This window comes from Furipterus horrens, unplaced genomic scaffold, assembly GCF_987537825.1.
Source record: "Furipterus horrens unplaced genomic scaffold, mFurHor1.1.pri manual_scaffold_2, whole genome shotgun sequence".
In the NCBI taxonomy this organism is placed as follows: domain Eukaryota; kingdom Metazoa; phylum Chordata; class Mammalia; order Chiroptera; family Furipteridae; genus Furipterus; species Furipterus horrens.
In genome coordinates, this window is record NW_028327172.1 from 90976644 (window position 1) to 91220436 (window position 243793).

Here is a 243793-nt window from a genome sequence, read left to right on the forward strand (position 1 = left end):
AGTATTTGTGGAATGCCTGGACTACTATTCAGCTGTGTCTATTGCAGGGCCAAGTGTCAAGCTTTCAGTGACCAATAAAGGTAGTCCCTGTAGGAAACAAAAAAGGCAATGCAGCATGCCAACTGACCAACAGAGGCCAGAAGAGGACTAGGTCACAGGGGTGGAAACAGGCGAGCTTCCAAGGACGTTGTTAATGGCTGCTCTATGATTCGCTGAGCAGAGAGGTGTTTCCTAGAACCTTAAGAGAACAGAGCATTTGAAGAAAGAGAAAATCAGCTATTCTCAAAGGGAGTCAGATAATGACTCACAGGCAGGAGGGAGGTGGTGTGTTCTATCAAAGGCAATGTGGAACTTTCTGAATGACCTTGGAGGAAGAACCCAGGCTAGAATATATGTATTGTCTTAGGACCAACAGTAGCTTCTAACATGCTCACCTGTTCATGCTTTTGTAATTTCTCTCTGTGTTCCCTGGGTTACACTAGGCCCTGCCTACCAGCCTAATGAGTGATGGACACCATGAGCTCTGAGGGTTCAGCACTGGTCCACCACTTCTCAGATGGTTGATGTAAGTATTAGCTAGTTGCCTAACTTCTCAAGATCTCTGATTACTGACCTGTAAAATGGGAGAAATGATAGAGCCAGTCTCATTTGGCTTTCATGAGAATTAAACCAGGCACTGCCTATGAAGCACTCAGCACAGTGCCCGATGTGCCCAGTGAGAGTTCAGCTAGCATTGACTAACACCACCTGGCATCCCTTTTGAGTCTTGTTTTTCCCCACATAAGAAATGGAGGTCAAATACTGTCTCAGCAACTTCATTTCATCCATCCCTCTGCCACCAAACAAATAGGCTCTCTTTCTTTTTGGAAGATTTCTATCCAAGTGATATTACTACAGTTGACCCTTGAACAACACAGGCTTGACTGTACAGGTCCACTTATACACAGATTTTTAAAAATAAATACTATAGGTGTATTTTCTCTTCCTTATGAATTTTGTGGTTGCATTTTCCTTTCTCTAGCTTACTTTTGTCAGAATACAGTATATAATACATATAAACATATAAAATATGAGTTAATTGTTTATGTTTTTGGTCAGGTTTCTGGTAAACAATGGGCTATTAGTAGTTAAGTTTTAGAGGAGTCAAAAGTTTAATGTGGATTTTTGACTGTGTGGGATTCAGCACCCTAATCTCCACATCATTCAAGAGTCAGCTGTATTTCCATCTGTTCTCTCTTTTCTCTCTCCCCCTTTCTCACCTTAGGCTCCTTTTATATTTATCCATTTGCTCTTAGAACCTTCCTCTCCAGCCCTCACCCCTCCTCCACCCTTCTCTTTTTCCAAGCCCTGCTTTTGGCCTCTCTGTCTTTCCCTCCCTCCCCTCTCCTCCTCTGCTGCTCATTATAAAAAATATATTTATTTCTAAATATGCGAAAAATGTACTCATTCCCCAAGGACCTCAGTTCAGCACAAAGGACTCGTTCTTCTGGTTGCTCTATGGGGCCTCCTTCTTGCCATTTGCTTTTGAATCATGGCCTCATTCACATGATGAGAAGTGCCAACTGAGGATTTGCCCATGTAGCTGGGTGGGGAGAAGGCTGAGAGGACCATGAGTTGTATGAAGGATGTTTGAGACAAGCAGCTTAGAATCTTCCCAAGGTTTGGTTTATCCTCTGAGGGGAAAAACAAACTGCTTACTTGATATCATGAATAACTCCTTAGAATCTGAAGAATTCTATCAGAGTTGCAAGAAAGATTCAGGTTAGTAATCAGGAGGACTGTGCAGACCAGGATGGCCACCATGTAGAATGTTTGGTTGTGAGGACATGCAGAGTGGCCTTCTTGCTGGAGTTGGTGGGAGTGCTTCGTCATGGAGGCTAAGAGGAGCTTCGTGATCCTTAGGAGACCCTTTGCATATGAGCATTCTGGGATTCTTCAGGGAAAAACATGATCCCTGTCCTCATACTCCCACACAGTGCTCTCTCTCCAAGTCCCTGGTCCATAAGGGCACTGACCTAGAGGGTGCACAGCTTCTCCTCGCAAACACCAGAATGACCTTGCTCCTGCAAGGGGAAATAAAAAAAAACATGTCTGATGCAATCAGGACTGGGGGAAAGGAGACTAGAGATGAGCAAGGGGTCATTCCAAGGCCTTTCAGTCCCACAGGAATCCAACCTCTCATAGATGATCAGAGACAAGCACCACCAGCAGAGCTAGTGCAGGGCCTCAGCTTATTCTGCTCCAGGCTCTGCCATTGCCCAAGTTGAAGAGGAGCAATGGAAGAAGGCCTTGGCCTCAACATTCCCTGTCCTCATGTCCTCCCTGGATTTCTGAATTTTCTAATCTCCTGCCTGCATTTTCCCTCAATAAACTCCCCTCCCTTTCCCACCCCACCCCACAGCAGCTGGGCTGCTGGAAGTAGATGGCGTTTCTGAGTTAATAAAAAATCCTGTACTTTGCCCTTGAATCAAAGCCACCGTTTTTTTTCTCCCAGGGCAAGGGGCCAGCTTGCTCTTCTCTAGCTTACCTAATGTTAGAAGAGTAAAGGGGAAGATGGGGGAAGGAGAAGGGAATCAACATTGATCAGGGGCCCTCTGCTATTACCAGGCATTTGGCTAGGCACTCAGCAGACATTCACCTCACAGCTGTCCTACTGGGGCACAGGTATCTCCATTTTGCACTTAAGAAACTGAGGTACAAAGTCTTGGAGAAACTTGCCACATATATCACAAATGTTAAATGCCTCAAGGCTTTTGAGGGGGTTTCTAACCCACAACTGGGTTAGAAAATTCCATGATCATCTGTAGAGTATGCACAGAAAACTGAGAATAGCTGCAATGTTCCAGCTTGGAAATAGAGCTGGGCTCATATGCATAGGAAGGGCCCCAAGGGGAATTGGGAAGGTCTACAAGATTGGACAGTTCTTTGGACTCTGAAGCCACCAAGACAGCTCTGTATATGGATGGAGGAGGTTAAAGAGCACTCCAAACCCAGGACACCCTTTCCAAGAGCCCTTGAGAATCCTGGTCTGGCCCTGAGAATATCATAATTTTGGGATACATTGTCAGAGAATCCAAGGTCTTGTCCCCATAATGGCCAGGCAGAGCCTTAGAATGGGTACCCATCAAAGCAAGGGGGCTTGGGGAGTACAGCTCTGTCCCTGCTCCCTCCACACGTATTTCCCTGGCTACCCACTTATTGAGCATGACGCAGCTCACTGAACTGGTCTCTCCTTCCCTCCCATGCCCAAGTAAATGTCATTTCTTATTGTTTCCTTCCACTTTCTGTTTCCCACTTGCCCTATCCATCTTCCTTTGCCTGCTCCTCTCCCCCTTTCCTACCATTATCTGGAAGGCATGGTTTAGATAAAAGAGAAGAGGCAGTAACTACAGATCCCAGAACAGGCCTGAAGGAATAAAGGAGGTAAAAAGAGGAGTCAGCAACAGAGATAGATGGGTTCCTGGCAGGGAGAGGGGCCCCCAAACCTGTGAGAGATGTGGGGTACATGAATGAAAGAGGCAGGTTACGATAGGGGGTTCTCAGGTACCAAGCTCTGCCCTACAGAGGGGGTACATGGTAATATGGGGCAGCTGGGGAAGCACTTCCACCTACACCTGGGGAGGCACTCCCACCTGCACTGGCCAAGTTTCAATTCAGCACAGCAGGTTGTCTGGTTTAGGCTAAATGGAAAGCAGATGCAGAGAGGAGGGACTGAGCCAGTGGAAGACTGAGAAGTCAGCAACTGACAGGCAGCACCCAGCCTTACCAGGCATGGCAGCCACTCTAATGCAGGGTTCTCATATAGGGCCCACACCTCCTCTAGGCCTGTGTCTGAGAACAATCTGAAGCCCCAACAACAGGCTGGCTGGCCACCTTCCACCACCAGCCCAGATTAACCCTTGCATAGCTGGCAACTTCCCCCGGTTTCAGCCACCAGTCTTGCACACCCAGGCACAATTCCTAGTATTTCAGCATGCAGTGGTCTTCCTATGAGTGCCCAGCCAGCTCCTGGAGCACTGACCCCTCCTCATTCCCACTTTCCTTCACACAGGCAGGGCCCTACCTCCAGTCTTCCCAGAGAGCCTGGCAGTCCTATTTCCCCAAATGGTCTGAGCCCTCAGGCCTGGGAGGGTGGCCTGTCCCTAATCCATTCAGCCCTAGAGAAACAGGCATACAGAGTCTAGAATGTTAGAGCAGACATGCCTGCAGTCTAACTCCTTTACAAGGAGACAACTGAGGGCCAGGGCACACAGGTGCTGAAGGAAACTCAGGATCACCAGATGAGTAGATCTAGGGTACTCACTGCTAAAGAGGAGGTAAGTGGCAGCCTCGGTCTGGGAAAAGGCAGAGAACGGGGACATTCCCAGGCTCTCTCAGGGGAGGACAGGTCTATCTTGTTGCCTGAAGGTGCAGGTGTTGCCTGTGGTTGGGTGAGGGGCCCTGACCAGCTCAGGGTTGGTTTCTGTAGGTGGCTGGAAGTGAATCACACCTTCTGAGTGAGTTATGTATCTATATGTGGGTGTGCTGAGTCAGTGTGTGTTGTCTTGTGTGTTTGGGGATGTAGGTGTTACATGTATGTGAAAGGTCCCCAGAGGACCAGGTCTGTGTGTATAAGTGGGTTCTATATCCTAAGGAAGCATGCTTGAGATTGTTCTTAGAATGTGCTGGCACACCTGTGCACAGGGATTAGTAATGGGCTATCTATAGAAACACAAACTCTCCTGTGACAGAGATGGGAAAGCACCAATGTGCTTTGAATCCCAGAAAATTCCAGTTGCTGAGTTTCCAGCTCTCCCAACTAAATTGCACAAATGTGTGCTACTTTGCTGCAGTCATAAACAGACATCCCAGGACTTTTCCAGAGGAAACTTAGGAACATTTTGGTATCTCTCTGGGCAGTAGGAAAGAGAGTGAGATGAGGTTTGAGAACAGACCTTCAAAACAGAGGGACCTCAAGTCAAAGGGAAGCTGAAGAGGCAAGACCATTTCCCAGAAGCTACAGGGTGGAGAGATGGGAGAATGTTCTGATAGTTTCCAGTTGTGAGGTCCTCAACAGGACCCCAGCTGCCACCTGGGAGAACAAAGTCCCAGTTGCCAGAGGTCTCTGGGCTCCCTCTCCCTGATGGTGCAGGATCCCTCAGAGAGCCCTAAGCAAATGTCCCATTGCTTTGTGGGAGAACATACCAGCACACCTCCATACCAGGACAGCATTCCAGGGGATGCACCACACATACACATACAATCCAGCCACCGCTGCACCATCCCTCACACAGCCAACCGCACACGTACATCAGCACCACATTCACACACACATTGTATGCCAGTATTTCAAAACCACAATCACAGATGCCACACAAACAGCCTCACTACACACAGACTCTAAACCACATGCTCTGGAAAAATGCATGTCCACCCCCACAAACACAGCAATCCCACAGAACCACCTCCAACTCTTCATCAAAGTACCTATACTTGGAAAAATTTTCCCCACCCCTATACACAATTTCAGACTTTCCCAAGCCAAAGAATAAGCATGATACTGTTCTAAGGTTTCTCACCAAAGCAAACTACCTATTCCCTCACTTATTGTGGGTATTACGTTCTAGACACTCCCCCACCCCCCACAATAGGTGAAAATACACAAAGTAGGAACCTTACATTTATTTTAGTATTTATATATATTTTAAGGTTTTATAAACCCTTCCCACACATGTATGAACCATTTCCAGTCGCTTATTAACCTTTCCCACTCCCTTTTTAACCTTTTCCACACTTTTATAATCTCTACTTATGTTCTTAAACATATTCTATACTCTTAAACCTATGTAACTTTAACAACATGTGTATACAGTACTGTAAAATTTTATATGGGTACTCACCAGTAAAGTATACTACAACTTGAATGATGAAGATGATGAATTAGCTATGCAGTAGTGATGACGACGAAGGTGATGAAGATGAGATGAATGTACTGCACAGCAAAGAAGAGCATTACAAGGAGAAACAAGATGGCGGAGGAGTAAGTGGAAGCTACACTAACTTCCTCCCAGAACTAGTCTGGATTTACAACGTAATTTTGGAGAAATCATCTGGAATAACCAACCGAACACCAGCTGGAGAGAAGTCTTATAACCATGGAGAGACAGAAAAGGCCACTACATCACAACGTGACCGGTAGGGAGTGCGGAGACGCAGAAAGGCTGGCTGGGCTCACATGGGTGGCAGCTGAAGGGACTGAGAAACAGCTCAGCAGCCGGGGATTCCCCCTGAGAAGGGCAGGGTCTAAACCCCCAGCTGGGCTCCCCAGCCTACAGCAACAAAGTGGAAAGTAAAATAGTATCCAGCTGAGAAAAGCGAAAAGCCACAGGGTTTCTTGCTAGCTGGAGAGAAACAGCTGGAGAAAAAGAGCTCTTAAGCGGATCACATACAAAAATATTTTGGACCCCACTTACCCTGGGCACAAGCAGAGGGAAGACAGAGAGGACTGGAAATGCTTGGGGAGAGTTTGGTGTGGTGGCTTTGAGGGGAGAGCTGGGGAAGCGGCCAGCCGGGTCCAGTGCTGACTCATCCCCACACTGCAGGCAGACCATTCCCGGCCAAGTGGCATCAGCCTGAGGGGAAGCAAAGGCCCTGCCTACAGGAATTAAGCTGCCACACCCACGGTCCTTAAGCTAATCACAGATTGAATAGATTATCAACTAAAGGAGACAGACAAAGGCAGTAGATCCCTGGAAGTCTCCAACAGGCTGCCTAGGCCCAGACTGGTACAGGATCTGACACCACCAGGGGCAGATCCAGGAAGTGCAAATCATTCTAAGAAGTACCAACAAACAATAGGAGTCACAAAAATGGGGAGACAGAGAAACAACACCCCATCGAAAGGAAAGGTAGAGTCCCCAGAAAGAATGCTAAATGAAATAGAGGGGAGCCAACTAGCAGATATGGAATTGAAAGCATGTATTATGGAGAAGCTCAATGAGCTCAGCGGAAACTACAAAGAACTCCAGAAAAAGTACAGTGAACTCGAGAAGAACTATAAGGAACTTACTGAGAATTATACCAGCATCAAAAAGGACATGGAAGCTATCAATAAGAGCCAGGAGGAAATGAAGAATATGATCTCTGAATTGAAGAACACAGTAGAAGGAATTAAAAGCAGGCTAGAGGAAGCAGAAGATCGGATCAGCGAGCTGGAGGACAACTTAGACAAAAACTCACAGACAGTGCAACAAAATGAAAAAAGGCTGAACAAGACTGAAGAGGCTCTAAGACAGCTGCAGGACAACATGAAACGTAATAATATCCGTATCATAGGAATTCCAGAAGGAGAAGAAGAAGAGCAAGGAATAGAAAACCTCTTTGAAAAACTAATGACAGAAAACTTCCCTAACATGAAGAGAGAAAGAATCATGCAAGTCCAGGAAGCACAGAGGGTCCCAATGAAGATGAACCCCAACAGGCCCACTTCAAGACACATCATAATTAAAATGCCAACATTCAAAGACAAAGAGAGAATTCTAAAAGCAGCAAGAGAGAAACAACTAACAACATACAAGGGAGCTCCAATAAGGCTATCATCAGATTTCTCAGCAGAAACACTACAAGCCAGAAGGGAATGGCAAAATATATTCCAAGTAATGAAAAACAAAGGCCTACAACCAAGAATACTCTACCCAGCAAGGCTCTCATTCAAAATGGAAGGTGAAATAAGGAGTTTCCAAGACAAAAGAAGGTTAAAAGAATACATCTCCACCAAACCAGTATTGCAAGAGATGCTAAAGGGTCTGCTTTAAGAAGATGAAGAAACAGAGAGACAGAGAGGAACATGAGTACAAAGGGGGAAAATGACAATGAATAAGTACTGAAAGAAAGAAGGAACTTCTACCATTTGCAACAACATGATTGGAACTAGAGAGAATTACACTTAGCGAAATAAGCCAGGCAACAAAAGAAAATTACCTTATGATATCACCTGTTAAAGGAAACTAATGAGGTATGTAAACGAGGAATAAACTAACAGTAACAAAGGGGGAGATGGGAGGGAGAGAAGTGGTAAAAAGGGGAAGGGTCTAGTCAAAGAACATGTATAAATGACCCATGGACATGAACACCTGGGTGGGGACTGAATGTGGGAGAAGGGAGGGACAGGGTGCAGAGAAGCAAGAGGGGGAAAAAAGTGAGACAACTGTAATGGAAAAACAAACAAACAGAAAAATTTTTAGTGGGGGGAAAAAATAAAAATAAAAAGAATAGAAATGCAAGTTCAGTGAATATTAGAAGGACAAGGATTTTCCTTCACACTGTATATATTTTCTCCCTATCTGATCCCTCCAGAATTTGGCATTCTAAAGAAGTAAGTAATGACCTAAGTTTCTTTGCATAAAACTAATAAGACCAGTTGTTAATAATGATTTTTTTTTTGACTAAGACTTTGACTGGAATGTCATGCCTAAAGGAGACATGCTTGGGCTTTGGTTGTTACCAAAAAGCCCTGAGCAACTGGGACTGACCTTCAAAGGTAATAAAAGTCCACGAGATAAAAGGCCTGGTACCTTGGATGGATGAGCGGTCCATAGCAATCTTTCCAGGGAAGGAACGAAGGTTGTTTTCCTGAAAGATGGCTAGAAGGGACCTTAAGGCACAATGGAAAACCAGAAGGACCTGGAAAAGACAGGTGTTTACAGGTAAGGCTGAATGGCAGGTATGTGGCTCAGCTTCTGTTCCCTGAAGGGCAGATTGAAGGTCACCCTAAATGTTCCTTGCGTAAGTTCCAGCAAAGCAGAACTAAAGATCATAAGTGATCATTTTCTGCTCTTGTTGTGTTTATGCAAATGAACAAGACAAATTAAAAATGAACTTAATGCAGTCCCTTTAATGACAAGGAGGGTAATCTTAGGGAGAAAAATCAAGATGCAAGGAAGATCACAATGCCCAGTGGTAGACTATAAAGTAGTGCAGCTAATCATCTTTAAAGTTTATTTTCATTTAAAGTTCGTTTTCATTTGAAAGTTAAACTATGTCTGTGGCATTATCAAAGATGTTTAATTTACAGGCGAGAAGAATGTCAAATGCCTTGCAACTGGATGTCTTTCCGATAAGACAGTCCTACAGATTTAGAGACTTGTATGTGGGTTATGTTACATAAATTAACATGTGTTTTCTGTTTTCAAAGGGCATAAGCATACGATCTCATTACCTGAGTGATTGTCTGTATGTATAGGCCTCACTTAATCCTGTCTGCATTGCTGCCTCCTGAGACTCAATGGTTTGGCGGAACTAAGTGACTGGGTTGGTGAAGAATGGGGTGGTCTGTGGGCTTCACTTTAAAACTGGTTTCTCTTTTCTATCCTAATGGCTTGGACAGAAAGAGCCCAGAGGCCTGAGAGGAAGGATACCTAAAATATTTCCCTCAGTCCAAACTAAGTATAATGGGCAAAAGGGTTTTGGACAGGTGAGATGTACCTGGCATACCTTCCTCCAAAGAAACCCTTCTTTTCCCTAATGTGGGACATTGAAAAATTAATACCTGTCTTTTGTCATCTAGTGGTTACGGATTGAATGATGTCCTTTAACCCTTTTGCCCCCAGAATACAACAAGGATGCCAGCCTGTTAAACCAAGCATGCCGTTGTCCAGAGACTGCCAACCAACCTGGAGTCTGCACGATCCTTCCCCTTGTGGGAAGGCCACCCTCCCCTCCATACCCCCACTCTTATTAGGGATTTCTTGACTCAAGGGTAGGTAGGATGACGACCATGTCCAGCTTGAAGCAGCTAGAGGAGCTTGAGACCTTCGTCCATTGTCCTTTATAAGATTGTAAAGGGTCTCAAGTCTGAGAGGGAGGGATTATTATTTTTTATTGTTAAAATATTTAACTAATTAATTAATTATTTTTTTAAAAAAAGAAGAAGAATATATGAAAGGGTGAGCCATGGGCATGGACTTGGGGAGGAGATTGTCGGGGAAGGGGGGTGCTGGGCGGAGGGGAGCAAAGGGGAAAAATTGGAACTATTGTAACAATATAATCAATAAAATATACTTTAAAAAAAAACCCTTTGCTTCACAGTAATGTGAAAAAAACAATAAAATGAATCTAAGTAAAAAAAAAAAAAAGAAGAGCATCACAGCTCTTCTAAAGGCACACTTCATCAGGCACTTCTTCAGGTGCAGTAGTATCTTCAGCCTCTTCTGTAACTTCTACTTCCGCTAAAGGCATAGGCATAACCGACCTCTTTGAGTGATGAACATAGTTATGGGGAGTTGCTGGTGCCGCTTCTTCTTCTGATTGAAAATGTTTTTGTAAACTGACATGGCACTGTCGATTGAATTCGCAAACTGCAACAAACGAACCATATGGGGATCCCATTCTTCAGCCACTCGTTGGAGTTCTTTGGCCATTCTGACCATAGTTGCAAGACAATCAAGTGTTAGGCCAACCTCCTCCTCTTCTTCAACCCGTTGTTCATCTTGTTCCTCATCTTCTTCACTTGCTGACTTAGTCAGCTCCTCCAGGTCTTCGTCCGTCAACGGTTGAGAATGCACATCGATCAGGGTATTTATGTCTTCAATAGTCATGTCACTGAAGCCCTCTCCTCCCAGTATTTTTGCCAGCTTCATGGCCTTATCCACTGCAGAGTGTTGGATTTCATCAGGAGAGAATCCCTTGTAATCATGGACCACTTCTGGTCACAATTTTTTCCAGCTGGCATTCAAAGTCTCACTCTTCATCTCCTTTAAGGCCTTTGGAATATTTTGGAGACACGATGCAATTGTGTACTCACACCAGTATACGCCTTTAGCGAGAAGTCTTAATTCAAGTCCATAGCTTCAAAGAGGTTTTGCAGGGAGTTTCAGGTGTAGAGCGCCTTAAAAGTGTGAATAATGCTTTGATCCATTGGCTGAATGTGCGATGTGGTGTTCGGCGGCAAGAAGTCTATCTGGATGTCATCATTCGTCAGGTCGACAGTGTGGGCTCCAGCATTGTCAATTATCAGAAGCACTTTGAAATCAAGGCCTTTCTCTGCCAGATAAACCTTAACCTCTGGGATAAAACATTGATGAAACCAAACAGTCGTGAGGAATGTCGTGACCCAAGCCTTAGGGCTGTGCATCCAGTACACAAGGCAACACATTCTTGTTTTTGTCTCTTAGGGCCCTTGAGCTCTTGGACTTATAAATAAGCCCTGGCTTTATCATAAAGCCTGCAGCATTCTGACACGTGATTAAAGTTACCCTATCTTTTTGAGCGTTGAAACCAGGGGCTTTTGCTTCTTCCTTCATAATAAAAGTGTGAGATGGCATCCATTTCCAGAATAAGCCAGTTTCATCCATGTTGAAAACTTGTTCAGGCTTATAGCCTCCTTCCTCGATGATGTCTTTGAACATGTTGTTCACGTACTACTCGGCTCCAGCTTTATCCACAGAGGCAGCCTCTCCATGCAGAGAAACACTCTTGAGTCCAAAGTGTTTCTGAAATTTGTCAAACCAGCCCTTGCTGGCACTGAATGGGGTTGGTCTAGTTGGAGAAGCACTCGAAGGTCCTGCTTCAGTGGAGTCATTGTCATCCTCTTCTTCATTCTCATCACCATCATTATCATCCCTTTTTGCTTCTAAACATCATAGAGTTGCTTGGCCTTCATCTGGATGGTGTTTGTATCCAGCGAGATATTCTTTTTTCTGCAATCATTTATCCACACAGCTAATGCAGACTCCATCTTCACAATGATCTTATTGCAGGAAGTAACCACCCTCTTTGCTGTTTTGTTGAAAGTCACTGATGCTGTAGACCTGATATTCTTCTCATCCTTCTTTATATAGCGAATTGTAGACTCATTGATCCCATAATGGCGGCCAACAGATGCATAACTCCTCCCTTCCTTCAACATGTCAAGAAGTTCCACATTCTCTTTTATGGTAAGCATCTTCCTCTGATGCTTGGGTTCACTGCCAGAATCCTTAGAAGATGCAGAACATTTGGGTGGCATCATAGGGCTTGCAATAAATTCAGTCTTTAAGGAAAATTTCACAAAACACAACACCACAGGGCAAAACTACACACAGCGATCGGAGGTAGGAGTGAAGTGGACAAGGCGAGATGCTGAACGTATGTGCACAGTACGGGATAGCAGACAGACTGATACTACAGTTACTGAGCCAATCAGCACCCATGATACACAAGACAATGCTCTGGTTGGTCACCTTCCATCAGTCAGCCAATTGTGTGTTGTGTACAATCTCACGTAGGCAAACGAGCTTGAGTGTATATCTTGTTTTCAGCGTAATGTATGTGTTCATCTGCAAAAAAAAAATACATACTGTAAACAGTGTGCAGTATTTTATTTTGTTTTAATATTCTTTTAATGTTAGAATCATTTATTATATATTTTATATATTTTTTTAAAATTTTTAGGCAAAAATTATTAAAATCATAAATACTACACATATAAATACACATACAGTACTGCAAAATCCTGCAATATAGTGAAATATCCATGATAAATAATTAAATATAATATTTTTTAAAATCCTGCAATACAGTGAGGACGCGATAAGTGAACCGTGATATAGAGAGGGACTGCTGTATTTAAAGTTTTAACAGAATTTTGCCTCATTTGATTTAAACCTCCCTCCTTTGGGGATGAAACCTCCCATTCAACTATGTCCCTTTCTTGTCCTTCTCCAGGGAATAGAAGTCACTCTCTCATCCCCATTTTCTCTTTGCCCTCTTAGATAGGAGAGAGCTTGCATATCCACCCAGCAAACTCTAATGGAGCTACTCCTCTGTGCCTATAATATGCTGGGCAATTGTGAGGCACAGAGCTGAAAGAAAGGTTTTTCTCTACCCTTAGGAACCTTACAGCTCAGCAGTGGGATGGGATGTGGACTATAGTAAAGCCACTAGACACCTTGCCAGGAAAGTGGGTAAAGTCCATCATAGGAGTAGCCTATGGGTCTTGACCAATGGGCAGCATTAACCTGTGCAGGTTGTTGGGGTAGAGAAAATAATTTAGTTTCACTTCCACTCCACGGAATTCTCAAGCACATCAACCTGTTATACTCTTTTCAGCACTTATCTGAATTTACCTTGCTTTTTTGAATATCTGCTTTTTATCTATCCCTACCCTTGTAATGTAGGCTAAGTGAAAGCAAGTCTGCTGCACTTAGAACAGGGTCTGGTGCCCTTTAAATGGTTGATGGAAGGAAGTAGAAAGGGAGGGAGAGAGCCTTTTGTGCTGGGGCATGGGAACATGGAGGACAGTCTTGCAGGAGGAAGATGGTGGTGGGCCTTGAAGGCCATTCTAAGAAAGGTGGATTGTAAACATCCTCCAATGGAGAGCCATTAGGTTTGTGAGAGAGCACTGATGTGAAAAGATCACTGAGCCCCTGGGTCAGCTATGGAAAGTGCAAAATTCTTTGGAATATGAGGCATCTGGGTCTCAGATATAGCCCAATTGATAGGTAAACTCTATGTAGTAACAGGATTCAAATACACGACCTTAAGCATTATAGGCTTGTATATGAGCCTAATATAGCATTACAACTTACATTATAGAAGTGGAGCAAATAAAAATAGATGATCAAATAAACAAGATAAACTCAGATAAGTCTTCTTTCCTATGCTTCACCCTTGGCTCAACCAACGGGAACCAATACTAGATGGAGAAAAGTTATTATGCAAAGTTTTATCCTTGAGAAAACACGTTTATATGGAGCGGTCATATCAGTGCCTTTATCTAGAGAACACCTGGAGTATGGGTACAATATGCATGAGGATAAAATGGCTTAAGCACTCATCCTGTCCGAGAAGCCCCTTCTCCCCTTTAGAGCATGGAACCAGCCAGTGCCCAGTGTCTCACTCTTGCTAGAGAACATCTTGCTCAGTTTTAAGGTGAAAGAGATAGGTGGGGCTGAAAGGAAATCCATTTGTAGCTACCTGCTCACTCCCTCATCAACCACCCCCACTCCTGCCCCTGCCCATACCCTACACCAACTGGGCAGGGAGAATGGTCTGGGGAGGTTTCACTTTAAACTTTCTCCCATTGGAGGGAGGTTTTATCTCAGCAAACACCACTCAGAAAGTCCTAGAGGTACAGGTGGGCTCTCCACGGCATCTTGGCATCTTTAGAGTGTTAGCCTTGGTGTACTGTGTGTGCTACGCTCCCTACGGCCCAACCGTCCCAGCTGGAGCCATATAAAGACTCACCAGCCCTCTAGCTCCCAGTCCTAGAGTTGAAAGTTCTAGGGACACATGGAGAGGCAGAGCCTTGGCTTTGAGCCAGAAAGAGGGAACATGCATTACGGTCTTGACTCTCAGGGACTCTTTCTGGAACAGAATACCCTGAATCTCTGTTGGTGTCAGGTCAAGTCAGATACCTTGTGCTCCTGGAGGGAAGGGGCAGAGCAGCAGAAGGGGCCAGACCCAGAGAAACAGAGTGGTAGTGTTACAGAAACAGGGGTGTTCCAAAAAACCCCAGAGTTTGCGGCTGGGGGATGGGGAGAAGGAAGCAGCTTTTAGAATGCCTCCACATGCCCGAGGCTGGTGGCTAGTGTCTTTTTTATGCAAAATGGCTTTAATGCATCCAAAGCCTCAGGTAGATGGGAGGGGACTTGGACCAGGGGATGGTATGGAGAAAGCACACAGAGCCTGCGTGAGGTTCTGTGAATAGTCAGAACTGGTTATCTCACCCACTGCATCAGAGGACACAGTCAGGGATTTAAAAATAAGTGGCAGACATTTTAGCCAGGCTGACTGTGCGGATTTGACTGAGGCTGAGGCTGACTGTGAGGGTTTTGACTAAGACTGAGGCTGACTATGGGGATTGGACTGAGGCTGAGGCTGACTGTGCGGATTACAAAAGGACTAACTATGCACTTTACAAGGAGGCTGAGAATCCACGAGGTTCTGGATTAAAAACTGGTGGACCCCATAACACAGACAAGGTCTCCCCAATCAGGATTGAATGATTGGCAGCTACTGGTAAAGCTGAACTGTGTTTGGAAAGTAGGTAAAGGGTTTCTCTGACTTTTCTAAAACTATTCTGGTTTGGTAGGGGGGAGGCAAGGATATGTGTTTACGGGTGCTTTAAAGAATATAAGACTTAACAGAAATCCACAAATAACTAAATCTATATAACTGTTAAATAATTCTTTTTCTTTTCACTAAACTCTGGTATTGAGAGTTATAATTCTGGCGGTGGGCAGTCGGGCCCCTAACTAAAGAGCCTGTGGGTTTGTTTTCAATTGGAGCAGCCCAGGGGTTCTGTAACAGTAGGTGGAGCACAACCTCTGGATTCAGAAACAGGATGTCAGCCCCAACTCTGCAACTGGTCAGCTCTGCTGTGTTGGATAGGTCAGTTCTGCTTTCTGCACCACAATTTCCTCATCTGTAAAATGGAGACAAGTTTCACCATACAGCCTGCTTCATCGGAAGGATGTTGTGAAGATCAAATGTGATGGGTGAAGAAAGGAATTTGAGCCGCACAGGCACATTCTCTCCCTGACGCACAGTCTCTTCTCCCTGAGGCACAGAATGTGGCAGCAGGGGAACTAAAAAGGCCCTGCAATCAGAATTAATCAGGAGGCTAATGTTTCTCAACAACTACCCAGAGTCTGAGCTCCAGCTCCACCACTCACTAGCTAAGTAACCTTGAACTAGACATCTCAGCTCTCTGGGCTTTTGTCACCTTATTTTTAAACTGGGAGAGAAGGAGTTTGTACTAAATGATTGCCAAGCTCCGCATTTATTCCCTGATACCTCCATCCCCAGATTCCAGAATTCTCCCTTCTGTTCTATCTTATTCTCAGCCAAGGGGATTCTGGAGAAAAGGTAACTGGGCTGCCAGTGAATGTATCAGCTGGCTGGCACCTGAGAAAGGCTGCAGACAGGAACAAAGGAGGGGACTAACCAAGTGGCAGAAACTGCAAAGGGTCCAAATTGAGTCTATAACCACTCCTTATACAAGTGGGCAAGAGACTGAGGTTTAGGAATGCAAATGTGAGAGCTCATTTGAAATCTTGGCTTTTTGTGCTGCACATCCCTTCTTTTGTTCAGTCTTCTTTTTCCTTTCTTTCTTTTCTTTTTCCAGCAAGTGTAGAAATTCATTTGAGCCAACATATTCACTATCATGAAAATTACTTTTCAACATTGATCCAAGTTCTCATGTCTGGAGATTAAAGAAAATATATTTTTGTTACAGAATGGGGGTGTCCAAAAACCCCCAGAGCTTGCAGCTGGGGGATGGGGAAAAGGAAGCAGCTTTCAGGATGCCTTTGCATGCCTGGGGCTAGTGGCTAGTGTCTTTGTTATGCAAATGGTTTGATGCTTCTAAGGCCTCAAGAAGATGGGAGGGGTCTTGAACTGTGGGATGGTACTGAAAGAGTTTACAGAGCCCGTGTGAGGTTCTGTGAATGGTCAGAACTGGGTACCATGCTTGCTGCATCACAGGACACAGTCATGGATTTAAAAATGGGCATCAGCCATTTTAAACACACACACCATGCTGCTTTGAAAAGAAGGGTACTCCATGTGGTTTTGAGAGGGTACACCATCCAGTTTTAAGAAGGAGATACACCTTGCGGCTTGGAGAACGGGGAATACCTTTGTGATTTTGGAAAGGAAGGAAATCCACTTGGTCCTGGATTAAAAGCTGGTGGGCACCACAACACAGAAAGGTCTCCCCAATCAGAATTGAATGATTGGCAGCTATCGGTAAAGCTGAACTGTGTCTAGGAAGTAGGGAAATGGTATCTCTTAACTTTTCTAAAACTAGCCTGGTTTAGTAGAGGGAGGCAGAAATATGTGTTTGTGGGTGTTTTAAAGAAAATAAGACTTAATGGCAGAAATCTGCAAATAATCTAAATCTATATAACTATTAAATAAACTATTATTTTTCTTTTCACTAAACTCTGGTATTGAGAGTTATAATTCTGGCGGCGGGCAATCAGGCCCCAAACTAAACAGTCTGTGAGTTCTGTTTCAGTTCTGTTACATTTTCATTCATTCACAAACATTTATAGAGCCAGGCACTAATCTGGATACTGGAAACAAAACAATATGTTCACAATCTCATGGATGACAGCAAGACACATAAACAGATTGTTTCCACCCAGTGTGAGCAGTACTGGGTGAGTAGCCCATACTGGGTGATGTGGGGCACAGAGGAGGAGATTTTATACCCAGCAAGTAGAAAAGCTATCTCTTAGACCTTGAAGTCAGACTGCTGAAATGATGGGAAAATACAGGGATTACTTGGTGCCCAACAGCTTAGGGGGTGGTGGAGGGAAAAAATGCCTGAGAGAAAGGTTACTGGGTGTGATAATTAATGTTTTGCTAAGGAGGAAAATGTAAGTATGTATTGCTCAGCAGTCAAATACCTCAACTAACAAAAGAGCTTGGAGAAAACAAATGGAACCACCTGATTTTTCTCACAAAGGTACAGAAAAGAAGAGAAGGAGAAAAAATAAAAGAAAAAGACAGCAATCACAAACATAACTCCTCAGGTGGCTGAAAGCCTATTCCCTGACAGGTGAGGAAACTGAGGCCCAGAGCAGGGAAGGTGTTGCTTGTGCTTCTTCCCAAGTGAAGGATAACCAGCTTTGGACTCAGCTTTCCATTTCATTTCAAGACATTCAAGTCAGTTACCGAGCAGAAGGAAGTTTCTGCACAAACTGACTGAGCATTTTAAGGAACAAGAGATTTCTAATTCCTTAGGTTCTGTCCAGTAGGTGTTACTTCCAGACACTTGCCTCTTAACACTGAGAGACCCATCTACCTGGGAAAAGTTGCATTGTCTACAGTTCATGTTCACAGTGTAAAAAGCTGGTTAATAGGAGATAATAAAGGAATTACTTTTGTTTCTTTTTATGTGAACTATAAATATGGGTTCAGAATCTCCAGGCAACCTGACAGCCCGAGTCAGCACTTTACTAATTGATGCCAAAGCTTGACAGGCCCTATCAATTAGTACTAAGAAAACTCACCAGAACCAAGGTGCTGCTGTGCTCCCACCCCCCAGGTGCAATTCCAGGAGTACTACCACTCTGGGAGACTGCGCTAGCATTATGCTTCCCTCTAGAACAAGTCTGGGCTTCAAGAGACAAAAATTCAAGAAGGGTCACTTTTCCACTGTTTTTTTCCAGAATGCTGAAGAGCTGGGGCCTGATGGAAAATGTGTGAGACAGGCTTGTTGCTGTAGCACCAAGCTGCTGACCTTGAACACCCCGGTCCTCCTTGACTACAACCAGATTGGCCACAGAGTCCAGGCAGGGGCAAGTCTTCAGTGGTGTGGAGACCAGCTAGAGGATTCTATAGCCAGAGTAGCCCAGGCCCCTTGCCCTTCACTGTGAAAGGATTGGGCTTGGGTCTTGCCAACCAACTCGAGTAAGGATGACCTCAATTTGTGTTCCCAGGGAAGATGCAAAGCCAGCAGTCCCTACCACACAGACCTGGGAGTGGGCATAGGGTCTGCCAATGTGGCTGCCTCTGGCAGGGGCTGGCAATGTTGCAGCTGTGGCTCTGGGAACTGTGGTCATCCTGAGGCCTTCCTGCACTAGAGCTGCCTGCTGCCCTCTTAGCCATCAGACATTGCCACATGCTGCCGCTGTTTCCGCTGCTTGCTTTTCCCTTCATTTGCACCCAAGATTTCAACACACATCTCAGGGATGTTTACATCTGTACTTGAATGCATTAAGCTGGTCTTAGGCCAGCCAGCTCTTTTCCCCTGTAGGCCCCACAGGAAGTCCTTCCCATTCTGTACAGTGGACAGAGCCCTCTCTCAAAGTCAACATCTGTACTAGAGTCCCAGCTCTGCCTGGGACTATTTGGTCTTGACAGCTTCTTCAACCTTTCCTCAACAATAAAATAGCAAAAATATTTATCTTACAGATTTATTGTATTAAATGAGACAGTCTTTATAAAAGAAGCATTCTGTTGTTTGATGTTAGCTCCCTTCTCCTTCTGTCTTAAGTTCCTAGGAAACATGCCCTTATTGGGGACTCTGGGGATGAGGCCCTGTAGGGTAGTGAAAGAAGTAGGATTGTTAGAGAAGTTGGATTTTTAATGCAGTGGCAACCAAGGACTCAGCCAGCCCCCAGGGGAACTCTGGAGCTGGTGTGGCCCTGCATTACTATCCCAAGCTGAGGTGGGTCTGTACCCCACATCAACCTTTATTGGACTTGCTACCCCCTTACCTTAGGAGGGGGCATAACCTCAGGCAATGCAGCTCTAGCCAAGGACAATTCTACAGGAACAGAGATGTGAGCTCTCTCATTCAGCCTCTGGGCAGCTGGGGAGTTGAGTACCCCCAGCTTGAAGGGGGTCTGGGCCATGAACCCCAACACCAACTACTACAAATGTGTCATCCCTTTCCTCCTATTCCACACCTAATACCAGTTTCCATAACTGAGTTAAATTCACTCTACAGATGCTCTTTGACATACAATGGGCTTACGTCCTGATAAACCCATTATAAGTTAAAAATATTGTAAGTTGAAAATGTATTTAATACTTAGCCTAGCCTACCTTAGCTGTGCTCAGAATACTTAACACTAGCCTACAGTTTGGCAATGATCTTGAGTTTTATCTCAAGAGTAATTGCCTTCCTCTTCCTCTCACCAGAAGCAGGAGACACAATGGGCATTTTGTAGCCATGATGGGATATGAAAACACTGAACACAATATCCAAAAAATGCTGGCAGACACAGTACACTGTAGACTATCAGTTGTTTACCCTCATGATTTGTGGCTGACTGGGAACTGTGGCTTCCTGTTGCTGCCCAGCATCATAGAGCATATCACTAGCCTGGGAAAATATCAAAATTCGAAGTATGGTTTCTACTGTATGCATATTGCACCTTCATAAAGTCAAAAAATTTTAAGTTAAGCCATTGTAAGTCAGTTACTGACTGTAGTAGAGAGGCTGACTGGAAATGAGCAGGCCATTATTCATATTAGGGCTCAAATTCTTACTTAGTTGTATAATAGGGGTTGTGGGTAGCATAAAATGCCATAATGTAAACTGTGAAGTGCACTGAAACCTGTGATATTATAATTACATGGTCATCACACATACTATAAATTCAGTCAGTCCTAATTCTGTTGTGTGTGTGTGTGTGTGTGTGTGTGCGTGCGCCCCATAAATTCACTCCTCTCTGTCAGGCTTTGAGGTGAAGAAAATGGGTCACCACAGCCATGGCCCATCCAGAGGATGCTGGGATGCTCTGCTCCAAGGCCTGGTGAGAAAACTGCTGTTCACAGGACGGGAAGGGGTTGGGTGCAGGTGTCTGAGCCCCTTCCTGCTGTCCCTTGATGAGGGTTGGGTTCAGGCTTGGCTTTTCCAAGAGATTAAAGAACAGTGTTGGGTGCCAGAACAGGAGATGGTGGATGTGGTGCACTGGGTGCTTCCTTTGAGTGCCTCCTTTGTTGATTAACCATGTCCTGATGGTAAAGAAGGTGGCTCTCCAGCCTGCTCTACCCACACTCCTGCTCCTGACCATTAGGAAGTCTGTGCTGTCACATTCATCATCATCAACCTCCTCCCAGGGAGTAAGATGTGCCCCAAAAGCATTCTTCAAATCAGCAAGGCTGCCTCTACTCACACTGTGTCTATCTGGCCCTCCACAAAAGTCAATCATATTTTCTCACCCAAGCCCAGCTTTGGGTATTATTTCTGAGTGTTTCAGAAGCCTGGTTATGTTGTTTTCCCTTTCAAATGATTGTGCTGGACTCTTCCACCTATACCTTTCACCCAATTTAATTCCTTTTTTCTGTTCTCATGCCATTTTTCCTTGAAATCTTTTTGGTGGGGAGATAAGAGGGGGGCCCTCAAAAGAAATCTAATTTTTAATATCAGTGCCCTCTGTGGCTGAGGAACTTGTCAAAGGTACAGAATTGGCTTTTAACTAAAGCTTCTATACCAGTTCTTTGCACAACTGTATATGTGGGCTTCTGAGAGTCCCAGGTGTCTTAGTCTGTGCACCAGCATCCTAGAGTCTGCCTAAACTGCCTCTTTACTTTCACTGCAGGTCTGTAGTAAATAAAGGAAAGGAAGCCTGAATTCTGGCAGGACCACTCTAGCCAGCAGCATCAGCAACACCTGGGAATTTGTTGAAATTCATTCTCAGGCCCTACCTCAGACCTGCCGAAACAGAACCCTGGTGGTGGGGACCCTGCCATCTGCAATTCAGCAGGCCTTTCAGGTGACTATGACACAAATTAAAGAAGAGCATGAAGGGATTCTCCTTTATTCAACCTTCAGGAGAGCATGGTTGGCTTTGACCCTTAGAGCAGGCCAGCCACTGGTGCCATTGCCACCAGGTTTAGACAGCAAAAGGTGGGGTGGCCTCCAGGCAGAGTGTCCAAGTTTCCTGAGTAAGTGGTGAGGAGGGAGTCCAAAAGGACCCCAGAGGCCGGTGTTAGAATGTAACCCATCAATTATAGGGACCTAGAAGTCCATGCAATTCCACAACCCTAAGGCAAACAGGTGGTGTTTCTACTGTATAAAGTACCATCCACCACAGAATCAACCTCCTACAAGTGCATCATTTCCCAGGAAAAAAACCCAAAGCCCTGGAAAGTTAAGTCACTTGCCTAAAGTCTCTCAGAAGATTAGTAGCTGAACCAAGTTTGGGTTAAAGGGAATAGATCTAAAAGAAAGTCTGAGCTTCTGGGGTTATAGGATTTGTTGACTAATTTAGTCATTTGACAAACAGCACCTGGAGACACTGTCACATGTTTATGTTGAAGAGGGTGTATGTATGTAAAGAGATCTCTCAGCTTTCCTGACCCCTTTTCCCCCATCCACTGCTGTGAGAACCAAAGTTCTGAACTGGAGGACCTAGGGCAGAGGAATGTGGAGGCATTCACAGAAAGCCTTTTGTTTCCTAGTTGAAACCAGATGTGATCAGTAGGAGGGAAGGGCTATGGAGTCAGGCCTGTAGGGAGGAGGGGACTGGAATAGCAGAATTCACAGCAGGAGCACCAGGGATGCCCTGAAATCACTTCTGGGTCTCAGTGTCCTCTGATAGGGGTGCAAAACTGTTATCTCAAATTGGCTTCCATTGTCTCTAGTTAATAAGCATAGGTGGCTCAAGCACCTACAGAAAAACTGCTACCATTTCTATCAGGTGCCTCTTACTATGAATCCAAGACTTCTAGTTATGTGAACTTTCCCCTCTGCCCAGAATCTCTGCTATAAGCCGAATTGTGGAGGCTAATCCCTGGCCCTGACCAGGAGACAGGGGTGTGGCATAGGGACCTAAGGCACTGAACACAGTACTTCATTTAATTATCACATCAACCCACTGAGATAGAAATTACATCCATTTTACAGATGATGAACGGAGGCTCTAAGTCTTAAAAGTTTAGTCATTTGTGAAAGGTCACACAGCCAGAAAGTAGCATTCAGACTTGGGACTGACTCTACTGCTTATGCTAGTCTATCCATTTGGGAGCTATGACATTTGTTCATGTTTACACTAGACAGAAATTTGAGGGAGGCTGACTGATATCAACAAAGGACCAAAGATCCACCGGTTCCTAGAAATCTGAAATAGGCTCAAAGATGCCCCATAGTCATGCTGGAGAAAGGTTCCTGGGGGTAAGGCCTTGGCCATGCACATACAACGCCCCAGCCAAATTCACCCTTCCCCATGCCCTCCGGAAAGGTAGAAGTCATCTCCCAGGCAGCTGTAGAGAGAGAAGCCAACACTGTCCAGGAGGGCATAGAGTGTAAATTCTCCTAGAGGATGTTGACCCTGGAGAAGGGAATGACCTGTCTCTACCCTACTCCACTTCCCTGTAGCCTCATCCTTCCCAGGAATAGGAAGTACATGGTCAGGTCCAAAGGCACAGCTGGAAGAGGAAGCCAAGGGTTGCAGCAGCATGGATGCCTCACTTGGCCAGTCCCTCTGTGGGAACCCATGTAGAATGAGGCCATGGTTAGGGTAGAAACCCTGGGCTGTGTGAGTCCAGAAGACCATGTATAGTAGAAGTAGGAGCTCAGACTGTGGAGTCAAGTGATCTGGGTGTGGCCCTAGTTCTGCCACACTAGCTGTATGACCTTGGACAGAACATTGTGTCTCACTGTGTCTTTTGTAAAGTGGGAAAGTCAGAGTTCTTATCTCCTAGAGTGCAAGTAGGTATTATGTAGAATGCTATATGTAAAGAATTTGGACCTGTGCTTGTTATGTAGTAAGTGCACACAGCAATATTGTTTTAGATTCAATTTCCCATGTCACTGCTGATTCTGGCCTTGGTCTCCTTATGCTCATTATGGGTAGAAAGTTTCTTCTGGATGACACCATTTAGTTTCCCCAGTTCTCCCCAAATGTCTCATCCCAGAGACCCAAAGAACCATAGAGGTATTAATTAGCAAAGCCTCAGGTGGTGAAGAAGTTTAGTTGATGCTAATTGGTACTCTCAGATCTTTGCTCAGTCAGGATAGAGCAATGCAGGCTGCAACAGCGTGTCTGATCTTGGGATTTATAATCTGCCCAAAACTGTACCCCAGAGCATCTATGGTGAGTGAATGGGCAAGTAGCTCCTCACCTCCCTCACCCTCATAAGGCCCAACATGTAAGAAAGACAGGGCAAGGCAGGGAAGAGGGAGGGAGTGCAGTCATGATGCTGGCACTTTATGCGCAAACCACTGCTAAGGACTGTGAAAAATGCTACTCTCAAGCAATGGCTCTCAACTAATTTAGTGTTTCCAGGGAGCCTGTTTGAAATACATAGTCCCAGGCAATGCCCTTAGTGGTTGAGGTCCAGGGAATTAGTGAGGCTGGTCTGCCAGACCACATTTTAAAGAGCACTGGTCTGATGTTTGTATGTCTAATATTACATAGTGCAGAGCCAGGGACATGGTGGGTATATGACAAATGTTGATTGATGAAATAAATAAATGAGTGAGTGAGTGAGTGAGCATAATAGAAACATGATAAACAGTTCTACAGTATTTGAGCAAAAGATTTACCTTTCTCTGGTCCTTTGTGTTTTTGGGACAAGACTTGCCTACTGAAGTTGCAATTTACTGTTGAAGTTCTAAGGGAAGTTCTAGTCCACTTAGGAGAAACCCCACAGAGTCCCTCTCCCACCTCAAATCTACCCAGAGAGATCAGAGATTCCTCAGGATTCTATTTCCAGAAAATGCAATTATACACAAAGTTTTTCCTATAACTTCTAGAGATCTGGACCCTGAAGCTATTCATTGTTAAGAATCCTTGATGGGCTGTCCTTTCATCAGTGAGCATAGTTCACAGCAGGGTACTGGACAAAGGGAAAGGGAGGATCATGAGGAGGGTCTAGGCATAAAGGCAACGAGGGCTCTGCCCATTTAGGCAAAAAGTTAAGGTTTTGGATTTGGGTCTCTTTGCTTCTTTATCTGTTTTCTGGGAGAGCTGTGGGGCATCTGGGCAGCAGAGTCAGATTAGGAGGCTGAGGGACATGGGGCTGGAAGCAGCTGAGGTGTCTTAGGTGTCACAAAGTGAGACTCCACAGTCACTCCAGGGCCTAGAGGACAGGAAAGGCAACAAAGGAATAAGAGGAAAAGAAACTTTAATAAACTCCATTTGGTGCAGGCACTTTGCTAATTATGTATTGTATCATATTAGTCCTCATTATAAACCACTACAGTAGCTATTAATATCCTCTTTCTACATGTGAGGGACCAGAGGCTCACTGGTTAAGGAGAGGGACATCACAGACAAAATTTCACACAGCCAGTAAATGGCAGAGCCAGAATTTCAAAACCAGGCCTAATAAACATAGCCAGGATCCTCTCCTATCTATGGGACTGGGCTGGACTCAATACCTGCAAAAGTATTCCCTCCCAAGGGACAGTTCCTGACCTCTGTCCTCTGTTGCCTTTCACAGGTTCCCTTCTGTTATATGAAGAAAATGAGTTTCTAAATGGATAGTGAGGACCAGATCCCTTCCCCTCTACCCTCACCCTGATGACCTAGACCAAATCTTCCACCTGCACCCCACCCAAGATCTTGGACTTGAAAGCTGCTCTGGTCTCCTCTGACAATTACAAGCACAAAGGAAGACTTTCAGGTTCCCAACTTTCAGGAGAGTGTAAAAAGTTTTTTTAAAAACTTAAGAGTCGGAATATTTGGAAGATCCAAGATGGCTGAGGAGTAAGGGGAAGCTACACTAACTTACTCCCAGGACCAGTTTGGAGTTACAACTTAACTTTGGAGAAATCATCTGGAATAACCAACTGAACACTGGCTGGAGAGAAGTCTTATAACCACGAAGAGATAGAAAAGGCCGCTATATCACAACGTGACTGGTAGGGAATGCGGAGATGTGGAAAGGCTGGCTGTGCTCCCATGGATAGCAGCTGAAGGGAGTGAGAAACAGTTCAGTAGCCGGGGGTTTCCCCTGAGAAGGGCAGGGTCTAAACCCCCAGCTGAGCTTCCCAGCCTACAGCAACAGAGTGGAAAGTAAAATAGTATCCAGCTGTGAAAAGTGAAAAGCCACAGGGTTTCTTAGAGCTGGACAGAAACAGCTGGAAAAAAGAGCTCTTAAATGCATCATGTATGAAAGTATTTTGGCCTCCACTTACCCTGGGCTAAAGCAGAGGGGAGGCAGAGAGTATCAGAGATGCTTGGGGAGAGTTTGGTGCGGTGGCTTTGAGGGGAGAACTGGGGGAGCAGCCAAATAGGTCCCAGTGCTGACTCATTCCCAGTACTGCAGGCAGACCATTCCACTCTGAGTGGCGTCAGCCTGAGGGGAAGCAAAAGCCCTGCCACACCCTCAGTCCTAAGCCTGACGGGTGATCACAGATTAAATAGATTAACAACTAAAGGAGACAGACAAAGGCAGTAGATCCCTGGAAGTCTCCAACAGGCTGCCTAGGCCCAGACTGGTACACAATCTGATGCCACCAAGGGCAGATCCAGGAAGTGCAGCTCAATCTAAGAAGCAGCAACAAACAATAAGAGTCACAAAAATGGGGAGACAGAAAAACAACCCCCCATCGAAAGGAAAGGAAGAATCCACAGAAAGAGTGCTAAATGAAATAGAGGGGAGCAAACTATCAGATATGGAATTCAAAACATGGATTATGGGGAAGATCAATGAGTTCAGCGAGCTCAAGGAAAACTACAAAGAACTCCAGGGAAATGACAAGGAACTCCAGAGAAACTACAAGGAACTCACTGAGAATTACATCAGCATAAAAAAAGGACATAGAAGCTATCAATAAGAGCCAGGAATACAACCAAGAATACTTTTACCTAGCAAGGCTCTCCTTCAAAACGGAAGGTGAAATAAAGAGTTTCCCAGACAAAGGAAGACTAAAAGAATACATCTCCACAAAACCAGCTTTGCAAGAGATGCTACAGGGCATTTTGTAAGAAAAAGAAGAAAAAGAGAGAGAGAGAGAGGAGCACAGGAACAAAGCGAAATGAATAAATACCTGTCAACAATAACCTTAAATGTAAATGTATTAAATGCTCCAATCAAAAGACATAGGGTAGCGGATTGGATATGAAAACATGACCGACATATATGCTGTCTATAAGAGACACACCTCAGAACAAAAGATCTACACAGACTGAAAGTAAAGGGGTGAAGAAAAGTATTCCAAGCAAACGGACATTAAAAAAAAAAAAAAGCTGGGGTAGCAATACTTATATCAGACAAAACAGATTTCACAGCAAAGGCCATAAAAACAGACAAAGAAGAACATTTTATAATACTTAAAGGAACAATCTATCAAGAAGATATGACCCTAATGAACACATATACACCCAACATAGGTGCACAAAATATATAAGAAAAATATTGTAAGACTACAAAAAATATATCAACAGCAACACACTCATAGTAGGGGACTTTAACACCCCATCGTCAACAATGGACAGATCTTCAAAGCAAAGAAAAACCAAGGATATCGGGGCATTGAACAACATTCTAGACAAAATGGACTTAACTGATATGTATAGAACTTTTCACCCCAGAGCAGCAAAATATACATTCTTTTCAAATGCACATGGGACATTTTCAAAGATAGACTACATGGTAGGACACAAAACAAGCCTCAACAAATTCAAGAATATTCAAATTATATCAAGCATCTTCTCAGATCACAATGGAAAAAACTCAAAAACATTCAAACTCATGGAGAATGAATAACATGCTATTAAATAATGAATGGGTTAACAATGACATCAAGGAAGAAATCAAAAAGTTTCTGGAAACAACTGATAATGAACACACAACAGCCCAGAACTTATGGGATACAGCAAAAACAGTCCTGAGAGGAAACTGCACAGCAATACAGGCATCCTAAAAAGGATGGAAGAATCCCAAATAAAAAATCTAACCTACAGCTACAAGAACTAGAACAACAACAACAAATAAAGCCCAGAAAGAGTAGAAGGAAGGAAATCAGCAAGATCAGAGCAGAATTAAATGACATAGAGACTAAACAAACAATTAAAAATATCAACAAAAGTAGGAGCTGGTTCTTTGAAAAGATAAACAAAATCAATAAGCCTTTAGCTAGGCTCATCAAGAAAAAAAGAGAGAACCCAAATAAACAAAATCAGAAATGAAAAAGAAGATATCACGATTGATATCACAGAAATACAACGGATTGTAAGAAATTACTACAAACAACTATATGGCAAGAAACTTGACAACCTAGATAAAATGGACAAATTTCTAGAAACATATAATATTCCAAAACTAAATCAAGAAAAAGCAGGAAACCTGAACAGACTGAAAACAAAGAGTGAAATTGAAACAGTAATCAAAATACTCCCGGTGCACAAAAACCCTGGACTTCACAGGTAAATTTTACAAAACATTTAGGGAAGAACTAACACCTACTCTTCTCAAACTACTCCAAAAAATCTAAGAAGAGGAAAAAATCTCAAACTCTTTCTATGAAACCAGTATTACCTTAATTCCAAAACCAGGTCAAGACACAACAAAGAAAGAAAACTATAGGCCAATATCACTGATGAACATAGATGCTAAAATCCTCAACTAATATTGGCAAACCGAATCCAGCAACACATTAAAAAGATCATGCATTAGGATCAAGTGGGATTCATTCCAGGGATGCAAAATAGTTTAATATTCGCTAATCAATGAACTTAATACAACACATGAACAAAATGAAAGACAAAAACAACATGATCATATCAATAGATTCTGAAAAGGCATTTGATAATGTACAACACCCATTTATGATGAAAACACTCAGCAAAATGGAATAGAAGGAGCATACCTAAACATAATAAAGGCCATATAGGAGAAACCCGAAGCCAACATCATACTCAAAGGACAAAAACTGAAAGCATTCCCCCTGAGATCAGGAACAAGAAAAGGATGTTCATTCTCTCCACTCCTATTCAACATAGTGTTGGAAGTCCTAGCCACAGCAATCAGACAAGAAAAAGAAATAAAAGGCATCCAAATTGGAAAAAAAGAAGTAAAACTCATTTTTTGCAGATGACATGATAGCATACATAGAAAACCCTATAGACTCCACCAAAAAACTACTTGACCTAATAAGTGAATTTGGCAAAATAGCAGGGTACAAAGTCAATATTCAGAAATCGAAGGCATTTCTATACACCAACAATAAAATATCAGAGACAGAAACTAGAATATAAATCCCATTTACTATAGAAACAAAAAAAATAAAGTACCTAGAAAAAAAGTTAACTAAAGAGGTAAAAGACCTGTACTCAGAAAACTACACAACACTGAAGAAAGAAATTAAGGAAGATACAAATAAATGGAATCATACATTATGCTCATGGATGGGAAGAATCAACATCACTAAAATGTCCATACTACTCAAAGCAATTTATAGATTCAATGCAATCCCTATTAAAATACCAATGACATTTTTCACAGACCTAGAACAAGTACTTCAAAAATTTATATGGAACCAAAAAAGAGCCCAAATAGCCACAGATATCTTGAGACAGAAGAACGCAATAAGACTCATAATACCTGATATGAAGCTATACTACAAGGTCACTGTAATCAAAACAGCCTGGTACTGGCATAAGAACAGACATGTAGATCAATGGAACAGAAAAGAGAGCCCAGAAATAAACCCAGGCCTGTATTGACAAAGGGGAAAGGAACATCAAATGGAGTGAAAAGAGCCTCTTCAACAAATGGTGCTGGGAGAACAGGACAGGGACATGCAAAAAAAAAAAAAAAAAAATGAAACTAGACCACCAACTTACACCATACACCAGAATAAACTCAAGATGGATCAAAGACTTAAATGTAAGCTGTGGCACCATAAAAATCTAGAGGAAAACATAGGCAGGAGAATTTCAGATATCCAACATAGCAACATTTTCACTGATATATCTCCTAAGGCAAGAAAAATAAAGGAAAGAATAAGCAAATGGGACTACATCAAACTAAAGAGTTTCTGCTCAGCAAAAGGAAATATCAGTGAGATGAAAAAGGAACCAACCGTATGGGAAATTATATTTGCCAATGATACCTCAGACAAGGAATTGACTTCCAAAATATATAAAGAACGTATACGACTTAATACCAAGAAGAGAGACAACTCAATTCAAAAATGGGCAAAGGACCTGAACAAACACTTCTCCAAAGAGGACCTACAGAGGGTCCATAGGCATATGAAAGAATGCTCAACATCACTAGCCATCAGAGAGATGCAAATTAAAACCACAATGAGATACCACCTCACACCAGTCAGAATGGCCATCATCAACAAATCAACAAACAACTTGTTCTGGCGAGGATGCAGAGAAACGGGAACCCTGGTGTACTGTTGGTGGGAATGCGTACTGGTGCAGCCACTATGGAAAACGGTTTGGAATTTCCTCAAAAAACTAAAAATGGAAGTGCCTTTTGAACCAGCAATTCCATTGCTAGGATTATATTCGAAAAATTCTGAAACACCAATTCAAAGAACCTATGCACACCTATGTTCATAGCAGCACTATTTACAATAGCCAAGTGCTGGAAACAACCTAAGTGCCCATCTGTAGGTGAGTGGATCAAAAAACTGTGATACATTTACACAATGGAGTACTATGTAGCAGAAAGAAAGAAGGAACTTCTACCATTTGCAACAACATGGATGGAACTAGAGAGAATTATGGTTAGTGAAATAAGCGAGGCAACGAAAGAAAAATACCTATTACAAGAGGCTAATGAACAACACAAACAAATGAGCAAAATTGAACCAGAGGTATGTAAACAAGGAATAGACTAACAGTAACAAGCGGGAAGGAGGTAGGGAGAGAAGGGGGTAAGAAGGGGAAGGGTCTAGTCAAAGAACACGTATAAATGACCCACAGACATGTACAACTGGGTGGGGACTGACTGTGGGGGAAGGGGTGGGCAGGGTGCAGGGAAGCAAGAGGGAAAAAAAAGTGGGACAACTGCAATGGAAAAACAACAAAAAAATTTTTTAGCGGGGGCAAAAAGTATATATATATATAAAGAATGGAAATGCAATTTTAGTGAAATTAGAGGGACGAGGATTTTCCTTCACAGTGTATATTTTTCTCCCTATCTGATCCCTCCAGAATTTGGCATTCTGAAGAAGGAAGTAATGACATAAGATTCTTTGCATAAAACTAATAAGACCAGTTGTTAATAGAGGTTTTGTTTTTTTTTTTTGACCAAAACTTTTACTGAATGTCATGCCTAAAAGAGACATGCTTGGGCTCTGGTTGTTACCAACAAGCCCTAAAAACTAAGATTGACTTTTGAAGGTAATAAAAGCCCACAAGAAAAAAGACCTGGTACCTTGGTTGGTTGTGCAGTCCTCGGCAATCTTTCCAGGGAAGGAATGAAGGTTGCTTTCTTGAAAGATGACTAGAAGGGACCTTAAGGTATAATGGAAAACCAGAAGGACTTGAAAAGAGAGGTGTGTACAGGCAAGGCTGAATGCCAGGTGTGTGGCTCAGCTTCTGTGTCCTGAAGGGCAGACTGAAGGTCACCCTCAATGTTCCTTGCCTAAGTTCCAGCAAAGCAGAACTAAAGGTCATAAGTGATCATTTGCTGCTCTTGTTGTGTTTATGCAAATGAACAGGATAAATTAAAACTGGACTTAATGCAGTCCCTTTAATGACAAGGAGGGTAATCTTAGGGAGAAAAATCGTTATTCAAGGAAAATCACAATGCTCAGCGGTAGACTATAAAGTAGTGCAGCTAACCATCTTTAAAGTTTCTTTTCATTTAAAATTTGTTTTTATTTGAAAGTTAAACTATGTCTGTGGTATCATCAAAGATGTTTAATTTACAAGCAAGAAGAATGTCAAATGCCTTGCAACTGGGTGTCTTTCCAATAAGACAGTCTTACAGATTTAGAGACTGGTTTGTAGGTTATGTTGCATAAATTAACATGTGTTTTCTGTTTTCAAAGGGCAAAAGCCTATGATCTTATTACCTGAGTGATTGTCTGTACCTATAGGCATCGCTTAATTCTGCCTGCATTGCTGCCTCTTGAGACTCAGTGGTTTGGCTGAATTAAGTGGCTGGGTTGGTGAAGAATGGGGTGGTCTGTGGGCTTCACCTTAAAACGGGTTTCTCTTTTCTATCCTAATGGGTTGGGCAGAAAGGACCCAGAGGTCTGAGGTGGGGGAAACCTAAAATATTTCCCTCAGCCAAAACTAAGTATAATGGGAAAAAGGGTTTTGGACAGGTGAAATGTGCCTGGCACACCTTCCTCCAAAGAAGCCTCTTTTTTCCCTAATGTGGGACATTGAAAAATTAATACCTGTCTTTTGTCATCTAGTGGTTATGGATTGAATGATGCCTTTTAACCCTGTTGCGAAATCTGTTGCCCCCCAGGATACAACAAGGATGCCAGCCTGTTAAATCAAGCATGCTGTTGTCCGGGGACAGCCAACTGACCTGGAGTCAGCAAGATCCTTCCCCATGTGGGAAGGCCACCCTCCCCTCTGCTCCCCCACTCTTATTAGGGATTTCTGGACCCAAGAGTAGGTAGGACGACAACCATATCCAACTTGAAGCAGCTAGAGGAGCTCGAGACCTTCGCCCATTGTCCTTTATAAGATTATAAAGGGTCTTAAGTCTGAGAGGGAGGGATTGTTATTTTTTATTGTTTAAAAAACTAATTATTTAATTACTTAATTAATTTTTTAAAATAAGAATAATATAGGAAAGGGTGAAGCGGGAGACCTTGTATGTATGACCCATGTGCATGGACTGAGGGGTGTGGTGGGATTGCTGGGGGAGGGGTGGTGCTGCACTGTGGGGAACAAGGGGGAAAAGACTGGAACTATTGTAACAATATAATCAATAAAATATACTTAAAAAATAAAATAAAATAAAGCAAAAAAAATTATGAGTCTTGTGCTCACTTCGGCAGTACATATACTAAAATTGGAACAATATAGAGAATATTAGCCCCTGTGCAATGATTACACACAAATTTGTGAAGTGTTCCATATTTTAAATAAGTAAGTAAATAAATAAATAAATATTTTTAAAAAATTAAGACTCTTTGGGTAGATGACACAGATATGGAACATTTGGAAGGGACAGTCGGCAGAGCTAGACACCCAAGACCTTGGGACTAAACTTGGGACTAAACTTGGGTTCTAGGTCTAGCCCCACCACTTTCTGATGTGACCTTGGGCAAGTCTATATTCTCACCTATTAAATGAGTAATAACACCAGCCTCCAGTATTTATTATGTAATAATTAAGTAAGAAAGTGTCAACTATATTTTTTTAAAAGTGGAGGAGGGGTTTCTTACCCAGGGTCATGCATCTCTTTAGTTCTAGACTCAAAATTTTAACCCATGTCTTCTGTGTCCCAGTCTCTGAATCTTTACACAATACCTGCATTCTCTTAAATGGTGTCTGGTCAATAGGTTGAGGTTAATGAATCCATAGAACTTAGTTCTTGCCCTAACAAGATAATTCAGTACTTTACTGCTTTACTTTTTGAAAAAGAAGTTTTTAATTGAAAATATATAAATTAATATAATAAGCACCAAAGGGTTGGTGGAAGGAATTAAGAGAAAATAAATCCAAAGTTCTCAGGCTTACAGTAAGCAATTGATAAAGAGTCATCCAGCTTTTCACCACTTCTTTTTTAATAGGTGAGATATTTGGGGAAAATAATTTGAAATTCTAACTGGGAAACATATAAAATGAGAATTAATTTCTAAAAATTCAGCATTGATTGAATCATCTTCTTTTCTCATCTGGAAAATGGAAATCATAATAGCAACCATCTCAAAGAGTTGTTCAGCATTTGATAAGAATTCATAAGAAGCTCAGCTTCTCCAGAAGAATATCAGCACATAATAAGTGATACCTATTAGTAATCTCATTCTTTCTATACTAAGGAAAAGGTGGAAAGCTTAAATTCAGATGCTGGCTAAAATCCTGCACTTGCCCAGTAGTAATTAAGTTCCCTCAGGACATTATAGGGACCTTTCCCTTCACAGACATTAAAACAGAGATGAAACACTCTGCTAGATGTGGCCCTGGCTTGAGGCATGAATTAAAGCTTATTTGTGTGTGAAGGGGGCATAAACCTTTGCAAAAAGCATTGCTGTTATTCATATTATATTGATTCAAATTAGAATCACATTTATATCTCCTTTTAAATCTTTTATACAAGATCACAGAGGAGAAAATAATAACAAATGATTAGAGTGAGTTATCAACTGTTTACACTATGGCATATCTGCAACTATTAAGAACGATGTGTGAACTGTCAATATATGGAAATACATTTATGAAAAAAAATTATGACTTAATAAAAGCCACAAAACTCAGAAGATAATTTGGAATAAGTATTGATCAGGTTTTATTTTCTGTCGAGTAGCCTAAGGTCATTATATGCATTGAAAAAAAAATATATATATATATAATGGGATGAATAGTGAAGCATGGCATTTTTAAGGCAGTGAAACTACTCTGTATGATATTGTAATGGTGATGCATCATTATACCTTTGTCAAAGCCCATAGAATGTACAACAAAAAGAGTGAACCCTAATGTCAGCTATGTACTCTAGGTGATAAAGATGTGTCAATATAGGTTCACAGATTATAACAAAGGTACCATTCTGGTAGGGGATGTTGGTAGTAGAGGAGGTTGTGAGTGTATGGGAGCAAGGAGGGTATGTAAACCCTATACTTTCTATTAAATTTGGTTTGAACCTAAACTTGCTCTAAAAACAGAATCTATTTTAAAAAAATTTTAAGCTCTGTTGGAATTATTATTGAAAATGTAGTAAATATATATTGTCATATTGTTTCCCATCAATACACATGTTCAGAAAAATAAAAATAAGTCTTTAAAAAAAAAAAAGGCATGAGAGTGATAGTGGTTCTGAGATCCCAGTTTAGGAGAAGAAGCATTCCCTATTTGTTTAGATAAGGAAGAGATGTGACTCCCAGTTCTCGCCCCAACTGGCACCTGACCCACCCTCTCTGGGCAACTCTAGACCCTTCTTAGAGTCTCCTTTCTAAGTCCCCATGCTGCCAGATAGGAGACAGAAAAAATGGAGATGCTAAAAGACCCCACCAGCAGCTGTGACAGGAAAAACTGATGGCTCAGGTTAGAAATAGTTCCTGTCCAGATATAATCTGCACATACTCAGCTTCCTAATGAGAAAGGAGAACTCATTCCAAGCCATAATACACATATAATTTTGTAAGAACAGTAAAAAGCTGGGCTAAAAATTCAACTGACTTTTTTTTTTTTTTTTTTTTAGCAACAAATTCCCCCACGGTTTTGCAAAAAGGAAAGGATATTCCCCCATGCAAATGTAATAAACACAAGGCACCCAACTGTGCCAGGTTCCCTTCTCTTGCTGCAAGTGTAGTAAGGCCTCTGCTGGAGCTGCGCGTGCAGCTCTACAGAGCAGGGGCAAGGCCTCTATTTCTGAGTGCGTGCCCTGCTGATGAAACTTCTGGGCATCATGGGGACAGGATGCTCTCAAGGACAGACATCTGTGTCTCCCGTGGTCTGTAGTATACTCTATAACTCTTGTAATTTTCCAGGGATGGGCAGCACCACTGGCAAATGCCATGATGTCTTCTGCTTATGAGGTGGCCCAGCCAGCTACCTGGAGGGCCCTGTTCTTCATAGACCAGACAACCATTAAGATTTTTGAGAGCAGGAAATGGGCCTCAGATTCTCTCACCTACAACACAGTGCCAGGTACACAGGGCTATAGAGAACCTCATTATTGACCACACCCTGTTTACAAGGTGTGCTGGGCTCAAGGTGGATACAAAGATGGGCCAGATCCAGTACACCCCACTCACAGCAATGAAATGAAGGCCCTATGTGGAGTCTCAGGAGGGTAGCCCTGGCTTCAGAATGCTAAACTATTTTGAGTGGTGACACTCATAGCTGGCCTCAGTTCTTTTGTACCTCTGATTCAAACAGATTCTATGAAATCATAACAAAAAGCAGAAGGTGAAAAGTACCTGAAAAGCTACCAAAAGTGTAATGGCTTCTGCCCCGGGCTTCCCAATCTTGATTCATGGTGCCACCCAATTGCCCAAGTGAAAACCACAGAGTTGTCCTTGACCCCTTCTTCTCACTCACCCCTAAGTCCAAAGAAATAGCAAATCGTACTTCCAAAATGTAGTTGAAGTCCAACCCTTCTTTATATTTCCACTGCTACCACCATGGTCCAAGCCACCATTATTTCTCATGTGGACTGCTACAATTCATTTACAGAGTAATATTTTTAAAATATAAGTCTGAGCATTGCTCTTAGGATAACAAAAAACAAAACTTATATCCTAACATTTCCTGCAAAGCCCTACATCACCTGGCCCCTGCCCAACTCTCCTGCATTATTTTAAGCAGTTTGCCTTCTACATCAGTCCTCAGGTAGTTAGTGAAGTTCCTGGGGAGCCCACCAAATTCAATTCTATACATAAGCTGTTACCTTTGCCTGGAACATCATCCTTGCTGATCAATCCTGATTCATCTTTTTAGTCAGTCTAGACATTCCAAAGGCTTCCTGGACTAGGCTAGATTCTCCTCTAATTCTACATAGTACCAGTTACAACAATTATAATTTAAATGTGTTTTTGCACTTATTTTTTAATGCTTACTATCGTTGCAGCTGTAGGTTTCATCTCAGGATAATGAATTGTTACATCTGCCTTGTTTCACTAGCATTTAGTACATACAGTGTCTGACTGACTGGATGGATGAATGAATGAATGAATGAAAGAATGGAGTGAATGGAGTGTCCAGGTAGGAGATCATGAAAGGCCTCCTAGAAGAGCCAGCATAGAGAAGGAGATGGTTATGTTTGGGAACTTCAGGAGTCACAAGCCTGTAATAAATGAACTGAGATGTATCTTCTCTTGCAGTTCTGATCATTCCGGCTTTCTTTTCCTTTCTAAAAGTCATTGATTCAGTCCAATTCCATCTAAACTCCCCCTTAGTCTGATTTTCTGACTGGGGAGAATGGCTTTCACCCAGGTGTCCCACCCGCTCTTTCTGTTCCTTTTTCTAACCAAGTCCACGGTCCCTCCAGCCCACTTTCCCACTACATCCTTGAATTTATACAACTGAATAATTGTGTGATGCTATAAAACTAATTTGCAGTCTGCTTAGGCAGTGAAGTTACTGGAGCTTTGCATTCGGCCTAAAGAGACAGAGGAGAACACCCTCAGAGAAGAGTGAACTGCAGGAATCCATCTTGGACCCCCACCCCCGCAGAAAGCGCCACAGCCTGGTGAGACGGGGGTTTCCAGTGGTGATGAGTGCATGGGGCTCCGCCCCCTATAGCGTAGGAGGTGTGACAGCCCTGCCCAGGAAGCAAAGGTAAACACAAAAGGCTGAGGATGGTACAGATCATGATAGAGATCCCGGTGACGCAGCTAACCAGACAACAAATATCTAATCTAACGAAGCAGCAGATAGGAAATCTTTCTGAAGAACAGTTCAGAGCTTTGCTTATAAAAATGCTTATCAGACAGCTATAAGCAGGTCGACATCTGAACCACAGGGCTGCCAGAAGGTAAAGAAGAAGAACTGAAAATTGAAAAATTATGTGAAAAAATAATGAAGCAGAACTTCCCAAACTTGGGAAAGGAAATAGACTTACAGGTCCAGGAAACACAGAGAGTTCCAAAAAAACCGGACCCAGGGAGAACCGCACCAAGACACATTATAATCAAAATGTCAAAAATTAAAGATAAAGAGAGAATCTTAAAAGCAGCAAGAGGGAAGAAGAGAATTACATACAAATGGGTCCCAATAAGACTATCAGCTGATTTCTCAAAAGAAACTCTGCAGGCAAGAAGGCACTGGCAAGAAATAGTCAAAGTAATGAAAAGCAAAAACCTACAACCATGATTACTCTATCCAGCGAAGCTGTCATTCAGAATAAAAGGGCAGAGAAAGTGCTTCCAGGACAAAGTAAAACTGAAGGAGTTCATCAGGTCCAAACCACTGATACATGAAATGTTAAAGGGACTGGTTTAGAAGAAGGAGTATCAAAACTATGACCATTAAAATGAAAACTGTATCACAACAACCAACAACAGAAGCTAGGGAATTGAAACAAAGGCAGACTAAGTAGGCAATGAAAGTGGGAAAAGAATTATAGGTATGGAAAACATTTTGGGGGCAGGTTATTGGTGAGGGGGAAGGAGGGAAAGTGAGGGAGATGGTACAGGAATTAAGAAGCATAGTAGGAGGGAGTGGAGTAGATAGGAAGATGTTGAGAGGAACTATATGCACAACCAATGGACATGGACTAAGGAGTGGGGGACAACTGGAGGGAGGGGGGTCACTGGGTGGAGGGGAATGAAGGGAAAAGAAATTGCAACAACTGTAGCAGCATAAACAATAAAGTATACTAAAAAAAAGGAATGAATGGGGATAGAGGAAGGGTTCACAGAGAGGGTTAAGATTTCAAATTTTCTATCTTAAAAAAAAACAAACTAATTTGATTTGTGGTTTAACTAAATAAGGAAGTTGATTGTGGGGGAAGAGATGAGGTCTTCTATCCTTGTTTCCAAACACAGAATTTAAAGCGACAGAGAGCCTCAGAGATCCAAAATAAAACCAGACACACAGGATTCTTTGCTTCCTTCTTCTGGGACCTCACTGGGGTGAAGGGGAAGGGACCTGGGAATGTGGCAGGGGGCAGAGCTGATGAAGGATGGGGGATAGAACCTGAAACAGGGAAGTTAGGAAATATAGGTGAGGCCCTAATGACTGTGTGGGATAACCCACATGGGAAAACTTAGCTTTAAGGCTGGATTGACATGGGTATCCTGTCAGGCAGGAGGCCAGTTTTTAGACTCTGGGCATCTCTCTTCAGTCTTGCTAGCTCAGGGTGGGCTAATCCATTGCTCTCTAACAGTGTGCCTTATCTTCCCAATGAGACCATCAATTCCTTAAAGGCCAGGATGGTTCTCCAGGAAAAATGCTGTTTGTTTTATATTCTTTATCTTTAACCCTTTATCAAGTACCAACTCTCAACTCCTTATATCAAGCATCATCTGGGCCTTTGTTTTAAAAAATGCAGATTTTCAGGATCCCACCCACACAAGGGAATCTAATTGGCTATAATTAGGACCAGGTTTCTTTTTTTTTTTAAGTATATTTAATTGATCATATTGTTACAATAGGTCCAATTTTTCCCCTTTGCTCCCCTCCACCCAGCACCCCCCTCCCCCAGCAATCCCACCACACCCCTCAGTCCATGCACATGGGTCATACATACAAGCTCTACTGCTTCACCCATTCCTATATTATTCTTTTTTTAAAAAAACTAATTAAGTAATTAAGTAATTTTTTAAACAATAAAAAATAACAATCCCTCCCTCTCAGACTTAAGACCCTTTATAATCTTATAAAGGACAATGGGCGAAGGTCTCGAGCTCCTCTAGCTGCTTCAAGCTGGACATGGTTCTCGTCCTACCTACCCTTGGGTCCAGAAATCCCTAATAAGAGTGGAGATGTGGAGAGGAGGGTTGTCTTCCCACATGGGGAAGAACTGTGCAGACTCCAGGTCAGTTGGCTGTCCCCGGACAATGGCGTGCTTGGTTTAACAGGCTGGCATCCTTGTTGTATTCTGGGGGCAACAGATTTCGCAACAGGGTTAAAAGGCATCATTCAATCCATAACCACTAGATAAAAAAAAGGCAGAGATTACTTCTTCAACATCCCACATTAGGGAAAAAAAGGGCTTCTTTGGAGGAAGGTGAGCAAGGCACATCACACTTGTCCAAAACCCTTTCGCCCACTATACTTACTTTGGGCTGAGGGGAATATTTTAGGTTTCCCCCACCTCGGACCTCTGGGCCCTTTCTGTCCAACCCATTAGTATAGAAAAGAGAAACCCGTTTTAAGGTGAAGCCCACAGACCACCCCATTCTTCATCAACCCAGCCACTTAGTTCAGCCAAACCATTGAGTCTCAGGAGGCAGCAATGCAGACAGGATTAAGTGAGACCTATACATACAATCACTCAGGTAATGAGATCATAGGCTTATGCCTTTTGAAAACAGAAAACACGTATTAATTTATGCAACATAACCCACAAACCAGTCTCTAACTCTGTAAGACTGTCTTATTGGTAAGACATCCAGTTGCAAGGCATTTGACATTCTACTTGCCTGTAAATTAAGCATCTTTGGTGATGTCACAGACCTAGTTTAATTTGCAAATGAAAACAAACTTTAAATGAAAAGAAACTTTAAAGACAATTAGCTGCGCTACTTTATAGTCTGCCACTGATCATTGTGATTTTCCTTGAATAACGATTTTTCTCCCTAAGATTACCCTCCTTGTCATTAAAGGAACTGCATTAAGTCCAGTTTTAATTTATGCTGTTTGTTTGCATAAACACAACAAGAGCAGCAAATGATCACTTATGACCTTTAGTTCTGCTCTGCTGGAACTTACGCAAGGAACATTTAGGGTGACCTTCAGTCTGCCCTTCAGGGCACAGAAGCAGAACCACATACCTGGCATTTAGTCTTGCCTGTACACACCTGTCTTTTCAAGTCCTTCTGGTTTTCCATTGTGCCTCGAGGTCCCATCTAGCCATCTTTCAGGAAAACAACCTTCATTCCTTCCCTGGAAAGATTGCCATGGACTGCGCATCCATCCAAGGTACCAGGCCTTTTATCTCGTGGACTTTTATTACCTTTGAAAGTCATTCCCAATTCCTCAGGGCTTTTTGGTAACAACCAGAGCCCAAGCATGTCTCCTTTAGGTGTGACATTCCAGTCAAAGCCTTAGTTAAAAAAAAAAAACCTCTATTAACAATTGGTCTTATTAGTTTTATGCAAAGAAACTTATGTCATTACTTACTTCCTTAGAATGCCAAACTCTGGAGGGATCAGATAGGGAGAAAAATAAACAGTGTGAAGGAAAATCCTTGTCCTTCTAATATTCACTGAACTGGCATTTCCATTCTTCATATTCTAATTTTTCCCCACTAAATTTTTTTTTTCCATTACAGTTGTCCCACTTTTTCCCCCCTCTTGCTTCCCTGCACCCTGTTCCTCCCTTCTCCCACATTCAGTCCCCACTCAGTTGTCCATGTCCGTGGGTCATTTATACATGTTCTTTGACTAGACCCTTCCCCTTCTTACCCCCTTCTCTCCCTCCTGCCTCCACCCTTGTTAGTTAGTCTACTCCTTGTTTACATATCTCTGGTTCAATTTTGCTCATTTGTTTGTGTTGTTCATTAGTTTCCTGTAATAGGTGGTAGCATAAAGTATTTTTCTTTCTTTGCCTGGCTTATTTCACCAAGCATAATTCTCTCTAGTTCCATCCATGTTGTTGCAAATAGTAGAAGTTCCTTCTTTCTTTCTGCTACATAGTACTCCATTTTTTAAAAAAAATATGCTTTATTGATTATGCTGTAGCAGTTGTTCCAATTTCTTTTCCCTTTGTTCCCCTCCACCCAGTGACACCCCTTCCTCCAGTTGTACCCCACCTTAGTCCATGCTCATTGGTTGTGCATATAGTTCTTCTGAACATCTTCCTGTCTACTCCACTCCCTCCTACTATGCTTCTTAATCCCTGTACCATCTTCCTCACTTTCCCCCCTTCCCTCTCTCCACTAACCTCCCACCAAAAATGTTCCCTATACCTATAATTCTTTTCCCACTCTTGTTGCCTACTTAGTTTGCCTTTGTTTCAATTCCCTAGCTGCTGTTATTGGTTGTTGTGATACAGTTTTCATTTTAATGGTCATAGTTTTGATACTCCTTCTCCTAAACAAATCCTTTTAACATTTCATATTACAGTGGTTTGGATCTGATGAACTACTTCGGTTTTACTTTGTCCTGGAAGCACTTTCTTTGCCCTTCTATTCTGAATGACAGCTTCGCTGGATAGAGTAATCATGGTTGTAGGTTTTTGCTTTTCATTACTTTGACTATTTCTTGCCAGTGCCTTCTTGCCTGCAGAGTTTCTTTTGAGAAATCAGCTGATAGTCTTATTGGGACCCATTTGTATGTAAGTCTCTTCTTTCCTCTTGGTGCTTTTAAGATTCTCTCTTTATCCTTAATTTTTGACATTTTGATTATAATGTGTCTTGGTGCGGTTCTCCCTGGGTCTGGTTTTTTTGGAACTCTCTGTGTTTCCTGGACCTGTAAGTCTATTTCCTTCCCCAAGTTTGGGAAGTTCTGCTTCATTATTTTTACAGATAACTTTTCAATTTCTGTTCGCCTTCACCTTCGGGCAACCCTATGATTTGGATGTTGGCCCGCTTATAGCTGTCCCATAGGTTTCTGAGCCTCTCCTTATATTTCTCATTTTTCATTTCCTCTTTCTGCACTGGTTGACTGTTTGTTCTTTCCCTATGTTCCGATTTGTTGATTTGATCCCTAATTTTCTTTCCCTCACCACTAGTTACATATGTTTTTTCATTCATTTCAGCAGGACTAGCCTTCATTCCTTCCCTGTCTTGTTTAAGATCTGCTCTTAGGTCTGTAAGCATTTTTATAAGTAAAGCTCTGAACTGTGTCTCAGAAAGATTTCCTATCTGCTGAGCCATTAGATTAGATATTTGCTGGCTGATCAGCTGCATCACCAGGATCTCTGTCATGATCTGTGCCATTCTGAGAGTTTTGTGTTTACCTTTGTTTTCTGGGCGGGGCTGTCACACCTCCTATCCTATAGGGGGCGGAGCCTCCTGCACTCATCACTACATGGGACCCTTCACACCACACTGTGGCATTTTGTGTGGGGGCGGGGGTCCAAGATATATTCCTGCCCTTCACTCTCCGCTGAGAGACTGGGAGCATCCTCATCTGTCCCCACGCCCTCTGGCCCTCACAGTCTGAGGCAATGGGGGTCTGCCTTCCTCAGCATTGAAAGTGCAAGTTGATGGGTTTGGTCTGCAGCCCGGGGTGCTCACCAGGCATTTTTCACCTCCCTTTAAATACGGGTGTCTATGCTTACCACCATCCTGCCACCATCGCTGCAGCTGCCTCCTCCAGCACAGCTTGATCTCTCTGCCCTGGCTTCTTCCCTCCTACCTGTCCAGACAAGCACCGCTTCTTTATAACTTCATACGTTGGACTTCCATGTAGCTTTATTTTCTGGAACTTCTGGTTATTTCTGATTTTCTGGTAGTTGTAGTCCTTCTTAGTTGTAGAGGGAGATGGAGCGTGTCAGTCTAGGCCTCTGTCATGGCCAGAAGTCCAGCAATTAAAATTGGGACCAGGTTTTTTAACAAGCATTCATCTGATTTTTTTGGTAAGGCAAATTCAGAAAACACTGAGTTAGGTAACAGAGGGGAACAATTTTTTTAAAAAAATATGTTTTATTGATTATGCTGTTACAGTTGTCCCAATTTCTTTTCCCTCTGTCCCCCTCCACCCGGTGACCACCCCCCTCCAGTTGTGCCCCACTTTTAGTCCATGTCCATTGGTTGTGCCTATAGTTCTTCTCAAACTTTTCCTGTCTACTCCACTACCTCCTACTATACTTAATTCTTATATCATCTCCCTCCCTTTTCCCCCTTCCCCCTCTCCACTAACCTCCCCCCAATATGATCCCAATACCTATAATTCTTTTTCCACTCTCATTGCCTACTTAGTTTGCCTTTGTTTTGATATCCCAGCTTCTGTTGTTGGTTGTTGTGATACAGTTTTCATTTTAATGATGATAGTTTTGATACTCCTTCTTCTAAACCAGTCCCTTTAACATTTCATACGACAGTGGTTTGGATCTAATGAACTCCTTCAGTTTTACTTTGTCCTGGAAGCACTTTCTCTGCCCTTCTATTCTGAATGACAGCTTCGCTGGATAGAGTAATCATGGTTGTAGGTTTTTGCTTTTCATTACTTTGACTATTTCTTGCCAGTGCCTTCTTGCCTGCAGTTTCTTTTGAGAAATCATCTGATAGTCTTATTGGGACCCCTTTGTATGTAATTCTCTTCTTCCCTCTTGCTGCTTTTAAGATTCTCTCTTTATCTTTAATTTTTGACATTTTGATTATAATGTGTCTTGGTGTGGTTCTACCTGGGTCCAGTTTTTCTGGAACTCTCTGTGTTTCCTGGACCTGTAAGTCTATTTCCTTCCCAAGTTTGGGAAGTTCTGCTTCATTATTTTTTCACATAATTTTTCTATTTCTAGTTCTTCTTCTTCACCCTCTGGCAATCCTATAATTTGAATGTTTGTTTGCTTACAGCTGTCGCAGAGGTTTCTGAGCCTCTCCTCATTTTCCTCACTTTTTGTTTCCTCTTTCTGCACTGGTTGACTGTTCCTTCCCTATGTTCCAATTTGTTGATTTGATCTCTGGTTTTCGTTTCCTCACCACTTGTCTTGTATGTGTTTTCATTCATTTCAGCAGGGCTAGCTTTCATTCCTTCCCCATTATGTTCAATATCTTTTGTTAATTCTGTAATCCGCCTTATGACTATAGCTGAACTGAGCCTCAGAAAGTTTTTCTATTTGTTCATCGGTTAATTCCTTTATCTGCTTTTTGTTTAGCTTCATGACTGGTATTTCAATAATTATTCCTGTCATTCTGACCATTTTCATTTATCTTTCCTTCTTGGGCGGCGCTGTCACAGCTCTTATGCAGTGCCCTGAGCACTTGTCACAACCCCGCGACCTTTTTCACCACACTGTGGTGCTTTGTGTAGGGGCGGTGGTCGAAGATGGATTCCTGCCGTTACTCTCCACTGAGAGACTGGGAACCTCTTCCTCCGTCCCCACACCCTCTGGGCCTCACAGTCCGAGGCAATGGGGGTCTGCGTTCCCCAGCATTAGAATCGCAAGCTGCCGGGTCTCGACTGCTGCCGGGACTGCTTCCCTGGCATTTCTTGCAGTCCCACTGCTATCCCCGCTGCTACTGCGGACAGCGCAGCCCGACTTTTCCATCCCAGTTTCACCCCTCCTACCCATCCGGACCCAGACGAGTACCACTGGTTTATAACTTAATACATTAGACTTCCATGTAGTTTTATTTTCTGGAATTTCTGGTTATTTTTGGTTTTGAGGTAATTGTGTTCCTTCTTAGTTGTGGAGGGAGACAGAGAGTATTTGTCTAAGCCTCCATTTTGGTCAGAAGTCCCCAGAGGGGAACAATTTTTAACACAATTCCTGTTGAGTTTGATTTTTCAGCTGTTTTAGACTTAAATAGGTATGTTGATTTCTGCGGTTTTCTTTTATCACATCACGTTTTTTCTCGACAGCTTATCTTAATGTGACCACTCTAGGCTTGATCAGGCCTGGGTTGAGGGAAGCACTAGTGCTCTCCTATTGGCTGAGAGCAAACCTCCCTCAAGTGGGGAGGGGTGGGGGACAACCTTAGAGACCAGCGACAGGTTCATACTTGTCTAGGCTATTCAGTTACATGAAACTGTGTGGTGAGAGGTTGTGTGCTGCTCTATATAGTGAATTGTATTCCGAAGTCTAGTCCAAGTGCTTGTCTATATACAAGGAGTTAGCAGAATTAATTGTTTTTATTTATATACGTACTTATTTCCTTCAGTTCATGTCTGCCTCTGCTATTTCTTGTTGTAAATGCCTAAAGAACGCTGATTCATTTTGTTATATCTGTGGCAGTTTCACCGTTTCCAGTCAAAGGACATTTGTTAGGCAAGCCTATTTTGCATATTTTGAAGTAAAACTTGGTGATCAAGATAAGTCTTGGGTCCCTCACAAGGTGTGCAAGCAGTGTGTCAAGAGTTTACGGATGTGGATGAAGGGAACATGTGATAAATTGCCATTTGGTATACCTATGGTTTGGCAAGAGCCCAGAGATCATTCAAGTGACTGTTACTTTTATATAGCGAAAATGTCAGGATATAACATGAAAAATAAATGCAAAGTAGAGTATTCTAGGATACCATCAGTTGTATGTCCAGTGCCTCATTCGGCTGAAATCCCAGTGCCAGTTTTCATTGAACTACCCTCTTTCAAAAAATAAGAGTATGGTGAAGAACTAAGTGACAGCAATGATGAAAATTTTGAAATTGAAGATGACTCAGTTCATAAGGGATTTGATCAGCATGAGTTGAATGATTTGGCATGAGATTTGGGACTATCCAAAAAGGCTCCAGAACTCCTAGTATCAAGACTGCACAAGAAAACCTTGCTTGAAAAAGGAGAGAAGGTATCCTTTCGATCAAGAAGAAGTGCATTTCTGCCATACTTTCGAAATGACAGCAGCTTTGTGTTGCCATAACATATACGGTTTAATGGAGGAATTAGGAATTCCAATCTATAATGCAACTGAATGGCGACTGTTCAACAATAGCTCAAAGCGGAGCTTGAAGTGTGTCCCTCTCCACAATGGCAATTTATTTGGTGCAGTCCCAACTGGCCATTCAGTTTGTTTTCATGAAAAATATGAAGATATAAAGAGAGTCTTTGATCTTTTGCAATATCACAAACACAATTGGATCATCTGTGTTGACCTTAAAATGGTCTGCTTCTTTCTTGATCAGCAACATGGATACACCAAGTATCCCTGTTTTCTGTGTATGTGGTACAGCAGAGATCGTGAGAAGCATTGGGTGGAGTCAAATTGGCCTCCAAGATCTGACCTCAAACCTGGTGATCCAAACATTCTACATGAGCCACTTTTTGACAGAAAGAACATTATAATTCCACCTCTGCACATAAAACTGAGTCTCATGAAGCAATGTGTTAAAGCTTTGCCAACTGAAGGAGACCGTTTCAAGTATCGCATTTTGGCATTTCCAAGCCTATTGTATGAAAAGAGGAAAATGCGTTAATACGTATGTTTGGTAGCAGAACTTTACTACTTGTACACAGTTTGACTTACAGTAACAATATATAGCCTTTATATGAATAAAATAACTCTAAATAGTCTATTCAGGTAATTTTTTCTTTATTTTTCTTTGTATATACATTTTGTATGATTTTGGGGACAAAGGGAGGATATCCTGTACCTTAAAAAGCTGACGTGATAGAGAAAAAATGGCTCATTTTTGGATTCAGAAGCCAGAAGTTAGTCAAAAACAAGTGTCATATCTAACTCAATGAAAATTGTGTTCTCCAGTGTAATCCCTTGAATCCCTTTCAGACCTAAACTTAGGCAGCAAAGTGTAGCAGGAAGAGCCCTGAGTTAGTATCAAGAGGTGGGTTTTGGCCTGACTCTGATCCTGCAATTCAATGAAGCCTGGTTCTGTTATTGGTGCCCTCACAGTACCTGCATGCTTGGGTACCTGTCATCATCTTTGGTATTGATAAGAACCTGTGCTGGGGAAGATCTAGATGGGAAGGAGGCTGCAGAGCAGAGGAGAGTATTCACTTATCTGGAATCAAGATCTCAGGAAAAAAATAGGAAGACCTAGAATAAACAAATGATAAATGGACATCAGGGAACAATAGGTTCCAAGCATCCCCTTGGAGCGTTCTCTTGCATAGGATTAGCAAGACACCATAGATCTCAGCAACTTCCACTATACACAGGTGATGCTTAGGCCCAAATAATTTTTTTTAATTGCTAGCTAGTCAGAGGAAGCAGGAATGTAGATCCCCCTGCTTTCACCAAGTTTACTGTTGGGGTGCATTTTCTTGGGGCTTGTGGAGAACCCTTGATGGCCAAGCGCCAGTGTCCTGAGTCACTGTATATTCTCCACAATGGCCTGGAGCCTATCATTTACCTGGATCTGTTCAGACTATTACAGAGAACAGGGAGAGAGAATGGGGAGTCCGGAGAGGTGGGCAAGACTGAGGAAAGGCCCTCAATAGCAGAAGAAAGGGAGGCTGGAATGAAAAAGAGAGCCACACGGGGGGGGGGGGGGGGTCACAAAATGTGAGTGCTTTGAGGGCTGCATCCAGAGAGGTACCCTGACTTACCAAGATTTCACACCTGAGGGGTGTCAAAAGGGGAAGCAACCTCAGCTCCCCCTTCCAGACGACAGTAGTCAAAAGACTGAGTACGAGGTGAGGTCTGATTTTGCAGAAGCATTTAAAAAATTCGCTTTGTCAGAGAAACTAAAAGACCAAACAAAACCCCTAAAACACCAAGTCCCATTATTTCATCCACGTGGCACAAGAACAAGCAAAAAAAGGGGAGGGCGGGGTAAGAGTCACCCGTCCCGCCGCTGCCGAGAGGAAGGGATTTACGCGGAGAACCAACCCCGAACACCATCGCTGACTGGACGCAGCAGGGAGGGAGAGAGGTTGAGAAAGTCCCTTTCCCACAAAGCTGCCGTGCAGCGGTTCCCTGTCCCCTTTCTCCTCGGGCCGCTGGAGGATTGCGGGGAGCTAGCGCTAGCCCTTTAAGGGCCGAAAGGTGCGCTGTCTCTTTAAGGCAGGTCGGACCGAAGTGGTTTCTGTTTTCTGAAGGAAGTGACGGGGCGGGGGCAGGGGGTACTGAATGAAAAGTGCAGAACGGAGCCTCTGCACGGCGGAGTAGGGAGCCGGGAGCCCCGGAGGGCCGTCTGCCTCCGCGCGGCCGGAGGTAGCCGCGTGGCACAGCCTACGTGCGTACGCGCTACGTTGCGAGCGACCCGCAGCCGAGCCTCGAAGGAGCAGCTCCCGGGCGCCCCAAACTTCGAGCAAAGTTTGCAGCGCCTCTCCCTGTCCGCACGCCGCACGCCGCACGCCGGGGCCGCAGAGGGCGGCGGTGCCCCGTAGGGATGCGCCTCTCAGGCTGCTTCGGACTCCCTGCGACGTCGCGCGCGCTGCCGATGCTGTTGCTGCTTCTGGTCCCGCTGCCGGGGGCGCCGCGAGGCGTGGGCGCGGGGCCGGGCACGCTGGCGGAGCTGCGGGTCCGCGTGCGGCTGCCCGACGGCCAGGTGACAGAGGAGACCCTGCAGGCGGACAGCGACAGCGACAGCATCAGCCTGGAGCTGCGCAAGCCAGACGGCACCCTCGTCTCCTTCATTGCTGACTTCAAGAAGGTGAGGCGCCCTCCTCTCCGGGCTGGGACCTCGGAGTCCGAGTGTCCCGGGCCCCCAGCGCACTCAGGCCTGCAGACCTGAGAGTGGGCAAGGAGAAGGGCGCGACTCACCCAGCTTTACGCGGGGCTCTTCTCTGCATCGCTTCGCCCCTGTCCCCATTGTGCAGACCCGGCCCCATCCTTCGCCCCGGGAACTACTCTGCTGCTCTCGTCAAGTTCCCGCTGCAGCCTCTCAGCTCTCTGCTCGGGGCGTCCGAGCCCTGTCTCTCCCCCGGGCCAGCCTTCCCCCACTTCCTCTTCGAGCTCTCCCGGGGCCTCAGGTGCAGACCCTCTTTCAAAAGTCGTTGTTAATGATGTAGACTTCCTCCTGGAGTAAGTTCTGTATACTCTTTCCCGGTGGGTAAAAAAACAACAGGGCCAGGAATCCAAGATCCGGGTTCTTGCTTTTCCTTCTCTGGGTTTTTTTTCCACTTCTGTGCAGGACAATGCAGTGAGGCCAGGCCTTGCAGCCCTGACATCTTGGAGTCTGTGACCCACCGCTCCTGCTTCACTTTCCTAGGCAAGAGGGAGGGTGGTGCTGGGCACAGTTGATGGTCCCTGGTCCCTCCCAAGCCCAGGGGAATCTCCTTCTCCTCTTTGGTCTGGAAAGCTGGGAAGCTTGCAGCAGGACGACCTAGGGAGAAGCCCCAGATGAAGTCCACATGCTCCGAGAGAGATACCACCCCTTAGCAATGCCTGGAAGGATAGCTGGCCAGCCCTCACGTTTGGGCCCTGATTGTGGAAGGAGAGCAGAGACCAGCCTCTACTCAGTGTGTGCATGTTGTGCTGGACCTGGCCCCCATGGTTAGCAGGCATGGAGAGTGAAGATGCTGGGAGTTTCTCAGCAAATGGGCCTGCAAGAGTGCTGAGTGAAGGGTCTCCTAGACCCACTCCCAGCTCCTCTCCTGATAAAAAGAGGCCCTGTTGTGTCTGGAGAGTGGACAAGTGAGACCAATTAGATAGCTAATCAATTGGGTAAGACCAGGGCCGTGGGACCGTTGACTGAGCTACCTCTTTCTCCTCCCTCTTAGAGTCTGGGAGCTTGAGAAGAGAGGGGGCAGAGTTTGGGAGACAGCTAGGGACCCAGCAAAATTGCCGTAGATAGCATGGGGGACAGAGATCCAGTGAACAATGGAGACTTGACTGCTCACCTGTGCCAGGACTACTCAATTGTTGTTGACATGGGACATAGGTGGACCATGAGACGTGGGGGAAGAGTGAGTGATCACAGTTGGGAAGACTTTCTGGCCATTTCTTACTCAGCAGGCCCCAGGTAAGTTCTCAATTCCAGTATGGCCAGATAAGTTTGTGTGCAGGGAGAGGGAAGCTGATGTGGCCAGTACACCTCCTTCCCCATTTGAACTCAGGGTCAGTTTTGTCAAGTGTGTTCTTTTCAAAGAAAATTGAATAGTGGCTAGATCCCTCAGGAAGTAGAGATCTAATCTTCCCCTCCTACCTTTGCCCTTGAGAGTGAGCCTCAGACCAGGCTAAGCCTCCCATCTTCCTGCCCACTGCCCATTGCTCTGTGAGTTGGAACCCAGGAAAGAGACTCCCCCATCCCTGGGACTTATCTAACAGCTAAGGCTATGGGTAGGACATTAGTGAAAGAGTCAATAGGTAGGGTTAAACTTTTATAGCATCTCAGTGGAGCATGAAATATGTTATGGCTCTTTCCTGCAGGCAAGAAAAGGGGAGAGCTCAGGTGGAAGTGCAGTGGAGGACTGAGGATTGGGGCTAAGGGTATAGTGGCAGGGCTGACTGCCCAGTTAGAGACTCTATGTTTCTGAATGCAAGAGTGCCATTTTAATTCCGACAGTGGTTCAAGTTCAAACCTCCACCCAGATTTCTGAAGTCCTTTTAAGGTTAGCCTCTGAACCCAGAAGCTGGTGTTTCATACCTGTCCCTGGCATCTCCAGTTTCATCAGAAAGGGCAGAAATTGGGAGTGGAAGGCTCAAAACGGAACCATCTCTCCAAGGTCCCCTCCAGCTCCTGGTTTCTCAGTTAACATGAGGCAGGGTGGAGTTGGGGAGTGCAAGGTGGCATGTATAGTAAATAGCCTTCACTCCCACCCCAATCCAGATCCTTCTCTTGTTGCTTGCTCAGTTCTCAAGCCTCATGCCTAGCTAAAAGTAAGGATTTTTCTTGTAGGAAAAAAGGCCCAGACCTGGTGTTTCTATTGTTTCAGGTACAAAATCCATTTGTGGTGGTTTGGGGAAATTCTCTAGTCTGCTTGGGAATAGTGACAGTTGCCCTTTATCACTTCTAGGAGATAGTCCAAACTGAAATGAGACAGACCTGATTTAACACTAGGCACACCACTTCATTTCTGCAAGCCTTCATTTGTTCATATGCAAAATGGGGGTAATAATGGTACAGACCTTGAGGGTTATTGTGAGAACTAAATAGGAATGTATGCGAAGTACTATGTATTAGCTATTGTGCTAAGTGCTCAAGGAATAGAAGTCATTAACTTTCATAATTGTGGCTCACATAGCATCACCTCATGGACCCTCCCTGCGAAGTTTGGGCTCAAAGATATTGAATGGTGTATCCAAAGTCACATAGCAAGACAGCACTGAGCCTAGAGGAGACTTGAGTCCCTCACAGTAACCTTTTCTTAAATGTCATGTATTAGAGTTCTCCAGAGAAACAGAAACAGTAGAAACACATAGAGAAACACACACACACACACACACACACACATAGATATATAGAAAGATTTTTTTCAATATCATGGGATTTTATTTTTTTTAATTTGTATTGAATTTAATGGGGTAAAAATAGTTAATATATTGTATTGTGTTCACCACCCAAAGTCAAGTATTCTTCTGTCACTGTTTATACCCCCTGTACCCTCTTCTACCTCCCTCCACCTCCCTTTCATTCTGGTAATCACCATACTGTTGTCTGTGCCTATGAGGGTTTTTTTAGTTTGTTTTGTTTTTGTTTAATCCTTTCTCCTTTTTCACCTGCAACCTTCCTTGCCTCTGACAGCTGTTAGTCTGTTCTCAATCTATGAGTCTGTTTCTATTTTGTTTGTTAGTTTATTTTGCCCATTAGCTTCCACATATGAGTGAAGTTGTATAGTATCGTCTTTCTCTGACTGGCTTATTTCACTTGGCATAATGCTCTCCAGGTCCATCCATGCTGTCACAAAGGGTAAGATTTCCTTCTTTTTCTATGGCTGAGTAGTATTCCATGGTGTAAAAGTACCACAGCTTTTGTATCTACTCATGTTACTGATGATGGGCACTTGGGCTGCTTCTAAATCTTGGCTATCATAAATAATGCTGCAATGAACATTGGAGTGCATATATTCTTTGAATAAGTGTTTCAGATTTCTTTGGATATATTCCAGGATGTGGAATCACTGGGTCATAAAGCAATTCCATTTTTAATTTTTTGGGGTATCTCCATACTGCTTTCCACACTGGCTGCACCTATCTGCATTCCCACCAACAGTGCAAAACTGTTCCCCTTTCTCCACATCCTCGCCCACACTTGTTGTTTGTTGATATATTTATGATAGCCATTCTGACAGGTGTGAAGTGATATCTCACTGTGGTTTTACTTTGCATTTCTCTGATTAGTGATATTGAGCATTTTTTCATTTGTCTGTTGGCCATCTGTATGTTCTGTTTGGAGTTGTGTCTATTCTAGTCCTTTCCTCATTTTTAAATTGAATTGCTTGGGGGTATTTTGGTGTTGAGTTGTATAAGTTCTTTATAAACTGTGGATATTAACTCCCTATCAGATGTGTCATTGGTATATATGTTCACTCATTCAGTGGGTTGTCTTTTCATTTTGTTAATGGTTTCCTTTGCTGTACAGAAACTTTTTAGTTTGATGTAGTCTCATGTTTATATTTTCTTCTGTTTCCCTTGCCCAATAAGATATATCAGAAAAAAATATTGCTACAAGAAATATTCTAGATTTAATGCCTATCTTTTCTTCTAGAATTTTTATGGTTTTGAGTCTTACATTTAAGTCTATAATCCATTTTGAGTTTATTCTTGTGTATGATGTAAGAAAGTGGCCTAATTTCAGGGTTTTTTTGCACTTATCTGTCTAATTTTCCCAATACTATTTATCTTTAGCCCATTGTATGTTTTTGCCTTCTTTGTCACATATCAATTGACCATAAAGGCATGGGTTTATTGCTGGGCTCTCTATTCTGTTTCATTGATTTGTATGTCTTTTTATGTCAATATCCTACTGTTTTGATTCCTCCAACTTTGTTTTTCTGTCTCAAGATTTCTGTGGCTATTTGGCATCTTTTGTGGTTCCATATAAATTTTTGCAATATATGTTCTAGTTCTGTGAAATACACCATTGGTATCCTTTTTAAAAAAAATCCTCACCCAAGGATATGTTTTTATTGATTTTAGAATGAGAGGAAGGGAGAGAGAGAGAGAGAGAGAGAAACATTGATTGGTTGCCTCCTGTACATGCCCCGGCTAAGGATCAAATGCAACCTTGGTATGTGCCCTGACTGGGAATCAAACATTTTAGTGTGTGGGGATGTCATTCCAAACAACTGAACCACCTAGCCAAGGCTATATACACCATTTGTATCTTGATAGGAATTATGTTGAATCTATAGATTGCTTTGGATAGTATGAACATTTTAATGATGTTAATTCTTCCTATCCATGAACATGGTATATGCTTCCACTTAATTTTTACCTTCTTTGATTTCTTCCTTCAGTGTCATATCATTTTTCAAGTACAGGTTTTTTTACATCCTTGGTTAAATTTATTCCTAACTATTTTGTCCTTTTTGATGCATTGTGAAAGGGATAGGGATTGTTTTCTTTGTTTCCCTTTCTGATAGTTTATTATTGGTGTATAAAAATGCGACTAGATTTTTTTTTCCTGCTACTCTACTGAATTCATGTATCACTTCTAGTAGATTTTGGTGGATTTTTTAGGGCTCTCTACATACTGTATCATGTCATTTGCAACTAATTACTACTTTACTTCTTCTTTTCCAATTTGGATGCCTTTTATTTCTTCTTCTCATTTGATTGCTGTGGCTAGAACTTCTAGTACCATTGTGAATAAGAATGGTGAAAGCAGATATCCCCGTCTTGTTACTGATCTTAAGGAAACATTTTTAGTTTTTGCCTGTTGAGTAGGATGCTGGCTGTGGGTTTGTCATATATGGCCTTTATTATGTCGATGCATGTTCCCTCTATTTCCAATTGCTGAGAGTTTTTATCATAAATGGGTGCTGGGTTTTATCAAATGCTTTTTATACATCTTTTGATATGATCATGTCGTTGTAATCTTTCATTTCATTTATGTGGTGTATCATGTTTATTCATTTGCGTATACTGTACCAACCTTGCATCCCCAAAATATTGATAAATCCCACTTGGTCGTGGTATATGATCTCTTTAGTTTATTGCTGAATCTGGTTTGCTAATATTTTGTTGAGGATTTTAGGATCTGTGTTCATCGGAGATTGTATTGGTCTATAATATTCTTTCTTTGTAGAGTTGTTATCTGGTTTTGGAATTAGGATAATGCAGGCCTCATAATATGAGCTTGAGAGTCTTTCCTCATCTTGAATTTTTTTAGAATAGTTTGAGAAGGATAGGTGTTAGTTCTTGGAATGTTTGATGAAATTCACTGATGAAGCCTCTGGTACAGGACTTTTTTGTTTGCTGGGAATTTTTTATTATTGCTTTAATTTCATTAGCTGTGCCCTGGCTGGTGTGGCTCAGTCAGTTGGGCATCATACCACAAAGAAAAGGTTGCCAGTTCTGCCTAAAGGAGACATGCTTGGGCTCTGGTTGTTACCAAAAAGCCCTGAGGAACTAGGATTGACTTTCAAAGGTAATAAAAGCCCTCGAAAAAAAAGGCCTGGTACCTTGGTTGGTTGTGCGGTCCATGGCAATCTTTCCAGAGAAGGAATGAAGGTTGCTTTCCTGAAAGATGGCTAGAAGGGACCTTAAGGCACAATGGAAAACCAGAAGGACTTGAAAAGACAGGTGTCTACAGGCAAGGCTGTATGGCAGGTATGTGGCTCAGCTTTCGTGCCCTGAAGGGCAGACTGAAGGTCACCCTAAATGTTCCTTGCGTAAGTTCCAGCAGAGCAGAACTAAAGGTCATAAGTGATCATTTGCTGCTCTTGTTGTGTTTATGCAAACAAACAGCATAAATTAAAACTGGACTTAATGCAGTCCCTTTAATGACAAGGAGGGTAATCTTAGGGAGAAAAATCGTTATTCAAGGAAAATCACAATGATCAGTGGCAGACTATAAAGTAGCGCAGCTAACTATCTTTAAAGTTTCTTTTCAATTAAAGTTTGTTTTCATTTGCAAGTTAAACTAGGTCTGTGACATCACCAAAGATGCTTAATTTACAGGCAAGTAGAATGTCAAATGCCTTGCAACTGGATGTCTTTCCAATAAGACAGTCTTACAGATTTAGAGACTGGTTTGTGGGTTATGTTGCATAAATTAACATGTGTTTTCTGTTTTCAAAGGACATAAGCCTATGATCTCATTATCTGAGTGATAGTCTGTATGTATAGGCCTCACTTAATCCTTTCTGCATCGCTGCCTCCTGAGACTCAATGGTTTGGCTGAACTAAGTGGCTGGGTTGGTGAAAAATGGGGTGGTCTGTGGGCTTCACTTTAAAACGGGTTTTTCTTTTCTATTCTAATGGCTTAGACAGAAAGGGCCCAGAGGTCTGAGGTGGGGGAAACCTAAAACATTCCCCTCAGCCCAAACTAAGTATAGTGGGCAAAAGGGTTTTGGACAAGTGTGATGTGCTTTGCTCACCTTCCTCCAAAGAAGCCCCTTTTTTCCCTAATGTGGGATGTTGAAGAAGTAATCTCTGCCTTTTTTTTATCTAGTGGTTATGGATTGAATGATGCCTTTTAACCCTGTTGCGAAATCTGTTGCCCCCAGAATACAACAAGGATGCCAGCCTGTTAAATCAAACATGCCGTTGTCCGGGGACAGCCAACTGACCTGGAGTCTGCACAGTTCTTCCCCATGTGGGAAGACCACCCTCCTCTCCACATCTCCACTCTTATTAGGGATTTCTGGACCCAAGGGTAGGTAGGACGAGAACCATGTCCAGCTTGAAGCAGCTAGAGGAGCTTGAGACCTTCGCCCATTGTCCTTTATAAGATTATAAAGGGTCTTAAGCCTGAGAGGGAGGGATTGTTGTTTTTTATTGTTATAAAAAATTAATTATTTTTAAAAAATATAGGAAAGAGTGAAGCCAGAGAACTTGTATGCACTACCCATGGGCATGGATTGGGGGTGGTGGGATTGCTGTGGGAGGGGGGTGCTGGGAAGAGGGGAGCAAAGGGGAAAAAATTGGAACTATTGTAACAATATATTCAATAAAATATACTTAAAAAAAAAAAAGAAAAGGTTGACAGTTCAATTCCTGGTCGGGGCAATGCCTCTGTTCTAGGTTTGGTCCCTAGTCAGAGTGTATGCAAGAGGAAGCTGATCAGTGTTTTTCTCATACATTAGTGTTTCTCTCTTTCTCTTTCTCCCTCTCTCTAGAATCAATAAAATAAAAATTTTTTTAAATTTCTAATTCCTCTTGATTCAGTTTTGGAAGATTTTGTGTTTCTAGAAATTTATCCACTGCATCCACATTGTCCAGTTTTTGGCATATAGTTCATATTTTTTTTTACAATCCCTTGTATTTCTGTAGAGATGGTAGTTACTTCTGTTTAATTTCTGATTTTATTTATTTGGGCCCTCTCTCTCTTTGTTTTAAAGTATATTTGATTGATTATGTTGTTACAGGAGTCCCAATTTTTTCCCCTTTGCTCCCCTCCACCCAGTACTCCCTTCCCTCCAGCAATCCTTCCCCCCCTTAGTTCATGTCCGTGGGTCGTGCATATAAGTTCTTTGGTTTCACCCTTTCCTATGATTATTCTTAACTTCCCCTGTCTATTTTCTAGTATGGTTCTTAATCCCTGCACCATTTTCCCATTCCTCTCCCTCCTGCTCCCAGCTCATAACCCTCCAAATGATCCCCATACCTATGATTCTGTTCCTATTCTGGTTTGCTAAGTTGATTTTGTTTTTATTTTTTAGATTCAGTTGTTGATAGTTGTGAGTTTGTTGCCATTTTAATATTCATAGTTTTTATCTTTTCTTAAATAAATCCCTTTAACATTTCATATAATTATGGCTTGGTGATGATGAACTCCTTTAGTGTGACCTTGTTTGGGAAGCACTTTATCTGTCCTTTCATTCTAAATGATAGCTTTGCTGGATAGAGTAATCCAGGTTGTAGATCCTTGCTTTTCATCACATTGAATATTTCTTTTCAGTCCCTTCTTGCTTGCAAAGTTTCTTTTGAGAAATCAGCACCCCTTTATAGGTAACTCTCTGCTTTTTTGTTGCTGCTTTTGAGATTCTCTCTTTATTTTGAACCATTGACATTTAATTATGTGTCTTGGTGTGGTCTTCTTTGGGTCTAGCTTGTTTGGGACTCTCTGTTCTTCCTGGACTTGTATGTCTATTTCTTTTGCCAAATTAGGAAAGTTTTCTTTCATTCTTTTTTCACATAAGCTTTCTATTTCTTGCTCTTCCTCTTCTCCTTCTGGAACCCCTGTGATTCGGATGTTGGCACTTTTACAGTTGTCCCAGAGGTTTCTAAGCCTCTCCTCTTTTTTCATTTTCTCATTCTATACTGGTTGACTTTTTTTTTCTTCCTTATGTTGCAAATCATTGATAGAACCCCTTTTTCCTTCCCTTCACGATTGGCTTTTGTGGATTTTCCTTTGCTTAACTCAGCATAGCCTTCACTTCTTCCCTTATGCGTTTGCCATACTTAAGCATATCTGTCAAGTCTATGAGCATCTTTATCACCAGTATTTTGAACTCTACATCCGGGAGGTTGGCTATTTCCTCATCTTTTAAGTTGGCTATCTCCTTGTTGCTTAGTTCTCCCACTGGAACCTTGATCTGTTCCCTCATCTTGACAGGCTCCTGTAATTTATTTGCCTCTGTGTTTTAGGTAGAGCTGTTGTACCTGTTACGTTGTAAGGGGCAGAGCCTTAGGTATTCCTCAGTATAGGTTACCCATTTTGCCACATTGTGGTGCTTTATGTGGGGGAGGGGTCTGAGAGGGAACAATGCCACTTGCTCCCTACTGGCCCCTTTTCCAGGCACTCTTCCCACTTCTGTATGGGACTGGTGTCTCTCTAGCTGTTGCCCTGGCTGCTGTTCCCAGAGTGGGTGGGTCTGCGAACATTCTAGGACTGTGGGGGCCCTTTAAACAAGCGGAATCTACTGAGAGTCTGGCAGTTTCTTCCTTCACCCCAACCCCCACTGGTTTGCACAGTCAGAAGCAATGAGGCTTTATTTTCCCTGGCGTTGCAACTGTGAGCTGTGCAGTCTGGTCTGGTGCTGAGAGCGCTCCCCAGGTGTTCCTCCCTACTTTTTAAAACATATGACTGCTCTTTGCGCCGGCCTGCTGCTGCCACTGCTGCTGCTACCACACCACATCCTCTCCACCTTGGTCCACCCTGGCTCCACCCCTCCTACATATCTGGTAGGGATTAGTATTTCTTCTTTGTATCTTTGTTTGTTGGACTTCCATGCAGCTTGATTTTCTGGAACTTCTGGTTGTCTCTAGTTTTGAGGTAGTTGTATTCCTTCGTAGTTGTGGAAGGAGACACAGCGTGTCTGTCTAGGTCTCCATCTTGGGGGAAGGCCTCTTTTTTTCTTGATGAGTCAGGTAAAGGTTTGCTTATTTCTTTATCTTTACAAAGAACTGGCTCTTGGTTTCATCAGTCTTTTTTATTGTTGTTTTAGACTTAATTCATTTATCTCTGCTCTGATCTTTATTATTTTCTTCCTTATACTCACTTTGAACTTTGTATGTTGTTCTTTTTCTAGTTCCTTTAAGTGTAAAGTTAGATTGTTTATTTGAGATTTTTCTTGTTTCTTGATATAGCCCTGTAATACTAAGAATTTCCCTCTTAGGACTATATTTGAGGTTGTTGTGTATTCATTTCCTTTTGTTTCAGGGTGTCTTTTGATTGCTTCCTTGATTTCATTGTTAACCCATTTATTGTTTAATAACATGTTAATTAGCCTTCATGTCTTTGTTTGTTTTTTTTTTCAGTGTTTTTTCTTGTGATTGATTTCTAGTTTCATACCATTATTGTCAAAGAAGATGCTTGATATGATTTCAGCCTTTTTAAATTTATCGAAACTTGTTTTGCGTCCTAACATGTGGTCTGTCCTAGAAAATGTTTCATGTGCCCTTGAAAAGAATGTTTATTCTGCTGCTTGTGTTAATATACTCTGAAGATATAAATTAAATCCATCTGGTTAGTATATCATTTAAGGCCACTGTATTCCTGTTGATTTTCTGTCTGGAAGATCTATCCATTGTTGTCAAGGGGGTGTTAAAATCCCCAACTGTGACTGTATTACTGTTGATTTCTCCCTTTATGTTCATCAAGATTTGCTTTATGTATTTAGGTGCTCTTATATTGTGTGCATAAATACTTACAGGGGTTATATCCTCTTGTTAAATTAGTCCCTTTAGTGTTTTGTGATGTCCTTCTTTGTCTCTTGTTCTAGCCTTTGTTTTAAGTCTTTTTTTGTCTTATATAAGTATTGCTACCCCAGCTTTGTTTTTTCATTTGTATTTGCATGAAATATATTTTTACACCCCTTTGCTTTTAGTCTGTGTGTATCTTGCATTCTAGGTGGGTTTGTTGTAAACAGCATATATATGGGTCTTGTTTTCTTATCCATTCAGCTACCCTATTTTTTTTATTGGAGCTTTAGGCTATTTGTATTTAAAGTGATTATTGATAGGTACATATTTATTGCCATTTTATTGCTTATAACTGTGTTACTTTTCTTCTCCTTTTTCTTTTAAATTTTAAAAGATTTTAGAGAGGGAGGGGAGAAAGAGAAAGAGACAAACATTGATTTTTATTTTGTTCCACTTATTTACGCATTGATTGGATGATTCTTGTATGTGTCCTGATGAGGAGAAAACCTGCAACCTTAGTGTATTGGGGCCACGCTCTTAACCAACTGAGCTACCTGACCATGGCAGTGGCTTCTTCCTCTTCCTCTTCCTCTTCTTTTTCTTCTTCACCCTTTAACAGTTTTTGTAATACTGGTTTGGTGTTAATGAATTCTTTTAGCTTTTTCTTGTCTGTGAAGCTCTTTATTTCTCCTTCAATTTTAAATGATAGCCTTGGTTGCAGGTCTTTGTTTTTCATCACTTTGAATATTTTATGCCAGTCCCTTCTGACCTGAAATGTTTCTGTTAAGAAATCAACTGACAGTCTTATGGGAGCTCCCTTGTAGGTAACTGTCTTTCTCTTGCTGCTTTTAAGATTCTGTCTTTAACATTTGCCATTTTAATTATGATGTGTCTTGGTGTGGGCTTCTTTGGGTTCATCTTGTTTGGGACTCTGTGTGCTTCCTGAACTTTGTGTCTTTTTATTTCATCAAGTTAAGGACATTTTCAGTCATCATTTTTTAAATTTTCTTATAAATATATTTTATCGATTATGCTGTTACAGTTGTCTTAATTTTTCTCCGTTGCCCTCCTCCACCCAGTACCCCCATTTCCTCCAGCAATCCCCCCTCCTTAGTTCATGTCCATGGGTCATGCATATAAGTTCTTTGGCTATTCCATTACCTGTACTATTCTTAATATCCCCGTGTCTATTTTGTACCTACCAATTTCTGCTTCTTAATCCCTCTACCTCTCCCCCAACTTTCTCCCTTCCCCTTCCCAACTGATAACCCTCCAAATGATCTCCATATATGTATTATTCATTCTTGTTCTGTTTGTTTGCTTAGTTTGTTATTTGATTCAGTTATTGATAGTTGTGAATTTATTGCAATTTTAATGTTCATCGTTTTGATCTTCTTTATCTTATATTATTCCCTTTAGCATTTCATATGATAATAGCATGGTGATAATGAACTCCTTTAGTTTTACCTTGTCTGGGAAGCACTTTATCTGCCCTTCAATTCTAAATGATAGCTTTGCTGGATAGAGTAATCTAGATCGTAGGTCCTTGCTTTTCATCACTTTGAATACTTCTTGCCAGTTTCTTCTTGCCTGCAAAGTTTCCTTTGAGAAATTAGCTGACTGTCTTATGGAAACTCCTTTGTAGGTAACTTTCTTCTCTTGCTGCTTTTAAGATTCTCTTTCTATCTTGAACCTTTGGCATTTTAATTATGATGTGTCTTGGTGTGGTACTCTTTGGGTCCAACTTGTTTGGGACTCTCTGTGCTTCCTTGACTTGTATGTCTATTTCCTTCACCAAATTTGGGAAGCTTTCTTTCATTATTTTTTCAAATACATTTTCAATTTCTTGCTCTTCTTCTCCTTCTGGCACCCCTCTGATTCAGATGTTGGTACATTTAAAGACATCCTAGAGATCCCTAAGAGTATTCTTGTTTTTTTTAATTTGTTTTTCTAACTGCTGTTATTATTAAATGTTTTTTCCTTCCTCATGTTCCAAGTCGTTGATTTGATTGTCAGCTTCATTTTCTCCACTGTTGGTTCCTTATTTCATTTAATGCAGCTTTGACTCCCTGTCTTATTAGTATCTCACATTGTAGAAAAGTGCACCTGTTAAGTTGTATGGGGCAGAGCCTTAGGTAATTGCCAGAGCAGGGCAACCCATCATTGCTCTGTTGTTCTGTGTTTGGAAGGGCTCACAGAGGGGACCTTGCTGTTGCCTGACCTCTGGACTTTTGCCTGGTAGGAAACTGTCTCCCAGCACTGACACTTCATTTTGTCCCATTATACCACTGATGCCCCTCTAGCTGTTGCCCTGGTGCTGAATCTCAGAGAGGGTGGGTCTGCATGAGTCCCAAATTTGTTGCGGGCCCTTTAAAAGGAGTGTCTTGAAAATCCCACAGTTTCTCAGGTTGCTCCAATCCCCACTGGTTTTTATAGCCAGAAGTCATGAGGACTTATCTTCCTGGCTCTGGAACCCTGAACTTGATGGTCTGGACTGGAGCTGGGATCCCTCGCTGAGGTATCCCTCCCATTTTTATCTACGACCCATAGATGTGGGATCAACTGTTCCATCTCCACACCTCTTTGCAACTCTTTGCCCCCTCCTACCCATCTGGATGAATGTGGCTTCTTTAAATCCTTGATTGTCAGACTTCCACACAGCTTGATTTTCTGACAGTTCTGGGTGATACTTGTTTTGTAGTCTAGTTGTATTTTTTGCTATAGTTGTGCACGGAAGTGAGGCATGTTTACCTATGCCTCCATCTTGACTGGGAAGTCCATAATTTTTTATTTTTGTATAAATTAGACTAGTGCAATGTTATTGTTATCCAAGCAAAGCAGCTGCTCCCAGTGGTGGGTTTCCAGGCAAAATATCCAGTGTCCTTCCCAGCACAGATTCCCTTTTTATAGGGGGTTAATAGTAAAATCATAGGTGAGTAGTCACTAGATGCATTCCTAAGTTAATAGATCCAGATCTCCATCTTTTAACATGAACTGCTCTCCACATAAATTTGAACATCACTGATGGCCAAGCCTCCACAGTAACTTTCAGCTCTTTTTATATTTCTGCAGTAATTGTTCCTCAAGTTCAAGAAAGTCCATGGAGCTGGAACACCAGCTCATAGATCATGGACGCATCATCCTCCATGCCACGACTGTACCCTCCTAACCTCCTTCTCAGGTCAGTCCTGACTCAGTGCCCATTCATACCTGTTGACCAGCCGGCCCATTTTTAGTCATTATTTCTTCAAATAGGTTCTTGATCCCTTGCTCTCTCCCTTCTCCATCTTGTACCCCTATGATGTGGATGTTGTTATGTTTCATGTTGTCCCAAAGGTCCCTTAAACTATCCTAATATTTTTGTATTATTTTTTCTTCTTTTAATTTAAATATTTTATTGTATATACTATTACAGTTGTTTAAATTTTTCTCCATTTGTCCCCCTCCACCAGCCCAGCCCCCACTCCCCACTCCCCACTCCCCAGGTCAATCCCCACATTGTTGTCCATGTCCATGAGTCATTCATATATGTCCTTTGACTAATCCTTTCACCTTCTTTCAACCAGTCCCCACCTCACCCTTCCCCTCTTACAGCTATCAGTCTGTTCCATGTTTCTATTACTCTCGTTTTATTTTGCTCATTAGTTTATTTTGTTCATTAGATTCTAAGTGAGATCATGTGGTATTTGTCTTACCCCAAATGGCTTATTTCAGTTAGCATAATAGTCTCTAGTTCCATCCATGTTGTTACAAAGGTACAAATTCCTTCTTTTTTGCTGATGCGCACTATTCCATTGTGCAAATACAGTATACCACAGCTTTTTTATCCACTCCTCTACTTATGGGCACTAGAGCTGCTTCCAAATCTTTGCTATTGTAAATAATGCTGCTATGAACATAAGGGTGATATATTCTTTTGAATTGGTGTTTTGGGGATTCTTAGGATATATTCCCTGCAGTGGAATTGCTGGGTCAAAAGGCAGTTCTGTTTTTAATTTTTTGAGAAAATTCCTTACTGTTTTCCATAGTGGTTGCACTAGTCGGCATTCCCACCAACAGTGCACTAGGATTCCCTTTTCTCCACATCCACGACAACATTAGTTGTTTGCTGATTTATTAATGATAGCCATTTTGGCAGGTGAGAGGTGATAATTTCATTGTGGTTTTCATTTGCATCTCTCTGATGGCTGATGATGTTGAGCATTTTTTCATATGTCTGTGGGCCAACTGTATGTCCTTCTTAGAGAAGTGTCTATTCTGGTCCTTTGCCCATTTTATAATTACATTGTTTATCTTCCTGGTGTTGAGTCATGTAAGTTCTTGATATATTTTATAGATTAAATTTTTCTGATGTATTGTTGGCAAATATGTTTTCTCATACAATAGGTTTCCTTTTCATTTTGATGATAGTTTCTTTTGCTGTGCATAAGCTTTTTAATTTGATGAGTCCCATTTATCTATTTTCTCCTTTGTTTCCCTTGCCCTAGGAGATATAGCGGCAAAACTGTTGCTATGCAAGATATCTGAAATTTTACTGCCGCTGTCATTTATCCATTTTGAGTTTACTCTGGGGTATGGTGTAAGATGGTGGCCTAGTTTCATTTTTTTGCATGCACCGGGCCAGTTCTTCCAACACCATTTATTGAAGAGGCTGTCCTTACTGCATTGTATGCTCTTGCTTCCTTTGTCAAATATTAACTGGCCATAAAGATATGGGTTTATTTCTGGACTCTCTATTCTGCTTCATTGATTTATGTGTCTGTTATTATGTCAGATTATTTTGATTATAGTTGCCTTATAGTATAGCTTGATATCAGGTATTGTGATCCCTCCAACTTTGTTCTTCTTTCTCAAGATTGCTGAGACTATTAGGGGTCTTTTTTGGTTCCATATAAAATTTTAGAATATTTGTTCTAGATCTGTGAAATATATGTTTTAATAGGTATTGGATTGACTATAGATTGCTTTGAGTAGACATTTTAATTATGTTAATTCTTCCAATCCATGAACACAGTATATGCTTCCACTTTTTTGTATCTTGCTCAATTTCTTTCTTCAGTGTTCTGTCGTTTTTCAAGTACAGGTCTTTTACCTCCTTGGTTAAATTTATTCCTAGGTACTTTATTTTATTTATTTGTCATTGTAGTGTAAACGGGATTGTTTTCTTAGTTTCTCTTTCTGATAGTTCATAATTGGTGTATAAAAATGCCATCGATTTCTGAATATTGACTTTTTATCCTGCTACTTTACCAACCTCATTTATTAGGTCAAGCAGTTTTTTGGTGGAGCCTATTGGGTTTTCTAAGTACAATATTATGTCTTCTGACTATAATGACAGTTTTACTTTCTCCTTTCCAACTTGAATGCCTTTTATTTCTACTTCTTGTCTGATGCCATGGCTAGAACTTCTAGTACCACGTTGAATAAGAGTGGTGAAAGCGGACATTTCTGTCTTGTTTCTGATCTTAAGGGAAATGCTTTTAATTTTTGCCCATTTAGTATAATGTTGGCAGAAGGCCTTTTGTATATGGCCTTTATTATGTTGAGGTATGATCCTTCTAGTCCCACTTTGCTAAGTGTTTTTATCATAAATGGATGCTGGATTTTATCAAATGCTCAAATGCCTTTTTCTGCATCTATTGATATGATCATGTTATCTTTGTCTCTTTTTTTTTTATGTGATGTATCACATTTTCTGATTTGAAAATATTGTCCCAATATTGCATTCTTGGGATAAATCCCACTTGATCATAGTATAATCTTTTTAATGTATTGCTGGATCAGGTTTGCTAATATTTTGTTGAGGATTTTGGCATCTCTGTTCCTCAGGGATATTAGCCTGTAATTTTCTTTATTTGTTGTGTCTTTACCTGGTTTTAGAATTCTGGCCTCATAACAAGAGTTTGGAACTCTTTGCCATTCTTGAATTTTTTTGGAATAATTTGAGAAGGATAGGTGTTAGTTCTTCTTTGAATGATTGGTAAAATTCACCTGTGAAGCCATCTGGTCCAGGACTTTTGTTTGATGGGAGTTCTTTTAATAATGCTTCACTTTCATTAGTTCTTATTGGTCTACTCAGGTTTTCTACTTCTTCCTGATTTAGTTTTAGAAGATTGTATGTTTCTAGAAATGTATCCATTTCGCCCAGGTTGTCCAATTTCTTTGCATAACATTCATAGTATTTATTACAATCTTTTGTATTTCTGTGGTATGAGTTGTTATTTCCCTATTTCTGACTTTATTTTTTGGGTTCTCTCTTTTTTTTCGTGATGAGTCTGGTTAAAGGTTCATCAATTTTGTTTATTTTTTCAAAGAACCAGCTCCTGGATTCATTGATCCTTTGGATTTTTTTAGTCTCTATGACATTTGTTTCTGCTCTGATCTTGATTATTTCCTTCCTTCTACACATTCTGGACTTTTGTTGTTGTTTTTCTAGTAATTTTAGGTGTAAGGTTAGGTTGTTTATATGAGATTTTTCTCTCTTCTTTAGGTAGGCCTGTAATGCTATGAACTTTCCTCCCAGAACTGCTTTTGCTGTGTCCCATAGGTTTTGGACTTTTGTGTGTTCATTTTCATTTGTTTCCAGGTACTTGTTGATTCCCTCATTGATTTCATTGTTGACCCATTCATTAGTTAATATATTATTTTGCCTCCATGTATTTGAAGGGTTTTTTTTATTTTTATTTTTATTTTATTTTGGTTTTTCAATTACAGTTGTCCCCTTTTCCCCTAATTTCTCTCCCCTACCCAACCCACCCCCTCTCCCGCAATCATATCCCCTCCCCGTTGTCCATGTCCATGAGTCTTTTATACAGGTTCTTTGACTAAACCCTTCCCTTACTTATCCCCCTTCTCTCCCTCTCCCCTCCCCCCTATTGACTGCTATACTGCTCTTTGTTCTATTTAGTTCCTTTGTTTGTGTTGTTCTTTAGTTTCCTGTATTAGGTGATATCGTATGGTATTTTTCTTTCTTTGCCTGGCTTATTTCACTAAGCATAATTCTCTCTAGTTCCATCCATGTTGTTGCAAATGGCAGGAGTTCCTTCTTTCTTTCTGCTACATAGTATTCCATTGTGTAAATGTACCACAGTTTTTTGATCCACTCATCTACAGATGGGCACTTAGGTTGTTTCCAGCACTTAGCTATTGTAAACAGTGCTGCAATGAACATAGGGGTGCATAAGTTCTTTTGAATTGGTGTTTCAAGATTCTTCGGGTATAATCCTAGTAGTGGAGTCGCTGGTTCAAAAGGCAGTTCCATTTTTAATCTTTTGAGGTAATTCCATACTGTTCTCCATAGTGGCTGCACCAGTCTGCATTCCCACCAACAGTGCAGTAGGGTTCCCGTTTCTCCACATCCTCGCCAGCACTTGTTGCTTGTTGATTTGTTGATGATGGCCATTCTGACAGGTGTAAAATGGTATCTCATTGTGGTTTTTATTTGCATCTCCCTGATGGCTAATGATGTTGAGCATTTTTTCATGTGTCTATGGACCTTCTGTATGTCCTCTTCGGAGAAGTGTTTGTTCAGGTCCTTTGCCCATTTTTTAATTGGGTTGTTTGTTTTCTTGATGTTGAGTCGTATCAGCTCTTTATATATTTTGGAAATCAGTCCCCTGTCTGTGATGTCATTGGCAAATATATTTTCCCATATGGTTGGTTTCCTTTTCATCTTGCTGATGTTTTCTTTTGCTGAGCACAAACCTTTAGTTTGATGTAATCCCATTTATTTATTTTTTCCTTTATTTCTCTTGCTTTAGGAGATGTATCCGTGAAGAAATTGTTACGTGAGATATCTGATATTTTCTTGCCTATGTTTTCCTCTAGGACGTTTATGGTGTCACGACTTACATTTAAGTCTTTGATCCATCTTGAGTTTATTCTCGTGTGTGGTGTAAGTTGGTGGTTTAGTTTCATTTTTTGCAGGTCCCTATCCAGTTCTCCCAGCACCATTTGTTAAAGAGGCTCTTTTCACTCCATTTTATGTTCCTTCCTCCTTTATCAAATATTAGTTGACCATAGAGGCCTGGGTTTATTTCTGGACTCTATTCTGTTCCACTGATCTATATGTCTGTTCTTATGCCAGTACCAGACTGTTTTGATTACAGTGGCTTTGTAGTATTGTTTGATATCTGGTGTTGTGATTCCTCCTGCTGTGTTCTTGTGTCTCAAGATTGCTTTTGCTATTCGGGGTCTTTTTTGGTTCCATATGAATTTATGGAGTATTTGTTCTAGATCTGTGAAATATGTCATTGGTATTTTAATAGGGATTGCATTGAATCTGTAAATTGCTTTGGGTAGTACGGCCATTTTGATGATGTTGATTCTTCCCATCCAAGAACATGGTATTTGCTTCCATTTGTTTGTTTCTTCCTTAATTTCTTTCTTCAATGTTATGTAATTTTCAGAGTACAGGTCTTTTGTCTCTTTGGTTAAGTTTACTCCTAGGTACTTTATTTTTCTTGTTGCTATAGTAAATGGTATTTTCTTTTTTGTCTTTGTCTCTGCTATTTTATTGTTGGTGTACAGAAATGCCTCAGATTTCTGTATATTTATTTTGTACCCTGCGATTTTGCCAAATTCACTTATTATATCGAGTAGTCTTTTAGTGGAGTTTTTAGGATTTTCTAGGTATACTATCATGTCATCTGCATATAATGACAGTTTTACTTCCTCTTCTCTAATTTGGATGCCTTTTATTTCTTTTTCTTGTCTGATTGCTGTGGCTAGGACTTCCAACACTATGTTGAAAAGGAGTGGAGAGAGTGGACAACCTTGTCTAGTTCCTGAGTTCAAGGGGAATGCTTTCAGTTTTTGTCCATTGAGTATGATGTTGGCCTCAGGCTTCTCATATATAGCCTTAATTATGTTAAGATATGCTCCCTTTATTCCCATTTTGCTGAGTGTTTTCATCATAAATGGGTGTTGTACTTTATCAAATGCTTTTTCTGCATCTATTGATATGATCATGTGATTTTTGTCTTTCATTCTGTTTAGGTGATGTATTATATTTATTGATTTGCGAATATTAAACCATCCTTGCATCCCTGGAATGAAGCCCACTTGATCATGATGTATGATCTTTTGGAGGTATTGCTGGATCCTGTTTGCCAATATTTTATTGAGGATTTTAGCATCGACGTTCATCAGTGATATTGGCCTGTAGTTTTCTTTCTTTGTTGTGTCTTGACCTCGTTTGGGGATTAGGATAATACTGGCTTCATAGAAAGAGTTTGGGATTTTTCCCTCTTCTTGAATTTTTTGGAACAGTTTGAGGAGGATAGGAGTTAGTTCTTCCCTGAATGTTTTGTAGAATTCGCCTGTGAAGCCATCCGGTCCAGGGCTTTTGTGTGCAGGGAGATTTTGGATTACTGTTTCGATTTCCTTTTTTGTTATTGGTCTGTTGAGACTTTCCACTTCTTCTTGATTCAGTTTTGGAAGGGTGTATGTCTCTAGAAATTTGTCAATTTGTTCTAGATTGTCAAATTTCTTGTCATACAGTTGTCTGAAGTAATTTCTAACTATCATTTGTATTTCTGTGGTATCAGTCGTGATTTCTCCTCTTTCATTTCTGATTTTGTTTATTTGGGTCTTCTCTATTTTTTTCTTGATTAGACTGGCTAGAGGCTTGTCGATTTTGTTTATTTTTTCAAAGAACCAGCTCCTAGTTTTGTTGATCTTTTGGATTGTTTGTTTAGTCTCTATGTCATTTAGTTCTGCTCTGATCTTGATGATTTCATTCCTTCTTCTTGCCCTAGGCTTTGTTTGTTGTTGTTGTTCTAGTTCTTGTAGCATTATGGTTAGGTTTTTTATTTGAGATTCTTCTATCCTTTTCAGATATGCCTGTATTGCTATGAACTTCCCTCTCAGGACTGCTTTTGCTGTGTCCCACAGGTTTTGGGTTGTTGTGTGCTCATTATCATTAGTTTCTAGAAATTTCTTGATTTCTTCTTTGATGTCATTGTTAACCCATTCGTTATTTAATAGCATGTTATTCAATCTTCATGAGTTTGGGTGTCTTTGATTTTTTTCTCTGAGGTTGATTTCTAGTTTCAAGGCATTGTGATCTGAAAAGATGCTTGATATGATTTCAATTTTCTTGAATTTGTTGAGGCTTGTTTTGTGACCTATCACGTGGTCTATCTTTGAAAATGTCCCATGTGCACTTGAAAAGAATGTATATTTTGCTTCTTTGGGGTGAAAAGTTCTATATATATCAGTTAGATCCATGTGGTTTAGTGTGTTGTTCAATGCCTGTATATCCTTGGTGTTTCTTTGCTTGGATGATCTGTCTATTGTTGATAATGGAGTGTTGAAGTCCCCTGCTATGAGTGTGTTGTTGTTGATGTCCTTTTTGTGGTCTTCTAGTATTTGCTTTATGTATTTGGGTGCTCCTATGTTGGGTGCATATATGTTTATCAAAGTCATATCTTCTTGATAGATTGTTCCTTTAAGTATTATGAAATGTCCTTCTTTGTCTCTTTTTATTGCCCTTGCTTTGAAATCCGTTTTGTCTGATATGAGGACTGCTACCCTGGCTTTTTTTTCCGGTCCGTTTGCTTGGAATATTTTTTTTATATCCCTTTACTTTCAGTCTGTGTAAATCCTTTGTTTTCAGGTGTGTTTCTTGTAGACAGCAAATATGTGGGTCCTGTTTTCTTATCCATTCCGTTACCCTATGTCTTTTAATTGGAGCATTTAATCCATTTACATTTAAGGTTATTATTGACGTGTATTTATTCATTTCCCTTTGTACCTCTTTTCCTCTCCTCTCCTGTTCTTTTCTTTTCTTTTCTTAGAACACTCCCTTTAGCATCTCTTGCAATGCTGGTTTGGTGGAGATGTATTCTTTCAGTCTTCTTTTGTCTGAGAAACTCCTTATTTCACCTTCTGTTTTGAATGAGAGCCTTGCTGGGTAGAGTATTCTTGGTTGTAGGCCTTTGTTTTTCATTGCTTGAAATATTTTTGACCATTCCCTTCTGGCTTGTAATGTTTCTGTTGAGAAATCAGTTGATAGCCTTATCGGAGCTCCCTTGTAAGTTATTTGCTCTTTTTCTCTTGCTGCTTTTAGGATTCTCTCTTTGTCTTGGAATGTTGCCATTTTAAGTATGATGTGCCTTGGAGTGGGTTTTTGGGGGTTTCTCTTCATTGGAACTCTCTGTGCTTCCTGAACTTGTATAACTTTTTCTCTCATCAGGTTCGGAAAATTTTCTGTCACTATTTCTCCTATCAATTTTTCAATTCCATGGTCCTTTTCTTCTCCCTCTCTAATTCCTATGATCCTGATATTATTTTTTCTCATGCTATCCTGTAATTCCCTTACATCTTGTTCATATTTTTTCAGTCTTTTTTCATTTTGCTGTATTGTCTGGGAATTTTTCTCTACATTATCTTCTAACTCACTAATCCGATCCTCTGCTTTGTTTAGTCTGCTTTTGACTGATTCTACTGTGTTTTTTAGTTCAGAGATTGCATTCTTAAGTTCTTCCTGGTTCTTGTTAACAGTTTCTATGTCTTTTTTTATGGTGGTGTAGTTCTCTGCAAGTTCCCTGTAATTTTCTTGGAGCTGCTGGTAACTTCCTTGAAGGTTGTCATAGTTGATTTTAAGGATGTCGAGTATATTGAGCTTCTTTACCACCATTGTTTTGAATTCCATGTCTGACATTTGGGCTATGTCTATTTCATCTATCTCTCTTTCTGAGGATTCCTCTTTTCTTTTCATCGAGGGGTTATTTTTGCGTCTTACCATGTTGGATTCTTTTTGTTTTATTTATTTGTTTTTTGGTTTTTTTGGGGGGTGGGGGTAGTCTGCTATGACTTCCCTCCTTTGTGGTGTGGGATTCTTTATCGGAGGTCTGGGGGTTTCAATGGTGCAGTCTCTTTGATATCCTGAGCCTGATGTTCTCGAGTTACCCTTTATGTTGTTTGTTTATGCTGTTTGGTTATATTTCCGATGTTCTTTGATAGGATCTTCCTTCTGGCTAGTTGGTTGAGAGTCACTCTATCTGCTTTGTCTTGAGTTCTTTTGTGGATATGCTGTTAAAAACATAAACACACAGCCCAGGCAGGTGACCCACACCCTCAAAAAGTATCCCCCACTCTATCCTGCTATCATCAGCCAACGAGCCCGTATTAATATAAATGTAAAGAGATTAGAGCTTTTATACTATAAGAAAAATAGATAAGAGTTGTTTTTGGGGAGGAAAAATATAATTTTTGATAGAGGGGGTGATAGATTAATAATAGTTGAGACTGTGCAAGCCAGTAGGTAATATTTACATTGTATGTTAATAAAAAAAGAAGAAAAGGATAGAAAAATACATAATATAGTAAGAAAGTGGGATTGTATTGTATTTGGATTTATATATTAATTATATTACATTATTTAGAGTGATAGGGGGGCTAAACTAGACACACAAACGAATAAACAACAATTAAAGAGAAAGGATGAGAAGGAGAGGTTATATGCAACACGTTAGAGATAAAGTTTGTTATTCTTTTAGGAAGGGGAGAAAAAAAAAACACCCCCCAAAAAAAACCAAGAAAATAGGAGAAAGAAAAGAAGAAAGAAAGAAAGAATATAGAAGAAAGAAGAAAGAGAGAAAGAGGAAAAAAAAAATAACCACACCCCCCCCAAAAAACCCCAAAAGGGAAGAAAGAAAGGAACAAAGAAAGATAGAAAAGAAAGAAGAAAGAAGAAAGAAAGAAAGAAGAAAGATAGAAAAAAAAATTGAAAAAAAAATATATACCCCCCAAGCCCCCCCCCCAAAAACCCGAGAAAAGAATAAAGAAAGAAAGAAAGAAAAGAATTAAGAAGAAATAAAGAAAAAGGGAGAAAAAAAATTGGAAAAAATAAGCGATGTTTTTACTCCGTTTTAGCCTTGGTGTGTTGCCTTCTTTTTCTGCGTCCGCAGCTGGTCTAGTGTGGCAGGTCAGAGGTTCTTGTTTTTTGCAGCACTGGTGTGCGCCCCCGGTTGCCGCTATGGTGCGCGCCTGCGGTTGCCGGCCCAGCTCGCTCCCTTGCTGCCCGCTGGAGCCAGTTGATGTGCCCTTGCGCGCAAGCCCCTGCGCGCTCGGGTGGCCCAAGAGTTGGCCCTGCGGTTGGAGCCTATTGTTGCCGGGCCGCGGTGGTTCTGCGTTCGCGCCGAGGTGTCCCTGCGCGCGTCCCTGCACTCGCCGGCCGCCGGAGAGCTTTCCCCAGGATTGGCGCCTATTGTCCCCGGGCTGAGGTGTTTTCACGCTCGCGCGCCGCCCGTGCCCTTAGTACCGCTGAGCTCCAGGAGTTGGTCTCTCGCCTCTTAGGGCAGGGCCTCGGACACTTGTGCTCAGTGGAAGTGAGCGTCCGTGAGTCGCTGCCTCCCCCTGTTCCCATGCTGCAGCCGCCCACCTTCCCTCACCCGTCTGGGCGGGCACAAACAGAGCCTGCGCTAGTGGTCTGCTTTCCAGCCTGGGGCCTTGCACCCATGGGAGCTGTCTAGGGGTATCTGTGCACGGTCCTCTGCCTGTTCAGTGGGCCCTCCCTGTGCCCGTTGGGGCACTGATCTTATGTCCATTGGGGAGTGTCCGAGGGACGCCTGGACTCACGGCCCCACGCACCTGGGCCAGTGAGTGAGAGCACTTCCCTATGTGCGCCCCCGCGACCCAAGGGTAGGGTTGGGGAGTGGATGAGCGCGCCTCTGCGCCTGGGCTCCTCAAGAATGGCCTACCACCCCCAAACTTTCCTCCCCTCTCCACCGTCCACTAGAGAAAAATATAAAGGAGAATTATGTTCTCACTTGCCCGGCAGCACGCTGTCTCCTGTCCTTCAGCGCCAATGCCACTTGGTCGAGTCTCGTCTTGTCTCTGCCAACGGGCAGAGATCCGCTCTCCGCCCGACTCCTCTCCGGGGCAGCCTGTGGTCGCCAAAAAGCCTTTGTGTGTTTCCCGCCCCAGCTCAGGCAGCCGCCTCAGTCAGGAATCCCGTTTCGTCCCCTTTTCCTCCGCTATCCTCACTAAACAGGTTGTTCCCAGATGGATTTTCTCTAATCCAGCGGTGCCTTGGCTCGACTCCCGCCAATGTCCAGCTGTTCACTGAGATGTTCTGTCTGCAATTAGCCCAAACTGCAGACGGGTCTCGGGAGCCTGAAACCGCAACCTCTCCTCACTCCTCCACCATCTTACCTCCTCCTTATTTGAAGGTTTTTGAGGGTTATATTTTTATTGAAATTAATTTCTAGTTTTAAGCCACTGTGATCCGAGAGGATGCTTGATATGATTTCAGTTTTCTTGAATATGTTAATACTTATTCTGTGTCCTACAATGGGTCTATCTTCTACAATGACCAATGTGAATTTGAGAATAATGTGTATTCTGTTGCTTTTAGATGAAACATTCTGTACATATCAATTAAATATATTTGATCTAGTGTGTCATTAAAGGTACCTGTTTTCTTCTTGATTGTCTGGAAGATCTATCCATTGGTGATAGGTTGGTGACTGCAGGGTTTTCAAATTCCCTATAATGACTGTATTGCTATCAATCTCTTACTTGAAGTCCTCCAAGTTTTTCTTTTATGGGAAGCCTGTCTGGAAAAAGTCCAGCCATTGTTAATATAACGAGAATAGCTTGCATGACACCGATGTAACCTGGCAGCAAAGGAGAGTGAACTAGAATGTACAAGTGTGAACAATGACAATTTCACTGTACTAGTCATTGGGGGCAGTAGATGCCGTTGATTGATCATGTGTACTGTGTGGCCATCGCATTTAAAATGATTGAACAAGTAGAGCAATGAATCTGCATCAGATTTTGCACTAAGCTTGAACATTCCTGCACAGACACTATTCAGATGATTCAGAAGGCCTCAGCTATGGGCAACTGGCAATTGGAAGCTTCATCATGACAACATGCCTACACATGTATCACATCTCCTGCAGAGTTCTTTGTCGAAACGTCAAATCACTCAGGTGACTCAGCCCCACTACAGCCCAGATTTGTCACCCTGTGACTTCTGCCTTTTCCCAAAACTAAAATCACCTTTGAGAAGAGATTTCATACCATCGATGAGATTCTGAAAAATACGGTGGGGCAGCTGATGGCTACTGGGAGAACTGTGTGGTGTCCCAAGGTGCCTACTTTGAAGGGGACTAAGGTGTTGTTTCCTATATACAATGTTTCTTGTATCTTATATTTTCTTCAACAAATGTCTCTATTTTTCATATTACATGGCTGGATACCTTGGAAACAGCCCTCATATTTAGGTGGTCCTATATTGGGTTCATATATTTACAAGGGTTATGTCCTCTTGTTGGATTGATTCTTTTAGTATTATGTAGTGATCTCTTTGTCTCTTGTTTGGCCTTTGCTTTGAAGTCTGATTTTGTCAGGTACTGTATAAGTATTGCTACCTCAGCTTTTTTCCATCTCAATTTGCATGGAATACTTTATTCCATCCCTTCACTTTCAACCTGTATAAATCTTGTTCTGAAGTGGACCTCTTGCAGACAGCATATATACGTGTCATGATTTCTTATCCATTTAGCTACCCTTTGTCTTTTGATTCAAGCATTAATCCATTTACAGTTAAGGTTATTATTGATAAGTACTTATTTATTGCCATTTTTTCCTTTTGAACCCGTGTCTCTCTCTCTCTCTATTTCTTCTTAAAGCAGCTCCTTTAGTCTCTTGCAACGTTGGGTTGGTGGAAGTGTACTCCTGTAGTCTTTTTTGGCGGGGGGGCATTCTGGGAAGCTCTTCTTTTTAATTGTTCTATTACCATTGCCCCAATTTCCTCCCCTCCCCCCCCATTGCTCTCCACTGCCCCACCCACCCCCTGCTCCCACAGTCATTCCCCACCCTGTTGTCCATGTCCATGGGTCATTTATACATGTTCCTTGATTAGGCTCTTCCCCTTCTTTCCCCTTTTATCCCCCTCCCCTGTCTCCTCTGGTCCCTGTCGGTCTATTCCTTGTTTCCATGCCTCTGGTTCTATTTTGCTCATTTGTTTGTTTTGTTCATAGATTCCTCTTATAGGTGAGACCAAATAGTCTTTTGCTGCCTGGCTTATTTCACTTAGCATAATACTCTACAGTTTCATCTGTGTTGTCGTGAAAGGGGGGAGTTCCTTCTTTCTTTCTGCTGTGTAGTATTCCATTGTGTAAATGTACCACCGTTTTTGATCCACTCATTTACTGATAGGCATTTAGGCTGTTTCCAGCACTTGGCTATTGTGAATAATGCTATTATGAACATAGGAGTACATAGGTTTTTTTGAATTGGTGTTTTAGGATTCTTCAGGTATAATCCCAGCAGTGGAATCACTGGATCAAAAGGAAGTTCCATTTTCAGTGTTTTGAGGAAAGTCCATACTGTTTTCCATAGTGACTGCACCAATCAGCATTCCCTCCAACAGTGTACTTTTTTCCACATCCTTGCCAGTGCTTGTTGTTTGTTGATTTGTTGATGATGGCCAATCTGACTGGTGTAAAGTGGTATCTCATTGTGGTTTTAATTTGCATCTCTCTGATGTCTAGTGATGTTGAGCATCCTTTCATATGCCTTTGGACCCTCTGTATGTCCTCCTTGGAGAAGTGTCTGCTCAGATCCTTTGCCCATTTTTTAATTAGATTGTCTTCCTGGTGTTAAGTCATATGAATTCTTCATATTTTTTGGAGATAAAACCCTTGTTCGAAGTATCATTGGCAAATATGTTTTCCCATATGTTTGGGGTCCCCTTTCATTTTGCTGATGTTTTCTTTAGCTGAGCAGAAACTTTTTAGTTTGATGTAGTTCCATTTGTTTATTTCCTGTAAGAATGGAGTCACTCAGATGACCATTAAGAAGCAGTGAGCTGAAAAGCAGAGGTTTATTGGGGAAATCAGCAAGCGGGGAGGGAGCCCTACTAAGGGGAGAGTGAAGAAGGTGATTTTTTGTGAGCCTTGTCAGCCGTCTGGCCTTCTCGCAGCTGAGGGTGCAACAGGCTGATCAAAACAGGATGTGGTTTCAGCTTGATACATCCTGTCATCTCATAGTCAGTTGCAGGTGGGGTAAGGGGCCATGAGGTTTCAGGATTTGGGGATGTCATTCCAGCCTTTTTGTTTTAATAAAAGGAGGTGAGGGGTAGGGTGGCAGGGTGTTTTTTGTGTGGCAGAGACAGGATGGGAAAAGGGTCATCAAATCTCTTCTGTAACAACTTCCTGCGGAGTGAGGGCGATGAGAGGGGGTTGACCACCAGCTCGGGTTCGTTTTCTGCCATGGGTTGGTATCTGAAAGATCTTAGTAAGAGTACATTATGGACAGTAGAGGTTGTCATGGATTGGACCATTTAAAAAAAATAATAAAGTTAACTAGCAGTTTGAGGAATCAAGGGTGAGGAATAATAGGAGGAGAAGCAGTGGGGTTATGAGAGGCACTAGGATTGCTTTGAAGGGAAAGGCGAAGTATGGGAGGAAGGTTTCGAACCAGGATTTTCCATATGCCCGTTCCTTGGCTTGGACAATAATGTTAATGAATTTTTTAAGTACCTAAATTTTTTTATTATTATTATGCCTGTATTGTTAATGTAAAAATGGCAGGTTTCATTTAGCATGGTGCATGTTTCCTTTGCCTTGACTGTGAGGATGTCTAGGGCCCTCCTATTTTGGAGAACTATGTCTGCTAGGCTGTTTAGGAATTCTCTCTGTTTTTCTAGGACTTGGAAAGTGGCATTCCAAGTTTCTTGAAAGGATAGAGAGAGATTTAGGATTGGTATTTTTAATTGGGGAATTTTTATGAACCAGAAGAAGCCTCTATATAGGGAGTGCTTCAAGGATAGGGTTGCTGTACACCTGTCTGCCAAACTCAGACCACTCTTGGTCTCATTTGTGTCAGGGGTGGGATGAGAGGGAGGTCCCGAGGAAGGGGCCAAGATTGGGGATTGCCTTGGAAGTGACCATTTGGTGGGGGTTCAGTATTGGAGGCATCTAGTATTAAAGCGACTATCATGCAGGTGCCAGTCCAGTAAGGAGGTATTGTTAGGTATGTTTGGGTACCACATAGGAAGTGGTATCCTGTTCCTTGTAGGGAAATAGCTGTGCTATATTTTGCATTAGTGATGGTGATGCAAATGTGGTGAATTTTTTTTTTTTTAATTGACTGGCACCAAATGTTACTGATGATTTTGTGAAGAAATGTTTGGTTGTGTTGGTTATTTTGAAAATCCATGATGCAATGAGGGGTGGTAGGAAAGTCTGAAGTGTTGGTGTGATTGTGAATTTGGAAGGTACTGTAAGCATGGGTAGGAGGCTTGCCTGGTTGGCCTCCATGGTGCACAGAGGCTAGGTCTAAGGTGTGGTTACAGAAAAAGGAGTAGTTGAATGTGCCCAAGAAGTGAGGTTGGTTGTGGGTGCCTTTGATATGTCTGAAGCGGATGCTGAGAGCAGCTGGACTGATAATATGGGTGACAGTGGCCACTGGCTGGGCCACTTCAGAGGGATCTGCTGGACCCTTGTGAGAATGAGGGGGCCAGTAGGGGGTTGGGAGAAAGTGGACAGCAAGGCTATATAAGGTGGTGAGATTGGGTGGGAACGCAGTGACCTCAATGTCTGGGTGATGAGAGGAGTGAGGGAAGATTAAGCAGTTGTTTTTTTTGGTTAGGCGTGCCATTTGCTATATTATGGGGGCTAGAGGATGTTGATATGAGGTGGCAAAGGTTAGGAGACCAATAACCATAATCATGAAGGGAGTCAACATGGTCAGGGTGATTTGAGTAAGTCAGCTAGGGATAGAACTAGGATGAAAGTATAATAGTAAGTTTTTTCAGGGATGTAGTTGGTGAGAGTGCCCTGATGCATTCTAGAAACCAAGAACTAGTCTGGGGCGGGGGCTCTTCGTACAGTAAAAGGTCTTTCGAGATGAAATGAATAAAGAGTGGGGCCCATGGAAGGCTTATTTAGAGGAAGGGTTAGGCTCAGGTGATTTTAACCATGAAGTTTCTGGTAGGTGGTGCAGGAATACATGGGTGGTCTTATTTGTACCTCTTCCTGGATGAGTATAAGCTGAGTGATGGTGGGTTCAAGATCTGAGGCTAGAGGAGATTTAGGTGCCTGAGGGGCAGATTTGAGATGGGAGAAATGAACCCAATATGGGATATTTAAGAATTTAGCTGCTGTTGGGGTGGTTAGGAGGACCAGATGTGGGCCAGATTACTGGGGAGTGGGAGCTTTAGGCGTAAGGGTTTTAAGATAGACATAGTCTTATGGTTAAATGGGGGATTGTTGGTGGTCAGTGGATGGGGCAGGTGGGGTCAAATTGGCCTGACTTCGGAGGGTAGATCTCAGGTGTGAGAGGATAGGAAGGTAGTCCCCATAGTCTGACGTGGTGGGAGGGGTGTTGCCTAGGAGTAAGGGTCTGCCATACATAATTTCAAAGAGGCTGAGCATGTGGGGCTTTTTGGGAGTTGAGCAAGTTTGGAGGAGGACTAGAGGCAGTAATTTGGGCCAGAGGAGATGTATTTTGGTGTTAAGTTTGATTTAGGTGGACTTTTAATAGGCCATTAGGTTGTTCTTACCTTCCCTGACTGGGGTCAGTATAGAATGTGGAGCTGCCACTTAATGTTTAATGCCTGAGTAATTTGCTGGGGTATTTGTGAAACAAAGGCAGGGCCATTGTCTATCTGAAGAGAGGAGGGAAGTTTAAATGAGGGGGGTGTGATGCAGTTAATGAGTGCCTTGGTTACTTCAGAGGCCTTTTTCATAGAGGTGGGGAAAGCCTCGATCCACCCGGAAAAAGTGTTAATAAAGACTAAGAGGTATTGGAGGCGCTTTACTGGAGGCATGTGAGTAAAATCTGTTTGCCAATTCTGACCTGGAAGATGTCCCCGAATTTGGTGTGTCGGAAAGGGAGTTTTTAACTTTTCCTGGGGGTTGGCTTGTTGGCATATAGGGTAATTTTGGGGTATTTTTTTGTAGCTGGGTCAGCATGTCAGTGTGATGTACTGTTTGGGATAATAAAGCATGCAGTGGTCTTATACCTGTGTGGAATTGGTTATGGAGTCTGGTGAGAATATGTTGAGCGTGATTATTGGGGAGAGTTATTTTGTTATGAAGATGGAACCAACTGTTTTGTTGGGTTGCTCCAAGCTTAACTTGGCTGCATCTTTCTTCCTCTGCATAAGGGGGTGCCTTGGTCAGCATTGTGAGGAGGATGAAAGAGGCATGGGCTTGTTTTTTTTGCCTAAGTGTCTGTCTGCTTTGTGATTTTCCTGAGCTGTGAGATCTGTCTTGGCCTGATGTCCCTTGCCGTGGATAACTGCTGCTCTTGTCAGGAACTGGGCTGCTTGAAGAAGTTTGAGAATAAGATGTTTGTTGGTGATGGGAGAATATTTAGAGGTAATATATTCCCTTTCTTTCCAAATTTGGATGTGTAAATATGTGGTGTGATAGGCATATTTGGAGTCAGTGAATATGTTAACCTGAGGATTTTTTGCAGGGCCAAGGCCCGTGTTAGGGCAATAAGTTCTACCTGTTGGGAGGAGGTACCAGAGGGCAAGTTTCCCAACTCAGTGACAGAGGCGAGGGTAGTGATGGCATATTCTGCTCCCTTTGGGCTGGTCTTATAGGTGATTCCATCTATGAACCAAGACTCCATCTGGGGTAGAGGGGTGTCTTGTATGTTGGGGAAGGGATGTAAAAAGGAGGAGAAATGTTGTATGCAGTCATGGGTATAGGTGTGGTAGTGGGGGAGGACTAGAAAGGAGTGGGTGAATGCCTGATGACCAATGAGACAAGTTAGGGGAAGGGTACCAAGGCTTGGGTCGCCTTGCCATCTATTCCTATAACCAACATGATGGAGGGAGTTAGGAGTCCTGAAAATTCAGGCAGGACAGAATATGTGGAAAAAGGAGACAAGCTTACCCACCACCGATATGTTTACCCTGGGTTCTGCAGCTGTGATGGTGAGAGGTGGGGCTCTGGTACCCTGGCCCTGTCAGGTGGTGGAAAGTCTGAGGAGGTCTGGGACTGAGAGGCCTGTGTTTGGATCCACTGCTGGGGTAGACAGTCTAGTCCCCCAGTTAAAGGCCATTGGACAGTCAACCTTCCAGTGACCTTTTGACAGAGAGGGCAGGGACCTGGGGGAGGTTAGCAGGGATTTGGACAGATCTTTGCCCAATGTGCCTCCTGACTGCACTGGAACAGCGGCCTGGAGGCTTCCTGATGGTGGAGGCTTTACCCTTGGGCTTCTTTTGTCCCTTGGAAGAGTTCCCCAGGGCAGTAGCCAGCAAAAGATACTACTTGTCTTTCCAATCCTGCCTCTCCTTTGCCTCTCCTTTCCCTCTCCTTTTCTTTCTGTTCCTGTTCATCTTGCTGGTTCTTGAATACCTGGAAGGAGACCTGAATAAGTTCATTTTGGTGAGTCTTAGGACCCATTTCTAACTTTTGGAGCTTTTTTCAAATGTCTGGGGCCGACTGACTAATGAAGTGGGTGTGTAAAAGAGGCATCCCTCAGGCGAAGTGGGGTCTATGTTAGTGTATTTTTGGATGGATTCTGAGTCTTGTTAAGAAGACAGCTGGATTTTTATTGGGACCCTGGGTGACCTCAAGGGTTTTGTCATAGTTGACGGCTTTAAAGCCTGATTTGCACATCCTAGCAAGGACACACACAAGGAAATGGGACATTTTGCAAAAATCAGTGGAACCTATCTGGTACCACCAATGAAGGGGAGCTGCAGGGACTGCTACCGACCCAATGGGTTAGTCTGTATTGGCGACTCTGTTGGCATGTAATTCTTCAGCATAAGCCGTGGAAGCCACCCAGATAGGATTTTTCTCTTCTGGGGTTGTGGTGGAAATGAGGATGGTAGGTAAGGTCATAGGTCTGGGTTAAGTATCTGAACTCTTTGATAAAACGAGTGGGGTCCTCAGAGAAAGAACTGAGACTCTGCTCAATTTGCGAAAGATCGGCCAAATTGAAGGGGATGTGAACTTGCATGACACCGTCTCTGCCAGCGACCTCACAGAGGGGAGGGGATAGAGGCCAGAAGGGTGAGGCTCATTGGAGGGGCAGGAAGCCAGAGAAGAGGAGGTAGGGATGGGTCTGTGGAATCAGGTATAAGGAGGAGAAGGTCTGGGGTCTTGTGGGGCTGGGGACTGTGAGGAGTCAGGTGACCGGAGTTCTGAGGGTCGATGAGGAGGAGTCCGCTGCAGGGTCATAGGAAGGTGGGTGGTCAGCGGGATCAAAGGTGTCAGAGGAAGAAGGAAGAGGAGATAGAGGCTGTGCAGAAGGTTGAGAGGAAGGCGGCTTTTCCTGGATGAGGAGAATTTGGTGAGTAGTGAGCTATTGGCAAAAGGAGTGTTTGCCCTGAAGGGTCCAGAAAGCCTGAGCATAGGGAATTTCTGACCACTTGCCTGACTGCTGGAGAAAGTTATCGAGGTCTGTGAGAACTCCAAAGTCAAGTATGCCGTTTTCCGGCCACCAACTCTGGTTATCAAGGGGATCGATTCCCATGAAGGTGACGGATATTAATGTGAGCCCGAGAAAGAGGAAAAGGGCAAATGAATCCAAGCCAATGTTCTTGGCCCCACAATCTGTCGAGACGAGCATCCCTGTGTTGACCAGAGAGTGGGGAGACCAAGACCAGCACTGAGTCATCCCAGGCGTCCCCAGAGGTTGTCAGGCTGAGAAGAGTGTGCCCGGATTGACCCAAGGAGTCAGGAGACTCCAGAAGTGGTTCTGACTGAGCGCTCAGATTCAGGGTAGAACTGCCTGGAATGGTCTTGGATAGACCAGGAAACAGAACCTCTGGATGTGAGGGAGACAGAGGCAAAGACTCACCTGCAAATCCAATGACCAGTGTTGATTGAGAGTAAATGGCAGTTGGGGAAAGGGTGGGAGGAAAAAGGAGACGGATGCGGTCAGTAAGCCAGAGAGGAAGCTCGAGCCACTGACTCATGGAAATCTGAGAGACTCTGGATCGAGGATTGGGGCCAGCTTGGGACTTGAGTCTGACTCAGGAGACTGGTCGAGCTAGTGTCCCAATCCCGGGTTTTGGCACCAAAATGTAAGAACTGAGTTGCTCAGATGACCATTAGGACACAGAAAGCTGAGAAGCAGAGGTTTATTGGGAAAATCAAGCAGAGAGGGAGCCCTGCCATGGGTGGTCAGTACTCCGACCTTCTAGAGGAGAAAGAGCTTGCTTTTATAGGGGACCTTCTAGAGGAGAAAAGTGTTGTTTTTATAGGGGGAGAGTGAAGAGGGAGATATTTTGTGAGCCTTGTCAGCCGTCTGGCCTTCTGGCAGCTGTGGGTGCAACAGGCTGATCAAAACAGGACGAGGTTTCAGCTTGATACATCCTGTCATCTCACAGACAGCTGCAGGAGGGGTAAGGGGCCATGGGGTTTGGGGGTTTGGGGATGTCATTTTCCCCTTTTATTTCCCTTGCTCTAAGAGATATGTTGGTGAAAATATTGCTGCATGGGAAATCTGAAATTTTACTGCCTATATTTTCCTCTAAGACTTTTATGGTGTCATAGCTTACACTTAAGTCTTTTATCCATCTTGAGTTTATTCTGGTGTATGGTGTAAGTTGGTGGGTCTAGTTCCTTTTTTTTTTTTTTTTTTTTTTTTCATGTTTCCATCCAGTTCTGCCATCACCATTTATTGAAAAATCTATTTTCACTCTATTTTATGCTCCTGCCCCCTTTGTCGAATAATAATTGACCATAAAGACATGGGTTTATTTCTGGACTCTCTATTCTGTGCCAGTAACAGACTGTTTTGATTACCGTAGCCTTGTAATATCGTTTGATACCAGATATCGTGATTTCTCCTACTTTATTTTTCTTTCTCAAGATTACTGAGGCTATTCAGGGTCATTTTTCCTTCCATTTAAATTTTTGAAGTAGTTGTTCTAGGTCTGTGAAATATGTCATTGGTATTTTAATAGGGGTTGCATTGAATCTATAGATTGCTCTTGGTAGCATGGACATTTTAATGATGTTAATTCTTCCAATCCATGAACACGTATATGCTTCCATTTATTTGTATCTTCCTTAATTTCTTTCTTCAGTGTTCTGTAGGTTTCTGAGTACAGGTCTTTTATCTCCTTGGTTAAGTTTATTCTTAGGTACTTTATTTTTCTTGGTGCTGTAGTAAATGGGATTTTCCCCTTAGTTTCAGTTTCTGATACTTCATTATTGATATACAAAAATGCCTCCAACTTCTGAATATTGACTGCATTCCACTATTTTCCCAAATTCACGTACTAGGTTGAGTAGTTTTTTGGTGGAGCCTTTAGGGTTTTCTGTGTACGCTATTATGTCATCTGCTCATAATGACAGTTTTAGGTCTGAGAAGCTCTTTAGTTCACCTTCCATTTTCAACGAAGGCCTTGCTGGATAAAGTAGGCTTTGTTGTATGTCCCTGCTTTTCATTACTTGGAATACTTCATGCCACTTCCTTCTGGCCTGTTGAGAAATTAGCTAACAGCCTTATCAGAGCTCACTTGAAAGTAACCGTTTCTCTCCTGCTGCCTTTTAAGATTCTCTCTGTCTCTAAACTTTGCCATTTTAATTATGTGTCTTGGTTTGACTTCATCTTACCTGGGATTCTCTGTGTTTCCTGAACTTGTGTGACTTTTTTCCTTCACCAGGTTAAGGACGTTTTCTGTCATTATTTCTTAAAAAAGGTTTTCTATCCTTTGCTCCCTTTCTTTTCCTTCTGGTATCCCTGTGATGGTGAATATTGTTATGTTTCATGTTGTTCCTAAGTTTCCATAAACCGTCCTTGTTCTTTTTAAGTCTCTTTTCTTTTTGCTACACTGACTGGGTATTATTTTTCCTACCTTGTCTTTTAAATCACTGATTTGATCCTCTGCTTTGTCTAGCCTGCTTTTACTTCCTTCTAGTGTATTCTTCGTATCAGAAATTTCATTCTTCATTTCCAACTGGTTCTTAGTCATAGTGTCTGTGTTCTTTTTCATGTTGATGTAGTTCTCACTAAGTTCCTTGAACATCCTTATAATCATTACTTTGAACTCTATGTCTGATAATTTAATTACCTTAATTTCATTTAGCCATTTTTCTGGAGATTCCTTATTTTCTTTTGTTTTTGTCTTCCCATTTTAGCTCTTTTTGTTTTTTTCTATATATTGATAGATCTGCTTTGATTCCCTGCCTTCGTAGGGTGCTTTATGTGGTAGGAGTCCTGTGGGACCCAGTGGTGCAGACTCCTTGATCTCCTGGGATGGATGCTCTATGAATGACCTTGGTGTGGGTTATGTGGGCTCTTCTGTTACTGGGTTGGCCAAAAAGTCTGTTTAGTTTTTTTTGTAAAATAAATGACACATTTTTCAGTTTCATCAATTACTATTGATTTGGATATTTTGAGCATGTCATCTATCCTCCACTATTGACTTCTAGTCGGGAGATGCTGGGTATACTGCTAAACATCTTCCAATGCATAAGATAGCCCCACAGCAAAGATTTATTTGGCCAAAACGTCATTAGTACAAGAAAATTTGCAAGCCACTTTTGATATGTTCTGTTAGTCACAGTACTTTCTCAAACACTGCACAAATCTTTTATCATGTTTCAGTTGTGTTTTTACCTTTCTTGAAATAAAAAAAGTATAATACGCCAAAAATGTGTATTTTCTTTTATCTTCAGTATTAAAATGGCTGCACAAAAATTGACAGCTGTCTCAATTACAGTCTAACAAAATTGTTTCAAATGAAGTTAAAGACAACTAAGCACTACTAGAGCCATAATACAGAAAAACTAAATGAATGTTTTAGCCAATGCAATATTAGGATCCTGATTGTTGTTGGCCCATTCATTGGGAGGATCTCTCCTCCAACTGGCTGACTGAGAGGTTCAGCCCCACCACATTTTGTATGTGGTTGTACACGTGCTGACAAAACAAAGCAAAACAACACAAAAACCAAAGCAAAACAAGAAAAAAAAATTCCAACAATAGCAAAATCAACAACAAAAGCACAAAGCATGTAAGTGGAAAGAGAAATAGTTGAGAAAGAGAAAAAAAGAGAAAGAAAAAAGAATAAGAGAAAACCAAAGGAAAGAAAAGTGATTATGAGAGGAGAAAAAGAAAAGAACTAATACAAGTAATGAATAGGAAGAGGAAACTGCGGAAAAAGGGACAAAGAAAAAGAATAACAAAAATAAGAAAAGGAGAGAAGGGAAAAGCAGAGTAAGCAAAGGTAAAAGTAAAAGAAGTGATGTGAAAGAAAAAATAGAGCAACAAAAATGGAATAAAAAGAAAAATATGAAAAGTAATAAAAAGACTATGAAAAAGAAAAATAATGAAAAACAACAGAAATTGTCTCAGCAGAGTTTAGTTCTTGCCTGTTGGGTTCTTCCTTTGGATATGGCTCTGATGTCGTCTGAAGCTGGTGTAAGGCAAGCTTCAGATGCTATCCACGTGAGCCTTCGGCAGCCTGTTTGAAGCTACAAGTGATCCACAGTTTGTGGCTGTTTCTGGCTGCAAAGTTGGCTTTTATCAACATCGGGTCCAGGGGAGGGTCAGCAAAGTCCCAGGCACCACAGGACCTGCCTCCACCCGCCTCTGCCTGCCAGCCTCCTGTCAGTCTTAGACTAGTTGCTGCGCTGTTTCTGAGACGGCTTCTGGTGGACTCAGGGGGATGGGAGTCCTCGGTCTCCCATGGGAGGTGCCTTTTCAGACTTCAGGGAAGATAGTGTGCTGTTCCCCCACCCGCGAGCCACTTATTTCTCTGAACTCTGCAGGGCGGAATCCCAACTAGGCTAGTGGGTGTGTCCTCTAGAGCCCAAATTTTGGGTCTGCCAGAAACCAGGAGGGTGTTTCTATGGCTCTCCTGTGAGGGGCAAGCTCCAGTCTGGTTTCCAGAAAAGTGTATGGAATGCCTGCACCCTAAAGCCAGTCTCTGACATCCCAAATCTGTGAATGTGCTGTCTCCTCAGCAGGGGTCAAGATGCAGGATAGGAGAAAAGAAAGAAGAGAAAATCAAAACCAAACCAAACAAGCAAACAAAAAACAGATTCAGGATGGGGCAAGTGGGATTTCAGAGGGTGGGACAAGCTGTATCCCACAGGGTGGGGTAATTGATTTTCCCCTGGGAGTGGTTTGCTCTTCTAAAGAAAGATGGGTGCTGAAGTATTGAGGAATATCGGCACAGATATCTCACAACTGCTCCCCTACATCTATCCCCAATGTCTCCCACTCCAGACTCTCGTTGCATGACTACAGTCCACACTGCCTTCCCTTTGCCTAAGTCCAGGGTTGAATGGTTGTGAACACAAAACATGTGCTTTGGCACCTTTAAGAAAAAAATAGTGGCTTTGTCTTCAGCAGGCTCCATCTTTCCCCAGCAGACAAAAACCCCGCACCCTTCACTGCTGGATGCTCTGTGGGCACTGATCCTGGCTCTGTGCTTGGGAGCCAGGTCTGGGTTTCAGGCTTCTGTCCTCTTTGGGGAAGCTTCCACAGCCATTCTGTAAGCTTGGCCTGCTCCCCCGGGGAAATGGGGCTGGCCCCTTTCTTGGGCCTGCTCTTCCTACGGGTCTCTAGTTGGTTTCTGGCTGTTCTTGGTTAAAAGTTTGTTTTTCAGGTAGTCTTCAGTTATTTATTTCAGGTGGCTAGTCCCCTCTTTCATTTTATTTCCAGTTTTGTTCTAGGAGGAGGGGCAAGAAAGATGTCCGACTCCACCACCATCTTGTGACCCCTCTATGTATTCTTTTTTTGTTCTGCTGCTCTGATTGGGTGTTATTATTCTACCTTGTCTTCCAAATTTCTGATTCAGTCCTCTGCTTCATCCAACCTGGTGTTTATTCCTTCCAGTATATTCTTTTGTTTTTTCTTTAAGTATATTTTATTTATTATATTGTTACAGTAGTTCCAATTTTTTCCCCTTTTCTCCCCTCTGCCCAGCACGCCCTCCCCCAACAATCACCCCCCCAAGTCCATGCCCATGGGTTGTACATACAAGCTCTCCTGCCTCACCCTTTCATATATTCTTCTTCTTCTTCTTTTTAAAATAATTATTTTAAAAATAAAAAATAACAATCCCTCCTCTCAGACTTAAGACCCTTTATAATCTTATAAAGGACAATGGGCGAAGGTCTCGAGCTCTTCTAGCTGCTTCAAGCTGGACATGGTCATCGTCCTACCTACCCTTGGGTCCAGAAATCCCTAATAAGAGTGGGGGTGTGGCGGGGAGGGTGACCTTCCCACATGGGGAAGGATCATGCAGACTCCAGGTTGGTTGGCTGTCCCCGGACAACGGCATGCTTGATTTAACAGGCTGGCATCCTTGTTGTATTCTGGAGGCAACAGATTTGGCAACAGGGTTAAAGGACATCATTCAATCCATAACCACTAGATGACAAAAGACAGGTATTAATTTTTCAATGTCCCACATTAGGGAAAAGAAGGGCTTCTTTGGAGGAAGGTGTGCCAGATACATCTCACCTGTCCAAAACCCTTTTGCCCATTATACTTAGTTTTGGCTGAGGGAAATACTTTAGGTTTTCCCACTCAGGCCTCTGGGCTCTTTCTGTCCAAGCCTTTAGGACAGAAAAGAGAAACCAGTTTCAAAGTGAAGCCCACAGACCACCCCATTCTTCATCAACCCAGCCACTTAGTTCAGCCAAACCACTGAGTCTCAGGAGGCAGCAATGCAGACAGGATTAAGTGAGACCTATATGTACAGACAATAACTCAGGTAATGAGATCGTAGGCTTATGCCCTTTGAAAACAGAAAACACATGTTAATTTATGTAACATAACCCACATACAAGTCTCTAAATCTGTAGGACTGTCTTATTGGAAAGACATCCAGTTGCAAGACATTTGACATTCTTTTTGCCTGTAAATTAAACATCTTTGATAGTGCCACAGACATAGTTTAACTTTCAAATAAAAACAAATTTTAAATGAAAAGAAACTTTAAAGACGGTTAGCTGCACTACTTTATAGTCTACCAGTGATCATTGTGGTTTTCCTTGAATCGTGGCTTTTCTCCCTAAGATTACCCTCCTTGTCATTAAAGGGACTGCATTAAGTCCAGTTTTAATTTATCCTGTTCATTTGCATAAACACAACAAGAGCAGCAAATGATCACTTATGAACTTTAGTTCTGCTTTCCTGGAACTTACGCAAGGAACATTGAGGGTGACCTTCAGTCTGCCCTTCAGGGCACAGAAGCAGAACCACATACCTGGCATTTAGCCTTGCCTGTAGACACCTGTCTTTTCAAGTCCTTCTGGTTTTCCATTGTGCCTTGAGGTTCCATCCAGCATCTTTCAGGAAAACAACCTTCATTCCTTCCCTGGAAAGATTGCCATGGACTGCACATCCATCCAAGGTACCAGGCCTTTTATCTCGTGGACTTTTATTACCTTTGAAAGTCAATCCCAGTTCCTCAGGGTTTTTTGATAACAACCAAAGCCCAAGCATGTCTCCTTTAGGCGTGACATTCCAGTCAAAGCCTTAGTTAAAAAAAAACCTCTATTAACAACTGGTCTTATTAGTTTTATGCAAAGAAACTATGTCATTACTTACTTCTTTAGAATGCCAAACTCTGGAGGGATCAGATAGGGAGAAAAATATACAGTGTGAAGGAAAATTCTTGTCCTTCTAATATTCACTGAACTTGCATTTCTATTCTTTATATTTTCATTTTTTCCCCCACTAAAAATTTTGTTTGTTTTTCCATTACAGTTGTCCCACTTTTTTCCCCCTCTTGCTTCCCTGCACCCTGCTCCCCCTTCTCCCATATTCAGTCCCCAGCCAGTTGTCCATGTCCATGGGTCATTTATACATGTTCTTTGACTAGACCCTTCCCCTTCTTACCCCCTTCTCTCCCTACCTCCTTCCCGCTTGTTACTGTTAGTCTATTCCTTGTTTACATACCTCTGGTTCAATTTTGCTCATTTGTTTGTGTTATTCATTAGTTTCCTGTAACAGGTGATAGCATAAAGTATTTTTCTTTCGTTTCCTGGCTTATTTCACTAAGCATAATTCTCTCTAGTTCCAATCATGTTGTTGCAAATGGTAGAAGTTCCTTCTTTCTTTCAGTACTTATTCATTGTCATTTTCCCCCTTTGTACTCGTGTTCCTCTCTGTCTCTGTTTCTTCATCTTCTTAAAGCAGACCCTTGAGCATCTCTTGCAATGCTGGTTTGGTGGAGATGTATTCTTTTAGCCTTCTTTTGTCTTGGAAACTCCTTATTTCACCTTCCATTTTGAATGAGAGCCTTGTTGGGTAGAGTATTCTTGGTTGTAGGCCTTTGTTTTTCATTGCTTGGAATATTTTTTGCCATTCCCTTCTGGCTTGTAGTGTTTCTGCTGAGAAATATGATGATAGCCTTATTGGAGCTCCCTTGTATGTTATTAGCTGTTTTTCTCTTGCTGCTTTTAGGATTCTCTCTTTGTCTTTCAATGTTACCATTTTAATTATGATGTGTCTTGAAGTGGGCCTGTTGAGGTTCCTCTTCATTGGGACCCTCTGTGCTTCCTGGACTTGCGTGACTCTTTCTCTCCTCATGTTAGGGAAGTTTTCTGTCATTAGTTTTTCAAAAAGGTTTTCTATCCCTTGCTCTTCTTCTCCTTCTGGAATTCCTATGATACAGATATTATTACGTTTCATGTCATCCTGCAGCTGTCTTAGAACCTCTTCAGTGTTGTTCAGTCTTTTTTCATTTTGTTGCACTGTCTGGGAGTTTTTGTCTAAGTTGTCCTCCAGCTCGCTGATCCAATCTTCTGCTTCCTCTAGCCTGCTTTTAATTCCTTCTACTGTGTTCTTCAATTCAGAGATCGTATTCTTCATTTTCTCCTGGCTCTTATTGATAGCTTCCATGTCCTTTTTCATGCTGGTGTAATTCTCAGTAAGTTCCTTGTAGTTTTTCTGGAGTTCTTTGTAGTTTCAGCTGAGCTCATTGAGCTTCTCCATGATCCATGTTTTGAATTCCATATCTGATAGTTTGCTCCCCTCTATTTCACTTAGCACTCTTTCTGGGGATTCTACCTTTCCTTTCGATGGGGGGTTGTTTCTCTTTCTCCCCATTTTTGTGACTTATATTGTTTGTTTGTGCTTCTTAGAATGATCTGCACTTCCTGGATCTGCCCCTGGTGGCATCAGATCTTGTACCAGTCTGGGCCTAGGCAGCCTGTTGGAGACTTCCAGGGATCTACTGCCTTTGTCTGGCTTCTTTAGTTGTTAATTTATTCAATCTGTGATTAGCTGTCAGGCTTAAGGACCGTGGGTGTGGCAGCTTAATTCCTGTAGGCAGGGCTTTTGCTTCCCCTCAGGCTGACGCCACTTGGAGGGGAATGGTCTGCCTGCAGTTTGGGGACGAGTCAGCACTGGGACCCGGCCGGCTGCTTCCCCAGTTCTCCCCTGAAAGCCACCACACCAAATTCTCCCCAGGCGTCTCCAGTCCTCTCTGCCTTCCCTCTGCTTGTGCTCAGGGTAAGTGGGGGCAAAATATTTTCGTATGTGATCCACTTAAGAGCTCTTTTCCTCCCGCTGTTTCTCTCCAGCTAGCAAGAAACCCTGTGGCTTTTCACTTTTCTCAGCTGGATACTATTTTACTTTCCACTCTGTTGTTGTAGGCTGGGAAGCTCAGCTGGGGGTTTAGACCCTGCCCTTCTCAGGGGGAATCCCCGGCTGCTGAGCTGTTTCTCAGTCCCTTCAGCTGCCACCCGTGTGAGCCCAGCCAGCCCTTCCGCGTCTCCACACTCCCTACCGGTCACGTTGTGATGTAGTGGCCTTTTCTGTCTCTCCGTGGTTATAAGACTTCTCTCCAGCTCGTGTTTGGTTGGTTATTCTAGATGATTTCTCCAAAATTAAGTTGTAAATCCAGACTAGTTCTGGGAGGAGGTTAGTGTAGCTTCCACTTACTCCTCCGCCATCTTGTTTCTCCCCTTCTAGTATATTCTTTTTTTTTTTAATGTGTTTTATTGATTATAATATTACATTTGTGCCAATTTCCCTTCCCTCTGCTCCCCTCCACCCGGTGTCCCCCCCTTTTAGATCATGTCCATTAGTTGTGCATACAGTTCTTCTCAACCTCTCTCTGTCTATTCCATTCCCTCCTACCATGATCCTTAATGCCTATATCATCTCTCTCCCTCTCCCCATTCCCCCTCCCTGTTGACCTCCCCCCAATATGTTCCCCGTATCTATAGTTCTTTTTCCAGTCTCGTTGCCTGTTTAGTTTGCCTTTGTTTCAATTCCCTAGCTTCTGTTGTTTCTTGTGATGCAGTTTTCATTTTAGATTTCATTGTCTTGATCCTCCTTTTTCTAAACCAGTCCCTTTAACATCTCATATAACAGTGGTTTGGATCTAACGAACTCTTTCAGTTTTATTTTGTCCTGGAAACACTTTCTCTGTCCTTCTATTCTGAATGACAATTTCGCTGGATAGAGTATTCGTGGTTATAGGTTTTGGATTTTCATTACTTTGAATATTTCTTGCCAGTCCCTTCTTGCCAGTCTAATTGGGACCCCTTTGTACATAATTCTTTTCTTCTCTCTTGCTGCTTTTAAGATTCTCTCTTTATCTTTAATTTTTGATATTTTGATTATAATGTGTCTTGGAGTGGTTCTCCCTGGGTCCAGTTTTTTTGGAACTCTCTGTGCTTCCTGGACCTGTAAGTCCACTTCCTTCCCCAAGTCTGGGAAGTTCTCCTTTATTATATTTTCACTCAATTTTTCAAGTTCTAGTTCATCTTCCTCGCTCTCTGGCAAACCAATGATTCTTATGTTGGGCCTTTTATAGCTGTCCCAGAGGTTTCTGATCCTCTCATTGTTGCTTCCCATTTCCTCTCGCTGCATTGGTTGACTGCTTGTTCCTTCTCCATATTCTGGTTTGTTGAAATGAACTCTGGATTTTATTTCCTCACCATCTGTCTCGTATGTGGTTTTGTTCCTTTCGTTATGAGTGTTTTTCACTTCTTTCTCATCTTTTTCCAAATCTTTTGTGAATTCTGTAAGCCACCTGATAACAATGACCCAGAACTGATCATCTGACAGGTTTCTTATCTGTTCATCTGTCAGGTTCTCCATCTGTTGCCTGGTGAGCTGTGCCACCGGGATTTCTATAGTTGTCTGCCTCATTTTGACAGAAGCGTTTTGTTTTCTTGGGCTGGCTGTAGGGGGCAGTGCCTGTGTACGCGTCACAATCCAGCGACCGGTGCCTGTCCGCGACCTATTTCGCAGCCCTGTGGCGCTTTCTTTGGGGGCGGGGGTCCAAGATGGATTCACACAGTTATTACGCTAGGAGACCGGGATCCGTCCTCCTGCCCCCCTGGGCCTCACTGTTCAAGGCGATGTGGTGGCTGCTTTCCCCAGCGTTGGGGTCGCGAGCTGCCAGGGGTTCGGCTGCAGCCGGGGTTGTTCTCCCCGCCGCTGTCCCAGGTGCGACCGCAAACAGCTCCGCCCCCTTTCTCTCGTCCTACCTGCCCAAAGAGCGCCGCTGGTTTATAACTTCATATGTTGGGCTTCCGTGTAGTTTTATTTTCTGGAATTTCTAGTTATCCTTTGTTTTGAAGTAGTTGTATTCCTCTCTAGTTGTAGAGGGAGACCGAGCGCGTCCGTCTAAGCCTCCATCTTGGCCGGAAGTCCCCTTCTAGTATATTCTTGATATTAGATATTGTATTTGACATACCTGAGTAGTCCTTTTTAAAATGGTTTCTATATCCTTTTTTATGCTTGATATCTCGTTGTTGAAGTTTTCAGTAAGTTTATTGAGCATCCTTATAATAATTTTTTAAACTCTGTATCTGGTAAATTGCTTGCCTCCATTTCATTCGTCTCTTTTTCTGGAGATTGTTTCTGTTCTTTCCTTTAGGGCAGTGTTTTTTTGTTTGTTTTGTTTTGTTTTTTGTCTCATTTTGTCTGCCTCTTTGCGTTAATTTCTGTGTTTTAGGTAGTTCTGCTATGTGTCCCAGTCTTTGTAGGGTAGTCTTATGTAATAAATGCCCTTGCACCCAGTGTCACAGTCTCTTTGATCATCTGAGCCTGGTGCTCCCATGCTCTAGGAATGTCCCTTGTGTCGGTTATGTGGGTCCTTCTGTTGTAATTGAGTCTTGATTGCTGTTGTCTTGTTCATGTATAGGTTTGACCATCAGGTGGGGTAACTGCGTGGATTGACCCCAACCACAGTGTACAAGCTGCTGTGCAGGAGCTGAGCATACAAAGTGGAATTTGCCTCAGTAGGGTCTGGTGCCTCCTGACATTTCTCTTTGATATGCTGCTTGTGATGCTAGTTGGATCCTGCTCTGATGTTTCTTGAGTCTGGCTACTGGCTGTATTGTCTCTGGAGCCTCTTGGGAGGAACACTACTGCTTGTGAATGGCCCTGGGCAACCTATTTGGAGCTACAAAGCCATTCACAGTTTGTGGATGTCTGCTGAGCCTAGGTATGCATAGGAATGACCAAGATATACCAGCACCAAGCCCAGGGGAAGGGCAGCAAAAGTCCCAAGGCATCCTGAGATCTGTCTCTGCCTGCTGCCTTCCTGTTAGGCTCAGTCACTGAAAGAGCATCTGGTAGTACTCAAGTTGCATGAGGTAGGTTCTCAGTGAGTCACCAGGTAGGGGCAAGTGGTATACTCCATATATACAGGTTCAAATTCAGTGCCAGTGCTGGATCTGAGGCCATTTAGCAATTGTCCCAGGGTATACCAAGTCAAGCGGGTGCCCTCAGACCTTAATGGGGTGGGGGGTCTCAGGAAGTCATCAGAGTGAGGACACAGAGTTCACCAGTCCCAGACAGACCATGATTTGGCTGTATGAAGAAAGATCTCTACACAGATTAGGTCTGTGAGGGAAAAATGGCCTCTGGCCTAGAGCCACACAACTCAGTCTGTCCTTGCTTCTTCCCAGACCTCAGCAGGGTGGCACCACCAGGAGTTGGAAGGTGGAGTCACTGGGAGCCTGAAGGGTAGGGCTAGCACATCTCCCATTAGGGGGAGGTGCCAGTCAGGTTCATGGGAAAGTAGAAAGAGATTTATTATGAGGGATTGGCTCCCACAGTTAATGGAGGCTAAGTCTCATTATCTGCCATCTGCTAGCTAGAAACCCAGGAAAGATACTGGTGTAGTTCCAGCCTGAGTTAGAGGGCCTGAGAACCAGGTGCACCAATGTCTGAGGGCAATAGAAGATGGATATCTCAGTTCAATCAGCAAGTGTGCCCTTCCTCCACCTTTTTGTTCTGTTTACACCCTCAATATTTAGATAGCCCACTCATGTTGGTGAGGGCTACTGCTGAGTCAAATGCTACTCTCTTCTGGAAATAGCCTCACAGAAACACCCAGAAATAATTTTTGTCAGCTCTCTAGGTATGCCTTAACCCAGTCAAGTTGACACATAAAATTAATCATCACACTCCAAAATTTCTATCCAGTCCTTCAAAACATGTAGCAGTCATCCTCGTCCTGCCAGTCTTCCCAAGACAGCATTGAGTCACTTGTGCTGGGTGCATTGCAGTCTTCTGTCTGGCTGATCTTACCCCCACCCAGCCCCCTCTCTATGGCCCCTCTCACCCTCTGTTTGCCTCTCTGCCAGGAGCAGGGTTCCCACAGGGTCTGACTCTCCCCATACTGCCACACTGGATGGGAAGCTGGTGAAGCAGTAACTGTAATCAGCTCCTGTAGGACACACAGCCTGGAGACCAGGAAAGGATTATGAACTCCATAAGTAGCTTGGAGCTATCAGATGGCCATTGTGCATTACTGCAAGTCTTGCCCAAAAGCTGTTGACCATTGGGCGGATTGAGCTGTTGCTCTAAAAGACATGCCATAACTCAATGGCTCCCAAACTTTGCTGCCTGTTAGAATCACCTGGGGAGCTCTGGAAGACTCTCCTTGCCTAGGCTGCTGTCCATGCCAATTAAGTCAGAATGTCTGAGGGTGGGAGCTGGGCAGCAGTATTTTTTAAAGAGGGTCCATTGATTCCAATGGTCAGTGAAGTTTGGGAATCACTGGCATAGCTGCTCCAGGAAAGAGGAGGGGACTTGGAAGAGCAACCAAGTTAGACTCAGTTGAAGGTAAAGCTGAAACTTAGTCACCTATTTGAAACCTGTCATTTTACCAACAGTAACCCCAATGTGTTTAAGGAGCATATAGACTTTATGCCTAATTCTACATGCCCTTACTACAGAGCTCTAATTCATAATACACACTCAATAGGCAGTACTCTTTATTAGCCAAATCCTATATATGTAATTATACCCATATGCACATACTCACTGGGTATATCTAATAGCAGACATGTCACCATCTCCAATCTCTAATCTGGCTTTTTTTATAACAGCCTGTTTGGTCCCCCCTCTCCCAGGCTACTGTCCCTGTCCAAGTTCTCGTTCCCCCCTTTGTCCCTTAGTCTGAGTGTTCAAAAGCTGGGGAAAGGGACGAGTCATGTTCTGGGCATGGTTTGGTGCTGACCGGATGGGGAAGGTGGGGGGCCAAAAGATATGAGAAAGTCATATGGAAACTACTTTGGGGTGATTGATACAACAGGAGCAAGGAGGAGGAGCCACAGACTCCAAAAGTGTGGAGGGAGGGGATTGTAAGGACCACTGGCTGGAGCCAAGATAAGGGGAGCCATATGGCAGTATGAGTTAGGTCAAGGTCACTCTAAAGGACCCAAGGAAATTGGAACTTGAGCCTGCCCCAGGCACAGATGGATGAGTGGGAGCCAGAGCAAGGCACAGTACAGAAAGCACCAGAGTTCCTGCCTTGGGGGCTCCTGATCTGGAGAGCAACATAGGAAGCTGCACAGCTGTGAGATATAGTCAGTAAAGATGTGGGATGCAGATGGCCATATTGCTGCCTGGGGCTGTTTATTATAAAGGAATATTATATTACATAGACATCAGATGGGAGAAGCTATTAGAACCCAGTCTTCCCTACCCTCTCTATGTTAGGTCTCCACAATTTGGCATAGAGGCATGTGATGGTTAGGATGTCTTCTTGCGATAGTAGGGGTGTTTTCAAGACAGACCTAACCTTTTTAGAGTCCAGAACATTTCCTCATAGGAGTCTATGAGAAGTCACTGGGAGGAATGACCCAGCTCCTGTTCATGGGCCTCTTGGGTCTAAGTGCAGTTCCTGTGCCATTTCTGAGGAATTTATCCACAGATCCAGATCAGTAGTCCTGTGCAAAGGTTCAAATGTGCTCCCTGGAGCTTGGCAAGCCCCCCCCCCTCCCCGCCCCGCCTTCTTAACTCCTATGGCCAAGTGGAATCCTAGCAAAAGATCCATATTAGGCAGTGAAAACTGACCCCTGGGAATAAGTGAGTGGCCTGCTGGAAAGGAGGTAGGGAGACAAAGAAATGGGGTTCTTCCCTACTTGGTTTCACAAGGTGCTGGGTAGTGGTAGTGGTGGTGGTGGTGGAGGAGAAGGAAAAACTCAGAAAGACTCCAGTTCCATGGGAAGACAGATGGTCCAGCCTTGAGATAAGAATTGTGTGTGTCTGGATCTCACACATTGAGTAGTCACTCACATCACACACTGTTAGTTGCTGTCACACATCTGGCCTCATTTGATCCTTACCACTGCATCGTAAGGTAAATACTGCCTCCATTTTTGCAGATAATGCAAACTGATGCTCAGAGTTCTGACCTGACTTTGGCAAGGTATAGTAGTTAACAATCCAGGGATGCTTCCTGTGTATTTCGTGGAATTTAAGTAGGCTCCTTCCAGAAGGCTGAAAAAACTTGAATAGGGAAATAGGAAAGAGAAGTAGGCTGAAAAAAGCCTTGGTGCAGAGGAATAAATATGCAGAGAAGCTCTCCTCTGTACAAACTTGGGCTGGGTCCATTCATCACAAGGTTGTAACTCTTGTAGAATATCATCGACCCCTTAGCTTTTGAGCACTCACTGTGTACGTTTTTCTGCCCTTTGCCAGCTGTGTTACTTGACAAACCATGATCTCTTTGAGCCCCAGGCTCAAGCATGACAGGAACACAACAGGACCAATAGTATGAGAGTTGCAGGCTTATTGTGGAAAGTGAGTAAGAGGCCTTTACAAAGCAGAAGCAGTGCAGTCATGTGAAAAGTGAAATATCATTGCCATCCAGGTCCTGGGCAGGGCCTTCCTTCCCGTTCTCTTTCTTTGATCTGTATTAAACGCCTTGTTCTAGCTCCCTTTTTTTTTTCTGCTCAAGAACCAAAGCATTGTTAGGCGCTTTCATCCTTTAAGTTGGCAAGTGTTTAAGTTACTGCCCCACTGAGGATTCCAGTAAAGGAGAGGGAGAAAGGGAAGTGTTGGAGCTGGGTATCCGGGTGACAGGGAGCTATGATCCCCATCCTGGGAGCCCTGAGTCAGCAGGACACTGGGGCACAGATGAGCCACATAAAGGCTCACATTGTTCCTGTGGCAGTCAGGACAGTGGTGACCTTTGGGATTTGGCTGACAGAGCACTAGAGACTGGGGGTGAGGGGGAGTGGAAGAGGGCAGGGAGCACTGCCCTGTAACAAGAAGCCTCTCTCCCCAGTCCAGCCCTGAGAGTATACACACATCTCATGATGGAGGTGGCCTAAGTCCCTGGGCACCAGCCTGCAGATGTGCTTGGCCAGCTTTGGGTTGACTCTATTTCCCCATGGATACTGGACAGAGCAGCCAAGGTGCTCCTGTGTCTCCCACAGGAGCAACCAACATGAAGTTAGGAAGGTATTGATTCCTGACTGGCTCCCGTGCTGACAAAGCTCCCCCTTTCTCTAGCCATGAAGCAGCCCCAGCCAGGAGCAGAGGAATAAATATTTATATTGGCTCTGCCTAGGCCTCAGAATCATGCATTCTGGTGTGATGGGAAGGAGACCAAGGTGGGTGGGTAAAAACTCCCAGGGGTGAGTGCCAGTAGTCCAAGAGCAAGGATGAATTTGGAAATGGGTTGGGGGCAAGCTGCTTCATGAGAGGTGGCTTCCAGCCTGGGCTGTACGACAACTGTGGTACAGTGGTGAACTGGGAGAGGGGGACTGAAGGAAGGGCAGTGCCGCCATCCTGGCCCCTTTAGTTTTTGGTTCCCTTGTGGTGGAAGGCTGGGTGGGAAGCAAGGTCTGAGACACCCCTCACCACCCTACCCAAAATGGGCTTTCTGGAAAAGGGCATTTAGAGAGTGTAGAGGAAGCTAGAAGCTAGTTGTGGGAAGGCAGCAGGGAGTTGGAGAGTTTGAAAGGTAGAGGAGAGGAGATTCATTGGGCTGGAGCTGAGGCAATATGCTGTGAGAGGATGTGTGTGAAGCACTGTCAGGAGAGATGCTGTATGAAGGTGTGTGTGATTAAAGGAAGGTACATGTGACATGTGTGAGGAGGTTGTTAGACTGTGGTGAGAAAAGGTGTCTGTTAGATGGGAGAATGAGAGGCTGTGTGTGAGACAGGGAATTCAGCGAGGGAGAAAGGGTGTGGGAGACTGCAGGAGAAGATAGGTCTGTGAGAGTTGTTGCATGTGACTGAGAGAAGAGAGTGAGGTGGAGGCTCCATGGGAGGGACTGTGAAAGAGAAAATGTACTCATATGGGCATCTGTGTGGAGGACAGAAATGTGCAACTGAACTACAGTGCAAGTCGGGCAGGAGAAGGCATTGGGGGAAACTGTGTGCCACTGGTCAGATATTGGGAGCAATTGAGTGTGAAAGATTGTTTGAGAAACAGCATGTGGGAAAGATTATGGATCTGTGGCTTGTGATTGGGGAAAGCAGATGGCAGGCAGATGGGGACAGGCAATCCCTGGCAGAGTAATCAGCTCGTGGAAAGGTACATGGCATTGCTAACTCTGGAACAGCCAGCTTTCTGGTTCAATGCTCAGGGAGCATACGAGGAGTTATCTGCTGCCTTTGTGGGGCACACTTTATGGAGAGGACAAAAGGAACCTTTGAAGGGCTCTAGGCAGATCTGATGACACTAGAGTGGAGGGATGGATTGGGTTGGGATGTTGAGACCCTTACACCTTCTGTCTTCTGTAAATGCCTCTCTCTTGTCTAGAAGGCTCCTCCTCCTTTGCCTGACAAGCACCATTGACATTTTTCTCACTCTGAGAAGTCTTCCCTTCCTCCTCTACTTCAAGCCCCTTCATTAAGGAAAGAACAAAAATTCCTCCATCCATCCTTAGCCATGTAGCACTTAGCATAAACATCACCCCTAGGCCTTACCATAATGCACCAGCTTTGGTTGTAGGAAGTCAGCCTCCCCATGAGCCTCTTGAAGACTGGAGCATTTGCCCACCCGCCTGCCCAGCCCAGGCAATGCTCTCCCGCTGATTTGCTGACTACTTTCAAGCCTCAGAGCAGTCATCTGACCTCACTGGGTCTCAGATGCACCTCTAAGAGAAAAAATTTTACTCCTGCCTCTGCAGGTCTGCGATAGATCACAGTTGAAACAAGGCCAGGGGTTGCAACAATATAATACGGAAACTTAAAGAGATCAGCCCACTATGTTTTGAAACTTTTCACTCATTTTTTCCTTCTAATAATCCCTCGAGGAAGGTACTATTAGTTGTAGTCATTTCACAGATGTGAAAACTAAGGTGTAGAGAGATTAAGTGAATCCCCCAAAGTTACATAGCTGTTGTCAGCAAAAACAGAGTTTGAGCACAGGTCATAGTGCCTCCGGAGCCTTTATTCTTAACCACTGTGCTCTTCTAGAACATACCTACTCTACTTCTTACTAATAACCACAGAAGACTTTAGCAGAGGCTCTCTCGCTCTCTCTCTTTCACTTGCCACACCCTCTGCATGGTCCATATTTCATCCCTGGTACTGTAGCATACATTTCTTCCTGGTGACCTGTAAGTTCTAGGAGCTCATGGGAGATGGAGCCTTATAGAAATCTCCCATTTGGGGAGCTGTAGCCTTGTCCTGGATCTGAGGACCCTGCCTCTAGCCCTGTGACATGGGCTATTTCCCAGCTATGCCATCTGTCTTGGGTGCTAGGCCAATATCTGGGTGGATCATCCCAGGGCACTCTCCAGTGAGGAGGAAGCCAGGAAGCCTGGCTTTCATTTGGATAGATGTTCTCTGAAGCAGGGGAAACTCTCCTCATCCCTTCCCTTGTGCTGGTGTGAAAGGGACCCCTGGAATCTTAGTAGTGACTCTGAGGTGTAGGGAATAGAAGGTAGGAGGGGCACTGGTCAGATTGGTAGAACTGAAGAGATTCAGAAAGTAGGGCTGTCCCTTCCCTCCCTGGAACCAGCAAGTATAATATGGTTTTCCAGAAAATTTGGACTAAGAACATTGGACAGTTCAGGGTTTAAAGAAGAGTGTCCTGCCTCATCTCACTCCTGTATTTGTGTCAGATGCTGTTTACTAGTCACTTAGAACCATGAGTGGGAGCTGCCGTACTTTGCAGGCAGGTGGACAGGCACAGCTGGAGGGGCGATCTCTTCCTGGCTCTGCTGCTCGCCAGCTGTGTGACCAAAGGCAGATTAGCACTGCTTCTCTGGGACTGAGCTTCAGTTTCTTCAGCTAGGCATCAAGGAAATCGGACTGATTGATATAGGAGGCAATTGTGCATTCTGGTGGTTAAGAGAGCTCAGACTTTGGAGTCAGACTGCTGGGTTAAAATTCTGGCTACATTTTCTCTTAGTCCCATGACCTTGAACAAGTTACCCATTCTTGACTTGGTAGAAATCATAGTTCCCACTTCTTGTTTTTGTAAAGATTTTAAACAGGGTAGTATATCCTTTTTTGACTCATAGTAACAATGACTTGTCCCCTCCAGTTAGAAACTTTAATAAATCTTTGTCCTATACAAATAAATAGGACAAACAGAGGAAATATTCTTTTTCAGTGAGAAACCCTTGTTCTCTCTCTTCACCCCCAGTTGTGTTACCATTTTGGTAGCATTTTGTTGTTGTTGCCATTGTTATTTAATATAGATGCAGGGGGAAAACTCAGATTTCTTTCATCCTCTGTCATGGTCTAAGAATTTAAATAAATGCTTTCTGTTCATGGTGGGCAATTAATATCCCTAAGCAATGGGACCACCCAGCACCCCTCAATCCACAGGTTATTGGCAGGAGATGTATTGGAGAAGATGCTGTGAATATTTCAGACAGGGTTTTTTTAAAGGGTCATTGCTGAAAATACCCTAGGAGTGGAAATCTGGTATAAAGTCTCACCTTGCAGGAATTGAGTCTGGAGTGAAAAGTACATAAGTATACTAGCCTCCAGTCTCCCCTCATCTGACTTGAGGGAATAGAAGATTGGATGCCAAGCTGATGGGACAAGGAGATTCCAGACATGTGGCCCAAGAACAGATTTTCTGTTCAGCAGAAGCTAGGATGAACCCAAGCACTGATTTACTTTCCCCACAAATCTGGGATTGTAAGGAACCTAATGGAACCTTTCTCACCAGTTGAGCCTCAGTTTTCCTTTCTACAGTATTGGTGAAAAGTATCTCCATACACTCCTGTACCTCATTGTTCCAGAGAACATTCACAGTGAAAGGAAGAAGAGAAACATCCTTATAAAGTCAAAGGACTTCAGAAGTACATAAGGATTTATGAAATGGCAGCAATCATTTGTTCATATCACCTGTGACGTTTGCTGATCACTTGCAATGATGATAACCACCACAGCTAGTACTTTCTGCGCACTTACTCTGGGTGGGCATTCTTCTGTGCCCTGCACACTAAATCACTTAGTCCTCACCACAACCCTGTCAAGTAAATGTATTCTCAATCCTGTTTTACAAATGAGGCTTAGAGAAGCTAAGAGATATGCCTGGATGCCAGCTAATACATTGAAGAGTTGGAGTGGATTAATTTGCTCCTCACTACCTCTACCAGGAACCCAAGGGAAATCCTAGGCCCTATTCCCAGAGCACTTACACTGTAGCAGGCATATAGTGAGCACTCACTGAATGGGGGCTCTCTTAGTGAGTGAGGCCAGGGAAAGTACATTAAAAGATTAGCTGCACTGGGCTTTATACTCTCAGTGCCAGTGCAGGGCCATTGACATTCCTAGAAGAGAACCATCGTAGTCACCATGGTATTGCCCTTGACAGATTAAATTACTTCTGACCAGGGCCTGGTAACTTCTCACTGGGAGCAGTCAGATAAGGCACAGGGATGGGTGAAAGCTGGAAGGCACCTCATGTGAAGGTGGGTCAGAACAAAGGGTTCCAGCAGTCAGTTGGGAAGGGGACCCCATCCCATGGCCCCACTCCAGCTTCCCCCATTCGTGCAGTGTGTCAGTAACAGGAAGGAGCCCTTGGCCCACTGTTAATGCTGTTAGTAACCCCATGGGGAAAAGGAAGTGGAGAAGGAAGGGATAGGTGAGCCATCCCAGCTCCCTCTGGCCAGAAGGCAGAAATTACTGAAGGCAGTTTGTGCTGCCATCTGCTCTTAACCTTGTCCTGCCCCCACCACGTCAGTCTGAGATGCAGTGGCCTGGAGCCTGGCTGATCAGAAGTATGGTGGGAATTTTGAGGAGCACTACTAGCTAGGCATTTCCCCAAACCTGAATAAGAATGTCAGCAAGAGAAACTCTGGAATCTGTACTTGTAAAATATACAACCCCTCCCCCATGAGGCCCTGGTCATGTGGTTGTAGGTATCCTGACCCATCCTGATGAGAGTTATACATTGGTACCACCTAGGGGAAGCATGAGCTATAAGTTAACCGGGTGCTAAAAGGGAGCAAGGTTAAGTTGTGTACTTTTAAACAGTTCTGTTTTGAAAAGCTTTTTAGCAGTTCACTCTGTGAATTTTCCAGGAAGCTTTGAAACATCTGGGGTGTATGCTTTCTTTTAATTCACTGGTATAAATGAGAAAGATAAGAATCCCTAGTCCAGAAGGAGGGAGGTGACTTTTGCAGGGCAGTGTCCAAGCACATGTCCTCTCCAGGGCCTGAGCTGAGTGAGCACTGGGTGGGCTGGTGGGGAGGCCCCACCCACCTCCAGTTGGTCCCCATCCTTCCACCCTTTTCCCTCAGTATGTGAAGATCTTCCGGGCCCTGATCCTGGGGGAGCTGGAGAAGGGTCAGAGTCAGTTCCAGGCCCTCTGCTTTGTCACCCGGCTGCACTACAATGAGATCATCCCCAGTGAGGCCATGGCCAAGCTTCGACAGGTGAGTGCCTTCTCTGGGCCTGCCCTCTCCCAGCGTCTGCCCCAGAGCTCTCACCCCTGCAGTCATCATGGCCCCAAGCCTGCACACCACCCCAACTTCAGTATCCCACCCAGCACATGACCTGAGCCCTCATACCTGGTACTCCACTCTCACCCTGTTGTCCTGAACTCCCTGACTTTGTTCCAGCTAAACCTGGTTGGTCAAGGAAATTCTGGCCTCACAGCTCCAGATCTTTAGTCTGCACTGAACTTCCAAACCTCCATATCCTCCAGTCCCTAATATTAGCTCCTCCCCATTTATGATGGAGGTTAGGGGCTTAGACTCTGAACTTGAATCTGCCTTCAGACCCAGTGCCACCCTCATTATCTGGGTAACATTGGAACAAGTTACCTCATCTTCAAAGCCTCTACTTGCCATAGGCCCTTCTTGTGTCTACCCTTCCCAGAGAGACTCAGTTTCCTGAATGTTGGAAAGTATGGAACCCCAGAGGTCATTTACCCTGGGACAGCTTGCCTGGTCAGCCCACCTCCAACACCACCCCAGCAGTATGATTGAACTCTTCATCGGGCCACAGAAGAAAGCCCAGTGGCCAGCTGAAAAGGCTTGACTATACTCTGGGTATTGATGTCTCTGCCAGTTGGAGTGGAGCTTGGTGCCCTTTGACTGTCACCTTGCAGATGGCCCCACAGTTCTAAAGACTATTAGCCTGGGCTTGTCTGACTCTCAAGTGATCAGAGGAAAATGGGCAGGAAGCATTCTGAGACCTGGTGGGAGTGGCTCTTCTCCTCCCCACAGAAAAATCCACGGGCAGTGCGTCACGCTGAAGAGGTGCGGGGCCTCGAGCACCTGCACATGGACATCGCCGTAAACTTTAGTCAGGGGGGTCTGCTGAGTCCCCATCTCCGCAATGTTTGTGCAGAGGCCGTGGACGCCATCTACACCCGCCAGGAGGATGTCAAGTTCTGGCTGGAGCAAGGTCAGCTGGGTACTACCCACTGCTGTATCATATCAAATAGGATAGAATGCGATGATGAGATATGGGAGTTCAGGGAAGGACCTCTAAACCAGGCTGGGATTGATTAGAGAAGTAATGTCTGTGTGTTTCTTCAGTGAGAAAAGTCAGTCAGGTGAAAGGGACCCATTCCAGGTAGGGACACAGAGAACTATGACTCTGCTGGGCCCTCTGGAGGGAGATTCCTAGGCAAATCCCACCTTATCCCTGAACTTAGTGAGAACACAGAAAGGACCTTCTGTCATGTGAGGAGACACAGGCACCAGGGTCGGGTGGGGCCCAAGGACTCCCATTCTCACATGCTTACCTGGGCCACTGCTTCTTGAAATCCATTCCTTTGCTTTCTTTCACACTTCCCTGGTGCCAGCATCTTTCTCCCAAGATCCTGGAGGCCTCCTCTTATCTTTTCATGATCTTTGCCTTTCTGGCCTGTGTGACTTCACTGCTGGGAGATCTTGTACTTTTTTTTCCCAGGGATGTCCTCAGGTCCTCTGTAAAGAGGGGACAAGGAAATGTCACCATTCCAATTCTAGGTGCCTGATCCCTCTGCTTAACTGGCTGCATACTAGAGAAATGTCTGCCCCTTCCAGGGCGACTCTGGATTTAGAGATACCCAATAGAGCTGTCAAGCCTTACTCATACACACACCTCCCCAGTGGGCTGCACCCCAGACTGAGCTACAAGCCTGATATTGTCCCCCAGAGGCTGGTCCCGTGTGGCTACTGAGCTGAGTGAGGGCCCAGGTCCCTGTTGTCTCCCCACACCTCTCAAGTTCACATTCCTGTTTGTCCCATGCCCTTGACCATCCTGAGTTCCCAGTGTGTTTGTGCTGGTCTTTTCCTACCCAGTACTACTCAGATATTGTTTCCTTTTAAGAAGCTTGTCTTGATTTCCTACTTATTCTCCTCCTGACTTATTCTATCACAATCGTGCTATAGTGATGTTTTTAAATGTAGGGTGGCAGCATGGCTAAGTTAAGGCCTTGAAGTCACACAGACCTGTGTTCCAGTCCTAACTACTTCTTACCGTGTTAAGGGGTGAGACTGGGGTGAGAATACTTAGCTCATAGGGGTGATGGGATTCCTAAAGAGTCCATGCATGGCCCCTTGCTAGGGGAGACCCCCTTTCTCCTTCCTTGACCTTTACCTCTTTCCCCTAGGTGTGGACAGCTCCATCTTCAAGACTCTGCCCAAGGACACAGAGCAGGCTTTGCTACCTCACTGTGGGCAGGTGGGGGACCGAGAGATGCCCTGTGTCTGTCACTATGGCCTGAGCCTGGCCTGGTACCCCTGCATGCTCAAGTACTGCCATAGCCGGGATCGACCAGCATCCTACAAATGCGGAATCCGTAGCTGCCAGAAGAGCTACAGCTTCAACTTCTACATGCCCCAGAGGCAGCTGTGTCCCTGGGATGAGGACCCCCTAGCCAGGCAGGGGTGAGGACTCACCACTCCTGCTCCCAACCCCAAAGAGGCCTTATTTCTCTCCATCACCTCCCATTCCCTCCCCTGCTCTTCCCCCTCCCTTCTTCCCCTCCCTTCCTTGCTCCCCTTCCTTTCTCCCTCCTCCCCTCCCCTCCTCTCCTCTCTCCCTTAATCCTGGAGTCCCTAGCCCCTTCACTCATAACTGTGAAAAAAGATGTGGCATGGCAGCTCCCACTCCCACCCTATGTCTTCCTTGAGGACAGAGAAGAAAAGGTGGTTCTCCACACTGCACCTCTCCTCCCCTCCTTCATCCCCCCTCTTTCAAGCAAACAAAATGTCATGGCCTGTGATTTTCCTGTTTCACTCTTTAAAGGTTTAGACCCCAAAAGATGTCTTTGCCTGTTATACCCACTTCCCCACATAGAACCCCCTCCCCAACCATCGGGAAGAAGCTGGCCCCTCTGCACTTTCAGCTACCCAACAAGGAGGGGATCATGGCGCCAGAGAGAGAGCTGCTGGGACTGATGCTGCAGCCCCTACACCAAATCACAGAGCATTCTCATCGCTGGCCTCCCAGGCCTCACTGGGTGGGACAGGTTGGGAACCTCTCAGCTCTGAGACAGAGCACCTGTGCCTTTTCCCTTCTAAACAGAAACATGTTTGTAGGGTTCTGGGTCAGGGAGGGAGCATGAAGTATGAGGAAAACTTGAATTTCAGATTTTTAATGCAAAGTATTTATCATTTCTACCAGAAATAAAAGTGTCAATTTTTACTCGACTGACTTTTGGCCAATGCAGTGCTGCCACCTGGTGACAGGAGAAGTGTTCCGTAGTCTACCCTTTAGAAGGGACACCTTCTAAAGCACTTACTGTATTGCCAGCCACTGTGTAGTAGGGAGAGGATGTGGGTGGGGGGATCTTACTAGGGAAGGATAAGAAAAACCTTCTGCACTGAAGAAGAGGAGACATACATAGATGAGCAAGCTGGACAGTAGTAGACAGCATGAGCTTTATTAAGTCAAGAAATAAGATGAAAACTTAAGAACCAGACTTCCAAGGTTCAAATCTTGGCCTTGCTTCTTATTTGCAGTGCATTCTTGGGTCAAGTTACTTTACCTCTCTGCCCAAACTCTCTCAGCTATAAAATGAGCTTAATTGTGAGACTTAAGTGAATTCATACATTTCTTTTTTTTTAAGTATATTTTATTGATTATATTGTTACAATAGTTCCAATTTTTTTCCCCTTTGCTCCCCTCCGCCCAGCACCCCCGTTCCCCAACAATCCCCTCTCCAAGTCCATGCCCATGGGTCGTACATACAAGCTCTCCCGCCTCACCCTTTCATATATTCTTCTTTTTTAAAAAATAATTAATTAGTTAAATATTTTAACAATAAAAAATAACAATCCCTCCCTCTCAGACTTAAGACCCTTTACAATCTTATAAAGGACAATGGACGAAGGTCTCGAGCTCCTCTAGCTGCTTCAAGCTGGACATGGTCGTCGTCCTACCTACCCGTGGGTCAAGAAATCCCTAATAAGAGTGGGGGTGTGGAGGGGAGGGTGGCCTTCCCACAAGGGGAAGGATCGTGCAGACTCCAGGTTGGTTGGCTGTCTCTGGACAATGGCATGCTTGGTTTAACAGGCTGGCATCCTTGTTGTATTCTGGGGGCAACAGGGTTAAAGGACATCATTCAATCCGTAACCACTAGATGACAAAAGACAGGTATTAATTTTTCAATGTCCCACATTAGCGAAAATAAGGGCTTCTTTGGAGGAAGGTATGCCAGGTACATCTCACCTGTCCAAAACCCTTTTGCCCATTGTACTTAGTTTGGACTGAGGGAAATATTTTAGGTTTCCCCTCTCTCAGGCCTCTGGGCTCTTTCTGTCCAAGCCATTAGGATAGAAAAGAGAAACCAGTTTTAAAGTGAAGCCCACAGACCACCCCGTTCTTCACCAACCCAGCCACTTAGTTCAGCCAAACCATTGAGTCTCAGGAGGCAGCAATGCAGACAGGATTAAGTGAGGCCTATACGTACAGACAATCACTCAGGTAATGAGATCGTAGGCTTATGCCCTTTGAAAACAGAAAATACATGTTAATTTACAAGTCTCTAAATCTGTAGGACTGTCTTATCAGAAGGAAAATCCTTGTCCTTATATTCACTGAACTTGCATTTCTATTCTTTATATTTTTATTTTTTTCCCCCCACTAAAAAATTTTCTATTTGTTTGTTTTTCCATTACAGTTGTCTCACTTTTTTTCCCCCTCTTGCTTCCCTGCACCCTGCCCCCCCCCTTCTTCCACATTCAGTCTCCACCCAGTTGTCCATGTCCATGGGTCATTTATACATGTTCTTTGACTAGACCCTTCCCCTTCTTACCCCTTCTCTCCCTCCCATTTCCCCCTTTGTTACTGTTAGTTTATTCCTTGTTTACATACCTCTGGTTCAATTTTGCTCATTTGTTTGTGTTGTTCATTAGTTTCCTGTAACAGGTGATAGCATAAGGTAATTTTCTTTTGTTGCCTGGCTTATTTCGCTAAGCATAATTCTCTCTAGTTCCAATCATGTTGTTGCAAATGGTAGAAGTTCCTTCTTTCTTTCAGTACTTATTCGTTGTCATTTTCCCCCTTTGTACTCGTGTTCCTCTCTGTCTCTCTCTGTTTCTTCATCTTCTTAAAGCAGACCCTTTAGCATCTCTTGCAATGCTGGTTTGGTGGAGATGTATTCTTTTAGCCTTCTTTTGTCTTGGAAACTCCTTATTTCACCTTCCATTTTGAATGAGAGCCTTGCTGGGTAGAGTATTCTTGGTTGTAGGCCTTTGTTTTTCATTGCTTGGAATATTTTTTGCCATTCCCTTCTGGCTTGTAGTGTTTCTGCTGAGAAATATGATGATAGCCTTATTGGAGCTCCCTTGTATGTTATTAGTTGTTTCTCTCTTGCTGCTTTTAGGATTCTCTCTTTGTCTTGGAATGTTGCCATTTTAATTATGATGTGTCTTGAGGTGGGCCTGTTGGGGTTCATCTTCATTGGGACCCTCTGTGCTTCCTGGATTTGCATGATTCTTTCTCTCCTCATGTTAGGGAAGTTTTCTGTCATTAGTTTTTCAAAGAGGTTTTCTATCCCTTGCTCTTCTTCTTCTCCTTCTGGAATTCCTATGATACGGATATTATTACGTTTCATGTTGTCCTGCAGCTGTCTTAGAGCCTCTTCAGTCTTGTTCAGTCTTTTTTCATTTTGTTGCACTGTCTGTGAGTTTTTGTCTAAGTTGTCCTCCAGCTCGCTGATCCGATCTTCTGCTTCCTCTAGCCTGCTTTTAATTCCTTCTACTGTGTTCTTCAATTCAGAGATCATATTCTTCATTTCCTCCTGGCTCTTATTGATAGCTTCCATGTCCTTTTTGATGCTGGTATAATTCTCACTAAGTTCCTTATAGTTCTTCTCGAGTTCACTGTACTTTTTCTGGAGTTCTTTGTAGTTTCCGCTGAGCTCATTGAGCTTCTCCATAATCCGTGCTTTCAATTCCGTATCTGATAGTTGGCTCCCCTCTATTTCATTTAGCACTCTTTCTGGGGACTCTACCTTTCCTTTTGATGGGGGGTTGTTTCTCTGTCTCCCCATTTTTGTGACTCTTATTGTTTGTTGGTGCTTCTTAGAATGATCTGCACTTCCTGGATCTGCCCCTGGTGGCGTCAGATCCTGTACCAGTCTGGGCCTAGGCAGCCTGTTGGAGACTTCCAGGGATCTACTGCCTTTGTCTGGCTTCTTTAGTTGTTAATCTATTCAATCTGTGATTAGTCGTCAGGCTTAAGGACCGTGGGTGTGGCAGCTTAATTCCTGTAGGCAGGGCCTTTGCTTCCCCTCAGGCTGACGCCACTTGGCCAGGAATGGTCTGCCTGCAGTGTGGGGATAAGTCAGCACTGGGACCCGGACTGCCCCTTCCCCAGCTCTCCCCTCAAAGCCACCACACCAAACTCTCCCCAAGCATCTCCAGTCCTCTCTGTCTTCCCTCTGCTTGTGCTCAGGGTAAGTGGGGGCAGAATATTTTCATATGTGATCGCTTAAGAGCTCTTTTTCTCCAGCTGTTTCTCTCCGGTTAGCAAGAAACCCTGTGGCTTTTCGCTTTTCTCAGCTGGATACTATTTTACTTTCCACTTTGTTGCTGTTGGCTGGGAAGCTCAGCTGGGGGTTTAGATCCTGCCCATCTCAGGGGGGACCTCCGGCTGCTGAGCTGTTTCTCAGTCCCTTCAGCTGCCACCCATGTGAGCCCAGCCAGCCCTTCCGCGTCTCCGCACTCCCTACCGGTCACGTTGTGATGTAGTGGCCTTTTCTGTCTCTCCATGGTTATAAGACTTCTCTCCAGCTGGTGTTCGGTTGGTTATTCCAGATGATTTCTCCAAAATTACATTGTAAATCCAGACTAGTTCTAGGAGGAAGTTAGTGTAGCTTCCACTTACTCCTCCGCCATCTTGTTTCTCTCGAATTCATACATTTCAAGTGCCCGACACATGGTGTTCACTGTGTTAGCTCTTATTATATCATTACTGTTACTGAAAAAGCAGACATTTCCTCATCTATAAACCTGAGACAACTAAACAAGATATTGTGAAATCCTCTACAGTTCCAAAGTATCTTGCAATATAAAAAGGCTGTAATATGAAGTGCTGGCTTGGATGCTGGAGGACTTCCAAGAAGGAAGGAGCTGAATTTATTGCAGAAAGTTTCCTGGATAAGAGGAGACGTATGTTGAGATTGAAGGATGGTAAGAATTTAGCAAGGTGGAGGGGACTATGTTTCGGGGGCTGGGAAAGTTCCAGGGGTCCCACAAAGCACCCAACTCCTTAGGAAAGGAGACCAGGAGAATCAGGTTTTTCCTCAGCCTTGGAGAGGGAAAGAGGCTTATGGGGCAGTCCCCCTTACTCTGCCCTCCAGTACCTTCAGAACAGGCTGCTACTTCCCCTTGAGCCTGTGCAGGCCAGAGTGTTGTGGTGAAAGCCAGGCTTGTTTGGGCATGGTCAAAGTTATGGGTTGGTGGGAAGGCAAGGACAAACTTCAGCCATGTAGGGGGTGAGGGGAGGGAGGGAGGTGTTCCTCTCCAGGCCTTTTTCTCCCTCCCCTTCTGCACAATATAGGGCCTCAGCTCTAAGCCCTAACCACTCTGGGTGAGGGATGCAATTACTTGGAGAAGGCACGTTCTACCCTATGTGTCTACGTTTATTGCTGGGGATGGGGTCCCCACGTCATACACCTTCCCTACTCGCTTTCAAATATCCAAAAACAATACTTTTATAAAAAATGATATTTTAAAGACTTAGAGCATTTTTTCTAATCTTTGTTTGGAGTGACTAGCACCTCCAAGCCTGCCTGTCCTCTGCAATAAGGAGGCTTTTGGACACCACCCAGCCTGTGGTCTCAGGGCATGGGGATGAGAATTAAAATTTCCTGAGAGTTGGTGCTGATGCTACCCACAGGCAAAAGTCTACACCTGCCGTCATTCCAAACAAAGCTAACCTCCAACCCTGTGCTGTCATGGTGCCCCCAATTCCACCATTACAGTCACTTCTCACCTGACAGATTTAGGGGTGCATCAGAATATCCCGGGAGCTTGTTAAATAGATGTAGGTGGTCAGCTACTTGAGAAACACTGAGATAACCCTTTAGTGTCCTCCAGAGGCCTTTGTGGGTATGTGAAAACACCCAAAAGAGGTGATCTACCTACAGTGAGTCCCCATTTCTCTGGTACTTGAGGTTTTACAAAACACCTTCATGTAGTGATTTTGTGACATTTTATGAATGTGACTCACCTATAAAACTGTGACTTGCCTAAGGTCAGACAGCTAGTTAGAGAAGAGCTGGGACTCCATACACACCTACTAACTCAAGTGCATCTATCAGATTGGCCAGCTGGAACCTCAACACAGTGCACCTACCAGAGGGAGGAGGGTGAACAGTGGGTAAAGTGAGGTGTGCAGCTGGGGCCAGTGCTACAGTAGCAGTCACTGAGTACTTGGGAGAGGGGGGTGCCCAAACCTCCCCTAGGACTAGTGTTTGAAGGAACAGGCTCCTGATTGGTCTCCTTTGCCAAGTAAAGCAAGAATCTTGGGTGGAGGACCAAGAGCCCAGATCTCCCAGGGCCTCTTCAAGCCGGAGGAGGTAAAAGTGATGCCACTCATCCCCTGGCAGGGTCACCCAGCCTGGATGGGGCCTTACTGTACTTTCTATGGATTTTCTTCAGGCTCCTCTTCCTGCAGTCTTGTAAGCCCAAGGAAATCTTAGGTGGGAGAACTGTGGGGCCTCATAGTTTGAGCACCTCTGCCCAGGGTCTTCACAGGTCCTGGGTGTGGTGGGTGGAGCTGCCAAGGAGTCTGGCAAAAAATAGAGCAAGGACTACTCTGAAGAAGCAAAGCTTGAGGCTAACAGTGCATTGGATGCATGTGATGGAACATGGGTGCCAGCCTAATCCCATATCTATGTAAACTGGGTGGGCCACCCCATTACAAGCTGCCAGTTCCCTCATCTGCTGAGAGAGGACCTCCTAGATCACCTCTAATGTCTTCCCTGAAACTGACATTCATTGTGTAGTTACTGCCTGGCATTCCATCTCAGATTATTTGCCATTTGGCTACTGATTGACAATTGAATTGTTTACTATGACTTGCTCTTACAAGCTGTGCTGTAAAGAAACGGTAAAACTGGAGAACTAAAATGACCAATATTTGGTAGATATCATCAAATTTCTCTCCAGATGGGGCTGTCCCAATTTATAGTGTCACTATCAGTGTATGAAAGGCCCTATGTCCCCATATTCCTGCGGTATCATAGGGGTTCTCCAGAGAAACAGTAAGGAGGGAGGACGAGGTGGGGAGAGAGAGAGAGTTTTAAAGAATTAGTTTAGCGATTGTGGAGTCTGGCAAGTCCAAAATCCTGGCAGGCTGGCTGCTTAGACAAAAAATTGATTTTACAGTCTTGAGTCCAAAATTTGTAGAGCAGATCAGCAGTTATAAATTCAGGCAAGATTTCTGTGTTACAGTCTTAAGGCAGAATTCCTTCTTTCAAAAACTTAGTTTTTGCCCTTAAGGCCCTGATTTGGTTAGATGAGCCTCTTAACTGTCAAGGGTAATCTTAGAGTCAAATGATTGTAGATGTTAATCATGTCTATAAAATACCTTCACAGCAACATCTAGACTAATATTAGAACAAACAATCTGGCACTATAGCCCAGCCAAGCTGACACACAAAATTAACCATCACTCTGCCATCACTTGATACTATCATAAAGTGCCATTTGACCTTAAGAAATAATAAAGCATCCTAGGGTTCATTCTCAGATATGAACTGTGGACTCTAGTCAGGTAATAGCTTTGCTGGTTGTTCCCCGCTTGACCCCTACCCTTACCCCATTCATTCCCCCCCTCTCCTGCCTGTGCCTGTGGACACCAACTTCTGCATCAGCCCCAGCTGGGCTTCCTCGCCTCTGGCTCAGCCAGTGAGAAGCATAGAAGATCTGAGGGCAGGATGAGAGAGACTTTGAGCTCCTTGCTTCTTCAATTCCACACTTCTGCCACTGGCTTTCTTCCTGCAAGGCTCTAGACCTCCTTGAGTTCCCAAAGCACTATTCCTCCCCTTGCCTCTTCAGCCCTGGCTTCTCAGTGTCACTGCTGTCTGGTTCACTTAGCCCTGCTGGCACCTCTGTAAATAAGCAATACCTTCATTAAAGGCACGCCAAGTCGAGTTGATTTTTTTTTTCCAGAGACCCTGATTGACAATAGCAGTCCCAGTGGAGGACCCAGAAGCATGAACAGCAAAAGGAAAGAAGGACTTAATACACCCCTCCCTGGGAGAAGGTCCCCAACTTAGGGGGCTTCCCAGCAGCAAGGGAAAGAAGGTGTATCACAAACTATCTCAGGACCTAGGCCTGTGGAGCCTTTGGAGAGGGGTAGTGCCCACATCCCCTGAGGAGACTGGCTCACTGCCTTGATCCTGGCTCCTGTATCATAATGGGAGAATGTCGTGACTCCTAAGCAGGGAGAGGTAGGATGAAGTGACAAAGCACTCATGGCTCCCCCCTCCAACATCACAGGAAGCAGAAACATCTCTATCCAACCTCCATCCACCCCTGTCATAATGGTGGGCAGGTGTCCCTTCTCCCCTGACCCTGACACATGGGCTCTGAATCTTAGCCTCTCTCCCTTCCTCTCTGGAGAAATTTTCCCCTCTATTCCTCTTCTCTTTTTCCTGCCTTCTTTCCATCAGCGCTGAGAGTATTTAAATTTTTCCCATCTAAAAAAGTTAAATCTCAAACCCAAGTCCCTCTCTACCTTGCCTTATTTGTCCCTGTTCCTTTACAGTGAAACTTCTTGCTAGACTCCTCAGCCTCCCCAGCAGTTCCCAATCTTGCAATCAGTAACAAGTCATCTATTACTGAAACTGGCCAACTATTTCCACCTAAGTTAGAGCAGACAGATTCAAGGTCCTTCCTGTACTGCTATCATCATCCTCACTCCCTTATACTTCCCTCTTTTGTGCTCTGAGATCTGCCCAGACTGTACTTGGGAGCCCCCAGTGTTCCATATACCCTCCTGGCATATGTTGTTCCCTTTGCTTGTACTGCTTATGCCCACTATCAACTCCTCCCTCCTTGATGGGGATCCCTGCTTAGATGTCCCTTCCTCTAAGAAGTGTTTCCTGGTGCCCATACCCAGATTTAAGTAAGGCATGGCCCATAGCAGACTCCCACAGCACCCTCTATTTCCCTGTTAGAGCATATGTCACACTATGAGGGACTTGTCTTTTCACTGGCCTACAAGCATCACCAGACTGTGAGCTTCCTGTGGGCAGGGACAGTTTCTGGTTTCCATTCCATTTCCAGCCTCTAGCTCAATGAGTAGCTCAAGTGTGTACACAATACATGCTCTGAATGGATGAATGGACAAATGGACACCGACCTCCTACATGTGGGGTTGTAGGGTTGACATGTAGCTCAGAAGCTACATGGAGCATAGGGAAGTGTGGGACAGAGAACCTTTTAACCAGCAGAGATGTCCAGCAATAGAATGGACATCCCAACAAACCAGGGCTCCTGTCATTGTGTTGACTGGGTTAAGGCTGGCTGACTCCAACTGGGGTTCTGTGGCCTTTGTTGAGCATGGACTGACTAGAAAACTCAACATAACTTTGAAGATATATATAGTTCAATATCTCCAGCTTGCCTAGAACTGTTGTCCTCACCTGTGATTCCCCCAGCCACGGATGGAGGTTTCTGCTGGAAACCACTCCAGAGACCTACAGGTAGGGACGTTCAAGTCAGGGTCACTCTCCCTCATCACCACAAGATGGAGCCTTGAGCTTAGACTTTCCCTGAGCATAAAGGTGAACCAAGAGGTTTACCTGCTCAGAGCCGGGAAAGGGCTGACTGAAGCAAAGCTCTGCAGAAGGTGAATTAAAGTGGCCAGACCCAGGCCCATTGCTGGCCCCAAGGTCAAAAAAGTTGATTGAAAAACAGAGTTTTTATGCTGTTTTAAAATTAAATACATACTATTATTATCTATTATTTGGAAGCTTCAAATGCAAAATGGGCAGAGATTGTGTGTATCCCCCATAGGTATGAGTGAAGGCTAGGTACTGGGTAGAATGGAATGTTCAGGGTTTAGGGTTCAGCATTAGGGATATCAGAGGCAGGGAATAAATAGCTTTGCATCCTGACTCCCATCTCCTCTCCACTCTAATCCCCAGAAACAGTTGCTTTATCCTGGTTCCCAGAGCATCTCTCACTTTATTACCCTGACATCAACCCCTCTACTCCTATTCTGTAATATTCCTCCTGGCAACGGTGCTGTAAGATTGACTCTGAGGTGTGATTTTTTTAGAGAGGCCGAGGAGTTCTTCCTGGCTTCTACCTTGTTTCCACAGCCCTTTTGAGAAGCCTGAGCTTGGGCTCATTTCCTGTGGTTTCCCCAAGGCAGGGAGCTGACCCCACCATGAAGCCCCACAGTCTAGGCCCCCCAGTTCATCTGGTACACAGAAGAAGCTAGAAGGGACTTACTGTTTGGTGGACTTCCAGGATACCTTGCTCTCTACCCTTTTCCCAGCTCTGACAACTCAATCCAGTTGACATGACAGGAAATGAGAGTGAGCAGCAGGGCCTGTAGCTAAGAAGCTCACTTTGTTTAGGTGGGAAACAGAACTAGGGGTTCCCCTCCCTCCCCTGAGTACTTTTTCCAGGGCTAAAGACCATTTCCAGCAATGTTTCTGGAAGGGGAAGCTTGATTCCTGGAGATTTCTAGAAATGGGGCCTATGGAGCTAGTGACTTCCTAGAGGTGCAGCCAAGAGGTTCAGATGTTATCTCTAGAAGACCAGAAGGATCTGGGGAGGGTTCCGAGTTTATCACAGTTGGAGGACCACAGCATCCTGGTTTAAGGCTTTGGTTACTCCCTGAAAAAGTATTCCAGCTGTTGACAGAGGGTGGGAGTAAGGGAGTCAGGAGAGATTATTTGCATTTTATTTGCATATGTCTCTTTTGATGTCCAAAGACACTGAAATTTCCTGTCCTTGCTTTTTTCAATCTTATTTTTTCTAATGTTCCTTTCTAACCTCAAGGTAATCCCCTATCTTTCCCTTTTCCCCACAGCTTTTCCTTTCCCAGGCTAAACACAGACATGGAGCATTAGGCTTAAGGGGCTGGCACCTTCCCCACCACCTCTCATCTGCTCAGAACTCTAAAAGCTGATTTCATGGAGACTGAATACTGGGAAGGAAGGAGGATATAAAGGGGTCTTTTGAGTTTCTGTCTGAGTTCATCTTGTTGAAATTATCATCAAGCAAGTTAGAAGAACTAAATATTGCCCAGTTTTGTCCCCAGCCCCACACACAGATGCTGCAAACCCACCCAACTTTCTAAGACCCAGGAAGAACATGTGAAGGAGGAGCAAAGAGAGTGGAAGGGTCTCTGCTCTGCCATTCCTTGCCACATGACCTTGGGCAAGAACCTTCTCCTTGGACCTCCTCTTCATATGAATGATATCTAGGTTCTTTCCACCTCAAGTTATAAGATCACGGAAAGGAGAAGAGAAGGGGAATCTCAGGCTCAAGCAATGGAGACAGGATGAAAAGCACCAGCTTTGGAGTCAGACTGACCTGGTCTAAATCCCAGCTCTGCCATCTATCTACTGGCTGCATTAACCTCCCTGAACCTTAGTTTCCTCTATAAAAGGAGCAAAAAAGTATACCTTCCTTCTAAAGTTGTGCTGACTAAATAATAAGTATGTCTAGCATGTAGAACCTTCTCTGGCATACAGGGAAATGCACAATCAATATTTATTGAGTGAATGAATAAAGGAATGAGTAAATGAATGAAGGTGAGGTAATGCTGGGCACCCTCTCATTCTCCCTCCCATGTCTGGAATCCAAAGCTGTACTTCCAACTGTCCTATCTCTGTTTCAGTGGGCACCATCCCCAAGAGTTCCATCCCACCCTCATCCCCAGGACCCCAGAATCCTAGGCAGCTGGAGTTGGGAGGCCCTTGGAAATCATTAGTTACATGCTCCTCTGGCTTCTGGGAAACTGAAGCCCAGAGAAGCAATGTAATTTTGCACATGGGAAAGAGAAACAGGTCCCAGATATTTTAGTTATAAAATCAGACCCTCCAGTACACACAGCCATGCAAATGTTATGCAAATAGAGATATGGAAGTCACAAGCACACAGGAATATATAAACTATGTGCAAACTTTTTTCTAGGATGATGGCAGGTGAAGTGCAATTGTAGATAAGAAATAGACCTCAGGGAAGGGGCCAAACCTGAAGTGAAGGAAAGGGAGAGAAAAGAGAAAAGGAGGGAAGGGAAGGACAGGCTGAAATTGTCCTGAGCGGGGTTCCCTGGGTTCCCTTAGTTGATCTCTTTCCCCCAGCCAGAAGAAACAGGAAGAAAGTCTCCTCTTTTTTTCCGTGGAGTAGGGGAAGAGAAGACATTGTGACTGGGGAGGGTGGTTTGTATGGACTTAAAGATGCACTTATTAGGCACTTTCTATTTCTCCAGGACCACTGTGACACCCACTGATATGTGTTTTGTACCTAGCACGGGGATGGGGGGTGTCACCAGTTAGTAGCCATGAGGAAGGATAAGAAAAATCTCACAGAACCCACCACAAGAGCTATTAAAAACCTTGAAGTGTTATGGTAATTTAGTGAAATATCAGATCACTTCCAACTTTAGAAAAGAGGTGACATTTGAATTGTGCATAGAGATAGTAAAGTGCAGTGTTTTAGAATATAAGCCCTAATACTTCACTGGCTGTGTAACACTGGGCAAGTTAAACTCACTAAGTCTCAAATGTTCCATCTGTTAAATGGAAATAATAACAGTCCAATTTACAAATTGTTGTGAGGATTAAACAAAATGGATGCTTCAAAGTGTTAGTACAGTGTCCGGCACAAAGTGAAAGTTCAATAAATGCTGGATATTAAAATAAGGATTGTTGGGGTGGATGGTGGGTAGACAGACGTACCAGGTGGAAAAATATTGTAAATAAGCCACAGAGGCAGAAAAGCCCAGGACCTGTTCTGTGAGCAGGAAATAGTCCTTGAAACTAAAGTAGGTTGATAGGGAGAACTGTCTGGAATGAAAGGACCTGCCTTCCTGTCAGCACAGGGCTTTCTGTGCTGGCTTACCAACAGGTGATCCCTTGCCCTTGGCACCATTTTCTGTGACCTAAAGAGTATGTGTGTGTGTTGGGGGGGGGGTCAGATCTATGATGGGTGCTGCAAAGAGCACCCAAGTGGGAGTCCAGAGACCTGATTCCAGCAGGGCTTAGTTTGTCACTAGGGAATTGTGTGACTTTGTCACCTCCCAGCTCTATTGATGAGGAAGGCAGCTGTCCTCACAACCCCTCACATTGGTAAATAACTTTCACATCATCCTGTCATAGAGCTTCAGAGCAACCTGGGATCTGGGTGGGGCAGGCAAAGGGCAGTGTCTTCACTTGGAAAATGTGATAATGAGCTGAGAGCCCCATCTAGGTCCCAGGATGTTTCCAGGATGCATGAGAGCTGGTGAGCTTGGCCACCTGCTACCTCCTCTTAGGATTTTCACCCTGCCCCATTTTACAGAGAGAAACTAAGTTCAGGGAGATGAAAAGCCTTGTTTCACGTCACACAGCTGGTAAACGGTTGAGAGACAGAATTCCAAAACCGTATTCTTTCCGGCACACACTATAACTTCTCCAAATACTCCAGGCCCCTTGTTGCACTTACACTTCGGGCGTCTGTTCAAACGGAGAGCTCGGCCCCGCTGGGTAATTCTCTAGGGGTTTCTGAAAAGAGCAAGCTAGAGGAAGTCTGGGCCGCTGCGGGCGCGGGGCAGAGAGGCCCCCCAGGCTGGGCTGGGCATACAGGTGCTTCTCTGGGTCAGGACCCGCCCCGGCAGCACCCACTACCCCTCCCCAGGCCCCCTGGCTCCTCTTATGCAAATCGCTACTTTGCCTGGGCCGGGGGCCAGGAGCCCGAGCCCTGCCAGGGGGGGGGCGTGGCCGACGGCCCCCGCCCCGGCTGCGCGGCTGGCTCACCTGGGGCAAGTGACAGTCCTGGCCCCGCTGAGTACTGCCCGGGTGGGAGAAGCTGAGTGCGCGGCGACGGCGGCAGCGGCTGAGGGACGGAGGAAGGAGACCCTGGCTTCGCAAGGGGGTCGGCTGGGGCCCATGCGAGGAGCCTGCGGGGGCGCTTGTTTTGCCGCCTTGGGCACGATGGTGAATCTGGAACTTCTGCACACAGGTGAGGGAGGAGGAAGTGAGCTCTGAGTAGTCACGGCGGGAAGGGTCAAGGGAGAGGGCCACCATTCTAGGGGGTCTTATTTCCAGGTGGCCAGGAGAGGGCAGTGTGGATAGCTGGTCACCTTAGGGCGGATGTGGGGAGGTCGATGTTGGGGGGACCTTGAAAAAGAATGAAGGTGGGGGCTTTGGGATGGGGAGTGGGAGAGCTTCTGAAGCCTCCAATTTGGAGAGTAGCAGATGTATGGGACTTGGGTATGCCGAACTCCTGTGTCTCATTGAGGTAGCCTTATTCAATGATTGCAGAAATGTGGTTCATTCACACAGCCAGGGATGTGGACCTGGGAGCATATAAGTGAGGAAAATATGGGTATCCATTATGTTATGTGTTTGGTGTCCTGGGCTTTTATGTGAAATAAAGACGAAGTGGGTAACTGTAAGGTCTGGGCATGGGCTAGGGGGTTGGAGATGGCTAGAAGTGAGTGGGGCAGGGCAATTACAGAGGCACACCTGGGGCAGGTGTCATGCCACCATGTATTGATTAGGGCTTATGGAAGCATGTGTCCATGTGTATCAGAGGTAAGTCTACTTGTCCCCGTGTGAGATGAGAGAGGTGGTGGAGCAGACCCTATGTGTGAAATTGTGCCCACCCACATGCTCTGTGGGTCTTAGCAATGCTATAGATTCAGTGCATGGGGTGGAGGGGGGCTCCTGTCAGGAACTCTGTGGGACCCCTGTACGGGACGTGTAGAATAAGTGCTTGCATCTCTGTTTCCAAGAGGGAGTGGTGAGAGACACATTCTTTGTTCTCAGTGTCACATGTATTCAGATACCATGCCCTCCTTTCCTCAGGAGTGGGAACCTAGCAGATGGGAAAACTTTTCCAGGAGTCGGTTTTTCCTTTGTGAATGGTATGTGGGCACCCTGATGATCCTTTCTTCCACAGCTGAGTCAGGGCAGGAGTTACTATTCCTGAAGGATTGGGCTTGGTGGTAGGGTAGGCCTTCTGGAAGTCTGAGGACCTGAGCAGAGGACAGTTTCAAGGTAAAGAAAACTAAACTGAATTTGGCCATTTCAAACATCAATTTGCCTCTCAAAAGGGGCAGCACCCAATGACCTTCATTTAGGATTTCAGCACTGTTGATGGGAATTTTGTTACCTGCTCTCCTTTACGAATGAGAAAGGAGGAAAAGTTGAGGGAGGCAGTTTTTCCAATCCACCCCAAGGAGTAGAGCATGCCAGAGGCTTTGGTCCTTCCTGGGGCCCACCAATCCTGAAAACAAGCAGCAGTGAGTGCACACAGAGCCGTAGGGTGCACAGTTCTCCAGACATAAGACCTGCCTGGAAGGGTAGGTGAGGTTAAAGGAACCAACTGTGTCATCCAAAATTTGAGAACAATCTGTTTCCAGACCTTGTGGCACCAACACAGGGCTGAGTATACCTGGGGGCATATCTCCTGCTTTCCTTTCTTCATTTCCCACCAAGAAGGCCTTGGTTTGAATGGGAGCAGAATTCAGAAAGGTGGACCTCAGTATCAAGTTCTTTAGGGTCAATATCAGAGACTTCCTGGGTTCTTTTCACCTCATTGTGTATGGAGGCTACTGCTCTGGGGGAAATAGGAGAAAGTGAGACAGCAGGGAAGCAGTCTAGAGGCTAAGAGAGTCTCTAAGAAAACAGCGAGGTTGAGGAGAGAGGGCCTAGCTGCCACCCCCACCCCCCACCAATGCCTTGGCCTTGGAGGAAGCTCCAGGCTGATGCTTCTCAGAAGCCCCAACACCTGTCTCACTAAGGGGGAGACTGAGATAAAACTAAGGTGGGCATGACTCTTCAGGGTTGAGTCTCCATCTACCTTGAGTGATTCATCTCTCTGCATTTACCTGCTTCCCTTCTCCAGCCCACTGCTTTAGTCTGTCTTCCCTCAGGGCTGTCTGGGCCCCTCTGTGGTGCTTGGTTCCCCTTCAGGAGCACCTCAGAGGGCTCTCACAATTTGAGAATTTCTGTGGAATCTCTCTAACTGGATCTCCACTTGAAGGTTCTCTTTGCTGGGTTTTCTCAATGGTCCTTTCAGTCCAGGTCATCTTTGTAGGGTCTTTCAGTGTAGGCCCTGCTGTGGGTCTGTGAGGAAGAATCCCTCCTGCAGTGTCTCATTATGGGCCCTTCTCTAGGATCTCTAAGTCCAGGATCCTCTTAGTGGAACTTTGGTCTTTGGCATTCTATTTTTCCCCTCACAGTAATCCTATATCATGCTGATTCTTTATAAACAACACTTCTACTGTGAATTCCAAGCCCAGGGTCCCTGGGGACTCCGCAGTTGATTTGCTGGAATAGTTTGGGTGGTGGAAGGAGAGGAACAGGAGCATACAGAGTAGGGTGTGGGGCCCACCAATCAGACAGGTCCACAAGCACTGTGGCCCCTGAAAACCTGGGTAAAAGCCATGATCAGTCTGCCTGAGGCCTTGGCAGTTTGTATTTCATAGAACACCTCTCATATGGGAGCAGGAACACCTTAGCAGGCCTGAGGTCACCACACATGGGGGCACCCCAGCCAAGGAAGGGCTCCCTTCTCCCAGGTCAAAAACAGGAAAAAGGGTAAATAAGTCAGAGATTCAAATGGGGAAGAAGAGAAGACAGAGGAAAACAGTAAAAAGCCAGCCAGAGAGGGACACCTGGCTGGCCTCAGGCATCTCTTTTTCTGCCCTTCTCACTGTGAGCTGTTTTCCATTAGGGCTGGGAAAGAGGGATTAAGTGTCACAGACTGATACCAGTTACAGCCCAAGAGCACCATTTGAGTAGGAAAGCCTCATTGTGAGATGAAGTGGATTTCTCTTGAAGAAGAGTAGTCTCCTGCAGGAAAGTGTGGAAGTAATGACTGACTCAGAAGGAGAATTGCTTGGGTCCCTTGAATTCCCTCTGGAGGAAGTGCCCCCATCAGCAGGTGTGTGAAGGGGAAAATCAGGAGGGAGCTCCAGTCCCTTTCAAAAAGATGAAGATGGACAGTAGGAGAGAGAAGGGTGGCCCTCTGCTTTCCCCAGAGGCCCAAGACAGTGTGGACACTCAGCCTGTAGCCTAGGGGCAATGCTGCCCCTGGACTTTGTTCCTGCAGGCTCACGTACACATCCTGGTTCACAGATATGTAAGGAGGACCTACTCCTGTGTCATGCCAAGGCACAGGGAGGGGCAAGGTCAGCTGCCAACAAATTACCCCAGCTTTGAAGTGTGGGGATGCTGGACAGGCGGATGAAAGTCTGTGTCTGATATCTGGACTCTTACATAGAGCAGCTGAGCCTCCCCAGGAAAGGGAGTGATGGTAAAGAGTCTACTCAGTTGTGACTGAAATAAGAACAGCCAAGAAGCCTGGCCGCACCCTGCATCTCTCTCACTCACCCCTGCAAGTGCTATCTGACAGGTGAAGGGTTATGGCATCTTGGGGAGTTTCGGTGTTGGCCCATTTTTAGGCTGAGACCCCAAAAGGTTGTTCCACCCATTAACCTAAGTCTCCTACCCAACAGGAACAGGTTGTGAATATCTTAGCACTTTATGGCATTTAGAAGAGGTTTTACAGATTATCTCAGCCTCCCCTCCATTCAGGCACAAATCCCTGTTTAATCCAGAAGTGTCAGTGTGGCTTCCATAATGGCTGCATCAAACAAGTAGATGTCCTGACAGACTGTGGGGCCTTTGACTCCTTCAAAGTTATTTTTAGACATGATTAGGACTACCTTTTAAGCTCACTGAAAGGATGAGTAAGATCGCTTTTTGGTATATTTAAAGGCAATGCAGGAGATGGGTGTTGAAAGAGTTTGGGTTATAGGCATAAAATTATGATTTTGCTAAAAAGTTAACCTTCTTAAATGCCAGGAGTTTGAAATAAGCTGATTCAGAGAATCTGATCATCATTCCAGCCTTACTGTATCTTGAACTCTTCCTGTCCCCATGGGCATTTTTCCTATGGGACCAGAATTTGGAGAATGCCAGTGGTTCCCCAGGTAATAGACAAATTATAATAGTGATGAGACAAAAAATTAAAGCTGTTCATTGTACTAGGAGAAGGGGACTAATATCAAAACCTAAGTATCTGTTTAGTTCATTCATTTATCACATGCTTACTTTGTGCCAGGCAGTTTTCATTTGTTCCTCACAAATAAGTCTGGGAATTATCTTTATTCCAATTTTTTTTAGTTAAGAAAACTGAGGTTCAAATATGTGACCAGGGTCCGCCAGCTAGTTAGCGATGGCACTGGAATTAAACCCAGGTCTTTCTGCCACTAAAACCATTCTCTGAATTCCAGGTGATACTGAAGCGTATTAAAAAGTCACCAAGAGGAGAACTCTCCACCTCCCATATTTTCCCACCAGTCTCTGACTTTTTCTCAGCACTGCCAAAGAATCCCTATGGAAAAGTGAGAGCTGAGCTCATCTGTGTTAGACCATGCCTAGCTCCAGGAGTAGTACTTATGGATGGGATAAAGCAAAGCCCATTTTTCTATTGGTGTGAAGGTGAGCAGCAGCAGAAGCCCTTTGCAGATGTGTCCAGGTGGCCCACACTAGTTAGTCTGAATATTAATGCATGACAGACTATACAGAGAATTCCAAACTGCAGCAGGAAGGACTTGGGCTCAAGAAATCCTTTCCTAAATGTAGTACACTGGAACAGGGGCAGGGTGTGGTTTCAGGGTCTCCCCTAGAGGTCTGTGACCATGCAGGACGGTGGAGGTCTGGGGAGGCTGAATGGAGTTCCAAGTATTTGCATGGGAGTTGTCAATTGGGCAGGTCTCAAAAACATTACTCAAACCACAGTGGCTCTCAAGGTTGCTTACTTCCTCCCTTACTTCTGGGATGTTCTAAGGGCTAGAGAGCCTCAAGACTCCCTAGCTCTTGTCTTGCATGGCAGGACAGTCACCCCTCCTATCCTGTAGTCATTATAACCCCATAGGCCACAATTTAAATATCTGCCATAGCCACACACGTTATTGCCCTAAAAAACTAATAAGTAGGTTTCTCCTCATTTTCCCTGAAGCAGAGGTCCACCCTTTCCCCTCATCCTGATCATCTCCAGATCTCTGGGTGGCCAGACTGCCAGCTGCCTGATTACCTCATGCAAATTAAGGCTGCCTGCTTAACTGGGATTGGCTGGTGACCAGGTATGTGAATTGGCTCACTAAGACTATCTGGTTTGAAAGAGTTAAAATGCTATCCCAGAGAAGAGCGTGGGGGATGAGGCTCAACACGATTTATATAGAATATTCATCTGTCTTTAATGCTTCAGTATTTGGGTAGTTTAATAAGGAGGGTAATTGAGTGAGTTAGTTTTAAGTTGCCTCTTTCCTTCTCTCTTCTGACTCTGGAGGAGACTTGCGGGCCTCTTAGATGATGGCAGCTGTCTGTTGTAGGTAAATGTTTCGTTTATTGAAATAAAGCAGTGCAGAGAAGCCAAACTTATAGCACTTGGGGGCTGAGATGGGCCTTGCCTAGGTCTTCTCTCTCTCCAGGACACTGACTAGGTCTTCTCTCTCTTCAGGGCACTGCCCCACCTGCCATTCCTTTTTCACTGAGTACATTGGAAGTATAGGGGAGAAAGTAAGGATCCCCAAAAGAGTAATATCTCCAAGGAGGACCACAGAGGACCTAGGATTTGAGTCCTAGAGAGTGAGCTGCTGACCTCTGAGACCCAGAGAACAGAGGCAAAATTGGAGAAGAAACGTGAGATGGTGAAGCCTTGGTTCAAGGGTACTCTTACCTTCCAGGGTAGAGTAATTATAAAAGAAGGAGGAAAGATGGATATTTCTTATGTTACATTAAAAAGTAAAACAAATTCCCCAAATCCAAAATGAAGTGAGGATTAAGAATGGGAAGCATTCTCCCCTACTCCCACTACATTCCTCCCCTTGTTAACTTTTTACCAACAGAGCCTGGTGATAGAAGGATATGGTGATGAATGATGCAAAAGGTGAGAGACCTAGCCGTAGCATGGGAGAAAGGGAAACTAAAGGCAAGGGAAAGGAGCCAAGCATGAGAGGAGGGTATATGTGCCCAGAGCTTATGAATATTCTAATACTTGGGTGTTCAGGAATCAGGAATTTGAAAGTCTGATGATTGTTGTAATTACACATTCATCTTTGCTCTTAAAGCCAAATATGTCAAACCCTGGTTGCTGTGGCTCAGTGGGTTGATCATCGGCCTGTGAGCCAAGTGTCGCTGGTTTGATTCCCAGTCAGGGCATATAACTAGGTTGCACGTCAGGTCCCCAGTTGGGGGTGCAAGTGAGAGGCAACCACACAGTGATATTTCTCTCCCTCTCTTTCTTCTTTCCCCTCTCTCTAAAAATAAAATAAACAAATAAATAAATAAATTATTATTTTTTAAAGCCAAATATGTCATAGCAAGAAAAATCATCACCTATTATTAAAATCAGTTGTTTTCCCTGTAGATATCAAGATGAGTGGGAATGTAGCAGATTCCACAGATGTTTGCAGTGCTGTCAGCCAGGTGGAGACAGGTAAGGGTCTCCTCTTCTGGGGAACGGAACAAGGAAACAGCTGGTGGGGAAAAGCTGTTGAAAGTCTTCAAACAATGTGGTATCTCTTTTGTTTGGTCTTTTAGCCAATCAGACCCAAAAGCTGGCTCTTAGGGAATGAAGGAATTCTTTAGAGACATGGGCTATGACACTGCCACCTTTGAACAGTACATATTGGTCTACAGTGGAACAAAATATCTGGAACTAGGCTAGAAAAAGGCCAGATCATTAAAAACAAAACAAAAAATTTAGGAAGAAGATTCACTTCTTGATGCAAAATTCCAACACCCCTAAAAGCAGCAGGTTGTGTTCCCAGCTGCTACTGGCTGACAGAGGCAGAACCTGTCTTTAGTAGATGGGGACTAGAGCCTTTTAATCTCAGATTTCTCAGTAGTTCTAATCAAGGAACTAATGAAAGACACCCTGTGTAAATGTTCCTCTTCCAAATTATGTGCGTGTGGGTGGTAAATAGACTTAGAGCAAAAGGGTTGGTGGCTGGAGATGACTTGGCTTTATGAAGAAGAAAAAGAGGACAGGGAAGAATTGAGAAGAAAGTTTCATACCTGTCTTCTTTTAACTCTATAGTCCAAGCCTTGCTTTGAAAACTCCATATACTTAAAAATAACTTAAAGAAAGGTGAGTATAAATTTTAACACCGCCAAATAACTTTAATAGCATCCCAATAAGGCCTCAATTAGTCTTTGATCTGGATCATTGGAGATGTAGAAATTAGAAGTGGAAGAAAATTGAAGCCTCACAGAGCTAAAATCTTTTCCTAGGTCTTCAGGTGCAGCCTAGTTCCACTCTTAAAGCTAAAAGTCTTGAAATAAAGGACAGAAATAATTGGGGTCATGAGGAGTGGGGCATCAGCAGGATGCATTTACCATAAACTTTTCTGTCCAAAATTTAATATTAAAACAATATCTATTTGCACAGGTAGAGCTACAGGCTTCTTATTTTGATTTATGTATACGGACAGCTTAACTAGGAGAATATGAGCCATTTGTATCCATTTTGCAATTGAATTATTAGATGAGTATATTTCCCTAAGGTTCTGTGGGGTGGGACACCTGTTCCTCTTATTTGAGAAGAAAATTCTTTTCAATCTCAAAAACTCCAGTCTGGCTGGAGACTGATAGGTGTAGTCTAGGCTCAAGGACACTATCCTAGGGAAAACTTCAAGTCTAAAAGCCAGGATTCAGAAGTTTGGTCACCCTTTACTGGCTGGCTGGAACCAACTCTGTTCACCTGGGCCAGGTATACTGCCCCAGGTACATGGGGGCACAGCTAAGAGAATATCCATGTGGGAAGAAGACCACACTTAGCAGGCTGTCTTTAATAGATGGGGACTAGAGCCTTTTAATCCCAGATTTCTCAATAGTTCTAATCATGGAACTCATGCTCTGTTACTAGTTACATGACAAAGTCATGGTGATCATGTTGGGGGATAAGAAGGAGCTACACACAGAACCCCAAAAGGTGAACCAGGAGAGGGAGGGAGTTCAGATCCTGGGTTGGGATTAAGAAGGTTAAAGCATTACTGACAATCCAAGCAAATTCTGGCCTCCTATCTGGGACTGTGGGAGCTATGTACAGACCAGATCCTAAGGAGAAAAAATCCAGATATAAGCTGAGACTTTTGGAATTTGACCATCATCCCAGGGTTACTGCCAATTCAATATGTGACCTTAAACCAGCCACTTTGCCTCCTTAGGAGGCAGGAACAGATGACCTTTGAAGAGTGGATTTAGAATCAAACAGACCTGAGATAAAAATCACAGCTCTGCTGCTTACTGGTTGCATGATCTGATAAGTTAATTTAACCTTGTCTCTTCTGTAAAGGGGGACAATTAATGCACATCTTCGAGAATGGGTTGAGAGTTAGCTGAGATTATGTTTAAAGGCCTTGGCACAGTGCTTGGCACATGGCAGCTGTGATCATCATTACCTCTAATGACATCATTAGGATTATGTGATTCTGTAATATACAGAGTAAACATCAGTACTTAGAGCTTTGGGGATGTGGGTAGCTGGGGTGCCCTTCTCTCCTTCATTCAAGCCAAGTGTGTCAGCCCTGGAGGTTGATTTTTCTCCTTTCACCATTTAGTAAAGGATTCTAGTGGCTCCTTACCTCCAAGGAGACCATGAAGTCCACGCTGTCTGGAACTTCTCCACCCCTGGTCTTTCACTTATGAGGCTCAGTTCAGTGGCTGGTAACATCCACACTAAGGTGATCACCAACTTATTGCTTGTTTTTAAGGGCAAAAAAAAAAGAGGTAGCTAATTAAAGTAACCAAACTTCCTGGAAGGTCATTCTGACTCATTTTTTTACAGAGGAGAGCTTATTATGAGTCACAGTGGTTATTAACTTGGTTTAATGGCTTTCTTTGGATTTTTAAAAGGCAGATTCCCCTTCCCAGCAGTGCATGAACTAAGGTGTAGTTTGTGTCTGGTTTAAAGGAACTATAAACTAAGATGACCTAGAAAGCCCTAGCACCCTGAGATCACTCTCTGTATTGTGTGAAATTCTCAAAAGGCACAAGTTGTGGGGGAGCTGGGAAAGAAAGTGACTTTTCCCATCCACAGTGGCCTAGATGCCAAAGGAAATCATTCTCAGGTGCAGACATAGACATCCTGGTTTGTAGAGGCCTGGCAGGGAAGGTCTTTTTTCCCTTTCTTTCTGCCTATTCATTTGTTGAAGCATGGATGGAGGACAAACTGCCCATGACCTCAGAGTATGACAGCATTAAGGACCAGAGGAGGCTCCCAATCCCCAATTCAGTGTTCTTTCTATACTCTTCAGAGGACTGGAGCCAAGCTGTTTCTAGATTTCTGTACTATCAGCTTTTCGGTGACTTCCTTTTACCTCCTTATCTGTTGTTACTTCTCCTTCATTTTGGATGCTGACAGCATTTTTTGTTGTTATTCTCAATTGAGTGGTTGATAAAGATATACGCAACACACATTTCAGAAGCCTCCAGGTATGTCACTGACAACCCCCACATACCCAAGCAGCTAACCTTATGACTTTTGGTCACACTGGTTTCAGCACAGCCTCAAACTCAGAGTAGAACAAATCTGGTGAAAGGAGGGAAAGAGCAGTTACATTCATGGAGCCTCCTCCTCATACCCAGGCACATATATATGTACCCCAAACTTTACATACGTAATCTCATTTTTTGTTCTTACAATTCCTGTTTTTTTTACCAATGAGGAAATTGTGGCTCAGAATGAGAAAATAACTTCCCCAGGGTCACACAGCTTCTAACTAGGAATCAAACTCAGGCCTGTCTAACTCCAGGTTCTGCCATGATCTCCTTGCAGACTATTGGGCAAGTGTTTCCTCATCTGGACCTTTATTTTTCTTCTCATAAAGAAGGTATTTGTATAATCTCTAAGGGCTAAATTTTAAAAGGTGTATATACCGTTCCATTTTTCCAAATTCTCTCCCATCAGTTTCCACACTCTGCATTTATGTGTAGGCTTTTCTCAGTGCCAAACTCTCCCTCTCTACCTTGGGCTCAGAAAGATGAAGAAATAGTCCTGTCCTCACAGGGCCTTTATTTCAGTGCAGGAATCCCAGGGTGGAGTGGATAACAGTACCAACTTGTGTCTGGAAGAGCACACTCAAACACAATGCTTTTGGCCTTCACATCAATTTTGTGAGTGTAGATATTGTATCCTGCTTCACAGATGAGGGAGTTGAGGATGGTAACGAGAAATAATATTAGCTGATTTTCTCAATATCCCATACCTAGTAAATGACAAAATTAAACCTGGGTCTTTCTAGTGACTTTTATTCAAAGATGGTGGTGGGAAGATTGGGGACCAACATGAGGAACCAGAGACAGAGGATACAGAAGAGTGGCAGCAGCAGGGGAGATGGCAAAATTATAGTTGGTGGCACCGATGACAAGAGTTAGAGGTCAGCAAAGTGCATGGAAGGTGGGTTGATCTAGTTCAGGAGGCAGAGCCCTATGTGGGACCAAAATATGTTTGTTGAGGAGGAGAGGGAAAGGGCTGGGGTCACCTCTCTCCCTTCTGTGGAGGGTTAGAATCTAGCATCAGAGAACTTTCTCCTTCCCATCTTTTATCCTGAAACAGACTCACCAATACACCAGCTCCCTCCTACTCCATCACCCCTTTTGACAAGGGGTGTGGGGTGGGGTTGCAAACTCAAATGACAATGGAACAAATGCCTTAGCACCCTTGTCCTACTCAGAGATCTGGGAAAAAAGGACTCTGAGGAGAGCCCAGAGGAAGAAAAGGAGAGCTAGGAATAAGGAAGGACTGGGCTTTGTCAATTGTCCCTTCTTGCTGCCCTTCCTCTTCAGCTTCCACTGTCTTGTCTGTGTGGTAGAAGGACTAACACCTGTCACACTCTCTAGAAGGATCACCGAGGTGAGTTAGCTTTCTGGGCAACCTGTGCAGAAAGTCTTCACTTAACCCTGGGAACTTTCAACATGGCTTTATGAAGGAATAGACATGATTCTTGTAAGATCCCAGAGAGAGAATGAGTATCTGACCCAAGACTAGAAAGTCCTTCTCAGCCAGTGCGTTTTTGGGGCCTCCTGTCTCCACCTGTACTGAGTTCCCAAGAAAACAAGTTGAGGAGAGAGAAAATGTGTGTCATCATGACCCAAAGGTGAGGATCCAGGCAGAAACAGGCAGAAAACTGTAGAAATGAATGTGGTTTTTCAATGCAAATACTTATTAAATAAAAGTATTCTTTCAAGGACAGAGAAGACAGGAGAAATCTAGGAAGTACTTGGGGTAAGGGAAGAGTTGGAGGGAAGTGTAGAAGAGTCTCCTATTGACAGCCTTTTCTAAGTGAGGCACATGTGTACATACACACACATACACCCTCCAGTTTTTAATTGAATGACATAGAGGGTGTGAAAGCACTTTGTAAAGTGTATACATTACAAATACAATCTATCATTAGGTTGATAATTATTGGAAACCTTCAGGATATAAATAAAGAGCTCTGTCACTGAATGATTTAAGACAAACCTGCTTGTGCCCTGGACTTGAGTTTTCTACCTGTGATGTGGGGAGAAAAGTGCTACAGAAGTAGAATGAAGGGGGTGGGCTAGGTGGTCCCCAGGATTTGAGCCTGTTAACTCTGATCCTGTGCCTCAATATGTACCCATTCCATCCCTCACCTTTCTGGAAGAGAAAAATGAAGCTACAATCCCTTCAGACATCCAGGAGGCACTGATATGAATTCCTGAGGATGTAAGGATTCTGAGAGGACATCTTATCTATACCTCTCTTCCTCGGAGACATTTCAAAACCATCTTTGGAAAATGAAAAGAATCTACTATTCTTAGAGATTTTTTCCCCTCTTATCTGTCCTCCACTCTTAAGAAAAGCTAATCCCACAATTTCTCTTGGCCACCTATTCTGGTAGGGTATAATCCTCAGTGCCTGGTAGTGCTTTCTTATCTCTTACCAAGGATCCTCATGCTGCAGCATAAGCCCATTGCCTCTGATTTTAACCTTCTCAATACAGAGTGGCTTCCATCCCACATTGTTTCCATTTTCTGTGACAGGGAGATTAGAAGGTCTCATTGACCACACAGGCTTCATACTATGGCTCTGTATGCTCGAGATCTTGGGAGAACAGCCTGTGTTGTCAGGAATCCCCTATGTGCTTCTAGCAATCAGAGAGCCTTAGCAAATAAAACAGCCGCAACAACCTCTCACACCTGTACCACCACTTACAACTCACATAAACTTTACTTTTTTGTTCATAGAGTCTCAAACCCAAGCCTACAGTGTAGACAAGGCAGGACCATACTGCTCAGATGAGCTGTGGAAGGCTGGGCTAGTCCTGCCTAACACCACTTCCTCTTCCTTTTGGAGGTCGATTGAAGGAAAAGCTCTTCCCACTACCCCTCCCTACCATCTCTTTGGCCCCCAGAAGAACATGGACCCCCTTTCTTTTCAACCTAAGAGGGAATAAATTGAGGGACCTGGTGGGGGTCACTCACGTGCTGTTCTTACCAACTTGAGATCCACTTAGTTTCATCACTTGTCATTCCTTAGAGCACTGCTTGTCAAACAATCTGGGGTACAGAACCAGTACTTCCAGAATGTCATAGACCAGTACTTGGTCAGCTGTGCAGGATTGGCACATAACTGGCACCCACCACACTCATTCAGCAGGACCCAAATTGCTCTACACTTGCATCAACAGGGAGAGCCCACTAATCAAGTGCTTGGGGTGCTCTTACTATTTCTAAATTCTTACTCTCAGTGTGTGTACATATCTGGTCTCACCCCTTCGTAGACAGTTCACAGACCAGCTTCAGATGGTGGAGCACACTTAGGTGCTCTGCCTTGGAGTAGTTTGCAGTGTATATCAGAATATCCCTTTCCTTTGGCATCCATGAAGCAATGGCTACAACTGACCGTGGGTACATCTCATGACCTTCTTAACATTCCTTCTACTCTTACTGTGAGCATTGTTGGAGTGACAAGAGGAGGTCCACCAGGAGAGGGGGTTCCAGGATATCCTTTGCTGGCAGGGGTGGAATGATAACACCTGCACATAGGCTAAGAGACTGGGTATTGAGGAGCATCCAGAGACTCAGGCGACTGTAGCTTTCTGGGCCTCAGCCCTTCACTAAGTCACCAAAATTGTAGCACCCCTCCTCCCTAGCTGTGAGTAAATGCCTCTGGTGTCTTGGGTCCATCCTCCTCCTCAAGAAACAATTAGGGCAGTGAACACCCGGTGTGGAAAAGTGCTAAATAAGTGGAAAAAGAATTTAAAGTAAATTCAACCAAATTAAGATTTCTTAAGGTCTTCAGGAGCATCCCAAATCCAGGCAACTGAAATGCAGTTACATTTTGTTCTGCCCCAACCTACAAGTACACAAATACACACACATACAGACTCACACTCAAAAAAAATATTCCCACCCTCTGGAAAGGCTGAGGGGTGAATCCACTGGCAGTCTTTCTTTCTGGTCCAGGCTGCTGTGTCAAAGGCAGGCTTGGATCCTTGAGGGGCCTTGGGAAGCTAAAGGAGGGGCAGGAAAAGGGAAGCTGGAGTCTCAGTCAGCATTTGATGACGGGTCTCTTGAGTTTAAATACCTCCCCCAGGCAAGGGCTTTGCTAAGGATGACCCAGCATTAGGAAGAGTTGCTGAGGGGAGAAGCTTAGTCCAGCTTCCCTCTCACTCCTGCTCCCCACAGCCTTTGGTCCGTGAGGAGGGGAAAGAGTCAGCTTAGTGTCCTTCAAAGGGAAGCTGTATAAGGTCATCCCAGCTGAGGCTGTTTCCCCCTTACTGGAGCCTCAGGGTCTGGCAGGGCAGGCCAGGGGCAGAATCTCATTTCTAGGGACTTCAGCCACTGACACTTCAAAGTCCCCTCCTGGGACATCCATGGACTAGTGCTCAGTGCTGGTGGTGAGGGGAAGGTGCTCCTTGGGTAACAACAGGGCCATGGGAGACTCAGGGAGGGCGGTCCAGCCTTTGTACCAAGCCAGGAGCATGGGAAACTGAGCTGCAGGCATCTCCCAAAAAGCACCAGTGCTAACTGACTCAAAAAAGAATAGGTGTTAATTTGCATGGCATTTTACATACAGATTTTTATGCCGTGCTTTTCACCTCCTGCCACTGACACCTCCAAAGACCCCTAGGTCTCCCCTCTCCTGCCCCCAGAGTAAGGGTGTTGCTATGTGTCCTCCAGACTGCAGAATGTTCCTCCCACCACCTAGCCCATCCTTGGATTAGCCCAGAGGAGGGTGGAGGACAGCTCTTGGCCTCACTTGGGTGTGCCCAATCCAGGATTGCCAGAGAGGTGCAGGCAGGTGCCTGGCAGATCTGGGCCCTGCTGGTTTCCTTAGTTAGGGGCACCTCGGCTAGGGGCACCCTACTTGCCTGCAGTGAGGCCTCCCTAGTAGGGGGATTACCCCCACCCCCACCCTGCCCCTTTGGGAGCCTGCTCAGGCTGGAAGCCAGAGAGAGTTGCTGAAAAGAGAGAGGAAGCTCAGTGGTAGCTATAATGACAGGGTCTGGGCAACCGATTTGCATAGGGAGGTGATTTCCATACTTCAGTGTGAATTTCCATATCCCTGCCTCAAAGCCTGTTGGGGCAGAGAGGGGGAGAAGTCATTTGAAATTCAAATGAAGATGATTAAGGTTTTCTTATGGAGGAAAGCTTGGACAAAAGTTAGTTAAGATAGCTGGCAAAAGTCTTCTCTGGCTCAAAGTTATTAAATAGGAAGCAGCATTTAGCTGGCTTCCTCCTACCTATCTGTGAGGGCCCTGGAGATCTGCTTGTGGTCTGGGTAGGCTGGGTATTAGAATGAACCAGCTGGGTCTTTATCCTCTCCTGTCCCTGGACTCAGTTTGCCTCTCAGTGACCTGAGGATGCTTGAGCTCATGAGGACCGTTGAGCGCGTTCTGATTCTGGGCTCAGTCCTACCTCCCTCTGGTGACTGTGAAATTGGTGAGACAGTCTGTGCTTTCTTGTTTGGCCGAGGAGGTGTAAAGACAGGTGGATTCTGAATTCATCTCTACCACTAATCTGTGCCCTTGGACCACTCATCTCAGCTTCCCATCTTTGGGCCTAAGTTTGTGCATTAGATGAAGAATTTGAACTTGCGGGTCTCTGAAGTCACTTCTAACTCTAAGATGCTGTGATCTCTGAACATATTCTAATCCTTTGCACACGCCAGTTATTATTTGTAAGACACGTTGATGTGAACTGCTGTACTCCTCAGTTCCTCTAATGTGTTAGGAAAGACACCCTTGTTCCTCAGCTTACCAAGGTGCAGTCATTAAGACCATAGACTTTGGAGCTAGAGTCTGAATTTAGATCCCACCTTCTCTATTTACTAGTTATATGTAACCTCGCTGCTCAGTTTCCTGGCTATAAAATGGAGGTAATCATAGTACCTATGTCCTGGGTTGCTGTGAGGATTAAAGGAGTCAACAACATTTGTTCTGTAATTAGAACAGGGCTTATCACAGAGAAATACTATTTGTTAATATTACTATCAGAAGAACAAAGTGTCCACACGATGGGGCAAAAACTCAGCAGCAAATCCACAGAAACTCAATTAGGAATACAGACTGTCCCCTCAGCAGACCGGCCTGTGAATTCATTCACTTGTGGCCAAACACACTGTCATATTCATTTGTATTTGGGAGCAGGAAGCATGTTTCGGCTAAGGGCTCCAGGAACAGCTATCAAAGCTTAGTGGTCACTTCACCAAAAGCCCACCCAGGTAGTCTGTCACTTGAACCCAGAGTGGTCTCCTGGTATCCATCATGACTCAAATTTGTCTTCACTTCTCAGGAAGTAGGGTAATGGCAGGAAGAAGGGGAGAGAACTAATGGACTAATCCCCTCCTCCTACCACCCAGTGCTTAGATGAGACAGAGTCAATGAAACTAGAGGATATTTATAGTTCTGGAAAATCTAAAGGTCCTTTTTTACCCTTGAGTTTCAGTATCAACTCCTTACAAGGTTTATTTGGAGATAGCATGGTGTGGGTATGAACAGCCTTAGCTGGTGAATGGACATGGGTTTCAGTTACTAATCAGTAACCTTGGAGGAGTTGATTAACCCCTTTGATATTCAACTTTCCTCATCTGTATAATAGGACTAATAAGAGCACCTACTCATAGGGCGATTTTGAGGATTAAATGATGTCATGTATTTAAAATGTTTACTACAGAACTTGGTACATAGTCAATGCTCAATAAATGTCACCTGTTAATTAGTTCTTATTTGAAAACAGTGTTTTGCTGCCAAATGTTTTAAAATTCTTTGATCTAGTTCTAGTCTCCTATTTCATGAGGAAAGAGATTGGGGTTAGAAAAAGGAAATGACATTCCCAAGGTCACAGTGAGAGTTTGAAACTGATGTTTCTTTTTTTTTATTATTATATTTTTAAGATTTTACTCATTTTATTTTTAGAAAAAGGGGAAGGGAAGGAGAAAGAGGGAGAGAAACATCAATGTGTGGTTGCTTCTTGCATGCACATTGTGGTTGACCTGGCCCACAAATGAGGCACGTGTCCTGACTGGGAATGAAACAAGTGACCCTTAGTTTCGCAGGCTGGCACTCAATCCACTGAGCCACACCAGCCAGGACTTATTTATTTTTATTTATTTTATTTAAAAAAAAACTTTTATTTGGTCCTTTATACATGTTCTTTGACCAAACCTTTCCCTTTCTTACCCCACTTCATTCCCTCTCTCCTCCCCTCTTGTCACTGTTAGTCTACTCCTTCTTTACATGCATCTGCTTCAATTTTGCTCATTTCTTTGTGTTGTTCATTAGTTTCCTGTATTAGGTGATATCATATGGTATTTTTCTTTCATTGCCTGACTTACTTCACTAAGCATAATTCTCTCTAGTTCCATCCATGTTGTTGCAAATGGTAGGAGTTCCTTCTTTCTTTCTGCTACATAGTACTCCATTGTGTAAATGTACCACAGTTTTTTGATCCATTCATCTACAGATGGGCCCTAAGGTTGTTTCCAGCACTTGGCTATTATAAATAGTGCTACTATTAACATAAGGGTGCATAGGTTCTTTCGAATTGGTGTTTCAGGATTCTTCTAATATAATCCTAGCAATGGAATAGCTGGTTCAAAAGGCAGTTCCATTTTTGTTTTTGGGGGGATATTCCATACTGTTTTCCATAGTGACTGCATCAATCTGCATTCCCATAAACAGTGCACTAGGGTTCCCTTTTCTCCACATCCTCACCAGCACAAGTTGCTTGTTGATTTGTTGATGATGGCCATTCTGACTGGTGTGAGGTGATATCTCATTTGGTTTTTATTTACATCTCTCTGATAGCTAGTGATGTTGAGCATTCTTTCATATGCCTATGGACCCTCTGTATGTCCTCTTTGGAGGAGTGTTTGTTCAGGTTCTTTGCCCATTTTTTAATTGGGTTGTCTGTCTTCTTGGTGTTGAGTCATATAAGTTCTTTATATATTTTGTAGATCATTCCCTTGTCTGAGGTATCATTGGCAAATATATTTTCCCATATGTTTGCTTCCTGTCCATCTTGCTGATGTTTTCTTTTGCTGAGCAGAAACTCTTTAGTTTGATGTAGTCCCACTTGTTTATTCTTTCCTTTATTTCCCTTGCCTTAGGAGATATATTGGTGAAAATATTGCTACGTGGGATATCTGAAATATTCCTGCCTATGTTTTCGTCTAGGACTTTTATGGTGTCATGGCTTACATTTAAGTTTTTGATCCATCTTGAGTTTATTCTCGTGTGTGGTGTAAGTTGGTGGTCTATTTCATTTTTTTGCATGTCACTGTCCAGTTCTCCCAGCACCATTTGTTAAAGAGGCTCTTCTCACTCCATTTTATGTTCCTTCCCCCTTTGTCCAATATTAGTTGACCGTATAGATGTGGGTTTATTTCTGGGCTCTCTATTATCTTCCATTGACCTATATGTCTGTTCTTATGCCAGTACCAGACTGTTATGACTACCGTGGCCTTGTAGTATAATTTGGTATCAGGTATTGTGACCCTCCTACTATGTAGTTCTGTCTCAAGATTGCTGTAGCTATTTGGGGTCTTTTTTTGTTCCATATAAGTTTTTGAAGTATTTGTTCTAGTCTGTGAAATATGGCATTGGTATTTTAATAGGGATTGCATTGAATCTATAGATTGCTTTGGGTTGTATGGACATTTTAATGATGTTGATTCTTTCCATCCATTAACGTGGTATATGCTTCCATTTATTTGTATCTGTCTTAATTTATTTCTTCAGTGTTATATAGTTTTCTGAGTACAGGTCTTTTACCTCCTTGGTTAAGTTTATTCCTAGGTACTTTATTTTTCCTGTTGCTATAGTAAATGTGATTTTTCTGTTTTAGTTTCTGTATCTGATATTTCATTGTTGGTGTACAGAAATGCCTTTGATTTCTGAATATTGACTTTGTACCTTGCTATTTTGCCAAATTCACTTATTAGGTTGAGTAGTTTTTTTGTGGAGTCTATAGGGTTTTCTATGTACACTATTATGTCATCAGCAAATAATGACAGTTTTACTTTTTCTTTTCCAATTTGGATGCCTTTTATTTCTTTTTCTTGTATGATTGCTTTGGCTAGAACTTCCAAGACTATGTTGAATAGGAGTGGAGAGAGTGGACATCCCTGTCTTTTTCCTGATCTCAGGGGGAATGCTTTCAGTTTTGGCCCATTGGGTATGACGTTGGCTTCAGGTTTCTCGTACATGGCCTTTATTATGTTGAGGTATGCTCCCTCTATTCTCATTTTGCTGAGTGTTTTCATCATAAATGGATGTTGTACTTTGTCAAATGTTTTTTCACCATCTATTGATATGATCATGTATTTTGGTCTTTAATTTTGCTTATGTGGTGTATTATGTTTATTGATTTGAGAATATTAAACCATTCTTGCATCCCTGAGATGAATCCCACTTGATCGTGGTGTATGATCTTTTTCATGTGTTGCTGGATCCAGTTTGCCAATATTTTGTGGAGGATTTTAGCATCTATGTTCATCAGCGATATTGGCCTGCAGTTTTATTTCTTTGTTGTGTCTTGACCTGGTATTGGAATTAGAGTAATACTGGCTTCATAGAAAGAGTTTGGGGGTCTTCTCTCTTCTTGGATTTTTTGGAAGAGTTTGAGAAGGATAGGAGTTAGTTCTTTCCTAAATGTTTTGTAATTATCGCCAGTGAAGCCATCTAGTCCAGGGTTTTGTGTGCCTGGAGTTTTTTGATTACTGCTTCAATTTCACTAGCTGTTATTGGTCTATTCAGACTTTCTGCTTCTTCTTGATTCAGTTTTGGAAGATTTTATGCTTCTAGAAATTTTTCTATTTCATCTAGGTTGTCAGATTTCTTGTGATACAATTGTTCATAGTAATCTCTTACAATCCTTTGTATTTCCGTGATATCAGTTGTGATTTTTCCTCTTTTTTTTCTAATTTTATTTATTTGGGCCTTTTTTTTTTTTTTCTTGATGAGCCTGGTTAAAGGCTTTTCAATTTTGTTGATCTTTTCAATGAACCAGCTCCTGGTTTTATTGATATTTTGAATTGTTTGTTTAGTCTCTATGTCATTTAATTCTGCTCTGATCTTGATGATTTCCTCCCTTCTACTTTCTCTGGGCTTTGTTTGTTGTTGTTCCTCTAATTCTTGTAGCTGTAGGGTTAGATATTTTTATGTGAGATTCTTCTATCCATTTTTAGGTAGGCCTGTATTGCTATGAACTTTCCTCTCAGGACTGCTTTCACCCACAAGTTTTGGGTTGTTGTGTGTTCATTGTCATTTGTTTCCAGAAACTTTTTGATTTCTTCCTTGATATCATTGTTAACCCATTCATTTTTTAATAGCATGTTATTCATTCTTCATGAGTTTGAATGTTCTTGAGTTTTTTCCTTGAGGTTTATTTCCAGTTTCAAGCCATTTTGATCTGAAAGATGCTTGATATAATTTCAATTTTCTTGAATTTGTTGAGGCCAGTTTTGTTCCTGCCATGCTGCCTATCTTTGAGAATGTTCCATGTGCACTTGAAAAGAATGTATGTTTTGCTTCTTTGGGAATGAAAAGTTCTATATATATCAATTAAGTCCATTTGATCTAGAGTGTTGTTCAATGCTTCAATATCCTTGGTGTTTCTTTGCTTGAAAGATCTTTCCATTGTTGACCTTGGGGTGTTAAAGTTCCCTGCTATCAGTGTGTTGCAGTCTATATCCTTCTTGAGTCTTTCAAAATTTTCCTTACATATTTTGGTGCTCCTATGTTTGGTGCATATATGTTTTACCAGGGTTATATCTTCTTGATGGATTTGTCCCTTAAGTATTATGAAATGCCCTTCTTTGTCTCTTTTTATGGCCTTTGCTGTGAAATCTGTTTTGTCTGATATAAGTATTGCTACCCCAGCTTTTTTTTTTATGTCCATTTGCTTGGAATAATTTTTTCCATCCCTTCACTTTCAGTCTGTGTAGATCTTTTGTTCTAAGGTGGGTCTCTTGTAGACAGCATATATGTGGGTCATGCTTTCTAATCCATTCAGCTACCCTATGTCTTTTGATTTTTGCATTTAATCCATTTACATTTAAGGTTATGATTGATAGGTACTTATTCATGGTTATTTTTCCACTTTATACTTGTGTTCCTGTCTGTCTGTCTCTGTTTCTTCATCTTCTTAAAGCAGATCCTTTAGCATCTCTTATCCTGCTGGTTTGGTGGAGATATATTCTTTTCATCTTCTTTTGTCTGGGAAACTCCTTATTTCACCTTCCATTTTTAATGAGAGCCTTGCTGGGTAGAGTATTCTTGGTTGTAGGCCTTTGTTTTTCATTGCTTGGAATATTTTTTGCCACTTCCTTCTGGCTTGTAGTTTTTCTGTTGAGAAATCTAATGCTAGTCTTATTGGAGCTCCCTTGTATGTTGTTAGCTTTTTCTCTCTTGCTGCTTTTAGGATTCTCTCTTTGTTTTTCAATGTTGCCATTTTAATTATGATGTGTCTTGAAGTGGGCCTATTGGGGTTCATCTTCATTGGGACCCTCTGCACTTCCTGTATTTGCATGACTTTTTCTCTCATCAACTTAGGGAAGTTTTCTGTCATTATCTTTTCAAATAGGTTTTCTATTCCTTGCTCTTCTTCTTCTCCTTCTGGTATTCCTATGATACAAATATTATTATGTTGCATGTTGTCCTGCAGCTCTCTTAAAACCTCTTCATTCTTTTTCAGTCTTTTCTTGTTTTTTTTGCACTGTCTGGGAATTTTTTTCTGCATTGTCCTCCAGCTCACTGATCCTATTCTCTGCTTCCTCTAGCCTGCTTTTAATTCCTTCTACTGTGTTCTTCAATTCAGAAACGGTATTCTTCATTTCCTCCTGACACTTATTGATAGCTTCTATGTCCTTTTTCATGCTAGTGTTATTCTCAGTAAGTTTCTTGTAGTTTCCCTGGAGTCCTTTGTAGTTTTCTTTGAGCTCACTGAGCTCATTGAGTTTCCCTATAATCCATGTTTTGAATTTCATGTCTGACAGTTTGCTTTCCTCTTTTTCATTTAGCGCTCTTTCTGAGGATTCCACCTTTCCTTTTATTGGGGGTTGTTTCTCTGTCTCCCCATTTTTGTGACTCTTCTTGTTTTTTGAAACTTCTTAGATTGATCTTCACTTCCTGAATCTGTCCCTGGTTGTGTCAGATCATGTACCAATCTGGGCCTAGGCAGCCTGTTGGACTACCAGAGATCTACTGTTTTGTTTTGTTTTTTAAATTGATTATGCTATTACAGCTGCACCATTTTTTCCCCTTTGCCCCTTCTTCCTGGTAACATGCTTCCCTCCAGAACCCCACCACCACCATTAGTTCATGTCCATGGGTCATGCATGTAAGCTCTTTGGCTTCTCCCTTTCCTATAGTATTCTTAACATCATCCTATTTTGTTCCTACTAATTATGCATCTTAATCCTTGCACCATTTTCCCCATCATCCCTCTTTTCCCTCCCAGCTGATACCCCTCCAAATAATCTCCATACCTATGATTCTGTTCCTGTTCTGGTTGTTTACTTAGTTTGTTTTTGTTTTTGCTTTTATTTTTTAGATTCAGTTGTTGATAGTTCTGAGTTTGTTGTCATTTTAATGCTCATAGTTTTGATCTCTTTTTCTTAAATAAGTCCCTTAACATTCCATATAATAAGGGATTGGTGATGATGAACTCCTTTAGCTTTACCTTGTCTGGGAAGCACTTTTTCTGCCCTAAATGACAGCTTTGCTATATAGAGTAATATTGGTTGTAGGTCCCTCGTTTTTATAACTTTGAATACTTTTTGCCAGCGCCTTCTTGCCTGCAAAGTTTCTTTTGAGAAATCAACAAATAGTCTTATGGGGACTCCTTTGTAGGTAACTCTCTTCTTTCCTCTTGCTGCTTTTAAGATTCTCTCTTTATCTTTAACCTTTGGCATTTAATTATAATTTATCTTGGTGTGGTCCTCTTTGGGTCCAACTTGTTTGGGACTCTTTGTGCTTCATGGATTTGTATGTCTTATTTCCTTCACCAAATTAGGGAAGTTTTCTTTCATTATTTTTTCAAATACATTTTCAAGTTCTTAATTTTCCTTTTCTTCTGGCATCCCTATGATTTGGATGTTGGTACGTTTAAAATTGTCCCAGAGGTTCCTAAGCCCTCCTAATTTTCTTTCTTTTATTTTTATTCTTGTTTCTTCTTTGTGTTCTGGTTGAATGATCTTCTTTTGTTCCAAATCATTGATTTGAATCCTGGCTTCCTTTCCTTCATCACTGTTTCTCTGTATATTTTTCTTTATTTCAGTTTGTGCAACCTTCATTTCTTCCTTTATTTTATTTTATTTATTTTTTTGCTGTACTCTATGAGTTCTTTGAGCATCCTTATCACTAGTATTTTGAACTCTTCAATTGATAGGTTCAATATCTCTGTTTCATTTAGTTCTTTTTCTGGTTTTTTTTTTTTTTCTGTTCTTTCATTTGGGCCATAGTTCTTGACTCCTCCATTTGGCAGCCTCCCTGTGTTTGTTTCTGTGTCTTAGTAGTGTAGCTTATGTAGCAAAGGCACCTGTAAATCATGTGGGGTGGAGCCTTTGGTAATTGCCAGGGCAGAGCCATCTCCTTCACCAATTTGTGGCTCTGTGGTGGTGGGGTTGGAAAGGGGACAGTGCCACTGCCTGGCTTCTTGCGATTTGTCCCACACTTGCCCTGTTTTCAGTCACTTCACCCACTTCCCATGTGTGATTGATGCCCTTCCAGTTCCTGCTCAGGGGGTTGCGTACATTCTAAGACCATGTGGGCCCTTTTAGTTGCACAAATTCAGAAGCTTCTCCTGCTGCCCATGCAGACCCTTTAAGCAGCAAAAATCAGCAGTTTCTTCCACCACCCCAACCTCCAGCAGTTTTCCAGCTAGAGATAATGGGGGTTTATCCTCCTGGTGCTGGAACCCTGGGCTGTGTGGTCTGGCCTGGGGCTGGGATCACTAGCTTCCAGGGTATCCTTCCTGATTTTTATCCACCACACTGAATGTGAGACCATCTATTCCACCACCACTGCTTCTCTGAGCCATACTGTCTCTCTGCCTTGTCTCCATGACTCCACCCCTCCTACTTTTCTAGATGAATGTGGTGTCCTTAAGTCCTTGGTTGTCAGACTTCCATATAGCTTGATTTTCTGATGGTTCTGGTTGTTCTTTTTTTTTTGAGATATGGTTGTAATGCTTTATATTGTTGTGCAAGGTTACAAAGCATATCTACTGATGCCTCCACATTGACCAGAAGAGAAATTGGTGTTTCTTTAGGATCCCTTTTTCTACCCAGAGGCAAGTCCTCCATTCTTTGTTTTGTTTTGTTGTTTTGGTGGACAGAGCTTCTCCTTTTTCCACCACCATTCCCTCAGAAGCAGCTCCTCCACCCCCAGGAACATGAGCCCCAGAGAGGAGAGGAAGACATGATCCTGGCAGCATTATACCACTTGAGGGAAGGGACATGGTATCTGGAATCAGAAGATGGCTGTGTGACATTTCTGACAAAACCAAAGTTCTCTAATTCCAGCCCTGTGGATCTCACAGTTGGGATGATGAAAATGAAAAGCACACTGAGGATTTGAAAGTACACTGCAAAGCCAAGGAAGAAACCCTGCATGTGTCATCATGACCCATGCATGTTAGCAAGCACACTGTCCCAGGAGCCAGGTAATTAAGATTTGAGTTTCTTCCCTCCATCTCTGGTGCTATGACCCAGCCTCAGTTTCCTTATCTGTAAACAAGTTGTGAGGAATAAATAAAAGGAGAATATACCTCAGCAGCTTTTGGAAGTGTTAGTTGTTCTATAAGTGTGAAATAAAATCTCCTATCTAAGCTTTCTTTCTTTCTTTTTTTTATTTCAAGTTTTTAATGGAAGTTGTATATAAGATTACACTATTCCTGCATCTTCTCAATTGTTTCTTCCTTGTATTTTCCCTTTTCCTTTCCTACTTGGTGAGATTTGGCTTTACATTCAAGTATCTTTTTGAGGTCTTTGTCCAGTTTTAGTCTGGTGATAACCACCTTGCTGAGGTGAATGCCCACATGAACAGTTGTACCATTAGTTTTCTTCCATTGTGCTTATTCAGTGTAGATGATGTATTTCTTGCTGTAAACTTGGACTGCTTTGCCAATTTTCTACCCTTTGTAATGTCCTCGCACAACCTGAACTTCATCATCCTTTCAGATGGGCATGGATCGAACATTGTACTTCTGTCTCAGCTCTTTGGAAGGAGAGAACATAATCTTCCTGCAAATGTGGGAAGGTGCATTGAAATCCCTTCTACAATTCTTGCTCTGGTCAGAAGTCACAAAGGGATTGAACTTCATTTTGATCACTAGCACCTCAGGAATGGCCACAAAAGGGCCCATCAAGCTTTCTTATTACACACATGCCCCCTCCCCCGAGATGCATAGAAGACATCTGTAAGCTTGCATGAGAAACAGTCTGACCATATACCTCTTATATTAGCTCCCCTTACCTTCTCTCCCATCCCTTCTTCACTCTGGGAAGAGGGCAAGGATACAAATTCCTGGTCTCTTACTGACCTTGAAGCACTTTGAACCTCTTCCCCTCTCAAGGTTGAGTGAGGGGTGGAGAGTGTGCTAGCCTAAAGTTGACTTTTAAAGGACCTGTGGGCTGTTATGGAGAGAGTCAAGTCTAGACATGGAGCTCTGGGGACTTGTTTCTGCTTTGCTATTTATTGCCTGCATGACCTTTAGCACCTCACTTCTCTGTGGAATTCAGCTTCATCACCTATAAATGGCATATGCAATGCCAGGAATCTGTGGTCCCCTCAAATACAAAAATGTTCTGATAGAAAAATAACAGCTAAGATGCTTCTCTGAAATATGCCTATTCGGTGCAACAACAACCCTCAGTTTATTTAACATAGCTCTTCCTTTGAAGGTAGATTTTTATTGTTTTTAATAGGGTTAGGGTACTATGAGTTGAAAACTTGGTCGGGAACCTGGTTACTCTGGCACCATATGTTGCTGTAGTGGCCTGACTTGCTGACCTCTTTTCCTGAGACCTGGCATGACTGCCCAGGAAGCTTTGTCAAGTTATCCCCTGACCACAGGAAAGCATTCTGAGCAATTGTGGTGATAACCACAGCATCAGTGTGTCCAGCAAGAGATAATGGGGCAGTGCAGGGGAGCCCTTAGAGGCCCATCTGTATCTCAGACTGAAAAGAAATGGGGATTGTAGTTCCTTTAAAAATTCAAAGTTATTGGTGAAGACCCTTTCATTTATTAAAGATTCACAGGACAAATTGCAGAGGAAAGCTGGGAACACCTCTGTCTACTATGGCATGGCCCCAGGTTCCTGATATCTGTGGGAAGGTACTGAAGAGCAAGGCCTAGGGGTTCCATCTCATGACCATACATGTGGAAAAAGTCATTAGGATGTTCACATAAGCCACGTGTAAAGGAAGCCCTGAGGTCAGTCATGTTTGCTCTGTTTAAATTATGAAAATCTCCAAATCCACAGACTTTCAGAGGTAGGGGGATCCTGAGAGATCATCTTGTCCTGGGAGAGTAAATGGGTTTCTTCAGGAGACCTAAATCCTGATCATCAGTGATTCACTGAGCACTGAGTTTAGAAAAAGGAAAAGAGTGCAGGGATCCATTAGTGATTTTTCCCTGGGCATGGCTTGCATGTATGCTGCATTTTTGCCACTGTTTATCTACACCCTTAGAGGTAAAGTGACTTGACTAAGGACACTCAGCTAGTGGAGGACTGAAACTCAGGTCTCCCAGCTCTTAAGACAGTTCTCTCCCACAGTCTATCACAGGTCCTCTTGTGTCCTGTTCTTCATTTGGCTTCAGGGGTCATCTTCAGGTTATTCCTGGGTATCTCACTCTTCTGCAAGGGTAACAGGAATGCAGACAGAAACTTTTTTGTTTTGATAATTCATGGAAATTGAAGGGTACTGAGATTAAGCCACTTGTCCAAAATCAATGTGAAACAGCCTCTAAAGTAACCCTTAATATCAGTTTACCGTGCAGTGTCTATATAAAACTCTGACCATTAGACAATATTTCCGAATTCCTAGGAGGAATCTCAAGTATAAAATAGGTAGGCATAGTGTGTTGTGGGGTCCTGGAAAAAACTATTTGGACTAGTTTAAATGACTGCACTGCGAAGTCCCTTGGTTTGCTCTGGGACTTCCTGGGGCTGCCCAGTAACGTTTCCAAGGTACTGGTGACTTTAATAATTGCCATCCAAGGAAGTGCCAGAAAGTTGCCAAGTGGCCATAAAGTATCACTGGAAGTCTTACTGGGTTATACTGGGAGTGAAGCATGTGAGAAGAGTCCAGAAATGGGAGAGGTTCAGCCTCGTTGCTGAATGCTCTCTGCATTGTTTACCGGGCAGAAGTGAAAAATCCTGCTAGAACAGTTCTTCATTCTTGTGCTGCCACCTCCCTCACCCAGAGAATAACTCCCCAGGCAAACTCACGCTCCAATGCTGCCAAAGCTATGCAAATCAGTGAGGCCTTCAAGGCTGCAAGCTTAATAATGGAAAAGCAGAGGGCTGGCTCCAAGAGGACTCCTGCCATCTACTTTTGGACAAGCATCCTGGCCAAGGCAGCTCAGCACCATTGACCTGGTGCCCACCAGATGTCATGAGAGGAGAGGCAGAAGTTGAAGTTGCTCTTGACTCCCAGTACCTCTCATGGACCTATCTATTCTTTGTCTTTCTCATCAAGACTTACCTGTTCATCTATACTAAAGAGCTTCCCATGTTGGCCTAAGGAGACTACCTAGAATCCTGGCTCCCCACTAACTTAGAGTGCCTTTTACCCTCTTTTGATCACTTAATATCATTTTCTATGAATGGATATGTGGTGTTCATATTTAACCCAACTCCCTCTACCTTCAGCTCTAGGTTCTTTCTTGGTGGGAAGCTCTTTAGTACAGATGAACAGGTGTGTGTACCATGTGGGACTAAGGAGATGCTGGACTTGGGGGAGCTAAATTGGGGCTTTGATGGAGTCCTCAGATACTAATAATGGATTCATGCTAGAGCAAGAAGAATATACCACATCAGGGTTGAAGACATGGCTTTTGTCTCTCCTTGATGATCATTTCCAATACACACTCAGAATTTAAAAGCTTTGTCACTTTGTACAGATCACTTAACCTTGTTGAGACTCAGTTTCTTCAGCTGAGAAAAATGGGATGAATAATAATGCTTCATCTTCTCAAAGGCAGGGAACTTACCCTGATGATCTCCTGAGGTCCCTCCTAGCCCCATGAGCTAGGGTTTCAACATGTTGGCTCCATTCCTTCTTTCTTGCTGGGATCTCATGGTCCAGAGATTTCCAGGGAACCATGAGAAGCAAAGAGGCCCAGAGAGACCCAACTGGTGGCCCTTCCAACTTGATACAGATATCACCCTTTAGCCCCACCAAGACCTTCAAATTGGGGATTCTGAAGCTTCCTTTGTGAGCCCTTTCTCCCATTCCTTTCCCTTCTGTGTCCTTATGTTTTATTTGCATGCAGAACAAACAGGACAGAGGAAAATGATAAGGAAAGTTCTTTGGTCCTTCCTGTGCCTCTTTATGCATAGACAGTGACCAACTTCTGGGAGGGGAAGAAAAAGCTCTAGACATTTCAGTCATTTGCATTAAACCCTAAGATTTCAGAGATGGAAGGAATTTCAGAGGTCACCTGAGAGCCCCCTCTTGATATCATTAAACTGCCCCTTAATTAAAAAATCCCTTCTGTAACATCCCTGAAATAAGCACCCTTTGCTCAAATGGTCCTAGCAATGGAAGCTTTGTCAATGTGAAACTGCAGGTTTCATTGCTGGACAATTCTGCTTATTAAAGAATTCTTTCTTATAATAAGATGAAACCTGCTTCCCAGAAGCTTCTACTATTGGCTCTTGTTTAGCCTTTTGGAGCTACAGGCTAAGCCTGCTTCGCTTCCATGCCAATATCTGGGGAAAAAGAAAAAGTCTACCGACGTTTATTAAGCACTTACTAAGTACCAGGCACTATGCCAAGTGACTTCAAACATTTCCTCATCAAATTATTTTTTAAAACTTTTGTTTAAAAAAACCTACATACATATAGAAAAGAGATAAAACAAGTTTAACTAGTGACTTAATAATCATTCACATTTTGCCATATTTGCTCTATCCATGTTTTAAAAAATATTTTATTTTAACTTTCTGTTGTAGACATTTTCAAACATACACAAAAGTAGAGACAAATACAATGAGACCCCCTATACTCATTGCGTGCTCTTAACAGCAATCAAATTTCTTTTATTCTTGTTGCTGGAATATTTTCTTATAAATTATGGACATTATAACATTTCAATCCTAGATATGGCAGTATGCATCTCTAAAACATAAGGACATTTTCTTTCTTTAACTACAATATCATTATCACACTTAAAAAAGAATCTCTCATTTAATTCTCATGGCAGTCCTATGAAGAAGGTTTTATCTGAAGGCAAAAGTTCTCTTCTCTAGGCTAAATATCTTCATTTCATACTGGGTTCTTTACCATCTTTGTCCTCATGCTCTTTGTCTAGTTCATTTGGGTTACTTTTCTTAAAGGGTGCCCGGAACTAGGCATGATGCTCATAGGTGAAGATCTGTAATTGAGACAGGATAATAAGAATCTAAGAAAATTTGTTGGCAAGTGGGATAAGAAAACTGAACAAACTGGCCAAGCAATTTACAGCCAGATACAGAAAGTCACCTCCCTAGACATAACATCCAGACCTCAGTTGTATTTCAGCTCCAGGCCCAGGAAAGCAGCAAAACCAGGTGGGCAATGCCAGGACCCACTCCAATGACTAATGACACTGACCATGACCCTGAAAGGGCACACCTGGAAAACTGATGAATGTTCTGCTGAAACTCTCCCCTGAGACCACCCCTAAGATTCCTGTCTGTAAGAAAGAGATAAAAGCCTCAAAACAAAGAACCCAACTCACGCTCTCTCCCTCTCGGGAGCAGCCTGCACCATTCCCTTCTTCCCCCACTTCTTTCTTCACAGGCAAATGCATCTCCTAAACTCTAAGACAATGGGCAGCTGGCTGCTTGTCCTGGGCTGGTCTCCTGAACCTCTCCCCAAAGCCCCCTTTTCTCAGAGTGCCCAGTGAGCTAAGGCAGCCCAGCCTAGGCTCTCCTATTGCTTCCTCTATGGTAAACCCTTCCATATTTCACTGTCCCCAGCTTTAATAAACAAATTTTCATAGTCAATTGGACTCATGTTGTGAAATCTTTCCACATGAACTAAGGAACCCACACACTACAGTTGGCCCTAAGCAGACCCACTCAGGCCAGACCTGTGTCTGGTAACAATGATCTGCATGTCTGCTAATGCATAGAACAGTATTAGCTTCTTAAGCACCCACATGCAGCACATTTTCTTTCTTTAACTACAGCTTCAGTCAACAAAATCTCTCTTTTTGCTGATTTTGTTTTCTTCTTTCACATGAGATACTCTAATGACAACTCTCTTATCTTCTCTTACACCCAAGGAACTGCAATATGTTTATTTCCAAACAATGTCTGCCAATAAACAGAAATGGGAATCAATTTTTAAATTTGTTTTCTTTTGGGGTCAGAAGTATATTAGATTTCTTTTGAAGATGTAGCCTCTTTAAAAATTTAAAATACATCATATAGATATCTTAATGGTCAAGTACCTTAAACTATGCACACTTGAATTTTTAATCACTATACAGGGTGTCACCAAAAAAAATCCACAATTTTAATGATTATAAAATCTGTATTTATTAGAAAGTCCCTTTCAATGTTCAAAATAAACTACATAAATGTACTTTTTTATACTTAGCACCTATTTTCAAACTGATGACCGTTCTGGTATAGACATTGCTGGCAACATGAAGCAACGGAATCATAAACATCAAGAATCATTCCATTTGATATTTGGGCACATTCTCTTTTAACGGCTACTTGTAATTCATCAATGTTTTCAGGTTTTTTAGCATAAACGTTATTCTTGAGAAATTCCCAAAGGAAAAAATCTAGTGGTGTGAGGTTTGGTGAACGCGCAGGGTAATTTACAGGACCTCTTCTCCTGATCCATCTTGTTGGAGATAAAAGTCCTCATCATGAAAATCTTTGTGAATATGTAGCATGGCTGAGTCCTGCAGTAAATTCAAATAAGTGACACCAGTTACAGTACCTGCAAAAAAGAAAGGGCCAATTAATCCATGCACGGATTAGCCACACCACGCCGTCAGTCCTGTCTTTGCACTTCTACCGCATTTTCGTGCTTTCAGTAGTACTTCAAAATAAACTTTCTTTGTTCAAAACTTAATCTGGTTTCAGCCAATATTTCTCAACAGTTAAATCTAAAACAAAAATTCAGCAAGTTACCGGCTATTAAAGTGTGGACACATTTTTTTGTGACAGCCTGTGTGTATCAGCTGTGATTATTTTTAGTGTTAACACAAGTTTGAGGTTGGTTTTGGTATTGGTGAAGAAACTATTGGGCTTCACATTGTAGCAGATATTCTTTTTTCCCCAGTTTTACTGAGGTGTAATGACAAATGATATCTTAAGGTGTGTACATCATGATGATTTCAAATATGTATACATTGTGAAAGGATTTCCCCATTTAGTTAGTTATATCATCCATCACCTCACATATTTATTTGTGTGTGTGTATGAACACATTTAAGTTATACTCTCTTAGAAGATTTCACTTGTACAATACAGTGTTATCACCTAAAATCCTCAGACCTTATTCATCTTATAGTTGGAAATTTGCACCCTCTATCCAACCTCTCTCTATTTCCCCACCCCCAGCCCCTGACAACCACTTTTCTAATCCCTGTTTCTATGAGTTTGACTTTTTTATTTATTTCTTTTAGATTCCACATATAAGTGATGCTATGCATGCTGGCAATATTGTCTTTTTTGTGTCTGGCTTATTTCACTTAGCATAATACCCTAAAGGTCCATCCATGTTGTTTTCTTTTTCAAGTGTATTCTATTGATTATGCTGTTATAGTTGTCCCAGTTTCCCCCCCTTTACTCCTCTCTTTCCAGTACCATGCTTCCCTCCAGCATTCCCTCCCCTTAGTTCATGTCCATGTTTCAGGCGTATAAGTTATTTGGCTTCACCTTTTCCTATACTATTCCTTTTTTTTAAAGTATATTTTATTGATTATATTGTTACAGTAGTTCCAATTATTTTCCCCTTTGCTCCCTCTGCCCAGCAGCCTCCCTTCTCCAACAATCTCACCCCCCTTAGTTCATGTCCATGGGTCATGCATGTAAGTTCCAAGCTTCACCCTTTCCTATATTAGTCTTTTTAAAAAATAATTAATTAATTTTTTTAACATTAAAAAATAACAATTCCCCCCATCTCAGACTTAAGACCCTTTATAATCTTATAAAGGACAATGGGAGAAGGTCTCGTGCTCCTCTAGCTGCTTCATCCTGGACATGGTCATCGTCCTACCTACCCTTGGGTCCAGAAATCCCTAATAAGAGTGGGGGTGTGGAGGAGAGGGTGACTTTTTCACATGGGGAAGGATCTTGCAGACTCCAGGTCAGTTAGCTGTCCCAGGACAACAGCATGCTTGTTTTAACAGGCTGGCATCGTTGTAACTATTCTTACCATCATCCCATTTTGTTCCTATTAATTATTCTTCTTAATCCCTGCACCATTTCCCCCATCATCCCTCTTTCCCCTCCCAGCTGATGAACCTACAAATGATCTCCATACCTATGATTCTTAGTTTGTTTTTGTTTTTTTTTTACTTTTATGTATTTATTTATTTATTTTTATTTTTATTTTTAAAATATATTTTATTATGTTGTCATAGTAGTTCCAATTTTTTTTTTACCTTTGCTCCCCTCTGCCCAGTATCCCTCTTCCCTCTAGCAATCCTATCACCCTTAGTTCATGCCCATTGGTCGTGCATATAAGTTCTTCGGCTTCACCCTTTCTTATATTATTCTTTAAAAAAAAATACTTTATTTATTTATTTATTTTTAGAGAGAGGGGAGAAAGAGAAGGAGAGAAACATCACTGTGTGGTAGCGCCTCACTCGCGCCCCCAACTGGGGACCTGACATGCAATCTAGTCATGTGCCCTGACTGGGAATTGAACCAGCAACACTTGATTCTCAGGCTGACACTCAATCCACGGAGCCACAATAGCCAGGGCCTCCTATATGATTCTTAACTTCCCCTGTCTGTTTTATATTTACCAATTATGCTTCTTAATCTCTGCACGATATCCCCATTTCTCCCACTTCCCCCTCCCAGCTGATAACCCTCCAGATGATCCTCATACCTGTGATTCTATTCCTATTCTGGTTTGCTTAGTTGGATTTTGTTTTTATTTTTTAGATTCAGTTGTTGGTAGTTGTAAGTTTGTTGTCATTTTAATGTTTATAGTTTTGATCTTTCTCTTAAATAAGTCCCTTTGACATTTCATATAATAATAGCTTGGTGATGATGAACTCCTTTAGCTTTACCTTGTCTGGGAAGCACTTTATCTGTCCTTCCATTCTAAATGATAGCTTTGCTGGATAGAATAATCTTGCTTGTAAGTCCTTGCTTTTCATCACCTTGAATACTTCTTGCCAGTCCCTTCTTGCCCTAAAAGTTTCTTTTAAAAAATTAGCCATTAGTCTTATAAGCACCCCTTTGTAGGTTACTCTCTGCTTTTCTCTTGCTACTTTTAAAATTCTCTCTTTATCTTTAATCTTTGGCATTTTAATTATGATGTGTCTTAGAGAGGTTCTTTTTTGGGTCTAGCTTGTTTGGGACTCTCTGTGCTCCCTGGACTTGTATGTCTATTTCCTTAACAAAATTTGAGAAGTTTTCCTTCATTACTTTTTCACATAAGCTTTCAATTTCTTGCTCTTCCTCTTCACCTTCTGGCACCCCTATGGTTTGAATGTTGGCATGTTTAAAGTTGTTCCAGAGGTTCCTAAGCCTCTCCTCATTTTTTTCAATTCTTGTTTCCTCATTCTGTTACTGGTTGACTGTTTTTTCCTTCTTATGCTGTAAATCATTGATTTGAACCCCAGTTTCCTTCCCTTCACCATTGGTTTTGTGTGGATTTTTCTTTATTTCATTTAGCATAAGCCTTCACTTCTTCCCTTATGCATTTGCCATACTTAAGCATATCTGTCAAACCTGTGAGCATCTTTATCACCAGTGTTTTGACCTCTATATCTGTTATGTTGGCTATCTCCTTGTTTGTTAGTTTGGCTATCACCTCATCACTTAGTTCTCCCACTGGAACCTTGATCTGTTTTTCCTTTTGGGCCATACTTCTCTGTCTCCTCATCTTGACAGGCTCCTGTGTTTGTTTGCCTCTGTGTCTTAGGTAGAGCTGTCACTCTTGTTACGTTGTAAGAGGCGAAGCCTTTGTTTTCTCATCAGTAGAGGGCGACCTGTTTCACCACGTTGTGGCGCTGTATGTGGGGGAGGGTTATAAGAGGGAACAATGTGGCTTGCTCAGCACTTGCCCCTTTTCCAGGCACTTCTCCCACTTTATATGGGACTGGCACCTCTCTAGTTGTTGCCTTGGCTGTCGTTCCCAGAATGGGTGGATCTGCGGACATTCTAGGACTGTGGGGGCCCTTTAAACAAGCAGACTCTGCTGAGAGACTGGCTGTTTCTTCCTCTGCCCCAACCCCCACTGGTTTGCAGAGTCAGAAGCAATGAGGCTTTATTTTCCCCGGCACTGGGACCATGAACTGTGTGGTCTGGTCTGGTCTGGTGTTGGGAGTGCTCCCCAGGTGTCCCTCCTGACTTTTTAAAATTTGTGACTGCACTTTCTGGCAGCCTGCTGCTGCCACCACAGCTGCCACCACCACATCACATTCTCTTCGCCCTGGCTCTGCCCCTACAACCTGTCTGGATGAGTATTTCTTCTTTATATCTGTGTTTGTTGGACTTTCATGCAGCTTGATTTTCTGGAACTTCTGGTTGTCTCTAGTTTTGAGGTAGTTGTATTTCTTCTTAGTTGTGGAGGGAGATGCAGCATGTCTGTCTAGGCCTCCATCTTGGCCTGAAGTCCCTTTGTTTTTGTTTTTGCTTTTGCTTTTTAGATTGTTGATAGCTGTGAGTTTATTGTCATTTTAAAGTTCATAGCTTTGATCTTCTTTTTCTTAAATAAGTCCATTTATCATTCCATATAATAGGGGATTGGTGATGATGAACTCCTTTAGTTTTACCTTGTCTAGGAAGCACTTTATCTGCCCTTACATTCTAAATGATAGCTTTGCTGGATAGAGTAATCTAGGTTGTAGGTCCTTGGTTTTCATCTCTTTGAATACTTCTTTCCCGTCCCTTCTTGCCTGCAAAGTTTCTTTTGAGAAATCAGCTGATATCTTATGGGAATTCCTTTGCAGGTAACTCTCTGCTTTCCTCATGCTGTTTTTAAGATTATCTCTTTATCTTTAACCTTTGGCATTTTAATTATGATGTTTTGGTGTGATCCTCTTTGGGTTCAACTTGTTTGGGACTCTGTTCTTCCTGGACTTGTATGTCTATTTCCTTCACCATGTTAGGGAAGTTTTTTTCATTATTTTTTCAAATGCATTTTCAATTTCTTGCTCTTCCTCTTCTCCTTCTGGCATTGGCATCCCTATGATTCGGATGTTGGTACATTTAAAGTGTTCCCAGAGATTCCTAAGCCTCTCCTCATTATTTTTTTTTCTTCACATTCTTGTTTCGTCTTTGTGTCCCAGTTGAATGTTTATTTCTTATTTTTATTCCAAATCAGTGATCTGAATCCAGGCTTACTTTCCTTCACCATTGGTTCTCTGTATATTTTTCTTTATTTCACTTTGTACAATCTCCATTTCTTCCTTCCTTCCTTTATTTATTTATTTATTTATTTTTGCCATACTCTATGAGTTCTCTGAGCATCTCTGTTACCAGTGTTTTGAACTCTGCATCTGATAGGTTGGCTATCTCTGTTTCATTTAGTTCTTTTTCTGGGGTTTTATTCTCTTCTTTCATTTGGGCCATATTTCTTTGCCTCCCTGTGCTTTTTCTGTGTATTAGGTAGAGCTGCCTATTACATCTAACTTTCTTATTAGTTCTACCTAGTAAGATAAATAAGACATAATAACTCATATGCAATAAGATATAATAAGGTATCTAGAAACTCACACTTTCATGAGGGAAACGGACACACTCTATAAAATGTGATATGTGCTATAAGAGTTGTGGAAATACAGAGGAGGAAATTCCTTCTTTTGTTTTGGATAAGCTTCATGGAGGATGTGACATTCAAATTGGGCTTTGAAGCATGATTGTGTATTTTCTAAGGAGAGAAGGGCATTCCAGTCAGAGGGAACAGAGTATGCAAAGTCCCTAATATAGGATCAGGCTCAACCTGCTTGAAAAATAGCCCATGATGTCTGGAGTCCAGCTCTACAATTGGATAATGCTTCCCAGCTTACAAAGCATGTCGCCAGCTTTATTTCACTTGAGCTTTACCATATCTCTGGGAAGTGGCTGGATTTGGAATTATAACCTTATTTTGCCACTGAGAAACCTGAGTCTCCAGAACTTCCTGCCTTGACCACACAGTTTGGGAGTGGTAAGGACAAGGCTTGAATGCCAGTCCTTTGACTTCAAGTCCAGAATTCTTTCCAAGTATATTCTATGGCTCCTCCATGTAGTATCTTAAAGGTTTTGGTGATTGTGGACCAGTACTTCACACAATATAATTGCATCCCTTCCTTTCTCTGGCAAAGAGGACCACCTTCTTTACTGTTTCAAAGAAGAATAAATTGAGTCTGGGAATGACTCACCAGTTACTTCGTGATCTAAGTATTAGGGCAGCAGCAGAAACCCAGTGAGCCAGATCTCGGCACAGAGTTTCCAGGCACCACCTTCCAAGCCTTTCCTGTAGATTGGGTGGGTAGAGATGCCAGATGGAACAAGTCCAGTAGACCATGGGAGAAAAGTAGGAACAAGCTCAGCAATAAAGTGTAAACTGAGGTGGTTCCCTTCAGCCAGATCTGGAGAGAGAATCAACAGTGTCATCATATATTAACTAATGCTTCTTTTAGACTACATCATCAAGGCTCCGCCTAGACCCGCAAATGCTATGAGCTCCTTCTCACAGGTTGTGGGCCATGAAAAAAGTCATGTGTCCTGAGAATATTCTTACCAGCTCAGCAGTGGAATCAAAATGGGAATCACTTTGTGGAACTGAGCCCCTACTAAATGCCCAGTGCTGACCTATGTGCCACTCTCCACTTTCCTGGAGTGTCATGAGGCCAGTTTCCTGGGAGGTCCTGGCTGGCCCAGACACCTCCAGTCCAACTATTTACTGTTTAGTTAGCCCAGGAGTCAAGGAAAATTAGGCAGAGATACCAATGCATGTAAGAATGAATTTTATGAGAAAAGAAAACTCGGGCTCTAAATGCAGCAGTTGCATCCTCACAATAAGAGTCCTTTTGAGAAAGGCTAAAGAAAAATTTCTAGGCAAGATAAATGGCTAATTTTTTTTGGCTGAAGTTTTAAAATTAATCTCTGAATTCTGCTTGCTCATTTTTTAAAATTTTGTGGATCTCACAAACAACATGATAATAGCTTTCACAGAAATCAAAAGCAAAGACCTTTTTAAATTGTCCATAAACATAGTGACCCCTCCAACTCAAACTGTTTTGGCCCTGCAATGTTTCTCTTGTGTTCTAGGTTTTGTTCACATGTGTGCTATTACCTCCTTCTGGAAGCACCTTCTTCTCTTGCCTTCCAGACACCATATTTGCCCGGTCTTCCTCCTACTTTGATGCCCACTCTTTCTCAGTCTCCTTTGCTGGCTCCTTATAATCATCCCAACCTTAACCACTTTTTTTTTTATTTGGACTCAGTTCCTTTGTAACATCAGTGAATCCTATGGCTTTATATAACTGATATATTATATTTGCCACATATAAGTTGATAACTGCCCAAATTATACTCCTGCCCTGCCACCACTCCTGAGTCCAAACTCATTTCCCCACCTCCCCTGGGATATGTAATTGGCATCTCAAGTTTAACTCGCTCAAAAATGTAGGTTTTAATTTTCTACTACCCGCCTACTCCTCCTCGAGTCACCCCATCTCAGGGAATGGCACCACCACTCACTTCTTTGAGAAAGCCAAACCTGTAGGAATGAGTCCTGATTTCTCTCCTTCCCTTGCACCCCACCTCCTGTTATCAGCTGCTCAGCTATCAATTCAAAACATATTCTAAATATAGGCCCTTCTCACTAACTTCTCTCCTACCCTTACATCCAGTCCAGGTTCTCTCTCATGTGAGCCACTACAACAGCCTCCCAGTTAGTCTCTTTACAACTCTCTTACCCCCTACAGTGGATCACTGCAGATTTAAACACTTAAGTCAAATCATGTTACTCCTCTGCTCAGGACCCTCCATCAGTTCCCATTACCCTTGGCACGAAAGCTGAAATCTTTAACATAACCCATCTGTCAGACTCAATCAAGTTATTTTGTCCCTAGTTACTACCCATTCACTTCTCTCTGTCCATACTTGCTTCATTACTGTTCCTCAGTATACAAGCCTGTTCTTGCCTAAGATCCCAATCCCTCTTCTGGAATGATCTTCTTTAGACCCTCAAATGGCTGGGTCCTCACTTCATTCAATGAAAATGTCATCTCCCTGAGTGGCCTTCCTAGACCACCCTGCTTATGAACAATCTCTGACACACACATTTTCAGACTATGCATTATTGTTCTCCCATTAATTACCTCTAAGTGAAATTATATTATATATTTTTCTTACTCCTTTTATGTCTCCTCAACTAGAAAATAAGCTCCGTGAGGTCAGAAGTGTCCATCTTTCTTGTTCAATATTACAGTCCCAGTTACAAGAACAGTACCTGGCATATAGAGTATGCTTAATATATACTTGTAGAATGAATAAATTTGGGGTTCTTGGTCAAATTTTAAAATCACTCCTTATTAGACCACCTTTAAAATGTCCTGAAAATATTTTTTTAAGGTAAGTAAATTTTACCTTTAAGTCTACCCTTCCAAAGACAACTATTTTTGGTCTGTGGGCCCTTCCCATCTCTAGCTCCCCTCAGAGATTTTATATACCATCTTAGTTGATCTCAAAAGCGGGCTGCTATTCACTTGATGTCTTGCCATATTCCTCTTTCTTGGGACCCCATAGCCATTCATCCTTCTGCTCTCATCTTGCTGGCCCAGTACTCTCAGAAATATCACACAACTATACAGGAAAGGCCACACTTTGCCACTGTTTAGAACAGAGCAGAGGGAAAGAGGCTTATATTAAAACTCCAGAGGATTCTTTAGAGACCATTTATTCATCTACAGGCATTTTGTGTTTCTCTGTGTGTAACACAAAATAATCTTTAATTGAGTAATGATAATTTTATCTATGGTAGAAGAAAACATTATATAACTTCAGAGAAGTCAGGGAGTCATATAGGTGGAATTTTTCATCTATAGGCATTTCTTTCTTTCTCCCCCTTCACCTCCTCCTCCACCTCCTTTCTCCTTCTCCTTCTTCTCCTGCTTCTCCTTCTTTCATTGGTCCTCACCTGAGGACACTGTTTTCATTGCTTTTAGAGAAAATGGAATGGGGAGAGAAAGAAACATTGATGTGAGAGAGAAACATTGGTTGGCTGCCTCTGGCACACTCCTGTCCTCAGGATCATATGCACCTGGCCTGGGGATCAAACCCACAACTTTTTTGTTACAGGAGAATAATCCAACCAACTGAACCACACTGACGAGGTCTACAGTCATTTCTTGAGCCTCTGGCCTGTGTTAGCAACTGTGGTAACCATTGATGATATAAAAATGAATGTCATTGTCCCAGTTTTCAAGGAAATCATAGAGTAGTGAGAGAAAGAAATACACAGACAAATAAGGAGTTACAAGATAAGTACCATGTGACTGGTTGAGAGGGCTACTGGATTCCAGAGGAGAGGGAGACTAACTTTGTGAAAGGGGACAGTGCATGAAGGCATGGAAATGTTAGTTGTGGGGTGTTTGGACATGAATCAGCATTGTATTGGATGCAGTGCAGGGCACCAGGGAGAAAAGGAGAGGGACTGTGAGTGGCGAAAGACAAAGCAGGAATGGAGTCCCTGATGAGTTGATTAGATGATATGCTAAGAAATTTGGACTTCATTTCAAAACTATTGAAGATTCAATAAAAAAGCAGAAAAATTTTCTGATTTCAAGTTCTAAATTTATTCACTTCCTCATTTATTTATTCATTCATTTAATCAATATATTTTGAGCCCCTGTTATGTACTAAAGCAGAGTACTAAGATCTGAGTAGTCATTTCCTTTTTTATTTTAAAAATTTTTCAATTACAGTTGACATACAATATTGTATTAGGTTCAGGTGTACCATACAGTGATCAGACATTTATATAAGTTATGAAATGATCGCCTCGATAAGTCTAATATTTATCTGACACCATACATAATTATGGCAATATTATTGATTATATTCCTTATGCTGTACTTTAGATCCCCAGGACTGTTTTATAACTGCCAATTTGTACTACTCAATCCTTTCACCCAATCCCTCAACCCCCCTTTCCTCTGGCAATCATCAATTTGTTCTCTGTATCTATAAGTTTGTTTTTGTTTTGTTTGTTTTTTAGATTTCCACATGTAAGTGCAATCATAGGGTATTTTTTTCTCTGTCTGACTTATGTCACTTAGCATGATAACCTTTAGGTTCATTCATGTTGATGCACATGGCAAGATTTCATTGTCTTTTGGCTGAGTAATATTTCATTGTATATCTGCACCACATCTTCATACATCTAGCAGCAGACATTTAGGTTGCTTTCATATCTTGGCTATTGTAAATAATGCTGTAATAAACATAGGGGTGCATATGTCTTTTTGAACTAGTGTTTTGGATTTCTTTGATAAATACCCAGGAATGGAATTTTTGGGTTATACAGTAGCTCTATTTTTTAATTTTTTGAGGAAACTCCATACTGTTTTTATTTATAGTGGCTCTCCCAGTTTTTAATCCCACCATAAGTGCACAAGGGTTCCCTTTTCTCCACATCGTCGCCAACACTTGTTTGTTGATTTATTGGTGATAACTATTCTGAGAGGTGTGAGGTGTTATCTTACTGTAATTTTAACTTACATTTCCCTCTAGATTAGTGATGTTGAGCATCTTTTTATATGTGTATTGGCCATCTGTATGTCCTCTTCAGAAAAGCGTCTGTTCAGGTCCTCTGCTCATTTTAAATCAGATTGCTTCTCTTTCTGGTGTAAAGTTGTATGAGTTTCTTATATATTTTGAATATTAACTCCTTATCAGATGTGACATTGGCAAATATCTTCTCCCATTCAGTAGGCTGTCTTTTTGTTTTGATGATGGTTTCCTTCACTATGCAAAAATAGTTTAGTTTCATGTAGTCTCATTTGTTTAGTTTAAAAAAAAATTTTTTTTTTGCCTGAGAATACATACCAAAAAAAATATTACCAAAAACACTGTCAAGAGATCTTACTGCCTATGTTTTCTGCTAGGAGTTTTATGGTTTTGGGTTTTACATTTAAGTCTGTAGTCCATTTTTAGTTTATTCTTGTGTGTGGTGTAAGAAAATGATCCAGTTTTATTCTTTTGCATGTGTCTGTCCAGAGCGCCTTTACCCCATTGTATATTCTTGCCTCCTTTGTCAGATTTATTGACCATATTGCTGCAGATTTATTTCTAGGGCCTCTCTTCTGTCCCATTGATCACTGTGTGTTTTTATGCCAGTACCATGCTGTTTTGATTATACAGCCTTATAGTATTCTTCAATATCAGGTATTGTGATTCCTCCAACTTTGTTCTTATTTCTCAAGATTGCTTTGGCTTTCAGAGTCTTATTGGGTTCTATGTAAAGTTTAGGATTATTTATTCTAGTTCTGTAAAAAAAAATGTCATTAGTATTTTGATAGGGATTGCATTGACTCTGTAGATTGCTTTGGGTAATATAGATATTTTAACAATATTAATTCTTCCTATCCATGAGCAGAGTATATGCTTCCATTTATTTGTATCTTCTTCAATTTATTTCTTCAATGTATTATAGTTTTCTGAGTACAGGTCTTTTACCTTCTTGGCTAAATTTATTTCTAGGTACTTTTTTATGCAATTGGAATGGGATTGTTTGCTTTTTTATATAAAAGTTTTTAGTTTATTAGACTTTCAGCCAAGATGGAGGCCTACACAGACATGCTGCATCTCCCTCCACAACAAAGAGACCTCAAAACTAGAGACAATCAGAAGTTCCAGAAAATCGAGCTGCATGGAAGTCTACAAACAAAAATATAAAGAAAAAAATACTCATCCAGACAGGTAAAAGGGGTGGAGCCAGGGCAGAGAGGATGCGGTGTGGTGGCAGCAGTGGCAGCAACAGCAGGCTGGTGGAAAGTGCAGTCACATGTTTTAAAAAGTTGGGGGGGACACCTGGGGAGCGCTTCGAGCACCAGACCAGGCCATGCAGCTCACAGTCCCAGCGCTGGGGAAAATAAAGCCCCATTGCTTCTGACTGTGCAAACCAGTGGGGATTAGGACGAAGGAAGAAACTGGTGGTCTCTCAGTAGAGTCCGCTTGTTTAAAGGGCCCCCACGGTCCTAGGACATTCACAGACCCGCCCACTCTGGGAACAATGACCAGGGCAACACCTAGAGAGGCGCCAGTCCCATATGGAAGTGGAAGAAGTGCCTGGAAAAGGGGCAAGTGCTGAGCAAGCAGCATTGTTCCCTCTCAACCCCTCCCCCACAAACAGTGCCACAACGTGGTGAAACGGGTCACCCCATATTGATGAATACTTATAGCTCTGCCCCTTACAACATAATAGGAATGACAGCTCTACCTAAGACACAGAGGCAAACAAACACAGGAGCCTGTCAAGATGAGGAGACAGAGAAGTATGGCCCAAAAGAGGAAACAGATCAAGGTTCCAGTGGGAGAACTAAGCAATGAAGAGATAGCCAACCTAACAGACAAGGAGATAGCCAACCTAACAGATGTAGAGTTCAAAACACTGGTGATAAAGATGCTCACAGGCTTAACATATATGCTTAAGTATGGCAAATGCATAAGGGAAGAAGTGAAGGCTATGCTAAATGAAATAAAGAAAAATCCACACAAAACCAATGGTAAAGGGAAGGAAACTGGGTTCAAATCAATGATTTGTAACATAAGGAAGAAAAACACAGTCAACCAGTACAGAATGAGGAAACAGGAATTGAAAAAAAATGAGGAGAGGCTTAGGAACCTCTGGAACAACTTTAAACGTGCCAACATTTAAACCATAGGGGTGCCAGAAGGAGAAGAGGAAGAGCAAGAAATTGAAAGCTTATGTGAAAAAGTAATGAAGAAAAACTTCCCAAATTTTGTTAAGGAAATAGACATACAAGTCCAGGGAGCACAGAGAGTCCCAAACAAGCTAGACCCAAAAAAGAACCTCTCTAAGACACATCATAATTAAAATGCCAAAAGTTAAAGATAAAGAAAGAATCTTAAAAGCAGCAAGAGAAAAGCAGAGAGTTACCTACAAAGAGGTGCCTATAAGACTACCAGCTGATTTCTCAAAAGAAACTTTGCAGGCAAGAAGGGGCTGGAAAGAAGTATTCAAAGTGATGAAAAACAAGGACTTACAACCAGGATTACTCTATTCAACAAAGCTATCATTTAGAACGGAAGGGCAGATAAAGTGCTTCCTAGACAAGGTAAAGGTAAAAACGTTCATCACCACCAAGCCATTATTATATGAAATGTCAAAGGAACTTGCTTAAGAAAAAGAAGATCAAAATTATGAACAGTAAAATAACAACAAATTCACAACTATCAACAACTGAATCTAAAAAATAAGAACAAATTCCAACTAAGCAAACCAGAATAAGAACAGAATCATAGGTATGGGGATCATTTGGAGGCTTAGCTGGGAGGGGGAAGGGGGAGACATGGGGAAATGGTGTAGGGATTAATAAGCATAATTGGTTGGTACAAAATAGACAGGGGGAAGTTAAGAATAATATAGGAAAGGGTGAAGCCTAAGAACTTATATGCACAACCCATGGACATGAACTAAGAGTGGTGGGATTACTGGAAGGAAGTGGCGTACTGGGCAGAGGGGAGCAAAAAGAAAAAAAGTGAGACTACTGTAAAAACATAATTAATGAAATATACTAAAAAAACAAAAAGAGTTTTTAGTTTATTAATTTTCTCATGAAAAATCTGCACCATCGCCTCAGATAAAGTCACTGAAGAATCTTTACTCCTTCTTTGTTTAATCTCCAGCTCACTTTTTTGCATACCAACAGTGACCTTTGCAGTCCCACTGAGTTCCTTCATTCTGTTCTTGCATTCTTTTTGGTGTTTTCTTGAGGTCTTCATCTCATATAGGCCATGACTTATAAATCTATGTTTGGTTCATTTTGTGTGTGTGTGTAATCCAAGGAATTATAAATCATGCCAAAAGAAGTCATCTTGCCACCACCAAAGGTGGTTTATTAATTCAAACACAAAGATGACATTTGGTGTGGTCTTGTACATTTTGGCTAGTTTTTTCCATATTTTTTCTTAGGTACTGTTGCCTTACTAGGGTAAAGCATGTTGATGACCATTTGTTTCTGCTGCAATAGTCTGTTGGTCATGAACTTCCTGGTCTGGATAGTTAGTGTGTTGTTCATGAGAGCAGCTGATCTTTAAGCAGTCAAGAAGAAAAACAGGGAGATTGTTTTCTTTATTTCTCTTTCTGTTAGTTCATTATTAGTGTATAAAAATGCGAAAAAAAATCAGAATATTAATATTATATCCTGCTATTTTACTAATTTCATTTATCAGTTCTTGTAGTTTTTTGGTGAAATCTTTAGGGTTGTCTATGTATAGTAGCATGTCATCTGCAAATAATGAGTTTTACTTGTTCCTTTCCAATTTGAATCCTCTTATTTTTCTTGTCTGATTCCTGTGTCTAGGACTTCCACCACTATATTGAATGAAAGTGGTGACAGCAGATAATCTTGTTTTTTTCCCCAAAATGCTTTTAGATTTTCAAGATTGAATATGATGTTAGCTGTGGGTTTGTCCCTTATGGGCTTTATTAGGTTGAGGTATATTCCCTCTAGTACTACTTTTCTGAGAGTTTTTATCATAAATAAATGATGGATTTTGTCAAATGCTATTTTCTGCAATTATTGATATGATCATATGCTTTTTATCCTTCATTTTATATATGTAGTATATCATATTAATTGATTTGCAGATATTAAACAACCTTGCATCCCAGGAATAAATCTTACTCGAACATGGTATATAATCTTTTTAATGTATTACTGAATTTGGTTTGCTAATATTTTTTGAGGATTTTTCCACCTCTGTTCATCAGGGATATTGACTTATGCTTCTTTTTTTTTTTTTTTTTTTTTTTTTTTTTTGCAGTGCCTTCCTCGGACTTTAGAATCAGGATTATGCTGGCTTCATAAAATGAGCTTGGAACACTTGCATTCTTGTCAATTTTTTGGAATAGTTTGAAAAGGATAGGTGTTAATTCTTCTTGGAATTATTTAGTAAAATTCACCTGTAAAGCCATCTGGTCCTGGACTTTTATTTGTTGGGAGTTTTTTAAATTACAATTTCAATTTTATATATTCTGGAGCATGCTAGTTATATTCTAGTTATCGCTCTGTTCAGATTTTCTGCTTCCTCTTTATTCAGTCTCAGAAGATAGTATGTTTCTAGGAATTTAACAGTTTCTTCTTGATTGTTCAATTAGTTGACTTATAATTGCAGATTTTTCCTCTAATTTTTTGTATTTCTGTGGTGTTGGTTGTCACAGGTCCTTTTTTGTTTCTGATTATATTTCTTTGATCTCTCTCTCTTTCTTGATGAGTCTGGTTAAGGGTTTATTAATCTTGTTTATCTTTTCAAAAATCTAGCTCTTGTTTTTATTGATCTTTTGTATTGTTTTTTAGACTCTGTTTCCTCTATTTTTGCTATAATCTTTATTTGTTCCTTCCTTTTACTCACTTTGACTTTGTTATTTTTCTAGTTCCTTTAGCTATAAGATTAGATTGTTTATTTGAAATTTTTCTTGTTTCTTGAGGTTAACCAGTATTGCTATGATTTTCCCTCTTAGAACTGCTTTGGCTGAATCCCATAAATTTTGGGTTGTTGTGTTTTTCTTTTTATTTATTTTTGTTTTTTATTATTATTATTTTTAATATGCTGTATTGTTTATGCTATTACAGTTGTTCCAATTTCTTTTCCTTTGTCCCCCTCCACCCAGTGACCCCCTCCCTCCAGTTGTCCCCCACCTTAGTCCATGCCCATTGGTTGTGCATATAGTTCTTCTCAACATCTTCCTGTCTACTCCACTCCCTCCTACTATGCTTCTTAATTCCTGTATCATCTCCCTTCCTTTCCCCCCTTCCCGCTCACCACTGACCTCCCCCCAAAATGTTCCCCATACCTATAATTCTTTTCCTACTCTCATTGCCTACTTAGTCTGCCTTTGTTTCAATTCCCTAGCTTCTATTGTTGGTTGTTGTGATACAGTTTTCATTTTAGTGTTCATAGTTTTGATCCTCCTTCTCCTAAATAAGTCCCTTTAACATTTCATATAACAGTGGTTTGGATCTGATGATCTCCTTCAGTTTTACTTTGTCCTGGAAGCACTTTCTCTGCCCTTTCTATTCTGAATGACAGCTTTGCTGGATAGAGTAGTCGTGGCTGTAGGTTTTTGCTTTTCATTACTTTGACTATTTCTTGCCAGTGCCTTCTTGCCTGCAGAGTTTCTTTTGAGAAATCAGCTGATAGTCTCTTCTGTCTTTCTGCTTTTAAGATTCTCTCTTTAACCTTAAGTTTTGACATTTTGATTATAAATGTGTCTTGGTGTGGTTCTCCCTGGGTCCAGTTTTTCTGGAACTCTCTGTGCTTCCTGGACCTGTAAGTCTATTTCCTTCCTCAAGTTAGGGAAATTCTGCTTCGTTATTTTTTCACATGATTTTTCAATTTCTAGTTCTTTTTCTTCACCTCTGGCAGCCCTATGATTCAGATGTTGGCCCACTTATAGCTGTCTGATAAGTTTCTGAGCCTCTCATCATTTCCTCACTCCTCGTTTCCTCTTTCTGCACTGGCTGACTGTTCCTTGCCTATATTCCAGTATGTTGATTTGAGTCTTGGTTTCCTTTCCCTCAGCACCAGTTTCATATGTGTTTTTGTTCATTTCAGCAGGACCAGCCTTTATTCCTTCCCTGTCTTGTTTAAGATCTGTTGTTAGGTCTGTGAGAATTTTTATAACCAAAGCTCTGAAAAGAGCCTCAGAAAGATTTCCAATCTGCTGTTTCATTAGATTAGATATTTGCTGTCTGGTCAACTGTGTCACCGGGATCTCTAAAATGATTTGTGCCATCCTGACAGTTTTGTGTTTACCTTTGCTTCCTGGGCAGGGCTGTCACACCTCCTATGTTATAGGGAATGGAGCCCCGTGCACTCGTCGCAACCAAGTGTCCTGTCTCACCACGCTATGGCGTTTTCTGTGGGGGTAGGGGTTCAAGATGGGTTCCTGCTGTTCATTTGCCGCTGAGAGACTGGGAGCCTCCTCCTCTGTCCCCACCCTCTCTGGGCCTCACCGTCCAAGGCAATGGAGGTCTGCCTTCCCTGACTTTGTAATCACAAGCTGACGGGTTTGGTCTACAGCCAGGGGTGCTTCCCAGGGGCTTCTTGCCTCTCCCTAAATATGGCTCTGTGCTTACCACTGTCCTGCCTCCGTTGCTGCTGCTGCTGCAGACAGGACAGCTTGAACTCTCCTCCCCAGCTTCGCCCCTCCTACCTGTCTGGACAAGCACCACTTTTTTATAACTTCATACGTTCGACTTTCATTTATTTTCTGGAACTTCTGGTTATTGCTGGTTTTGCAATAGTTGTATTCCTTCTTAGTTATGGAGGGAGACAGAGCATGTCAGTCTAGGCCTCTATCTTGGCTGGAAGTCTCCTGTCTTTTTTTGCTTCCATGTCACAGGGAGAGCTGTTGCTCCTACTGTGTTGTAAGGGGTGGAGCCTTAGGTATTCGTCAGTAACTGGCGACCAGTTTCACCACGTTGTGGGGCTGTATGCAGGGGAGGGGTCTGAGAAGGAACAATGCCACTTGCCCAGTACTCGCCCCATTTCCAGGCACTTCTCCCACCTCCACACTGAACTGGCGCCCCTCTAGCTGTTGCCCTGGCCGTCGTTCCCAGAGTAGGTGGGTCTGCGGAAGTTCTAGATCCATGGGGGCCCTTTAAATAAGCGGACTCTGCTGAGAGACTGCCAGTTTCTGCCTCCGTCCCAACCCCCACTGGTTTGCACAGTCAGAAGCAATGAGGCTTGGTTTTCCCCAGTGCTGGGACAGTGAGCTGCGTGGTCTAGTGAGAAGCTGGGAACGCTCCCCAGGTGTCCCTATTTACTTTTTAAAACATGTAACTGAGCTTTCCGCCAGCCTGCTGCTGTTGCCGCTGTTGCCACCACCACGCCATATCCTCTGTGCTCCAGCTGCGCCCCTCCTGCCTGTCTGGATGAGTATTTCTTCTTTATATCTTTGTTTGCTGGACTTCCATGCACTTTGGTTTTCTGGAACTTCTGGTTGTTTCTAGTTTTGAGGTAGTTGTATTCCTTCTTAGTTGTGGAGGGTGATGCAGCATGTCTGTCTATGCCTCCACCTTGGCCGGAAGTCTCGGGGTTGTTGTGTTTTTCATTTTCATTTGCCTCAAGGTATCTTTCAGTTTCTTCCTTGATCTCATTGTTAACACATTCATTGTTTAGTACCATGTTATTTGTCCTCCCTGTGTTTGTGTGTTTTTCAGTTTCTTTTTGTTATTCATTTCTAGTTGCATATCATTGTAATCAGAGAAGATGCTTGATCTGATTTCAATCTTCTTACATTTCTTGAGATGTATTTTGTGACCTAACATGTGGTCCATTCTGGAAAATATTTTATGTGCACTTGCAAAAAATGTGTATTCTGCTACTTTGGCATGAAATGTTAAAATAAGATTAATTAAACCCATCTGATCTTTTGTGCCTTGTAAAGGCACTGTTTCAAAACTTTTTGATTTTCTGTCTGGATGACATATCCATGGATATCAATGGGGTGTTAAAGTCCCCGTCCACTATGATGTTACTGTGGATCTGTCTCTTTGTGTCCATTAATATTTGTTTTATATAGTCAAGTGCTCCCATATTGGGTGCATAAATGTTTAAAAGGGTTATATCCTCTTTGCTTGATACCTTCATTACTATAAAAATGTTTTTTTGTGTGTGCCTTGTCATTGCCCTTGTTTTAAAGTCTATTTTGTCTGATATAAGTATTGTTACCCTATCTCTTTCTTTCCATTTTCATAAAAATATTTTTCTAACCTTTTGCTTTCAGTCTCTTGTGTGCTTTGATCTGAAGTGGGATTCTTGTAGGTGGCACATATATGGGCCTTGTTTTGCTATCTATTTAGCCACCCTATGTCCTTTGATTGGAGTACTTATTTTACTTACATTTAAAGTAATGTTTGGAGAGAGGGGAAGATGGCGGAGGAGTGAGGAGAGGCTGCGGTTTCAGGCTCCCGAGACCCGTATGCAGTTTGGGCTTATTGCAGACAGAACATCTCAATGAGCAGCTGGACACTGGCAGGAGTCGAGCCAAGGCACTGCTGGATTAGAGAAAATCCATCTGGGAACAACCTGTTTAGTGAGGATAGCGGAGGAAAAGGGGACAAAACAGGATTCCTGATTGGGGCGGCTGCCCGAGCTGCGGCTGGAAGTACACAAAGGCTTTTTGGCGACCACAGGCTACCCAGGAGAGGAGTTGGGAGGAGAGCGGATCTCTGCCCGCTGGCAGAGACGGGACTCGACCAAGTGGCATTGGCGCTGAAGGACAGGAGACAGCATGCTGCCGGGCAAGTGAGAACATAATTCTCCTTTATATTTTTCTCTAGTGGACGGTGGAGAGGGGAGGAAAGTCTGGGGGTGGTAGGCCATTCTTGAGGAGCGCAGGCGCAGTGGTGCGCTCATCCACTCCCTAACCCTACCCTTGGGTCGCGGGGGCGTGCATAGGGAAGTGCTCTCATTCACTGGCCCAGGTGCATGAGGCCATGAGTCCAGGTGCCCCTTGGACACTCCCCAACGGACATAAGATCAGTGCCCTAACGGGCACAGGGAGGGCCCACTGAACACGCAGAGGACCGTGCGCAGATACCCCTAGACAGCTCCCGTGGGCGCCGGGCCCCAGGCTGGAAAGCAGACCACTAGCGCAGGCTCTGTTTGTGCCCACCCAGATGGGAGAGGGAAGGCGGGCGGCTGCAGGACGGGAACAGCGGGCGGCACAACTCACAGATGCTCACTTCCACTGAGCACAAGTGTCCGGGGCCCCGCCCTAAGAGGAGAGAGACCAACTCCTGGAGCTCGGCTCAGCGGGACTAAGGGCACGGGCGGCGCGTGAGCGCAGAACCACCTCGGCCCTGGGACAATAGGCGCCAATCGCGGGGCAAGCTATCAGACCACCTGCATGTGCAGGGACACGCGCACTGGGACAACACCCCAGCCCGGCAACAATAGGCTCCAACAGCAGGGCAAACTCTCGGGCCGCCCCGCCCGTGCAGGGGCTCGCGCGCAAGGACACCTCAACTGGCTCCGGCGGGCAGCAAGGGAGCGTGCCGTGCCGGCAACCGCGGGCGCGCACCATTGCGGCAACCGCGGGCACACACCATTGCTGCAAGAAACAAGAACCTCTGAACCGCCACACTAGACCAGCTGTGGACGCAGAAAAAGAAGGCGACACACCAAGGCTAAAACGGACATCTCCACAAAAGAATTCGAGATAAAGTGGATAGAGTGACTCTCAATCAACAAGCCAGAAGGAATATCCTAACAAAAAAATCTGAAATATAACCAGACAGCATAAACAAACGATATAAAAGGTACCCCAAGAACATCAGGCTCAGGAGATCAAAGAGACTGCGCCACTGAAACCCCCAGATCTACCATAAAAAATCTCATACCACAAAGGTGGGAAGGCAAAACAGACAAATCCAAATAACAAAAACAAGAAGAATCCAGCATGGTAAGACGCAGAAACAACCTCTCAATGAAAAGAAAAGAGGAATCCCCAGAAAGAGAGGTAGATGGAATAGACATAGCCCAAATGTCAGACAATGAATTCAAAACTATGGTGGTGAAGAAGCTCAATATGCTCGAAAACCTCAAAAACAACTATGACAACCTCCAAGGAAGTTACCAACAGCTCCAAGAAAATTACAGGGAACTTGCAGAGAACTACACCAGCATAAAAAAAGACATAGAAACTATCAACAAGAACCAGGAAGAAATGAAGAATGCAATCTCTGAACTGAAAAACACAGTAGAATCAGTCAAAAGCAGACTAAATGAAGCAGAGGATCGGATTAGTGAGTTAGAGGATAATGTAGGTAATAATTCTCAAATGGTACAGCAAAATGAAAAAAGATTGAAAAAATATGAACAAGATGTAAGGGAATTACAGGATAGCATTAAAAATAATAATATCAGGATCATAGGAATAAGAGAGGGAGAAGAAAAGGAGCATGGAATTGAAAAACTGATAGGAGAAATAGTGACAGAAAATTTTCCGAACCTGATGAGAGAAAAAGTTATGCAAGTCCAAGAAGCACTGAGAGTTCCAATAAAGAGGAACCCCAAAAAACCCACTCCAAGGCACATCATAGTTAAAATGGCAACATTCCAAGACAAAGAGAGAATGCTAAAAGCAGCAAGAGAAAAACAGCAAATAACTTACAAGGGAGCTCCAATAAGGCTATCGACCGATTTCTCAACAGGAACATTACAAGCCAGAAGGGAATGGTCAAAAATATTTCAAGCAATGAAAAACAAAGGCCTACAACCAAGAATACTCTACCCAGCAAGGCTCTCATTCAAAATAGAAGGTGAAATAAGGAGTTTCTCAGACAAAGGAAGACTAAAAGAATACATCTCCACAAAACTAGCATTGCAAGAGATGCTAAAGGGAATATTCTAAGAAAAAGGAAGAGGAAAAACAAAAAAGAGTAGAGGAACAGAGATACAAAAGGGAAATGAATAAATACATGTCAATAATAACGTTAAATGTAAATGGATTAAATGCTCCAATTAAAAGACATAGGGTAACGGAATGGATAAGAAAACAGGACCCACATATTTGCTGTCTACAAGAAACACACCTCAAAACAAAAGATTTACATAGACTGAAAGTAAAGGGATATAAAAAAATATTTCAAGCAGATGAACCTGAAAAAAAAGCTGGGGTAGCAGTCCTCATATCAGACAAAACGGATTTCAAAGCAAGGGCAATAAAAACAGACAAAGAAGGACATTTCATAATACTTAAAGGAACGATTCATCAAGAAGATATAACACTGATAAACATATATGCACCCAACATAGGAGCACCCAAATACATAAAGCAAATACTAAAAGACCACAAGAAGGATATTAACAACAACACACTCATAGTAGGGGACTTCAACACTCCATTATCAACAATAGACAGATTATCCAAGCAAAGAAACACCAAGGATATACAGGCATTGAACAACACACTAAACCACATGGACTTAACTGATATATATAGAAATTTTCACCCCAAAGAAACAAAATATACATTCTTTTCAAAGGCACATGGGACATTTTCAAAGATAAACCACATAATAGGACACAAAACAAGCCTCAACAAATTCAAGAAAATTGAAATAATATCAAGCATCTTTTCAGACCACGATGCCTTGAAACTAAAAATCAACCTCTGGGAAAAAAATCAAAGACACCCAAACTCATGGAGAATGAATAACATGCTCTTAAATAACGAATGGGTTAACAATGACATCAAAGAGGAAATCAAGAAATTTCTAGAAACTAATGACAATGAACACACAACAGCTCAAAACCTATGGGACACAGCAAAAGCAGTCCTAAGAGGGAAGTTCATAGCAATACAGGCATATCTGAAAAGACTAGAAGAATCTCAAATAAAAAACCTAACCATAAAGCTACAAGAACTAGAACAGCAACAACAAACAAAGCCTAGGGCAAAAAGAAAAAGGAAATCATCAAGATCAAAGCAGAATTAAACGACATAGAAACGAAACGAACAATCCAAAAAATCAACAAAACTAGGAGCTTGTTCTTTGAAAAAATAAACAAAATTGACAAGCCTCTAGCCAGACTCATTAAGAAAAAAAGAGAGAAGACCCAAATAAACAAAATCAGAAATGAAAGAGGAGAAATCACGACTGATACCTCAGAAATACAAACAATTATAAGAATTTACTACAAACAACTATATGGCAAGAAATTTGACAACCTATTAGAAATGGACAGATTTCTAGAAACATATAACCTTCCAAAACTGGATCAAGAAGAAGTAGAAAGTCTCAACAGACCAATAACAAAGAAGGAAATTGAAACAGTAATCCAAAATCTCCCTCCACACAAAAGCCCTGGACCGGATGGCTTCACAGGCAAATTTTACAAAACATTTAGGGAAGAACTAACTCCTACCCTCCTCAAACTATTCCAAAAAATCTAAGAAGAGGGAAAAATCCCAAACTCTTTCTATGAAGCCACTATTACCCTAATCCCAAAACCAGGTCAAGACACAGCAAAGAAAGAAAACTACAGGCCAATATCACTGATGAACATAGATGCTAGAATCCTCAATAAAATTTTGGCAAACAGGATCCAACAATACATCAAAAAGATCATACACCATGATCAAGTGGGATTCATCCCAGGGATGCAAGGATGGTTTAATATTCGCAAATCAATAAATATAATACATCACCTAAACAAAATGAAAGACAAAAATCACACGATCATATCTATAGATGCAGAAAAAGCATTTGATAAAGTACAACACCCATTTATGTTGAAAACACTCAGCAAAATGGGAATAGAGGGAGCATACCTTAACATAATTAAGGCTATATATGAGAAGCCTGAAGCCAACATCATACTCAATGGACAAAAACTGAAAGCATTCCCCCTGAAATCAGGAACTAGACAAGGCTGTCCACTCTCCCCACTTCTATTCAACATAGTGTTGGAAGTCTTAGTCACAGCAATCAGACAAGACAAAGAAATAAAAGGCATCCAAATTGGGAAAGAAGAAGTAAAACTATCACTATTTGCAGACGACATGATAGTATACCTAGAAAACCCTATAAAATTCATTAAAAGACTACTTGATATAATAAGTGAATTTGGCAAAATAGCAGGGTACAAAATAAATATACAGAAATCTAAGGCATTTATGTACACCAACAATAAAATATCAGAGAGAGAAGCAAAAAAGAAAATACCATTTACTATAGAAACAAGAAAAATAAAGTACCTAGGAATAAACTTAACCAAAGAGATAAAAGACCTGTACACTGAAAATTATGCAATATTGAAGAAAGAAATTAAGGAAGATACAAATAAATGGAGGCAAATACCATGTTCATGGATGGGAAGAATCGTCGTCGGCAGCCGTCCGTCTCGAGAGACGATGGTGTAGCTTCTTAAGTGTCTATCTGCACCGCCGAGAATGGTTGTGCAGTCCGACTCGGGAGTGACACGGTATCTGTCTCCTCCCGTGTTGAATCGACATCTTACTATGACGCTGGAGTGTCCTCTCTAGTGAAGCTGAAGCTACAGAGCCTGGGCAGGGTGATATGGAGGGTCTGCTGTTGCCCATGCAGCAGACCCCCCCCTCTCTTCGCAGCTGAGGGATCCAAGGGAAAGACGGAGTCAACATCATCAAAATGGCCATACTACCCAAAGCAATTTACAAATTCGATGCAATCACTATTAAAATACCAATGACATATTTCACTGACCTAGAACAAATCCTCTAAAAATTCATATGGAACCAAAAAAGACCCCGAATAGCAAAAGGAATCTTGAGACAGAAGAACACAGCAGGAGGAATCATGATACCAGACATCAAACAATACTACAAAGCCACTGTGATCAAAACAGTCTGGTACTGGCATAAAAACAGACATATAGATCAGTGGAACAGAATTGAAAGCCCAGAAATAAACCCAGGCCTCTATGGTCAACTAATCTTTGATAAAGGAGGAAGGGACATAAAATGGAGTGAGAAGAGCCTCTTTAACAAATGGTGCTGGGAGAACTGGACAGGGACGTGCAAAAAAATGAAACTAGACCACCAACTTACACCACACACGAGAATAAACTCAAGATGGATTAAAGACTTAAATGTAAGCCGTGATACCATAAAAGTCCTAGAAGAAAACATAGGCAGGAAAATTTCAGGTATCACACGTAACAATATCTTCACGGATACATCTCCTAAGGCAAGAGAAATAAAGGAAAAAATAAACAAATGGGACTACATCAAACTAAAAAGTTTCTGCTCATCAAAAGAAAACATCAGCAAAATGAAAAAGAAACCAACCATATGGGAAAACATATTTGCCAATGATATCACAGACAGGGGACTGATCTCCAAAATATATAAAGAGCTTATACAACTCAACATCAAGAAAACAAACAACCCAATTAAAAAATGGGCAAAGGACCTGAACGAACACTTCTCCGAAGAGGACATACAGAAGGTCCATAGGCACATGAAAAAATGCTCAACATTATTGGCCATCAGAGAGATGCAAGTATAAACCACAATGAGATACCATCTGACACCTGTCAGAATGGCCATCATCAACAAATCAACAAACAACAAATGCTGGCGAGGATGTGGAGAAACAGGAACCCTACTGCACTGTTGGTGGGAATGCAGACTGGTGCAGCCACTATGGAAAACAGTATGGAATTACCTCAAAAAACTAAAAATGGAACTGCCATTTAAACCAGTGATTCCACTGCTAGGATTATACCCGAAAAATCCTAAAACCCTAATTGAAAAAAACCTATGCACCCCTATGTTCATAGCAGCCCTGTTTACAATAGCTAAGTGCTGGAAACAGCCCAAGTGCCCATCTGTAGATGAGTGGATCAAAGAACTGTGGTACATCTACGCAATGGAAAACTATGTAGCAGAAAGAAAGAAGGAACTCCTGCCATTTGCGACAACATGGATGGAACTAGAGAGAATTATGCTTAGTGAAATAAGCCAGGCAAAGAAAGCAAAATACCATATGATATCACCTAATACAGGAAACTAAAGAACAACACAAACAAACGAACTAAATAGGCAAAGACTAGAATAGTAGTCAGTAGGGGGGAGGGGAGAGGGAGAGAAGGGGGCTAAGTAAGGGAAGAATCTTGTCAAGGAACCTGTATGAATGACTCATGGACATGGACAACGGGGAGGGATATAATTGTGGGAGAAGGGATGGGATGGGAGGGGGGAGCAATGGGGGTAAAATGGGACAACTGTAATTGAATAACCAAAAAATGAAATTAAAAAAATAAAATAAAATAAAGTAATGTTTGATAGGTATGTGTTTATTGTCATTTTACTATTCATATTTTTATGTTTTTCTTTTTTTAATTATATTTTATTTATTATGCTGTTACAGTTCTCCAAACTTTTCCCTTTTGCCCACCTCCAATCAGCATGCACCATTCCCTTAGGTAATTACCACACCATAGTTCATGTCCTTGGATCATGCATATAAGTTCTTTGGCTACTCCATTTCCTATACCATGCTTTACGTCCCCATGACTATTATGTAACTACATATTTGTATTTCTTAATCCCCTCACTTCTTCATCCATTCTCCCACAGCCCTCCTTCCATCTGACAACCATCAAAATACTCTCTGTATTCATGATTCTCTCGCTGTTCTTTTTGTTTACTTAGTTTGTTTTTTAGGTTCAATTGTTGACAGATATGTATTTATTGCCATGTTATTATTCATAGTTTTGATTTTCTTTTTCTTAAATAAGTCCTTTTAACATTTCATATAATAATGTATTGATGATGATAAACTTTCTTTTTCTTGTCTGAGAAGCTCTTTATCTGCCCTTCAATTCTAAATGATATCTTTGCTGGGTAGAACATTCTTGGCTGTAGGTCCCTGCTTTTCATGACCTTGAATATTTCTTGCCAATCCCAACTAAAGTGCAAAGTTTCTTTTGAGAGATCAGCTGATGGTCTTAGGGAAATTCTCCTGTAGGTAACTAACTGCTTTCCTCTTGGTGCTTTTAAGATTCTCTTTGATGTGGGGCCGGGTCTCCTGTCTCCTGAGATATCTCTCCCAAATTTTTATGTATCACAAATGATGTGGGACCAGTCCTTTCCGTGTCTCCACCCTTCCTACCAGTCTGGATGGATATGGTTCTTTAATTCTATAGGTGTCAGACTTCTATTCAACTCAATCTCTGATGGTTCTGAGTGTTGGTTGTTCTATATTTAGTTGTAATTTTGAAGTGGTGTGCAAGGAGGTGAGCCATCTTTACCTATGCTGTCATTTTGACTGTGTTTATTAAGTACAGTTGCTTTCAGCAGAGTGGTTTTTTTGGCCACTATGTACTTTTTCTGTACCAAAAGTTTTCTTTATTAACCACATATTTACTTTTCCAACCAAAATTTTATTGTAAAAGGAAAAAGATGAACAAGACAAGAAATGAAAGTTGGGAGATAGGAAGAAACATGACTGACACCTGTCTACCTGACATGACTTAGATGTCATTATCCCTGGAGGGTAGGATGTGGGAGGACTTCTTATCTTATGTCAATTCCTTTAGGATGCATGGCTGGTCATTTCTTATCCATGAAAGCATCTGTAATAGCTACTGTTTGAGGGAGTGCCAAAGAACCCACACTCTGTTATGGCAAGTTCTAATTCCAGTTGATTCTTTGTGACATTGGGCAAGTCAGTCTGCCCTTTCCCTGGATAAAATTTTCCAAAACCTTTTTAGGAAACAGGATCAGCAGGAGGGGCCTGGTCATAGGGACAGTGGGTATTCTTTTTCAAAATAAAGACAAACTTCTCCCAACATCCTATTTTCCTTTAACCTTCAGTCATTCCTGCAAGCAACTAATTTTTTTTTTCTTTATCTCTTCCAGGAAATGATCGAAACAGCCTAGATTTCAACAGGCAGGTAAGGACTTTCTGAACAAAACCTTTATTTTATAAATTTTTGGGGTCATTTGTACTATGTCAGCTGTGAGAGAAACAAAGTAGATTAAGTGAAGTGTTTATTCAGAGACTCATACCTTTGAGTATTGGGAGGGGCTTGTAAATGGCTTTAACCTCCAACTCCTCTTCTACCCACAATCTAATGTCTGGGTTTCCTTTTCACTGTAACCTCAAAAGAGTACTGACAAATGTATCACCAATTTAGAATTGATTGCATGCCAGATGTGGTCCAGAATCTAAGACAATAGCCACTTTCCTGTGAAAGTTCAACTTGAGTTGCCTCTTGAACAAGTCTGTTTACATGGTCTGACTGTGTATAGAGGAATTTATGGAGGTACAAAGTATGGAGTACCTGGATTCTTCATAGAATGCCTGACTTACAGGAAGAAGTTAGTGGACAAAACAGGAAAGAGAACAAAAAGAGCTCAGAAAAGTGAGTGACCCAGTTCAGTGGACAATATAGGCACAAGCTGGGTGTCTTCGAAAGAAATTGAATTGGGTGGATTGGAGTTAATCAGGGAGCATATCAAGTTGGGTAAGGCAGTACTGAATGGATTGCAGGATGGATGGATGTGGATGTGTAGAAAGAAGGATGAAGAGGAAAGAGAGGACTTTTAGGGTTAGAGGCTGATGGGAAGCATGGAGAGGGCTGTGGCAAGGTATGATGTCAGAAGCAGAAGATGGGAGGGTTTGTTGAGAGTAGGAATTCTAAGCTGGAGACAAGCAGAAAGCAATAATGGGGGACCCTAGAGTGAATCAGAGAGGTGAGAATTAGATACAAAATCAGAAGCCTTGGTTTTTGGTCCTGTTTCTGCCATTAACCAGCTATATAACCTTGGTCAAGTCACTTAATATTTTTTATCTGAATCTTCTCAGCTGAATAATTAATTTATTTCATAAATTTTGGGTGGGGTTGGGGGAAACATGTGCTGTCATGTGTGGAAATACAAAGAAAATTAAGATATGGTTTCTGCCCTGGAGGAGCTCATGGTCTAGTATAAAGTGTGGGGGAATATAGAGAGAGGAAGAATGAGAAGGAAAGGGAGAGAAGGAAAGGGAAAGAAGAAGGGAGCGATGAAGGGTAGAAAAGAGAGTCTTCAGTGAATACTTATAGTACAGTCTTATTCATGCTACCTGGAGTTATGTAAAAAGCATAGTGTCAAACACAAATGGGAACATTAAATTATTCCTGGGATCTCAGGGCAGGCTTCATGAAGGAGGTAATATTTGTGTCTAGTTCTGAACAGTGAGTAGGAGTTTGTCAGGCAGATCAAAGTAGACTGGAGAGGGAAATAGCCATGGGGAAAGGAAGATAATCCCAATGTGGTGGTCAATTGGATAACCACTAGGGATCCTTCCCACTTTGAAAATCCAGGTTTAGATGGAAGTTTGGGCACAATGGGCCTGGAAGTGAAACTCAGATACGTTTTTCTCCTTTATCTATAGAATGATTTGATGTTACTATTAACATTTTCTAAAGGGTTGTTAACTTTGGATATATTCTTCACAACCAGAGAGAGGAATGAACTTGAGTTCTAAGCAAAAGCCTCTTATGTAGGCAACTTCTGCAATTTTGTTCATTGGGGAAGTTTGTTAACAAGTGGAGGCCAGCTACTTTCCCTCTTCACTTGAGACTGAAAACAGAGATAAGGGTCAGTTCAGGAGTCGTCTAAGTTGGCTATGAGGAAGTACTTGTAGCCAATGTGGTTTGGTAAACACTGGAACAGCTACTAAGGGAAGGAAACTGTTAGAATCAGCTTCTCACTCATGGTCTTTAAATGAGACAAATTCTTGTCTAAGGATAATTGGGCCAAGTTTGCTTCAAGGGCAGGAAGATGGAGGTGATTCCCAAGAATTCTGTATCCTAAAGGAGAGTCCTAAGCAGGTTGGGATGGGGCCTGTGCTTTGTGCTTTCTTTCCTGAGGACTGAGGATCCCAGCCCTAGGCCCTTGAACAAGATGCACAGGGGGGAGCCCATTTCACACCAAATATAGCCCCGCCAGCCCAGCCCAAAGGTCCTACTTCACAGGCTCAGTAGGTTTGGCTGCCTGTGTAATCTTTCTGAAGCTTGTGCTTAGGACAGGGCTGAGGGCAGCCCCTCTGTTTTGGGGAAGTCAACAGAAAGGTCCCTGCCCCTTTGAACAGCTTTTGGGGGGTGGTTTCCCCACCAGATGGGAGAAAGTTTCCTGGTTTCTGCTGGGATCAGGCCTCCCTTGAGTTTGCTTCCCTTGGATGAGCCTTGTGGAGTGAGTCATTCTCTCCCACCTCTAGGAAGGGTTTTTGTTTTTGTTTTTTTCTCATTACTGACAAGAACAGACATAGGTTTTCTTTAAAGATGGAGGTACTTTTGGAGAAAAAGTACCAGACCACACTTATTTACACTTTTATACTAGAGCTCTTCTCTGTTCATAACCGCACATATCCTTTCCCTCCCTAAGGGTTCTCCTCCCTCCTTCTTACTTCATACCTCAGATGCCATCAGATACTGATACCCACATGCTCTCATTAATACCAACTCACCTACAGGCCTACATGTAGGCACCCAGGAGTTCTCAGGCCACTGCATTGACAAAACCAACATTTTGTTGACCACCAGGCTCTGTGTGGGATGCTTTTGGTACTTTATCTCATTAATTCTTACCATAAACCAAGTGTTATTACCCCAATTATATAGGTGAGGAAACTGCTTCTGAGACAGCCTACCTTCTTTGGTGAAATATTTGAGAGATAAGCAATTTGCTAAAAGACACACAATTGGCCAATTGGCAGAGTCAAGAATTGAGCCTACATCTCTTACACTCCAAAGCCCATTTTTCCCATGATGCCTTGATGAATCTTCCTCTACAGTCTCTCAACTCCCCACTCCTTGTACATATTTAGGGAGAGTCCTGGGAACCAGAGTATGAGCATGACCTCATCATGACTAACTGGGAGGAAATGGGAGGTAGAGGGTGTGGGGAGAAGAAAAAATGAGTGGTTGTGTAGGAACAACCTCTATGTGTAATACAGAGGTGTTAGCAGACACAGGAGAGTAAAGGATGAGCCACTGCCTTTGGTGAAGCTCTGGCTGGATGGCCACAAGCTAGTTGGTACGATTGGGAATTGCAGCCAGGAGCTGGGTAAACTGCAGTCCTGAAGTTGCATAAGCAAGGGATGTTGTTTCAAGCTGAGCCTGTTAACTTCCTACTCCCAAGAAAGCAGTCTGAGCCTGTGTGGGGATAATTGGGGGATCCAGAAGCAGGGCCACTACTCAGTCCCCAGGAAAGATAAGAGAAGTTGAGAGACAATAGAATAAGGCCAGATCAGAAGTCAGAAGTCCTAGGGCCCAATGCTCTTTCTGCCCCTTGCTAGTTGCTGCCTTTATTTTTCTGTGCCTCAGTTTGCTCAAGAATAAAATGCATAAGTTTGTATGAGATAACTTCTAAGGCCCTGGCAGTCTGTGTATCATGGTCCTATCATTTTTGTCATGTAATATTCTACTGGTTAGTTTGACTTCCACTCTCCTTTTCCTTTTTTTTTTTTTTTTTATTTGAAGAGAAATAAGGGAAGGGTGGCCATTTCTTTACCCTGAGATGTAGAGAGTGAGGGGAAATATGTAATGTGGAATTTTTTCTGCCTTTATGCTCTTGTGTGATCCAGTGAGAAGAATCATTTGAAATTTAGGGACAGAGACAGAAAGACCCAGAAGGCTGAATCTGGGGCCAACCATTCATTCTCTGAATATCTAGTTACTCCTAAGCTCCAGATAGAGGGTGCCGTTTGTAAGAAGATAAGTTATTATACTGTACAGTGAATTCTGTGAGAGATGTAAGAGTGCTGAGCTCTGGGATACTCTCTGAGGATATCATTGAAGAGAAGGTGTCTGAAATGGATGACAACAGAAAAGTAGGGGATATGACTGACAGAGAGGGACAGACAGAATATGTCAGACATAGGAGACGGTGTGTGTGAAGGCTTACTGTTGTAAAAGGGCATGGCTTCAGAGGAACTGTGGGAAGATCAGCATGGGATGAGATGGTGGAAGATGAGGCTGTAGCTGTAGGTTGGACCAGATTATGAAGAACTTTGAATGCCCAGCAAAGAATTTTATCGTATGGGCAATAGGGAGCATTTTTAAGTGTCAGCATTTTCAAGTGTGATTTTAATTGAAGCACATTAGAGGGGGTGTGGGTGAGGAGGGTAGGAAGGATGAATGAAAGATTGATGCAAGAGAGGTCTGATGGAATGCTGTTGTAGTAGGAAGAAGTAGGCAATGCTAAGGAAAGAGAGTATAGCAAAGAGGTTAGGCATACCAACATAGAGCCAGACTGCTTGGGTTTGAATTCTTGGTTTGCACTACCTGATAGTGTGACCTTGGGTAAGTTCTTCAGCTCTTGTGTCCCTTATTCTCTTCATCTATAAAATGGAGAGAATAATTATACCTATCTCACAGGGTTATTGTGAGAGTCAAATGAGTGAGTGAGTGTGTGTGTGTACAAGTGTCTAGAACACATACGAGGTAGGTTTACAGTTGTGAGTTTATTTTTATCTTATTGTTTATTAATTATTGAATTATTTTCCATATGAACAACTGTAAAGCTACTTTGGCTCAATCCCATACACTGTATAAGTATTTGCTGTTATTATTACTGTGTCAGTAGGCATGGAAAGACTCATTTGAGAGATATTTCTGGTATAAGATCAAGAGGATTTTGGCAATAGGTTAGATGTGGGCAGCAAAGGAGAGAGAAAGGTCCAGCATGATTCTTAGATTCCTCGCTTGAGATACTGGGCATTAGTGATACTGCAACTGGTGATCAAGAGGACTGGAGGTAGAGCAACTTTTTCCAGATGACTGAGGGAGGAGGACTGGCAGATAATAGACTATAGGTGCCTAATTCATGGTGAGAAATTTGGGTCTCGATTCCAGGAGACAGCTCAGTATGCAGAGTTGGGAGTTACCATTGAACTGTGTTAATTGAAGTGATAGGAGGAAGTGAGGTCACCTAGGGATGAGGGTATGCAGAATGGGATGAGGACCAAGGGAAGATCCAGAAGAGAAGGAACACATAAGGGACATGATGAGGAATGGGTGCCTATAGATGAGACTAAGATGGATTTGTGAGAGGCATGGGAGTAGAACCACACTCAGAAAGGAGAGATATTCATGAATGTGGGAATAGCCAACAGCGCCAGAACATGCAGAGATTCTGTAGAGCCCAAAGCCTGAAAATGGGCTATGGTTAAGCAATAAAGGAAATAGTGGTTGCCTTATTCCAGTGTCTGGTGAGAACAGATGCCAGATTGCTGCAGTTGAGGAGTAAATAGGGATAAAGGAAATGATGGAGACAAGAACTTCCCTTTCAAGGAATAGGGTGACAAAGGGATGGAGGTGTTGGCCTGAAATGGAGACAGTGTGAAGAAAAGCCTTTTGGATATAAAGGAGACTTTGGTGGTATGGACCTGGGAAGAGAGATAGGAGATGCAGAAAGAGAAATTGAGGGAGGGTAGGCCCACTGAAGGGTTTAGCTTAGAAGAGGAGAAGTGTTCCTCTGAAAGGAAGATAGGGCTGAGTGCCTTATTGGTGAATTCAGGAGCCTAAAGACCAGCTCTCCTGGTCAGAGAGTTTCTCCACTTTCATTTCCTGCTTTTTGGGCCAACAGCTAACTTCAGAAGGACATTGGGAGGTAAAATTGGCTTAATTGACATATGCACACCATGAGAGCCTCACACTGCTTTGTCCTGGTGACTTCTGAACTCATCATCCAGGGCCATGATCAGAACGTTTCCATCTATGTTTTTGGATGCCATCTTGCTAGATGATTGCCTGAAAGTTCTCTGAGGCCAGAAGAGAGTCTGAAGCAAGTTGGCAGGTATTCTTATTCCTAAACTTCCTGCCCCAAAGTCCTATGTTTTTTCTCTCAGTCCTGGGCTTGGCAGCTTTCTCAGCTTACCCGCACCAATATACCAATATCTCACCTCCTGTGCCTCTCTCTGGACCCCACGACAGCTAGTCCAGAGCAGTTTCCCCAGTGTGCCCCCATGTAGCATTTAGCTGTAATCAGATGGGATTTTCTTCATTTTGTAAAAATGTGAATTACTGTGATTTTCTGGATCCTCCTGGTATGTGTTAATTTGCAGTGTTTAATTGGCTCAATGAGGCATCTCTAAAAATCAACAAAATTCAACCTAAAGAAAGGTCTCTGAGAATTCAAAACAATGGAGAGGCTTCTCCAGGGAGGCACAGAGGAGGCAAGGTCAGACTCTCAAGTTGGCAGGTAAGGGTCTGCAGTGAATGATAGCATAGTAAGCTCCCACCTCCAACCCTCCTGCCCCCAAAGCCTCAGAGATCCGCACCAGAGCACCTGAGTGTGGAAGGGCAAGGGAAGAAATTAACTAATTGTGTTTGCCTTTAGTTCCACAAATGTGTATTTAGTTGCTTAGTGAAGAGTCAGACGGGAGCAGACCAGTCCCTGATCACAGGAGCACCCATCCAGTGGGATGAAAATACAATAAAGGCTGTGGGGGACAGGGTGGGCCCCCGTACTACAATAATGGCGATGGGCCTCATTCAGTGAATCTAAGAAAGCCGGGGAAGGTAAATAGAGCTGGGATGGTGGGTTTAGTAAGCTAGAGGGAGGCTCTGAGACAACTCTGTGAAAGACCTTGAAGGATGAGAATTAAGGACTTGAGACTCTGAGTCCTACGAGGCTTGTTTTCCTTTGCTTCAGGATCCAGTTTCCGGACCCATACTTCCAGGTAGAGGCAGGATTATTGAGGGGATAGGCAGACTAAGAGAGAGAAGAGGATGAGGACCTAGCAAACCACATTTTGCTCAACCCTAAACAGTAGGGTTGGGTTTTAGAATGCGACTCCTTTGTTTCCAGTCCACAGTACCATACACAGTTGAAAAATAGGTACAGGAGCCTGACAGATAGAGCTGAAGTAGGGATATGGTTTTGATGTAAGTCCATAATGGCCTTTCAAAGAACTCACTCTAGAATTAAATGCATCCACCAGGCACAGATAGAGCTGGTGGAGAGCAGACCTTAAAGTACCCTCCTAGCCACAGGCAGGCCCCAGAAGGGGCCAAGTCACACATATCCACCTCCTTCTAAACCCATGTTTTTTAGCCTTATTAGATCCAATGTTCCTTGTAACAAAGATTCTGTAAAGCTCCCTTAACATAGAATAAAATTTAAAGAGAGCAAATAAAAATCAGTGAGATACTCTAATTTGCATAAAAAGAGAATGAAAAATAATTTAAAATAAAATAATATGTATTTCAGCAAGTAAGTTGTAGGTACACTTCCCTCGAAGGTTTAACAAGATAGTAGGATGTTTATACCTATATAAATGAGACAGACACAAATACAGACTGACTAGTATGCTATATTGGCAGTTCAAAAGCCATAATTTACCAAACTGTTAAACAACTCTTGGTAAACCTCTAACAAAATAAAATGCAATATTTCCTCAATTTACACAGAAAAATGGCATTCCTGAAAAAGTCAGTGCATATTAAAAGTGTACAAAAGATACTTTGTGTTTGTATAAAAATGCAATTGGATTCTAGGCTCATATGATTATAGGCAGGCTGTTTACTGACACAAATGTCTGGTGACACATTGGAAAGTCATATGAAAGTTGTATGGAACATGAGCAAGTGTTTCTTATTTTATACTGTCTTCTGCATTTCAGGTTGTCCAGAATGCCTGCCCGCTGCTTAGTAAATGCAAATTGAGCCTCCTAATTATTAAGACAGTCAGAATAACCATCCCACAGATTTCCTGGCTTGCTATCACCCCCAGTAAGGATGGCTGACCTAGACCCACCGGGGAGATAGGTCACTTCTACCAGGAGACATAAAGCAAGATGTTTCACACAGAAATACAAGCAGTGGAAAATGGAGCTCCCCTGGCACTGGAAAGGGGCGCCCCAGAAATAATACACATAGCCTCTGCCCTCAGAGAACTTAATTGCTATCCAAAGAGGAATACAGGTCTGAAAAGTTCCTAAAAATGTCAGAACAAGGGGTATGTAACAGTGCTGCCTCCACAGGAAATAAGTTTGGTGAGTAACCAGGTAGACACAACAGAATTTTCAGGCAGGAGATAATTGGTGAGATTAAATACCCTCCCCATTCTCAAAAGCAATTCCTCACTATAGTTAAGATAATATAATAATTGTATTTATTGGATTCTGCCTGTGTCATGTCTACTTCCTAGGCATGTTGTAAGGATTAATTATAGTTAAGATAGGTAATTTAGAATAGCCTCTGATATACAGTAACCAACCAATAAACATTAGCTCCTATTATTTTCTGATGAATGAGAACCCATAATTTTTTCTTTATCTTCTCTCCCTGTGTGGCTGCTGAGCTGGGCTTGCACCAGTTTAAATGGGTTGCAGATGCTACTAAAAGGTAATTTTTTCTGAAATCCATGATCTGTCAATCTAAGCCTCTCCACCCCCACAAGCTTGGGTGGGAAGCAGTTGATAAGTATCTTTGCTGTTGGAGAGGTGGGATTTTGTCCTTTGCCAGCCATTCCTGGCTCTTTGGCCTGAGGCTCAGATGTCAGCTTTTCCTTATTTGTGGATGGGGGGGCAACAGCCCCAGTACAAGATGGACTAAGCCTTGTTGAGAACAGGACAGTGAGGAGCAGATAGAAACAGAAACAGCTGTGGATTCTCCAGAGATCAGTCCCTAGTAAACCTTGGTTTACCAAACAACCCCCATATAGCACCACAAAACCCCTTTGGGGCACTGGATCTGAGGCTTAGTTCATTCAGGCTTCAGCATTTGTACAAGGCCATGGATGCATCTAGAGGAGTACAGATGGAATGTTTCTCTCTGCTCAGGTGTGGGGTGGAGAGCAGTGAGGATGCAAGTGGGAGAGGAAAGTGTCTGAATCTTCTCTCTGATTCTGCAGAAATCCAAAAGTGGGTTTTCTTTGGAGATTTCAGAAGTTGTTTTTGGTGAGACTGCAAGCAGAGCCACCTCTTCCCCCTCTCATGCAGTGTCTAGAGCAAGGGTCTTGAAAGGGAAGCTGGATTTGGTCCCAGACAATCACAGAAGAACTAATACCCTTAGTTTAACAGGCACTGGGTGGGCTGGTTCCTTAACAAGCAGTATATCATTTGAACTTAACAGTAACCCAGAGTAGTAGTTTGGTTGTTTATATTTTTGGTGATTTAAAAATATAAATTTATTTTCTTACAGTTCTGGAAGTCAGAAGTTGGACAGGCGTCTTCTAGGGTAAAATCAGTGTCAGCAGGGCTGCCTTCCTTCTGGAGGCTCAGGAGAGTCCATTTCCTTGCCTAACTTTTTTTTTTAATGTGTGAATTTTTTTAAAAAGATTTTATTTGTTTATTTTTTAGAGAGAGGGGAAGGGAGGGAGAAAGAGAAGGGAAGAAACATCAATGTGTTCTTACCTCTCATGCACCCCCAACTGGGGACCTGGCCTGCAAACCAGGCATGTGCCTGACTGGGAATTGAACCAGGGACTTTTTGGTTCACAGGCTGGTACTCAATCCACTGAGCCACACCAGCCAGGGCTCCTTGCCTACTTTAATGACCCTTCTGTTGTCACCTCATTCTGACAACAGCCAGAAAAAAAAAGACTCCACTTTTAATGACTCATGTGATTAGATTGAGGCCATCTGGATAATTCAGAATAATCTCCCCATCTCAGTGTTTTTTAACCTTAATCACATCTGCAAAGTCTCTTTTGACAACTTTGCAGACCATTATTCAAGCAGAGAATTTTATAATCACCATTTTATAGAAAATAAAACTAAGTCTGGGAAAGATCGAGGGACTTGCTTAGAGCCAGAATGCAAACCAAGGATAATAGGATGTGCCAGACACTTTACATAAAGTTATGTCCTATTTGATGTTACTTAATCCTTATGACAGCCTGGTGAGGTAAGCATTATTGTTCCCATTATATAGCTGGAGAAACTATATAGCTCAGAGAGTTAAGCAACTTACTCAAGGTGGGGCCCAGGTATACAACAGGCCTATCTGACTGTACTTGTACCAAGTTGCTTTTCAGAGAGAAAGCACACTCTTGCGAATGAGACATGACCTAAAATTATTCAGAGCCCCTCATTTGCAATTTGTATAAGTACTTTTCCACATTTCCAGAGCCCTCTCACCCATACTGATTCTTGCAGACCTTTCACTGCTAGGGCTTGCCAGCTGGGATGGCAGAGATAGTATCTGCAGACTCAGAGAAGGTTGCCAGGTAAAGGGTGGGGTGAAGAAGGGTTCCCACCCAGAAGGTTCCCCTGGCCCCCTGAGAAGCACCTCCCTGGGCCTGTGCGTGAGAAGGATGCAAGAAGAAGAGGAGTGTTTTCCTCTGTGCATGCCTGCAGGGCGGGGCGTGGAACCTGGCTTTCCCATTGCCTCTCCTCCCCCCAGTCAGAGGGCTGTCAAGGCAGCTCTAATAACCAGGAGATTCTACTTCTCTTAGAATCACAGCTGCTGCTGAAAATAAACTTTTTCCACATTAAGAAAGTAAAGCCCAAGAGTGGCTTTGGAGGCCACTCTTTGGGCTCAGAAACTGTTTCTATGTACCTTCTTTGTGAACCAGATTATTTCTCATTTCATGTCCCTCTCTGAGGGACTTCATTAAGCTAATAGGCTTTTCCTCTCTCAATAGCTGTGTAAAGTGGGTGTTATTATTCTCATTTGGAAAATAAAGGAACTAAGGCTCAAAACAGTAAAGTGACTTGAATTAAGTGGCAGAGGTAAGATTTACTCAATTTCTCTTTATTCAGTGCCTACCTGATAATAAGCACTGTATTCATTGCTGGTCTGTTGTCTCCAAATCCAATTTATTCCACTAATTCCAGCTGCCCTCACCAATCCCCTATAGCCCCTTGGACCTCTGATGCTTGTGTACAGATCAAGATGCCCCTCTCTCTCCCCTATGTGGCCACTAAAAGCACTTTGGCTCCCATACCTCAAGGATCCTTGGTTTTGCTTTTCTTTCTTGGCAGGTCATCCTCAGGGATGGCATCTTCTAATATTTTCTCTACAGACCTCATTGGTATGGACTGCTGCAGGGTGTCCCTGGTTTTAAGGTTGCAGGTAACAGTGTAGTGGTCAGAAGTCCAGCTCTGTCATACCATAGACCTGGATGTGCATTTGGTTCTACCAATAGGAGCTGTGTAACCTCATCTCTCACTGTGTCCAAGCCTTCGTTTCTGCCTCTGTAAATTGGGGAGAAATAATAGGATCAACCTTATAGTGTTCTTGGGGAATTAAATGAGATCTTGAATGTAAAGTATTTGGGACATAGTACTCAATCAACATGAGTTACTATTGCTATTGCAACAATATTGATTCTAGCTCCCCATTTCACATCAGCCTGGCTCCAGTCTTAGAAATATTGTACATAAATCAAAGTTTTATAAGCTAAGTTTTATTTTTCTTTACCATGAGAGCCTGCTATTTAAATGAATATTAGACTGAATCTCTTCAAAGAACAAAGAATGCCTTTTATGTTCAGTTAGAGCCAAAGATCATCTATATGGTTTGCTTAAAGTAAGTTATATAGTAATTTGCTTCCCCCGGTGTTATCTTCTCAAAGAAAGTGTGTTATCCTAACAAGGACATTTAAAATTTTTAGCCCATCGCTGTAGATGGGCTCATCTGAGGGCTTGGAAATATAGGCCACTTATATAACTAGTAAACTGAAGTCTGGAAAGATTAAAAGATCCAGTCAGTAGGGATGAGTGTTGATTCCTGCGGGGGCCAGTGGTGGAGTACTTCTGTGTCTCTTGCTCTGGGTTGGGTTAACAGGAAGAATCAGTTGTTAGAGCAAGTGTCACCAGGCCAAAAAAAGTTGACACCACTCTGCCTGGAGTGGGAGGCAATGAGTTGCCCAAAGGCAAGGAGTCTAGTTCTCTCTTCCTCTCTGACCTGAACCAGAACCAACTTCCTTTCTGAGGATTTGGTGCTTCCCCTTACACTAAACCCAACAGCACAGAAGGCAGCTTCTTGGCTAGTGTAGCACTGGCCAGACTCTGGCCTTGCCCAAGAGCCTGGGAGGGACAGACATTTTTCTGGCATTAAGCAAGGTGACAGGACCTGGGATGTGGGACTTTATCTAAGAATTGGGAACTTGGCAAAATTCCAGCATTCTTAGGGTGGGCTGCCACATTCTGCTCAGGTAGACCTTTCAGGGAACAGGATCTGGGGGTCCAACTTCACAAAAAGCCTCTAGGTCCCCTCTTTCTAAGGTCCTAAGGACTCTCAAGCACCACCTGGGTGCTTGTAAGAAGCAATGAGAATCCTCTTTGAAATGATGAGGCGTCTGAAGGTAGGAAGGTACAGAGGAATAGACAGCCATCTTAATTCTGTTTTTAATAAGCCCTGGCACCAGCCTCCACTCCCGCCCTTACTCCTCATCTTCATGTCTTTCTAAATTCAGCTCCAATGTCTTGTTCTCCAGGTAGCCCATTGGGACCATCCCCTCCACCTTCTTCACCTTGACAGGCTTCTGCTGTGTGTGTGTCTGCCTCTCCCACCAGACTGTGAAATACTTGAGGAAAGAACCTATATTTTATTATAATAGTGCAGCAGTGCCTGGCATAGAGTAAACTTTCAATCAGTGTTTCCTAAACAAATGGATTGATGGGTAGTTGGAATGAACCTATTCACCTACCTACCCTCCCTCCATTCTGGGTGTCCATCTCTTGGCTTTGCAGGGTCTTCTGTTCTTTATACTGCTCTACTCCCTGTTGTCTTTCTCTCAGCCAGTGATCCACACTCATCTCCTTTCCCAGGAAGATGAGCTTGTTTGGCTATGCAAATAGAGTGTGCAGTGGGCTCCATCCAGTCAGCTTGGGTAAATATTTCCCAACCCCGCCACTTCTGGCTAAGACATGGGAGCTGTTAGCTGAGGCATCTCAGCTGTTTGCTCAGTGGTTGCTAGGTGTTGGGGCCTACTCTCTATGGATCCAGGGTCTGCATGTAGTACTCAGACCAATCCAGTTTTCAAAATTCTTTGAGGTTGGGAGTTCAGTAGCAAGCTACTCATTGAAACCAAGAGACAGGCACCTTAGGGAGAAATGTAGCATTTCTGGGGCTGTCATGTTTGGCCATTTAAATGGAAACAGTGTGATTGTGGGTATCCAGTGACACCTGATATCATTATGACTTTACTGTTCATAAATTATGGAGACAAATTTGAGTTGAGCCTCTAAGCCTGGTGAGAGTCAGAGACATAGACTCATAGGGCTGAAGGATCCCTTCGATCATCTGTCCTCCTTCCCCAGAGGAGTGCCACAGATCTTTAATGTTTGACACAGGCTTTCTTTTTCCTCCCTTTTATCCTGGGTATTAATACACTATATATTCATAATATAATATATTACTACTAACTTTTTACCAGATGCAGTGACATTTTAAAAGAAGAAAATGTAGCAAAGTTTTATAAATTTTTATATTCAATTTTCATGATCTGAGATTTTGTAATTTTTGGTGTTAAAATGTTAATTGTACATAATGAAATGATAGTCTGAGTAGATAATAGTTACTTTAATATTCTTCTTTGACAAAAAAAACCCTATCAAAACTCTCCCCCAAAAAAGAAAGAAACAAAGAAAAGAAGAAAAGAAGAGAAGAAAATAGAAAAGAAAATTTAAAAGAAAAGATTTATTCATCAGAAACCTCAAAAACCTGGGAACCAGTGATTCTAGTCTAACCTATCTCCTGGGACATGCATTCTACCACTGACACACCTGTCAGGTGGCCTCTGGCCCCAGTTCCTGCCAAAACTCTCCCAGGAATTTCAGACTCATTACCCAGAATGCAGTCTATTACAGGACTGAGTGGGTTACAAAATTAGGCCGTTTTTTTCTCCTAGTAGACTCCTGATTGACCTCCCCATGGTGGTCACTGCCTGTGGCAGCTCCAGGGCCTCAGTCCATCCCCTTCACTTGACAGCCCTTTAATGTTTGAGAAAAGCTATAACAAAATCTTCCTCTTTATATATAAATATCCAGAGTTTCTAAAATGATTTCACATATTAAGTTTTTCATTGCCTTACTTAAAGCAAGTATACACATAATACATGAATACTTTCTGGTTGTTAAAAAAATTTTTAATAATAGGGATTTAAAAGACTAGATCCCTGTTCAGTCTCAGCACCATCCCCAGAAGTAACTCCTCTTATCAGCATATTATCAATGTAGTGTGTGTGTGTGCGTGTGCATGTGTATGTATACATATATGTCTAGAAGACTTCTCTCTCTGCACTCCATGATTATGGGTAAAAATGAAAATGTATAAATGTTTGTGGAGTTTTAAAAATGCATATATGTATATATACAAAGGGGGACCCCCGCAAAAAAACAATTTATTTACAAAAAATTGTGTATTCATTCTTACATGTTTAAACTTCAATCGCCTTCAAAGTACTCTCCATTTGATGCAATACACATATCAAGATACTTTGTCCACTGCTCAAAACAGTTTTTGAACTTATCAATTTTGATGCCTTTTAGCGCTTCTGCCATTTTATTTGTTTGTTTTTGTTTTCCCTTGTCTCTTCCACATCAGCAAAATGTTTTCCTTTGAGGACTTTTTTCATGGGGAAACAAAAAATGTCATTTGGGGCCAAAGGTGAATAGGGAAGGTAGGACCTAGGGGTCTCATGCCTTGTTTCATCAAAAACTGTTGAATACTCAGTGTGGTGTGGGCAGGTGAGCTCATGGATTGAAAGAGTCTTCAAAAAATTCACTGAAGCCAAATGCAGCCTCTCACAACAATGCCAGCTGATACACTGTTATAGATGGGCTCCTAGAACACTCACCTAGTGGAGGAAACCTGGACCACAAGGGGCCCACCCTCTAGGAGATAATTCCAGTTTTTTTGGGTTCCCTGGTCATATGTTTGTGTGTGCATATGTGCCTGTGTGTGTGTGTGTGTGTGTATTACCGTGTGCAACTTTCTTTTTAAGTTTACAAATAAAATTTATAGATTGTTTAGTGGCAGTACATATAGAGTTGTTATTTTTGTTAATGACCATATAATATCCTACTATTGTAATATAATTTTATGTTTCCATTGCTTTATCAATGGACAGCAGGTTGCCCCAGACATGTTTTACCAATACCATGATGAACTCCTTGAACTTGTTTGTGCCATACTGTCTTCTTATATGCATGTGCTTCCATCTGCCAGTCATGCTCTTTAGAATCCACAGTGTAAAATATTCAATGCTCAGCTGACATCAAGCTAGGCTAGAACACAACTGAACCGTTTGTTCATTCATTTACTTACTCATTCAGTAAAGTTTTATTGAGCAAGCTCTATAGCTTAATTGTGACCTGATTCCAGTCATGTCAGGAACAGATAAGATAGTAGTAAGCCTGTCCTCATGTAACTTACATAGTAAAGTAGGGGAACCTCCCTTGTTATCCTGCTTCTGCTAGCAGAGTCTACCCTACAGACTTTTTAGTGATAATTATATCATACTGTCAGCTTACACACTCTTATAGTCAGTTAACACCTCTCCAGTCTTTTTAAATATGAACTGTTGCCTTTACTTGTACAGCTTGTACTTGTTCTTATGTTATTACTTTCTTCCCTTCTATATTTTCAAGCTTTAAAAAAACATTTTGATGTGTTTGTGCAAAGTACTACCTATTTCTGCTCCTCACACAGAGATTTTATAACTACGCGTACTACATCTTCACACAACCTTTGGAAATATCCGTCCTGGATGGCAGTGACTCATTGTTAATCAACCCTATCTCAGCACATATGACCCCATCTTGACCTCTGGGACAATACATACATTCATTATAAAATAATTATAGCATTCACCTGATCTTCATTTCTAGGAAATGTAGTCTAGCTGGTCATGATTTTTTAAGTCAGTGTGATATGACGAACAGAATGTTGATTCTGAATCCAATCAGACCCAAGTTCAAACTCAAGCTCTGCAACTTCCTAGCTATATGGCCTTTGGGAATCACTTGTCTTCTCTGAAACCCAGTTTTCTATATTCTAGGATTGTTGAAAGTATTTATGCATATTCTCCATACATTTAATAAGCACTTTCTAAATGATAGGCATTATGCTCTGTGCTGAGCAGGCATAGTAAGCAACATAAGTCTTCTAGGTAATAAATGTGCAGAATCATCATCTTTATATATGAGACCTAGATAAAAATCAGAAGGTATAAGTAAGGAAACATACACAGGTCTATCCAGAAAGTATCCAGCCATGCCCTATGAAAAAGAGACATTTGTTAAAGAAGATACAAGAAACGTTGTACAGAGCACAATGATGCTTCAGTCCCCTTGCAAGTAGGCACCCTGGGGCCTCACACAGTTCTCCCAGTCGCCAGCAGCTACCTTGTCGTATTTTCCTGAATCTTATCAATGGTCTGAAATCTCTTCCCTTTCAGAGGTGATTTCAGCTTTAGGAAAAGCCAGAAGTCACAGGGCACCAAATCTGGGCTCTGGGAGGCTGAGTCACCTGGTGATTTAATGTTTCACAAAAAAACTGCACAAGAAGTGATGCATGAGCAGGTGTGTTGTGATGAAGCTGCCAATCACCAGTTGCCCATAGCTGCAGCCTTATGAATCATCCGAATAGTTTCCGTGGAGGAATGTTCAAGCTTAATGCAAAATTTGACGCGGATTCAGTACTCCACTCACTCAGTCATTTTGAATGCAATGGCCACACGCTACACATACACACTCAATGGTGTCTACCACCCCCACTGACTAGTACAGTGAAGTCATCATTGTTTATGCATGTGCATTCCAGTCCACTCTCCTTGGCAGCCAGGTTACATCACTATTGTGCAAACCATTCTCTTTATATTAACAATGTTTGGACTTTTTCTGGACAGACCTCGTATATTTTTAGAGAATCCCATAGCTCAAGTTCACTCAGGCTTTTGGTAACAAATTTGTTAAACTGCTCCCCAGCCACAGAAAATTTAGCTTACACTGTCCATTGTGTGGGTTTAACCAACAGGCCTGGAGCCCTGTACCAAGCTAATTAGGGTACTAGGATAGACAGAAATTAAACCAGAGGGCAAGCCATTGTTACAGAAAAATATAGAGCTTCTTCAATGCCTCACTTATCCTAAGAGACAGCAGCTTTGCTTACTTAGAACACAGCTGAGGATTAGAAGGAAGCAAAATGAAACCTCAAGCCAAGCCCTTTCAGAGAGCCTTAAATTTTTATTTTAGAAAGAGTTGTAATGAGCTTACTTATGTGTTTTTTCAAGTCCTTAGCAAATAAAAGCTGCAAATTTGAGGTGGAGTAGGTGTCTGCTAGAACCAAGATTTAAAAAATAAGAAAACAAAAAAAACCTGGTTGTGAGGAAGAAGTAACCTGGAAAAAATAGCTGGGAAAAAAAAAAAGTGCCCTGACTGGTATGGCTCAGTGGATAGAATGTTGACCTGCGAACCAAAGGGTCACTGGTTCAGTTCCCAATCAGGGCACATGCCTGGGTTGCAGGCTGGGTCCCCAGTTGGGGGTGCATGAGAGGCAACCACACATTGATGTTTCTCCCTCTCTTTCTTGCTCCCTTCCCCTCTCTCTAAAAATAAATAAATAAAATTTTTAAAAGAAATAAAAGCAGTTTAGGGCCATAGTCAACTGAGGCCAAACACTTCAGTATCCCCAAAGGAGCTATGCTTTTAAAAGGAGTTCACAGTTATGACTTGAGTCATTGACTTAATTATCTTTCAAGTACTCTTTAAAGGGAAAATAGTTCTGTTTATAATACCTTTTAGCAAGATCTCTATTCAAAATGAAACCAATACATAGATATCCAAAACTAAAACAAAGTCTTTGAAAATACACTTATTTGGGAAGGCTTACTCAGAAAATCCTAGGAATCTGAAAGATGTGTTGAATTTTAAATAAGATGACTTAGGTCCAAATCATAGTTATCCCACTAACCAGCCATGTACCTTGGATAAATCTCCTACCTTTTGTGAATCTTGCTTTCCTTCACTATAAAATAGTAATAACATTATCTGCCTTTTCAATATCATAGGAATATTCTGAAAATGAACCAAAATGATGTGTCTGAAAGTGCTTTGTAAACTGTAGAACATCATGAAAGTATATGTGAGATCTGCAGGCCAGACCCAAGTGTTGCTTGCTGAAAGAAGCACCTCAAGATACAGTGAGAGAATGAGTTGGATTCCCAGTTATTACCTTTAAAAAATACACATGCATATATGCACAAACTATACATATATGCATATATGCATAAATGTGTTTGTTTACTTAGATAATGTATCCCTAAATGTCTCAAGACATCCCTTCACCAGACAAAAGAACACTACCACCTTGTAAACTAAAAAGTTCTATACACATATATAAAATTTTCAGTGTTTACTATTTTTTAATCTTAGTTTTTCTTTTTTAAAATGAATAATTAGCTTTAAAAAATTTAATATTGCAGAAAAATGTGATTTAGAACATAAGTACCTTCTAGAACCTGAATGCCATCCACTCCATCTGTCATTAACACTCTGGTTGACTGTAGTCTTTCAGATTCTCTTCTGTGTCCTTTCAGTTGTGCAGGCATTTCCACAGAGAATTCCTAAAATAATGAGTCCTTTGTCATAAAGAATAAACCATCAGGGGTGGAAATACATTTTCTATCCAAAAAGCTCTTCGTCTTCTCAGCTCCATTCTTGTTCTTTTGGATTTAGGCATGTGTTCACCAGTTCTTACCTAGACTATTGCAATAAACAGCCGTTTACAGTTGTACTCTCTTCAAATCCATATTTCACGCAGCTGTTAGCATAATTGAACTAAACAAAAAAATCTCACCATGCTATTCCCCTTTACTCTAGTTATACTTGGCTCCTGGAGTCTAGTCCAAAGTCCTTTCCATGACACACAAGCCTCTGTCATTAAGCCCTGGCTCCTGGCCCACCAGGCCTTTCCCACCCCAGGCTGTAGCACTGCTGAGCTGCTTGGTTCTCCTAAACATGAAGTGCTGTTTTACTCTCTGTGACTTTGAACAAGCTGCTCCTATTTCCTGGCATGCCCGTTTTTGCCTTCTCCTGGGCTGCTCAGGACTTTTCTTTTGTGAAGCTTTCCGTATTTCATTCTCCTTTCTCTAGATATCCTCTACCCTGACAAAGTGAATCACAACTTTTCCTTGCTATGACTGTACATACTTCTGATTAAAGTATTGCACTGTAAGTGATTGTATTTTTTATCAGCCATCTCCTAATTAATCTGTGAAGTTTCTATTCATCTTTGTGTTCCTAGTTTTTCTTGGTATACAACAGGTGCATACTAAATGTTGAACTAAAATGAACTGGGAAGGAGAGCTTTATGAGGGAGGAAACCTGTGTTTAAAGGATGTCACATGAAAGAATGTCTACCCCACTGCTGTCAGAACTGACCTGGTATCAGAGGGCTTTAAGAGATGCCTTACTTTGAGATGCCACAAGAATACAAGAGATAAGGACCTCAGTCTTACTAGAAGACTCTTCTTAAAGATGAAAATTACCAGAGAAAACCATTTACTTGTATTTATATCCAATACTCAGACTTTTAGGGATAGGCTTCCAGGTCACAAGCAGGCACCCAGGAAACATCAAAGAGAATTCCAGTCAGACTTGTTGCAAACTTGACTTTCAGTAAATGTAGGTCCCACATACATGTGAAAGTTCCAGTCTACATTGGTCACTAAGTGTACACTACACATGATAACATGGGACAAAGATGAGAAATGTCTGTCAATAAGTACATTTCTGGGTGGGAAATTCTGGAGGTGGGGAGCTCAGTGTGATTACTTCACAAACTGGTATAGGCAGAAGAGGGGAGGGATTGGAGGCCAAAGACCCAAGTAGAATGTCAGGCCCTGCTCCTCCTGGCTGTGTGACAGTGAGCATATTAATTAAATTTTCCTTGTCTTGGTTCCTACATCTGTAAAAACAGTTTGATAAGATCATTACCCTTATTGAATTATCATCAAGAATAAATGTCAATACATTTGAAGGTGCTTTTTAACCTCTAAAGTACTAAAATATATTACTTCCTCTCTTGAGCTGATGCTCATAAAACTAACCTGTGTACTGCTTCACAACCACAAGTTGGTGGTGTGTGTGTGTGTGTGGAGGATGAGCAGTGTATCTGCCCTTCCTTTCATTCATTTCTTTTGAAAATTTTCATTAATAAAATATACACTGAGACAGGAATTTCATGCCATGACTGAGTCTTTTTTTCTCCTCCCTCCCTATCTTCCTCATAATGAGGGAGGGAAAGAGCAAATATCAAAGCCCTGGAGTTAATGGGTACATGTGAGAGTCAAGGCTAAGTACATTATATTATCATATCAACTAGATGTATGTTTTGTTTGTATCTAAACCTTGCCCTGTATAGTAATTGAAAACTTTGAGTGGGGACTTTTCTTTTTACTGAGATTAAATCTCATTAGAACAATAGGATTAGGATTACTACTGAGTTATTACAGAAGCCCAAGTGATAGAAATAGAAAGTAGAACCAGACCACACAGTACAATGGAGTGGGCTGCATTCTAGGTGGGGAGTTAGGAGACACGACCTAACTGGCCCTGACTTGATCTCCAGGCCTGGCTTGGCTGCAATACCTGCTGTGTTGTCCCAAGCATATTGTTTCCCCTCTCTGGTCTTCAGGAGTCATAGCCGTGAAACTCACCTTTTTGACCAGGTGATATCTACATTTCCTTCCAGTTCTAATGTGGAAGAAAGGGAATCAACACTTGTTGAGTATCTGCCATACACCTGGCACTATGTACTCTAAACTACCTTAAGAGTCTATGATTCTATGATTTCATCACACACAGTAAGTGAAAGTTAGCTTTATGTAGAAGAACTATGTACAGTTAGGCTTGGATTGAAATCTCATTTCTACTATTTATCAGCAGTGTGACTTTAAGCAAGTTTTCTGACATTTCCAAACCTCAGTCTTTTTATCTGTAAAATAAGTCTAGTACAACAAACATATTTATATGCTCACAAGTCTGCTCCCACTCTCTCTTTAATACATTATAGATTTCTCAAGTAGATTCTATCTAGTCTATTTTCCTCCTAATGTGGAGGAATAACCAAGGCCTACAGAAATGAGTATAACAACATTAGATCATGCAACTAGTTAAAAGCAGGAATGGAATTTGAAGTCAGGTCTCCTGGTTGATTTTGAGCTTTGTGCTTGTTTCCTGTGTGCCTACTTTAAAAAAAAAAAATTATCCCTTGCTCTGAAGTCCTTCAATGATAGGCAGCCCAGGTATACGCAGAAGAACCCAATGAGATGACAAACTGCATTTACACATCAGACCCTTCCCAAGAATAGCCACTGGGCTCAGAAACAGTTTTCAGAACTTGATTCAAAGACCATGATCAGCATTTGTTCCCCCCACTGTACCTTCTCCTTCCTGCCATTTTACTTATTTGGGCGCAGAACAGCCCTCTGTGAGGGAAGATCAGCAGTTCCTCCCTAGGCAGTCTGATTCAAAGGGTATCGGGATCAAACAAGAGAACTCCCACCACTTCAGCTACCAACTGCAGGGGATGCTGCTGGCATCTCAGGAGGGCTGTAAGACAATGCAGTGGTTAAAATTTAAGTCCTGGGTACCATAACATTTTTGAGGATGCATTCTCAATGAGGACCCAACCCCTTACCCAGAGTTTTTAAACTTGAATCCATGGACTTATATGACAGAGGGAGAAGAAACTTCCATGAGCTTAAAATGTTTCTTTGTTTGTTTTCACACGTACTGAAGCCAAAGCGTTAAATGGCACGACTGAGAAGCCTGTTTCATGTCAAGAGTAGGTACAAGCAGGAAAAACAAGGATGTCTTTTTTGGAAAGTTTCTTTTCAGGAGGTAGCAACTTCAAGTGGCCCCAGCCTCCTAAGGAGCCATTCATTTATTAAAGGGCCCCATGTCTCCTGTCTTGCATCATTCCTTTGTCTAGAAGTTTGGTGCTGTCAGGGAGAAGATCCCAGGGTGCATGGGCAAAGGTGTGTGTAGGCTGGTCTGTCATAGGTCTGAACAGAGATCAGGGACTGGATGAGGCCATCTCCCCAGGCACTTTCAGAGGCTTCTAAAGAGGCAGACTCCTTAATCAATAGCTAAGAGCCCTGGAGAGAGGAGAGTCCCCCCAGATGAAAATACAGTCAATATCTCTTGGGGGACGTTCAGCCTTATTCACCTGAGATGAGTTACCTGCATCCCCACTCCACCACTTGGAATATATTTTTAGGATATTTTCATGAGCAACATCTTTGCCAACCTTTTATAAATCAGTTACAAAACAGAAACTGTTCCTCACTACTAGGCAGAAATGTAGAAGGGGGGAGAAAGAAAAAAATCTTGCCTGTAATTGAAGGCAGGTTGAGAGATGTTCATGCTTTGAAATTCTCCTTCTTGTGAAATGTTTATGAAACATTTTCCACAAGCGAGTTATGCAACTGGAACAACAGCTTTGATCATTTTCATCACCAGTGATATATTCATTAGTGTTGGTCTGTTTTTCCCTTAGAGAGGGTCATGTGAAAATGTCATGGAGGGGTAAGGATGAGCACCCCAGTCTCCCCATGCTCCGTTGCATGACCCCCAAACAGATGGTTAATGAGGAGGTTCACATGTATGTCTGGGCCAGAACAACCTCTTTTCCATCACCTGTGTTCTATTCGCTCTTCCATCCCTGGCAAAAGAGCACCATGGGAGGATCAGAAGACCATTCTCTTGCCAGAGTTTTGCCAGCATTTTGTTATGTAACTTTAGACCCATCAGTGGAGCTCTCTGAGCCTTTCTGAGATGGGAATGTAAACACTCGTCCCCATACCTCCTGGTTGGGAAATGAAGCCAAGTAAAGAAAGTATAAAGGGCTTCCATCTTCTCAGAAGGGGCTCTCTCCTTCCAGAATGAGGCCACTGCTTTCTAAAGCAGGTAATGTCAGGGAGTTCACTTGGATTAGAAAAGAGAGTCACCCCTGATACCTTTTTACCTTCCTGGTCACTGCCCAAACTCAGAATAATACCTTTTGCACAGTGCAGTGGATGGAGAAGATTCTAAGCTAACTAACAGACCTTGTCTAATATATGAACAGCATGATCCATGGCTGTGACAGAGCAGAGCTCTCTGTGGTGGCCCATGTCCCCAGGAATTAGTTCATCCCAAGCAGAGTCTGGAAAAACATTCCATTTATGTGAGAAGAACCACCAAATGGGACCCCGGAGATGATCTTCACAATTCTAGGCAGGCTGTAGGTTTGGTTGGGCTTTCACAAGTATGGGGGAAATTAGGTTTTCATCCAATTTGCCTTCGGTTTCCACATTAGAAGCCAATGGGATTCAACAGAAGTCTCTCTATCTCATCTTCCAGATCCACAGCAACACCCAGTTGCCTGGAAATGCTCCAATCTTTTCCATTAGACAGCTGTGAAAGAGATTTTTTGATGGGAGAGGGAGCTTTATTTCTAAATGTCTTAGTTTCTAAGACACTGAAATCTCAGAATTGTCAGAGAAGTGTGCTAGAGTCAGTAAGAGTTGTTGATGTATCTTCTTCCTTTTTACTACAGCTCTGTTCTTTCTGACACTCACCAACCAAAGAGGAGATTTTAGAACTTATCGTAGAAAAAGAAGTACCCTTTACTGTCTTTCACTTTGGTTTGTTTAGGATTGTCTTTTGAGGGGGAGTGATTACTGTCAGCAACTCACACAACCCAGTGGAGTAATGAATTATGAAAAATGAAAGAATAAACAGTTGGCAAAGAAAAAAACTCAGAAGAATAACACATGGGGCTGTCAAAACACACAAACTAACCCCCAGAGAAATTTTTTTGCAATCAGACACTTTATTTTCTGAATTGATAGGTGGGCAGTGCCCCTAAAAGAGTTTGAAGGACAATTGATCCAGGAAGTAGATGAAAGGGTGACTTTTCTTTTATGATGGCTCTGGTTTCTGAAATAAAGTGCTATAAGAAAACCTGGCACTGATTCTAACAGATAGAGCTCAAGTTGGAGGCAAAGCACATGTTTTCAAGCTCTGTCATAGCTGCACCTCCTTATCTCTCCACTGGGCATAATGAATCTATAAAGGAACCCTGCCATTTGCCTTTGAGCTGGAGTGTGGCCAAACTGCCTGAGGTGGTTCCACTAGCCTGGTTTCAGCTCTAGTGTTCCATGTTCTCTCCCTCCAGCCTGCCTCACGTGTGCCCTCTCTGGGATGACAAATAGAGAAGGGAGATGCGGGGAGGGGAGGGTAGCAAAAAGGCTTTGCTTAAGTAAAATGTCTCAGAGGAAACCTTAAGGTTGTTGGTGGCAGTGGTTTTAAATATGTAGTTTATCATTTATTTCTAGCTTTTGAAAATGTTTCCCTGTAATTTAGACGTGAGAACTCCAATTTGTGGGGGAAGAATTAGAATACCAGGGCTTCTTAGACTCTGATGCCAAGTATGGGTGGAAAGAGCTTGAGGGGCACTGGGGGCAGCAATTGGGGATGTGCTGGAGATCATTCCTGGGTGGCCATGCTTTTTGAGTTTTCAGAAAGCATCACTCTTTGATCCCACTGTGCTTCTTCTTCTCTCTCTCTCCTTTCCTCCTCTGTGTTTTCAAGGCTCCAGAATAGTCTCCTTAGGTGAGAGGAATGATTTGTAAAAACCGTCCCTGCAAGAAGCATCCTCTTACCAATTTCTGCACAACCAGAGCTTCTTGTTGCTGTTTAGATCTGCTTTATCTAAGAACGCCCCAGCAACATGGAGTAGCCCAGTATGCCAAATGCATTATGGAATTGGAATTTATAATTCTATTTTAGAACTGAAAGGTAAAACATCATATAGAATCATATAACAAATGGGAAAATTGAGTTCCATAGAGGCTGAATGATTGCCATTGAGGGTCTCTCCAATGTCTTTTGTAAGGCATGGTCCAGATCCTGTTCTCCTTGCCATATTATATGAACTCAAAGTCACTTAGCTGCCCTACCTCCGTGGACTTCCTGAAAGCTGCTGGAAGGTAGTTGTCCTCAGGGTGCGAGGAGAAGGGCACAAGTAGTGCTTCCTGCCCTGCTCTTAGACACCTGGAAACCCATGAGTGGGTGGTTGGTGCTGTCACTGAAGACTGGTAGAGGGTGTAGAAAGTTTGGAAACCACCACAGTCCCCGCAGGCTGCAACTGCTGCAGTGACTGTGAGAGAGACATGTCCCCACCTGTAGGAAGACAGGCAAGGACAGTCACCAAAGGGGGCCAGCTGCAGAGGCAGCCTTGCATGAAGAGGACAGGGATTTGTGAAAATCAAAGGGGGTTGGAGGGGAAGCTGGTCTTTCATATCAGTGGTTCCCAGACTTTGGGACTTTGTGGACCAAAAAAATTAAAACCAGAACACGTGGGAGAGTGATAAAGGGTTGCCAGTTTTGTACTTTGTAGGGGGGAGGGGACTTTTAAAAATACCATTTAGGATCATCATCATTTCATAAAAGGCATACTAAGATATCCCCCCCAAAAAAACAAGAATATCATCTCAGGTTCAAAATAAAAATTTTAAAGCACTACAATAACTTTTTCTTATTTCAACGAGGAAAAGAATGTATTATGTGTCAGCACAGGCCACAGAATGGTGTTTGTGAATGATGGAGCTAAGTGGAGTCCCCATCTTAAACACTGGTAGTCCAGAGGGCCATTCACCTCTGTCTCCTACCAGCTTTCCTGGCCTGAAGAACACACACAGGCAGGAAAATCAAGCTGCAGTCTAGTAGGCTCAGAGCTAGCTCTTTACTCTTTGGACTTATGACTTATCTCCTGCCTTAATCTTCTCTAAGTTTCCATTTCTGTTGGCCTGGGGAGGCCCAGAACTGATATTCTCCCCCTACCTCCGCTTACAGATTAAAACTGAGGACCTCAATGACTCCCTGCAGCAGACCCTCTCACATAGGCCATGCCACCTGAGTCAAGGACCTGCCATGATGTCCGGAAACCACATGTCTGGGGTAAATGCCAGCCCATGTCAGGGAGCCCTGACATTCTCAGTGGGCCAGTGAGTTTAATTCAAGCCTTTTACAAAATACTTGACTTCTAGACTTGGCACTCAGGAAATCTGTATTGTTCTAAAGAACCTGCTGCAGAGGATGTGAGAAAAAGATTTGAGGCCTGGAGTCTGGGTTGAGGGTGGGGTTACAACACAATCCCAGTTGGGTATAGCTTTTTTCCAATACACTAAGTTTGCAGGTTCAATCCCCAATCAGGGTACATACAAGAATCAACCAATGACTGTATAAATTAGTGGGACAACAAATTGATGTGTGATTCTTTCTCTCTTTCTCCTTCCCTCTATTTAAAAATCAATTTTAAAAATATTTAAGTCCTCTTAAAGGTAAACTCTAGCTGGTTATGTGAAAAGTGAGGTCTCTACATCCCTGCGAGAAAAAGCAGGCAATCTTGCCAAAACAAAAACAAGGAAGAAAAAGACCCCCCTTCTCTGGTCATATTTAAGACTAGAATATGCATCCATTTCTTCACTCCTTCATTCAGCATGTGCTTACCAAGTTTTTATTTGGGTACAGAGCTAACTTCAGCACAGTGAGGGAACAGAGCCTTGGAGATCTTGAGCATCAGAGAACTCCCAGATCCCCCAAGCATTGGGATTGGTATTTCCATTTCCAGGGCTGGTGGGAGAACCCCAGGGAAAAGGGACTTTCTATTTAATCAGATTGGTTTTATTAAGAACTAATAGGTTTCTACCTTCCTCCAGGAAAGGTTCAGGCCCAGAAAATGGCCAAGGCATGGCTTTTAGCATAATAAAATTCCATGACATTTTTTAAAAAAGTAGACAATTTGAATTGCCTGTTATTTTTAGGGTAAACAACTGAGAGAAGGGTAATACTTAGTCTGTACCCTCAGGGTATTTACAGTCTAGCTGGGAGACAGGACTGACACAGAAGTTAAATAACAAGGTCAAGGTTTAAGTGACAGTAGGTTGTAAGGCACTGCTTGGTTGAGCTATAATAATACCAGCATTAACGGAGTAACTCCTGTGTACCAGACACTGGTGATACACAAAGGCATAAGGCAAGATCACTGCTCACAAACTCTCAGAGTCTGAAGACCCATGGGACAGATGGGCAGCGGGCAACTGGAGCTGGCACCCCAGCTTGTAAATTCTGTTATGTGTGTGTCTCCCCACACGCAGGATATGACTCCCCTCCATCCCCTCCAGCAGCTTGTGCTGGTTCCTGGCCACCTACAGTCTGTATCCCAGTTTCTGCTATCTCAAACCCAGCCTGGGCAGCAAGGTAAGAACCCTGGGGTTTTCCTCATTAACCAAGTACAGTAAAGTGCGGCTGCCGCTGCTGCTGCTTATAGGGTGAGAAAGCCCGAATTTTTACATGAGTGAGTGTCTTAGCCCTCTGATATTAAGCAGCTTTTCCACATCAAGGTCTGAGGAAGGGCCCTGTCATTGCACCTCTAGGCTGAGTCTCCTTCTCTGCTTCCCCTTCCCACCTTCCTCCGTTCCATGGCCGGCTGAGACTGAAGGTGCGAGGGTGGTGCAGAACTGGGGCAGTACGAGGAAGGAGTAGCTCCTTGGGAACTGCAGTACAGACAGTCTCAATTCCTTGGAAATCCCTCGGGAAGTTTGATTGTGATTCTATGTGGGTAGAGCAGCAGTGCCACCCACAGGTTTTCAGGTTTTCTTTGGCTGGGAAGTTAACTTCCAGATAACTTGGCCAAAAACAAAAGGATTAGAATATTTAAAACAATAGCTAACATTTCATGAACATGATGTGCCACAAGCTCTGCTGAATAATTTCCTGATTTATTTTTCAAAATAACTTTGTGCAGTGGGTAATCATATTATGCTTTGGGGGACCTATTAGGAAGTTCCAGAACAGTCTGTCTGAAATCCATGCTCTTGGCCATCCACTGTACTACCCTTCCCTTTTCTGTTTCCACTAGGAAGGTCCAAAAGTGATGAAGGAAGTATAAGCTTCAGAATCCAAACAAAATGGAACTGTTTCTTTTGTCTTTCACACCTGCCTAAATTTCAGTCCCTATCCTTAGTGTCTGAGGCATTGTAGACTATTGGTATAATGAAGAATGAAAACATATTTGAACCTTTAAGCATTTATTTTGGCTAAATAATGTATATCATATTCCTGGAATAGAAAAGTGGAGATAACACTTAACTCAGTTTCTTTTTGGAAGATAGTGATGTGAAATTGGCCCAGGCATATAACCAATAAGACCAATGTATAATACAAGGCAAAAACCAACCAAACAAACAAACAAACAGAAGCCCAGTTCAAAATTTGGAGTCAAAAAAAGTCATTGGTAAAAATTGTTAGCTGTGTGTCTTTAGGAAACTTACCTTAACTTCTTTGAGGTTTTATTTCCTCCTCCATACAAATGGAAAAATAGTAAAACTCTACTTCACAAGGTTATTAAGGGTTATTTGAAATAATGCATGTGAAAAGGCTTTGTACCCTTTAAAACACAACATAAATGTTAGATTATAGTTAGTACTCAGGCCGCTGGACTTCCAATCCAGGCTTCTCACCCAATTATTTTAATAAGAAAAAATTAAGACTGACTTTTTTAGCCTGAGGAGCATAAAGGTAAGCATCAGCTGATGCTCTACATCAGTGACCTAAAACACCTTAGGGACTGCAGAGACCCTAAGGCTTTGCTCTATGCTGAGTGATTGGGGTGACCCACCCCATTGTCTGCTTTGGTAGTTGGATGACTCCTCCCTGTAGTGAGAGTGAGAGGGCCTGGCTGTTACCTTTCCTAGAGGAAGGCTACCGTCACGACCACCAACCAGACAGATTCCTTTATGGACAGTTTCCAGGAGAGGGAAGGAGAACGTGATTCTCGGGCAGTGTACTGAGCGGGTAGTGTCCATACCACCAGATAGAGTTTCCAGAGGCTTGGCTTCTGGTATCCCCTTCTCTCTCAGTCCTTCCTCCCAAGCATGAAATGTCCTGCCAAGAGTCTCTGGTCAATGGTTCACTGCCCTTTGGAGCTGTATGGCCCCATCCACTTGTTTTGATGCACTTGCAGATGTGGTGGGGCCTATATAGCTGTCCCAGCTACTTCTGTGGACAAAACAGAAATTCTCAGCTTCAGTTCAGATTTTTAGTATTCACCCTGCATCTTCTTGCCTCTTGGATTTCTCCAGCCCTGGTTATCAGATCCCAGAGCAGATTGTTTTGATCCTCCTCAGCCTTTGCACCACCCCAGGTAGGAGTGCAAGCAGAAAGACTGGCTTGGGTACTGCTGTTTACATCTGTTTATCCCTATGTCTGATTTGCCTCTGCCCGTGTGTGGCAATGCCTGGCAGTACTTGTGAGGAACCTTCCACAGGGCTTGAGGTGGGTTGAGGGACTTGATTAGTTAGTAGAGGGTGATGAGAGTTATCATGGTTCCAAAGTTGCACAGCATGTCTTTCAGATGGCCTGGATTTTATTCATTTGTTTTTTTGTCCCTCCCCTCTCACCCAGGTCTGCAGCCAAATCTTCTCCCCTTTCAACAGCAACAAAGTTCTCTCCTCCTCCCACAGACTGGCCCTGGCCTGGCATCACAGGTAAACAATAGCATTTTTCCTATTTTCTCTAGGAATGCTTCAGCTCTTGGACAGAGTTCAGCTCATTTGTTTCTCCTTAACCCCTTACCAGTGCTCTTACCCCTCTTGGAAGAGGGAGTAGATGGGGATTAGCCCTGTTGGCACATGGGAAAATTAAAGCCACAGCCAGGGAAAATTACTGACCCACTGTCACTGGTGGAGTCAGAATGAGAACCAGAGATATCAGCTCCTAGGTGAGCCTGCTCCATTATGCAGGCACCCTACTCAATCCGCATCTGAACCTAGCATCACTCATCTCAAAACCCAGGGGTGGCAAGGTGATGGCTGGCCTAGCCTGGGTGCTCACAAGCCCCAGGGAAAGACCTGAGTCCCACAGGCCTGATGTCTCAAGACCACAGAGCCAGTGGCTCTTACCTCTGAATCTCACTTAAGACCTATTCTAGACTGTCAGCTGCACTGGGTGTATGTGTGGGTCAGAAGGACTGAGGTCTGCAAAAGGGGCCATTTGGAGAGCTGCTGTAGTTCTACATAGCACCTGTTTTCCAATTAGAAAAAAAGGCACTTCTTTCTCTGGCTAGATGTGGCCTCATGTCAGGGTGTATGGATTGGCAAGAATAGCAGGAACTGTATTGTAGCTGCAACTCTTCCCCTATCTGCACAGTTAACCTGCACAGCTACATGAGGCAGCTGTGCAGAAATGGATGCACAGAAGATTGCAGGGATTCTAATTTCCCTTCTATATGTTAAGATTCTTCATGGATCAGTAAGGGCCCTAGCTTTAGAAGGCTAGAATCCACTAAAGACTTCTGGAAGGAGGATGCCATCTAGTGGCTAACAGAAATGGGGACATGAGTCATATGCTCTTCCACTTCCTTCTGAAAGCTTTCCTCAAGATCAACTCACATCTTATAATATGAGACCCAGGAGAGAAAGTTATTAAGATCATCCTGGACAGTGGTAATAAGGGACTGGCTTAAGGTTATAACAATAAGAATAGAGGGGAAGGTATCAATAAGGAACTGTTTGAGGAAGTTGAATTAATGCAATTTGGTATCTAATTGGATGTGAGAAGGGGAGAGTGAAAGTCTAACAAAGAACTTAATAAGTGTTTATCAGATGAAAGAACAAATAAATTAATGAATAGGAAGGCTCAAAGAAGACTGAGGCTTTGTCTTGAGGGTCTGGTCTATGCCACTCCCTCCCTGCAAAACAGGATCAAACTTATAATGGCTTTGTTTTTTTATTTATTTATTTATTTATATGTTTTTTAATTAATTTATTTTTTTGACAAAAAAATTAATTTGTTTTGGTTTTTTCAATTATAGTTGTCCCACTTTTCCCCCATTGCTCCCCCCAGCCCACCCCTTCTCCCTCAATCATATCACCCCCATTGTCCATGTCCATGAGTCATTTATACACGTTCTTTAACTAAACCCTTCCCTTACTTATCCCCCTTCTCTCCCTCCCTCCTCCCCCCTATTGACTGCTATTCTGTTCCTTGTTCTATTTAGTTCATTTGTTTGTGTTGTTCCTTAGTCTCCTGTATTAGGTGAGATCATATGGTATTTTTCTTTCATTGCCTGGCTTATTTCACTAAGCATAATTCTCTCTAGTTCGATCCATGTTGTCGCAAATGGCAGGAGTTCCTTCTTTCTTTCTGCTACGTAGTATTCCATTGTGTAAATGTACCAGAGCTTTTTAATCCACTCATCTACAGATGGGCACTTAGGCTGATTCCAGCACTTAGCTATTGTAAACAGGGCTGCTATGAACATAGGGGTGCATAAGTTCTTCTGAATTAGGGTTTTAGGATTTTTCGGGTATAATCCTAGCAGTGGAATCACTGGTTCAAAAGGCAGTATTTTTTAGTTTTTTGAGGTAATTCCATACTGTTTTCCATAGTGGCTGCACCAATCTGCATTCCCACCAACAGTGCAGTAGGGTTCCCATTTCTCCACATCCTCACCAGCACTTGTTGTTTGTTGATTTGTTGATGATAGCCATTCTGACTGGTGTAAAATGGTATCTCATTGTGGTTTTTATTTGCATCTCTTTGATGACTAGTGATGTTGAGCATTCTTTCATGTGTCTATGGACCCTCTGTGTATCCTCCTTGGAGAAGTGTTTGTTCAGATCCTTTGCCCATTTTTTAATTGGGTTGTTTGTTTTCTTGATGTTGAGTCGTATTAGCTCTTTATATATTTTGGAAATCAGTCCCCTGTCTGTGATGTCATTGGCAAATATGTTTTCCCATATGGTTGGTTTCCTTTTCATCTTGCTTATGTTTTCTTTTGCTGAGCAGAAACTCTTTAGTTTGATGTAGTCCCATTTGTTTATTTTTTCCCTTTATTTTTCTTGCCTTAGGAGATATAATGGTTTTAAATCATTCTGTTCTAAAAAACCCTTTATTAGGGAAAAGAGTCCTTAACATTTTCCAGGTTCTTTTACCTTCCTCATCATAAGGATTCCTATCTGAATGGTAAGCTGAATATCTTTGATGCCAAAAGGAATAAAGTTAACTCCAGTCTAGGAAAAGAGTATACTGGGAAGGAGAGAGAACAGCGTGGACTTAGGCTACATTGTCCACACAGGCAGTGGCCTCTGCACTGGACACAATGCCTGGACCCCTAGGCCTGGGTTTCATTCCTTATTTGTGGAATGATAAATGTTTCCACCAGTTTAATTTACTCCTAACCCAAATGGGTACAACATGGACCCTAAGTCTGTTTTCCTATGAAAATAAAATAAAGAAACAATTTCTCCTGATAACAAAAAATGAGATCAAGATTCATTTAGATAGCACTGGAATGCCTTTGATTAAAAAAAAAAAAAAAAAAAAAGAAGCCAAAACCAAAACATTCTCATGAAAGAAAATGATGGTTAAGAAAGTAAAATGGCAACACAAGAGTTGAAATTTTATGGAAATTCTATTAATGTAATGAGTCTCGGATGTTCTCTGTTGTTTTCATTTAATGCCTGTTGAACACCTCTTTAAATTTGCTTTGTGGGAAAAAAACAGACAAAGCCTTTTCCTTGTCTCAAGACTTCTTTTTGAAATCTTTGTAAACAACCCTGCAAGCTCACTTTATGGCAGAAAACTGGAAGGAGAAAGATAACTGCTCAGAGTCAGTGAGTCATAGAATAAAACTCGGAAGGCTACCTCCCTGTCCCACACTCTTCCTGTTTCTACCCCAGCTATTCTAGGTATTTGCTATCCTTTCATAGAAACTCCAGTTTCCACTTCCATGCCATTGAAAAAATAGGAATCCAGTGTAGCCAGGGATATGTCATCCTCTGAATGAGCCTATTAGTACAAAATATCAGAAAATGCCATTTGATATGTTGACTATTTGTGAATCTGCTCGGCTTATGCTCCCTTTTAGGCAGTTGGACGCCCTGGGCTGCCAGGATCCTCTTTAGAACCCCACCTAGAAGTGTCCCAGCATCTCCCAGTGCCTAAGCATCTGCCCAGCACTGGAGGGACTGATGAGCCCAGTGACCTGGAGGAGCTGGAGAAGTTTGCCAAGACCTTCAAGCAGAGGCGCATTAAGCTGGGCTTCACACAGGTTTGGTTTTGTGGGAGAAGATGGAAGAAATTGGGTTGAATGAGTGGAAACTGGGCTTCTCAAGTGCAGATTTCAAGAGTAACCTAAGACTTGATGTGTTTGGGACAATCCCATCATGTTCCTGTGTTCGCTGAAAATAGGGCACAGCTGCTGTTGGTAGAGAAAGTGAGGGCATTGCTGGTGGGGGGGGGGGGGGAATAAATGAGAGCCAGACAAGGGGTTAGGCATATAGGCATAGCCCACTCGGAGTCTACAGAGAGAAATAAAACAATTCTCCGTATTAGAGAAGGAAAATACTAGAAAGGAGCCAACGTGATAGGTGAGTGCTTGAAGGTTCACTGGGTACATGACTGCTGCTAGGATGGTGGGGAATGTGGACCAAGAAGAAAAGCAGCCTGTTTCTCAAGTTACTCCCTTTTAATTCCTACTTGCAGGGAGATGTGGGGCTGGCGATGGGAAAGCTGTATGGCAACGACTTCAGCCAGACGACCATCTCACGATTTGAGGCCCTCAATCTAAGCTTCAAGAACATGTGCAAGCTCAAGCCACTGCTGGAGAAGTGGCTGAGTGATGCAGGTAGACCTCAGGGACATAAGGATGGATTATACCCTAGAAAATTCTGCAAGGAAGGGGATAGTGACGATAGTGACTGGTCTGTGATGGGGCTTAGGCAGTCAATACATAATACCTCTTTCTTCTCCTCGTTCTCTGGAATCAATTGAGAAATAAGACACAGGCAAGTGGAGATGAAAATGTCACATTTATTACTCTTAAAGCCCTTTGGAGAACATGGCTTTAAATCTGTGGCCATGAAGACTTGCATCTATTCCCTTAACCCAGACCCACTCAGCATAGACCTTGAGACAGCTGGCCAGAGATAAGGGTTGGGTCTGCAGAGCAGGTACCCTTACCCAGATTGCTGTCTGGAGTAGGTCTAGGTAAGAGGGATAGGGAAGTGGGTTTCCTAAAGTCTCACTGGGAGGAGGAGGCAGTAGACACAACATTAGGTCTTCATCTGGCTAATTCTTGAGTAGATTTTCAGAGGGCAGGGAGTTACTGTGAGCTAGACTGGTCAGGAAAGCCTTACAACAGGAGTGGAGTTTGCTGGAGAATTCAGTTAGGTGTGGTAGCCAGGGAGGGATTCCAGCAGGTCAGGAATGTAAGCTAAGGGACGAATGTTTGGAATAATAAATGGAAGAGTTTGTTTTTAGGGGCAGAGTTTCTCACTTATGGCACTACCAATATCCTGGGCCAGATAATTCTTTGTTGTGGAGAGCTGTGTTACTTAGCAGCATCCTTGGTCTCTAATTAGAAGCCAGTAGCATCCACCCTCAGTTGAGATACCTGAAAATGTCTCCAGACATTGCCAAATACCCCTGGGGGAGTTGTGGTGATACAAAATCACCACTAATTGAGAACCACTGGTATAGCTGAGAAGTGAAGAGCAGAACCAGTGCCAGGGCTGGGCTCTATTCAGTAAATATGTATGAAATAGTGGTTACTGTGGAAATTGTGGGGGACATCCAGGGATATTACCCTCTCAGAAGTCCCTCCACATGGAAACATAGGAGGGGTCAAGGAAGCTCCTTTCCACAGGCTGTCCCTTTCGCAGCTTTTATTGAAGCTTCGAAACCCCGGCTACTGGCTCAGTTGGTTGGAGTGTGTTTCTGTACACCAAAAAGTTGTGGGTTCAATTTCCCAGTTGGGGCAGATACCTAGGTTGCAGGTTTGATCACCCCGGTGGGGGTAAATATAGGAAGCAACTGTTTAATCTCTCTTTCTCTTTGTTTCTCCCTCTCTCCCTCCCTCTCTCTACCACACCCTCCATCAGTGAATGTATCATTGGGTGAGGATTAAAAAAAAAAAAGTATTAAAGTGAGAGATATGATCAAAGGATCTTAGGATCTTTGGGAAAGGACCTTATAGCTAATTTCTAGTGTGATCTAACATATGACACCTGAATCCTCCCTAAGGGATATTCCTGCCTATTGATCAAACAGCCTTAGCTCCAACACTTACATTGGAAAAAAAAATGGCTTCAATAGCAACGTTCTACCACCAAGTGCCATTGCTTTTAGCTCAAAGTGCCAATGTACATTGTATTTGGTGTTCGGGCATACTTACAAAACAGTGGTCCCCAACCTTTTTGGCACCAGAGACTGGCTTTATGGAAGACAATTTTTCCACGGACAGGGGAGGGAGACGGTTTGGGGATGATTCAAGCCCATTACATTCCATTTCACCTCCTGTTGCTCAGCCCTGTTCCTAATAGGCCCAGACCGGTACCAGTTCTGGGCCTGGAGGGTGGGGGACCCCTGTTACAAAACACAGACTCAGGAGTGTTACTGGCAGAAGCTCTGCCTATGCCCACTCATCCACACACATGCTAGGATGATGTTTGGGTGTCCCTAAACCATGGCTGCACGTGCTGGAGGCACTGCTGTGAAAGTCATGAAGGGTCTTTGTCTGAAGCCATTAGGATAAGCAGTATTTTTGGTCTGTCTGGTTCCTCTGGTTGGGAAGAGGGGCCTAGTCCTGATAATACGCTGTATAATTCACCCAGAAGAGTTGCTGGATCTCAGGTCCATTAAGATGGGATCAGCTGTCTATTCCCTTCTTTGAGCTTCCTCTGCTCTTTCACCTTCCAACAGAATCTTCTCCATCAGACCCCTCAGTGAGCACCCCCAGCTCCTACCCAAACCTCAACGAGGTGTTTGGTAGGAAGAGGAAGAAACGCACCAGCATTGAGACCAACATTCGCCTGACTCTGGAGAAGAGATTTCAAGATGTGAGTGGCTCCTCTAGGTGGGAGCAGTGGGCCAACTTGGGTGGATGAGCAGGCACATACAAGGCCCTTGGCATCAACCCTTCAGCACCATATACCTGCTCTGGGAAGGAGTCAGAAAGTAAAGACACACTCGCTCTGCAGTCACTCAGGTGCCTGAGTGAAAGTCTGCCCTTTATCTCAAGTTCCAGGAACTTCTTCCCCTTCTTACCTTGACATCTATTTGGGGCCCATGGTCCCTCTCACTGGAAGATTGAAAGAATGGGATATAGTGTCTCAGAAGAGAGTGTAAATCTATATCCAGTTAAAGAAAAGGGAGCACCGCCAGGGTATTGTATATAAATTATTTATTTTCTATGCATTGCTTTGTATTTTTCAAATTATAAATGTAATAAATGCTTATTGTAAACAATTAGGAAAATACAGGGATGTAGAAAGAAAACAATCATCATTAAATGCCATCTAAATGTACCTTCTATTTCTTTTTCCATGTACATATAATTGTATTATACAACATTTTCTTAAACTTGTAGCAAAAGTATATTCTTGAGCCTGTACGTGGGAGCTAATAATATCAACTATCTGCCCCCATGGGAGCTGGGGAAAAGAAGAAGGAAAATCAGGAATGGTCTAAACAGCTTCTAATCAGGATCCCTTAGGTACCAACCTCCAGAGCCTGCAGATCTACCGTACAGGCCCCTAAAGAAAGTACCTGTGGCCTACTTCAACCTTGCAGTCCCCAGGCCTCCAGAACCGCTGCCCCTCCAGCAGGGTCTGCAGTGCATCTGGTTCAAGGATTGGATGGCTACATAGTGCTGAAAGCATGACAAGAGCTGGTTTTTCCTTCTGATACGGTTTCTCAGAGCAATGACAGTAAGGGAAGGTGTAGGAGGGAGGACAAAGGGCTGCGATCAAAGGTTAGGTAGGTGTGGGAGGGGTCAGAACAAGAGAGTGATATGTACTTCCACAGTCTTCATGGATTCACGTATTTTAGCTTTATCGTTTTCTAGTCTGAGGTAGGACAGGAAGCAATGCCACAAGAGAAATATACCAGATTGAGGCGGATGTGCCTCCCACAACCTAGGCTCGGTTGGAAGTCACTCTATCTAGCAGAGGCTTCATGACCTCGGCGGAACAAACTCTTACCTAGGACACTTTATTATGACCGATGAACAAACTTTTACCCAGGACACTTTATTATGTCTGGGGGAAGGAAGGTGACTGCTCTCTAGTGAAGAACAGCGATTAGACCTTCTTCCCTCATGCCTTTTATTGAGGAGGATACACATGAGAGATACAAGGTCAAGATCCATGAATCATCAATAGTTTGGAGGTGTTAGGGTTACAGTTGACAGTAACAGATTACATGTACCAGTACAGAGGGTACAGTGACTAGTCTGTGTTAGTCAGGGTCTATCAAACATCTTGACGCCACACTGGCATTAGGTGAAGGTTTCATAGATTTCTTGCTAGAGATTGTTTATGTTACATCAATGATAAAGAAAGCAGAGCAAGTTCTAAAGCATAATAAGTATTTTTTAAATCCAATTCCCACGGAAACCCTCTGAGTGGCTTTCAGTTATGTCTCCCGCGCAGCCTTATGTTGAGGCTTAAAGACAGGCACAACCAGAATGCTGGCAGCAGTCATGCTCAGGCCGGGGCCACAATTCCCTAAACCACGAGGAGTGGTTCACTACACCAGATTATGAGGAAAGAACACAGAGGAGAGCATGGGTTCAGGGGATTCTTCTTGTCCCCACGTAACTCACCTATGAATCCTTCTTTTCAGAACTTCTCCTCAAGGAAGGAGTAAGAAAAGAGAACCTATGTCAGGCCCTGGATTTGGCAGTTTACACACATTTTCTCATTTAATCCTCACAATAATCTTTTATGGTAGGCATTGTTATTCTCATTTCTTAATTATAAGACTGAGGCTCAGAGAGGTTAAGAAAATTACTTAAGGACACACAGTAAGTGATAAGCCAGTATTCAATCCTGGGTCTGATTCTACAGCTTTTAATCCATCTAGTTTTCTATCCTATTTCCTTGGAACATCTGTCCCTCACTCCCAATTCTTGACCCTGTTTCTTTCTTCTCCTGACCACCCTCTCCTCTTCCTGTCTCTGTAGAACCCCAAACCTAGCTCAGAGGAGATATCCATGATTGCAGAGCAGCTGTCTATGGAGAAGGAGGTGGTAAGGGTTTGGTTCTGCAACCGACGCCAAAAGGAGAAGCGAATCAATTGTCCTGTAACCACACCCATCAAATCACCCATCTATACTTCCTGTCTGGTGAGTGCCCAGGAAACAAGCTGCCTGCCAATTACTGGGGGAGATGATGTCTGGAAAAAGGTCTTCATCCTGGGGAAGATGGGGGTTTGGGGTTGATGGGTACATGAAGTAAATAAGTCAGCAAATAGATGCTATATATTAAGTATCTAATATAAAAAAATAAAGAAGGGTAAGGAGATAGAAAGTTACAGTGGGGAGATGGTTTTTAATAGAGAGGTCAGAAAGGACTTCTCTGATAAAGTGACATTTGAGCAGAGATGTGAGTGTTGAAAAAGAAATATCTCAAAGAAAGAGAAATATCTCAAAGGCAGAGGGACCAGTAAATGAGACTACCTGGCATATTAGAGGAACAGCAAGAATGCCAGTGTAGAGGGAATTAGTGTCTACATAAGTGGAGGAAGAGAGCTAGCCCATTCTCTTTCTGCTATGTGAGGATACTGGAAGAAGTTGGGGCCAGTCTGCAGCCTATAAGAGAGCCCTCATCAGAACCCAACCATGATCTCAGACTTCCATCCTCCAGAACAAATAAAGTGAAATAGAAATTTGGAAATGTCAAGGGTGAAGCAGAGATGAGCAAACAGCTTCATGCTGTGTGAACCAGTTTAAAGGAAGTCAGTGATGGGAGGCAGATGACTGACAGGAAGAATTTCCTAGGGATACACATAAATAAGTCAAAACAGAAGTTCAATGTGTTACAGAGTGATGAAAAGGAGATTTTATTGTATTGAAATAAAAATATCACATTAGAGATGTGTTTTCCTTTCTCTCCCTGTTGTTGAAAGAAAGAAAGAAAGAAAGAAAGAAAGAAAGAAAGAAAGAAAGAAAGAAAGAAAGAAAGAAAGGAGAAAAGAAAGCCAGTGTAGCTGGAGCACAGCAAGGAAGAAGGCCAGAAGTAGGAAATAAAGTAAGAGAAATAACAGGAAGCAGACTACCCAAGGTCTTGGAGGCCATTGAAAGGACCCTGGCTTTTAGTTTGTATGAGATAAGCCAGTGGAGAAGCCTGAGCTGGCTGACATGATCTGCTGTGCAGAAAATGATCTGTGTGGAAACAGGAGGCTGGCTAAGAGAATTACAGTAATCAGGCTAAGTGGTGGAGGCTTGGACTAGGGTAGTAGCCATGGTGGTGAGGAGAAGTGGTTGGATTCTGAATATACTTCAACTGTGGAGCCAGTAAGATGTGCTTTTAGCTCAGATGTGGAGTATAAGAAATGAGGTAAAGATGACATCAAGGGTTTTGGTTGGAAGGTGCTGTAATATATATATATATATATATATATATATATAGAGAGAGAGAGAGAGAGAGAGAGAGAGAGAGAGACGAAGAAGACTCAGGAGGAACAGGTTTGAAAGGAAAAACTAAAAATTTTGAATTGTCATATTAAGTTGGACATGACTCTTAGGCATTCAAGGAAGTGTCCAGTAGATAGTTGTACCTATAATTCTGGTGGTCAGGGAAGAAGTTAGGGCTCGGAATAACTTGGACTTCAGGCAGACCTGGAGAGTAGAAAATATCTTCTCTATCCAGGAGAGAGATGGTGCCTAAAGGGTGGGGGTGGGAACTTTCTTCTCCATCCTTGTGGATGGTGATGGTTGAAGGTTAAGGGGATTGAGGATAATTGAGTCTTTTAGCATTAAGGATAAACAAAATTCAGCCTTGTCCAGGGTGGGAGATAAAGCTACACCATTGTTAATTCTTTCACCAAACATTTATTGACTATCTACTACATATTGGTTTTTGTGCAGATTCCTGGGATGCACAAATAAGTAGTATTTGTCCCCTCTCCAAGAGGACTTCATTGCCTAGCAAGGGAGATAGGCAAATAAACAAATGATAAACAACATAATAATTTCTTTAGGAGAATTTAGTAGTCACAGCTAACAAAGCCTTGGGAGGTAATGGTTAGAAGGGCTTCTCCAAGGAGATAAATAATACCTGGGCTAAGTGTAAAAGGCAAAAGGAGTAAAGAGACAAGTAAGTGGGGAGGTGGAGTTTTCACAGCGGAAAATGTGAGAAGAGTGGTACAGATCAAGGAGTATTCACAGAACTGCAGGTGGTTCCATGTGGAGGAATGTTGAAAAGTGAGGATGGAGAGATCAGCAAAGGCCAGACTGAAGGGACCGTGCGCAATGCTAAAAAGAAAAAATCAAGGCTTGGAGGAGTCATTGAAAAATTTTTAAGCAGGTCACTGGCATGATCATATTTGCTTTTTAGAATGATCAGTCCAACTTCAGTATAAATAGGTGGTTTGACAGCCTGGGAGAACAGTTAGGATTTGATTGTAGTTATCAAGTAGAGAAATGAGGGCTGAAGCAAAACCAAGTGGTAAGAATGAGGGGGATGGGAAAGATTCAGGACATAATTAGAAGGTATAATTATTAGATGTTGGCTAATAAACTGAAAATTGGGTGGAGACATGGAGAGGGATGAAGGAAAGCGAACACTCAGAGATGACTATCAGAATTCAGGCTGGGCTGATTTGGGTAGATGATGATGCCATGGATAGAATGAGCAAACACAGGAGAGGAGCTAGTTTTGGAATTGAAAAAGTGATAGTTGCAGTTCTTTCCATTATTAGATGTTCAGTGGGGCCTGTGGAACACCCAAATGACAATGTCCATGATCACTTAGGATTATGGATCTAGAGGATAGGAGAGAAGGCTGAGATATATATATGGATCAGGGAGTCATAAACATACAGATGGAAGTTGAAATCCTGGGTGAAGAGGAGCTCACCTGTAGAGTCTGTACAGAGGAAGCAAAAAGGAAAGTCCAGGTCTCAACCCTGTAGAACACTAGCATTTGAGGGACTGGCAAAAGAAGAGGATCAGGGGAAGAAACTGAGAAGGAAAAGCAGAAAAGGCAAGAAATTGCAATTGCAATGAAATAGATGTAAGGGGTAAAGTAGGTGTGAGGAGCTCTTTAGGAGTGCTACAAGAACCCAGATGAAGAACCCAAATTGGGTCTGAGAGGGCTGACACTATTTTATTTGAAGAACATATAAATTAGCATGAAAATTAGCATTGAGGGCAGAAGGAATGGTCTGTGAGGAGGCATGGGATTCTAAGACAATCTAATGCCTTTGGGGGATCATAGCATTTCAGTCTGGCTGGAGCTCAGTTTGGAAAAAAGATAGAGATTGATGAGGGCCAGATCATGATGTGCCATGATATCAAAATACTCTAAAAACAATGAGAACCCATTAAAATTTTAAGTTGGAGGCAATGAGATATTCATTCACTACTTCTTTCTTAAATATTTCTTAAGCACACACCATATGTTTGGCACAGGGATACAGTGAAGTAGAGGACACCTGTGATCCCTGCTTACAGTCCAGCAGGGAAAAACAGACATAAACAAATGCTATCTGTGCTTAAGCCTTCAGAGAAGATGTATGGGTATTCCAGGGACCAAACTTTGTCCAGGGTGTCAGAGCTTCTTTGAGGAGTGATGTTCAAACTGGAAGCAGAAGAATGAGTGAATATCAATGGGGAAAAGGTCTGAGCTGGGAGGAGAGAGAGGAGAGAATATAGGGGAAAATATCCTAGGCAAAGAATACAGTGTGCACAAAGGCCCTGAGGCTGAGGTGGTGGGGAGAGGAAGCATAGAAGGCTTGAATGGTCTGAAACATGGGGAGTGTGAGGGAATGTGAGTGATGAGGCTGGAGTGGTAGATGGGGGCTAGAGGATGTAGGATGTTGGAGGCCATGTTAAGGAAACTGGACCACATCACAAGAATATTGGAATCTTTAAATATGATGCTGTTAGGTTTGGCAGAATGAGAGGAGAAACGACAAGAGAACAAGGCAATGGCAGGCAATGAATTTAAAAGACTTCTCTGGCTAGCTGCAAGCAGATGGGCTGAGACCAAAAAGGTGTCAGCCCCAAACAGCAACAAGGCAGGGGTTTTTAAGGGGATAAGGGGAGAGGGAGCTGAAGGGACTTTCTGCAGATGGCTCTGGGGGAGTTGGCTCTGAGAACAGAGAAGTTACTAAAACAGAAGTTACTAAATTCTTGCCAGCAGACTAAGATATCTTTGAAAAGCACAGACAGTCACTGGCATCATCAGTTACTGTGGAAGCAGCAGATTTATTTGGGCTTGCTAAAATTAGAGCTGAATCCCCAGAACCCAGGTCTTATGCCTAAGAGGCGCTTTGTTTACAGAAGATGGGAGATAGGTTTTTGCTTTGGTTCAATCCCAACCAAAGACACCAGCATGGAGAAAAGTGGTGAAGGTACGAAGGAACTGTGAAGGAGCCTGGCTCATTCTCATCATTTATTCAACACATACTTGCTGAACACCTGCAAAGCTTCAGGCACTATGGTAATCACTGACGGTGTAACAGTGAACCACACGGGCATCAATGTGCCCTCATGAAGTCCACAGTGTAGTGGGGAGGGGAAGACATTATACAAATACTACTTGTGCGTTATGAAAAAAGCAGATAGAGAAAATGTTCTGATCCTGTCTTTTCCACAGGTGTCACTGGGACAGTCTCCTTGCGATTGGGACAGTTTTTTCTGCTTCTGATATGAAATAATCCCCAAAATATACCATTCAGCAGAAAAGAAAAAAGCAAATGGTGCAGACCAGTGTGTACAGAATGCTACCATTTAAATAAAAAACTAAAAAGGGGGAACCATATATATACATACACACACACACACACACACACACATATATATTATATATATATATATATATATATATAGAGAGAGAGAGAGAGAGAGAGAGAGAGAGAGAGAGAGAGGAAAACATATCCTTGGGTGAGGATAAAAAAAATTCATCAGCGTTTCCCCCGTCAGCATGAGAAGAATGAGGGGAGAGAATGTATGAAGATTTCAGTTCAAATGAAAATGTGGACAGCTTCTAGAGACATGGCAGCTAATAGCTTCTTTCAGGAATGAAGGGAACTAATATTTAACAAGTCTGGCACTGTGCCAGGTATTGAGTTGGAAGCTCTATGAACATTATATCATTAAATCTTAATTAAAAGAAACTATAAAGGAAGTATTAGTACTGCTTCACAGATGAGAAAGCCAAATCTCAATGGGATTAGGTTACTTGCCCAAAGTCATACAGTTAGTGGTAGAGCCAGGTCTTACCCCAGATTTGTTGGGCTCCAAAGTCCGTTCTTTATATTTCATCTTTTTCTAGGTTCTAGGATAGTAATACTGAGAGAGAGATGCCTGAACTTCATGGGAGGTTAAACTAGATTATCTTAGGTTTCTTCCAAATCTCCGACTGATGAAGCTGTGAGGTCTCCAGGGCAAAACAAAATCTTCAGAAACCAAAGTTCAACACCTTCAGCTATCTCTGGAGAGTTAATGGGCCAATTATTCATGAGGCCAGGAAGCTTGAGACAGGGTTGTTAGGACTGGTGCTCTGCTACCCTGAGCAGAAGCAAAAGTCTTTTACCAAGGAAGAAATGAGGACTGTAAAACAGTGTCTGCTACAGCAGTCTAAGGATGTGTGCTCCTTTCATTGCTAGAGCACTCAAGCCCAGCTTTGGCCTGGCAGTGCCAAAGAAACCTTGCTAGGGGATACATAGCAGGATGGGCAGAGCCAGGTGTCAGCAGCAGGGAGCTGTGGGAGCAGGATAGAGCTGGAGCTGGATGTTGTACGTGGTCCAGAGGCATTTCTATTAAATGAGACAGGATGTAGGTTTGTAGAAAATTATCAAGGAAGCTAAGACCTTGCCTCTGCAGAGTCTGGGACCCAGCATCCTGGGAGAAGCATCAAAGGTTGGAAAATGAAGTGGAAATGGACATTTACAAGCTTCTGTTACTTTTCAGGTCTCTCCCTCTGGGTCTCTGGGCCCCCTCTCCATACCTCCTGTCCATAGCACCATGCCTGGAACAGGTGAGCTTTAAAATGAAGTTTTTGAATTACATTAGAATTCCTTTAAATAATGGGATATTAGAACTGAGAGGTACCTACCTATGTCCCTAAATGTATTTCAAAAGATATTAAAGTCTTCTTTGGAGAAAAAGGGTTCCGTGATCAAGTAAGTTTAGGAAATGCTGAGTAAGCAAAGTTTAAATAAGTATTTTTGTTTTGTTTTGATTGTAGCACTTCTCAGCACTCAGGTACATTATATATTCCTAAAGAAGATGCATGAAAGGCTAAAGGAAGGGATGGTTTTCCAAACCAATTTTCTATAGAATTCTACTTTTCAAAAAAATACCTATAGCATTTCAAAAAGCTAAATGGGATGATCATATGTCTGGATGCGCCCAGGATAATCCTAGAGTCTGCCTCTTGTCCTGACATAATTATCCTTTCTACTCTTCAAAATATCTTGATTTGGATGGTAAAATATATGGCCTTTTATCCATGTAATGTTGTTTGGAAAACTCAGATACAAGAGCTCAGTTTAATGCAAATTTGCCACTGTACAGAGGACAAAAATGAGTTTCAGGGAAGTGAAGCCAGTTACCACAGGCCACAGAGCTGCTTAGCCTGGGACCTTGACTTGGGTCTCCTCATTCCTTGTTGTGCTTTTTCTAGAAGACCATGGACCTTTTTTTGTGGGGGGGGGGGGGGATGAGAACACTAGAGAGGCTGACAATCTTTATTTGTGCTTTCAGCCTCTCTTTTCTTACCTATGCACTTTTCTTTCTTTCCTATTATCTTCCATCCTGAGGTTTCTTTTTTTTGTTTTTTTTTTGTTTTGTTTTTTTTTTATTTTTTTATTTTTTTAATGTTTTTTATTGATTATATTGTTACAACAGTTCCAATTTTCTCCCCCTTGTTCCCCTCCCCCCAGCACCCCCCTCCCCCAGCAATCCCCCCCAAGTCCATACCCCTGGTTCCTAAAAATTAACTATCCCCCCCCTCTCAAATATTAGGACCCTTTGTAATCTTGTAAAGGACAATGGGCGAAGGTCTCAAGCTCCTCTAGCTGCTTCAAGCTGAACATGGTCGTCGTCCTACCTACCCTTGGGTCCAGAAAACCCTAATAAGAGTGGGGGTGTGGAGGGGAGGGTGGCCTTCCCACATGGGGAAGGATCGTGCAGACTCCAGGTCAGTTGGCTGCCTCCGGTCAACGGCGTGCTTGGTTCAACAGGCTGGTGTCCTTGTTGTGTTCTGAGGGCAACAGATTTGGCGAAAAGGGTTAAAAGACATCATTCAATCCATAACTACTAGATGACAAAAGGCAGGGATTAATTTTTCAATGTTCCATATTAGGGAAAAAAAAAAGTTTCTTTGTAAGAAGGTGTGCTAGGCACATCTCGCCTGTCCAGAACCCTTTTGCCCATTATACTTAGTTTGGGCTGAGGTAAATAGTTTAGGTTTTTCCCCCTCTCAGACCTCTGGGCCTTTTCTGTCCAAGCCATTAGGATAGAAAAGAGAAACCCCTTTTAAAGTGAAGCCCACAGACCACTCCATTCTTCCCCAACCCAGCCATTTAGTTCAGCCAAACCGTTGAGTCTCAGGAGGCAGCGCTGCAGAGAGGATTAAGTGAGGCTTATGCGTACAGATAATCACTCAGGTAATGCGATCATAGGCTTATGTCCTTTGAAAACAAAAAACACGTGTTAATTTATGTAACATAACCCGCAAACAAGTCTCTAAATCTGGAGAAGAAACTTTTAAGACGGTTAGTTGCCCTGTTTTATACTCTACTACTGATCATTGTGATTTTCCTTGAATAATAATTTTTCTCCCTAAGGTTACCCTCCTTGTCTTTAAAGGGACTACATTAAGTCCATTTTTAATTTATCCTGTTCATTTGCATAAACATAACAAGAGCAGCAAATGATCACTTATGATCTTTAGTTCTGCTTTGCTGGAACTTACCCAAGGAATATTTGGGGTGACCTTCAGTCTGTTCTTCAGGGCACAGAAGCTGTGCCACATATCTGGCATTCATCCTTGCCTGTACACACCTGTTTTTTCCAAGTCTTTCTGGTCTTTCCTTGTGCCTTAAGGTCACTTCTAGCCATCTTTCAGGAAAACAACCTTCGTTCCTTCCCTGGAAAGATTGCTGTGGACCGCACAACCAACCATGGTACCAGGCCTTTTATCTCACGGGCTTTTATTACCTTTGAAAGTCATTCCCAGTTCCCATCCTGAGGTTTCTTGTTCTTTTGCCCATCCTGCCTCTTGGTCTGGGGCTGCCTATGCCCAGCCCAGGGTGTATTCTGCAATAGGATAATTTTGGCACCTGCCCTTCTTCTGTTTGACAAGTCTAAGACTTGGAGAACCAGCCATGCCACTCTTCAGGGCCTAGTTTGAGGACAACATTTATGCCGGAAAAATCCTCTGGAGCTCAGTGCTGCTGCTAATCTGGCAGGAGCTGGACAGATGAGTTGGGGTAGGGAGAGGGTGACATCCCTGTGGGGATATATATGTTTTGAAGGGCGATACAACAAGGTCCCAGCAGGACCCAGCCACATTATTTTTCCTTGTTTTTGCCTCTTCTTATCCTCAGTAACATCACCCTGTTCCCCTGGGAACAACAGCAGGCCTTCGTCTCCTAGCTCAGGACTTCATGCAAGCCCCACTGCATCTCAAAATAACTCCAAAGCAGCAGCGAACTCCTCCTCCAGTTTTAACACTTCAGGGTAAGATGGAAGGGGACAGAACAGAGACATTACAGGAGGGCCAAGGGACATGTGAAAAGCTGGGTCAAAACCTTGGGAAAGAAAGCTGTCATGTAGTTGGAAAAAGGGAATGGGATTGCAAGGAGGTGACAGAATGGAGAGTTAAACTAAATCTGTAGGGAGTTGGATTTTTAAGAGACGCTTCAGCTAGTGAGCATTCCTGGCAAGGAGCTCATGTCAACAAAGCCAAAATCTCCATCCTCAGTGGGATGCTGGAAATTTCCAAAAAATCCTGTCAGAAAGGGTCAAGTCCTTCACTGGGCTTAGGAGTTCTCCATTTAATGCCAGTAACCCTGTTCTGGGGTGCTGTAATGTGGACTTGAGCTTTGAGAGTGGCTGATACAGTGAGAGAGGGAAGTTAGGATGCAGTTGGGGGAAAGTAACCTCTTGGGTCAAAGAATCTACTCTAAAAAGTATTTTCATAGCTGATGCCTTGAGAGATTCTTCCCTGATTCAGAACAAAAGAGATTTGAAAGTTAGGTGATAGGTTAAAGACCTGAGCTTATCAGAAGAGATGAATCTACTTGTCCAAACCCAGGTAGTTCAGCAAGGCAGCCAGTTCTCATTGGCCAATCACTGCACAGCCCCAAAAGTTGGAGCTCCTCAGCCACCTTCCCCAAATAAAGAGAAAACCATATAATATATATTTTAAAATTTGTTTTGAGATATAATTCATATACCATAAAATGTATAATTTTAAAGTGTACAATTCAGTAGTCTTTAGTATATTCACAAGGCCATGCAACTGTCACTATTATCTAATTCCAGGACATTTTTACCACCTCAGAAAGAAACCCTATGCCTATTAGTAGTCACTGCCCATTCCCATCTTCCATCACCACATTAGCAGCTTTACCATTGACTTGTTTCTTTCTCCCTTCCAGATCTTGGTACCGATGGAATCATCCCACCTACCTCCACTGAGACCAAAAAGTTTCTCCTTTTCCACCTGGCCCTGTATTCCCCATTGGAAGGAAGGGAGTCATCCCTTTTCTGTATGAACAGATTCCTTTCAGAAGAGCAGAGGAGAATCCCCACTATCACTGAACCTAAACTCTTTTCTTCATGAGCAATGGCCTCTGGAGATTTAAACTGTGATTGAACTATGTGTTGTCTTCTAGTGTTCTTGAAATATACACCAATCCTAGAAGTTGACCTTCCTTGCCTGTGCCCCACTCCATCCTCTAGTTCTAAATATTTCAGACAGCATCACTGGTAGTGATGTTTCAGAGAAAGGACATCTTACCATGATTGTCCAATTCATTCTGGGGACAGTCATTTGCCTGGTGTGCCAAACTGCCAGAAAGGGAGATAATGGTTTTAACTCTGAATTTAGCCACAATCTCTGAGCTACTTCTAAAATATGCAAAAAGATTTGAATATGATGTCTCCACCAAAGCCTTGATGTTCTGTCTGTTCAGCAAAGTTTTCTGACTGAATCTTGTTTCACCCAATATTCTCTTTAGCTTTGTTCCCGTTTCTAGAGTCAAGTCCTTTCTCTTTACAGGAGGCTAAGTCCCTCAGTTCCCTGGGCATATTTCTCTAGTTGCAGATGCTCTTCTGTCTGTTACACCTGTCACAGAGTTCAGGAGCATTTGTTCCTTCTCACCTTCCCTGTGTTTTTTCTTATCTTATTCTCTCTCCCTTCTCCTGGCTGTAGAAGGAAGAACACAAAAGCAAACATGCAACAATTATGCTGGCAAAGTACCTGTATACAGCCCTGTCCTGTTTTTGCATTATGTTCTTCTCTCCTTAATGTGGAATTTCCCAACAAAATGTTTAACTCAGGTGTGAATTTTGAACATGTCTGTAACATTTTATCTTCTTTAAAAAAAGAGAAGAATTGAAAAATACCAAAGTGTGAAATACTGTGCTAGCTCCCACAAGAGTTCCCATGTGGGCTAGGAATCCTTGTTAACTTCCTGGAAACATTATTTTAAGTCTCCTTTGTGGACCAATGTGCTGAGATGTAACAGGAAGCCATTTGAGAAATGATAACTTAAAAAAAACTTCATCCAAGGAAAAATTGAGATTCAGAAGAATCTCACTGTTCCTAAATAAATTTGTATAGCGATAATATAAACTATTCCACTATTGATAAGAAGAGGTTTAGACAATTATTGTGTCTTTTGTTGTGGGGTGATGTGAGTGCATATGATAAAGTGGGATGGTAAAGGTGTTTCAAATTAATACATTAAGTCTGTTACTCCACAAACTAATGCTAAATGTGATGTACATTAAAGCAGGGCTCTAAAGAGTTAAGAGTTCTTACTCCTTTTTGACAGAACTGTCTTGAAGGCAGAGAAGGTAATACATTGGTTTCCTCATTTTGTAAGTGGGAGAATGGTAACTTTTAAGGTCATGTCATTTGAAGACTTAAGCGGAGGCTAACAGCTCATACCTCAGGTATCCTGAAGGTCAACTAGTCATAATTCACAATGGAAAACAATAGATGTTTAAGACAAATAATAATTTAATAATCATATATGTTTGACTTTGGAATGTGCTGAGACTTTGATGAGGGGCTGAAGGGGCAGGAAATCTATACCTGTGGTTTTTCTTAGGTTAATAAAAATTTAAATAGTTACCATTCCTGAGGTTAAGCATTGACCTGTGGAAAAGGGATGACCTTCAAAAATATAATGGCTGAAGGGGAAAAACAAAAATTGCAATTAGACATTTGTTATAATAAAAATATTCATTTGGAAAATCTATACATAAATGATTAAGAGTTAACTGTTCTTGATATTTGATTGGGGCTCATATTAAGACTAATATTTCATATCATGAAGTAGGAGAAGGATAGTTAAAAGGGGCTTGGTATCTAAAAAAGACAACAAGAAGAGCCCCCAGTAATAGTTTAAGTATATAAAGGGACTACTCTGCTACCTGTGAGCCCTTATGCACAGACACATGTGTACTCTCCCTTGTATACTCATGGGTGCCAGAGTTGACCCTTTTCTGCAGCAATCCTGGCTACCTTGACATCTTGCTCAGGTGAGTGCTGTTAGTTGATCTGCACTGTCCAAGATTCTGGTTTTCATCCATTTGAACTTTTAAAAAAACACCTTTCTTTCTTTTTCCTTTTTTTACAGCAGTCTCAGGTTTACAACAAAATTGAGAAGATGGTACAGAGATTTCTCATATACCACCTGTCCCCACATATGCATAGACTCCCCCATTATCAATATCACACATCAGAAAGTACATTTTTTTTTTTACCAAGAAGGAAGCTACATTGATACATAATAAACCACCAAAAGTCTACAGTTTACCTTAGAGTTTATTCTTGGTGTTGTACATTCTATACAGGCTTGGACAAAAGTATAATGACATATGTTTATCATCATAATATCATTCTGAGTATTTTTCACTACCTAAAAATCCACTGTGCTCTGCCTATTCATGTTTCCCTCCTACTACTGACACCCAACAACCACTGATCTTTTTACTGTATCCATAGTTTTGCCTTTTTCAGAATATCATATAATTGGAATCATATAGTATATAGCCTTTCCAGATTAACTTTCACTTAGTAATATGCATTTAAGTTTCCTCCATGTCCTTTCATGGCTTGATAGCTCATTTCTCTTTAGTTCTGAATAATTGTCTGGATGTACCACAGTTTATTTATCCACTTATCCATCTACTAAAGGACATTTTGGTTGCATCCAAGTTTTGGAAATTATGAATAAAGCTGCTATAAACATCTGTGTGCAGGTTTTTGTGTGAACATAAAATTTCAGTTCCTTTGGATAAATACCAAGGAGCATAATTGCTGGATTTTTAGAGTACATTTAGTTTTATAAGAAACTGTCAAACTGTCTTTCAAAATGCTGTACCATTTTGTATTTCCACCAGCAAGGTATGAGAGTTCCTGTTGCTCCACATCCTTGTTGGCATTTGTTGTTTTCCATGTTCCAGATTTTGGCCATTTTAATAGGTGTGTAATGGTATCTTATTGTTTTAATTTGCCTTTTCCTGATGACATATGATGTGGAGCATCTCTCCATAAGCTTATTTTCCATTTGTATATCTCCTTTGGTGAGCTATCTGTTAAGGTATTTGGCCCATTTTTCAAACCAGTTGTTTGTTTTCTTACTGTTGAGTTGTTTGTTTTCTTATTGTTGAATTTTAATAGCTCTTTGAATATTTTGGATAATTGTTCTTTATCAGATGTGTCTTTTGAAAAATATTTTCTATCAGATCTATGGCTTATCTTCTAATTCTCTTGATATTTCCTTTTGCAGAGCAGTTTTTAACTTTAATAAAGTCCAGCTTATTAATTATTTATTGCATAAATTATGTCTTTGATGTATCTGAAAAGTCGTCATCATATTCAGGGTCATCTAGGCTTTCTCCTATGTTATCTTCTAGGATTTTTATAGTTTTATTATTTACATTTAGCTCTATCATTCATTTCAGTTCATTTTTGTGAAGGGTTTAAGGTCTGTGTCTAGATTAAATTTTTTTTTTTTTTGCAGGTGGATGTCCAGTTGTTCCAGCAACATTTGTTGAAGACTAACATTTCTACATTGTATTGCTTTAGCTTTTTGGCCAAAGATCAGTTGACTATATTTATGGGGGCCTAGTTCTGGGTTTTATATTTGATAGAATATAGAAATAAACCGAATTATAGTCTAAAGGCACAGCCTCCCGTAGCTTTCATTGTCCATTGACTTGGACAGTTGCCGAATAGATTCAAGCCTGAAAATGAGCATTCATTTACCTTTCATGTCTGCATGATTTAATAAAACTCACGATTTCAGTAAAGTTCAACCAAAGCTTGGTTAGCTTCTTCAGCATCTAATTAGGCACAAGAGAATCTAAGGGCAGCAACCAGTCATTGTCCAATGAAAAGAAGGGGGAAAAAATGTTGCTGCTGCTTTACAAATTCCGTACTTAGATCTTCAGTTGACTCCAGACCTGTGGGCCCAGCTGTGGGCTTCCAATACTTCTGGTCTGACTCAGAGAATGAGTTTAGTCCCAGGGCTCAAATTAGGAATCCTGGCCTGAGCACCCAGGCTTCAGGCTCAGTGCCTTTCCTCACTGTGCACTCAGAATGCTCCTATGTACATTTGCTGACCCTGCTGCTTCTCCTGCTAGCCTGTGGGGAGCTTCTTATAGTTGAGGCTGTATCTTTTTAGTTGTATCCCTATGACTAGCATTGTGACTAGCATATAATAGGCAATAAGATAAAAAAAAATTTAATTGATCTTTTTTTTCTCTAAACAACTTCTAACGCCCTTCACTGAGGTAAGGAGCTGTGAATACAGAAAAATACAGCACATATCTGGAGGAGATTTTAGTACAGTAGAAGCAGTGTATCTTGATGATTAAAAGCATGACCTCCAGAGCCATATTGCCTGGGTTCACATCCCAATCTGCCTCCTACTAATCATGTCACCTTGGGCAAGCTCTGTGCCTCAGTTTCTCACTTGTAAAATGAGAGTAACAATAGAGTAACTCAAAGAGTTGTGAAAATTAAGAGTTAACATGGGGGGGCAAAAAACATGAAACTTAATTTATTAAAAAATTGTGTATCTGTTCTTAAACTTGAGTTACCTTCAAAGTACTCTCCATTTGATGCAATACACCCATGGAGACAGTTCTTTCCCCACTGCTCAAAACAGTTATTGATGTTGATGCCTTTTAGTGCTTCTGCCATTTTTGTTTCACTTCTTCCATGTTAGCAAAACATTTCCCTTCGAGGACTTTTTTTAACCAGGGAAACAACAACAAAAAAAGTTGCTCAGGGCCAAATCAGCTGAATAGGGAGCATGGAGCATGGGGGTCATGCTGTTTTTGGTCAAAAACTGCTGAACAGTCAGCGTGGTGTGGGCAGGTGTGCTCATAAATCACCCATCATGAAATGGGCAAATACACTGAAATAGTTTAAAAAAAAATTCACTTAAGCCCAAACACAGCCTCTCACAACAATGCCAGCTGGTAGATTCATACAACTAGAACTCTCACCTAGCAGGGGAAACCTATACTACAAGGGCGCACCCTTCAGAAGATAATTCTGTTTTTTTATTGGGGGGGGGGGTCCCTCTCATATATGTAAAGTGCATGGAACTGTTGGTGGTGAAACAGACCAAGTGTTTCACGTGTGGAGTTAGACCAACCTTGGTTCAGCAACCTCAGTACTTGAGTTCTAGCTAAGAAAATATTCAGAACCAAGACTCAAACTATCAGAGAAAGTTTACTTAGAGTTACAGAGGTAGGAAAAGTGAGACAGCTGGGTGTCGTATCAGGAAACAAGTTACAGAGACAAAAGAAGAGCCCTTGGAGCTTAGGAGAAAGAAAGGGAAACATAATGCATCTGGGAGGAAGAAGAGGAGGGGAGACAGACAGGAAAGCTTTAGGCATGCTCCCGAGAGAGAGCAAACTGAGTCCTCCAGCAGAGGTGGATTAAGGTCGGTTGAGGACCCGGGCTCAGAAGAAAACATTGGGCCCCTTAAAAAAAGAGAGAGACATGAAAAATAAAAATACATGTTAACCATATTTTTAAATAAATAAAAAATATTATGTACTACTGTTTTATTTCTAATAAAATTTGAATATAATAAATGTATAAATAGCATAATAATAATCATAAAGTTTTGAACTAATAGTTGAACATATGTAAAAGGATAATTATAATGAATGATAGTATATGTATAATAGGAGTAACAATCAAAAATTTGAACAAAACAATCATAGAATTTTACTTGAAATTAAAATTACAAATGTGAAAATATTTAAATAAATTTTTTTCTTGCTTTTTGTTTTGCAAACTTATTAACTTTCTCATCAAAATCAATAAGTTTAAGTAAATCGCTCTTTCTATATAAAATAGCCAAATTATTTATCCTCTGACATTGAATTTCTTAGATAATGTTTTACTCTTTTTAGACAAGAAAATGAGCGTTCCCCCAATGTGTTTGAAATTGATATGGTTAACAAAATTTTCAAAATAATTTCCACATTTGGAAAAGTTGCTTTCATATCTAATACTTTTTTGTATATATTATTAATTGATCTCTTGTCCTCTTCATCTAAAAAATTAAAAATTGTTCCAACTCACTTTTTTTAATATGCTTTATTGATTATGTTGTTACAGTTGTTCCAATTTGTTTTCCCTTTGTTCCCCTCCACCCAGTGACCCCCATGCCTCCAGCTGTCACCACCCCTTAGTCCATGCTCATTGGTTGTACATATAGTTCTTCTCAACATCTTCCTATATACTCCACTCCCTCCTACTACGCATCTTAATTCCTCTACCAGCTCCCTCCTTTCCCTTCTTCCCCCTCCCAGCTGACCTCCCCTCAATATGTTCCCATACCTATAATTCTTTTCCCACTCTCATTGCCTACTTAGTCTGCCTTTGTTTCAATTCCCTAGTTTCTGCTGTTGGTTGTTGTGATACAGTTTTCATTTTAATGTTCATAGTTTTGATCCTCTTTCTCCTAAACAAGTCCCTTTAACATTTCATATAACAGTGGTTTGGATCTGATGAATTCCTTCAGTTTTACTTTGTCCTGGAAGCACTTTCTCTGCCCTTCTATTCTGAATGACAGCTTCACTGGATAGAGTAATCGTGGTTGTAGGTTTTTGATTTTCATTCCTTTGAATATTTCTTGCCAGTCCCTTCTTGCCTGCAAAGTTTCTTTTGAGAAATCAGCTGATAGTCTTATTGGGACCCCTTTGTACATAATTCTCTTCTTCTGTCTTGCTGCTTTTAAGATTCTCTCTTTATCCTTAATTTTTGACATTTTGATATAATGTGTCTTTGGTGTGGTTCTCCCTGGGTCCAGTTTTTTTTTTAACTCTCTGTGCTTCCTGGACCTGTAAGTCTATTTCTTTCCCCAAGTTAGGGAAGTTCTGCTTCATTATTTTTTCACATAATTTTTCAATTTATTGTTCTTCTTCACATTCTGGCAACCCTATGATTCAGATGTTGGCCCACTTATAGGTTTCTGAGCCTCTCCTCATTTTCCTCACTTTTTGTTTCCTCTTTCTGCACTGGTTGACTGTTCCTTCCCCATGTTCCGATTTGTTGATTTGATCCCAGGTTTTCTTTCCCTCACCATTTGTTTCATATGTGTTTTTGTTCATTTCAGCAGGACTAGCCTTCATTCCTTCTCCATTTGTTTAAGATCTGCTATCAGGTCTGTAAGCATTTGTATAACCAAAGCTCTGAACTGTGCCTCAAAAAGATTTCCTATCTGCTGATCTGTTAGATCAGATATTTGCTGGCTGGTCAGCTGTGTCACCCGGATCTCTATCATGATCTGTGTCATCCTGACAGTTTTGTGTTTACCTTTGCTTCCTGGGCGGGGCTGTCATACCTCCTGTGCTATAGGGGGTGGAGCCCCATGCACTCATCACTACTGGGTGACCCTTCTCACTACACTGTGGCGTTTTGTGTGGGGGCAGGGGTCCAAGATGGATTCTTGCCATTTACTCTCCACTGAGAGACCAGGAGCTTCTCCCTCCATCCCCACCCCTTCTGGCCTTCACAGTCCGAGGCAATGGGGGTCTGTCTTCCCCGGTGTTGGAATCACAAGCTGATGGGTCTGGTCTGCAGCCAGGGGTGCTCCCCAGGTGTTTCTTGCCTCTTTTTAAATATGGGTCTCTGTGCTTACCACCCTCACCACAGCTGCCACCGCCAGCACAGCTTGACCTCTCCAGCCCGCTTTCACCCCTCCTACCTGTCCAGACAAGCACCACTTCTTTATAATTTCATACATTGGACTTCCATGTAGCTTTATTTTCTGGAACTTCTGGTTATTTATTGTTTTGCGGTAGATGTATTCCTTTTTAGTTGTGGAGGGAGATGGAGCATGTCAGTCTAGGCCTCCATCTTGGCCGGAAGTCTCCAACTCATCTTTAAAATTACTTGAATCAATGTCATCTTTATACATTTCTATTTCATTTTTAATGCATTTTTTCTTTATAAGCACAGAAAACTATTTTTAAAACTGTAAATGAAACAAGTACATATCCACAAACTAATTTACATCACTGCGTATTTGTGTATATCGTAAGTCTGCACTGCAGGAGAACCTTCGTAAGTATAAAGTAGCAAATACGATTCTATTGCTCTGATGAGTGCTAGCGCAGCCACGCAGGACCTATGCAGCATAGTATGTGTATAGTATGCAGCGGAGTAATGAAAAAATGAAAATAAGCAAATATAAACATGCTGTCAGGTTTTACTGCTGATTGTAAACTTGTACGTAATTAAAATTGCACATATGAAACCAAACTTGGTGTCATTAGAAAAAAGTGTAAAGTTGGGGTTTTACGGGGCCTTTCAGAAACAGGGGCTCATGATGCGCACCCAGTGTGCCCGCCATTAAATATGTCTCTGGATTTAATCCTCCAGTCCTAAGAGCTCTTAATAGTGGGGATATTTAGGGAGGTCCCAGGAGAGGATTTCCATAGAATATTCATCAGCTTTCCAGGTGTGTCCTCTCAGGGCCATCATCTCCACTGATTGGTCAGTGCCAGGGCAGGGGATCATTAGTCAGTGCAGCTGGTCCTGATGTCAGCCAAGGCATCTCTTGTTTTGCTGTTTTTTGGGGGCCTAGTGCTGAAACACAGCTGAAGCTTAAATGTATTATATTTTATGTACATCAGAACCTCATCGTCCTGGGGGCTTAATGCTTAATAGCTATTTTCCAGGCCCCTTGTTTGTTCCCTCTCTAAGGGGGTTTTACAACATGACTAGTAATATGCTAGGGGAGAAAAGATCAGGAGAGGATCTAAACCACATGATCTGCATTATGAAAGGTCAGGGGGTCTAAACCTGAGGGCAAGGTACCTGTTTTCCCAGTTTTGCCTGTTCCTATGTACCCTGGGCTTTCTGCCCCAGTGACCTTTTGTACCTGGCCCATCATCCTTGCCTTGCTCATGTCTGTCTAACTGCCTACCACAGAACAATGTTTGGTACATTAATAAGTGTTATCTGTTATTATTGTGATTATTATTGTTAGTCAAATAAATTGGGGGAGAGCTTCCTGTCCCCTGCTGTCCCTAACAGTCAAGAACTTTTCTGAAGGGATGTCACTATAGATAAGGATCTGATTTGGTGGAACAAGAATTGTGCCCAAAGATATGTAAATTAATAAAATTTAATCCCTGGCAATGTAGCATAAATCTGGCATCTCAATCACTCTAGGATAAAGGCCCAATAAAATCTCCACTGGAAGAACTGACACCTTCCCTTATCCCTCACCCTTTAGACTTCTGAAGCCTTTAATACTCTGTTCTTTCCTGGGGAACAGAACAATAAGAAAGTTTCACATTCAGACACTGGAAGGAAAACAAAATACTGCAACAAGAATAAATAGGAGAAAGTTCAGATTTGCATACATTCTACTTAGTGAAATGGATCTTTTCATGTGTTTTTTCTTCAGGCTATCATAACCTCTATCTGGTCTATTCCAACCTATTTGTGACAGGTTGTCTTCAATTCGTTTTATACTGATTTTAGTTGAGTGTCTGTATAGCAGGGATTCTTAACTTAGGTTGCACATTGGAATCATCTGGGAAGCTTTAAGTAGGGTTGCTACCCACACAGGTTTGGATTTATTTTGGGGTGTAGTATGGGCATTGGGATTTTTTTTTTTTAAAGAAACTACAGTGATTCATTGTGCTGTCAAGGGTGAGAAATACTACCCAGATGTGCATACATATCACTGGGAACCTTGTCAAAATGCAGATTCTGATTTAGTAGGTCTGGGGTTAGGGTCTGATATTCTGTGCTTCTAACAAACTCAGGTGATACAGATTTTGCTGGCCCTACATACTTCAAGTAGCAAGGGCTTGGAGAACATAATAAAATTATTTTCTTGTCCAAAAGATCATAGGTTTCCTGTTATTCACATAATAAGATGATTCAACTTAGCATTTTTGGCTGCCATCAGCTATTTAAGGTCCTCCAACAGCAGTGGTTCTCATGTCACTAACCATCTCATTGACCCTGTGGGCAGGTTTTTTTTTTTTTTTATTTTTTTTATTTTTGTTCTATTACAGTTGTAGCCATTTTTCCAGCATTGCTCTCCACTGCCCCACCTCTCCCACTCCCAAGTGGGCACATTTTAAAAGATACAGATTCCTAGGCCCCACACCAGGCTCGCTAAATCATAATCCTCAAGGTGCAGCCTGCACAAAGGGTATTTAAAAAACACGTTCCAAGTGGTATACATAATAAGATTTAGGAGCCACAATATGCTTCCAATATACTTTTCAAAGTTCATTTACTATTCATTCAACCAGCAAACATTTATTGAACCTGCCTCATACCACGTTCATGGGAAACAAAAATGCAAACAGTGTTAATCCTTAACTCTTGAAGGGGTTGGCAAGACAAATGACCAAAATAAGACTGTTTACTATGTACTATTCCTGGACCTAGCCTAAAGGCTCAGTCCTCTGCTCAAGATCTTTTGCTTTTATGAATGCCTGGGCCTGTCAGGACCCCATCAATGCCTGTGCTGATCAAGCCAGATGCCCTCTTTGCTGCATTTTCAGGTCTACACTTGTTTGGTCATCTCTTCAAATTTAATTTCCTTGGTATTAAAATAGATCCAGAGGAGAGAAAGGATTTACCCAATGTGACATAACAACAATAATTAACATTTACATAGTGATTTCCAAGTGCCAGCCATTGTTATAAGCACTTGACACATGCAAGTGTGTAAAATTCTCACAATAACCTAATGAGAGCTATTATTACTATACCTTATCTATGGATGAGAGAACAGAGGCACAGAAAAGTTAGGTAACTTGATGAGACATACATTCAGTAATCAAGCCAGGTTTGCGCTTGAGTTGTACACTACTACCAAGTTGGTGACTGGGCTGAAATGAGAAAAAATAACTTCTAATTTCTAGTCTTAAGCACTTTTCTAAAATTAGTTATTTGTGTGCTTGTTTCACGACTTAGACTCAAGCATCAGGGTAGAGACTATGTCTTGCATCTCCAGAGTGCCTAGTAGGGATGCAAGCACATAGTTGATGCCCAACAACTGTTTACTGGATGGGCTGTTCCACCAAGGGAGAGGTGCGGGGAAAGGATAATTATTAAAACAAACAGACAGAAAACAAACAAGCAAGAGGAACAGCCTGCAGGTCTCACATCACCACTAAATCACCATAACCCCACTTCACTCCACCCCACCCTTCAGCCTAGCCTTTTACGAAGGAAGACCCATCGCCCATTTTCAGAACATCCCTCGTCCAGCTGGGGCTTTGCGCTCCGTCCTCCCAGCCACCAGGTGCCCCCAGGCCTCAGGCTCTTCAGACGTCAGAGCTTCATCCTCTTTCCCTGTTACCGCTGCTTCCTGCTCCCGGAATCCGGGCCCTGAGCTCCAGAGCCCAGGAGCCCGAGGTTTCCCAGTTCGCTTGGTCAGGTAACATCGTGGCACGCAACTGGCCAGTTCGCGCGGCCGTGCTGGGTGGGCTCTGGACGCAGTTGACACGCCCTGTCCGGCTTGCTGGTGGGTAAAGAAGCGAGTAGGTGGTCTAGCCTCCGAGAGGAGGGGGCCTCATTCTGCCTTTAGGTGCCAGAGGCCTTTGTGTGCGGGGCTTGGAGACCGCGGGAAGCCGGTCTAACTGTTTGGCTAGGGTGCGTCCGGTCCGGACGTGGCCTGAAGTCGGTAGGCTGAACCCAGAGAGATGCGTTCGCTGTGCCTGTGAGGCTCACAGGTCGTGCTGCTTGTCCCCGCCACTCTTGTTCCTAGGCCCGGAACTGGGGCAGGAGCCATGAAATTCTGAGCTGGAACGGCCATCTAAATACTCTCCATTCTTTCACCAAGAGTAAAAAGCTGAATCCCAGAGATGGAGTGACTTTCCCAAGGTCACAAAATTGTATTTGCCATTTACAGCTATCTATTCTCTTATTTAAGTATTTGTAAAGGGACTACTGTTTCCTCTGCTCTGCCAACGAATTAAGATTCAGGGAAGAGGACTTTAAAAAATACTAATCGGCATATGCAAATGAGCTGATCTGCATTACTGGTGGGTGACACGTTTAAAAGGAAATGAGAGTATGATTCTTTTCACTCAGGGTACTTTGCATTTCTGGCTCTTACTCTGAAAATTGCCCTAAATGTTTTACAAAATTTAACTCAGAACGGGATCGAATTATAGACTTATTCTTTGTTTTCTTTCTTTTTAAATGTCAATTAAAAACATTTTTCAATTACATTTGACATTCAATATTATATTAGTTTCAGATGTGCAGCATAGTGGTTAGACAGTAATATAATTTAATTTACAAAGTGATTCCCCCCAATAAGTCTAGTATCCACTTTGCACCATACATAATTATAACAATATTATTGACTGTATTCCCTATGCTGTATTTTACATCCCTGTGAATGTTTTCTAACTACCAATTTGTACTTCTTAATCCCTTCATTTTATTTCACCCAGCCCCCCAAACTCCCTCTCATCTGGCAACCATCAGTTTGTTCTCTGTATCTATGAGTATGTTTCTCTTTTGTTTATTTATTTTGTTCTTTAAATTCCACATATAAGTGAAATCATATGGTATTTCCGTTTTTTCTTTTCTCTTTTTATAAATTTATTTATTTATTTATTTTTTAAATTGAGTCTCAAGAGGTTAAAGATTTGCCCACACTCTTCTTAGCTAGTTAAGGACAGAGACAGAATTGGAACTCAGGTCTATGAATGACACCTACTGTTTTCTTAAATAGAAATCTGATTTCAGATGAAAGCTGTTCAGAACTTGACCTTCATAAAGCTTTCTCGGGATAGCGTTCTTCGGAGTGGCTTGTGTATTGAAGTGTGTTGGTCCATAGATACTATTTCACTTGTCAGAGTAAGATTAAGCAATAAGTGTAGCCATGCAGAAAATTCCTGCTGCGATGAGACAGATGTCTGAAATGTTTCTGACTTTTTTACTTTTATTTTTAATATAGCACCTAATGAATATTAGTAATATCGTGGTTATTTTCAGGTTACAATCGTGTATGACTAAATTGACTCAGTTATAGTCATTCTTGTCCTGATATCTTTTTATCACCAGTAAAAGTTTTAAAGTGTAGTTTTCTTTTCATTTTTAATTAAATAATTATCTTAAAGATATTTTTATATCTCAGCAAAAACTTTCCACTTGTATAATACCTCAAATCCTCCTTCCCACTTGGTCAGTCTTTGAGTTGGATTTCTGGACTGAATAGAACTAGAATTTTTTCCCCTTCCAAAGTATCTGAACTCTGTTTAGTTCTGTATTTAGGTTTACCTCAAGTTTCCATTTTGATTGATAAACTCATGACCCAAATCTAAACTTCAGTTTAGTATCAGCTGAAAACCATATTAAACTGCCATGTGTCATCTGAGCTCTAGCAGAGATCACAACTAGTGGTGGTATATTTTCATGAAAGCTTCTTATTGGGGTTTTTGAATTGTGAACACATTATCTAATATATGTATTAAGTTACATATTACATATATTACATATCATTGTGCAAGATCAATCGTCACTGGGAGGTTATTACTGACATTTACTTATAACAGTGTATTATATTAAACAGTCTACTAACTCAGAATGCAGCTCCTCATTTTCAGTTTACAGCTTTTGCCAGTTGCCAGCATGTTACCGTTGAGGAACATAGAGTCAGAAACACAGCCACACTTAAATAGAAGAGTCTTGGCTATATAGAAAAGAAAGCAGTACTTCAATGAAGGCAGTATTTTTGTACTGTTCTATAGCAGAAATGAAGATTATACACGAATGAACCCAATGCTGTTTTCTTAGGGTATATCCTTTTTTTTTTTTGTTTTGGTTTTTTCATAGGATGGAATTAGCTCTGTGTCTGCAGGTGCTGGGCAGCCTGGGGGGCTGGCTCTCACTCTACATTTCTTTCTGCTGTGTGAATAAGCACCGAAGCTATGAGTGGAGCTGCCGGCTGGTTACATTCGCCCATGGAATCCTCTCTATAGGTCTCTCAGCTTACATTGGCTTCATTGATGGCCCTTGGCCTTTTACCTATCCAGGTAGGTGGAAGACAAAGGATTTTCCCTAAGGGATTTATAATTTGGGGGAAGTCTTAGAAGGATAGGACTTTTTATTTTTCAGAGAATTTGTACAATATCAAAGAATATTGAAAAATAATTACCATTAGAATTTGTATTGGGAGTCTTCATTCATTGTTAACTCTGATATTGTATATGTCACCTATTGTTTCTGCTTTTTGTAACTCTACCTTTAAAACAAAATTTAAATGCTTCTTATAATGTAATCCATCAAAATGTACAAAGCATAAAGCCAATATCAACATTTTCCACCACCTCCAAACAGACACAAATGGACTATAATACGTACTTTTTGGTTACCTGCAATTTTTTATTTGATTGTATGTTCGAAGGACATCATCTTTCCATATGTATGTATATAGATCTTCCTTTTTGTTTTTAATTATTAAGTAATATTGTGTTGTATGTATTTACCATCATTTATTTAATCAATGCCTTATTATTGGGCAGCTATATTAATTTTTCAACTGCTAGATGTTCAAATGTTACTTTCTTAAGAGTATAAAAATTGTATCCCCTTGTATTAGTTTGCTGGGGCTGCCATAACAAAATAGTACAGACTGGATGGCTTAAACAACAGAAGTTTATTTTTTTACCATTTTGGAGGCTAGAAATCCAAGATCAAGGTGTTGACTAGTTTGGTTTCTACTGAGGCTTCACTCATTTGCTTGGACAGCTGCCTTCTTGCTTTGTCCTCATATGGTCTTCCCTTTTTTGTGTCTATGTCCTAATCTTGTTTAATAAGGACATCAATCACATTGGATTAGGGCCCACCATAATGACCCTATTTTAACTTAATTACTTCTTTAAAGGCTCTGTCTCTAAATACTGAGGTACTGGGGGTTGGGGCTTCAACATACAAATTCTGGGGTGACATAGTTCAGTCTATAAATCCTCTTGAATAGGATTTTTAAAAATACCTTATATTCTTTTTAAAAATTTTTTCTTAGATATCTATATTGAACTTCTGAGTTTCCCTCTAAACTGTGAAACTGATATAAAGCAACTTTTAAACTTTGTGTTTTATATGAAGGTTCTTAATGGATTTGAACAATCGGATCCTTGCATCCTATGTTCTTGGATGTGTAACACACTAATTTCTAGAGTTCTTTCCAAAGTCTACTTTTAAGATGGGTTAGGTATCCAGTAATTTAACTCAGTAAATTACTAAATTAATCTGACATTCAAAACAGCATAATTAAAAGCTTTGGAAACAGATTTTTAACTGGTAAAAAAAAATTTTTTTTAAATCGTAGGATTTTAACTGAATGAACAAAATAATTTTATTTTCTGCTGCTACATAGAGAGGATCCTGAGAACATTGCTGGTGCTGAAATCACTTATTGAAATCTGATTAATCAGAACAGCATTTTCTGGGACCTGTAACATTGTTTGGTTTGATAAAGACCAAGGTTTTAGATTTTAGTCTTTCTTTGGTTGCCATTAAAAAAGCATGTGATTGCCAATGTTTTTTATTTCAATGCTTTAAAAAATGTTTGAAAGACAGTAACATAGGAACCCTGTGTAAGGCAGCACCACCCCTAGTCGCTCAATTTGTTTCTGTCTTGGTTTATTTCAGGCTCACCCAATACACCTCTCCAAGTGTACGTTCTGTGTCTCACCTTGGGCTACTTCATCTTTGACTTGGGCTGGTGCATCTACTTCCAGTCTGAGGGTGCCCTGATGCTGGCTCACCACACACTGAGTATCTTGGGCATCATCATGGCCCTGGTGCTTGGAGAGTCGGGCACAGAGGTCAACGCAGTCCTCTTTGGAAGTGAGATTACAAACCCCTTGCTACAGATACGCTGGTTTCTTCGTGAAACAGGCCACTACCACAGTTTCACTGGAGATGTGGTGGACTTCCTCTTTGTGGCTCTGTTTACTGGAGTGAGGATTGGCTTAGGAGCTCGCCTCCTTTTCTGTGAAATGGTATCACCCAAGCCCAAGTGGTTAATGAAGGCTGGGGGTACAGCCATGTATATTGTGTCCTGGTGTTTTATGTTAAGCATCTGGAGTTTTGCATGGAGGAAAAGCATTAAGAAGTACCATGCATGGAGAAGCAGGCGGAGTGAGAAGCAACAAGTAAAACAATGGACATCCTAAAACACACTAGCCAAGGTTTATTCCAATTAATGGAATGGAAAGTTAGCCATGCGAATCAGGTTGGCAATATGGCTGTTAAGGAATCATGCTTATCTAACAAACTTAGGTTTCAAAAAAGGGCTAAATTTATCGATCAGTTTTAAAGTGGAGCATATACCAGTATTAAAACACTAACTTAAAGTGAGACTAACCAGTGGTAGTTTGAATAAGTCAGAACTGCATTCCTTCTAGTTTGTGGTGACTGAGTCCTGTTGTCCCTGGAATGCTTGATGTTCAGACAGCTTAGAAAGGAACTCAAAAAGATTAGTGCTATTTCTTTTTTATTCCTTTGAGAAGTGACTACTTCAACGAACACTATCCTGCTTCTTTCCATGAAGCAACTTAAATAAACTCACCCCATTTACTATAACATGAATAACTTTTATGAAGATAACATGCCTTTGGCATTTTGAGCAGTGGGTCAAGGAACTGGATCTTCTTAAACAAAGGGAGGTAGAAGGATGAGAGAAGGATGGGGGTGAAATTGGCCGTGGTGTTGGGTTACTTATTTAGCCTCCTTATACCAACTGTGTTGGGGTCCCCAAGACCACCTTTATTTAGATTTGGTACTTTGCTGAGAGGACTACCAGAACCCAGCATGTAGTTGTACTCATAGCTTTGATTTATCACAGTGCAAAGACTCAGCAGCAAAAGAAAAGGCACCTGGGGCAGAATCCAGGGGAAACCCAGACCCAGCCTTCTAGTCCTCTCCCAGTGGGATCACACAGGATATGCTTAATTCCTCTAGCAATGATTTATGACAATATGTGTGAAATGACTACCAAGAAAGCTCATTCCAGACTCACTGTCCAAGGTTTTTACTGGGCATGTAGCAAAATTCCTGACTCCCAGAAAGAAAGTAGCTATTCAGCATAAACCATATTGTTTGCACAATTTAGGCACTGTGAGCCAGTCTGATCAGTTACTGGTTGGAGCCCTCTCAAAATCTTTTCCCAGCTGCCAGCCAAGGGCCAACCTTTCCAAGGACAAACAGTTCAGTTCTGCTATGTTAACTCTTCTGCACAGAGACCACGGAGCTGGGGCTTGGATGAGTAATGAATGAAGTGTGGGCAGATTTACTGAGTCCTGTTGTGTGAATTCTACTTTACCAGGGAAACTATGCCAGTTCTTGGGACTTATGTGCATTAATCTAGGCATGAGAGGCTGTGACTAAATTCCGTAATGATTATCATGTGGATTCCACTGTGCTTGAGATAGAAGGCAGTTCAGTTTTCAGGTCTGCTATACTCACTGCAAAATAGAATCAAAGAGTAAAGTGTGTATTGGCCCCAGGGTAATGAGTTTTTTTGTTTTTTCCCATTTCAAATACATTCTCTTTTAGTCCTCTTACTATTTTTTCTTTTCTCTGGAAAAGGTACCATAATCTGTGGACAAAATATTATGAGAAGGCCTGTCTAGGAAGGAAAAAAAATTTTTTTGGTGTGATACTCTCTAATCTCACCTAGGAAAAGCATGAATGTAAGCTTAGAACAAGAAGTTTGGAATCAAGAGTTCCTGGGTTCTTTTGTAGAATTTTGCTACTCACATACCTAATCATTTGGGCAGGTCACTTATTTATCCTTTGTTTCAGTGTAAATCCTGTTTTGAATGAAATACCCCATTGTGTATATTTCATAGTGACATCATGTAGCATTTCATTAATGGAGGTCTTTAGTGGAGGGCTTTTATAAAAAAGTGAAGCATTATTTATATCTTTGCTGTTTATTTGATTGTTAGATCAGTGATGATTGATTACTTTGTTGGTAAGCAAGTGTATAGGGCTATTGAAGTCAAGACCGAAGGTCAGTGGGAAGTGTCAGCTCATCCTACGTCACTGGTAATATGAACCTTATGAGAGTTCTTGAAAATGGACGTCACTGGCCACACATGGCAGAGTGGTTGGGACCATGTAGTCATAGGTGCTCCAGGCAAAGCATCTTTAAAGGCATGTTAACAGTGGATTTTTTTTTAATTTTTAAATTTTATTTTGTATGTTTTATTATGCTATTAGTCATCCCAATTTAATTTCCTTTGGTCCCCTCCACTCAGCAACCCCCCTCTCTCCAGCAGTAACCCTCTGACTTAGTCTATGTCCATGGGTCGTGCATAATGCTCTTCTCAACATCCCCGTCCATTCTGCACCCTCCTACTATGCTTCTTAATTCCTGTACCATTCCCTCCCTCTCCCTTCTCCCCTCTCCCAGCTGACCTCCCACATGCTCCCCATACCTATGATTCTGTTCCCGCTCTGGCTGTCTCCTTAGTTTGCCTGTTTTCATTCCCTACTTTCTGTTGTTGATAGTTGTGATACTGTTTTCACTTTAATGTTCATAGTTTTGATCTTCTTTTCCTTAAATAAGTCCCTTTAACATTTCATATAATAATGGCTTGGTGATGATAAACTCCTTCAGCTTCACCTTGTCTGGGAAGCACTTTATCTCCCCTTCCATTCTTGGTTGTAGGTCCTTGCTTTTCATCACTTTGAATATTTCCTGCCAGTCCCTTCTTGCCTGCAAAGTTTCTTTTGAGAAATCAGCTGACAGTCATATCGGTACCCCTTTATAGGTCATTCTCCTCTCTTGCTGCTTTTAAAATCCTAACAGTGAATCTTTTTAAAATGACTGTCACTTGGTTAAAGAGTTTTGCTGGATATGGAAATAATCTCACAGTAATATCACCCATCTCTTTATTCTTATAGTCAGTATCCCTAAAATGCTGGCTAGTTTCTTTCCAACAAAATTGTAGTCAAAATAGAATGCCAGGGAATGCTGATTTTAGCAAAAGCCTAGCAAAACGTGGCTTAGTGCATGAGCTTAAAAAAAAAAAAAAAAAGCTGGCTCTTAAATTTTGGCACAGTTCAACTTGTTCCATACCAGACAAATGAATAAGCTTAATTTGGTACCAATTCTTTTCTCCTTACGCCTCAGAAGTGAAGAGATGGGTGTGCAGATTTTTGTTTTGGGATACTCTCGTGTCAATGTATATCGGTCTTTTGAATTTTGAGAAACCTAAAGAATGATAAGGGAAGGAGAATCCCTCATTTCAGCTTTTCTTGATGTTGTAGATAATAACTAT

The 243793-nt window shown here is 42.4% G+C and overlaps 3 protein-coding genes, 1 long non-coding RNA gene, 1 other non-coding gene and 1 pseudogene across 19 annotated transcripts; 4 read left to right on the top strand and 2 right to left on the bottom strand.

Moving 5' to 3' along the window:
* Positions 1-32340: 32340 nt before the first annotated feature.
* Positions 32341-32442, top strand: LOC150019083 (U6 spliceosomal RNA). Its single transcript, XR_016509417.1, has one exon. It is a non-coding gene; the product is annotated as a U6 spliceosomal RNA (small nuclear RNA).
* Positions 32443-48036: 15594 nt separating this feature from the next.
* On the top strand, positions 48037-106114 carry OAF (out at first homolog). The gene is made up of 4 exons (XM_090266120.1): positions 48037-48343; positions 102767-102901; positions 103697-103877; positions 105073-106114. Exons 1-4 carry the CDS (start codon positions 48080-48082, stop codon positions 105351-105353), a joined length of 861 nt encoding a protein of 286 aa, XP_090122246.1. The 5' UTR covers positions 48037-48079; the 3' UTR covers positions 105354-106114.
* A 12781-nt stretch (positions 106115-118895) lies between these two features.
* Positions 118896-230096, top strand: POU2F3 (POU class 2 homeobox 3). 15 transcript variants are annotated; one of them, XM_090266123.1, is made up of 16 exons: positions 119042-119104; positions 123390-123597; positions 124121-124241; positions 125007-125047; positions 125528-125596; positions 176649-176683; positions 202576-202680; positions 203880-203982; positions 206188-206270; positions 209654-209836; positions 210271-210412; positions 212488-212624; positions 214751-214912; positions 220706-220772; positions 223348-223480; positions 224404-224519. In XM_090266123.1, the coding sequence occupies exons 4-16, from the start codon at positions 125026-125028 to the stop codon at positions 224441-224443; spliced, it is 1281 nt and encodes a 426-aa protein (XP_090122249.1). In that variant the 5' UTR covers positions 119042-119104; positions 123390-123597; positions 124121-124241; positions 125007-125025; the 3' UTR covers positions 224444-224519. The 15 variants fall into 15 exon arrangements, with proteins under 15 accessions (XP_090122261.1, XP_090122247.1, XP_090122248.1 ...); XM_090266127.1 differs by lacking the exon at positions 125007-125047; XM_090266124.1 differs by lacking the exon at positions 123390-123597 and having other exon boundaries at positions 119046-119104.
* LOC150019086 (large ribosomal subunit protein uL24 pseudogene) lies at positions 143524-143958 on the bottom strand (annotated as a pseudogene).
* Positions 187569-195529, bottom strand: LOC150019087 (uncharacterized). Its single transcript, XR_016509237.1, has 3 exons — positions 195431-195529; positions 195182-195296; positions 187569-187920 (listed from the first exon to the last, which is right to left on the bottom strand). It is a non-coding gene; the product is annotated as an uncharacterized LOC150019087 (long non-coding RNA).
* A 5714-nt stretch (positions 230097-235810) lies between the features above and the next one.
* TLCD5 (TLC domain containing 5) lies at positions 235811-243165 on the top strand. Its single transcript, XM_090267905.1, is given in 4 exon segments — positions 235811-236010; positions 238335-238534; positions 240153-240663; positions 240665-243165. Coding segments are annotated over 3 exon segments (735 nt in total). The 5' UTR covers positions 235811-236010; position 238335; the 3' UTR covers positions 240690-243165.
* Positions 243166-243793: the final 628 nt, after the last annotated feature.

Bases quoted from the DNA above. Each gene is read 5' to 3' on its own strand.
- OAF (XM_090266120.1), top strand. From the start codon at position 48,080: ATGCGCCTCTCAGGCTGCTTCGGACTCCCTGCGACGTCGCGCGCGCTG. The intron at 48,344-102,766 runs GTGAGGCGCCCT...CTTTTCCCTCAG, and splicing joins TCATTGCTGACTTCAAGAAG to TATGTGAAGATCTTCCGGGC. The intron at 103,878-105,072 runs GTCAGCTGGGTA...TCTTTCCCCTAG, and splicing joins CAAGTTCTGGCTGGAGCAAG to GTGTGGACAGCTCCATCTTC.
- POU2F3 (XM_090266135.1), top strand. From the start codon at position 119,032: ATGCGAGGAGCCTGCGGGGGCGCTTGTTTTGCCGCCTTGGGCACGATG. The intron at 210,413-212,487 runs GTAGACCTCAGG...ACCTTCCAACAG, and splicing joins GAAGTGGCTGAGTGATGCAG to AATCTTCTCCATCAGACCCC. The intron at 220,773-223,378 runs GTGAGCTTTAAA...TGGGAACAACAG, and splicing joins TAGCACCATGCCTGGAACAG to CAGGCCTTCGTCTCCTAGCT.